General features: G+C 46.0%; 1 long non-coding RNA gene across 1 annotated transcript; it reads right to left on the bottom strand.

Moving 5' to 3' along the window:
- Positions 1–66,169: 66,169 nt before the first annotated feature.
- On the bottom strand, positions 66,170–74,098 carry LOC139265356 (uncharacterized). Its single transcript, XR_011593542.1, has 3 exons — positions 73,781–74,098; positions 67,165–67,320; positions 66,170–66,895 (listed from the first exon to the last, which is right to left on the bottom strand). It is a non-coding gene; the product is annotated as an uncharacterized lncRNA (long non-coding RNA).
- Between the last annotated feature and the right edge of the window lie 214,260 nt (positions 74,099–288,358).

Here is a 288,358-nt window from a genome sequence, read left to right as displayed (position 1 = left end):
GATTTAAGGTGTCTGCTGTATATGGTCCACGTCTCTGCGCCATACAGAAGGGTGTGTATCGCTACAGCCCTGTAGACCATAAGCTTGGTGCCAGATTTGAGGGCCTGATCCTCGAACACTCTCTTCCTCAAGCGACTGAAAGCTGCACTGGTGCACTGGAGGCGATGTTGACCTCGTTGTCGATGTCTGCCCTTGCTGATAGTAGGCTCCTGAGGTATGGAAAGTGGTCGACATTGTCCAAGGCCGTGCTGTGGATTTTGATGACCGGGGGCAGCAAAAGCATGAGAACAAATAGTGTGTCAGATTTATAATTGAAGTAATGAAGGAGTGCATCAATTAAAATTGTACTCACTCTAATGACCCTCGAACGATCATTGAACTTTTTTCAGCTCTGTGTGGAGCTAATTCCCTCCATAAGCATTATAAAATGGATGGCAGGGGTCTCGATCCACCCCTGTGATGTAACTCCCGCCATCTTCTCTCCACAGCACCTGTAATGTTCTTACACACTACTATAAATTCACACGAGGCACATTCTGCAGACAAGGTCACTCTGTGACCTGAACCTTTATTCACAGGACCAAGATGTGATGACCATGCGTGGGACCTCCCTTTATATACCTGGATGACCAGGTGAGGAGTGTCTCCCACAAGTTCACCCCCTGTGGTCAAGGTGTGCATTTCTTAGGTGTATACAGTATGCAGTGTTGTTACATGAAGGTTACAGTTACATGAAGGTTACATACATGAAATCACCTCCACCCCCCTAACGTCTTATGGGGTCAAAGATTCAGTCTTTCAGGCGGTCGACGCTCTCTCGTGGAGCGCCGCAGTTGGGGCTCTGATTGTTGAGCCTTGGCATGCGTCTCTGTCATCTGTGCTGATTCCGGCTTGTCCGGGCTGGCCGCAGGGACTGTGCATGCTGCTGAATCTTCTTGTTGCTCGTTCACTGGCGGTGGTGTGGGCAACATCTCATGATCTTCCCAGGTTCCTCAGTGTCCACGCTGAACCTTTTTTTTACTTGGTCCAGATGCTTGCGGCATATCTGTCCATTGTTAAGTCTGACCACTATGACCCTATTCCCCTCTTTACCAATTACAGTACCCTCAAGGCACTTGGGCCCCAAAGCATGATTAGAACAAATACAGGGTCATCGATTTCTATACATCTCCCCTTTGAGTTACGGTCATGGCACTCATTTTGTGACTTGCACTTGCCCTCAACGATGCCTGACAGGACTGGATGAATGAGGGACAGCCGAGTTTTAAGTGTACGTTTCATGAGTAGTTCCGCGGGCGGGACTCCCGTGAGCGAATGCGGTCGGGACCTATAGGCCAGCAGGACGCGCGATAGGTGGCATTGAAGGGAGGGTCCTTGAATCCAGAGCATGCCCTGTTTTATGATTTGGACCGCACGTTCCGCCTGGCCATTGCAAGCCGGTTTGAACGGTGCCTCCTGACATGTTTGATGCCATTACCCGACATGAACTCCAGGAATTCATAGCTAGTGAAACACGGGCCGTTGTCGCTAACCAGGATGTCCGGCAAGCCGTGGGTCGCAAAGACCGCACGCAGACTCTCCACAGTGTGGGATGTCATGCACAAACTCAATATGATGCACACAATCCATTTCCAGTACGCATCAACAACAATGAGGAACATTTTTCCCATGAATGGGCCCGCGTAGTCTACGTGAATACGTGACCATGGCCTGGTGGGCCAGGGCCACGGGCTGAGTGAGGCCTCCCTGGGGGCATTGCCCAGCTGGGTACATATGGTGCACCTGCGAACACTGTGTTCCAGGTCTGAGTCAATTCCTGGCCACCATACATGTGACCGGGCAATGGCCTTCATTAGCACGATGTCTGGGTGCTTGCTGTGGAGTTCCCTAATGAATGCTTCCCTTCCCTTCTGGGGCATGACTACCCGGCTGCCCCATAGTAGGCAGTCGGCTTGGTGGGAGATCTCATCCATCCGTTTGTGAAATGGTCTGACCTCCTCGGGGCATGCTCCGTGTGCAGGCGCCCAATCCCCAGTCAGGACACATTTCTTAATCAACGACAGGAGGGGATCTCTGTTGGTCCAGATTTTGATCTGGCAGGCTGTGATGGGGGAGCCTGTGCTGTCAAAGGCATCAACGGCCATGACCATCTGAATGCTTTGCTCAGTGGTGGCCAGTGGAAGCCTGCTGAGCGTGTCAGCGCAATTTTCGGTGCCTGGCCAGTAGTCATACACAGCCAGCATGAGAGCCCATCGCTATATATGAGTTGACGCATTGGCATTGACAGCTTTGCTGTCTGACAACAGGGATGTTAACAGCTTGTGGTCCGCTTCTAACTTGAACCTTCTGCCAAAAAGGTACTGGTGCATCTTTTTCACCCCGTAGACACATGCGAGTGCTTCCTTTTCAACCATCCCATATCCCCGTTCTGCTTGGGAGAGCAACCTGGAGGCATAAGCCACAGGTTGGAGTTGGCCCTCATCATTACTTTGCTGCAACACGCACCCAACCTCATAGGATGATGCATCACATGTCAAAACCAGTTTCTTACAGGGGTTGTACAGGGTCAACAGCTTATTAGAACAAAGCAGGTTCCACACCGGATTGAAAGCCCATTCCTGACAGTGCCCCCAAAACCAACTACAACCCTTACGCAGGAGCATGTGTAGTGGCTCCAAAACTGTGCTTAAGTTCAGCAGAAAGTTCCCGAAATAGTTCAGGAGTCCCAGAAATGAATGCAACTCCGATGTGTTGCGAGGCCTGGGCGCACAACAAATCGCCTCTGTTTTGGATTCGGTAGGCTGGATCCCGTCTGCGACAACCCTCCTGCCCAAAAAACTCGACCTCTGGAGCCAAAAACACACACTTGGACTTCTTTAGTCGCAGGCCTACCCGGTCCAGTCGGTGTAGCACCTCCGCGAGGTTGTGGAGGTGTTCGTCGGTGTCTCGACCCGTGAGAAGGATGTCGTCCTGAAATACGATTGCTCCAGGGAGGATTTGAGCAGGCTCTCCATGATCCTTGGAAAGATAGCGGCTGCTGAATGAATGCCAAATGGACACCTGTTGTAGACAAACAGCCCCTTGTGCGTGGTGATGGTGGTCAGTAGTTTGGATTCTTCGGCCAGTTCCTGGCTCATGTAGGCTAATATGAGGTCCAACTTGGTGAATAGTTTGCCGCCTGTCAGCGTGGCAAAAAGATCCTCTGCAGTCGGAAGCGGGTATTGTTCTTGTAGTGACACTCGGTTGATAGTGGCCTTGTATTCGCCACAGATCCTGACTGAGCCATCCGCTTTTAGGACAGGGACAATGAGGCTTGCCCAGTCGTTGAATTCAACGGACAAAATTATGCCCTCTCTTAGCAACCTGTCCAACTCACTCTCAATTTTCTCCCGCATCACATACAGCACAGCTCTGGCTTTGTGGTGCACTGGTCTGGCGTCCGGGGTGATGCGTATCACTACTTTGGTACCTTTAAAAGTCCCGACACCAGGTTGAAATAGTGACTCAAATTTTTGTAGGACCTGTGAGCATGAACTTCGCTCCACAGATGAAATGGCGTGCACATCCCCCATTTCCAGTTCATCTCGGCTAGCCAGCTCCTCCCCAAAAGCGCAGGACCATTTCCCGGGACAATCCAGAGTGGCAGCCAGTTCTCTGATCCATTATGTTTGACCACCAACATTGTACTGCCAAGCACTGGGATGATCTCTTTGGTGTACATCCATAATTCCGTGTCAATGCGTTCCAGTTTGGGTCTCCTAGCTCTGAGTGGCCATAGTTTCTCGAATTGTTGGACACTCATAAGTGACTGGCTGGCCCTTGTCCAGCTCCATGCAGACTGGGATGCTGTTTAATAGGACTTTCATCATCATAGGTGGCGTTTTGGTATATGAGCTGTGGATGTTTGCCACATGAACCTGCTGAACTTCAGCGTCCATTGCTTTGTTCCAAGCATCAACCTGCCTTTCAGACCCCTCCTCTGGTTCATCTGCCTCGTAAATTAGCCTCGCGGCGGGTTTCCTGCATATTCTGGCTAAATATCCACTGAATTTACAATTTTTACAGATAAATTGTTGAAACCTACAGGTTTTTGCAGCATGTCTGCCCCCGCACCTCCAGCATGAGCTGAGATTGTTGTGAACAAAAGGGCTGTTACCAGGCATTCCTCTCTGATTGTCTCTTTGATTACTCTTGCAGGAGGTTTCAATGCCCATGCTTGACCTGAAGCCATGAGACATCATGGGGTCTAAAGTCAGTGTTGACGACTCGCAGGGCCACTCCCTCCCGACTGCAAACCACTGCGCTCCACCCCTGGTGGGTCTGTCCTGCCGGTGAGGTTTCCCATGCCCACCCCGCGTCAGATCCTCCCATCTGGAGCTGACAGCATTTACGAGGGCCTCATTTGCCTCTTCGCTGAGGGTTTGGCCCTTCTCTTTTCTGCACCTCCCTCCATTCTTTAAATTTGGATAAGACTTTCTGACCTGCTTCCTTTCTCCTCTCTCTCTCTCTCTCTCTCTCTCTCTCACAGACACACCCAGAGCTTCTGAGCATGTGTGAAGACCCTTGACCTCTCAAAACGTGGGAAGAAGCATCAACCTGGAAAAAAAAAATCAGCCTGCACATGCGCAGTAATGCGTTGCTACGGAAGCATTTTTTTAATTCACTTCCATTTTCTTTGGGCGATCAGGAGATCGCCGAGAAATAACATCGCCCATTTGACATCGCTGGGCTAAGGCCGAGTGGAAAATCGCAAAAAAAAATGGGCCTTGAGCCAGTGATCAGCACGGGCGATAGGTCCCGCATCGCTGGAACAAGGCCCATTTTTTTCGGCCTTAGCCTGAAAGTGGAACGTCTAGCCCATTATTTTCTAAAATTAAAACCTTACCGTCCCAAATGGGGCACTACCGAATTTTGCTCCCTACGTCTATGCTTCTAAATAAATGATCATGGATCATTGTGGTTTTTAGACAGTTTTTTTTGCCAGTTTTTGTACTTTGGATTCTTTTAATCTCTTCACCATCTTCTGTGTAATCTCTGCCATTTGTAATCTGAATTCCCTTTGTGTCCATTCGTGTGCACATTTTGGTTGCTGCTCTGGACCTGGGCCCATTACTTCTACCTTATTTTTTTCCTTCTAGGTCCCTCCCCCTCTGGCACTTCTCTCCTGTATCCTCTCCTTTCTATCACCCAATCATGTCACCTTTAATTTCTCCCCTCTCACGCACTTTGTCCCTCCAGTCTGCACTCTAGTCCATACCGCATCACTATATTGCCTTGCTGCTATTCTGACACTCTCCCAGGCTTGAATCCTCCTTAAGTAAGCCCCAAACTACTCTCTGTGCCTCTCTTGGCAATCACTGAAAGGCCCATCAAGGCACTCATTACTGCTTGCTTATGAGCAGTAGCCCCAATGCCCCCATTCTCCTCTTTCAGCAACCTTCTGCCAGGATGGCTGCTGGAGGCATCTCTTGTCAACCTCCTCCCTGTTCCACTCACCAAAGCCAACACTGCACCCTAGAACTCTGCCAGTGGATCACCAATAGCCACCCCTTTCTACACTTTCCTCCAACATGTTCATTCACTCATGACCAAGACCCTTGGCATAAGAATATAAGAATTAGAAGCAGGAGTAAGCCATATGCCTCTTTGAACCTGCTCCACCATTCAATAAGATCATGGCTGATCTTTGATCTCAACTCCACTTTCCCGCCTCATCCCTATATCCCTTGATTCCCCTAGAATCTCCGAGAAGTCATCACCTTATTGTTGATAATTGCATTGACATCCTGCCATTGATTGAAACTTGACTCATGGCAGCAGCTTGCTCCTGAGCGAAGGCTCCTTATTTGCCAAACGTTCCACCTGCCCTGCTGAAACTGCTGAGATAGCGATGTGGCCCTTATCACCAAGTCACACCTTGCTGTCTCTCCCTACTCCTTTGATCCTTTTTTTTTCCAGCACCTCACCTTGTTCCACATCTCTCCTCATCTACTGTGTCTTGTGCAAAACCCTAATTTTCCCTGAGATAGCCTCACTCCTTTCCTCCCTCAATCTCTGTATTGAGCTACTCCTTATTGTGATTTCAATGTCCATTTCCACTCCTCTTGCCCTCTTTCCTCTGAATTCACTCCCTTTATGCCCTCCCTAAACCTCTCGCTCCATATAAACTCTGTTACCCATATTCACAGCCACCCCTTGACATGGTCCATAGCTTCTGTACTCCCATGGTCTTGATCACTGACAAGGCCATCTCTGACCACTTCTTTGCATTCCTCACCAACCATGTTCCCCAACCTTATTCCTTCTCTTACTTCTGCTTCTACCCTGGAAAGAACTCCTCAAATTCTTACAACTGTACATTCCAACTGCCAAATGCCTAGTCTTTGACCTTCCGTTTGCTATGATACTTTTGCAACTGTCATTTTTCTCAACAACTCTCTCAACTTCACCTTTAACAGCCTTGTCTCCAGTAAAACTTTTTCTCTCCCATTCAAGTCATTCCCCGTTATAGCCCCATATTCACTTCCTCAAGTCTAAGGAACTCAGACTTGAACATATCTGGCTGGAATGCCATGCACTATTAGACCTCCGTCCCCTCATGCCAAAACTGCCCACCACTCCAGTATGAAGCTGGACTGCAAAGGTAAGCCCGGCTTCTTTTCTCTATTATCAACCATCTCCTAAACCCCTCTCCCTTGTCCCCTCCACCCTCACTCCCAATAAAAAGTGTGAGGAGTCATAGACTTCTTTGTCACTAAGATTGAGATCATCCCTTCAGCTGCCTCTGCTGCTTACCCCACCCTCACCTCGTTACCCACCAACATCCTTTTTGGATGAACGACAATTTCTTCCAGTTAAACATTGGGAAAACTGTCTTCAGCACACCTTCATCAGCTCTGTACTCTTGCCATTGATTTAATCCCCTTCCTTGGCCACAGCCTGAGGCTGAAGCAGTCCATTCGTAACCTTGGCATATCTACAACAATATGCAGATAGTTTGCCTCGGGACTGGCAGATCAGGTGATATCTGCAGCAATAGGATGTTAGGTTCTGAGTGCAATTGTGGCTTCTGAGTGGTAGTTATGACTGCATCCATAGATTTCTTGCAAGACCTGCTTAACAGCACCATAGCTCAGCTTCCAAGAATTAACTGAGACTATATTCAACCTGTTCTCTAGCCAACCATTTACTAAACTGAGCTTTATCCCAGCAGCAGTGGGCCGCGGAGAATGGTAACAGATGCCGCTGTTTCTCGGTTTGGTTGACACTGATGGGCCTGCCTTCCAGCCCATTCTGACGCCAGTATGAGTGAGTTTTATGCCAAGCCTTGGCAACCCTTGCTAGCACAAGATAGGTGCAGTGGAAGTGGCTCCGACAAGGATAGTAATTTCATTGAAATGACTACTATCTGAGATTATTGAGGCTCCAGTGGAAATGCCCAGTTACCCTCCTCTCAACCTTCTGTCTATCAGGGAGCACCTAAGAATTTAGGAATAAAAATTACTATGAATGTAGGCACAATGGATACAAATGGTGATAAGAAATAGAAGTAATTTGATGTGATTTATTTTAATCAATAAACTTGAAATTTGTCAACCAAAGAATATGATTGTGTGTATTGTTGGAATGTGCATCTCGTCATTCTTTATACTGATGTTGTGAGAGAATTACTTTTCCCTGAACAGACCAAAGATTTATTGTGCTAAAGAACAGTAGTCAGAGTAGGCTGATCAAGAGGCTTATTCAGTGTGCCATGGTCTAATACAAACGTCATGAATGATGCTTATTGGATACAATTGGAATCCCGGACCTTCATCGCAGTCAAGGCCACCTACGGTCTAAACTCCCAAGGCCCCACCTCATTGCTGGCCAAGAACGGGGAAACACTCATTAAGGACACCGAGGCAGTCAGGGCCCGCTGGAAGGAGCACTTTGAAGATCTCATCAATCGTGACTCTGCCTTTGACTTGTGTGTTCTCGACTTCATCCCGCAGCATGCTACCCGCCACCATGTCAGTAAAACCCCAGCACTGCACGAGGTAGGAAAAGCTGTAAGACAGCTCAAGAACAACAAGGCTACGGGAGCAGATGGAATCTCTGCTGAGGCACTAAAGTATGGTGGAGAGGCGCTGTTGGCGCAGATACATGACCTCATCTCTCTCATCTGAAGGGAGGAGAGCATGCTGGGAGATCTCAGAGATGCAGTGATCATGACCATCTTTAAAAAAGGGGAAAATCCAATTGCGGCAACCACAGAGCAAGCTCCCTGCTATCAGCCACTGGGAAAGTTGTCGTTAGAGTCCTCCTCAACCGGCTTCGCCCTGTGGCCGAGGAGCTCCTCCCGGAGTCACAGTGCAGATTTCATCCCCTACAGGGCACACCGGACATGATCTTTGCAGCACCGACAACTGCAGGAATATGCAGGGAGCAGCACCGGCCCTTATACATGGCCTTCTTCGACCTTATAAAGGCCTTTGACACTGTCAACCGTGAAGGTCTATGGAGCATCCTCCTCCGTTTCGGCTGCCCCCAAAAGTTTGTCAACATCCTCCGCCTGCTCCATGACGACATGCAGGCCAAGATCCTTACCAACGGATCCATTACAGACCCAATCCATTTCCGGACCGGGGTCAAACATGGCTGCGTCATCACCCCAACTCTCTTCTCAACCTTCCTCGCTGCCATGCTCCACCTTACAGTCAACAAGCTCCCCGCTGGAGTAGAACTAAACTACAGAATCAGTGGGAAGCTGTTCAATCTTCGCCATCTCCAGGCCAGGTCCAAGACCACCCCAACCACTGTCGTCGAGCTACAGTACGCGGACGATGCCTGCGTCTGCGCACATTCAGAGGCTGAACTCCAGGACATCGTCGACGTATTTACTTAGGCATATGAAATCATGGGCCTTACGCTAAACATCCGTAAGACAAAGGTCCTCCACCAGTCTGTCCTCACCGGACAGCACTGCCCCCCAGTCATCAAGATCCACGGTGCGGCCCTGGACAAGGTGGACCATTTCCCATACCTCGGGAGCCTTTTACCACCAAAAGCAGACATTGGTCAGGAAATTCAACACTGCTTTCAGTGCACCAGCGCAGCCTTTGCCACCTGAGGAAAAGAGTGTTCGAAGACCAGGCCCTCAAATCTACCACCAAGCTCATGGTCTACAGGACTGTAGTAATACCCGCACTCCTGTATGGCTCAGAGACATGGACCCTCTCTCAGAGGGTTGCAAATCTGTGGAATTTGCTGCTTCAGAGAGCTGTGGAAGCTGGGTCATTAAATAAATTTAAGACAGAAATAGACAGTTTCTTGAGCGATAAGGGGATAACGGGTTATGGGGAGTGGGCGGGGAAATGGAGCTGAGTCCATGATCAGATCAGCCATGATCTTATTGAATGGAGGAGCAGGCTCGAGGGGCCATATGGCCTACACCTGCTCCTATTTCTTCGGTTCTTATGCTCTTATGTACAGTAGACACCTCAAGTCACTGGATAAATACCAACGATGCCTCCGCAAGATCCTACAAATCCCCTGCGAGGACAGACGCACCAACATTAGTGTCCTCGACCAGGCCAACACCCCTAGCATTGAAGCACTGACCACACTTGATCAGCTCCGCTGGGCGGGCCACATTGTCCACATGCCAGACACGAGACTCCCAAAGAAAGCGCTCTACTCGGAACTCCTTCATGGCAAACGAGCCAAAGGTGGACAGAGGAAATGTTGCAAGGACACCATCAAAGCCTCCTTGATAAAGTGCAGCATCCTCACCGACACCTGGGAGTCCCTGGCCAAAGACCACCCTAAGTGGAGGAAGTACATTTGGGAGGGCACTGAGCGCCTCGAGTCTCATCACCAAGTGCATGCAGAAAACAAGCGCAGGCAGCGGAAAGAACATGTCCCACACTCCCTTACCCTCAATGACTGTCTGTCCCACTTGTGGCAGAGACAATGGCTCTCGTATTGTATACCTACAAATCCCCTAGGAGGACAGACGCACCAACATTAGTTTCCTCGACCAGGCTGTAATCTCTGCAAGCTAGCTTGTAATGTTTGGAGCTCCACACTGTGGATTTGGACGTATTGTATACTGCAACTACAGTTAATAATAAACAGAACCAGGCAGTGTTCCGGAGGCTTCCGACAGAGCTGCCTGCCATGTTAGGAGCTGTGTGTGCTGTGTTCTGTGAATATATCACATTTGGCAATTAGATGGGATGTTTCGGATGATTTAAAGCTTAAATTTTGTTGGTGAAGGATTCAGCCAGCCGACAGAGAGACTTTGGAAGTTTCTGTCTTTGGAAAAAGCTACAAATGGGCTGCGTTGGAACATAAGAGAGTGATCTTCTTATTGGAGGCAGGTCCAGCATTGCATGAGACGCTGGTAAATCTGCTTGTGCCTGATGAGCCAAAGGATACAATGCTTAAAGAGATTTTAATGAAGCTGGAGCAGCACTATAACCCCAAACTGTTAGAAATTGCTGAAAGCTATTGTTTCGGGATTCGGAATCAAAAGTCTGATTAAATATCAGTGATTACATCGTAGCATTAAAAAAGCTATTGATGCACTGTAATTTTGGAAACTTTCAAAACGGAATATTATGGGATCGTTTTGTTTGTGGGGTGAAAAATGATGCGATCAGAAGAAAATTATTGACGATGGATTACTTGACCTTTGAGATTGCTTGTCAGACAGCGAGGTCGATGGGCATGGCCGAACAATATTCCCGAGAATTTCATAATAATTACGGTCGTCAGTCAACCGAGATAAATCGCCTGCAGATTCAAAGTAAAAGACGGTGGGGGCCCAAAGTCTCAGAAACTGGAAATTCTAACAGAGCATCGAAGTCATGCTATAGGTGCCTGGGACAACACATTGCTCAAAGTTGTCCATACGTGAAGGCAGAGTGTTTCTTCTGCAGAAAGACTGGGCATCTTGCGAAGGCATGCTGACTGATGGGTAAATCAGTGTTCAAAGCTATGAGTCCAGCGTTCAAAGCTATGAGTAGAAATCCCAAGAAACTACATAGCATGGAAGAAAAACAACAGGACGAGGAGATGTTAGAGTTACACGTCATTTGGAGCACGAGGTAAATGGACAGCGATTCGGAAAGTATCAAAATACAAATAGCTGTTGCGGGATTCAAGATACCAATGAAAATTGACACGGGTGCATCCGTGTGTGTAGTACCGGAGTCTCTGTACCGCGACAAATTGCGTGATTTTCAACTGGAGAAATCCAAGATAGAGCTGCGAGGCTACTCGGGAGAGAAAATTCCTGTGGTAGGTCGTATCACCGTACCAGCGAAATATAAAGATCAATTTCAGAACTTGCCTCTAATAGTAGTGGAAGGAGATAAGCCTGCCTTACTCGGAAGAAATTGGTTGAGCTCACTGAAGCTGGATTGGAGTAAGATTTTCTGTATGGAGCTTTTTCATCAACGAATGAGGTTATCAAGAAGTATCCGAAAGTGCTCTGCGAAACGGGCAGTCCGATCCAAGGCTTCAAGGCAAGTGTCAGAAGGATGCTAGATCGGTTTACTACAAGCCACTTTCCGTACCATATGCACTCAAGGCGAAAGTTGAGCAAGAACTCAAAAGACTAGAGACTGAGAACATTATTTGTAAGATAGATTGATGTAATTGGGCTACACCCATTGTTGTTGTACCTAAGTCCAATGGTCAGCAAAGATTATGTGGTGACTATAAAGTAACCGTAAACCAGGTTCTCGAGGATAATGTTCCCAATACATTGCCGAATATAGAAGATTTGTTCACAACACTGACAGGTGGTCAGATCTTCTCAAAACTGGATCTTACGAATGCCTACTTACAGCTTGACCTAGATGAGGAGTCCAAGTCATGTTTGACTATAAATACTCACCTAGGCCTATATCAATTTAATAGGCTATCATTTGGAGTGCCTTCCGCCCTTGCCATATTCGAAAGGGTGATGAACCAGATTTTGCAAGGTATTGAAGGGGTAGTATGTTATTTGGATGACATGCTAATTTCAGCACCAAATAGGCAAATCCATAATAACACCTTAAATGAAGTCCTCAAACGGCTAGAGAAGCACAGAGTACGAGTGTCTGCTCGTAAGTGTGAGTTATTTAAAAACTCAGTGGAGTACTTAGGGTACAGAGTAGACAAAGATGGTTTACATCCAACCATGGGAAAGCTGGATGCAATCAGAAATGCACCCACTCCCAGGAATGTCACTGAACTTGGTTCATTTTTGAGTTCTTTGAACTATTATGGGAAGTTCCTACCAAATTTGGCTACATTATTACATCCACTGAATGAACTTTTGAAAAAACAGGTCCATTGGAAGTGGTCAAAAGAATGCGATACAGCATTCAAGGAATGTAAAAACGAATTGGTAGAGGGCACCATGTTAGTTCACTATGACGTACCTCAGGAGATTAAGCTAGCACGTGATGCCTCTCCGTATGGAGTTGGGGCAGTGCTCTCTCATGTATCACGTAGTGGGGAGGAGAGACCAATTGCTTTTGCTTCACACACTCTCAGTGCCAGTGAGAGTAATTTTGTGCAAATTGAAAGGGAAGCTGTGGCATTAATTTTTGGGGTCAAGAAGTTTCACAAATACTTGTATGGTCGTAAGTTTACCATCGTTACGGATCATAAGCCCCTAACAATTCTCCATCCAAAGTCCCCATTTTCAACATTAGCTGCAGCCCAAATGCAGAGATGGGCTTTGATTTTGTCAGCATCTACATATGATATTGAATACAGAAGATCAGCTGATCACAGTAATGCTAATGCAATGTCTAGATTGCCTTCCCCATCACAAGTTACACCCGATAGTTCATACAATAATGAACTGCCAGTCACAGCTGAAGAGATTGCTTGAGCAACCAAACATGACCCAGTGATGTCAAAGGTGTATGATTAAATTGCAAATGGATGGCCAAACCAGGTAACAGACAAAGATATACATCCATTCTTCATTCGTAGGAATGAATTATCAGTTGATAAAGATTGTATCATGTGGGGTGCAAGAGTGGTTATACCAAAGAAATTCAGGTCCAAGTTATTAGGAGACCTCCATGACTAGCACCTGGGAATCTGCTTAACCAAGAGATTTGCACGCAGTTATTTATGGTGGCCAGCTCTTGATAAAGATATAGAGTACATCGTGAGTCAGTGTACGATATGTCAATCGGTAAGCAAGCAACCATCATCAGTACTATTGCAGCCATGGCAATGGCCTCCCAGGGTGTGGCAAAGGCAACATATTGATTTTGCTGAGTTGGAAGGACAACAATTGTTCATTGTGATTGATAGCCATTCGAAGTGGGTTGAGGTGTTCCCAATGTGGAAAATAACAACAAGTAAAACATTGGACATTTTACGAAGATTATTTTCTTCATTTGGCCTCCCTGAAGAAATTGTTTTGGATAATGGATCACATTTCGTTCAGAAGAATTTGCACAATTCATGAGCAAAAATGGTGTGAAACATACCAAGGTTCCACCATACCATCCTGCTTCGAATGGTGCAGCAGAGCGCACTGTACAAATTGTAAAATGTGCCCTCATAAAACAAATGTTCGATCCAAATCCAAGGAAACGACAGTTGTCATTGGATCACAAATTGGCTAATTTTTTGATTTCATATCGAAATACTCCTCATACAACGACTGGTAGAACACCAGCAGAGTTGTTTCTCAAACGACAGCCAGGAACCAGATTCCCATTGTTAAAACCAAATTTGGCACAGTCCGTAGAAGAGACACAATTAAGACAGAAAGAGAATCATGATAGAGGTAGAGTAAAAGAGAGAAGTGTGAAATTAAACCAGAAGGTGAGAATGAAGAACCATCATCATAAATGGTTAAAGTGGTTACTAGGAAGAGTAGTGAAGATATGTGGTCCTCGCACATATTTGGGAAAGATGTTTCATAATGGACAGGTTAGGTTTGTTCATATGGATCATATTTTACCTACAGACTTGGAAGGAGTTGAAGGTGGGAATGATTCAATTATTTCTGACTCATCAGATAGTTTTGATACACCAGTAGCAAATCCTAAATCCAATGTACTGGCTACAAATCCAGGAGAGAATCAGAATGAAAGTCTGAGTCCGAGTCAGGAAAACAAAGAGCCTGAAGTTAGAGTGAGTTCAAATGAAAATCAAGGAAATTCGTGGAGGAAATCGTTCCTCAGGATGAGTCTCGAATGGGTGTGAAATCGACACCATGTTTGGAAGGTTCTGTTCGAGAGCGAAGGTATCCTCTTCGAAACAGAAAACAAATGGCAAAGCTTCCGACAGAGCTGCCTGCCATGTTAGGAGCTGTGTGTGCTGTGTTCTGTGAATACATCACACAGGCCAACACCCCAACACTGAAGAACTGACCATACTTGATCAGCTCCACTGGGCGGGCCACATTGTCCGCATGCCAGACACGAGGCTCCGAAAGAAAGCACTCTACTTGGAACTCCTTCATGGCAAACAAGCCACCTAAAGACTCATTCTAAGAGTGGAAGCAAGTCTTCCTCGATTCCAAGGCACTGCCTATGATGATGACAATCGGTAATTACTTGGGGCTGTTTTTTATAAGCAATTGCCGATGGATTTATTCGAAACTCCTCTTCATCTTGGCCAACCTTTGCATGATCATGTGATGCAGGGCCTCTTCCTTCACCCTCCTCATCGATTGGAAGGAATAACTCTTTCTGAATTGCATAATTGTGAAACATGCAGCAGCCACTGATAATTTGAGACCCTTGTTTGCATTACAGGGATCCTCCAGGCCTATCTGGAACTTCAATATGCCAATTACTTGCTCTGTAACAATTAATTTGCATCATAGGGCCTCATTATACTTTTCTCCCCTGGACTTTCTTGCTCTATAGGTTCTGATGCCTGATGGATTCATCCTTGTGCTCAAATCCCTCCATGGCCTTGTCCCATCCTATCTCAGTAGGCTTCTCCAGCCCAAAAAATTTATGAGAACTCTGCGTTCCTCCAATTCTGGCCTCTTGTGCATATTTGATTTATTTCGTCCTTCCAATGGCGGCTGTGCTTTTAGCTGTCTAGTCCCTGGGCTCTGGAATTTACTCCTTGAACCTCTCCTCCACACTATCTCTCTCTCTCCTCCTTTAAGATGCTCCTTAAAACCTACTTCTTTGACCAAGCTTTTGGTCACCTGTCCTAATATCTCATTATGTGGCTCAATGTCAAATTGTGTCTGATAACCCTGCTGTTAAGCACGATGGAAAGTATTACTATATTAAAGTTGCAATATAAATGTAAGTTGTTGTTGTTATCCACATGTAGGGAGGAGATGTCTTCTATACTGCCTGACTCTTGAGCGTCTCTAATCTGGTTTCTTGCATGTACTCATCCTCCTTCTCTTCATAAAACAAAAATAAAAGTACTCACATCGGGAAATCTGTGTCTAACGTGTGCAGTGGTACTTTGAGCACAGCTGAGTAAAAGTAACAGCAAAACTGACTGGATCCTCCAACGTACTTTAAATAATGCTTTGCAGGCAAAGAAGCACCAACCTTTAATATGAGCATGCAAAATGGCTACCTCCAAGTTGTTTCCGCCTCAGCGATATCTGATGCAGCCTCTACTGCCATATTTATAGTGGTGCTAATTATTTGGGGTGGGTTTTGGAGGGAAATGGAGGGGAGTGGGTTGGATGAGCTAGCAGGGGGCTGTAAGCACTTCTGGTAGGTTTGAAATGGGACTGGCAGGTTTTGGGAGGACAATGCAGCTGCAGAATTTTGGGGCTGTATTTGAGTTAATTAGCCTTAAAGAATCAATTTTTCTATTTTTAATGCCCCAAATCGGATAGTAACTCAGAGGAGGCTGTGTGACATCTGAATCCTTAAGAGCTGCAGTAGAAGCAGGAACCTTGCTCTACCTTTGGCCAGCAAGTACCAATCCTTTAGCAGCCACCAGCACTTGCTCCTCCTCATTCATGGATTGTGACTCACCCATTCCTAGCTCCTGAACCTTCCTATTTATATCCTTCAGAGTGTGTTTAGCTGTGCTGCTGCTTAGCAGCGGTGGTGATAGTGACAAAGGCTGTGGTGAGTGATTTTGCATGCTCAGGGATACTGACTGTAGTAGCAGTTGTTATTTCACTCAAAAGAAAACAGAGAAAAGAACAAAATGCTGACATGCTGCTTCTAATATATCAAGCTTTACTTCGATTGAATAATAATCTCGGTGGTGTTACTGAAAGTTGTGTGCATGTTTTGTGTGACAATCTCAATAGGACAACAATAAATGTCATGAACATTATCGCACTAGCTATGTGTTTGTGAACGCTGCGTACTTCAAAAAACGTGAGGAGCTAGGAATATTTTCGGTTCCCACCAGTGCAAGTCTACTATCAATTATATGCTATGTTGTCCTATAATCACAATATATTGGGATACAGAGATAATGAAAGCACGAAGAGCAATGGCAACACTACAAAACTGCAAATCTTAAGGGGGGGAACTTGCATGCGAGAACTTAACAATGTGTATTCCTTTTGTGAAGCTACTGCTGCGCAGAGAATTAGCCATAAACAATTAAAGGAAGAAATACATGAGGTTTGCGCCACACATTCGCGCTAAAACACCGTTGAGAGCTTTAACGCCACCTGATGCTGGTTCCAATGCTGCACGACACATTGGTGTTGCCGGTAATGCTGCCGTAGAACGTGATCACTGGAGACCTCGCCATCACGGAGAATGTGACTTCAATGTGTGTGCAACGCTCACTTGGCACCCGATGACCCAACTTCATTACAGCCAATGAACTTACCGGCTGGAGAAAACAACGGCAACTTAAGGTGGCGTGAGCAGCAGGAAGCCGGCTCCAGCAACGCCATTTAAAGGGATCATCACCAATCACTTGGCCATCACAGGTTTTTGAAGTTTGAGTGGCTGTGTGCTACTTTGTGCTACTGGAAGAGTTTTCTTTATTCATTTCAAGATTCTTTGATATATGGTTGTTGTGGCAAGTACCAAACTCGATAATTATTTCTGAAAGCTTCAACCTACAACATTTGCAAATAATTATGGGGGCTTTACTGGCAGTGGATCTCACCCTCCAGAATCTATGGCAGAGGGAGCGGAGGCAGTGAGACAATCAACCTTCCGGGCGGGCTGTCCGTGACCAGACCATCAAACTCCGATTTGCATGAATGAAACTCCATATCCCATAGCTCACCACATCCCTTCATACAATCTCTGTCTCATGTCCTCCTGGGTGCAAATATGAAATGAGAGAGACCCATAAAAATATTCCAAACAAAATTAGAACGTAAGAACATAAGAAATAGGAGCCGAAGTAGGCCATTTGGCCCCTCGCCCTTGCTCTGCCATTCAATAAGATCATGGCTGATCTGATCCTGGCCTCAACTCCACTCCCCCGCCCGTTCCCCATAACCCTTGACTCCCTTATCATTCAAAAATCTGTCTATCTCCACCTTAAATATATTCAAAGACCCAGCCTCCACAGCTCCCTGGGGTAGAGAATTCCTCCCCATTTCTGTCTTAAATGGGTGACCCTATGCCCCCAGTTCTAGATTCCCTCATGAGGGGAAGCATCCTCTCAGCATCTACCCTGTCAAGCCCCCTCAGAATCTTATATGTTTCAATAAGATCATCTCTCATTCTTCTAAACTCCAATGAGTATTGGCCCAACCTGCTCAATCTTTCTTCATATGACAACCCCTTCATCTCAGGAATCAACCTTGTGAACCTTCTCTGAACTGCCTCCAATGCTAATATGTCCTTCCTCAAATAAGGAGATGAAAACTGTATGCCATACTCCAGGTGTGTTCTTACCAATGCCCTGTACAGTTGTAGCAGGACTTCCCTGCTGTTATACTCCATCCCTCTTGCAATAAAGGCCAACATTTAATTTACCTTCCTGATTGCTTGCTGTACCTGCATGCTAACGTTTTGTGTTTCATGTACAAGAACCCCCAGATCCATCTGTACTGCAGCATTTTGTAATCTCTCCCCATTTAAATAGTAATTTGCTTTCTAATTTTTCCAAACAAAGTGGATAACCTCACACTTTCCCACACTATACACCATCTGCCAAATGTTTGCCCATTCACTGAGCCTATCTATATCCCTTTGTAGATTCTTTGTGTCCTCCTCAGAACTTGCTGTCCCACCTATCTTTGTGTCATCAGCAAATTTGGCTACATTACACTCAGTCCCTTCATCCAAGTTATTAACATAGATTGTAAATAGTTGAGACCCCAGCACTGATCTCTGTGGCACCCCACTACTTATAGTTTGCCAACCTGAAAATGACCCATTTATCCCGTCTCTCTGTTTTCTGTTCATTAGCCAATCCTCTATCCACGCTAATATATTACCCCCAACACCGTGAGCTCTTATCTTGTGCAATAAACTTTTATGTGGCACTTTATTGAATGTTTTCTGGAAATCTAAATACATGACATCTACTGGTTCCCCTTTATCCACCCTGCTCATTACATCCTCAAAGAATTCCGGCAATTTTGTCAAACGTGATTTCCCTTTCATGCTGCTTGCTTGACAGCATTATGATTTTCTAAATGTTCTGCTACTACTTCCTTAATGATGGACTCCAGCATTTCCAAATGACAGATGTTAGTTTAACTGGTCCTGCTTTCTGTCTGCCTCCTTTCTTGACTAGGGACATTACATTTGCAGTTTTCCAATCCACTGGGACCTCTCCAGAATCCAGGGAATTTTGGTAGATTACAACCAATGCATCACTCTCTCTGTAGCCACTTCTTATATGACCCAAGGATGCAGGTTCAGGGGATTTGTCTACCTTTAGGCCCATTAGTTTGCCTAGTACTTTACCTCTAGTGATAGTGGTTGTTTTTCAGTTCCCCCGGCCCCCCCAGTAGCTCCTTGATTATTAATTATTGGGATGTTTTTAGTGTCTTCTACTGTGAAGACCGATACAACATATTTGTTCAAAGTTTCCGCCATTTCCCTGTTACCCATTATTTATTCCCCAGTCTCATCCTCTAAGGAACCAATGTTTACTTTAGTTACTCGCTTCCTGTAGAAGCTCTTACTGTCTGTTTCTATACTTCTTGCTAGTTTACTCTCATAAGCTATCTTCTCTGTCTTTATCATTTTTTTGTCGTCCTTTGCTGGTTTCTAAAAATGTCCCAATCCTCTGGCCTTCCACTGTTCTTCGTGACATTGTATGCCTTTGTTTTCAATTTGATACCATCCTTTACTTCCTTAGTCAGCCAGGGATAGTTCATCCTGCTCTTAGAATCTTTGTTTTTCACTGGAATATATCTTTGCTGAGAGTTATGAAATATCTCCTTAAATGTTTGCCACAGCTTTTCCACAATGTTACCCTTTAACATATTTTCCCAGTCCACTTTAACCAACTCTGCCTTCATACTTTTGTAATTATCTTTATTTAAGTTAATAAATTTATCTATAAACATATCACAGGTAGAGATTGTTAGTGGGTGAGTGCTGGGGGTGTGGCGCAATGAGCCTGGACTACAGATGGTGGTATGTGGCATTTGTTGAAGCCCTCACTCACCCTGACCACCCGTGGGAGCTCAATAAACTTCTTTCCGCACTCTATGTGGGTCCTGAAGACCACAGTGCTGTCCGTGACATGGTGTGCTTTATCCCTCTGACAGATTTGTGGCAAGGGCCTCCTCTCAGTTGACGGGTACAGGAGTGCCTGCCTTCTCTCCACCAATAAAGCCATTGCCTCCAAAGCTTCATCAGAAAACCTCTGGGCTCTCTCCCTGAGGTGACGATCTGCCATCAGGATTTGTAAATAAGTGATCCCTCTCCTTGTCCTTCTTATGGTTGTTGAGGCAGCTGCACACCCAACAATGCTGAGAATGAGGTGCTGCAGCATCAGTGAACCTCCCTTTTAAGTAGTGAAGAATGTCTGTGGCACTCATTACTTGCATTTATTCTGCCCCCGATATTGGTCCATCTTTTCAGTGTAATGCCAATTAGTTTGAGCTTTTAGACTAGAATCATGACTACAATCATTTTAATGAGGAGGAGGAACTTTGCATGAATCATAGATTATTTACAACTGGCGCTACTTAACCATTTTTAATTTAAACACTGCCCATTTCTTGGCTGTAACGAATTTCTAGTCCTGTGTAATTGTAAGTTGGGCATACATCCTGAGTGTTGCCATTCATATAAGGCATTCATTCGGCTGTTTCTATAATGGCAACACTCAATCTGGGTAACTTGTTACAGTTTAGTATGTTATAGCAGGAAGGGGTGAAAGAGTTAGTAGAGAGAACTTTAAGAACATAAAAAATAGGAGCAGGAGTAGGTCATTTGGTCATTCGAGCCTGCTCCGCCATTCAATAAGATCATGGCTGATCTGATCATGGACTCAGCTTCACTTCCCTGCCTGCTCCCCATAACCCTTTACTCCCTTATCGTTCAAAGATCTGTCTACCTCCACTTTAAATATATTCAATGACCCAGCCTCCACAGCTCTCTGGGGCAGAGAATTCCATAGATTTACAATACTCTGAGAGAAGAAATTTCTCCTCATCTCAGTTTTAAATGGGCGGCCCCTTATTCTAAGACTATGTCCCCTAGTTTTAGTTTCCCCTGTGAGTGGAAATATCCTCTCTGCATCCACCTTGTCGAACCCCCTCATTATCTTATATGTTTCAATAAGATCACCTCTCATTCTTCTGAACTCCAATGAATATAAGCCCAACCTACTCAACCTATCCTCATTAGTCAAACTAGTGAACCTTCTCTGAACAGGTTCCAATGCAACTATATCCTTCCTTAAATACAGAGACAAAAACCATATGCAGTACTCCAGGTGTGGCCTCACCAATACCCTGTGCAGTTGTAGCAGGACTTCCCTGCTTTTATATTCTATCCCCCTTGCAAGAAAGGCCAACATTCCATTTGCCTTCCTGATTACTTGCTGTACCTGCATACTAACTTTTTGTGATTCATGCACAAGGACCCCCAGGTCTCTCTGTACAGCAGCATTTTGCAGTTTTTCTTTATTTAAATTATAATTTGCTTTTCTATTATTTCTGCCAAAGTGGATATTATACTCCATCTGCCAAATTTTTGTCCACTCACTTAGCCTTCTGTATCCCTTTGCAGATTGTTTGTGTCCTCCTCACAATTTGCTTTTCCACCCATCTTTGTATCATCAGCAAACTTGGCTACATTACACTCGGTCCCTTCATCCAAGTCATTAATATAGATACAGTCTCTCGTCGCTCCTGTTGAATCTGCCCACATTCCAATCACTGACCTGGACCTTGATAACATCACTCTTCGCTGCCGTTGCCCTCCTGCACCAGCTCGTGCGGCTCCCTGGAGCAGTACGCCTCCATGGGGCCCAGGAGAGGCGTGAGTTCGGGGTCAGGTGTTCAGGGGCAGAATGGGCCAGCCCACGCTGCAATATGTGTGCACACTAGATTCGTGCAGCAGAGCTGGTCTTGAGTCGTCTTGGGTAATCCTTGCCACTGGACCAAGATCTAGCTCTGTCAAGCCGTGCAGTGGCTGGTGTGAATAGGCCACCACACATTAAAAAAATCCACGCACAGGCATTTTCCATCCTTGAGGATGTAGTTCGGGTCCTTCATTGAAACACCTTTGAACTCATCCTTTTTTGGCGTGGAAGCAAGTCATCCTCATTTCGAGGGATGGCCTACGATGATGATAATATAGATTGTAAATAGTTGAGGACCCAATATCGATCCCTGTGGCACCCCACTAGTCACTGTTTGCCAACCGGAAAATGATCCATTTATCCTGGCTCTCTGTTTTCTGATATTCAGCCAATCCTCTATCCATGCTAATATATTACCCCCAACCCCGTGAACTTTTATTTGCGCAGTAACCTCATGTGGCATTTTATCGAATGCCTTCTGCAAATCCAAATATACCACATCCACTGGTTCCCCCTTATCCACCCTGCTCGTTACATCCTCAAAGAACTCCAGCAAATTTGTCAAACATGATTTCCCTTTCATAAAACCATGCAGACTCTGCTTAATTGAATCATGCTTTCCCAAATGTCCCGCTACTGTTTCCTTAATAATGGACTCCAGCATTTTCCCAACGACAGATGTTAGGCTAACTGGTCTATAATTTCCTGCTTTTTTTTCTTCCTCCTTTTTTAAATAGGGGCATTATATTTGCGGTTTTCCAATCTTCTGGGACCGCCCCAGACTCCAGGGAATTTTGGTAGATTACAACCAATGCATCCACTATCTCTGCAGCCACTTCCCTTAAAACCCGAGGATGTAAGGCATCAGATCCAGGGGACTTGTCTGCCTTTAGTCCCATTAATTTACCTAGTACTACTTCATTAGTGATAGTGATTGTATTAAGTTCCTCCCTACCAATAGCCTCTTGATTATCCTCTATTGGGATGTTTTTAGTGACTTCTACCATGAACACCGATACAAAATATTTGTTCAACGTCTCTGCGATTTCCCTGTTCACCATTACTAATTGCCGAGTCTCATCCTCCCAGGGACCAATATTTACTTGATCCACTCTTTTCCTTTTTATGTACCTGTAGAAACACTTATTATCTGTTTTTATATTTCATGCTAGTTTACTTTCATAATCTATCTTCCTTCTCTTAATCATTTTTTTAGTCATTCTCTGCTGGCTTTCTAAAATTTCCCAATCTTCTGGCCTTCCACTGGTCTTGGCCATATTGTATGCCTTTGTTTTCAATTTAATACCCTCCCTTATTTCCTTAGTTAGCCACGGATGATTATCCCTTCTCTTACAGTCTTTCCTTCTGATTGGGATATATTTTTGTCGAGAGTTATGAAATATCTCCTTAAATGTCTGCCACTGCTCATCAACTATCCCATTCTTTAGTCTATTTTCCCAGTCCACTTTAGCCAACACTGCTCTCATACCTTTGTAGTCTCCTTTATTTAAGCTTAGGACCTTGGTTTGAGAACCAACTTTCTCACCCTGTAACTGAATTTGAAATTCAACCATATTATGGTCGCTCATTCATAGAGGATCTTTTACTACAAGATCATTTATTAATCCTGCCTCATTACACAGCAATAGATCCAAGATAACCTGCTCCCTGGTTGGTTCCGCAACGTACTGTTGAAGGAAACTATCCTGGATACACTCTATGAACTTTCTTTCCTAACTCCTTGTGACAGGTACTTGTCATGCATAATAGTATTGTTGATTTATTTTAGAAAATTTATTTTAGTCTGATATCTTCAGACTGTTATGTACAGGAGGCAACATTGACTTTTTTTGCAAGTTACTCCAAATGCTTACTACTTCAGGCAATGTTGAGGGATGTGTGAGTGGAAAGGGTTGGAGACTCTCCCATCTCAACTTTATTCCATCAAGAAATAGCCTAATTTTTGAATCTGCCTGGAAATTGCTGTCTTCACAGACTTACTGTGATTACAGCTGCCTTAGGCCCTGTGCTATTTCAGGGCTTTGAATGCCTTATCATTGCACTTAACAAGTGCTTCTTTGCACTAATTGAGGTAGTTTCCAACTAGACAGTATGCTGTGTTGGCAATAAATCACATTTTTAGCATGCCTACTTAAACCAGAAAAATGGCAGCTTTCTTTATAACCTTCACACATCCAGTTAACCTTTGGTTGACATACCAGTGCCAATTTCCAGGCTAAAACAACTAGAGGCTAGAAAATTCTGTTGCACCCCGTTTGGGGCGATAACTTCTGAGAAGTGAGAAAAGTAACGGCAGGTGATAATCCTTTTTTCATCCCGGGAATATCAGCTTTCGTGCTCCAAGAGGGAAGTGGAGCACTCAAACAAGCGCTACCACAAGCAGGCACTAACAAGAGGCGCAAAGCAGCCAAATTTCTCCCCCCTACTGCTTCAACTTTCCCAGTTCATCCTCTAATTGAAATTGATGCTGTGTAGTGATGTGATAGCCCTCTGAGTATTTCAGTGGTTGAGTCTCTAATTGTGAAGTACAGTATGTTTTAGGTAGTCCCTCTTTAGTATACAGTTCAATATCTGTGTCATCTTAATTCAGAAATGTTAATGTGTATTAATTTCAATGTAAATGCATTTTTTCCAAATCAGAAATGTTAGAGGTGGTTCTGACACATGGGACCTTTGATATAATAGTAGGCAAAGGCTACTGCCAATATACCAATTTTAAATATTGATATTTAATATTGTGTTTCCTAGGGTGCACAGCATTCTGTATAATGCATGCATGTTACATATAAATGAAGTTCAAGCCAAGCATGACATTAGGAAGGAATAGCAGAAAGCCACGTTGCTCATGCAAGATAATGTCTCCCACTGTGTTGAAAATGTATTTTTGGCGCTTGAGTAAATGTTGTGCTACACCCATAATTGACAGTGTCTGTCCAATTAACAACAGGTGTCCAGATCTAAATCAATTCGTTCGACAGATTCAGACAGTGACGACATGTTCCATCTTATATCTGGCTAAAATGTGATCACATTAAAAATCGTTCAGCAACAAGTTAACAAATATTTTAAAAAAATATTGGCACAAGGACTGCTTGTCTCAAAAAAGAAGAGATGCACAGACATTACTATGTTCAATTGCTGGAAGTATTAATTCAAAACAAATCTTAAAATGGGATACAACTAAATGATACCAATGTACCTGTAATACATAATTAAATCAAATCCACAGTTTGTGACTCACTGCCTAGTAGCTAAACGTTATAACACAGCTTCGCCATGATCTTGCTATCATACACTTTTTATCTGACTTCAAAAATGATGTAGCGAAAAAGGATCTAAATTTATTTGAAACTTCATCATGTTCAAGTGGAATACTGATGAACTATACAAACTTTAGTTGAAGTACAAGTTTTTTCAACAACAACTCATTTTTATATGGTGCCTTTAATGTAATAAAAATGTCCCAAGGTGCTTCACAGGAGCATTATAAAACATAATTTGACACGAGCCACATAGGAGATATTAGGGCTGATGATCAAAAGCTTGGTCAAAGAGGTAGGTTTTAAGGAGCATCTTAAAGAGGAAAGAGAGAGGTAGTGAGGCAGAGAGTTTTAGGGAGAGAATTCCAGAGCTTAGGGCCTTGGCAGCTGAAGGTGTGGCCACCAATAGCTAAGTGATTAAAATCAGGGATGCTCAAGAGGCCAGAATTGGAGGAGCGCAGATAACTCAGAGGGTTGTGGAGGAGGTTACAGAGATAGGGAAGGGCAAGGCCACGGAGGGATTTGAAAACAAGGATGAGAATTTTAAAATCAAAGTGTTGCTTAACCGGGAGTCAATGTATGTCAGTGAGCGCAGGGGTGATGGGTGAACAGGACTTGGTGCGAGTTAGGACATCGGCAGCAGAGTTTTGGATGACCTCAAGTTTACAGAGGGTAGAACACGAGAGGCCAGCCAGAAGTGTGTTGGAATAATCAAGTCTAGAGGTCATCATCATCATCATAGGCAGTCCCTCGGAATCGAGGAAGACTTGCTTCCACTCTTAAAATGATTCCTTAGGTGGCTGAACAGTCCAATACGGGAATCACAGACCCTGTCACAGGTGGGACAGATAGTCTTTGAGGGAAAGTTTAGGTGGGATAGGTTTGCCGCATGCTCTTTCCACTGCCTGCGCTTAATTTCTGCATACTCTTGGCAATGAGACTCGAAGTGCTCAGCGCCCTTCTGGATGCACTTCCTCCACTTAGCGCGGTCTTTGGCCAGGGACTCCCAGGTGTCAGTGAGGATGTTGCATTTTATCAACAAGAGCAGACATTGATGACGAGATTCAACTCCGCCTCCAGTGTGCCAGTGCAGCCTTCGGCCGCCTGAGGAAAAGAGTGTTTGAAGACCAGGCCCTCAAATCTGCCACCAAGCTCATGGTCGACAGGCCTGTAGTAATACCTGCCCTTCTGTATGACTCAGGGACATGGACCATGAAATACCACCAACGATGCTCCGCAAGATCCTACAAATCCTCTGGGAGGACAGACGCACTAACATTAGCGTCCTTGACCAGGCCAACATCCCCAGCATTGAAATATTGACCACACTTGATCAGCTTCACAGGGCAGGCCACATTATTCGCATGCCAGACACAAGACTCCCAAAGCAAGCGTTCTATACTCAGAACTCCTTCACGGCAAATGAGCCAAACGTGAGCAGAGGAAACGTTACAAGGACACCGTCAAAGCCTCCCTGATAAAGTCTAGAGGTAACAAAGACATGAATGAGGGTTTCAGCAGCAGATGAGCTGAGGCAGGGGCAGAGTTGGACATTGTTACGGAAGTGGAAATTGGCGATCTTAATAATGGTGTGCATAAATGGTAGGAAGCTCATTTCAGGCTCAATGTGACACCAAGGTTGCAAACAGTCTGGTTCAGCCTCAGACAGATGCTAGGATGAGGGATGGTGTTGGTGGCTAGGGCATGGAATTTGTGGCGTATTCATTGTATTGTTTATAATTCACATCTCTGCACAGTGGTTCATGTCGTTTTTGTTAGCTCTTTATGTCTAATTTCTTCTCATCGTATATAATTAATCGGTTGCATTCCAGGATCAATCACTTGTTTCTTGAGATTTCCAGAGAAGCACACACAATATTAAATCAATGTGTTGACTGATAGGTGTTTATTTTTAATACCTAGCTTCAATGTCTTCTCAAATGACAACCATTGTTATCAGAGGAGAAACATTTATCCTTGTTAATCCAGTTATCACTGGTAGTATGTGAGAGACTCATATCTACACCAGTTTTGTTATCACTCCCTGTAGCATTTGTGATACCCTGTGCTTACTTTGAAAAGGTAACAGACAAGAAGAAAAATATATTCTTTCCAGAGACAACATGAAATAGGGGCAGTAGTTGACCTGTGTTTGAGGTAAATATTTTTGCTGTAAATCAACTGTTTTTACATTAAACATAGCAACATTCAACATTGTTTAACAATTGCAGTGCGGTTGTGTCTTAAGTTATCGATTATATGTAATACTAGCCGATATCCCATGGCTTTGTTCATGGAGTAGCCTGGGTTTGGAGCATGGCTATGATGCCTGGCTGCTAACCTGACTTGTCAATTAAGGCTACTACGCAAATACTCCCTGTGGAGAAATGGTTTAAATAAGTCCTAAGGGCAATCAGAATTTAATCGGTGTTGCAGCGGCAGGTTTGAAGATTGGAATTTAACTTGTAAATTTCTGTCTCCAAGTCAACTTGCAAACTTCTCTACCAACCTTAATGTGAAATAGCTGGATATCTTTCTCTTTTTGCAACTTTTTTCTTAAAGAATTGTTCAGCTCCATTTATTGTTTTGTACAAAAGTGTGACATCTGCAATGTGATATAAACTCAGTGATTTTCCCTGGCATTGCATGTGATGTGTTTAATAAAAGACCCATGCTATACCATGTATTAATCTGCTGCTACAGAGAAGCTGAGTCCCTGTAAAGCTGGAGAGAGAGATTCCTGACTCTCATTTCACTAGGAGGGCTTGGGGATCTGGAAGAATTGAGGGGATAGGAGGTCAAGAGAAATTGGTTGCCTGCCCCCAATCCATTCCCAGCCATCCGATGCCTTAATTTCGACCTAAAGCTGTACTTTTTTAGAGCAAAATGTATCCTAAAAGTGTATTTGTTGATAGTAGTCACAGGTACCGCTGGCAAATACAGTACTACAACAACAACAAATTGTATTTACATAGCGCCTTTAACGTAGTGAAACATCCCAAGGCACTTCTCAGGAATATTATGTGATAATAATTTGACACCAAGCCTCATAAGTGGAAATTAGTGCAGGTGAACAAAGAAGTGTCTTGAAGAAGGAAAGAGAGGTAGAAGGTGGAGAGGTTTAGGCAGGGAGTTCCAGAGCTTGGGGCCTAGGCAACAGAAAGCATGGGCACCAATGGTTGAGCAATTATAATTAGGGATGCTCAGAATGGCAAAATTAGAGGAGCGCAGATATCTCAGGAGGTTGTGGGGTTCGAGAAGATTACAGAGATAGGGAGGGGTGAGGCCATGGAGTGATTTGAAAATGAAGAAGAGAATTTTGAAATTGAGGCATTGCTTAACCAGAAGCCAATGTACGGCAACGAGCACAGGGGAGATGGGTGAACGGGACTTGGTGCAAGTTAGGACACAGGCAGCCAAGTTTTGGATCACCTCTAGTTTACGTAGGGTAGAATGTAGGAGGCCAGCCAGGAGTATGTTGGAATAGTCAAGTCTAGAGGTAACAAAGGCATGGATGAGGGCTCCAGCAGCAGATGAGCTGAGGCAACATAGAAACATAAAAACATAGAATTTATAATGGGGAACAAAGAAATGGCAGACCAGTTGAACAAATACTTTGGTTTTGTCTTCAGGAAGGAAGACACAAATAACCTTCTGGAAATACTAGGGGATCGAGGGTCTAGTGAGAAGGAGGAACTGAAGAAAATTCTTATTAGGCATGAAATTGTGTTAGGGAAATTGATGGGATTGAAGGCCGATAAATCCCTGGGGCCTGATAGTCTGCATCCCAGAGTGGCCCTGGAAATATGGATGCATTGGTGATCATTTTCCAACAGTCTATCGACTCTGGATCAGATCCTATGGACTGGAGGGTAGCTAATGTAACTCCACTTTTTAAAAAAGGAGGGAGAGAGAAAATGGGTAATTATAGACCGGTTAGCCTGACATCAGTAGTGGGGAAAAATGTTGGAATCAATTATTAAAGCTGAAAGAGCAGCGCATTTGGAAAGCGGTGACAGGATCGGTCCAAGTCAGCATGGATTTATGAAAGGGAAATCATGCTTGCCAAATTTTCCAGAATTTTTTGAGGATGTAACTAGTAGAGTGGACAAGGAAGAACCAGTGGATGTGGTGAATTTGGACTTTCAAAAGGCTTTTGACAAGGTCCCACACAAGATATTAGTGTGCAAAATTAAAGCACATGGCATTGGGGGTAATGTACTGATGTGGATAGAGAACTGGTTGGCAGACAGGAAGCAGAGAGTCGGGATAAACGGGTCCTTTTCAGAATGGCAGGCAGTGACTAGTGGGGTGTCGCTGAGCTCAGTGCTGGGACCCCAGCTTTTTACAATATACATTAATGATTTAGATGAAGGAATTGTGTAATATCTCCAAGTTTGCAGATGACACTTAGCTGGGTGGCGGTGTGAACTGTGAGGTGGATGCTAAGAGGCTGCAGGGTGACTTGGACAGATTAGGTGAGTGGGCAAATATATAATGTGGATAAATGTGAGGTTATCCACTTCGGTGGAAAAACATGAAGGCAGAATATTATCTGAATGCCGGCAGATTAGGAAAACGGGAGGTGCAATGAGACCCGGGTGTCATGGTACATCAGTCATTGAAAGTTGGCAGGCAGGTACAGCAGGCGGTGAAGAAGGCAAATGGAATTTTGGCCTTCATAGTTACGGGATTTTGAATGTAGAAGCAGGGAGGTCTTACTACAGTTGTACAGGGCCTTGGTGAGGCCTCACCTGGAATATTGTGTTCAGTTTTGGTCTCCTAATCTGAGGAAGGATGTTCTTGCTATTGAGGGAGTGCAGCGAAGGTTCACCAGACTGATTCCGGGATGGCAGGACTGACATATGAGGAGAGACTGGATCGACTGGGCCTGTATTCACTGGAGTTTAGAAGGATGAGAGGGGATCTCATAGAAACATATAAAATTCTGGCGGGACTGGACAGGTTAGATGCTGGAAGAATGTTCCCAATGTTGGGGAAGTTCAGAACCAGGGGACACAGTCTAAGGATAAGGGGTAAGCCATTTAGGACTGAGATGAGGAGAAACTTCTTCACTCACAGAGTTGTTAACCTGTGGAATTCCCTACCGCAGAGAGTTGTTGATGCCAGTTCATTGGATACATTTAAGAGGGAGTTAGATATGGCCCTTATGGCTAAAAGGATCAAGGGGTATGGAGAGAAAGCAGGAAAGGGGTACTGAGGTGAATGATCTTATTGAATGGTGGTGCAGGCTTGAAGGGCTGAATGGCCTACTCCTGCACCTATTTTCTATGTTTCTATGTTTCTTTTTCAGTGGCTAGGGAATGGAGTTTGTGGCACAGACTGAAAACAATGGCTCCAGTCTTCCCAATATTTAGTTGGAGAAAATTTCTGCTCATCCAGAACTGGATGTCGGACAAGCAATCTGACAATTTAGAGACCATGGAGGGATCGAGAGAAGTGGTAATGAGGTAGAGCTGGGTGTCATCAGCGTACATGTGGAAACTGACGTTGTGTTTCCAGATGATGTCGCCAAGGTGCAACATGTAGATGAGAAATAGGAGGGGGCCAAATATAGATACTTGGGGGACACCAGAGGTAACGATGTGGATGCGGGAAGTGAAGCCGTTGCAGGTAATTTTCTGGCTATGATTAGATAGATAAGAATGGAACCAGGCAAGTGCAGTCCCATCCAGCTGAGCGACAGTGGAGAGGTGTTGGAGAAGGATAGAGATGTCAACTGTGTGAAAGGCTGTAGACAAGTCAAGAAGGACGAGGAGTGATAGTTTACCTTTGTCACAGTCACAATCTATGTCATTTGTGAGCCATTCCGGTACTGTGGCAGGCGCAGAAACCATATTGGCGGGATTCAAGCATGGAATTGCGGGAAAGATGGGCACGGATTTGGGAGGCGACAAAACATTCAAGGACTTTGGAGAGGATAGGGAGGTTGGAAATGGGGCAGTAGTTTGCAAGGATCGTGGGTTGGTTTTTCTGAGGAGAGGGGTGATGACGGCAGATTTGAGGGAGAGGGAGACAGTGCCTGAGAAGAGAGAATGGTTAACAATGTCAGCTAACATAAGAGCCAGAAAAGGAAGTTAGATCGTCAGCAGTTTGGTGGGAATAGGTTCAAGGATGCAGGAAGTGGGTCTCATGGACAGGATGAGCTCGGAAAGGACATGAGGGGAGGATGGAGAGAAACTGTAGAAAGACGTGTGGTCAGGGCTTTCACATTTGACGTTGAAAACTGACTTTAAGCTGTGAATAGAGAGTGACTACTTAGGTATATGGTGGGGGGAGGGGCACCTGATCGGCAGGATATAACGGGGGTGTCTAACAGCTGGGAACTAGTCATAAAAGATCAAAGTGGATGAGGGATATGTTGAGGCATGTTAGGATGGGTCACAAACTCTAGCCCCAGGCCATGATAGAGATTGGACCTCTGGAGACCAAACTTAATCGACAGATTTCTGATAGAAATTGAGCAATTTTGGGTTAAGATAAAATATTTTTTCAAAATTTCTTACATTTGTACATGTTGAATATGTTCCAAATTATATTTTTGTGTGTGCCTGAAATAAAAATTGTCAGATGAACAATTTTGTAAAGTAAATGTTTTGAAAAATTTGATTGGCTCAAGTTCTCCTTTCTTTTATTGATAGATTTTCCTAATTGGCCATTGAAGAATGTTTTCTTCATAAACCGTAATAGTTTCTGATTGGCAGGTTTCTAATGCTTTGTGTGTTTTTGATTCATACATTTCCTATTTATTGAGTAATGTGCTGCCATTTTATGAAGATGAAATTTGAGCCAGTTGAGAAGTGATGACACCTAAAGTGTGACTCAGAGCATGTGACAGGATAGACAGGAAATGTGTGCTTTGGTACTGTTTCTAATATATGACCAATGGGCCTCTCTTGACATTGCTCACGTGCCTCAGAGGCTGTTATTCCATGTACGACACAACATATTACAGGGTCATTGATTTACATTGATTGATTATGTCAAATTCAATTTTTATTATATAGTATTCTGGAATTTTTACCATTATTTGGTGATCAAATTCTACTACTGTCCATATTTCTGTAACAAACATAAATGAGTGGCCTTGATTGTGATTCAACCTGTATATTTAATTTTTGTCTTTTACCTTTCTCAAAGACCTGGATATACAGGAAGATGGAAGGAAATATGTAGCAAATTAGATATGTGGAGTTTTGTAGCAATGGAGAGGAGGGAGGTTGTGGTGTTTAGCAGCTATTATGGAGGTGGTGGGGAGGGGGTGCGGCGGGGGGTTTGGTATGTTGCAGCTCTGCAAAGGTAAAGCTGGGGCTTCGCAGTTCTGGAGGGAGGACTGTGAGTTTTCCTTAACTGGATGATTGCATTGGTCATATGTCCTGACCACGTAAATGCTTTCATTCCCATGATTTTGGGCAAGGTCTAGACAGTAGGCAGAGGGTAGTCCTACCTCATTGCAATTCTGTTGATGGGATATGAACCCAGCTAATTTTGGGTGCTAATTATTCCTGTGCTAATGGGGCGCAAACAGCTTTGTGACCAGGCGCAACGTTGCTAACGACTCCCGCTAAATTCGATGGGAGTTTAGCGGCGGCACTACATCGTTGCACCCCAATCTCCTGCACCCAGAGATTGTGACGTCATTGCTGTGTGCAGTGCCTCGGACCCTAAATTGGGTATGATCCCCTGAAGCTGCACTGGGCGATGACACCGACAGCTTCAGGTGAAAGTGTACGTGGCCCCTGGACGCGAGCGGGGCATAAATTAAAGGGGAGGTGGCCAGCTGCTCGTCAAAAAAAATGTCCGTTTTTTTTCCCTTACTGCTGCAGCTTTGGACGTAGGGTCCGTGCCGCTATCGCTCAGCCCGACACTCCCCGCTGGTCAAAGTGGGTGTGTTCACAATCTGCAGAGTATGCAGCTTGGGCCCTTCCCTTTAATTCAGGGAAGAGCCCCTCCTACGCAGCAGCTCTAGGCAGCTCAGAGCCATGCATCCCGCTGCAGCCCCAGAAAGGAAGTGGAGTGCTTGATTTAGCACTCCACTTGTTTTCAGGGGCGGTAACCCCAATTTCTCGAGAGAGGTATGATCTCTGAGCCTGGCACAAAGTCTTGTGTCTCCCAAACAGGGCGCACCCGAATTTCTAGGCCTTGAACTCACCCCCCAAAGAATGGCTTGAGAGTTTTATACTGTTGCTAGTGTGAATATTACAGAGAAAAACTATGTGACTCAATGATTCCAGTGTGAAAAATCAGCTTTTTACCAGCATATGAGACTTAACTTAAATCATGGCCCTGCTGATATTGTCTGCTGGAACTACAGGCAGTCACACACTTCTCTGAACAATCTTTCAAAACAAGACACGTATCAGTACACACATCCCACTGTAAACCATTAAACTTGCATAATCACTCAAGCAGCATTTAGATAATAAGCACCATAGGCACGCAATCCTTTTCAAACAAAACAGGCTGAGAAAGATAATTGTACTAAGGATTTTTTATTTGGGGCATTATTACAGTGCCCAGGAAGCTAAGATTTTCAATGACGATGGAAATGAACGCAGATTCTATCTGGCTCTGGCTCTATTATTGTAGGACTGTACAAAAAGGGAAAAATATGGCAGGGAGAAAAAATATTCCTGTTTCAATATCAAATTGATGCCTTGCATGTAATCTTATTCTTACTGCTGTAACACATTGATTTCAGAGATTGTGTGCAATTTCAGCTGCTGGCAAGCAATCAGGACTCAACATGGTAACTGAAGAGCTCACACTAATTTTAATCCCTGTTTCTCTCTATAGACCACGAACAAAAATAATTAGAACAGGTTTCAATAAGATATTTTATGGGGGAGAAATTTGGTTAGATAGCGCCGAGGCGCTAAAGGGCTTGCAGCCACGAATGCCAGCAATAGCGCCGCTCGGCAAATTCAGTCTGCCAGTACCAGTGGCGCTGAGGAATATCGCCCGGGAGCATAGCGCCGGTGTGCAACACCCGCCGTATCAACACGAATACAACATTTGGTTTGCATTGCACCTGTAATGCCCCGAAGTAAAACCACCAGAAAAAGCTGGCGTGCAGAGCTGTCCCAGGGTGCTAAAGGAAGGAATGAGACTGCATGAGGTAAGTGTAATTGATTTTCTTCTTTTTTTCTTTTTGTGCTTTAACTTTATTTGGGATGAGGGAATGTTTTTTGCATTTTGGTTCCAATTCTTTTTTTTGCAGAGAATCCTCTCTTAAGGCACTATGAAGCCAGATCTTTAGCACAGGATATTCAGTTGCTCACCTGGCCTAGCACCGTAAGAAAAATGTGGAACGCTTCCATTAGCGTTCCACTCCCCCGTCAGGGCGCAAGCATTGAATTTTACGGCTGCTGTTGCTAACCATTTTCCACTGCTAAATTTAGCGACTGCCTGATATTAGCGCCTTAAAAACCTTCCAACTGAATTTCCAGCCCAAAATGTATTATAATAAGTAGGAAATTTTATGAAACACATATTGGTCATAAAAATCGTCCCGTTTGCTCTGGCTGTTAAGGCCAGTTTGAATGAAAAAATGGCTGCCATTTTGGGCAGGTTGGCAGCACTGCCATTGCCTGCGCTGGCTCCAGATATGGAAATTTATCAGATTGTCATGTCATTCAGCGTGCAAAGCTGAATTGATGCACAATCTGGTATTTTGGACTTCGCCGCTCCTTTTAATGCCCTCGCCAAAGCATGCACAACAGAATGTGTGTGCGGCTGTACGACGGATCCCCTACCAGTGCTTCTTAAAAGGCCACATGTATTTTTTTGATAAGTTTAGACTTTTGCTTTTGTACTGGTTTCTTTAGTGGCTTGGTGTAATACAGTTAAAAGTTGTTAAAGTGTGAAGGGAGTTCAGGGTGTGCTGCTGTACATTTGGAAGGCTTTGAGTTTTGAAGGAAGGCCTCTGAGAACACCACTGGCTCACAGTCCTGGGGGCTCTAGTTGCAGTCCACACTGGGCTGCAGCATGACATGGAGATGGAGCAGAGACAGCAAAAGGGACAAACTGCTTGCAGAGAGAGGAGAAAGAAGAATAAGCAGAAGAGGAGGAAGTAGAAGGAAGGAGGCAACCTAGACAGCCCCTTTATGGCTGGAATATCCATGGATTGAATCCTCCACCTGCGCTACCAGAAAGCACAAACCCAATTCCCCTTTCAACATTTTCCCACACCTTACCTTCCCTCTGTTACTGACCATTACAGTGTCCTCTTGGCCACAATGCTGAAATAAAAGCTACCACAGAGCAAACTGTACAATCCAACTTTATCTATATGTGCATCCAATATCACATAAAAAAATCAGCTAATAATCCTTGTGCATTCCCTTAGTTACAGTCTTGCGTGTGCCTTTGCCTATCCTAGTATCCTTATGCAGTGCTATTCCAGTGGCTGCAGCATAGCTGGTGGAAGACTGCTGACTTTCAGTGCGGGAGACTGCAGATGGCCTTGCAGGATAACCTCGAGGAACTGGTGGCTGGGAGTGTGAAATCGAGTGATGCTGCTTCTTTTTCTTCTCCTTCACTCTCTTATTGACCCATTGGCTGACAAGCTGGATTTCTTGGATGTCTGAAATGAGCAAGAGGTGCATGCTTACACCATATGCAACTTGTAATTCAGAAGATAATTGTGGGATGACGGGGCAGTGGAATGTGAAAAGAAGGATAACGTATGAGGATACTGGCATCTTGTATTCTTTCAGCTTTGCTGCTGGCCAAGGGCTCAGCCTTGCCCTTACCAAGAATGGCTAGCAGGTCACCTCCAAGGTGTGAGATAAAACCAAGAATGTGAGGTACAGCTCGTGTTTGGTAGAGATTGTTGGTCGGTGAGTGATGGGGGGGGGATTGGTGATCGTACATTGAACCGTGTGTGAGGCTACTGGTGCAGTTGGTAGGAGACGGGTTTGAAGAGAAGCAATTACTGACCTTGATCACTCGTCTGAGGTCACGGAAGTTCTTTGGGTACTGGACACAGGCCTTAGGGGCGACTCTGCTGGCAGTAACTGCCTCAGCGATCTGGTCCCACATTGTTCTTTCGGAAAGGCCTCCTGGTCCACTGTGGGTAGAGGACCTCTCTTCTAGTGCTGACCCCCTGCACAAAGCTCGAATGCTGCATGCAAGACCCTGGGTGCCCTTTCCCTGATCTGTTGAGCCATTTGGGTTAGTGCTGAAGCACTTTTACCATTTTTCATCAGCAGACGGCAGCTCACCTTTATGAGGTGAAGACTGCCTTTAAGAGGCACAGCCTGATGCGAACCTCAGGCACTTCAGCCCCCTGCTGAGCACACAGCCTGTCAGCAACATGATCAGCGCTCTGCTGTGCACTGCAATCATTATAATTTGCAGGCAACACAAAGTTGACATGCTGCCTGCGTTCCTTGAATGGGCGCATGTATGTCATGGTGTCTGCACATGGAATTTCACCTCCATTAAGTAGCTCTCCTCATTTACCACTTTCTTTTTATCACCATTCACTGGGGTCAATTTTGACTGTTGGGCGACCGACCTGCACAGCCCACTTGCCGGCCACCTGTTCCGGCGGCCAAGAGGCTCCTGCCATTTGAGGCCCTGACCTAATTTGAACTTGCTTGATGAGCTGTGGATGCCAAATAGGCATTGGGATCCAGTTCCCCGTTCTCCGACCTCAGGAATATTGACCGGCTGAGATGCTAGCAGAGGCTCACAGATAATTGTTTGGATAGGGGGCCACCCACTTTGCCGAGGTGGGGTGAGGCCGGGCCAACAGCGGCCCACGGTACTTTTGTGGAGCCAAGAACTCTCCTGCTGCTTCTGGCAGCACAAAGAAAATCAATAGGGGTGCGTTCATGTTGTAAATTACAATCAGGATCCTATCAATGTCTTTAGGAACCCGATTTGCATGGGTAAAAGATCTACTGCTCATTTCAGGCAGGACCTTCAGCCATCCAGTGATAAACTTCTGTGAAAGTTCCAGTGGGCCAATCGACAATGGTACCGGCCACATTTTGAAAGTCCTTACCACCGTGTTAAGGTCAGTTGATATAATTTTAGTTGTTTACTACTTTTTATTATTACTAGGATCGCCTTGGGTTATGTTTCATAGGATTATAGGATCTATTTTTACTGACTGTGCAAGAGCCTAGGATCCCTCAATATTGAAATCTTGTTACATGTATTATTCCTATATTTCCTGTACAAATGATGGATGTCACCATCAAAAATACATAGAGTTCCCATATGAAATATTTACCAGTAATTGCCTGTTATGATGTGTGTATTCTAACCAGAATGCATGTAACATATAAACTTTGAGTTTTTTCCTCCAATAAGATAATGATTAGGCCTATAAGTTTTAATCTGGGTTTTACCTTTTTATTTCATGTGTTTACATTGATTCCGTATGAGAATTAATATCCAATTAAAATACTTACCCTTGCAGTACATTACTAAAAATTCATAATGTCAATTGTCAAGGCTAGAATTTCCTATGGCTTACCGCCCGTTTTCTGGGCGGTATTGGCCATTATGGGCGCTAATCAGGTAAGCGGAAAATTCCCTACCTGAGTTACGCCGGCGGTTTCGAGGTACCGCTGGGGAGCAGACTGCCGGCGTGCACCATCCTCAGATCGCCCTGGCATGATATTTGGGTGAATGGTGACCCGTTGGTGAGTATGAAAAAAAACGTCCACGAGGATCAGTAGAGCTGGGCGGTAGATGAGCAGCTCTTCAAAAAAAAGGTTAGTAATTGTTTTTTTACTAATTATTTTTAAAATCTGTTGTGATTATTTAGTTTAACAGGGTCTTGGGAATGTTTTTTTGATTTTTTTTTAATGATGTTTTTTGAAAAATTATTTTTATTGTTTGCTGCTAGGCCCAACCCGCAGCCTCGGGGTCAATTTTTATTGATTTTTTAAAATTTATCGCTCATTTTGTTTAGGAACCGCCCAATTGATCCTAAATTGCACTTTTTTTTCCCAGAATGGGGGTGCAATGCCCATGTTTTTCGCTCGGCGGATTTTAAATGTTTTGGGGGGATGTTTTCGCCGGTGATAATCTTCCCAGTATTAGCGGTCTTTTGGCCGACAATCAGGCGCTGGCAGGCTGATAGAAAATTCTAGTCCTCGGTCTTTTATTTCTGATATCAGTGCACCTTCAGAGCAGCACTCTGAATACTATACATTCCTTTCACTTTTGTTTTGACACTTAAGTCCAGAGTTCCCGCTAAGATGCATGCACGGCTACGCTGTGGTCTGAGCGGTCGCGTGCAGGCCGCTCACCGGCTTTTACATTGTAGCAAAAATGTGAAGGGACCGCAAATTGAGGGAGACAGGCCGCTCAGGAGGCAGTATAGCTTATGGGGACATTTTCCGAGTCCATGCTGACAGCGAGCACCCCGCCATCGTCAGCTCAGATCAGAAAATTCTGGGCGCGTTGCCTGTGATTTTCCATCTATGGTAAGTTGGAGAAACGCAAGCAGCGCATCTGCAAATTTCTGATATGTGCCAGCAGTAGGTCAGGTATCGCATTGCTAGTGTGGGCAAGTATAATTTACCTTAGCTTTTATGCAGCACTTTATCAAAGACTTTGAGAAAACCTGCAAGAGAGGGAATTCCAGCAGAGCTGTGAGGGGTGAGGTGCAGTTCCTAATTTGGGGCAGAACCCAGACCCATTGTTTTCTATTCCTTTTAAATTACAATAAAAATCCCAACCTGGGACATGATGGGTGCTTTTTCATACGCATCTCATATTAGTTGCAATTGGGAGCAAGTCTGAGATTACTCCTGGGCTACTCTGGGAGTTCTTCACAGCTGGCTCCTGTTAGATTCAGTGTGTAGATCTCTGGAAGACTCCAAAGAAGTAAAGGATCAAAAATAATCTATCCTAGAGGGAATGCTGCCCCTCCATTCCTTGTGGAAATGAAGATTTTTTAATTCTTTCAATCTTCAGCCTGAAAGAGCCTTGGGCTCCCTCCCCCCTTGGAGTGGCAGGTTGCTGTGTTGGATTTCTGGCAGTAAAATGGGGTAGGCACCTCTGTGGTCTCCCTCCTAAATATTTAAATAAACCCAACCCTGGGATTCAGGATGGGGTCAACTGTCAGACAAAGCAGCAGACCCTCCACATTTTCATCTGCTTGATCGTGTCCGCAGAAGTTGTAGCCTCATATATACAACATCTACCATATTCCCTTCGTCTATCTACTGATTCCCTCAACAAAGTCAATTAAATTAGTCATGCACAATCTGCCTTTTATAAATCTATGTTGACTGTCCCTCATTAGTCCATGCTTTTCTGAACATTCAGTCATTCCATCTTTTATTATGAACTCTAGACGGCTGATTTTATAAATATGTGTTGCCAGTGGCAAGCCTTTCCTGCTGGCCATATATATTGGGGAATTATGGGCATACTGCATATGGTTTTTAATACATTATGCATATTTATCATTTCTTAATATGACTCTGGGGGGAATGAGGGGGTCGAGTGAGGTTCTCCATTATACATTCATATAATTAACTCATTCAAAGTTTACTCATAACCAAAGTAATGCTAGTTTGCTAAATCATTTCTATCTTATCTTTTTTCTCTTTATTAAATAGCGCATAACAGCTTCCACCCTTTAATCCTTTGTCATAAACCCCATTGCCAAAATTATTTGGAAATTATGGTTAGTTTCTTCACCAACTCCTATCTATACCACTTGAGCCTGGTGATTTTTCCTTTTTGAGTCCCTTTAACCTTTATGATGTAATGGCTCTTTCACATCATACTCAAGTTAGTCATACAGTCCTAGTTTAACTTGCTGCTATGAAAAATGTGACAACATATTTGCTAAGGTTCTGCACCATTCTCTCACTCTCAAGTACAAAATGGCCTCTTTCATCTTTAAGTGATGTTACTTTATGTATTCTTTTATTTCTTCTGTGCCTGTAAAATCCCTTGCTATTATCCATTATGCCGACTGCCAAATAGCAACACAGTGAAATGTACATTCACTCACAAGACAATATGACAAGATACACTACACTCGGAAGAACAGACAATTGGCCATGGTTTCCATTTGACCAAACCTCTATTTGCCTGTTATATATATCTATTCAAATATCCTAAAGGGGGCACTATTTTAGCTTTGTACTTCTTGGTAGCTAGCTCTCCATAGTCATTCTATTTTTATCCATATCCATTTAAAATCAACTGATAATTCTCTTCCATTGAAGTACATGTCAAAGTAATCCATTATCCACTGTCTTCTACAAAATTATCATATATTTATGTTTGTTCAGCTTTGATATATACTTCAAAGAAAGCTGGAGAAATTTGAATAAATATTAAACGAAATAGAATTAGCAGGCCATATTCTCCTGATGCCATTATTTTGCAGAGGCAGTGGAGGATTGGGAATTATTGGACTATGAAGAAAGCAAGAGATATAAGCCTCAATTTTAACCGGCGCAGGAATTGGGCCAGAGGGAGCAAGGCTAGAGCATAGTAAGCATATTCAAATGATGGAAATACATAATTCCATGATTTTACCCACAGCAACGCTGGATGCAATGCACACCTGTTCGTCCATGGCCTCCAGTATTGCTATCACGCCGGGGAGGGAAATTTAACGTCTGAAATCCATAAATATTGTGTAATTGATCTGTAGAACGACCAATTACACAGGCTACAGTCCAAATAAAAACATTTCAATTACTTTTTATCATCATAGGCGGTCCGTTGAACGAAGATGACCTGCTTCCACATGAGTTTACAGATGTTTCAATGAAGGACCCGACACTGTAGCCCTGAACTTCAACTGAAGGGGTGGAAGATGCCTTTGCGTGGATTTTTTTAATGTGTGGTGACCGTTGCACATCAGCTATTGTGGACATGTAAATAACTTACAAACTGAGCCAGGAGAAATGTAACTTAACTTAACTGTGCTTTTATACTACCCAAAATGGTGTCCCAAACCAGCATGAACCAGAATGAGTACAGCAACTGTGAATAGCTCCCGCGGGGTCCTAATACCCGTCTAGTGTCTTGTAACAAACAAATAGAGTATGAACACAACATATTTCCCCCCTTTTAAAACACAATTTATGAACAAACAAAGTCCTTGAGATAGCCAGGTTGTGTTCTGATATGCTGAGACCGGCGTGGAGCTTGCGGTATTTGATCAGTTGGGAAACAGAACGGTGCCTCTGTTCCATCCTGCTGGTCTGTTGACCTGTGAGTTGGGATCAGTCTACGAGCATTCCATCGAGTTCCATCATTGAGCTCATAGGTGTGAGGGCTGAACTTTGCCTGATCTGTTTTGGATGCGAAAGTGCAGATGCGAGCTTATGATTACGGATTGGGTGCTTAACTCTGACTCAATTTCCGTCTCTTTTGAACGCATAGTTTTGTGTCAGTGTACGATTTCATTTTTAGTTAGCATTCCAAAATCTGGGCTACGAGTGTGGTTATTTTCATGTTAGGTTTGGCTGGGGGTTTGAGAATGTCCAGTAGACAACAAAGATTCCGGCCAATCATGAGCTCAGCGGGTGTCTTCCCCTCTAGAGAGTGCTTTGTCGAACGGTATGTGTGGGGAATGGTTTAAACCACATCGTCGAATGTTTGGCCGACTGTGAGGTTGGCTTTCAAATCCTCTTTGATGACACGGTTAAATCGCTCAGCATCTCCGTTGCTTTGAGGATTGTACTGAGCAGTAAGTCGATGCTCGATAGCATGACGAATGAGGAAATCCGTGAACTGGTCAGTCACAAACTGTGGTCCATTGTCAGTGATTATAACCTCTGGGAGGCCCTACCTTGTGAACATACGCTGCAGAATAGTGACGATCGCTGATGAGGTCACTGAACTTATTGTAGCGGTTTCTGGCCATTTGTAATGCAGATTATGTACTACAACAAGGAAACGCTGGTGTTGTGAAGCTGCTTCAACTGGACCGAAGATATTCAACTGAATTTGTTACCATGGTCTTTGTGGCCATGGGATGGGCTTCATTGGCGCTGGTCAAATGTTTGTGGCCTTTTCACTCAAACTGCATGTTTCACAGTGTGAGACGAACTCCTCGATGCGAGTGTCAATCCCAGGCCACCATACTGAAATGCAACATCTCTGCTTCATGCGGACAATTCCAGAGTATCCATCCTGTGCCAATGAGAAAACGAGCTGTTGAAGCGACTTAGGAATTACTGCTCGATCACCACGAGCTAGGCTGCCATCGCTCCAAATGGAAAATTCATCACGAAGTCTGTGGAATGTTTTCAGCTCTTTCGGAATTTGCTTAGGCCACTCAGTGTGGAGGAAGTGGCACATGTGCTGGAGTGTAGCATCACTATGTGATTCGGTTTTGAGTTTATCCCAGGAGACAAGGTTTCTGATGGATTGAGTGATGATCGACGAGACATATGTGTCGTCATCTGTGTACAAGTCAGCACCAGAGTTCGAAACAGGTGTCGAGTGGCTGAGCATGTCAGCTACGTGGTTACAACTGCCTGCGCTATACTGTACATCAAAGTTATACTGATGAAGGCGATCTGACCATCGTAGTGGTCTGTGCCCAGATCCAGTTGTAGTGAGTAGCGTAGTTAGGGCTTGGTGATCCAAATGGAGGGTAAATTTCCTGCTATAGAGGTAGATGTGCCAGTGTTCACATGCATTGATGCAACCGAGTGCTTCGCATTCCCCTGTAGAATCTTTACGTTCTGCAGACGAGAGCGTGCGAGAGGTGGAGGTGACTGGGCATTCCAGACCATCAATCCATTGCGACAGCACAGCACTCCTGGCAGTGCCTGATGCATCTGTGGTGACGTATGTAGTGTCATTCGGATCAAAGTGTGCAAGGATAGAAGGGGATATGATTTTCTCCTTAAGCGTGGTGCATGCCTGAGCCTGGGATTCTGTCCATTGCCAATGGACGGCCTTGCGCATCAACTTGTGAACTGGTTCGGCGATGTGCGTGTGGTGTGGGAATTACTTTAGATAGAAATTGCAAGTGCCGAGGAATGATGAAAGTTATTTGACGTAGGTAGCCTCCTGCATTCGCTGGATTGCGTCGATGTTGTCAAGGGTCGGCTTGACACTTTGTGCTGTGACTCTGTAGACAAGAACGTTTATTTCTCCAGCAGTGAATGTGCACTCATCGGCATTAAATGTAATGTTATGGGTAGCAAGTCTAGCCATAACTGCGTGAAGTCGCTGGTCATGTTCTTCCATTGTCCGTCCATGGATGACGATATCATCGAGCAGATTGAGGGCTCCCTCTATGCCTGCTAGCATAGTAGTGACAATCTTCTGAAATGCACTTGGTGTAGAAGATAATCCATAGGGCATGCATCGATACAGATACAGACCATCATGCGTCGTGAGTGCCGTGAGCGGTTTGTTGTCCTCCGCTAGAGGTATTTGCAGGTAACTGCGGCGCATGTCGAGTTTCGTAAAGGCTATTGAGCTGTGGAATTCTGAAGACAGTTTGTCGATGGTAAAAGAGAATACTAGTAAGGGATGATGGCCTTATTGACCTCTTTCTGGTCAATGCATAGGCAGATCTCCCCATTTTTACGTCAAGCAGTGACTAAGTTTGAGATCCAGGGTGAGGAGTCGATGCTCTCAATGATTCCCTGAGATTCGAGTCGTGTTAATTCTGCGGATACTTGGTCGTGAACCGCGAATGGGAGACAGCGAAGTCACTGCGTAACCGGTTTGACAGAAGGGTCAACGTGGGGGCGATGCAGAATTTTGTTGTCACTCCAAAACATGCGAAGATTGAGGGATACTGTCAAAGTCCACCGTGTACACAGGTGTGCCGGTTGGGTTGTAAATTTTGAACTCAAACTTGTCAAAAAGGTCAACACCCATGAGGTTTCGACCCTTCATGACAAAAAAGGAAAAGTTCTCCAATGTTATGTCCTTGTAGTATATCGGGATAGATATGACCCCAAGTACCTCAATTTTGCAGTTGAGTATGCATGTAGAGTGGAACTTGCGGGCTGCAGTTGACAGTGTGTGAAGTGGGTTTTGTACCATCATCATCAAAGGCAGTCCCTCGTATCGAAGATGACTTGCTTCCACGCCAAAAAGGGATAAGTTCACAGGTGTTTCAATGAAGGACCCAATATTCCAGATCCCGAACTACATCCTGAAGGGTGGAAGATGCCTGTGCGTGAATTTTTTTAACGTGTGGTGGCCGTTGCACACCAGCCACCACACGGGTTTGACAGAGCTAGGTCTCGGTCCAGTGGCAAGGATTACCCAAGACTAACTGGAGACCAGCTTTGCTGCACAGACCGAGCGTGCACACACACATCGCAGTGTGGGCTGGCCCGTGCTGCTCCTGGGCCCTCGCCTCTTCTGGGCCCCAGATTCACGCCTCTCCTGGGCCCTGGTCACTTCCCTCTATGGACTCTTGCCACTCCTTCGCCCTTCCTGCTGTGCCTGCCCGCACTGCAATCAGTGACCTGGCTTCGTAGCGCTGCTACCTGCAGTGGTATGCCATCGTATGCTGCTCCCTCCATCCATAAACACAACATCCATGGCACTACACTCATCAGCCCTCTCATTATTTCATCGAAGAACTCAATCAAGTTAGTCAGAGACGATTGCCTTCAATGTTGGCTGTTATTTATTAACCCATGTTCTTCGAAGTGACAATTAATTTTGTCCCCGATTATGGCCTTTAAAAGTTTCCCCACTGACTAACCTGTAATTACCCAGTTTCCCTCTCCCGCCGGTTCCGGTAATATATGGAACCCTCCAGTCCTCTGGCACCACTCCCATATCCAAGGATTGGGACAGAGCCTGAAACAGATATAAAAAAAACAGACAATGCTGGTAATACTCAGCGGGTCAGGCAGCATCTGTGAAGAGAGAAACAGAGTTAACGCTTCGGGTTGGTGACCTTCCATCAGAACTCGGGTTTTGTACACAGCCTTGCTCAATATGGAGACTTTGGCTCCAAGGTCAATGACGAGGCAGCAGGGCATGCCGTCAATGTTTACCTCACAGTCCTTGAATTTGCCCGAACCAATGTGTGAAATGTCACTAACTGTGTAAACCATACTGGTTCATCACTATCGGGGTTGTCCACCTGTCGAATATGCTGCGATGAGTGACAGACACTACAAAAATTTTTCATTTTACCACATGCAGAGCATTTCTTCCCACGTGCAGGGCAGTTAGGACTCTTTGCTGAGTGTGATTTGTCCCCACAGTTAAAGCAGTGGAATTTAAGCCCACAATCCGTAGTGGATGGTTTATTACTAGCCCTGGGTCTCTGCTGTGATTTCCTCTTTGGACAAACACCTTGCACTTGGGCTGTAGCTGCAGTCTGCTGCACAGGGGGAGCAGGGGATATGATCGCTTTTGAATCGGAAAGCGCTGATTTGATTTGCATGGCCAAATTATTTGCTTAGTCTAATATCATCCTCCATTAGCAAGCGTTCCCGAATGTTGTAGATTATTGTTTTCTCAATCATTTGATCCCTGATCATTTTCTCTGTGAGTGCTCCAAAGTTACACGTAGTGGCCAGTTCAGTTAATGAAATTATGTACTGTTTGATTGGTTCACCGTTCTCTTGCCCCCTTTTATGAAATTGGTATCTCTCCATCACAATACTTTTCTTTAGCCAAAAATAATTCTCTAGGGCATTACCATTTTGTTGTAGGACTCTGTGTCTTCGATTTAGCCAAAGATGCTTTGGCCTTCAATGCTGAGGCAGTGGATAAGTATTGCACGGCGAGGAGCTGGTGTTATGTTGTCGCTGTTTAACCCACTCGCCGTGATGTACATGGAAAAACTTTTTATCCATCTCGGTCACGGAATTGGCGGGGGGTCGGGAGGTGTATGGGATTGGTAGGAACGTTAATTTGAGTCATCCTCATTACCAAATTATGCTGTGTATGTGTAAATAACTGTCAAACTAAGCCAGAAGATTACATTGTGTACACGTAAATAACCGACAAACTGAGCAAGCAGAAATGTAACTTAACTGCTTTTATACAACCCAAAATGGTGTCCCAAACCGACAAGAACCAGAATGAATATAGCAACTGTGAATAGCTCCCAAAGGGTCCTAATGCCCGTCTAGTGTCCTGCAACAAATAAATAGAGTTTGAACACAACATCAACCACCACACGGGCTTGACAGATCTAGCCCTTTATCCAGTGGCAAAGGTTAACCAGGATGACTGGAGACCTGCTCGACTGCACGGACCCAGAGCGCACACACATTGCAGTGTGGGCTGGCCCATGCTGCCCCTGGGCCTTCTGCTCTTCTGGGCCCCACACCCTCATTTGCCTCACCTCCACCACGATCTCTCACCACACCTCCGCCACAAACAGTCGCCGCGCCTTCGCACCTCCTGTATGGGGGGTGGTCTCGATGAGGGGGTCAGGTTCCCTTCTGACCACCTTGAGCTGTTCAAATCACTCCCACTCCCTTAGGTTATAGACTCTGGATTTATTTGGGGGGCTGACAAAAGTGCAAAGGACACTGGTTTGATGCAAAAGAACTTTGTTTTTATTACAGCCAAGAAAATTCAAGCTTATTACTCTAGTAAGAGAATACAAGGCCAAACTTAAAATCGTTCTAATAAGGGACAATACAAGGAATGGTACAAGGTCAAACTTACAATCACTCTAATGAAGAACCATACATATCATATTCAAAGGGGGTTACAGTATTATACCTCCCACCTCCCAATACCTAATTCTAGCTAGGTTGGACTCCAGGGCAGGCAGCGACTATGCTTACCAATCCTTTTGACAGTTAACGGTAGATCACGGTTTTGGGTTCGCTGGATACGGTAGGGTCTGCTTGCCGTACCCCGAACGTCGGAGAAGACTTCTAGCTGCGCAATCTTCAGTTGGGTTGAGATTGCTGATGTGATAAGGTGCGATTTGGACCTGTGGGGTAAGTACCCGTTTTCTTTGGCTAGAAATAGATTTCTACAGTTTGTTAGGTAATGTTTTACCCGTTGGTATGTCAGGATTAGATTATAGAGTGGAAACTTTTCAATTCTTTGGTTTTTCCCCATTGGAGTTTTGTTCGAGTTTGGCCGATTGCGGTGGTTTTTCCGTTGATATCATGTTGACTGTGGTCGGTTGCTGCCGCGATGGTGATGTTCTTTCTTCCTTCAGGACTTCAGGACTTCGAGGCTGGAGAAGTTAATTTACTACTGTCGCGTTGGTTTCTCTCCTTGTCGTGATGACACCAGCGTAGTGTGGTACGAGTCTGTTAGTCAAGTATTTCAGTCATACCCTCTGTTGAAAACAGGGGCCAGTTATATGATTTCAGTGGTTCTAATCTTGGCACCAAATCAGTTCAAACTCCTTTGTATAAATTTGGCGGGCTTGGCTCTTCTTTGTAATATTTTAGCGGGCTTGTTAAAAGTTGATATGTTCAAAAACTATTTCCTGATGGAAATATTAGTTTGGTAATTGCAATGTCCTTTTGTGCTTAGTTTTTTGCATACAGGCTGGATTGGGCTTCTTTGTGATGGATATGCTGAAATGGGTTTCCAGACCCATGTTGATGGGTAGCTATCGCTGGGTGATTTTCTGATGTAAATGTTTCTTGTGGGGGAAGGATTCTCGAATACTCATCCCTCCAGACAGGTTAACTTAGTTCTCACACCCAGGTAGCTTCATTTAATCAGACCTTCTCCTGCTAGTTCCTTTGGCCCACCCATAGCCTTGAATTTGTCTTTTAAAATCCAATATTCTATTAAAGTTCATAATTTCTTCGATAAGCACTTTAGGGTTCCAAACTTTTTGGTAGATAGTCCCAAATTAAATTTCATTTCGAATGAGCCCAAACACAGGGGATTTTGCACCTTCTACAGTCCCCCCTGTTGACACGCCACACTCTTGAGTATCAATCAAGGTAAACAAAATTCCTGCTCCCGAGAGTCAACCTTCCCTGCATTTATACTAGCTAGACATTACCCTGCATCCCCCGTTGAAATGCAAATGCAATTTACAGGCAAATACAGTCATTGCAATTCGGTTATAGCATAGAGGGGGTATGATGTCCCTCTTTTACTCGATTATCATAGTAAAGTAACAGTATACAGTCATACACAGTTCTAAGTAAAACAAATAAAAGCATAGTCAAACACACTCTCTAGTAACATTAAATGTCCATAGTCAGACACATTTTAAGTTCCGTACATAGTCAAAACATTTCAAGTAACACTCTCACAATACTCGGAGATTTTGCGGTTTACAGCAGGTAACATCAAACAAAAATTAAACATGGCAGTATGGTGTCACCCCAAGTTTGGCCAAGGAGTGTACAGCACCCTTTGGTGCCTGACCTGACGGCCTCTGCGTTTCACTCGGTAAGTGAGACACCATAAGTAAAGTATAATCATGAATTGACAAATAACTAAAGTGTGGGAAGCGATTCGGATCCAGACTGGGACTTCTATATTTCTGAAAAGGTCCCACCAAGGCGGAATGGTGATCTCGGGAATCTTTTTCCCGATCTCAATGGTTTTTTGTTCGAGAGTATAGAAGTGTTTTTGTGAGATAGCTTTTAGCAGAGCGGTAAGATGTTCGGGTCGAGGGGGAATTGCATAGCCAAAATGTGCAACATAATCCTGCAGGTTTATAATGTTTCCTTCACAGTGAGGTGGACAGTGGAGGGTGCAGGAATGGGGACAATCCACTTGAACTGATGCCTCAGGTTAGAAGCAAAAACTGCTGTCACTAATCGGACACCAGAAGTGTCCATGCTGGTAGTGGGGTGCACTGGTGGTGACAAAATATGTCCCACTCCCGATGTATGCTACCTGTGGAGAGACATGGTCCTGTGCCATTACTTCCATGGTGCAGTTAATAGGCTGTGCGCCAGCAGCTTTAAACCCACACTGTGACTTTGAATGGGCACTTAAGTACTGGGGACACAAGATTACACGTGCACCCTGGCTCCGGCACCCGGAGAGGTCAGTACCCGTTAGAGCGTGTTCCCACTTTATGACATAGGGCGGGACCGCTGCGAAACGAATGTGTGCAGCTCCCTGAATAACTCCAATGTTCTCCACCCGGTATACCGGTGCGGGTCGGGCTGTCCCACCATGACCGGCACCCTTAATACTATTCCCATAATGGTCTGGTTAGATTTCCCACAGTCTACTGGGACAGGGTAGGCTTCAGAGGCTAGGCGGAGCTGGCACGGGCTGAGTGAATTGCTGTACAGGTGGAGGGCTGCGAGGTGCTTGCTCCTGATCCAAGAGGGGACTACACCTTGTTTTAATTCTTCCAAGTTGTTGCGGCCCTCGCCCAACAACTATGCCCAATACAGTATGCACACCTCGTTCTGTGCAGCCTGGTCCGAAGCGTTTCTATCCTCCCGTATGAGTGCATTCACTGTCTGTGCATTTTTTTCCTGCTCAGCCACTATTTCTTTTAAATGGACAGTCATAGCCTGGTCCTCGTGTTGTTCTGATCCTACTACGGTGTTCTCCTGTTTCAGGATTTTTCTCAATTGGGTCTTTCAGCTGTTTATCTGTGTTTTCAGTTCTATATCATCTGGGCTATTTATTACAGAGGATGCTGTATTGTAGGTAGTGAAAATGTCGTTTATGATTCCCCTTCTAGGTCTCTCTGAGCCCATGGTGTCCCTAGCATTTAGGGTGTACAGGTCTGCTTTGTCCACATTACCAAAGTCTAACTCATAAAATTTCTTGAACATGTCTCTAAGTAGGGCCTGGTATAGCAGCTCTGTTTCCTTCGGACACCATGCAGGTAGGTGTACCTCGGTAAGGTTTAATATTACTGAAGCTACTGGATAATGTATCCCCTGGTATAACACTTTTTGGTCGGTACCAATACTAATCCATTTCCAGGTCCCTTGGTGCTGGTAGGACACCTTTCTATTACTGTGCATATTGGCGGGGTTGTGGGCAGGTGTTTCTTAATGTGTGTTCTTAGTTCGGTGACGTTAATTGGGAGCGGGGAGTGTGGGACCGCGCACCCGTGTAGGCTAGAATCCCACCCCAACCCTTCCCCTTCATCTTGCCATTGCCTGGCGAAGGTGATCGATATGCCTGCGGGACAAATATTCTCTGATCCCCACATGCCAACGTAAATTCCTTGTTCGGATTCCCACCATTTGTCCCAACACACTTTTACTCCTCCCCGTGTCCCCATGATGGTGCGGTACGTATCATTACCGTGTCTTTCCCAGTCCGATTCCTGGTCCCATGCATCCTTGCTGAGCTTTCTGAGCCACCCCATCTTCCCAGGGGAATGTTTCCTTTGCAAGTCAAACATATACATTTTCCCTCTGTAACACTGACTCGGGCAGCAATGATCCGTATCCAGGGCATGGAACTGAGGCCTCCCCATAGGTAAAACCTTCCTGGCTGGGGTAGCGGGTAGAATTAGGTTCCAGCCACCCTGGCCATCTTCCCTCGGGCGTAAACCGCGAGTTCTTCCATGCCTGGGGTGCCACCCCCAGCGGTTAATGTAGTGTATGTAGGCACCTTTAGTCATGACTCCATGAGACAGGGTATGGTACTTAAACTGTGCAGACCTGCACTCCTTTATCAGCAGCTCCTGAGTGCCAACAACAAGCTATGAGATCCTTTTTATACTGGGTTACCTGCCGTGTGCAGGCAACCCCTGGGTCTCCAGCAACAGCACCCTCTGGTGTTCCGATAAGGTGTGCACAGTACAAGGGTACATTCAATGTGGCATAACAGTGATACCGATATCACACAGTGAACAGGCATGGCTACACAACAATACTCCCCACTGAGCATTTTTCATATCCTTGTTGTCATGACGGGGGAGGTGATCAGTGGTGGGCTATGGAAAGTTGTGGTGAGGGTTGTTTGGTTGCCAGGTGTGACCCCTGTGCTTGAGGCTGGCCTCGTATGTTTCCCCTCCCTCACACACAAACCAAGTGGGTGTCACTGTTGTGGGATCCCTCGGGGAGGTAGCCACGGCAGCAGTGGGTGGTGTGTATACACTGTGATGTGGGTAGTTGTGGGGTGGTGGGCAGGGCCAGAAGACTGGGTGGGCTCCTTATCGACCAATGGGGATGAGGGTCAGGTCATCCCAGGGTTTGCCAGGGAAGCTGGAGGGTATTGGCCTCATGCTCCTGGTGTTGGCCCTGGTGGCCAGGGGCTGTAGGGCTGGTCTGGTGCAGGTTGCCATTGGTGGTGGCTGGGTTGTCCATTGACCACTGTCCCTGTAGTGGGTCTGCTCCCACTGCCTATGTGTGTGTCCTGCAAAGGGCATCACATTTGTTCCAAAGGTCCAGGCTACATGGTCAGGTAGCCGGCTGGACCTGGGGGTCTCCCAAAGGGGGATTCCATTGGCATCAGCATGGTCCCTGTCGGACCCAATGTTCTTTGGCAGTGTCCTACAATTATACATGACACCTTGGCTCTGATCACACATAGTCGAGCCTGCATTATACATTGTAGCATTTGCATCACTTTTGGGTGTCCTGGTTTCAACAGACATGGTTACATTAGGCATTTCACATTCTTTATCATTATTGTTCAGCATAATAAACTGTTCTTAACCTTACTGACACCTGCATACATCTCATTAGTCACATTAGTTAAACCAGCATCACAATTCATGGTTATATTGCATACTTTTTCGTACTTGCACTCTTTTATTGCATCTTTAGCTTTAAATTCCGTGTACTCAAATAGTTGTAACTTCCCCTTTAAATTTTTTTGGTCACTGGTCTCCTTTAAGGGAGCCTTCAAATCCAATTGGCTGCTCAATGTCACATGATGCTTCTCCATGTTGACTCGTGGCATGGAGGAGGCCATTTTGATTACAGGTTCTGCTGCTTGTGGTGCTGCAGCCATTTTGTGGTCTTGCTTCAGGAGGTGCTCTTTTCGTCCACAGCGTCACTTCGCCTGATGTGGACCCGGTTCATCCAATTCCTGCCCAGCAGCGTGGGACCGTCGCCGGCTACAATCCACAGGAGGAGTTTGTGCAACACGCTGTCCTGGGAGACCTGTTCGTCTACACTGTCAACAATTTGGATTTTACCTTTGGTATAGGTGAGCAGCTTTGCCTGGACAGGTTACAGTTTTGGTCGAGTGGCAGGATTCTTCCAAATTTTTTCAAAGGTCTTTTGGCTCATCACAGACTGGCTCACCCCTCTGTCGATCTCCATGGAGACTGGGACCCCATCGATGTCCACTTCCATCATCCACGGAGAACTTCCGTGGAGCAGGTAAAGATTCCATATTCTTTTCCCAGGGTTTGGGCAGCTTCATCTTCATCTGTGTCGGAGCCCCGGTGATTAGCCAACACATCAGAGACACAGTCACAGTGAGTACAGCCTTTTCTGCCCATTCTCTGAAGGTGCCCTTTTTCTTTGCAGCCCTTGCATGCATAGTCTTTGTAGCGGCACTGGTGGGCCCTGTGGTTTCCTTCACAGCACCAGCACGGGGCCATCCAGTTTGCCCCATGTGGCGGACTCAGGGATGTGGGACTCGGGGCAGCATTTCTGCCTTTAGAAGTGTTCATGTGGTGCACTGTGTCCTGGGTCAGTATTTACCTGGAGTCGCTGGCCGAAACCATGGTAGGCCTGGCTCACTTGAATTGCTTGCTGCAGGGTGACCATTATGTCAGCCAAGAACAATTTGTGTCGGAGGCCTTCATGGCCAATTCCGATGACAAATATGTCCCTTAGTGCTTCATTAAGGTGGTCGCCAAACTCACATGGTGCAGCTAGTCTTCTTAAGTGTGCAGCATACTTGGCAATTTGGTGGCCCTCAGGTCGTCGGTAAGTCTAGAACCGGTGCCTGGCTGTGAGGATGCTTTCTTTCGGTTTTAGTTGTTCCTGTATGATTGTTTCAAGTTCCTCATATATCTTTGTGGTTGTCTTCTCTGGGGCTAGTAAGTCCCTGACGAGACCGTAGATGGTGGGCCCACAACTGCTAAGCAGGATGGGCCTGCGTTTGTTTGGTAGTGTAGCCGGTTTGTCCCTGAGCAGGTCGTTGGCAATAAAGAAGTGTTCCAATTTTTCCACAAAAGCGTCCCAATCTTCCCCCTCTGTAAATTGCTGAAAGTTGCTGAAGTTAGACATGTTGAGCATGTAGTTCGTGATCTCGTATTCCCGTCGCCAGTTGTAGTGTATGTAGGCACCTTTAGTAATGACTCCACGAGGCAGGGAATGAAATTTAAATGTGCAGACCTGCAGTCCTTTATTAGCAGCTCCTGAGTGCCAACAAGCTGTGAGTTCCTTTTTATACTGGGTTACCTGCCGTGTGCAGGCACCCCCTGGGTCTCCAGCAACAGCACTCTCTGGTGTACCGGTAAGGTGTGTACAGTACAATGATACATTCAATGTGGCATAACAGTGTTACAGACATCACACAGTGAACACAACAGTTACGATTGGTGCTCTTCCTCCTGAACACCCGTAAATGAGGGATTCTTCCACGTCTCTTCTGGGGGTCCCTTGTTGTCCGAGGCTACCAGCTGGGTGTCCCTGCTCGCGGGCTGGTCTCTGACCTTAGGTGCCCTTTTGCGGCTGGTCCCTTTCCCAGGGGTGAACCATTCAAATTGGAGCATTGGTGACCACAGTGTCTTTGGCCGTGGTGTGCGGGGAGTCCTTCTTAAGGCTCCGGCTGCTGGGAGTGCGTCCGAGTCCCAAATGATTGGGGGGACAGCTCCTTCAGTAACACAGTCCACCATCCCTCTAGGTGTAGTCTGTAGGTCTGCCACGTCCCCTGTGGGAATTCTACAGTTGGGGGCTGTTGGCTGGGGGTCCCTGTCTTTAGCACGGTTTACAAGTTTTGGCTGTCCCTTACGTTTTGCTGCTGCCCTGGGGTTGAAAAGTTTGCACTGGTTTATGTGGAACCACTTTGTTCGGCGGGGCAGTTTATGGCATAGACTATGGGGCTTACCTTGTCGACAATGTGGTACGGTCCCATGTACAGTGCCTCAAAGACCCCTACTCTAAAGTAGTTCCTCACTATAACCTGGTCCCCTATTTCCCACCCCATGGTGTTTGCGGGGTTCGAGCAGCAGTCGGTTGCTCCAATGCTTTTTTCCCATATTGTTAGCAGCCTGCCAGTGAATCTGTTTAAGCTGTTCAAACAGATTCCTGACAAAGCTATCCCGGTTCGCTTCCCTAAGCTGACCTTCTGTGAGTACCGGGGCTAACACATGGGTGGGGGTTCGCATGGCTCTGCCGGTCATGAGCTCATTCGGGGAGTACCCCATGCTCTTTGACTGGCTGGCCCGGATCCCCATGAGGACTAGTGGCAGGACCTCTATCCACCCTTTGTGTGAATCCCCTGTCTCTTTGCGCAGCCTTTCTTTGATAGTGCGGTTTAAACGCTCCACAGGCCCAGATGACAGCGGGTTGTAGGTGACATGCTATTTCCCTTTGATGCCGAGTACCTTAAGGGTCTTCTGCATTACCTGCCCGGTGAAGTGGCTACCTTGGTCGGACTCCACGTATTGTGGTAGTCCCCAGCGAGAGAACACTTCTCTGACCAGGATCCTAGCTGTTTACAGGGGAGTGGCTGTTCGGCATAGGAAGGCTTCCACCCATTTGGTGAATACATCCACCAATATTAGGCAGTACTTGTAGCCTCCCTGGGCAGTGGGTAGGGGCCCGATGTAATCGAGTTGGATCGACTGCCAGGGTTCCTCTACCCTCCTGATATGTCCCATAGACACCTTTCTTTTCTGGGGGTCGGGGTTGTTGGCCGCGCACACCAGACAGCCAGCACAGAACTCGCGGACATCTTCCCTGAGTCCTGGCCACGACCCTGCCTGTTCCACTCATTGCCAAGTGGTCTCAGGTCCAGGGTGTACTGCTCCTGGACCCTCGTGGGCCAGCTGGAGGAATTCTCTCTGGTGTTGTTGCGGTACTACCCATTGCTCCCCCCGAACAGCAATTGCTGCAGTACCGTACGGGCCGTCTATCCTTTCCCCTTTAGCTAGCGTGTTCAGGACAGTTTTGAGGATGGGGTTGTGGGTCTGAACCATTTTTAGGTCCAAGGGCAAAGCTATCCCTTCGTCCCTATCCTGCCTCTGACTGCTGCAATGGGTCCTGGGTTGTGCGGATCCCAGAACTTGCCCATGCGGGCCCCCTGCTTGGCCAACATGTCAGCCTGCTGGTTTCCCTCGCTACGGGGTTCTGTGGTGGAATGTGCCTTCACCTTATGTACGTAGATATTCCCTTCCTCCCCTACGGCTTTCATGATCTTTTCCAGTAGGGGCTTAATTGCCAGGGGTCTCCCATCTGTGGATGTGTATCCACGGCGGGACCAGAGAGCCAGGTACTCCGTATATGAATTGTATGTGAACATACTGCCCGAGCAAATCGGGTATGGGGTAGGGAATTCTTCGGGGGTGTGACTACGTACACCACCGTAGACAGTTTAGCGTGCTGGGCGCTCATAGTACTGGGGAGTTTAATCACCAGGGCAATGCCTGCCTCGGGGTCATAAACTCCGCCGCCTGTGAGTCGTTCACCTGCAGATACCGTGCTTGAACCATCCACATAGATCTCTCGGGCTGTGGGGTGTAACCCGGCCCGAAATCCTATGTTAATTTCCCATACCCATTCTACAGAACATCGGTGGGCTGTCCCTGGATAAATCATGTTGGCTGCGAGTCTTGGCTCACAGAGACCCTTTACTCTTAGGTCCATTTGAGAGAGGAGCAGGGTCCAGCGAGCAATTCGGGCACTGCTCACAGTCCCGTCCTTAATTCTCCCCGCCAGGAGCATTTGGGTGGGTGTATGGTGGGTAAGGAGTGTGATAGGGGACCCACCTGTGAAGATCAGTGATCTTTTCACAACCCAGTGAGTGGCTAGGAGGTACCGCTCACAGTTGGAGTATCCCTTCTCCACGTCCGTGAGTATCCTGGAGGAGTAGACCACTGGTCTCAGCCGGCCGTGCCGCTCTTGGAGCAGTACTGTGCTCAGGCTGTCCCCGCTGGCTGCTACCTCCAGGAAAAACTCTTTACCCCCATCTATGGCCCCTAGAGCTGTCGCGGTCTGCAGGTCTCTCTTGAGTTGGATAAATGCTGCCTCGCAACCTTTGTCCCATTCCCACTCCACTCCCCTGTGTAGGAGTCGGAGCAGAGGGGCTGCAGTGGCTGCATAATCCTCAATGAAATCTCTGCAGTACCCGGTTAGCCCAAAAAAAGATCTTACTCCTGTTACTGTGTTGGGGGCGGGTAACATCTACACTGCTTCCCTTCTAGCTTTGTCAATGGCCCTTTCCCCAGTGTGCACAGTCAGTCCCAGGAATGTTACTTCCTTCAGGCTGATCTGTGCCTTCTTGGCGTTTATTTTAAATCCCTCTTCTTTCAGCAGCTCCAGCAGTTCAGCCAGCAGTGGGCCATGCTCCTCCCCCTCATCGGTGAACAGAAGCAGGTCATCCACATACTGTACAAGCTGCTGGGATCTGCTGAAGCTCTTTAAACAGTTGGCCATACACTGATGGAAAATACTGGGGCTGTTGTGGAAGCCCTGAGGGAGACAGTTCCAAGTGTATTGCTGTCCTTTAAAGGTAAAAATAAATTTGTACTGATCTTCCCTTCTTAAAGGTATGGACCAGAGCCCGTTGGAGATATCCAGCACCGTGAAGGTGGTCGCGGAGGCTGGGATACTTCCAATGAGGTCGGCGACAGCAGCAACGGTGGGTGCACAGGCGGGGATGTTATGGTTGAGTACTCGATAGTGCACCATGGCTCTCCAGGAGTTGTCCTGTTTCTTAACCGGCCACAATGGAGGGTTCACATGGGTAGCTATTGGTCTCAATACCTCCTGTTTAACCAGCGAACCCAAGGCTGTTTCCATGTCTGCCTCCAGGGGAAGTTGTACTGTTTCTGTGGTCGGGACATGGGGTCCCCATTTATGCTAAACGCGACCCCATTTATTCTCCCGCAGTCGTGTTTGTGAGTGGCAAAAGCTGCAAGGTTTTTCCTCACATATTCTTGGTACTCTATCAGAATGTTACTGACCAGTAATTCAAGGTCGTAACCATCCTTGGGCTTCATGGTGCACACCATCCCTTTACCCTATTTTACCGGGATAACCATCACCTCACTCTCCTGTCCCGTACAGACTGACCTCCAAAGACAGTGGTTTCTTAAAGTCACTAGGATCCCGTGGCCTAGGATGAAGTCAGCCCCCAGGATGCCTCTCTCTTCCTGCTCCCATTTTATCAGGACACAAGTCCACTTAGTGTGGAATGTACCTAAATGAATGGAGAGCGGAACGGAGAATGAGCCAGTCTGTTCAGTGCCTGTAAAACCCACCAAGCTGTAGGGGACCCCGTTAGACAGATGTGAGGCGGCGGGGTTAGTTGCATAGACAAGGGTGCTTGAGGCACCGGTGTCCAGCAGGTAAGTCCCTTTCACCTTTTCCCCCACGCATCATACTCGAGGGCACACAGGTGGATAGGCTGCGTCTGTCCTAGTCACAGTTTTGGTTGGGAGGGGGCAGATGGGATCTCGGTACCGGTGGCGGTGGCTACCTTCCCAGAGCCATCTCACATGGTTCAGAGCGCAGTTAAAAATGTATCGAATGAGTGGGAAGGGACTGGCTTATCTCTCCCGGTCTTATGGGCAGGGGCTGGAGAATTCTTTCCTGCACTATCCTTCCAAGGATTTCTACAATCCTTTCTCCAGTGCCCACTCTTTCTGCACCCAAAGCAGGTACGTTTTGTATTGGAGGGGTTGCCCCCTCGTGGCGCCATTCCCTCTTATCTTGGCCAGGTCGGATTTCGTGAACCCTTCCCTTTTGTGTGTGCTCTTTTGTCCCTCTGCTGTTTCTGTAAGCTAGGATCAGTTGCCTAAGCACTCCCTGTTCTGTGGCTTGGGGATCTCTTGGGTCAAACTAGACCTCAGCCTTGGTTCTTATTCTGGGCAAACTGTTAGCTACTAGGCTTCGGAGCCAGTGTGCTAACTCATCCGGGCTTAAGTGATCTCTGTCTATGTCCCCACTACAGGCGCTTTTGTACACTGGCCACAGTCAGTCTGCGAAAGCCTGTGGTGTTTCTCCTGTGAGCTGCAACGTTTTCTCTACTCTCGAGAAGGAACTCCCATCATTGCAGCCCATAGCTTCCAAAATGTCCTTTTGGATGGCAGCAAGTGTTTTCTGTCCTCTTTTGTTCTTAGTAGAGAGGGACTGGTACAATTGCTGTCTAGAGATAGGAGAAGCAACTTTGCCATTTCTGCATCATCGCACCCATTAATATCCCCTGCCTGTTCCAATTCCACAAAGTGAACCAATGGATCTCCCTTTGGAGTTAGCTTTCCCAGGTGGCTTATCATAGCCCTAAGCTGGTGGGGAGTGTGGGGGACCACAAAATGACTTTCCAGGGACCCTTGATCCCTGCCAAGGGTGGGCGGACCAAACTTCTGTTGCCGGACCGGGCACATTGGCCCTGGTTCCGGCTTTCCATGTTCTGGCTCGCCTCCCTCTCTTCCCTGCGGCCAAGCCGAGCTGAAACTCGGTGCCACAGGTGTTGGTGGTTCACTATCCCTATCCGCCCCGCAATTGATTTGCCCCTCCTGCTGCTGAACCGATGTAGTCACCGGTGCCACAGGTGGTGGCCGGGTAGTTTCTTCCTTCTCTTCCAGGTTTACCTGGGGCGTACCCGGGCTTATTAGGCATACCATGCCTTTTGCCTTGGACAGAGCAAGGTTTAAACTCTTAATTTGTTGCTGGCAGGGATCGTGGTCTCCCGATTCAAACCCATTAGTGCTAGCTACTTTATACGCTGCTTGCACATCTTTTAATCTCTCCTGGAACTCTTTTACTTGTAGGGTGAGGCGAGTGTATTCCTCTCTCAGTGGCTTTTCATTATTTTTGGCCTCAGTAACCTGACATTGAAAATAGTCCTGACTGTTTTTAAACCTTTCCATTATTTGGGTTCTTTCCTGTTTTAGCTTACGGAGTTCTCCCAATAATCTTTCTTCTGACATAACCCTTTCCTGGTAGTTCTCTGCGCATTCCCATAACTCTGCTTGTAATGTTTCATTCATTCTGTCTCGGAGTTGGACCTGTCACTGTAGACAGACCAATGAAATTGTTTTCTCTGCTACTTCCTTGTGATCTTTGCTTGCTGTCCACTGGTCTGCAGTGTCAGCTGGACGCTCAGCGCGCAATAGACTAAGCACCCATTCTTTAGTTACATTGACGTTCTTATACACGTAGGAGGGAATCCTCTCTTCTATCTTGGTTCTTTGTCCCAAACCAGCACTCTCTATATCACACCCCTTGTACCAGAGTCCTGCCGCGGTTACCATTTTGTAAGGTGTTGGTCTCTATGAGGGGGTCAGGTTCCCTTCTGACCAACTTGAGTGGTTTGAATCGCTCCCACTCCCTTGGGTTCTAGACTCTGGATTTATTTGGGGGGTGTGACAAAAGTGCAAAGGACACTGATTTGATGCAAAAGAACTTTGTTTTTATTACAGCCAAGGAAATACAAGCTTATTACTCTTGTAAGAGAATACAAGGCCAAACTTACAATCGTTCTAATAAGGGACAATACAAGGAATGGTACAAGGTCAAACTTACAATTACTCTAATGAAGAACCATACATTACATATTCAAAGGGGGTTACAGTATTATACCTCCCACCTCCCACCTCCCAATACCAAATTCTAGCTAGGTTGGACTCCAGGGCAGGCAGGGACTATGCTTACCAATCCTTTTGACAGTTAATGGTAGATCATGGTTTTGGAGTTCGCTGGATATGGTAGGGTCTGCTTGCGTACCCCAAACATTGGAGAAGACTTCTAGCTGTGCAATCTTCAGTTGGGTTGAGTCCGCTGATGCGGTAAGGTACGTTTTGGATCTGTGGGGTAAGTAGCCGTTTTCTTTGGCTAGAAACAGGTTTCTACAGTCTGTTAGGTAATGTTTTACTCGTTGGTAGGGTCAGGATTAGATTGTAGAGTGGAAACTTTTCTCGAATATTCATCCCTCCAGACAGGTTAACTTAGTTCTCACACCCAGGTAGCTTCATTTAATCAGACCGTCTCCTGCTAGTTCCTTATGCCCACTCACAGCCTTGAATTTGTCTTTTAAAATCCAAAATTCTATTAAAGTTCGTAATTTCTTCCATAAGCACTTTAGGGTTCCAAACTTTTCGGTAGATAGTCCCAAATTAAATTTCCTTTCGAATGAGCCCAAACACAGGAGGGGGTTTCTTGTGAATTTTGCACCTTCTTCACTCCACGGGTCAGGCTATAAAAAGAGCTGGAACGGCAGACCACTACAACTTCCAGCACGAGCTTCTCTAAATGTGCGACGATTTTGAGGTGGGCGACTGGGTGAGCAGGAACAACGGCGGGCCCCAGGTACAGCGGAGGACCAGGAAGTTTGGGGCGGATGAGCGGCGAGAGATCGTGGTGGAGGAATGGGAAGGTCAGAGTGGATGAGCGGCGAGAGATCGTGGTGGAGGAGCAGTGAGAGATTATTTTTTCACAATTTCACTGGCAGCTCAGAATCCACTCTTATGCCATTCTTCGAGGTCTGTTGAAGTAAACTACTCCCACTAAACTGTTAAATCAAAGGTACGGAAATGTTTAGATGATCCCAATGCCAGTTGGTTAGCTGGGGTAAATGTGCATTTTAGAAACATAGAAACATAGAAACATAGAAAATAGGTGCAGGAGCAGGCCATTCAGCCCTTCTAGCCTGCACCGCCATTCAACGAGTTCATGGCTGAACATGAAACTTCAGTACCCACTTCCTGCTTTCACGCCATACCCCTTGATCCCCCGAGTAGTAAGGACTTCATCTAACTCCCTTTTGAATATATTTAGTGAATTGGCCTCAACTACTTCCTGTGGTAGAGAATTCCACAGGTTCACCACTCTCTGGGTGAAGAAGTTTCTCCTTATCTCGGTCCTAAATGGCTTACCCCTTATCCTTAGACTGTGACCCCTGGTTCTGGACTTCCCCAACATTGGGAACATTCTTCCTGCATCCAACCTGTCCAAACCCGTCAGAATTTTAAACGTTTCTATGAGGTCCCCTCTCACTCTTCTGAACTCCAGTGAATACAAGCCCAGTTGATTCAGTCTTTCTTGATAGGTCAGTCCCACCATCCCGGGAATCAGTCTGGTGAATCTTCGCTGCACTCCCTCAACAGCAAGTATGTCCTTCCTCAAGTTAGGAGACCAAAACTGTACACAATACTCCAGGTGTGGCCTCACCAAGGCCCTGTACAACTGTAGCAACACCTCCCTGCCCCTGTACTCAAATCCCCTCGCTATGAAGGCCAACATGCCATTTGCTTTCTTAACCGCCTGCTGTACCTGCATGCCAACCTTCAATGACTGATGTACCATGACACCCAGGTCTCGTTGCACCTTCCCTTTTCCTAATCTGTCACCATTCAGATAATAGTCTGTCTCTCTGTTTTTACCACCAAAGTGGATAACCTCACATTTATCCACATTATACTTCATCTGCCACGCATTTGCCCACTCACCTAACCTATCCAAGTCACTCTGTAGCCTCATAGCATCCTCCTCGCAGCTCACACTGCCACCCAACTTAGTGTCATCCGCAAATTTGGAGATACTACATTTAATCCCTTCGTCTAAATCATTAATGTATAATGTAAACAGCTGGGGCCCCAGCACAGAACCCTGCGGTACCCCACTAGTCACTGCCTGCCATTCCGAAAAGTACCCATTTACTCCTACTCTTTGCTTCCTGTCTGACAACCAGTTCTCAATCCACGTCAGCACACTACCCCCAATCCCATGTGCTTTAACTTTGCACATTAATCTCCTGTGTGGGACCTTGTCGAAAGCCTTCTGAAAGTCCAAATATACCACATCAACTGGTACTCCTTTGTCCACTTTATTGGAAACATCCTCAAAAAATTCCAGAAGATTTGTCAAGCATGATCTCCCTTTTACAAATCCATGCTGACTTGGACCTATCATGTCACCATTTTCCAAATGCGCTGCTATGACATCCTTAATAATTGATTCCATCATTTTACCCACTACTGAGGTCAGGCTGACCGGTCTATAATTCCCTGCTTTCTCTCTCCCTCCTTTTTTAAAAAGTGGGGTTACATTGGCTACCCTCCACTCGATAGGAACTGATCCAGAGTCAATGGAATGTTGGAAAATGACTGTCAATGCATCCGCTATTTCCAAGGCCACCTCCTTAAGTACTCTGGGATGCAGTCCATCAGGCCCTGGGGATTTATCGGCCTTCAATCCCATCAATTTCCCCAACACAATTTCCCGACTAATAAAGATTTCCCTCAGTTCCTCCTCCTTAATAGACCCTCTGACCACTTTTATATCCGGAAGGTTGTTTGTGTCCTCCTTAGTGAATACTGAACCAAAGTACTTGTTCAATTGGTCTGCCATTTCTTTGTTCCCCGTTATGACTTCCCCTGATTCTGACTGCAGGGGACCTACGTTTGTCTTTACTAACCTCTTTCTCTTTACATACCTATAGAAACTTTTGCAATCCGCCTTAATGTTCCCTGCAAGCTTCTTCTCGTACTCCATTTTCCCTACCCTAATCAAACCCTTTGTCCTCCTCTGCTGAGTTCTAAATTTCTCCCAGTCCCCAGGTTCGCTGCTATTTCTGGCCAATTTGTATGCCACTTCCTTGGCTTTAATACTATCCCTGATTTCCCTAGATAGCCACGGTTGAGCCACCTTCCCTTTTTTATTTTTACGCCAGACAGGAATGTACAATTGTTGTAATTCATCCATGCGTTCTCTAAATGTCTGCCATTGCCCATCCACAGTCAACCCCTTAAGTATCATTAGCCAATCTATCTTAGCCAATTCATGCCTCATACCTTCAAAGTTACCCTTCTTTAAGTTCTGGACCATGGTCTCTGAATTAACTGTTTCATTCTCCATCCTAATGCAGAATTCCACCATATTATGGTCACTCTTCCCCAAGGGGCCTCGCACAATGAGATTGCTAATTAATCCTCTCTCATTACACAACACCCAGTCTAAGATGGCCTCCCCCCTAGTTGGTTCCTCGACATATTGGTCTAGAAAACCATCCCTTATGCATTCCAGGAAATCCTCCTCCACCGTATTGCTTCCAGTTTGGCTAGCCCAATCTATGTGCATATTAAAGTCACCCATTATAACTGCTGCACCTTTATTGCATGCACTCCTAATTTCCTGTTTGATGCCCTCCCCAACATCACTATTACTGTTTGGAGGTCTGTACACAACTCCCACTAACGATTTTTGCCCTTTAGTGTTCTGCAGCTCTACCCATATAGATTCCACATCATCCAAGCTAATGTCTTTCCTAACTATTGCATTAATCTCCTCTTTAACCAGCAATGCTACCCCACCTCCTTTTCCTTTTATTCTATCCTTCCTGAATGTTGAATACCCCTGGATGTTGAGTTCCCAGCCCTGATCATCCTGGAGCCACGTCTCCGTAATCCCAATCACATCATATTTGTTAACATCTATTTGCACAATTAATTCATCCACCTTATTGCGGATACTCCTTGCATTAAGACACAAAGCCTTCAGGCTTGTTTTTTTAACACCCTTTGTCCTTTTAGAATTTTGCTGTACAGTGGCCCTTTTTGTTCTTTGCCTTGGGTTTCTCTGCCCTCCACTTTTCCTCATCTCCTTTCTGTCTTTTGCTTTTGCCTCCTTTTTGTCTCCCTCTGTCTCCCTGTATAGGTTCCCATCCCCCTGCAATATTAGTTTAACTCCTCCCCAACAGCACTAGCAAACACTCCCCCTAGGACATTGGTTCCGGACCTGCCCAGGTGCAGACCGTCCGGTTTGTACTGGTCCCACCTCCCCCAGAACCGGTTCCAATGCCCCAAGAATTTGAATCCCTCCCTGCTGCACCACTGCTCAAGCCATGTATTCATCTGCGCTATCCTGCGATTCCTACTCTGACTAGCACGTGGCACTGGTAGCAATCCCGAGATTACTACTTTTGAGGTCCTACTTTTTAATTTAGCTCCTAGCTCCTTAAATTCTTTTCGTAGGACCTCATCCCTTTTTTTACCTATGTCGTTGGTACCAATGTGCACCACGACAACTGGCTGTTCTCCCTCCCATTTCAGAATGTCCTGCACCCGCTCCGAGACATCCTTGACCCTTGCACCAGGGAGGCAACATACCATCCTGGAGTCTCGGTTGCGTCCGCAGAAACGCCTATCTATTCCCCTCACCATCGAATCCCCTATCACTATCGCGCTCCCACTCTTTTTCCTGCCCTCCTTTGCAGCAGAGCCACCTACGGTGCCATGAACTTGGCTGCTGCTGCCCTCCCCTGATGAGTCATCCTCCCCAACAGTACTCAAAGCAGTGTATCTGTTTTGCAGGGGGATGACCACAGGGGACTCCTGCACTATCTTTCTTGCACTGCTCTTCCTGTTGGTCTTCCATTCCCTATCTGGCTGTGGACCCTTCTCCTGCGGTAAGACCAACTCACTACACGTGATACTCACGTCATTCTCAGCATCGTGGATGCTCCAGAGTGAATCCACCTTCAGCTCCAATTCCGCAACGCGGACCGTCAAGAGCTCGAGGCGGATACACTTCCCACACACGTAGTCGTCAGGGACACCGGAAGTGTCCCCGAGTTCCCACATGGTACAGGAGGAGCATATCACATGACCGAGCTCTCCTGCCATGTCATTTTTGTAGTGGATGAAAGTTCTACCATGCCAGAAATGTGCATCAAAATATCTGTGTCAATATTCTTACAGGTTGACTTTTGAAGATAGGTTGAGTAGATTGGACACATTGGAGTTCAGAAGATTGAGAGGTAATCTTATTGAAACATAAGATAATGAGGAGGCTCGACAAGATGGATGCAGAGAGGATGTTTCCACTCATAGAGGAAACTAAAATTGGGGACATAGTCTCAGAATTAGGGGCCGCCCATTTAAAACTTAGATGAGGAGGAATTTCTTCTCTCAGAGGGTTGTAAATCTATGGAATTCTCTGCTCCAAAGTGCTGTGGAGGCTGGGTCATTGAATATATTTAAGGTGGAGATAGACAGATTTTTGAGCGATAAGGGAGTAAAGGGTTATGGGGAGCAGGCAGGGAAGTGGAGCTGAGTCCATGATCAGATCAGCCATGATCTTATTAAATAGCGGAGCAGGCTCAAGGGGCCAAGTGGTCTACTCCTGCTCCTATTTCTTATGTTCTTATGTTTCCTGAAGACTATCCTTAGTCCTTCCTCATCTATTACCATTCTTGTCCTCTCTGTCTCTGACCTCAAATGGAACTCCAACACGTTCATTGGTAAAGCATTGTTCCCTCTTTTGTGCCAAGCACTGCTTTTGAGTGTTGTCTCTTATTAATCCCATCTTCTACACAATGAGCAGTATCAAGTAAACATTTGGGAGCTGCTGTGTCTTTTTCCACTGGGTCACTGAACTATGGACTGCATGTTGTACCTGCTGTTCACTCACTGATTCAATTATCTATGGTGAAAGGAACAACACTGTCTGCAGCTTCACAGAAACACTAAGAGCTAGAACCTCCACTTTTTTTGCCTGTTTAATGCCCACTTAATACCCATTTAACCACTGAAATGACGAATAAGCCCCGATATCGCCCATTTTGGCATAAAATGGAAACTGACATGCTTTTTTAGGAAACTTATCGCCGAGTGTTATTTTTCCAATGGGCTTAATGCTGAGAAAAAATATTACCGCCTGCCCACTTTTTTGGGTCGGGATCAGCAGAATGGGCGATTTCAACGCCCACATTATCGCCCAGCATTACTTTCCTCCTGGAATTAACGCCGAGATTCAATAATAACACTGGACAACTGCTTTTTGTTGTCAAGAGTATATTTACCCAAACTAGTGGCCATGGAGATCACCCACTGTCAATTTCACCACCTCGCACACATATCACCCAGAATATCGCCCGCTCAATAAACCGGCCACAAAAAGTGGAACTAACTGGGACGGACGCCAGCAGTGTGGCTGGCATTTGTTAAATTCCACTCTTACATGAAGAGATGATGTCAGAAAGGTTTGCCTGAAAGAGCGCTGATGAGTGACAACGCTGACACACTGCTGTGAGTGTGCAGCTTAGACATCAATGGTGCCCATCAGCTTTGTGCCAGTTAAAGTTTACGTTGATTGATGTTAAGTTGTATTTAACCCTTTCACTGTAAGGAATCACCAGTGTGTAATGGTCCAGCTATCTGAGACAATGCGCAACAAGGTTATGTTCAATGACAAAAGTTTAATACCAACATCACAGCCAATAACACCCAACCCCCGCCACACCCCACTTTTTCCACCATTGACATAAATCACATGGTCAACATGTCCAGCAACACAGAATACAAAGGCACAGCAGGAGCGTGATCCCCAGACCCCATACGTTGCACAAATTGCATACACCCAGATGGAGATATAACACAGCCATCACCTGCGCACATGCACCTCACTTTCCTTCCCCCTCTCTTTCTTTTCCCCCCCTCTATCCCTTCCCCTTCTCGCGCCATTCGCGCCTAGTTGAGGAGCTCCTCAGGCGGTGCCTCACTGCGGGGTTGAAGGCAGATGTGTTGGTTGGATGGGTACGGGAGCAGGGGGTGCTGAGGGGGCAGCATTCTCTGATGCAGATCTTGGTCCTTCCTCGCATCTGTCATTCGCAGTGGTGGTGCGGAACATAGGGGTGGAGTGCCACGTTCTGGGACCACTGGGAGGGCTGTGGCAGCAGTGTTCCTGGCTATCACATCCAGGGATTCCGCCATGCATGGAATGTACTCAGACATGGTGGCCAGGTGTCGGGATATGCCCCACAAAGCTTCGATGAGCTGGTCACCAATGTCTCCAGTCCTCCTGGACAACTGAGCCATCTCTCCGCTGTCATGTCATTCTCTTGGAACAGACCCGCCGCGTCCACGAGGCTTCCGCGGTGTCGGCGCTGTCCTGGGGACAAATGGGATGCCCTGTGGAGAGATGCTTGGGGCCAGCACCTCCACAGTGGAGCCGGGAATGACTGGAGAACCATTAGATGGCCTTGCGCTGGAATGGGTTCTGTCGCGTGGTGATGCAGGTTATTTAAAGTCCGCGCACTCATTCGTTGAGAACAGACCCAGCAGATTGATGGGCGACAACCGGAGCTCCTCAGCACCAGTGCAGTAGGATCGTCCGCTGACTCCTGCCCCGCGTCCCCACCTTCTGGCCTCTGTCGCCTTGCCTGGGGCTGCACTGCTGGCTGAGCTGCAAGACACAAATGAGGTTGTTAGAGGAGAAGGGTGTGCTAGGGTGACAAGGTGAATCCAGCGCTACACACAGCATAAGCACAACAAAAGCACCACCGCTCTCAAAATCATCGCAGGCATCACATTTCATGACCATCAACACATTGTAGATTGCTGATTTTTATTAGGCCAGCATTATTATGACACTTTTAGAGATCATCTATCATATATGATTGGTCAGATATGAGTTGGTGTGGCATCTATTACAATGGTGTAAGCTTTACTCACGTGGCACCACTTCAGGGTCTGCAGATGCATCCGTGGCAGTCCGGGGGTGCTTCCCCACGAGTACGAGCATTCGCTCCTCCATCTCTGTGATGTCGCTGGAGACTGGTGGCCCTCACCCGTTCGCCTCTGCACGGACCTCATCATCGATAGCTTCTTCTGCAAAAGGTGACAGGACGACATGGCATGAGATCATTGTGTGGTATCATTGCTAGGTACTGTCACAGAGACTGATACAACACATAACCAACAGATGTAATCATGATTATGAAAATTATCATTCTTTACCTAAAGATGTACACCGTAACCGTAGGCTTTGAGTCCAACATTCCCGTTAAAAGGGAAAGACTTCACATCTGCTGATAGTCACTCATGACTGTTACAAATCAAATGATATAAATACATAAGTACATGTAAATCAATGTAATACTTACTCTTGCCGATCCCACAAGGTCATTCCATCGTTCGCGGCATTGGTTGTGTAAAGTCCTGACCCAGCAGTGCAGACTTACTTGAGGCACATGCTGATGTCAAGGTCACTCTGGACCTGCACATTTATTTCACAGCTCTTGAGTGCCACACTTGCCTGAGAGCTTCCTTTATATACCTGTGTGGAACAGGTATGCAGTGTCTCATGCAAGTGCACCCCTGGTGGTAAAGTATGCTTTTGGTTACAGGTCATGTCCAGTTACAGTCATGTATAGCATGGTAAGATACAGTTATATACAGTAGTGTGAGATACATGACATCACCATCCCCCAAGGTCTTATTGTCTTTATAGATTCAGTCTCTCAGGTGGTCTATGCTCTCGCGTGCAACGTCTTAGTTGTGATTCGGTTGTTTGCCTTGGTGCCTGTTTTTCTTTCGGTGTGATTTCTGGTATCTCACCTGGGCTGTCTGTTTCATTTAGTATGATTGCTGGTATCTCGCCTGGGCTGTCTGTTGAGCCTGCCCTTTCCTCAGGTTGTTCCCTCTGTCTGTCCACCAGGTGTGGTGTGAGTTCCACATTGTAGTCTGCCTCTGGTTCTGCAGTGTTGTTGGTGAATCTATTTTTTGCTTGGTCTACATGCCTCCGGAAGGTTTGGCCATTGTCCATTTATGCAGACAGTCGCCTGTTTCCTTCCTTGCCTGTTACTGTCCCTGCAAGCCATTTGGGACCCCTGCCATAGTTTAGCACAAACACTTTGTCCCCTATCTCATTCCATCTCCCCCTCGAATTTCGGTCATGGTACTCAGTTAGCTTCCGGCGCTTTGACTCAACAATTTCATGCATGTCTGGGAGGATTAACGAGGGCCTAGTCTTTAAGGGCTGTTTCATCAATAGTTGCACGGGGGAACCCCAGTCAGCGAATGCGGATGAGATCTGTATGCCAGCAGCAGTTGCGACAGGCGGCTCTGCAGCGTGGGACCTTGGATTTCTAGCACGCCTTGTTTAACGATTTGGAGGCCGGCTTGAAAGGTGCCGTCTTAACGTGATTTATGCCGTGGTCAACTATAAATCTTGAAATTCTGCGCTGGTGAAGCACGGACCATTATCACTGCTCGCGGTGGAGCTCCCGGATAAACGCCTCTCTGCGTCGCAAGGGCATAACTACTCGGCTGCCCCACATCAGGCAGCCTGTTTGTAGTGATAGTTCATGCATGCGCCTATGGAAACATTTGATCTCCTTAGGGCAGGCATTGTGAGCCTCTGCCCACTCACCAGTTAAAACACATCTTTTGACGAAGGATAACATGGGGTCGCTGGTCGCCCAGGCTCTGATTTGGCGAGCCGTCATGGGCGAACCTGTGGATTCAAAGACCCATCTCACAGTCCTGTTCGTCGGACTCTTCCGTGGTCGCCAGGGGTAGCCGACTAAGCGCGTCGGCACAGTTGCCTGCGCCTGGTCTGTGCCTTATTATGTAGTCGTAAGACGCCAGCATGAGTGCCCACCGCTGAATGCGCGTCGAGGCATTGGCGTTTATTGCCTTGCACTCGGATAGCAGGGACGTGAGGGGTTTGTGGTCGGTTTCTAATGTGAACTTGACCCCAAAAATGTATTGGTGCATCGTTTTGACACCATACACGCATGCGAGCGCCTCCTTCTCGACCATACCGTACCCGCGTTCCGCCCGCGAAAGTGACCTGGAGGCATAAGCAATGGGTTGTAATTTACCTGCATCATTGACATGCTGTAAAACACACCCGACCCCGTACGCTGATGCATCACATGTAAAAACTAGCTTTTTACCTGGGTCAAAAAAGGCTAAAACTATGTTGGAACATAGAAGGTTGCGTGCCTTATTGAAGGCGCGTTCTTGGGCGTCCCCCCAAAACCAATCGCACCGTTTTCTGAGTAGCACGTGGAGATGCTCCAGCAGCGTGCTCAAGTTCTGCATAAAGTTCCCAAAGTAATTGAGTAGCTCGAGAAAGGCGCGCAGTTCCGAGACATTCCAGGGCCTGGGTGCCAGACGAATTGCTTAGGTTTTGGATTCTGTTGGTCGGATTCCATCAGCGGCAATCCTTCTGCCCAAAAATTCAACCTTGGGCGCGAGAAACAGATACTTGGATTTCTTAACTCTGAGGCCTACCCGATCCAATCGACTTAGTACTTCCTCCAAATTGCAGAGATGGGAGTCGGTGTCCCTGCCTGTGATGAGTATGTCATCTTGAAACACAACCATCCCTGCGATGGACTTGAGCAGACTCTCCATGTTGCGCTGGAATATAGCAGCTGCCGACCTGATGCCGAATGGGCATCGATTGTACTAAAAAGGCCTCGATGTGTGCTGATGGTGGTGAGTAGCTTAAACTCTTCAGTCAGTTCTCGTGTTATATGTGCAGATGTGAGTTCTAGTATCGAGAAAAGTTTTCCTCCAGTTAATGTGGCAAATAGGTCCTCCGCCGTGGGCAGCAGGTATTGGTCCTGTAGGGAGACTCTGTTTATGGTAGACTTGTAATCCCCACAGATTCGTACGGATCCATCAGGCTTCATGACGGGGACGATGGGACTTGCCCAGTCGCTAAATTCCATGGGTGGGATAATGCCTTCCCGCAAAAGCCGGTCCAGTTCATGTTCAATCTTTTCACTCATCACATAAGGCACAGCTCTAGCCTTGTGATGGACCGGTCTGGCATCCTGTGTGATGTAGATTTTAACTTTAGCCACTTTGAAGGTGCCCACACCTGGCTGAAAGAGATGTTCAAAATGACTTAGAACTGCTGAGCAGGAGGTCTGTTCCTCTGACGACATGGCGTGAACATCATCCCATTTCCAATTTAGTTTTGCCAGCCAGCTTCTCCCCAACAGTGCTGGGAGATCTCCGGGGTCAATCCACAGGGGAAGTCGGTTCACCGTCCTTTTGTGTGTGACTGAGAGCATGGTGCTGCCAAGGACTGGGAAGGTTTCTTTGGTATTGGTCCTTAGTTTGGCGTCGATCCTTGTGAATTTTGCTCTGTTGCTTTTGTGCGGCCACAGCTGTTCAAATTGTTGGACGCTCATGAGAGATTGACTAGCTGCCGTGTCCAGTTCCATGTTGATGCGTATCCCGTTGAATAGGACCCTCATCATTATTGGAGGCATCTTGTTGTAAGAACAGTGGACATTGATCGTGTTGACCCGCTGTATCCTCACGTCCCGGGCACTGTCCCCACCGTCTTCTGGTCCGCTTTCCGACCCTTCCGATTTGTATACCAGCCGAGCTGCTGTTTTTCTGCACATGCGAGCCAGATGCCCTGTATTGTTGCAGGTTCTGCAAACAGCATGCTGAAATCGACACCCCCTTCTTGAGTGCCTTTCCCCACATCTCCAGCACAGACCGCTTCCATTGTTTCCAAAGGATGAGCTGCGTCTGGCTGATCTCTCTTGAGCTTCTCTCAGTCTGTAGTTGATTGCTCACCTTGTGGGTTGATGAGGTGTGAACGGCCGTTCCTGTGGCCCTTGATGGCTTCTGGCACCACTGCCTGCTGTTGAAGGCCTGCTCTCCTGCCTTTGTCTGTGTATGTGGGTAGCGGCTCATTTCACGCTGTGAACCCCTTGTTCCGATGTTTCGTTAGTTGTCGTACCCACAGTATCGATCAACCTCGTTTCTTCTTCTCCTGCCAAGAATGTCTATGCGACCAGTGCTGCTATCTCTCGGGTCAAGTTCTTGCTCTCTAAGCTTTCGGAATATGCCTGCGTGGCCTATTCTTTCAATAAAAAAGTCTCTCAGTACTTCTGTCCTTAGTTCATCGGAGAGCTCACATAAACTAGCCAGCCTCTGAAGTTCCGCCACAAAGTCGGGTATGCTCTGGCCCACACAGCGTCTGTAGTTGTAGAACCTGTCTCTGGCCATGTGTAGGCTGCTCGCTGGCTTCAGGTGGTCTCTCACCAGTGTGCTCAACTCCTCAAACGACTTGCTTGCTGGTTTCTCAGGTGCCAGCAGGTCCTTCATTAAGGCATATGTTTTCGAGCCACAGCTGTTCAAGAGATGGGCTCTTCTCTTGTCTGCCTTATCGTCGCCCAACCAGTCTTTGGTTAAAAAGCTTTGCTGGAGCCTTTCTATAAAGTCCTCCCAATTTCTCCAGCATTGTATTTCTCATTAGAGCCGTTGGTAGCCATTCTGTGGATTCTGTGATCCCGTAACTTGTTGCCACTGTAAAGTCCTGACCCTGCAGTGCAGACTTACACGAGGCATCTGCTGAAGTCAAGGTTACTCTGGACCTGCACTTTTATTTCACTGCTCTCGAGTGCCACACTTGCCTGATACCTGCCTTTATATACCTGTGTGGACAGGTATGCAGTGTCTCCTGAAAGTGCACCATGGCTGGTAAAATATGCTTGTGGTTGCAGGTCATGTCTAGTTACAGTCATGTATAGCATGGTAAGATAGAGTTATATACAGTAGTGTGAAATACATGGCAGGTTGCCCTCACACACCTCGTTGGTCACCGACGAGATCATGTCTGCTATCTTGGTCCATATCCTCTGGTAGGCCTTTGGGGTGGGCTTCTCACATCCTCCTTATGTCAAATCACCCCAGCGTGACTCGACCTCTTGCAGGTGGGAGGCATTTGCCTCGTCCGAGAACCTCCTGGCTCTTTTGCGGCCTCCAATGTGCTCCTCTCCCACCTCACTGCTCTTTCCAGTGTCAGTCTCCACAGCGTGCTGTGATGCCTTCTCCTCTCCCTCCATTATAGAGCAAATTCGGTCAAATATGTGGCTGTTAACAGTTACATTTTGTTTGCCTACTTGCTGTGAAGCTCTAAAGTCTCCCTCCTTCCTCCCAAAGCAGCTACACCACACCCAGCCACACCTTCAGTGCCTCTGAGCTTCCTCTCGCTCTGTCTCCTCTTTTGCGCATGTCATGATGATCCTTGACCTGCTGAATCGCGGGAATTGAGCGTTGCCATGCCGTTGCTAAGGATGGCCACACTTAACGGCAGAAGATCAGAAAAATTTAACACTACCGCCCATTTGGTATCGCTCACTGTTTTCAAAAATGTAAACTCGGTGTTTTGAGAATGGGCAAGAAACCGGCGCTCTGAACACCCTTTTTTACCGCCCATGTCGGAAATAACGCCCATTTTTGTGCGGTAAGCTCAAAAGTGGAGGTTCTAGCCCCAAGTCTGATTGACATTTTTAAATGTTAATCACCAATCTCCTTTCTACAATGGATAACTTTAAAGAGCCTCACAGTTATTGCCTGCCAGGCAGTTTTTCTCTGCATTATTAACACACCCAGTGAGCCTTGAGCAGGGTTGGAGCTCTGTTCAGTTTTATCACCAGGATCTCAAGTTCATTGTCTAAAACATTTACTTTCTTTCTCTGGATGGGAGGAACCTGTCAGTTCCATAATTATTTTAAGTTATCACCCAACAGTAAACCCCACCACTACAATATCTTCCTAGACCTTGTCCTGAAAGGGCCAATCAATGATACGAGAGAAAAAAGATTAAATATTAATGGGAATCGAGTTTGCGATCTGTGTTTTGCTGCTGCTCGTGCTATTGTTTGCAGAGGTTATGGAGGAGGTCGAGGGAGGAATTACTGAACTGTGTAAGAAAGCAATGAAGATGATAAACCTAAAATAAGAAACAAAGGGGTGACATTACTCTGCGCTAAAGCCATGTATTCAGTAACGTGAAATGACTTGGTGATTTAGCATTAATAGACGATTCATGCATTTTTCCCCAAATTCCTTCCAGATCAAAATAAATGAATAGACCCAGTGTTAATGGCCCAGAAATCCCAGTTGGTTGCTTCCTATGGCCGATCGGGTAAAAAAAAACTTTAAAAAGCAGCGCACTTATGTGAAGCTGCTGCACCGTTCCTGAGGCCTCCACTGACTGCATGTCGCAGCGCGTGCATGTCAGGACGTGCACAGGGCTGGAGCTACAGTCACATGGTTCTGGGCAGCCAATCAGGTAAAGTATGTTCTCATTCATAATAATGGGAGCTCCGTAAGTTGGACTTCCCATTATTATGAATGAGAAACCCCCCAAACACACAAAACATTAATAAAAAATAGAAAAAATACACTACATATTTGACATGAATTTAAATTAAAGTTATTTATGTATTAGTAAAAAAATTTATTTTTGCGATTTTGAATTATGCTTTAAAGTAAATGTACAAGGTTTAAAAAAAATAAAATGCACCTTCTGCATCCAAACCTCGTGGACGGGAGCGCGCTACACAGCGCGGGAAGAGAAGACCGCCCCACTGCAATCGCAGGCATCTCCGGAACCACCAGGTCAATTCGTAAAAAATTCTCGGATTGGAGGCGTTCATCTGAAGGAAGCCTCTGACTCAAATTTCAGGCCCATTTGCTCAGAGAAATTGTGCAATATAATCCTGACACTCAGCAGCTATCCAATGCAACAATTCCCACCTAACTACCTTTATAGAGTTTTCGAAGGGGGTGACAGCTTTGGCATCTGCACTATGTACTTGTTGAATGCAGCCTTTGGCCGCAATCTTCCCAGCCCTGCTGGTTTGGAGGCGGGCCCGCCGTCAAAATGGCCCTGATTGACAGCGGGTCAGGATCCCACTTTAAACCCGCCTCCGTGCGAGTTTCTGACCTGTCAGGCCTGTGTGTGGATCGCAGACCCAACAGCAAGCAACGGGCCAGTTAATTAAGGTCGTTAACAGGGAGTTGAATGCTATTTAAGAGGATTAAAAGCAGGTTCTTACAATTTTACCAACCATTTGACGGATTTGCCATCCCTCGGGGAACACGCCAGGTAAGTGGAGTGAGGTTCTCTATGACTCTCGATTACTTTCAAAAAGTGACAGCTGCAAAAGTGGTATAAAAACTACCATTTTACAGCTGTTTACTTTCGATGTCAGAAGCTGTAACCTTCAGTTTTGGGAGTCTTTTTAGCCTCATACACTTTGGAATTGTTTGTAGTGAACTCTTCACTGTAACCTTCTTTGAAGAAAATTTCTGGCCAGCAATAGATTGCTTCTGTCAATTCAACTGGATGTGGCATATCAACAATCAAAATAAGCACGATTTATACTCTCTCATTTTTATCCTCCGAGTCTGATGAGGAACAGCCGCCAGAGCAGCAAAATCAGCCACATCAGCAGCAGCAACAACAAGAGCGCCAACCTTCTCCTTAACCACCTGAAGCTGCACAGGGCGGAGAGCATCAGCCCAGGGCTGCACTGCGCTGGAGGTAATACGCCCAACACAGTGTATACAGGCAGAGGATGAATGTCTTCAACATGCCGGAACAGCAGTGCCAAAGGCGACTCAGGATATCACGCCAGATGGTTACCGAGCTTTGCGCATTGCTGGAAGAAGACCTGCAGCCCAGAGAAAGGGATGGACACCCCTTACCAATGGCTATCAAAGTCACTCTTACCCTCAACATCTTCGCCTCAGTCTCCTTCCGGGCATCTGCTGAAGACATGAGCGGCATTTCCTAGTCGGCCGCACACAGATGCATCACACGGGTCACTGATGCCCTGTTTAACAAGTCGGGCAACTATGTAAAGTTTGCCACTGATAAAGCCAGTGTGACTGAGTGGGCGATCGGCTTTGCTGCTCTGGCTGGTGTCCCACCGCTGCAGGGAGTGAATGACTGCACACATGTGGCAATCAGGGCACCCCATCACAATCTGAGAGCTTTTGTGAACCGCTAGGGGTTCCACTCTCTAAACATTCAGCTGTTGTGCAACCACCATAAAATCATCATACATGTGTGCGCTAAGTTCCCTGGCAGCTGCAATGATTCGTATATATCCTGTGCCACTCCACCGTCCAGGAGCTGTTCGACCCGCCAACCAGTCTTTCAGGTTGGCTGCTTGCGGACAAGGGTTATCCCCTCAAGACATGGCTGATGACACCCTTGAGGAGGCCAGCGACTGAGGCTGATGGAAGGTACAATCAGAGCCTCATTAGCACAAGAACTATCATCAAGCAAACTACAAGTGCGACGTCCAAAATCCGGAGTTCCAGAATCCGTAATGTTCCGGAATCCGGACACCAGGCCAATCAGTGGCGGGGTCGTCCGGAAAATGTTCTGCAATCTAGACTCCCCCCCACCACAGCCTGACCTCTCACCGCCTCGGCCTGACCTCACCGCCTCCCCCCGCCTCGGCCCGACCTCCCCCCGCCTTGGCCTCACCTCGCCTGGCCTTCCCCCGCCTCGGTCCGCCCGCCTGCTGCCCGACCCCGACCGACCCTGCCGTGGCCTGACCTCCCCCGGGCTCGCCTGGCCTCGGCCCGCCCGACCTCGGCCCGCCCGACCTCTCCCGGCATCTGCCGCCTGGCCTCGGCCTGACCTCTGGCTGCCCGACCCTGCCTTGGCCTCCCCCTATCTCCGCCGGCCTCGACCCGACTGACCTCCTCCGGCCTCAGCCCGACCCACACCCCCCCCAGCCTGACTGAGTCCCCTGACCTCCGGCGTCCTGACCAACCCCCCCGAACTCCAGCGTCCCAACCGACCCCCTGACCTCAGGCGTCCCTCCCCTACCTACCTTCCTCGGCCCAGTTCCGAAATCTGGAAATACCTGGAATCCGGAACGGCCTTGGTCCTGAGGTTGCTGGATTTTGGATGTCACACCTGTTTAGGGTTGCTTAAAATGCGGTGCAGGTGCCTGGACAAATCTGGAGGGGCCCTTCAAATGCACCAGCCATGGTCTTTTGAATAATTGTGGTCTGCTGCGCCCTGCACAACATCACACAGCAGCGAGGACTAACACTCAATGAGGACAATGGCGCAAGTGCAGAGCCTCAGCAGAAGAGGAAGAGGAGGAGAAGGAGGAGGAGGAGGAGGACCATGATGTTGGGAGCGATGATGAGGAACACCTGGAGGAGCCGGCAGATCTCAGAAAACCAGTATGTGACAATGTTGCTGTCCATAACACCAGAGATGCCCTCATACATGTCATGTTCAACTAGCTTTGGTAAAACATTTGGCTGCCACAGGCGTCCCCATGTTGGCATGGGGGTGGAAGTCTGAGTGCTTGGAGAGGAGCCGCCACTTCCATGTCCTCTCCCACCATCATCCTTCTCATAGGACACCCGCACTTCCCTGCTAATAAGGAGCTGGAGAGCACCTTGCTGCACGTCAGTGGGGCCATGAGTCCCCACGTCTGTACTGACATCCCTCCTAGAAAGGACATCTATGAACCTCTGGTTTTTGTCTTCCATAGATGCCCATCTATTTAGAAGTGAAACCATGTTGTCATTATACCAGTGATGTGATTCCCCCATGCAGATGGCCATTCTATCCATGGAGGAAGCTATAGTTGCCAATGACTGTGCCACAGTGGTGCTCATGTTGGCGAAGGACTCCACACACGCAGTCACCGTGATTGCAAAACCAGTCAGAGCCTCCTGCACTTGTTCCTGCAGTCCAGGATTGCCCTCTTCCTGGATGGTCCCCGATGCTTAGTGTCTGCATGCAGCCGAGCAGAGCTAGGAGACTCCTGCGCCCTCCGACAAGGAGCCTTTACTGCTGTCATGTCTCCACCATCTGTTCTGGATCACTTGTTGTAAGGGTTAACTTCAAATCACCACTCGGAGTCCGTTTAGCCTTAAAGTAAATGCAGTTTAATCTAAGTCGACAGGGGAGCTATTCCGTAAAAGAATGCTCAAAGAGGACTGGAGACATTGTCCTTTATACAGTTTCAGATTGTCATTACGTAATTACCCAAGTTACAATTAATACATGATGATTGATTAATACATGATTGATTAGTACAGAGCTGGCCAATCTGGCTTCTACATGCCTTAAATGGTAATTCCAGATATGGTTACTGTAGCTCATTCTATTCTATGGTTCATTCTATTCTATCCTTATCTTGTTGTTCAGTTTTTAATTCTGACTGCACAACTTGTTATCTTATCTGTTTCTTACCTCCCAAGGACTGGAAGGTTTGCTGTTCCTGTGGACTGTTCTCACACTTTTGCCAATAGTATCCATTTTAAAATAAATTAGTGTGCTCAGTTTCAAAATTGCGCAATGTTTTACTATTCTAAAGATTTGTAATTTCCTTCTTCACTTATGATCTGTGAGACACCATGGGCTAGATTTTCCACTTTTTTTGCATGCTTAACGCCTACTTAACGTCCATTTTTCCGCTGAAATGACGTATAACACCCATATATCCCCCATTTAGCCACAAAATGGAAACTGATGGGCATTTTTCAGAAACTTATTGGCGAGCGTTACTTTCCCCATGTATGTAACGCCGGGAAAAAAATAATACCGCCCAGGAATCATCAGAATGGGCAAAGTCAACACCCATAATATCGTCCAGTGTTAGTTTCTGCACGGAATTAATGCCGAGATTCAATAATACCACCCGCCCACTTTTTTTTGTCACAAAGATCACATTTGCTGAAACTAATGCCCAGGAGATCGCCCAGCATCACTTTCACCATCTCACACACATATCGGCCACAATATCGCTCGCCCAAAAAAACGCCTGGAAAAAATGGAACTGTTCTGAACTAAACCCAGTGGTGTGGATGCCATTTTTAAAATTGCAGGTCACTTCATTCAAAAGGTTGCTCCAACTTTGGGGGAGTTTGGATTGACTCTGGAGTTCTTCTCAGGTGAAGTGACCAACTCAACAAACATATTTTCAGATTCTGGACTATTGGGGGTTTACTGGAGGTATATTTTAGTGAGGAAATTATTGCTTCTGATCAATCGCTATTATACTTTCATTGCAATGAGGCCAGCCATTTCTCAGCCTGCATCAATTAGTATGTAAATGCTGCAGAGAGCAGATGGCTCAATGTGTGATGCACATCATTATGTGCCCAATTTAAGACATGCAAGAATGAGGAGGAGGACCAGACCATACACACCCCGCACGTACAGGGAAAAGAGGTCTTACCTCAACGTGTCTGAGCACTCCTGTCTTCGGAGACAAGGTGGTGATCAATGAAATATGTGAGCTCATCAAGCCACATATGCAGCCTGACATCAGTGTCGGTCGAGGTGAAGGTCACCGCGGCACTGTCTTTATATGCGTCCGGTTCCTTTCAGGCCTCCGCAGTCGAGATTTCCCCTCTGTCTCACCATGCCACCCATTGCTGCATTAGACAGGTCACAGAGGCCCTGTACACGTGAAGGATGGACTTTATCAGCGTCCCTATGAGCACGGAGGCTCAGACTGACAGACTGGAGCATTTTACGCATTGCTAAGTTCCCCAGGGTGCAGGGATCAATACAGTGCACTCACATTGCCATGCGGGTAACTTCTCCGGACCTAGATCTTTTTCGTAACAGAAAAGGATTTCACTCCCTGAAGGTCCAACTGGTTGTCGACCACAACCAGATCATAATAGCAGTGAATGCCAAATGTTCGGGCAGCTTCGATGAGGCTCACATCCTGCATGAGAGCGCTGTCTCTGACATGTTTAACAGACAGCCACAAGGACAATGCTGGATGCTTGGTGATAACCGATATGGTCTAGGCACCTGGCTGATGACCCCCCTGCGTGACATCCACACCGAGGCCGAGAAGCGATACAACCAAAGCCACAGAGACACAATTAATGTGGTCCAGAAAACAATAACTATGCTTAAGCAGCGCTTCAGATGTCGGGACCACTCAGGAGGGGAGCTGCAATACGACCCTGAGCAAGTAGCTAAATGCATGGTCGTGTGCTCCATGCTACACAACCTGGCTATCAGGAGGGGACAAGAATTGCCAGAAGGCACTGATGCTCCACCTCAGGAGAGAGAGGAAGAGGACGACGAGGGGCTGGATGCTGAGCTAGGGCCAAACAATCAGACTGGCTATGCAACCATACCCACGACCTCCTCCAGACTGCAGGAAAGGTCCCGTGTTGGCTACAAAGCTGCAAGATTCTTATGTGAGGAGCTGATATCTGAACAATTTGCCTGAAAGAACATTGCTATGAGTGACAACGCTAACACACAGCTATGTGTGTGCAGCTCAGACATTAATGGTGGGCATCACCTTGGTGCCAGTTAAAGTTTACGTTGATTGAAGTTAAGTTTTATTTAACCCTTTCATGTTAAGGAATCACCAGTGTGTAATGGTCCAGCTATCTGAGACAATGTGCAACAAGGCTAGGTTCAATAAAAAAGATTATACCAACATTGGTCTGAAATCATAAGTATCACGAGCAAAAACACCCAAACCCTGCTCACACCCCACTTTTTGCACCATTGACATCAATCAAATGTTCAACATGTCCAGCAACACAGAATATATAAGGTCCCCTTCCCCCATACATTACAAAAAATTGCATACACACAGATGGAGATATAACACAGCCATCACCTGTGCACATGCACCTCACTTCCTCACTTTCCTTCCCCCCCCACTCTCCTTCTCCCCACCCCTTCCCCTCCTCATTCCACGCTGCCTGGCCGAAGAGCTCCTCAGGCAGTGCCTCTTTGGGGGGGGGGTGAAGGCAGAGGCGGTGGTTGGACGGGTATGGGAGCGGGGGGTGCCGAAGTGGGAACATTCTCGGTTTCAGAAGCAGGATCTTGGTCCTTCCTCTCATCTGTCACTTGCACTGGTAGTGTAAAGTCCTGACCCTGCAGTACAGACTTACACGAGACACATGCTGAAGTCAAGGTCACTCTGGACCCGCACCTTTATTTCACAGATCTCGAGTACCACACTTGCCTGAGACCTGCCTTTATATACCTGTATGGGACAGGTATGCAGTGTCTCCTGCAAGTGCACCCCTGGTGGTAAAGTATGCTTGTGGTTACAGGTCATATCTGGTTACAGTCATATATAGCATGGTAAGATACACTTATATACAATAGTGTGAGATACATGACATCACCCTCCCCCAATGTCTTATTGTCTTTATAGATTCAGTCTCTCAGGTGGTCTACGCTCACGTCTTAGTTGTAGTTCAGTTGTTTGCCTTGGTGCCTGTTTTTCTTTCGGTGTGATTGCTGCTATCTCACCTGGGCTGTCTGTTGAGACAGCCCTTTCCTCAGGTTGTTCCACCTGTCTGCCAACCAGGTGTGGTGTGAGTTCCACATTGTAGTCTGCCTCTGGTTCTGCAGTGTTGTTGGTGAACCTACTTTTTACTTGGTCTACATGCCTCCGACAGGTTTGGCCATTGTCCATTTGTACAACCAGTAGCCTGTTTCCTTCCTTGCCTGTTACTGTCCCTGCAAGCCATTTGGGACCCCTGCCATAATTTAGCACAAACACTTTGTCCCCTATCTCATTCCATCTCCCCCTTGAATTTCGGTCATGGTACTCAGTTAGCTTCCGGTGCTTTGCCTCAACAATTTCATGCATGTCTGGGAGGATTAACGAGAGCCTAGTCTTTAAGGTCCGTTTTATCAATAGTTGCGCGGGGGGAACCCACGCGAATGCGGACGAGATCTGTATGCCAGCAGCAGTTGCGACAGGCGGCTCTGCAGCGTGGCACCTTGGATTTTTAGCATGCCTTGTTTAACGATTTGCACTGCTCGCTCTGCCTCGCCATTGGAGGCCGGTTTAAAAGGTGCCGTCGTAACATGATTTATGCCGTGGTCAACTATAAAATCTTGAAATTCTGTGCTGGTGAAGCACGGACCAATATGTCAGGAATTCTGTGGGTTGCAAACATGGTTCTAAGGCTCTCCACCGTGCTGAAGGTGGTGCTCTAGTTTAAAATGGTGCACTCGATCCACTTTGAAAATGCATCGACGACTACGAGGAACATGTTGTCCATGAATGGGTCCGCATAGTCTACATGCACCCATGACCACGGTTTGGTGGGCCAGGGCCAGGGGCTTAGGGGTGCCTCCCTGAGGGCATTACTGAGTTGGGCACAAATGGTGCACCGCCGGATGCAGAGCTCCAAGTCTGCGTCAATGCCAGGCCACCAGACGTGGGATCTGGCTATGGCCTTCATAAGGACGATCCCCGGACGCTCGCGGTGGAGCTCCCGGACAAACGCCTCTCTGTCTCGCAAGGGCATAACTACTTGGCTGCCGCACATCAGGCAGTCTGCCTGTAGTGATATTTCATGCATGCACCTATGGAAATGTTTGATCTCCTCAGGGCAGGCATCGCGAGCCTCTGCCCAGTCACCAGTTAAAACACATCTTTTGACTAAGGAAAATGTGGGGTCACTGGTCATCCAGGCTCTGATTTGGCGAGCCATCATTGGTGAACCTGTGGATTCAAAGGCATTGATTGCCATGACCATCTCACAGTCCTGTTCGTCGGACCCTTCCGTGGTCGCCAGGGGTAGCCTGCTAAGCGCGTCGGCACAGTTGTCTGCACCTGGTCTGTGCCTTATTGTGTAGTCGTAAGACACCAGCATGAGTGCCCACCATTGAATGCGCGCCGAGGCGTTGGCGTTTATTGGCTTGCACTCGGATAGCAGGGACATGAGGGGTTTGTGGTCAGTTTCTAATGCGAACTTGGCCCCGAAAAGATATTGGTGCATCTTTTTGACACCGTACACACGCGAGCGCCTCCTTCTCAACCATACTGTACCCGCGCTCCGCCCGCGAAAGTGACCTGGAGGCATAAGCAATGGATTGTAATTTACCCGCATCATTGACATGCTGTAAAACGCACCCGACCCCGTACGCTGACGCATCACATGTAAGAACTAGCTTTTTACCTGGGTCAAAAAAGGCTAAAACACTGTTGGATCATAGAAGGTTGCATGCCTTATTGAAGGCGCGTTCTTGGGCGTCCCCCCAAAACCAATCATACCCCTTTCTGAGTAGCACGTGGAGAGGCTCCAGCAGCGTGCTCAAGTTCTGCATAAAGTTCCCAAAGTAATTGAGTAGCCCGAGAAAGGCGCGCAGTTCCGAGACATTCCGGGGCCTGGGTGCCAGACGAATTGCTTCGGTTTTGGATCCTGTTGGTCGGATTCCATCAGCGGCAATCCTTCTAACCAAAACTTCAACCTCAGGCACGAGAAATAGACACTTGGATTTCTTAACTCTTAAGCCTACTCGATCCAATCGACTTAGTACTTCCTCCAAATTGCGGAGATGGGAGTCAGTGTCCCTGCCCATGATGAGTATGTCATCTTGAAACACAACTGTCCCCGGGATGGACTTGAGCAGACTCTCCATGTTGCGCTAGAATATAGCAGCCGCTGACCTGATGCCGAATGGGCATCAATTGTACATAAAAAGGCCTCGATGTGTGTTGATGGTGGTGAGTAGCTTGGACTCTTCGGTCGTTCTTGCGTCATATACGTAGATGTGAGATCTAATTTCGAGAAAAGTTTTCCACCAGCCAATGTGACAAATAGGTCCTCCACTCTGGGCAGTGGGTATTGGTCCTGTAGGGAGACTCTGTTTATGGTAGACTTGTAATCCCCACAGATTCGTATGGGTCCATCAGGCTTCATGATGGGGACGATGGGACTTGCCCAGTCGCTAAATTCCATGGGTGAGATAATGCCTTCCCGCAGTAGCCGGTCCAGTTCATGTTCAATCTTTTCCCTCATCACATAAGACATAGCTCTGGCCTTGTGATGGACTGGTCTGGCATCCTGTGTGATATAGATTTTAACTTTAGCCCCTTTGAAGGTGCCCACACCTGGCTGAAAGAGATGTTCAAAACGACTTAGAACTGCTGAGCAGGAGGTCCTTTCCTCTGACGACATGGCGTGAACATCATCCCATTTCCAATTTAGTTTTGCCAGCCAGCTTCTCCCCAACAGTGCTGGGAGATCTCCGGGGACAATCCACAGGGGAAGTCGGTTCACCGTCCCTTTGTGTGTGACTGAGAGCATGGCACTGCCAAGGACTGGGACGATTTCTTTGGTATCGGTCCTTAGTTTGGTGTCGATCCTTGTGAGTTTTGCTCTGTTGCTTTTGTGCAGCCACAGCTGTTCAAATTGTTGGACGCTCATGAGAGATTGACTAGCTCCCGTGTCCAGTGGCACGTTGACGGGTATCCCGTTGAGTAGGACCCTCATCATTATTGGAGGCATCTTGTTGTAAGAACTGTGGACATTGATCGTGTTGACCCGCTGTACCTCGGTGTCCCGGGCACTGTCCCCACCGTCTTCTGGTCCGCTTTCCGACCCTTCCGATTCGTATACCAGCAGAGCTGCTGTTTTTCTGCACATGCGAGCCAGATGCCCTGTATAGTTGCAGTTTCTGCAAACAGCATGCTGAAAGCGACACCCCCTTGTTGAGTGCCTTCCCCCACATCTCCAGCACAGACCGCTTCCATTGTTTCAGACGGAGGAGCTGCGTCTGGCTGATTTCTCTTGAGCTTTTCTCAGTCTGTAGTTGATTGCTCGGATTGTGGGTTGATGAGGTGTGAACGCCCGTTCCTGTGGCCCTTGGTGGCTTCTGGCGCCACTGCCTGCTGTTGAAGGCCTGTTCTCCTGCCTTTGTCTGTGTGTGAGGGTAGCAGCTTGTCTCACGCTGTGAACCCCTTGTTCCGATGTTTCGTTAGCTGTCGTACCCGCAGTGTAGATCAACCTCATTTCTTCTTCTCCCCAAGAATGTCTGTGTGACCAGTGCTGCTGCCTCTCGGGTCAAGTTCTTGGTCTCTATAAACTTTCGGAATATGCCTACGTGGCCTATTCCTTCAATAAAAAAGTCTCTCAATACTTCTTTCCTTAGTTCATCGGAGAACTCACATAAACTAGCCAGCCTCCGAAGTTCCGCCACAAAGTCGGGTATGCTCTGGCCCACACAGCGTCTGTAGTTGTACAACCTGTGTCTGGCCATGTGTAGGCTGCTCGCTGGCTTCAGGTGGTCTCTCACCAGTGTGTTCAACTCCTCAAATGACTTGCTTGCTGGTTTCTCGGGTGCCAGCAGGTCCTTCATTAAGGCGTATGTTTTCGAGCCACAGCTGGTCAAGAGATGGGCTCTTCTCTTGTCTGCCTTATCGTCGCCCAACCAGTCTTTGGTTACAAAGCTTTGCTGGAGCCTTTCTATAAATTCCTCCCAATTGTCTCTAACACTGTATTTCTCGTCTGAGCCATTGTTAGCCATTCTGTGGATTCTGTGATCCCGTAACTCGTCACCATTGTAAAGTCCTCACCCTGCAGTACAGACTCACACAAGGCATATGCTGAAGTCAAGGTAATTCTGGACCTGCACCTTTATTTCACAACTCTCGATTGCCACACTTGCCTGAGACCTGCCTTTATGTACCTGTTTGGGACAGGTATGCAGTGCCTCCTGCAAGTGCACCCCTGGTGGTAAAGTATGCTTGTGGTTACAGGTCATATCTAGTTACAGTCATGTGTAGCATGGTAAGATACAGTTATGTACAGTAGTGTGAGATACATAACAGGTAGTGCGGAACCTAAGGGTGGAGTACCACGCTCGGGGACCACTGGGAGGCCTGTGCCAGCAGTGTTCCTAACTATCAGCTCCAGGGCCTCCACCATCCACGGAACATACTCAATCATGGTGGCCAGTTGTCGGGATATGCCCCCCAGTGCTCGATGAGCTGGTCACCAATCACTACAGTCCTCCTGGACAACTGTCCGCTATCATGTCGCGTCCACGAGAGTTCCGCTGGGTTGGCACCGTCATGGGGACAAATGGGGTGCCCTGTGCCGAGGTGCTTGGGGCCGGTACCTCCAGAGTGGAGGCGGGAATGACCGGAGGAGCACTAGATCACCTTGGGGCGGAATGGCTTCTGGAGTGTGGCGATGCAGGTTCCTCGAAGTCGGCGCTCTCATCCTTTAGAAAACAGATCCAGCAGATTGACGGGCGAGAATCGGAGCTCCTGAGCAGATGTAGAATCGTTCGCCGAGTCTGCCCCCATGCCTCCACCTTCTGGCCTCTGTGGCCTTGCCTGGGGCCGCGCTGCTGGCTGAACTGCAAAACAAAAATGAGGTTATTGGAGGAGAAGAGGATGCTCGGGTCACAAGGTGAGTCCAGCGCTACACACCACATATGCACGACAAAAGCACCACCGCTATCAAGATCATCACAGATATCACATTTCATGATCAACACATGGTGCATTGCAAAGATTTACATTCGGCCAGCATTATTTCTAGGACAATTTTAGATATCATCTATCATATATGATTGTTCGGATATGAATGGGTGTGGCATCTATTAACTTTACATCACGTCACTTCACTTCCGGACCTGCAGATGCTTGTGTGGCTGTCCGGGGGTGCTTCCCCACGAGTGTGAGCACCTGCTCCTCCAACTCTGTGATGTCGCTGGGGAATGGTGACCCCTCCACCCGTTCGTCTCTGCACGGACCTCATCGTCGATAACTTCTTCTGTAAAATGTGACAGGACGACATGGCATGAGATCATTGCGTGATATCATTGCTAGGTACTGTCACAGAGATTGATACAACACATAACCGACAGATGTAATCATGATTGTTATGATAATTATCATTCATTACCTAAAGACGTGCACCATGACCGCAGGTTTTGAGTAAAACATTCTCGGTAAAAGTGAAAGACCCCACATCTGCTGATAGTCACTCATGGCTCTTACAAATCAAATTATATAAATACATAAGTACATGTAAATAAATGTAATACTTACTCTTGCGGAGCCCACAAGATCCTTTCATCGTTTGCGGCATTGGTTGCCCTCACGCACCTCGTTGGTCGCCGATGAGACCAGCTCTGCTATCTCGGCCTATATCTTCTGGTAGGCCTTTGGGGTGGGCTTCCCACATCCTCCATGGGTCAAATCATCCCAGCGTAACTTGGCCTCCTGCAGGAGAGAGGCATTTCCCTCTTCTGAGAACCTCCTCGCTCTTTTGCACGCTATAATGTGCTCCTCTCCCAGCTCACTGTTCTCGCCAGCGTCAGTCTCCACACCATGCTGTGACGCCTTCTCCTCTCCCTCCATTATAGGCCAAATTCGGGCAAATATTGGGCTGGTCACAACTAATTTTTGTTTCCTTATTTGCTCTAAAGCTTTAAACTCTCCCTCCTCCCAAAGCAGCCACACTACACCCACACACGCCTTCAGTCCCTCTCAGCTCCCTCTCTCTCTTTCTCCTCTTCTGCGCATGTCATGATGACCATTGACCTTCTGAATCGCGGGAATCGAGCGTTGCCATGCCGTTGTTAAGGATGGCGACACTTTATGGCAGAAGGTCAGAGAAATTTAACGCTTCTGCCCATTTCATATCGCTCGCGGTAATGCCCAATTTCAAAAATGGAGACTTGGGGCTTTGGGAATGTGCGAGAAGCGGCGATCTGAAAACCCATATTTATCGCCCACGCCGGAAATAATGCCTATTTTTGGGCGCTCTGCACAGAAATCTAGCCTCAGTACTCTATGTGGTGATGGACCCACTGATATGTGCGTATTGTGCTGGTGCTGGGTTGTGCTGTCTGAGGTGACGATGCGCCCTCAGAGGTAGGAGGCTCCTCTGAGGAGTCTTGTTGCTGTTGCAATGAGATGTCAAGTGCAGGCACATACCATTATACACATCATGACAATTCATTTTCTGTTCACATAACACTCCATATGAGTGACTGATGAAAGGCATGCAACTGTATGAATAATAATTCTGTCACTACCTTTTTCTATTGAGCCTCTCTCTCCGTCCCCCACTTTTGGAACCTCCACCACTTCAGCGGTGTTGATTCCTGCCTCCTCCACATTCATCATAGAAACATAGAAACATAGAAAATAGGTGCAGGAGTAGGCCATTCGGCCCTTCGAGCCTGCACTGCCATTCAATGAGTTCATGGCTGAACATGCAACTTCAGTACCCCATTCCTGCTTTCTCGCCATACCCCTTGATCCCCCTAGTAGTAAGGACTACATCTAACTCCTTTTTGAATATATTTAGTGAATTGGCCTCAACAACTTTCTGTGGTAGAGAATTCCACAGGTTCATCACTCTCTGGGTGAAGAAGTTTCTCTTCATCTCGGTCTTAAATGGCTTACCCCTTATCCTTAGACTGTGACCCCTGGTTCTGGACTTCCCCAACATTGGGAACATTCTTCCTGCATCTAACCCGTCAGAATTTTAAACATTTCTATGAGATCCCCTCTCATTCTTCTGAACTCCAGTGAATACAAGCCCAGTTGATCCAGTCTTTCTTGATATGTCAGTCCCGCCATCCCGGCAATCAGTATATGAATCTTTGCTGCACTCCCTCAATAGCAAGAATGTCCTTCCTCCAGTTAGGGGACCAAAACTGTACACAATACTCCAGGTGTGGCCTCACCAAGGCCCTGTACAACTGTAGCAACACGTCCCTGCCCCTGTACTCAAATCCCCTCGCTATGAAGGCCAACATGTCATTTGCTTTCTTAACCGCCTGCTGTACCTGCATGCCAACCTTCAATGACTGATGTACCATGACACCCAGGTCTCGTTGCACCTCCCCTTTTCCTAAACTGTCACCATTCAGATAATAGTCTGTCTCTCTGTTTTTACCACCAAAGTGGATAACCTCACATTTATCCACATTATACTTCATCTGCCATGCATTTGCCCACTCACCTAACCTATCCAAGTCACTCTGCAGCCTCATAGCATCCTCCTCGCAGCTCACACTGCCACCGAACTTAGTGTCATCCGCAAATATGGAGATACTACATTTAATCCCCTCGTCTAAATCATTAATGAACAATGTAAACAGCTGGGGCCCCAGCACAGAACCTTGCGGTGCCCCACTAGTCACTGCCTGCCATTCTGAAAAGTCCCCATTTACTCCTACTCTTTGCTTCCTGTCTGACAACCAGTTCTCAATCCATGTCAGCACACTACCCCCAATCCCATGTGCTTTAACTTTGCACATTAATCTCTTGTGTGGGACCTTGTCGAAAGCCTTCTGAAAGTCCAAATATACCACATCAACTGGTTCTCCCTTGTCCACTCTACTGGAAACATCCTCAAATAATTCCAGAATGTTTGTCAAGCATGATTTCCCTTTCACAAATCCATGCTGACTTGGACCTATCACGTCACCTCTTTCCAAATGCGCTGCTATGACATCCTTAATAATTAATCATCGATTGAGGGCCTCCTCCCATTCTCTCCCTCTCCCTCTTAGTGTGCACAATTTTTTCCTGCAAGGAGCCAAAGAAGAGAAGGTGGATTGAGACTGATGGAATGAGTGCGATTTATGGAATGAGATACAGCTTTATAGGAAGACTTTGATGGAATGGATTGACGATACCAAGTTGCTGTTACTTGCTGTCCTTGCATTATGATGAGGCTGAGTATGAGGTGTGCATAGTAAGATGGAGACCTGATAATGTCAACAGAGTGAGAGGGATGGATGAAGGTCCAAGGGATGTTGGGGTGAGTAACATTGCACAGGAGTATGGTTGGCAATGCACAGTGGTGGGGATGTGATGACAGGCACATCAGCATCAAGGTAAGTGTAGTTTGATACTCACTTTTCCTGATCTTAGAAGATCATTGAATCTTTTGTGGCACTGGAGCCAGGTGCAAGGCATTACTGAAGTCGTTGTTATTTCCTGCGCTATCTGCAGCCATGCTCCCTTCGGTTGCTGAGGAGGCCTCTTCCTGCCGTCCGCAAGGAAAAGAACCTCCATATGTCCTCTCACTCTCTCCACAAGATGGCGGAGGAACTTATTGCAAAAGCGCAGAGCTGATCTCTGCTATTCTGATGACATGGTGCAGACCTGCACTCAGTCACACCAGGTTAATGTCTGGAAAATGAACTGACAGCAAACGCGACCATGGCTCCTTTAAATATACCAGCAAGAATCACAAATTGGAGTGGGAAACACGCAGGGCAAGCCTAACAAGGGCTATTATGGGAAGATAGCATTTTTGGCCGGGCTCGTTGCAAGAGTGGGTTGGTCATCTGCTGCCACCATCTTCCACCTTCACACCGTTCAGGTGGGGGCAATCGCGGCCTTTGTGTGGAATGAGGATGAGTGATTTTATGCTACGCATTTTGTGGGGCAGCACAATTTTATGTCTCTGCGCAGCTTGCCTGAATACAAAGTACTTTGGCTATAGAAGATTTGTGGAAAAGTTTGACAACTGTCTGAGTGCATTACAGTTGTCAGCTGTATGTGCGAATAACTATAATTTATATTCAGCTGAATCATTCCTCTTTTAGTCTTGTTGTCATAGTTCTCAACCACATACATTTATTCCCTTTGTGTTATACTTTTAGAATGTGACTGAATTATTCAGGTTAAGTGGACTAAAGTACTCAAACAAACACAACTGGCACCTACAACTTAGCCTACCATTACCTTCTCCTGCAAGTGTTCTTTTACTCACAGCAGTGATAGCATTTCATTGCCAACACCTGTTCTCACCCCATTAAGGAATACCTTCTGATGCCTGTGTTGCATTTCATATGATGGCACACAGAATAGTTTCACTCCATCGCCTTTCTTCTTAAAGGGGAATTAGCCTACAACAAAAGACAAGGCTAGAATCTTCACTTTTTTTTTACATGCTTAATGCCCACTTAATGCCCATTTTACCACATATGACATATAACACCCATATATCACCCATTTTGGCACAAATGGAAACTGACAGGCTTTTTTAGGAGACTTATCAGCAAGCATTATTTTATTTTCCCAATGGGCTTAACGGCGAGAAAAAATATTACCGCCCGCCCATTTTTTTTTGGACGGAATCAGCAAATTGGGCGAATTCAACGCCCATTAAATCACCCAGCATCACTTTTCGCGCGGAATTAACGCCACGATTCAATATTCAATAGTCAGTTAAGTCCTGACTCTAATGTACTGACTTACACGAGACACATGCTGAAGTCAAGGTCACTCAGGACCTGCACCTTTAATTCCAGCTCTCCAGTGCTGCACTTGCCTGAGACCTCCCTTTATATACCTCAGTGGGACAGGTATGGAGTCTCTCCTGCAAGTACACCCCTGGTGGTAAGGTATGCTTATTGTTACAGGTCATATCCAGTTACAGTCATGTATAGCATGGGAAGATACAGTTATATAGAGTAATGTGAGATACATGACATCACCCTCCCCCAAGGTCTTATTGCCTTTATAGATTCAGTCTCTCAGGTGGTCTGCGCTCTCGCATGGAGCATCTTAGTTGTGGTTCAGTTGTTTGCCTTGGTGCCTGTTTTTCGTTCGATGTGATTGCTGGTATCTCGCCTGGGCTGTCTGTTGAGACTGCCCTTTCCTCAGGTTATTCCACCAATCGGTCCACCAGGTGTGGTGTGAGTTCCACATTGTAGTCTGCCTCTGGTTCTTCAGTGTTATCAGTGAATCTACTTTTTACTTGGTCTACATGCCTCTGGCAGGTTTGGCCATTGTCTATTTGTACAACCAGTAGCTTGTTTCCCTCTTTGTCTGTTACTGTCCCTGCAAGCCATTTGGGACCCCGGACATAGTTTAGCACAAACACTTTGTCCCCTATCTCATTCCACCTCCCCCTCGAATTTCGGTCATGGTACTCAGTTAGCTTTTGACGCTAAGCCTCAACAATTTCATGCATGTCTGAGAGGATTAACGAGAGCCTGGTCTTTAAGATTCGTTTCATCAATAGTTGCACAGGGGAAACCGCAGTTACCGAATGCGGACGAGATCTGTATGCCAGCAGCAGTCGCGACAGGCGGCTCTGCAGCGTGGGACCTTGGATTCTGAGCATGCCTTGTTTAATGATCTGCACTGCTCACTCCGCCTGGCCATTGGAGGCCGGCTTGAAAGGTGCCGTCTTAATGTGATTAGTAACGTGGTCAACTACAAAATCGTGAAATTCTGCGCTGGTGAAGCACGGACCATTATCACTGACCAATATGTCAGGAATGCCGTGCATTGCAAACATGGTTCTAAGGCTCTCCACAGTGCTGGAGGTGGTGCTCAAGTTTAAAATGGTGCACTTGATCCATTTTGAAAATGCATCAACGACAACGAGGAACATTTTGCCCATGAATGGGCCCACATAGTCTACATGCACCCGCGACCACGGTTTGGTGGGCCAGGGCCAGGGGCTTAGGGGGGCCTCCCTGGGGGTATTACTGAGTTGGGCACAAATGGTTCACCGACAGATGCAGAGCTCCAAGTCCGCGTCAATGCTAGGCCACCAGACATGAGATCTGGCTATGGCCTTCATAAGGACGATTCCCGGGTGCTCACGATGGAGCTCCCGGACAAACACCTCCCTGCCTCATAAGGGCATAAATACTCGGCTGCCCCACATCGGGCAGTCTGCCTGTAGTGAGAGTTCATGCATGCGCCTATGGAATAGTTTGACCTCTTCGGGGCAGGCATCGCGAGCCTCTGCCCAGTCACCGGTTAAAATGTATCTTTTAACTTGAGATAACGTGGGGTCACTGGCCGTCCAGGCTCTGATTTGGTGAGCCATTATCGGTGAACCTGTGGATTCAAAGGCATTGATTGCCATGACCATCTCACAGTCCTGTTCGTTGGACCCTTCCGTGGTCACCAGGGGTAGCCTGCTAAGTGCGTCGGCACAGTTGGCTGTGACTGGTCTGTGCCTTATCGTGTAGTCATAAACGCCAGCATGAGTGCCCACCGCTGAACGCGCGCTGAGGAGTTGGTGTTGATTGCCTTGCACTTGGATAGTAGGGACGTGAGGGGTTTGTGGTCAGTTTCTAACGCAAACTTGGCCCCGAAAAGGTATTGGTGCATCTTTTTTGACACCGTACATGCATGCGAGCACCTCCTTCTCAACCATACCGTACCCGTGCTCCGCCCGCGGAAGTGACCTGGAGGTATAAGCAACGGGCTGCAATTTACCCGTATCATTGACGTGCTGTAAAACGCACCTGACCCCGTACGCTGATGCATCACACGTAAGGACTAACGTTTTACCTGGGTCAAAAAAGGCTAAAACACTCTTGGAACATAGAAGGTTGCATGCCTTATTGAAGGCGCGTTCTTGGGCGTCCCCCCAAAACCAATCGCACCCCTTTCTGAGTAGCACGTGGAGAGGCTCCAGCAGCGTGCTCAAGTTCTGGATAAAGTTCCCAAAGTAATTGAGTAGCCCGAGAAAGGCGTGCAGTTCCGAGACATTCCGGGGCCTGGGTGCCAGGCGAATCACTTCGGTTTTGGATTCGGTTGGGTGGATTCCATCAGCGGCAATCCTTCTGCCCAAAAATTCAACTTTAAGAAGCGAGAAACAGACACTTGGATTTCTTAACTCTTAGACCTACCTGATCCAATCGACTTAGTACTTCCTCAAGATTGTGGAGATGAGAGTCGGTGTCCCTGCCCGTGATGTGTATGTCATCTTGAAACACAACCATCCCTGCGATGGACTTGAGCAGACTCTCCATGTTGCGCTGGAATATAGCAGCTGCCGACCTGATGCTGAATGGGCATCGATTGTACACAAAAAGGCCTCGATGTGTGTTGATGGTGGTGAGTAGCTTAGACTCTTCGGTCAGTTCTTGCGTCATATACGCAGATGTGAGGTCAAGTTTCAAGAAAAGTTTTCCTCCAGCCAACGTGGCAAATAGGTCCTCCGCTCTGGGCAGTGGATATTGGTTCTGTAGGGAGACTCTGTTTATGGTAGACTTGTAATCCCCACAGATTCGCACGGATCTTTCAGGAAGGATAGCCAGAATGTAGACCGTGGCACTTTGTAGCAGAAGGCTGTCCAAAGGGGGGAGGAGGAAGGGAAGTGTAATGTGGTAGTTGTAGGAGATTCAGTGGGCTCAATTTTCCCCAGTGCTGTTTTTTGGCGTACTTGAAGAGTTATGTCCGTTTTTTGGGGGCCCAACTATGCCAAAAAAAAAAATCATCCAACTTTCCCCGTTTGAATCGTTCATTTTGGCACCGTGTAGCCTGTCCTTTAGCTTTGGGGGTGGAGCCTAAGATCTTCACCAAAAAGATCAGGTTGCCAGGGTAACGAGGGACACACTGCGGGCCGAGGCTGGAAAATGAAACATACAACACATTCGGGCCAGCTCACAGCAACCTGCACAAGCACCTTGCACATTGCAGCAGATTACCAGCACTAAATTATTAAAGAGTTTATGACAAAAGTCTATCCCCTCCTCCTCGGCACTACCCCCCCACCCCCTCCCGCTATCTGGTGCTGCCCCTAACCCTGGCCGAAAGGCCTCCCGATGCCGGTTGTCACTCCTAACCCTGGCCGAAAGGCCTCCCCTGCCTCCCCCCTCTCCTGTCCACCCCCATCACCACCCCACTCCTCTCCCCTTCTCTGCTGCTGTGCTGCTGTCCGGGACGTGGAACTGCATTTGCTGCGCTGATTCTCTTAGCTGCGCCGATTTTGTTAACTGCCCAGAAAGTTTTTCCAGAGTGGTCACATATGCCGTCCTAAGAAAAATTGGAGTAAATTGGAGCTGGCCAAACTTGCTTCAATGGCCAGAATTGGTGCAGGTGGCAGGTTACACCCCCAATGAGGTAAAAAAAATCATAGTCTACAAAAATCCTACCTAAGTGAAATATGCTAGTGCAGAAACTTTGGGGAAACTTGGAGATTTCAATTATTCCCAAAAAAACGGTGCACGCCAAAAAAACGGTGCAGATAATTGGGAAAAATTGAGCCCAATAACTAGGAAGACAGATAGCATCCTTTGTAAGCAAGAGCAAGAGTCCCACATGGTATGTTGATGTTGCCTACCTGATGCCAGGGTGAGGGACATCTCAAACTGGCTTGAAAAGATATTGGAGAGTAAGACGAGGATCCCATCGTTGTAGTCCATGTTGTACTAGATTGTATAACTGCAGAGATTAGACAAGCATGTAGTACAGTGGTTTTAATGGGAGATTTTAACTTTCATAGATTGGGATAAGCAGATTAGCACCTGTCAGAAAGGTAGTGACTTCCTTGAGTGTGTTCAAGATCGCTTTCTGCAACAATATGTCCTGGAACCAACAAGGGGGCAGGCCGTTTTAGATTTAGCAATGAGTAATGATTTAGTTAACAGTGCATGAACATTTATCTAATAGCGATCATTACACGATCGAATTCAACATAGTGTTTGATAGGGAGAATCCCGAAACAGTTACTATGGGGGTCAAGTTTCGGCCTGAGTTGCTCCTATTTTTTTGGAGCAACTAGTTTAGATTGGAGTATCTTAGAAATTGCAATTCTCGGCATTTAGTTTGCTCCAGTTGTAGTGATTTAGAACAGTTTCATTTTAGAACAGATTTTTTTTCAAAAGGGGGCGTGTCCGGCCACTTACGCCTGTTTTGCGAGGACATGGAGGGAGGGGGAACGGCTGAACGGGAGGGAGGGGGTGGGGAGGGAGCGGACTGGACCGGACCTGAAGGGGGAGGGAGCATGAGCTGAGCGGGGGGTGGGGGGGGGCGGGGGGGGGTAGCGGGAGAGAGCTTGAGCGGAGCGGGAGCTGAATGTGGGGGGGGGGAGCCGGAGCGGAATGGGAGCTGAACGGGGGGTGGGGGGGGGGCTGGGAGCGCGACGGGAGAGACCCGAATCAGAGAGGGAGCTGACCAGCGGAGGGGGTGGGGGAATGAGCCAGAGCAGGAGCTGAAGAGGAGGGAGGCCCGAGTCCGATCTTCGCCGCCCCAGTGAGCCCATTCGGCCAGGGCTAGCGGCGGCGTGCTTCGGGCCCCTCCCACACTGCCTCGGGGGCCTGGAGCTACAGAACATGCACGCACACTCTAGCACGCATGTGCAGAGGTCGGCACTGTTTTCAGCGCCGGGACCTGGCTCCACCCCCCCACAGCTTGTGCTGCGTTGTGTCGAGGGCCTGGACATGACGGGGAGAGTCGGGGGGGAAGAGTCGCGGAGGTCGGGGGGGGGGGGGGGGGAAGAGTCGCGGAGGTCGGGGCGGGGGGTGGGGTGGGGAGAGTCGTGGAGGTTCGGGGATGGGGTTGGAGCCGGGGTGGGAGAGTTGCGGAGGTCGTGGGGGGAAAGAGTCGCGGAGGTCGGGGGGGTGGGGGGGAGAGAATCGCGGAGGTCGGGTCGGGTCGCGGAGGGGGGTGGGGGGGGTGCGGGGGGTAGCAGAGGTCGAGTTGCCGGGGGGCGGGGAGAGCACCGGTCCGGGGAGCGGGGGTCAAGTCGGGTCGGGTGGGAGGAGCCTTATCCACGCCGCCCCAGTGAGGCCATTCGGCCAGGGCTAGGGGCTGCATTCTTCGGGCCCCTCCCACAGTTTTGGGCGCCTGGAGCTACTGCACATGCGTGCCCACTGTAGCCCGCATGTGCAGAGGTCCCGGTACTGTTTTCAGCGCAGGGACCTGGCTCTGCCCCCCCCACAGCTCGTGCTGCGCTGCGCCCAGCTCCAGAGGACCTGCAGGGAGCTGGAGAATAGGTAAGTTTTTTTTGTTCCTTGTTCCCTCCCAGGTCGTCCAACAGTTTTTTAAAAACTTTAAAACAGTTTGTTTTATTTTAAAACAGTTTGTTGTGGCCTCTTCCTGTGCCTTGTTTCAATAAAAATAGGTGTATCTTACATTGCCTTCAAGTACATACAATGGTATAAATAATTAAACTCAGTATAATCACATGATACGGTAAACCATTAAAAAAGTTTTAAGTATCATAAAAATTTAGTTTTAATGTAGAGCATCCAATTTTGCACATAATATTCCAAATGTGCCCTTACTAATGAGTTATACAGGTTTTTAAAAAACTCTTTCAATTTATAGTCAAGTGCCCTTGACATTGACCCCAATGGTTTCACATTGACTGGATATTTTCAACATAATTTTAATTATCTCACTTAAATCCTTTTCATATGTCACCTGGCTAACAGAAATCCATTTATAGTGTACACATTTAATTTTCCTGGTACTCATGGGTATTCCCATATCTTTATTCCCATTAATTTTCATTTGCTCATCACATTAATGACCTCATCTATTAATTTGTCCTGATCTCCTTGAAAGCTATCAATCTCGCTTATATTCATTATTTAGCCAGAATTGCTGATGTTAGCAGCAGAGTTTACATAATTACAAGAAATACTTTTTTCCATATTGTTTAAAAATATAAACAACAGTGGAATGAGACTAAATAACTGCAGAGCTCTAATGGTTATTGGTCCGGCAACACCTCGATTTTAAAATTCTCATCCTTGTTTTCAATTCCCTCTAAGGTCTCACCCCTCGCTAACTCTATAATCTCCTCGAGCCGTACAACCCTCGGAGATCTCGGTGCTCCTCCAATAATCATCATCTGTTTTCTATTGTCAAGCCACTTTTAAATTCAATTAACTAATTTAAATAATTTATTGGGCCTTAGCATTCTTTAAAAGTCTCAGATATGGAATTTGATCAGGTGCCTTCCAAAATACATGTAGATTATATTTACTGGATAGCTTTTTCCTGCAAAGTATTCCAGTAAATTCTGTAAGATACATGAAGTTCAAAAAAGAAATATGCAACTCTTTTTATCTTCTAATCCCTTTTGTATACAACGAGGTGAAAAGAGTAAGACTAATGGACTAAAATTACAGATCAGTGGGCTCAGGTTTCGGACCCCCGCTAGAATGGTGCACATCGGAGAGGCCCGCCTAATTTGTAGAACAGAAATTGCGCAGAATACTTACCTCGCGATTCTCCGATAGGCCCATTTCCAGCTCGGCGCGGCGCAGCAGGAGCTGCTGGGGGCGGAGCTACAGCCCTGCGCCAAAAACAATGCCGGCAGCAGCACGGGTGCGCAGTAGCTCCTGGTCCTCCCAGCGCATCCTGTCTCCGGGTGACGATCCTATCCCTGGCCGAAGGGACGGCGCCCCTATTCCCGGGCCGAGTGGCCTGACGGCCCTTACCTCTTCCGCTACCTGGCACCTCCTGGGGGCAGGCCCCGCCCGAACTCCTCATCGGCGGCGGGGCCCGCCCGAAGTCCTGGGCAGCGGTCCGGCATCTGCTGAGGGCGGGCCCCGCCCAAAGTCCTCGCCGTCCTCATCGGCGGCGGAGCCCGCCCGAAGTCCTCGGCGGTGACGGGGCCCACCCGACCGGAATCTCCTGGGAGGGCCCCGTCCCAGCAGGCTGTAGGAGGGCTCCCGGTGCTGCAGTAGGTGAGTAGAAACTTTGAATTTTTTATTTATTGATTTTTTATTCGTTTTTATTTAAAAATTTTGGGGGATTGATTTATTGGTTGATTTATTGATTTATTTATCATTTATTATTGATGATGGCTCTTTATTTGTAAAAGTGAAATGTTTAATGCTTGTAAACTTCCCTTGCCGCCACCCCCCCCCCACCATCCCTCGCTCCCTGCGCCTAATTTATAAAGTGTAGGCAAGGTTTTTCTGAGCGTACAAAAATCTACACTTACTCCATTCTACGTTAGTTTGGAGTAAGTTTTCGCTGCCTAAACTTGCAAAATAGGTGTAAGTGGATGGTAACTCCCAATTTTGAAAAAAAAACTGTTCTAAAACTATTCTAACTCACTAGAATTGGAGCAAATTAAATGCCGAGAATTGCAATTTCTAAGATACTCCATTCTAAACTAGTTACTCCAAAAAAATAGGAGCAACTCAGGCCGAAGCTTGAGCCTAATGTCTTTGTTAAAAATAGTAGGCAGGAAACTTAATTTAATCGCACAAGTGTCACTGAAACATCACTAAAAATAGTGATTTCTCAACACTGATCCAAAATCATTGGGAATGTTAAATGTTATCAAAAGTTAACCTTTCAACTGTGCAAAGCAAAATTTGACAGAAGCCTTCAAAGTTTAGTATAAAATAATTAAATAGTTGGCAATCCAGACCATAAATCCCAGGCAATTTAGCATCTTACTGGCTGGTTTGCCTTGTTTTAATTCGCAGGCCTAAAGCTTTGGAAAGGGCTGTTCTAAAGCCTATTGCTTTATTGATAAATAAATCCTGGATCGCAATACCAACGGCTTTTAGTATTGATAGCTTGATATATAGCCAAATTAATGGAAACATTGATTTAAACATTTTATGTGGCCCAGTAGACTCAGTGATATGCACATAAACACTCCAGAAAGACAAATATCTTGGACATCCTTACCCTGAAACCTCAAAGTACTTTCCACCCATATAAAAATATTTTCAGTACGATTAAATTTAAATATTTCATATCACTGTTGCATTGGGATCCTTAATGGGAAGGCAGTGATAGACCATACATCAAATTCAATGCATCATAGAAGTGACAATAGACTAAGCTAAAATATTCCATTTCTATCCTGGAAATTAAAATGTCATTACATTCAATAAAGCCCGGAAATCATGGAATATATATATTTTTTAAAGCTGAATTGATATTTTTGATGTGGCAGTGGGAAACAATAACTTGTGGAGGGAACTACTTCCATTTTCTCTCTCACATGTGGATTAAAACAATATACCTACAGAATTACACAGGAAATCATGTCACGTACCAAAAATATAGGTGTGGTTCCATCACATAGTTTGTTGTTGTTGTAGAGAGATGCAGGTTCAGAACAGGGTTGGCATGACAGATAGTGTGTGGAGTAAGTGGAACTCAGGTGAGATAGGGAAGGAGGATCCGCAGGAACTGATCCTATTCAACAGGTGCAATGTACTTGCCACCAGTGAGGATAAGGATAAAGACTGTCGGAAGGATAGCCAGAATGTAGACCGTGGCACTTTGTAGCAGAAGGCTGTCCAAAGGGGGGAGGAGGAAGGGAAGTGTAATGTGGTAGTTGTAGGAGATTCAGTGGGCTCAATTTTCCCCAGTGCTGTTTTTTGGCGTACTTGAAGAGTTATGTCCGTTTTTTGGGGGCCCAACTATGCCAAAAAAAAAAATCATCCAACTTTCCCCGTTTGAATCGTTCATTTTGGCACCGTGTAGCCTGTCCTTTAGCTTTGGGGGTGGAGCCTAAGATCTTCACCAAAAAGATCAGGTTGCCAGGGTAACGAGGGACACACTGCGGGCCGAGGCTGGAAAATGAAACATACAACACATTCGGGCCAGCTCACAGCAACCTGCACAAGCACCTTGCACATTGCAGCAGATTACCAGCACTAAATTATTAAAGAGTTTATGACAAAAGTCTATCCCCTCCTCCTCGGCACTACCCCCCCACCCCCTCCCGCTATCTGGTGCTGCCCCTAACCCTGGCCGAAAGGCCTCCCGATGCCGGTTGTCACTCCTAACCCTGGCCGAAAGGCCTCCCCCGCCTCCCCCCTCTCCTGTCCACCCCCATCACCACCCCACTCCTCTCCCCTTCTCTGCTGCTGTGCTGCTGTCCGGGACGTGGAACTGCATTTGCTGCGCTGATTCTCTTAGCTGCGCCGATTTTGTTAACTGCCCAGAAAGTTTTTCCAGAGTGGTCACATATGCCGTCCTAAGAAAAATTGGAGTAAATTGGAGCTGGCCAAACTTGCTTCAATGGCCAGAATTGGTGCAGGTGGCAGGTTACACCCCCAATGAGGTAAAAAAAATCATAGTCTACAAAAATCCTACCTAAGTGAAATATGCTAGTGCAGAAACTTTGGGGAAACTTGGAGATTTCAATTATTCCCAAAAAAACGGTGCACGCCAAAAAAACGGTGCAGATAATTGGGAAAAATTGAGCCCAATAACTAGGAAGACAGATAGCATCCTTTGTAAGCAAGAGCAAGAGTCCCACATGGTATGTTGATGTTGCCTACCTGATGCCAGGGTGAGGGACATCTCAAACTGGCTTGAAAAGATATTGGAGAGTAAGACGAGGATCCCATCGTTGTAGTCCATGTTGTACTAGATTGTATAACTGCAGAGATTAGACAAGCATGTAGTACAGTGGTTTTAATGGGAGATTTTAACTTTCATATAGATTGGGATAAGCAGATTAGCACCTGTCAGAAAGGTAGTGACTTCCTTGAGTGTGTTCAAGATCGCTTTCTGCAACAATATGTCCTGGAACCAACAAGGGGGCAGGCCGTTTTAGATTTAGCAATGAGTAATGATTTAGTTAACAGTGCATGAACATTTATCTAATAGCGATCATTACACGATCGAATTCAACATAGTGTTTGATAGGGAGAATCCCGAAACAGTTACTATGGGGGTCAAGTTTCGGCCTGAGTTGCTCCTATTTTTTTGGAGCAACTAGTTTAGATTGGAGTATCTTAGAAATTGCAATTCTCGGCATTTAGTTTGCTCCAGTTGTAGTGATTTAGAACAGTTTCATTTTAGAACAGATTTTTTTTCAAAAGGGGGCGTGTCCGGCCACTTACGCCTGTTTTGCGAGGACATGGAGGGAGGGGGAACGGCTGAACGGGAGGGAGGGGGTGGGGAGGGAGCGGACTGGACCGGACCTGAAGGGGGAGGGAGCATGAGCTGAGCGGGGGGTGGGGGGGGGCGGGGGGGGGGTAGCGGGAGAGAGCTTGAGCGGAGCGGGAGCTGAATGTGGGGGGGGGGAGGCTTGCCCAGTCGCTGAATTCCACGGGAGAAATTATGCCTTCCCGTAGAAGCCTGTCCAGTTCGTTTTCAATCTTTTCACTCATCACATAAGGCACAGCTCTAGCCTTGTGATGGACCGGTCTGGCATTCTGTGTGATGTAGATTCTAACGTTAGCCCCTTTGAAGGTATCCACACCTGGCTGAAAGAGATGTTCAAAACGGCTTAGAACTGTTGAGCAGGAGGTCCGTTCCTCTGACGACATGTCGTGAACATCATCCCATTCTCGTCGCCACTGTTAAGTCCTGACTTTAATGTATTGACTTACACGAGACACATGCTGAAGTCATGGTCACTCAGGACCTGCACCTTTCATTCCAGCTCTCCCATTACTGCACTTGCCTGAGACCTCCTTTATATACCTCAGTGGGACAGGTATGGAGTGTCTCCTGCAAGTGCACCCCTGGTGGTAAGGTATGCTTATTGTTACAGGTCATATCCAGTTACAGTCATGTATAGCATGGTAAGATAGTTATATACAGTAATGTGAGATACATGACAGCCCTTCCACTGTTTTTTGTCGTAAAAAGCATTTTTACCCAAACTACCGGCTATGGAGAACCTTGCACACATCACCCACAATAACATTTCTCAAAAAACCGTGTACAAACGTGGAACTAACTGGAACAAATGCTAGTGGTGTGGCGGGCATTTGTTAAATCCCACTCTTACGTGAAGAGTTGATATCGGAAAGATTTGCCTGAAAGAGCGCTGATGCGAATGACAATGCTGACACACTGTTGTGTGTGTGCAGCTCAGACACCAATGGTGCCCATCACTTTGGTGCCAGTTAAAGTTTACGTTGATTGATGTTAAGTTGTATTTAAACCTTTCATGGTAAGGGATCACCAGTGTGTAACGGTCCAGCTATCTGAGATAATGCGCAACAAGGTTATGTTCAATGACAAAAGTTTAATACCAACATTGGTCTGAAATCATAAACATCACAGCCAATAATACCCAACCTCCGCCCACACCCCACTTTTTACACCATTGACATAAATCACATGTTCAGCATGTCCAGCAACACAGAATACAAAGGCAAAGCAGGAGCTTGGTCCCCAGCCCCCATACATTGAACAAAATGCATACACCCAGATGGAGATATAATACAACCATTACCTGCGCACATGCACCTTACTTTCCTTCCCCCCTCTCCTTTTGAATTCATGCACGTCATCGACCACCGTGGAAAGCCTACGTGCGATCTTTGCAACCCACGGCTTGCCGAACATCCTGGTTAGTGATAATGGCCCATGCTTCACAAGCTACGAATTCTGAGAGTTTATGTCGGGCAATGGCATTAAACACGTGAGGACTGCGCCATTCAAGCCAGCCTCCAATGGCCAGGCGAAACGTGCAGTCCAAATCATTAAACAAGGTATGCTCAGAATTCAAGGACCCTCCCTTCACTGCCGCATATCGCGTCTCCTGCTGGCCTATAGATCCCGACCACACTCGCTCATGGGGGTCCCGCCCGCAGAGCTGCTAATGAAACGGACACTCAAAACTCGGTTGTCCCTCATTCACCCAGTCCTGACCGACATAGTTGAGGGCAAGCGCAAGTCACAAAACAAGTACCAGAACCGTAATTCGAGGGGGAGATGTATAGAAATAAATGATCCTGTATTGGTCCTCAATCATTCCATGGGGCCCAAATGGCTTGAGGGCACTGTAATTGACAAAGAGGGGAATAGGGTCATCATGGTAAAAGTCAACAATGGTCAGATATGCCCTAAGCATCTGGACCAAGTTTTAAAAAAAGGTTCAGCATCGACACGGAGAAATCTGAAGAAGACCATAAGATGGAGCTCACAACACTACCAGTGAACGAGCAACAAGAGCAATCAGAAGAATGCACAGTCCTTGCGGTCAGCCCGGACAGGCCGGAATCACCGCAGGTGAGAGACACTCACGTCAGTGTCCAACAACCAGAGCCCCAACTGCGGCGCTCGACGAGGGAGCGTAGACCACCTGAAAGACTAAACCTATGATCCCAATAAGACTTTGGCAGGGAGGGGGGAAGGTGATGTCATGTATGTAACCGCCATGTAACACCACTGTATTACTGTATACACTCAACCTAGATGCATACCTTGACCACAAGGGGTGAACTTGTGGGAGACACTCCTTACCTGATGACATAAGTATAAAAAGGGAGGTACCACGCAGGGTCATCATCTTTGGAGTCCTGTAAATAAAGAGTTAAGGTCACAGAGTGACCTTGTCCCAGAATGTGCCTCGTGTGGTTTTATACTGTAGAGTAAGGACTTTACATTGGCGACAAGAAACAGGAATTCACGACCCATAAGAATGGCCACCGGTAGCACAGAGAAACGGTACTGTATTGGGGAAGACTGGGACGATTTTGTCTGGAGGCTTCAGCAAAGCTTCGTTACAAAAGAATGGCTGGGTGATGCAGCGGCCGACAAGCAAAGGGCTCAAGTTTTGACCAGCTGCGGACCAAAGACTTATGCGCTCATGAAGGACTTACTAGCACCCGAAAAGCCGATGGACAAAACCTTTGAAGAACTCAGCAAATTTATCCGGGAGCACCTCAAACCGTCGAGTAGCATACATATGGCTAAACAACCACAAGGAACATTTTACCCAAGAATGGGCCTGCATAGTCGACGTGTAGCCTAGACCATGGTTTGGAGGGCCAAGACCATAAACTTAGCGGCGCCTCCCTGGGTTTATTGCTTAACTGCGGGCATGTATTACATCTGTGAACGCAGGACTATAAGTCTGCATCGATACCGGGCCACCACACGTGGGATCTGGCTATCGCTTTCATCATTACGATGCCTGGGTGGGTATTATGAAGGTCATTGATGAAGGTGTCTCTGCCCTTCTTGTGGGATCACTACTCGATTGCCCACAGAAGACAGTCTGCCTGTATAGACATTTCATCTTTGTGCCGCTGGAATGGCTTTATGTCTTCCTGCATTTCCACTGGGACACTGGACCAGCTCCCGTGAAGCACACAGCTTTTGACTAGAGATAATAAGGGGTCCTGGCTTGTCCAGGTTTTGATCTGCCGGGCAATGACGGGTGATTGTTCACTATCAAATGCTTCCATAACCATGGCTAGATCTGCGGGCTGCACCATTTCCACCCCTGTGGTAGGCAATGGCAACCTACTGAGAGCATCGGCGCAGATTTCTGTGCCTGGCCTGTGGCGGATGGTGTAGTTGTATGCGAAAAATGTGAGCGCCCATCTCTGGATGCGGGCCGATGTGTTGGTATTTATCCCTTTACTCTGGGAAAACAGGGATATTAGTGGCTTATGGTCAGTTTTCAAATTAAAATTTTAGCCCAAACAGGTATTGATGCATTTTCTTTACCCTATAGACACACACTAACGCTTCTTTTTCAATCATGCTGTAGGCTCTCTCAGCCTTCGACAGACCCCTGGAGGCATAAGCAACCGGTTGCAGTTTCCCAAAATCATTAGCTTGTTGCAATACACATCATATGACGATGCATCACATGCTAGTACCAAACGCTTACATGGATCATACAGCACAAGCAATTTGTTTGAGTATAACAATTTTCTAGCTTTTACAAAGGCATTTTCTTGGCTTTTGCCCCAAACCCATTCACCCCCTTTTCGTAGTAAGACATGCAGTGGTTCTTGCAGTGTGCTGAGACCCAGTAAGAAGTTACCAAAGTAGTTCAAGAGTCCCAGATACGACCGCAGCTTCGTCACGTTCTGTGGCCTCGGTACGTTCTCGATTGCCTCAGTCTTTGCGGTGGTGGGTCTGATGCCATCCGCTGCAATCCTCTTTCCCAAGAACTCCACTTCAGGCACCAGGAAAATGCACTTCGAGCATTTTAACCTGAGCCCCATGCTGTTGAGTCGACTAAGAACCTCCTCCAGGTTCTGCAGATGCTCGGCTGTGTTCCGACCTGTGTCCAAGATGTTGTCCTGGAAGACCACGGTGTGCGGGACTGACTTCAGTAAACTTTCCATGTTTCTCTGAATATCGCCGCCACTGATTGGATTCCAAACGGGCATCTGTTATCAACAAAAAGACCTTTGTGCGTGTTGATGCAGATGAGAGCCTTCAATGATTCCTCTAGTTCCTGCGTCATGTCGGCTGAAGTCAGATCCAGCTTTGTGAACGTCTTTCCTCCCGCCAGCATTGCAAAAAGGTCATTGGCCTTTGGTAGTGGGTATTGGTCCTGCAGGGAGAAACAATTGATAGTTACTTTGTAATCGCCACAGATTCTGACGGTGCCGTCTCCCTTGAGGACTGGGACAATAGGACTGGCCCACTCCCTGAACTCGATCGGTGAAATGATGCCCTCTCTTTGCAGCCGGTCAAGCTCGATCTCTACCCTTTCTCTCATCATGTACGGTACTGCTCTCACCTTGTGATGGATGGGTCAAGCTCCTGAAATTAGGGGATCTGCACTTTTGCTCCTTGGAATTTCCCGATGCCTGGTTCAAACAGCAAAGGAAATTTGTTTAAGACCTGGGCATACGAAGTGTTGTCAGCGGGCGATAGCATTCGGATGTCATCCCAGTTCCAGCGTATCTTTCTCAGCCAGCTCCTGCCAAGCAGCGTGGGACCATCGCCCGGTACCACCCAGAGTGGTAGCTTATGCACCGCTCCATCGTAGGAGACCTTTACGGTAGCACTGCCAATTACAGGAATCAGTTTTTTAGTGTAAGTTCTTAGTTTCATGCGAACTGGCCTTGAGGCCTTGTTGCACCACAACCTTTTGAAAGCCTTTTTTCCCATGATGGACTGGCTCACACCCGTGTCCTGCTCCATTGACACTGAGAGTCCATTTAGTTCAACATTCAGCATTATCGGCGGACAATTCGTGGTGAATGTGTGTACCCCATGTACCTCTGCCTCCTCTATCTGAGGCTCTGGTTCATTGTGATCCTCTGTGGATCAGTCCTCCTCTGCAACATGGTGGTTTGCAGGTTTAACAGGCTTTGCAGCTCGCCTGCACACTCGTTGGAGGTGTCCCATTGTTCCACAGCCCTTGCAAGTGTACTCTTTGAATCGGCATGAATGAAAACGATGATCACCCCCGCAGCGCCAACAAGGTGTTAATGGCCTTGCATTCATCACCCTTGATGGTGGACTCTGAGTCATCTGCAGACGTGCAGCTGCAGGTATGTGTGACCTGTCCTGTACGTTACAATTTGAAAACAACATCACTTTGTTCACTACTTGTAGTAGCACTTGTGTGCTGAGAGATTTGCTTCGTATTGTCACTGGTGGCAATGAACGCCTGGGCTACCACTATGGACTTACTCAAGGTCGGGGTCGCTACAGTCAAAAGCTTGCGGAGTATGGTTTCGTGGCCAATGCCAAGTACGAAAAAGTCTCTGAGCATATGCTCCAAATGTCCTTCAAATTCGTAATGTCCTGCAAGGTGTCTTAGCTCGGCGACATAACTCACCACTTCCTGGCCTTCAGACCTTTTGTACCTCGCCATCAGAACGCTTTCCTTCAGGTTCAAATGCTCTCGGACCAGTGTGCACAAATCGTTGTATGATTTCCCCATGGGTTTTGCTGGAGTGAGCAGATTCTTCATGAGGCCATACGTTGGTGCCCCACAGATGGTGAGGAGGATCGCCTTTCGTTTGGCAGTGCTCTCTTTCCCCATCGAACTCATTGGCCACGAAGTATTGGTCGAGTCGCTCCACAAAAATTTCCCAAGCATCTCCCACCGAAAATTTCTCCAGGATGTCCAACGTTATCTGCATCTTTGGGATCGCTGTCTGTATCTTGTTGCCAGTTGTTGTGTATGGAGAAAGAGTCAGACTGCACACTGAGCTCAAAGTAAAGTGTGATCTTAGGCTTTTATTGTAGGTTTCCAGAGTGCCTCTCCAACCTATGAACCTCCTTAAATACCTGTACTCCCAAGGGATTATGGGATCCCTTGGGACTCCAGGGTATGAGCCCTCTGGTGGCTGTACAGAGTAAATACAAGTCCACATATATAACAACAATGATTTTCATTAGGCTAACATTATTTCTATGACACTTTTAGAAATCATCTATCATATGATTGTTTGGAAATGAGTTAGTGTGGCATCTATTGACTTTACATCAAACAATGGTGTAAGCTTTACGCACGTGGCATCACTTCAGGGTCTGTAGATGCATCCATGCCTGTCCGGGTGTGCTTCCCCATGAGTGCTAGCACTCACTCCTCCAGCTCTGTGACGTCGCTGGGGACTGGTGGCCCCCCCCACCCGTTCGCATCTGCACGGACCTCATCGTCGATAGCTTCTTCTGTAAAAGGTGGCAGGATGACATGACATGAGATCATTGCATGATATCATTGCTAGGTACTGTCACAGAGACTGATACAACACATAACCGACAGATGTAATCATGATTATTATGATTGTTATCATTCTTTATCTAAAGACGTGCACCGTGACCGCAGGTTTTGAGTCAAACATTCCCGGTAAAAGTGCAAGACCTCACATCTGCTGATAGTCACTCATGACTGTTACAAATCGATTTATATAAATACATAACTACATGTAAATCAATGTGATACTTATTCTTGCAGATCCCACAAGGTCATTCCATCGTTTGCGCCATTGGTTGCCCTCTCGCACTTCGTTGGTCGCCGACGAGACCACTTCTGCTATCTCGGTCCATATCCTCTGGTAGGCCTTTGGGGTAGGCTTCCCACACCCTCCCTGTGTAAAATCACCGCAGTGTAACTTGACCTCCTGCAGGAGGGAGGCATTTGCCTCATCCGCAAACCTCCTGGCTCTTTTGTGGCCTCCAATATGCTCCTCTCCCACCTCTCTGCTCTCTCCAGCGTCAGTCTCCACAGCGTGCTGAGATGCCTCCTCCTTTCCCTTTATTATAGGGCAAATTCGGTCAAATATGTGGCTGGTAACAGCTACTTTTTGTTTGCCTACTTGCTGTGAAGCTCTAAAGTCTCCCTCTTCCTCCCAAAGCAGCCACACCACACCCAGCCACGCCTTCAGTCCCTCTGAGCTCCCTCTCTCTCTGTCTTCTCTTCTGCGGTGACCCTTGACCTCCAGAATCGCGGGAATTGAGTGTTGCCATACCGTTGCTCAGGATGGCCACACTTTACGGCAGAAGGTCAAAAAAATTTTATGCTGCCGGCCATTTGATATCGTCGCGGTAATGCCCATTTTCCAAAATGTAAACTAGGCGTTTTGAGAATGGGCGAGAAGCCGGCGATCTGAAAGCCTTTTTTACCGCCCCCGCCAGAAATAACGCCCATTTTTGGGCGATCTGCACAAAAGTGGAGGTTCTAGCCCAAGGAGGTACTATCTCAATTCCTGATGGTTCCGATTAAAATTTCATAAGCCAGCCACCTAGAACTTTTGCTGCTGCAGGAGAAGTATGTTACACCATAGCAGGCACCAAGGAGAGCCAGGCTATTATTAAGGAGTAGGAATGCTTTAAGATTTATTTTCAGTGATGTGACTTTGTCATTGATGGGATATATCCAGAATGATTTGGAGAAAAATGGGGGCATGCCTGTATGAAGGAGTAGCAGAATGAACTCCAAATGGAAGCCTTGATAGTTGTGATGTGAGCAAGTTTGTTGCCAATGTGGGATCGTGATGGAAGTTTCATTTGGATCGTCGTCAGCGGAAGACTTCCATTACGAGCTGTGCTTGAAGCTATCTGGCAGCTGGCACAATTCAGTTATTGCATCAAAGAGGAAATGCAGCCTTGTGAAGCATAGCGGAGAAGTCCTGGTGAAGTAGCCTCACCTGGATCTGCAGACTGGGAGGAATGGGTACCAGCAGGGTAGTGCTCAGAGGCCACCTATGGTGCCTGTTCAGCTTGGCAGCTCTGCAGTCAACCTTCTAGTTTTCTTCCCAATACAGAAGGACAAAGGTAGACCTAATGAAGTTGGTCATTGGTTCCTATGGCCAGTCTGGAAGATTAAACTTCAAAAAAGGAAAAATATTATTAAAAGATGTATCTGCAGCTCTTAAGGGAGGGCACAACAGTCTCCTGGAGCGAGCAGCTTTGCATCCTCCTTGCATTAATAGAAACAGACCTCAAAGCCTTTTTCAATGAGACATTCTTTCTCCTTGGTGGCCATTGAGGTGGGGAGGGGGGGGGGGGGTGGGTGCAGCGGAAGGGAGAGAAATAAGTCATTGAAATAAGGCATGCCCTCCCGTCCTCATTTACATGCAGCTGGGCAGACTAGCGGAGGCCAGTGAAATTCAATGACAAAGGAAAATTTGTAAGGCAGTTTTTGGGACAAGGAATGAACAGTAGGCCTCCCTGCTCCATTTTGTACAGTTACTGACCATTTGAAAATTATACTTTGCACTTGACTGATATTAGTAAGTGCTGAATGTAACCCTGTGTTGCAAATATATTACATGTCAGTTTTGCACAAGGTCTTCTTAAAACCACATATATTATTATTTGCTTTGGAAGCAGAATTACCACCTGAAAAATGAGTTGGGCAGTACTACTGCCTATATGTTATGACTTTGCCATTGATCTACAACACTAACAAAAATGGCTGAGAACACAAGGATTTTCCCAGCCCCTGGGGCAAAACAACATGCTCTATACTGTGACTGCAACATGTTAAACGTTATAGCTGGTTTTAACATGCTGTGCCCACAGGAATGGGATGGACAGATAGTTAAATTCGTGTTAGAGTACTTACCATTGGATTCCCGATGCACTGTAGCCCACTGCCATTTTAAACACGCACTTTTCTGAGTCATCCACACCATTTGCCAGAGACAGGCAGGAGCTTCATCCCTACAACATAATTAGGATCATAATGCTGTATGCAAAAGAGGTGCTGCCCAGTGGCCAATTTGCCATTAAAACCAAGCATCATTGGTATGTTAGAACCACTGAAGCTCCATATAAAGGAGTATTCACCAGCAGGTAAGTGGATCAAGGGATCTGTGTGCCACTGTGCTGTTTGGATTGCTAGGACAGTTTCCAACTTCCAGGTCACTTTTCTGATTTTTTTGTGCCTTTCTTACCCTTAGTGAGCTTTATGTGCTTATCATAGGTGCTATTATTGCCAGTTTCATTTAGATGTAGGAACAAGAGCAGACTGAGCAACCAACAGGACTATCCACTGGACCTGTTAGAATACAGCAGATGAGGGCAGGCTGCTCGTACGAGGCCATACCCAGCACACAAAATTTACAGGCTTAGAGACCGTTTATTGGATTTATCTGAAGAGCAGTGCATCAGGAGGCTGAACTTCTTCAGACAGGCCAGTTCAGACCTCTGTGGCCTCCTGCAACAGGACCTACTGTCTGCTGGACGAGGGGGCCATGGTTTGCCAGTGACTCTCAAAGTCACCAAGGCCCTTAGGGCTGGACTTTCCACTCAGATCGCTAGGGCCCAAAAAATGCGTGATGTTCCAGCCTTAGCGATGTTTCAGCCTTCAAGATTGCTGGAAGATCACCCATTTTTGGAATCGCTACTTTCGGCTTTTTTGGGAGAGCGATAGCCCAGCGCTAGCCTAGCGAAGTGAAATGGGCCTTAGCGATGTGGAAGGCAAGACTTTCCTAGCAACGGCCTTCTGCACAAGCATTTTTTTTTTAAAGCAAGTTTTCCCGCGATTCTGGAGGTCAGGGGTCATCCACGCATACACAGAAGGCAAAGGGAAGAGGAGAGAGAGAAGATAGAGAGGATAGAGAGAGAGGAGGAAAGCAGAGTTGCAGAGGAGTGAGAGAAAGAAAGAGAGAGATATGTCATCATCAGATAATAGTGTGCATGATATGGAGGGGGGGTGGAGGAGGGCAAAGCCCTCTCTGATGAGGCAAACAAGGCCCTCGTCCAGGAGGTGCTCTCCCGGTGGGTCCAATTAACCCGGGGTGGGTGTGGGAAACCTCCACCCTGGACCTACAGAAACATTTGGGGCGAGATCGCTGACGTGGTGTCGTCGACGACCCACAAGGTGAGGGGGTCCGACCAGTGCCACTAGCGCTGGAACAGCCTGGTTACTTCGGCAAGAGTAAGTATGAAATAGATTGTAGATTGTAATGATCCACATAATATGTAAATCTCTAGGATTGAAATTAAGCTGGTTATTCTTGTATATAATCCTTGCAAAGATTTGGACAGGGTTCATAGCTTGCGCCCTTTTTAAGTCTAATTTTGGCACCGTCTCCTTTTGGATTATATTGGTGGATGGAGCACGATTGAGCACTGAGATGTCCAGTCACCTTTACCCAGACTGTGTCAGTCTCTCCGGCTGCTGTCACTTATACAGTGACCCAGCCTGGACTGAGGGACAGCTGCCCTTGCTCACTGTCTGCCCGGGACATTAGCTCCTGTCATTGTCGACTTCACCAGCTATCCTGATTCCCATCACCTCTTCAATGGAGACTGTAGTTGAGAGAGATGTTTGTGTCAAGCTTTAGATCCTAAACACGATCTTTGTTATAACCATTCATAAATTGTGGATACAAACCCTATTAGCATATAACGTTGGAAACTGTTGTCTTTCCATGATAGTACCTAGTTAATTAGCTGATGCCATGCTCTTGTCACGTTTGCAGAGGAAGATATCCAACAACCGCAGTGAGCAGAAGTGCACCAGAGGAGGCCCTGCTCAGCTGCAGCAGCTAACTGACCTCAAGGAACGTGCGGTAGCACTAGTGGCAATCCACAGTCGCTCGACCACCACCCGTGGAGTTGCAGAACCCGCCCTTGCGTCACGTGAGTAATGTGTAAAGCAGTGTTAAAGTAATGTAACGTCATTTAATTAATATATGAATGACGTCATGTTATGCATGCAGCTTCTGTGCTACTCTCAGGTTAACAACATAAGACCATAAGAAATAGGAGCAGGAGCAGGCCATCTGGCCCCTCGAGACTGCTCCGCCATTTGATAAGATCATGGTTGATCTGATGTAGGGCTCAGCTCCACTTACCTGTGCGCTCCCCATAGACCTTCACTCCCTTATCATTCTGTCCATCTCTGACTGATACAGCCTCCACAGCGCTCTGGAGCACAGAATTCCACATAGATGTACTACCATATAATGCATTAATCTGTAACATCTCTCGGTTACATTTATTGTAGCTTCTCCTCCTACGTATGCGAGCGCAGTGCAAGATTCATGTGTATCCTTCTGTTCTCATAAGCTCAATAAGCTCAATTGTGTTTTGTAGGTCGCCCAGCACTTGAGACATAAAGGGTGGCCACACCTTCACCTGTCCCTGCACCAGCACCCAGCACCATTGGAGGTGCTCATCACCAAAGGTGGTGAGGAGAAGGAGGAGGAGCATGAGACCACTGAGCCTGAGGTGGAAACAGAGGAGGATGCCCCTTGCATCCCTCTTACAGTTGTACCTGTAGCCAATTTGTTGTCTTCGGGACCAAGTGGCTTGCAGCCAAGGCATTTATTAGTGCTCACGCCGACCCCACGGAGGTTAAGTCAGCGAGGTCAGCACATGCCTCCACTGACTGATCGGATTTAGGGCTTGACCAGATTGTGCATGGAGAGTGTCGCAATAAGTTGCGACCTCCTCCAGGCGTTTGGTGTTTACACGGGGAGCATGTCGCGGATGTCCGCTCGCATATCGGAGGATATGCAGCAGATGACCCGAGAGATGCGTGCGCAGACCACCGTCGTCCATGTCTTGCGGCATGCGATAGTGTCGGGAGACAACACTGCACCTGTTATGCATTGATGTGTGTATCGTCCTGGTACCTTAAATGTATAATAAGCACAATGGTACACCACAGAAGGCGCTGTAGTGGGAGACCTGAAAGTACCTGCAAGAGGCAGTATAAAAGGTTGACCACCACACCTGAGAGTCACTCTGGAACTGTTCAATAAAGGACCAAGGTCACAGCAGTTAGACCAACACCAGCTGTGTGGAGCCAGTGATTTGTGTGCTACATACATCACAGAACCCCAAGGTGCCGCCCCACTACCACCAGCACCAGCACAGATGCGAGTCAGCAGGAAGAACATCCTTCTGGCTCGGAAGTCATTTCCGCAGGAACACCTTCCCCTCCGCCACCCCATGAGCCAATCGTGTTACCGTCAGACGCCCCCCCCCCCCCTCAACCACAGGAGGAAGTCTTGCCATCGCCCGCTGCAGTCCGGCTCGTCCCGCTACCCGGGGACCCAAATGGGGGGTTAAGACACGGTGGGGGGGGGGGTGGGTGTAAAGGGAGGGAAACATGTCCACAGGTAGGGAGGGCGGTGTTTTATTGATATTATTGTTATGTTCGTATTGTTGTTGTTGCTTTTTAAAATTTATTGTTGGATGATTGATGGGCGGGGAAGTTACAATTCAAAAAAAATTTGTTCCATTATTGTTAAGTTAATAAAAAATGTTATTGAATTTTACAATTGTTGTGCAGTGTCTTCTAATAATGTAAGGTCAGGTAAAACATGAATACAATTGTTCAAAAACAATGGCCAGGCCAGGAAAGGATGAAATGTAACGCAACTGCAACTGTTGTCTTTCCATAACTATAACTGTAACTGTCACCAATGTAAGTTCATGCAAAGCGTTCATTTATGAGCTGCTGACGCATGAGTTTTGCAGCCGCATAACTCCCATGGGGTTTTTCCAGGCTTGCAGGGGTGCATGGGGGCACGGGTTCATCGCCAAGCTGATTGTCCTCCCCGAGGTCCTCATCAACCTCCTCCTCCTTGTCGTCTACCTCTTCCGCCTCCAATCTTTCCTGAGGTGGACTGGCAGCTCTATCTGGCAATTGTTGTCCTCTCCTTATAGCTAGGTTGTGCAACATGCAGCACAACACAGTAGACTCAGTGGTCAGAGTGGTATTGTAGGCTGCCTCCAGAGTGGTCCAGGCATCTGAGGTGCTGCTTCAGCACTCCAATTGTCTTTTTGACGATATTGCGTGTAGTTATATGGCTTTCGTTGTAACACTTCTCGGCTTGCATCTGGGGATTACGCAGGGGGTGTCATGAGCCAACTGGCAAAGCCATGGGCTAGAACCTCCACTTTTTTTGACTGCTTAATGCCCATTTTACCGCTGAAATGATGTATAATGCCAATATATCGCCATTTTGGCACAAAATGGAAACTGCCGGGCCTTTTTCGTACCGAGCGTTACTTTCCCCATGTTGTTAATGCCGAGAAAAAATATTACCACCCGCCCACTGTTTTTGGGTGGAATCAGCAGGATGGGCGAATTCAATGGCCATAATATCGGCCAACGTTACTTTCCGCATGGAATTAACACTGATATTCAATATTAATGCCCGGCGACTGTTTCTTGTCATAAAGAGCATATTTACCCAAACTAGCTGACATGGAGATCACCCATCGTCAATTTTGCCACCTCGCACACATTTCGCCCACAATATCGTTCACTCAAAAAAATGCCCACAAAAAGTGTAACTAACCGGAATGAATCACAGTGTTATGGACGCCATGTTGTAGATCACATGTCGTGTCCTTTTAAAGGCTGCTGTGCTTCAACCTCTGCGGAGTTCGGATTTACTCTGCAGGTTGTTGGAGTTGAGCAGGATTACTATTGCAACAACACATCATCAGTAGGGTAAAACTAACCTGTCTCATGACGGTCTAACCCCAGCTCACGTTCCCGTGAACATCTCGAAAAACAGCTTGACCACACTGTGAATGATTGGAATTGAAGAGGTGTGCTCGTTGGGACATTTCTTGTTTGTGTGCAATTGGTGGAAAACAGAGAGCTACTGCAATGGGGCCTGTCCTTTCTCACCCTCTCTTGGTGACCAAACACATGCAGCAGACTTGACATTGCCAAAGGACCGCTACACTGCATTATGTGCCCAATGTACGATGTGATAGACAAATGAGGAGGACCAGACGTTACACCCCCCGCAAGTACAAGGAGAAGCATTCTTACCTCGACTTGCCCAACACCACCTGCCTTCGGAGACTGCACTTCCACAAAGAGGTTATTGTTGAGATATGCCAGCTGATAAGGGCAGACCTGCAGCCTTCCAACACCATCAGAACTGCACTGTTCATCGAGGTCAAAATCACCGTGGCACTGTCGTTCTACGCCTCAGGTTCTTTCCAGGCCACAGCTGGCGACATTTGCGGACATTCTCAGCATGCCACACATCGCTGCATTAGACAGGTCACTGAAGCCTTGTAGGCACGTAAGAGGGACTTGATCAGCTTCCCTATGACCAGGGAGGCACAGAGTGAGAGGGCTCTAGGATTCTCCAGAATTGCAAACTTCCCCAAGGTGCAGGGAACAATAGACTGTACGCACATTGCGATGTGGGCACCTTTTCAGGATGCTGAGGTTTTCAGGAACCGCAAGGGATTCTACTCTCTGAATGTCCAGCTGGTTGTCGACCACCAACAAATTATACTGGCAGTGACTGCTCAATTTCCGGGCAGCATCCTGCGTGAGAGCACTGTATCTGACTTGCTTAACAATGAGCCATAAGGTCAATGCTGGATGCTTGGGGACAAAGGATATGGCCTCGCCACCTGGCTGATGAACCCCCTGAGTGACACCCACACCGAAGCCGAGAGGCGATAAAACGAGAGCCACAGAGCAACTTGCAAATATTGTGGAGAAAACCATTGGAGTGCTGAAGCAGCATATGCCCGGACCACTCAGGAGTACAGTCCATACACTTCCTCCTCCGGTATCTCGGATTGCGTATCGGATCAGCGCTAGTCTGACTCTCATCCTCCACGTGGTGTGTCGCAGCTCGCTTACTCATCTGCGGACACTTGCACTGGAGATGCCCCACTCTCAGACAGCCTTTACAGCTATATTGCTTCAATCAGCACCGCTGGTACCGATGATTTTCCCCACAATGCCAACACAGAGAAGTCGGATACATTCCCTCTGGCGGAATTTGGGCAGCCACAGGTTTCGCGAAGGCAGCCGGATAGGCCCTGCCATGTGCCGCTCTGCTAAACGCCGAATCATTCGAGGACGCAGCCCGATAGGCCCTGCCATGTGCCGCTCTGCCGAACACCGAATCAATCGCATTTACAGTACTTGCCGAGGTTCGGTTCTTCACCGATATTTGCTTTAAACTCCTGCCCGTCGTCATGCATGACTGAGGGATGTGGATGGCCCTTTTTAAATCCAACTCCTCCACTGCTAGAAGTTTGCGCAGCATTTCCTCGTGGTTGATACCGATAACAAAGAAGTCCCACAGCATGTCTGTCAACACCGTTTTGAACTTGCACAGTCCCGCTAGACGTCTCAGGTCGGCAACGAATTCCGCCGCGTCTGGCCCTCCAATCGAACGTGTGTATAAAACCCGTATCTCGAGATGACGATGCTATCATCTGGCTTGAGGTGCTCCCGTGCCAATGTACACAACTCCTCGTATGTTTTCTCTGTTGGATCGCTAGACATGAGTAGGTTCTTTATCAGACCTTAGATCTTTGAACCGCACACAGTGAGGAACGCGGCCCGACACCGTCAACCCCCTTCATTTTGTTGGCCACGAAGTATTGGTTCAAACGGCTCACAAAGTCTGCCCAATCTCCTCCCTCCACGAATCGCTCTAAAAATCCAATCGTGCTCATTTTGCAAACAAAGGTTCTTGTATTCTCATTGCCAAATGTTGTATATGCAATAAAGATACAAACTGAGTACTGTTTAACTAAGCAAGGTACAACCTTGCTTCTGCTTTATTTAGGCCCAAAGTGTCTGACCCACAAAATGTCTGGCCTTTTTTTTGCCAGAGTAGCACCATGTGTATGCTGCTCAGCGGCCTCCAACAATGACACCATCTGGTGGCTACAAACAGCATGTACATACATGACACAAGGTTTCAATCAATTAAATTACAATGTTTATTTAGAAAGCCTTATTTTAAAATGGAAGCTTTATTCTAAAATGGAAGCCTGCAAAAGCACTTAGCTTACAAAACTGCCTACTAACACCCATGCAATAAGGAGTTCAGCTGTTGAATGGAGTGCTGGGAAGTAAAATATTTAATGCCGTCTTCCAAACATTAAATACAGGCTTTTGAGCAATTAAGTTGTAAAGTCATTATCCTTGGCTCAGCTCCAGATAAAATGTACTTCGTGAGTCGTAAACAGATTTTGACCACTCACATTCTGTCGGTCCCTTTGTTAAAAGCAAAACTGTAAGATGAAGGGAATTGTGTGTAGAAGTGTAGCTGACCTGTCTGGAGATCAATGCTTCAGTACCAACTAGTTGTGGATGGTTGACACAGAAGAGGGCGAGCCTTTGTAACACATGGGTAAATCGGAAGCTGAGGTTTTTCTTTGGCTTTACTACAATGAGGAATTTTTCTTCATCTCTTTGAGTTAATTGGACTTCTATTTCCTCTATTCTTCTTTTGCAAGAACTTTTACCGAGCAAGTGCAAGAGGTATCCTTACCAGTACCAGGAACCTTTAAGGACAAAGTGCTTGATGTTACAATCTAAATTGTGGCTGCACTTTCCTGTTTCAGGCTGAGGTGTCACTTAATTGCAAGTAATCTGAGCTGGAGAAAGATGAGAGGGAAGCCAGCTCAGATATCGTAACTCACATGAAAGATGTTTTGAGTTGGAACTGAAGATTCAAGTAAACATATAACCTTGCCATGAAATAGTTAATTGACTCAACACTTCAGAAGCTAAAACTTGCATTCCAAGGAAGCAAAGAGATTGACCCAACCACTGTGCTCTTGAGGATGAGGTTGTGTAAGCTCTGAACATTGTTAATCACGCACATAGGGCTCAATTTTCCCCGGTGATTTGTGCCATTTTTTGGGCGCGCGCCACTTTTTTTGGCGTAAGTTTAAAAAATTTAAGTTTCCCCAAGGAATCTGTGCCAGCGTAACTGACTTAGTTACGATTTTTTTAGGTTGTTTTTTTTTGCGTTATAGGGGACATGGCCCGATGTCTGCGCCTGTTTTTGTCAATTATGGAAGTTTGCCCCCCAAAAATTTCTCCTAGGTCAGTGTATCTGGCCACTCCTGAAAAACCTGGTGAATTAAGAAAAAGCAGTGCACATTGGAAAATTGGTGCAGAAAGCCATCATTGTTTGTCAGCAAAGTTTTGGAGGGAGTCAAGAAGACTTAAATATACATAATAAAGATTTTTTTTACCTTATAACGCAGTAAATGGAAGTTTGATGGAATACTCTAACTTTTCATATTCTTTCAACTGACATGCCACCACCGAACATCTGCAAACTGGACTCGAGGGTTGGAGCGTCAGCCAGCAGAATCGGTCTGGTGCCTGGACACAGAGGCTCGGGACTCAGGGTTCGGTTGCAAAAGAAGCCTAGGGGGTCAGTGGGTGGCTGTGGAAGGTGATCGTAAGGCATCATAAGCCTGCACTATCCATCAAGAATAGCCTGGGTGGGTGGGGGGCTGTGGAAGGCGATCGGAAGGCATCACAAGACTACACTATGCATCAAATGTAGCCTGGGAGGTTGGGGGGCGGGATAGTTTCCCAATCACTACGCCTGCTCAGACCTGTGTATGGTCCATACAGACCTGTGGGGAGAAAGAACCTTGCTCTGTCTGTTTGCTGTTTTGAGCTTCTTGCAAAGGTAAAATTTAAGCATGTGGGCAATACTGACAATGCCATACCTTGTGCAAGCCTTTTGCATCGTGCTGTAGAGGAGACAAGTGATTTGATGTCATCACATCAGGAACCTCAGCACCCGTAGGGTGATGGGCAGGCGGCCTTACCCATGTCGGGTACATCGAGACAGGTGTTCATCCCTGCACCCGTGTGATGCAGACTGTGTCAGAAGGCTACGTTTCCGCAAAGAAATTGTAACTGAGATCTGTGAGTTGGTGAAAGCAGACCTGCAACCTAGAAGCGTCAGGAGGACTGCTTTGTCAGTTGAAGTGAAGGTTACAGCTGCACTTTCATTCTATGCAGCCGGATCCTTCCAAGCTACAACTGGGGATGTGAGCGCCATTTTTCAACATTCAACACATGTCTGCATTAGTGACTGCTGCGTTATATGTCCGGAGGAATGACTACATATCGTTCCCCATGACTGCCCAGGCAATGCGTGAAAGGGCTGTGGGCTTCTCCAGGATTGTTGGCTTCCCCACGGTACAGGGCTGCATTTATTGTATCCATATTGCCTTGAGAGCACCTTTGGAGTATTCCGAGATGTACAGGAACAGAAAAGGTTTCCATCCATTAATGTGCAGCTCGTGTGTGACAACATGCATCGCATCATGTCAGTTGATGCAAGGTACCTTGGGAGCACCCATGATGCATTCATCCTATGCGAGAGCATTATATCTGCCATGTTTGAGCAGCAGGCAGAAGGGCAGAGCTGGCTACTGGGAGACAAATAAGAACATAAGAATTAGGAACAGGAGTAGACCATCTAGCCCCTCGAGCCTGCTCCGCCATTCAATAAGATCATGGCTGATCTGGCCGTGGACTCAGCTCCACTTACCCGCCCTCTCCCCGTAACCCTTAATTCCCTTATTGGTTACGGCCTCGCCACCTGTCTCATGACCCCGCTATGCGTAATCCGGACGGAAGCTGACTGGGAATGCAACATGTTGCACATTGTGACGTGCAGCTTAATAGAGAGGATCATTGGCATCTTGTAACAGTGTTTTGATGCCTGGACCATTCCGGAGGCTACTTGCTATACTCCCCTGAGATTGTCGGTCAGTTCACTGTTGTGTGCTGCATGCGCATAACATAGCCATCATGACGCAGCAGCAGTTGGTAGTAATAGACCCACCTGTGGTGAGAGTGGCTGATGATAATGATGAGGAAGATGCTGATGACAAGCAGGAAGAGGAGGACGAGGATGAGGAAGCAATCCAACTACCTGAACTCGGACCACGACGGTGGAGGAGGGCGGGCCGTCATACCCCTTTAACGACTTCCCGAGCCTTGCACCATCAGCTCATCCATGAACATTTTACTGCCTGAAGGCACAGCGGCAACTATTCCACGTAGACCATGTTTACTGTTTGGAGCTGTTCCGTAATGTCTTTTGTGTTAATGGAACAAATGATGGAAATGATTCTTGTTTACTTTAAAAGTTGTGTTAACAATCGAACAAATAATGGAAATGATTCTTCTTGAGTTCCAAAAATTGTGTTAATAATGGAACAAATAATGTAAATGGTTCAGTTATAATTTAAAATATATTTTATTCAAAAGTTTAACAAATATTTGTACTTCACTTTAATAAACATATTCTTGCATCGAACGTTAAAGTTTTCACCTAAGATCACTTACAAAATCTAAGATCACTTAAAAACTTTAAGATCACTTACTAACTTTTAAACTTGTAAATTTACATAACTTACAAAAAACTTTAAATTTGAGAACAGTTAGAACAGTAACAACAATAATAACAACAATAACAACAGCAAAGAAAGGCTGCACCCATCTCTCCTCCACCTTATTCTAAAACCACCCGCTGCGCTTGGTCTTGGTGACTCCAACACCGCTGCCCGCAGGAGGTAGTGCAGAGTTTCTCGGATTGGTAACTCGCGTATTCTTTCTAACATCTCGGGTAATGCGCGCCTGTTGATGGGGGGTGAGGAGTAGGATGGGGGGGGCGGGTGCTGCAGGCAGCAATTTGGAGGGCCCGGCTTGGGGCTCTTCAGAGGCTGGTCTGGAGTTTGCCGTGTGCGTGACAGTTGATTCTGTCAATGGGTGCGGGGTCTGGGCGTGTTCCTTATTGCAGCGGCTAACTCCAAAATTCCCTCCCTCATGTACCCTGACAGTGTCTCAACTACCTCCAACATTCCCTCCCTCATAATCACTGCCAGTGGCTCAGCTACCTGTGACATGCCCTCCCTCATGTTGAGCAACAGTGTGTCAACTACCTGCAAAATTCCCTCCCTCATGTTCACTGAGAGTGTTTGAACAATCTGCAACATTCCCTCCCTCATGTTCACAGACAGCGTTCCCATTTCTCGTGAGAGTGTTGTTACTTCTCCCGACAGTCCCGATACCTCATTACGCACCCCATTGATGGTGTCCAAAGTGATCGCAGAAGGACAATGCTCTCCGCACTCATTTCCTTCATCTGAACCACATCTGTTAGATCCTTCACCTCAGGAGAGCACGGTCGAGTTCTCCTTCCCCTCCTCACCCTGGGTGCGGCTCGCAGGATCCCAGTGAGACCCGCAGCCTTGGACAGTGGGGCCATGGATGTGCCTGACTGCATACCACTGGGATGATGGGGCCGTGGGTGTGTCTTGCTGCATCCCACTGGGATCTGCAGCCTTGAACGATGGAAAAAGATGGAATGTCCCACCAACACTCAAACCACTACTCAGGGAAGAGGCTAGCACCTCAATATGCTGCACCTGTACCTCTTCCAAAGTGAGTATAACAGTGGGGACTTCATCCATCCCCTCCCCCTCCCCCTCACCCCCATGCTCTTAGGCTGGAAGGTGGGTTTAGAAGATGTTCTCCTCTTCAGGGTCGTCCTCACCTGAATCTTCTTCTGCAGCGTCAGGGTTGGCCTCAAGTGCTTCAAAATATAACAGAACAGACAAATGGTTAGCAGCAGAGGAAGGGGCAGGGTGGCATGAGTAGGCTCACACAGCGCAGGCAGCAGGCTGATTTGAAGGACCACAATGAATGATAGCATATTGCATCAACCGAAGTGTAGCTGAGGGAGACATCCCCATGAACCGAAGCATGGCTAGCCCACACAGTACTTAACATTTAGCAAGGCCATACTGTGAAATTTGCAGGACTTACCTTCTCCCAGGTTGTGCAGTGGTGGTTGCTTTATTCCAGGCAGGACCCATCAAAGCAGCGACTCTCTCTTCCAAGAGTGTCAGTGGGTGCAGATTTGCCCGGCCTCCTCCTGTTTGCGTTATTTCATATTTGTTGTGTGCCACCTTCCTCTGCAAAGATGAAAATATAACTTTTTAGAGAGGGTGTCTTTCTGCTCGGTGGAACGTATACAGCTGGTCATATTTACAATTGCAATTCCATTGATAAATGAAAATATTACTTATACTAACTACTTGACCAAAGTCCTTCCACTTCTTTTTGCACTGGCCTCCAGATCTCTGGATGGTCACCATTGCACAGTAATCTTTTGCAAGTTGGTTCCAGCGTTTCTTCATTTCTTTGAGTGGAACTTTTATGTGACCTCTGTTGGTGTTCAGCTCCTGCCAGCTGCCCTCAATAACAATAACTAGTGCCTCCAATTCATCCTGTAAGAAATTCATGGTCCTGGTGCCGCGTTGCATCTTGTATTGCAGCTCTGATTTTTTTCAATGATCATTACAGTTCTCACACAGTATTCAACATACTCACGCACAAAACTGGCTCTTTAAAAATGGCCAATTGCAGACCGGGAGCTGTACTAAATATGTGCACCCATAGGAATCACATCAAAAACGTCCTTTTTTTTTCCACGCATGCGCAAAAGGGGCAGCATTGTTTTTTCGGCGCAGACATTCGGCCCCCGAGGCTACTCGACAGGCTACGCGCCACCAATTTTGAAAAATAAAGCGGGGAAACTTGGCACATTTATTTGTGGAGTAGTTCTGGCCAAAACAAATGGGCATAACTCTGGCCATATGTCAGAAAACGGCTTAGGGCAAAATTGAGCCCACAGACATGAGCTATTTGATTGACTGGCTGTTCAAAGCTGTTAACTCACTAGCTATTTGGAATTACTCTTAAAGTAATCTCATCAGTTTCTAACCTCAGACTCTGGTCACTACTATGGTTAATGGTCATCATCCATTAGTGCTGATTTACAGAGATACTGTGCATTATCTGTACATCTTTTCCACCTTTTGAATTTGAAACCTCTATTTGCTGCCTTAGCAAGGCTGAATACCATCATCATCATCATAGGCAGTCTCTCGGAATCGAGGAAGACTTGCTTCCACTCTTAGAATGAGTCCTCAGGTGGCTGAACAGTCCAATACGAGAGCTGCAGTCCCTGTCACAGGTGGGACAGATAGTTGTTGAGGGTAAGGGAGGATGTGACTGGTTTGCCGCATGCTCTTTCCGCTGTCTGCGCTTGACTTCTGCATGCAGTCAGCGATGAGACTTGAGGCGCTCAGCACCCTCCCGGATGCACTTCCTTCACTTAGGGCGGTCTTTGGCCAGGGACTTCCAGATGTCGGTGGGGATGTTGCACTTTATCAGGGAAGTGCTGAGGGTGTCCTTGTAATGTTTCCTCTGTCCACCTTTGGCTCGTTTGCCATGAAGGAGTTCTGAGTAGAGCGCTTGTTTTGGGAGTCTTGTGTCTGGCATGCGGACAATGTGGTTTACCCAGCAGAGCTGATCAAGGATACCAGGCCCATGTTGTCAAGTGATACTGCATCAGGTGATATTGTGCCTCCCCTCCAACAATTTCTCATGCACTGTTTAGGTGCTCCAGCCACATTAAGGGGGTGATTATCATCAAATAATTTAGTTGTTAAAGGGCCTCAGAGGTGGCCTAGGTGGCATCTTAAATTAAAACACCCGGTTTAGCACGTGATTAGCGCAAGATGCCATCTTGATAAAGGAGTTGAAACCAGCACTAGGAATGGCTGCGGAGTGGCTTGTTATACAGTTGATTGCCACTTAAATTGCACTCATTAATGAGGCTGTACGTCAATTTGTTGGCGAGTGATTCATCTATCGCGCTCTCCTAACTGCAATTAGCTGTTTGGGAGTAAGCTCGGCATTAATGTCGATTTCAAAGGCTACTTAAAGGGATATTTGATGTTCATTGCTGTTGGAGCTGTGAAGAAGATCTCTGAACGACAGCGGGAGACATTCTGTGACACTTTGTCAAGACTTCACTAACACTCAAGCAACATTTATTTTGGAAATTCTTTGAATACTTCACCTAAAAAGAGTAATTGCTGTGCTACTCACCTTATTGAACACCTTATAGGAATCACGAGAAGAAAGGGAGTGCTTAGTCATGTCATCTTGCTAGGGTTCCCCCTTGGTGTGGAAGAGGAGTGGGAGGAGAATATGAGGCTACACAGAGCAGCACCAGCTGCTGCAACAGAGAGAGGGACAGGAAGGCGAGGAGGGCAAGGTGGTATCCTTCCTCCCTCGTGGGTACAGGAGATCCCTGCTACTCTGGACCTCCTTCACCAGGACCTCAACTGCAGCATCTGAAAACCTGTGCCCTCTAACTCGATCCCTGAGCCATCCTGCAACGTGCCACTGTGTGCCAGCCAGAGCACTCCACACCTTCAGTGGAAGTGGATGCGAGTAGCTGACATATACTGCTCCTTGAAAATTACATCTAATTAGCACTTGAGTACAAAACCTGTAAGTTTCTGGTTTAGCACCTCTAGGCAAGTTCGAATTATCGTAATCAGCAATTAGGACCAAATTAAAAAGAAAAACCACAAAGATAATAATCTCTGGATTACTACCTGAGCCGCGAGCAAATTTGCATTGGTAAATAAGATCGGAGAGATAACCGCATGGCTCAAAGACTGGTGTGGGAGAAATGGGTTTCAATTCATGAGGCACTGGCACCCGTACAGGTTGAGCATCCGAAATCCGGAGTTCCAACATTCCAAATGTTCTGGAAACCAGACACCAGGCTGTTCCGTGGTGGGGTCATCTGGAAACTGGAATATGTTCCGAAATCCGGACTCCCCCGCCTTGGCGGCCCAACTTCGCCCACCCCGGCCTTCGGTGGCCCCTCCTAGCCCCGGCCCGACCTCGCCCCAGCCCTCCGAGGCCTGACCTCGCTCCGGCCCTACCTCGCTTCGGCGCGACTTCACCTGCCCTGGCCCTCGGCAGCCCAACCTCGCCCCGGCCCCCGGCGGCCCGACCTCGCCCCAGCCCTGACTTGCTCCGGCCCTCGGCGGCCCGACCTCACCCCGGCCCTGGCTCCCCCGCTTCTCCCCCCCTCCCCCCCTTACTTCGGCTGCCAGACCCCACCTACCTCGATGCAGGCAAAGACGTTCCAAACTCTGGAAATATCCAGAATCTGGAACGGTCTCAGTCCCAAGGTTTCCAGATTTCGGATGCTCAACCTCAACGGGATAAGAGGGAACTGTTCTGTCGTGGTGGGCTTTATTTGAACCAGGCTGGGACCAGTGTCCTAGTGAATCGAATAACTAGGGCTGTAGATAGGGCTTTAAACTAATCAGTGGGTTGTAGGGATCCAGTGAGTGAAAATTTAAAATGTCAAAGAGAAAGGAGAAGGCAATAGTGCAGGGTAGCGATAAGCGTAATGATAACCAGAGTGTGACAGGAAGGGACAGAGCATATAAACATAAGAGTGCATCAGCAAATAGTATCAGAGTAGGGAAAAATGCAAAGAAAACAAAATTAAAAGCTCTTTATCTGAATGCATGCAGCATTCGTAACAAGATAGATGAGTTGACGGCACAAATAGAAATAAATGGGTATGATCTGATAGCCAATATAGAGACGTGGTTGCAAGGTAACCAAGGCTGGGAACTGAATATTAAGGTATTTGTCATTTTGGAGGGATAGGCAGAAAGGAAAATGAGGCGAGGTAGCTCTGTTAATAAAGGATGAGATCAGTGCAGTAGTGAGAAATGATATTGGCTCAGAAAATCAAGATGTAGAATCAGTTTGGATGGAGATAAGAAATAATAAAGGAAAGAGGTCACTGGTGGGCGTAGTCTATATGCCCCCTAACAGTAGCCACACTGTAGGACAGAGTATAAATCAAGAAATAATAGTGAGAACTCATGGGTGATTTTAATCATAAAGATTGGACAAATCAAATTGGCAAAGGTAGCCCCTTGAGGAAGAGTTCATAGATTGTATGCGGGATGTTTCTTAGAATAGTAAGTTGTGGAACCAACCAGAGAGCAGGCTATTTTAGATCTGGTACTGTGTAATGAGATAGGATTAATTAATGGTCTCATAGTAAAGGATCCTCTTGGGAAGAGTGATCGTAGAATGGTAGAATTTCAAATTCAGTTTGAGGGTGAGAAAGGTAGGTCTCAAACTAGTGTCCTGAACTTAAATAAAGTCAATTACAAAGGTATGAAGGCAGAGTTGGCTAAAGTGGACTAGGAAAATAAATTAAAGGGTAAGATGGTAGATAACCAGTGGCAAACATTTAAGGAGATATTTCATAACTCTCAGCAAAGATATATTCCAGTTAGAAAGAACCATCCCTGGATAACGAAGGAAGTAAAGGATGGTATCAAATTGAAAACAAAGGCATACAATGTTGCGAAGAATAGTGGAAGGCCAGAGAATTGGGAAATTTTTAGAAACCAGTGAAGGACAACTAAAAAAATGATAAAAAGAGAGAAGATAGTTTATGTGTAAACTTGCAAGAAATCTAAAAACAGACAGTAAGAACTTCTACAGGTATATAAAAAGGAAGGAAGTAGCGAAAGTAAATATTGGTCCCTGAGAGGATGAGACTGGGGAATTAATAATAGGGAACAGGGAAATGGCAGCGACTTTGAACAAATATTTTGTATCGGTTTTCACGGTAAAAGACACTAAAAGCATCCCAAAAATTGATAATCAAGGGGCTATTGTGGGGTGGGAATTTAAAACAATCACTATCACTAGAGAAAAAGTACAAGGCAAACTAAAGGTGGACAAGTCCCCTGGACCTGATGGCCTGCATCCTAGCGTCTTAAAAGAAGTGGCTGCAGAGATAGTGGATGCATTGGTTGTAATTTATCAAAATGCCCTAGATTCTGGAGAGGTCCCGGCAGATTAGAAAACCGCAAATGTAATGTCACTATTTAAGAAAGGAGGGAGACAGAAAGCAGGAAACCGACAGACCAGTAAGCCAAACATCTGTCAATGGGAAAATGCTGGAATCCATTATTAAGCACATTTAGAAAATCATAATGCAGTCAAGCATGGTATTATGAAAGGGAAATCATGTTTGACAAATTTGCTGGAGCTCTTTGAGAATTTAACAAACAGAGTGGATAAAGGAGAACCAATAGATGTTGTGTATTTTGCTTTCCAGAAGGCATTCAATAAGGTGCTACATAAAAGGTTACTGCACAGGATAAGAGCGCACGGGCTTGGGGGTAATATATTAGCATGGATAGAGGATTGGCTAACTAACAGAAAACAGAGAATCGGGATAAATGGGTAATTTTCAGGTTGGCAGGCTGTAAGTAGTGGGGTGTCACAGGGATCAATGCTGGGGCCTCAACTATTTACAATCTATATTAATGACTTGGATGAAGGGAGCGAGTGTAATGTAGCCAAATTTGTTGATGATACAAAGATAGGTGGGAAAGCAAGTTGTAAGGAGGACACAAACAATCTGCAAAGGGCTATAGATAGGCTCAATGAGTGGCCAAACATTTTTCAGAAGGTGTATAATGTTGGAAAATGTAAGGTTATCCACATTAGTAGGAAAAATAAAAAAGCAAATTATTATTTAAATGGGGTGAGATTACAAAATGCTGTGGTAGAGAAGGATCTGGGGGGTTCTTGTACATGAAACTCAAAACATTAGCATGCAGGTACAGCAAATAATTAGGAAAGCAAATGGAATGTTGGCCTTTATTGCAAGGGGGATAGAGTATAAATGTACGAAAGTCCTGCTACAACTGTTGGTGAGACCCCACCAGGAGTATTGCGTACAGTTTTTGTCTCCTTATTTAAGGAGAAAAATACTTGCATTGGAGGCAGTTCAGAGACGGTTCATGAGGTTGATTCCTGAGATGAAGGGGTTGTCATATAAAGAAAGGTTGTGTAGCCTGGGCCTATACTCACTGAAGTTTAGAAGACAGTGGAGGAGGATTGCCTGGAGTGTATTAGGGATGGTTTTCTAGACCAATATATTGAGGAACCAACTAGAGAGCTGGCCATTCTAGACTGGGTATTGTGTCATGAGAGAGGATTAATTAGCAATCTTGTTGTGTGAGGCCCCTTGGGGAAGAGTGAACATAATATGGTAGAATTCTTCATTAAGATCGAAAGTGACACAGTTAATTCAGAGACTATAGTCCTGAACTTAAAGAAAAGTAACTTCGATGCTATGAGACATGAATTGGCTAGAATAGACTGGCGAATGATATTTAAAGGGTTGACAGTGGATAGGTAATGGCAGACATTTAAAGATCACATGGATGAACTTCAATAATTTTACATCCCTATCTGGTGTAAAAATAAAATGGGGAAGGTGGCTCAACCGTGGCTAACAAGGGAAATTAGGGATAGTGTTGAATCCAAGGAAGAGGCATACAAATTGGGCAGAAAAAGCAGCAAACCTGAGGACTGGGAGAAATATAGAATTCAGCAGAGGAGGACAAAGGGTTTAATTAAGAGGGGAAAGTAGAGTATGAAAGTAAGCTTGCAGGGAACATAAAAACTGACTGCAAAAGCGTCTATAGATATGGGAAGAGAAAAAGATTAGTAAGACAAATGTAGGTCCCTTGCAGTCAGAATCAGGTGAATTTATAATGGGGAACAAAGAAATGGCAGACCAATTGAACAAACACTTTGCTTCTGTATTCACAAAGGAAGACACAAATAACCTTCTGGAAATACTAGGGGACCGAGGGTCCAGCGAGAATGAGGAACTGAAGGAAATCCTTATTAGTCAGGAGATTGTGTTAGGGAAATTGGGTATGGAAGGCCGATAAATCCCCAGGGCTTGATAGTCTGCATCCCAGAGTACTTAAGGAAGTGGCCCTAGAAATAGTGGATGCATTGGTGATCATTGTCCAACATTCTGTAGCCTCTGGATCAGTTCCTATGGATTGGAGGGTAGCTAATGTAACGCCACTTTTTAAAAAAGGAGGGCGAGAGAAAACAGGGAATTATAGACCAGTCAGCCTGACATCAATAGTGGGGAAAATGTTGGAATCACTTATTAAAGATGAAATAGCAGCGCATTTGGGAAGCAATGACAGGATCGGTCCAAGTCAGCATGGATTTATGAAAGGAATATCATGCTTGACAAATCTTCTGGAATTTTTGAGGATGTAACTAGTAGAGTGGACAAGGGAGAACCAGTGGATGTGGTGTATTTGGACTTTCAAAAGGCTCTTGACAAGGTCCCACACAAGAGATTAGTGTGCAAAATTAAAACACATGGTATTGAGGATAATGTACTGACGTGGATAGAGAACTCGTTGGCAGGCAGGAAGCAGAGAGTAGGAATAAATGGGTCCTTTTCAGAATGGTAGGCACTGACTAGTGGGGTACCGCAAGGTTCAGTGCTGGGACCCCAGCTATTTACAATATACATTAATGATTTAGACGAAGGAATTGAATGTAATATCTCCAAGTTTGCAGATGACACTGAGCTGGGTGGCGGTGCGATCTGTGAGGAGGACACTAAGAGGCTGCAGGGTGACTTGGACAGGTTAGGTGAGTGGGCAAATGCATGGCAGATGCAGTATAATGTAGATAAATGTGAGGTTATCCACATTGGTGGCAAAAACAGGAAGGCAGAATATTATCTGAATGGTGACAGATTAGGAAAAGGGGAGGTGCAACGAGACCTGGGTGTCATGATACATCAGTCATTGAAAGTTGGCATGCAGGTACAGCCGGCGGTGAAGAAGGCAAATGGCATGTTGGCCTTCATAGCGAGAGGAATTGAGTATAGGAGCAGGGAGATCTTACTGCAGTTGTACAGGGCCTTAGTGAGGCCACACCTTGAAAATTGTGTACAGTTTTGGTCTCCTAATCTGAACTTGCTATTGAGGGATTGCAGCGAAGGTTCACCAGACTGATTCCCGGGATGGCAGGACTAACATATGAAGAAAGATTGGATCGACTAGGCTTATATTCACTGGAATTTAGAAGAATGAGAGAGGATCTCATAGAAACATAAAATTCTGACAGGATTGGACAGGTTACATGCAGGAAGAATGTTCCCGATATTGGGGAAGTCCAGAACCAGGGGTCACAGTCTAAGGATAAGGCTTAAGCCATTTAGGACTGAGAGAGGAGAAACTTCTTCACTCAGATAATTGTGAACCTGTTGAATGCTCTACCACAGAAAGTTGTTGAGGCCTGTTCATTGGATACATTCAAAAGGGAGTTGGATGTGGCCCTTATGGCTAAAGGGGTCAAGGGGTATGGAGAGAAAGTAGGAATGGGGTACTGAAGCTGCATGATCAACCATGATCATATTGAATGTTGATGCAGGCTCGAAGGGACGAATGGCCTACTCCTGCACCGATTTTCTATTTTTCTATGTTTCTATGAGAGGTGATCTTATTGAAATGTATAAAATGATGAGGGGATTTGACAGGGTAGATACAGAGATGTTTCCTCTCGTGGGGGAATCTAGAACTAGGGAGCATAGTCTCAGAATAAGGGCTTGTCCATTTAAAACGGAAATGAGGAAGAATTTCTTCTCTCAGTGGGTCGTGAATCTTTGGAATTCTCTACCCCAGAGAGCTGTGGAGGCTGAGTCATTGGATATATTTAAGTTGGAGATAGACAGATTTTTGAAGGATAAGGGAGTCAAGGGTTATGGGAAGAGGGCAGGGAAGTGAAGTTGAGACCAAGGTCAGATCAGCCATGATCCCATTGAATGTTGGAGCAGGCTCGAGGTGCCAGATGGCCTACTCCTACTTTGATTTCTTATGTTCTTGTGCTGATGATTGAAGTGTTACAGTGCAATAAGTACCAGCCATGGAATTACCAGCCTCATTTTTATTTGTAACACTATAGGGCCAATTTGGAGCCTCATCAGTGGGGCTGTATATCATAAAATTGCAAACATGCTCCCCCACATATTACCATCTGGAAACCCGTGGGGAGACGCCTGTAATTTCCCGATACATGTAAGGTTCCTTGTCAAAAGCGCACATTTCAAAAATTGTTTCTTGCTTTTGCTTCTTATTGTTTGTATATGTAATAACGGGTGGTAACAGCAATTTCAGTTGGGCTGCAATTGGGACCATGCTACATCATTGTAACAGAATTATTAAACATGCATATCTAGCTGACAGCAAAGCTATCAGCAGACATATACAACTAAAGATGCTGAACGAAGTTGAGGCCAACATGATAAAGCATTTTGCTTTTTTAAGAATGCTCTGCAGCAAGATCATTGATCAATTTCATGTCAATTTTACAGTCTGAAATTGACACAAAAGTGAGTAATGGGCTGGCCCAAGAGGTGCATGGAATTTGCCAAGACATCATGGAGAGAAACACTCGCTACATCGTAAAAAAAGAAGGGAAAATAAAACAGAGGAAAGAAAATTAACAGAAACATAAAAAACCAACAATAATAACAACTTGTATTTATATAGTGCTTTTAACGTATTGGAACATCCCAAGGCGTTTCACAGGATTATTATGAGATATTTTTTTTAAATTGACACCGAGTCACATTAGGAGAAATTAGGGCAGGAGAGGTCGGTTTTAAGGAACGTCTTGAAGGAGGAGAGAGGCAGAGAGGTTTAAGCAGGGAATTGCAGAGCTTAGGGCCAACAGAAGATATGGCCACCAGTGGATGACCGATTATAATCAGGAATGCTCAAGAGGCCAGAATTAGAAGAGCGTAGACATCTCAAGGGGTTTGTGGGGCTGGAGGAGATTACAGAGATAGGGAGGGACGAAACTATGGATGGATTGGTAAACAAGGATGAGAATTTGAAATAAAGGCATTGCTTAACCGGGAGCCAATGTAGGCCAGTGAGCACAGGGGTGATGGGTGAGCGGGACTTGGTGCGAATTAGGACACAGGCAGTCGAGTTTACATAGGGTAGAATGTGGGAGGCCAGCCAGGAGTGCATTGGAATAGTCAAGTCTAGAGGTAACAAAGGCATGGATGACGGCTTCAGTAGCAGAAAATAGATAGAAAGTAAACAAAGTAGAAAGAAAAAATGAGGAAAGAAGGAACCAGAAGACAAATAAACAGAACTTTGGTTTCAATTATATATTTTTCTCCTCTGAGAGCTTGTGTTACAGATTGGTTCCCAGACTTCTGCCTGTGACATTTTATAGCCAGCAAGAAGGAAATTTTATAAGTAGTATTGCTATCTGACTAACTTACTTCTCTATGGAACTTGGCCTTCGCTCTACAACTTCCCACAATATTAGTTAACAGCAGGAGCTCAGTGATTGGGTCATCCCCAAGTCTCTTATAATCTTGCAAATCTCTGGGATATTAGGTATCAGTTTTCCTCAGCAAGGATATCATCAGGCATGCACAAGTAAATATGTTGAAAGAAGTTGAAGTCAACATGGTAAAGCATTTTGTATTTAGCATTGTGCTCAGAACTCTTGATATATTTGGTGGTTATGAGACATGGCTGGTCAAACAGATTTGAGGAGGGCAACTCGCTTCTCTGTTGCAGAGATAGACACGCTGGTGCAAGCTGTGGAGGGAAGAAGGTGGCTCCTATTCCCGGACTCTGAAAAACCCAGTTGGGAGCACTTCCGAGCTGCCTAGGCAGAGGTGATTGTGGGGGTGTCGGGGACCTCAATGCGTGACTGGATGGCCATATAATGCAGGAAGAGGTTTAATCACATCATTCGAGTGTTGAAAGTGATTACATGTTCCCCCTAATCGTGACCTTCCACCTCTGAGTGTCTCCGTCGCCAATCCCGCCGTGACTTATTAGTTGGTAAAGCCCCATTTCAATGGTGAGCCATCTATATGTAATGTTTGGATAGCCACGTTTGAGTTGCCCTTTCATTTAAGTGTTGCACTTTCATTTAATAAAGCACTACATGGATTAATTGAGAATGTGTCATGACACTGCTTAGCGCCAACCCTTCTTTGCTTTGCAGTCTCAAATGGCACATAACCGCAGGGAGCAGCAGAGCACTGATGGTGGGGAGGCAGATCTCCAGCAGTTGATAAATATTGAGGAGAGGGTCCGATGGCTAATTGGCCCACACGTTGCCTGCCCAATGGCCAGAGGCAACGTCGATCCTGCTGGGGGTAGCATCGGTAAATTAATTACTTCCCTTGGTGCCATCTGTCCGTCACTGCACAAATGCCTATCTGTCAATTGGTGAAGAATGTGTGCAACTTGGTTGCTACCTCACCCTCACGGAACCTTTGTACCATTTGTGCTTGAGAGCCATGACCAAGCGGTGACAGTGAGATGTTGGACGAGGCAAATGCAGAGGGAGAGACTGCTCCAAGTATCGCGTCACTACCTCTTACGCTCCCACACACCAGCGCAGATACTCAGAGTACACGGTCGTTGCAGATTAACTTAGGAGAGGGGTCTGCACGGGTTGATGCACGGTGCCTAGTGGACTGTAGCATGGTCAAGCGCTAAGGGAACCTCGGGAGCCAGCTCTCCGGAGGGCGGGTTCGCACGTGAAATCTGCTGGAGAGGACTCAGATGAGCACCTCGATGTTATGGCTTTTGAGCAAAAGGTGCTGGCCATGCAATCGGATATGTTGGGGGCAATGTCAAGGGTGCCAGAGAGCCTCTCACAAGTGGTCAGGAGCGTGGAGGAATCTGCCTCCCACATTGCAGATAGCTCTGTGCACACCATGGAGCCGATCCTTGCCAGTGTGCAGACAATGTTGAACTCCCAGAGACCGTGCAGATCCAGTTCCCATGACGTGTATCATGGGCAATGTGGCAGCTGCCATTACAGCACAGGCAGAAGCGATTCAATGTCTCAGTGCTGTATTGGAGAGGATGACTGCTGGTGTGGAAGCGCAGAATGCTCTCACGCAGTCTCAGCAACATGCCATTGAGCATCTTACTGCTGCCGTGGAGTCAGTGTCTGGTAGCATCGAGTCTGTGTCTGCTATCATACAGGCTCAGCTGGATGCCATGCGAGTTCTGACTGCTGTCATCGCTGCTGTATTGGTCTACCACAGTCCACCGGGGATCTCACGGTATCACAGCAACCCACCCAACTGTGCTCCAGCAGATTGGTGGGGATGCTGAGATGCTGCCCTGGGGGAGTGGCGGCAGGTCATTGGAGCAGGAACCTGCTGTGCTCCCTCATGATCACAGCATTCCTGATCCCAGCCCTGCCACTCCATCATTGCCATCAGCCATGGCTTTCACCCAGCCAATCCAGACTGCTGGCGCTGAGGCAAATGCGGCCCATTCTGCACCGACCCTTCCAGGGCCAGAGCTGGTCGAGGGCATCCTACAAGGACATCTATCGTGTTCACAGTTAATAAGAACATAAGAACATAAGAAATAGGAACAGGAATACGCCATATGGCCCCTCGAGCCTGCTCCGCCATTCAATAAGATCATGGCTGATCTGATCATGGACAGCTCTACTTCCCCGCCCGCTCTCCATAACCCCTTAATCCCTTATCATTTAAGAAACTGTCTATTTCTGTCTTAAATTTATTCAATGTCCCAGCTTCTATAGCTCTCTGAGGCAGCGAATTCCACAGATTTACAACCCTCTGAGAGAAGAAATTTCTCCTCATCTCTGTTTTAAGTGGGCGGCCCCTTATTCTAAGATCATGCCCTCTAGTTCTAGTCTCCCCCATCAGTGGAAACATCCTCTCTGCATTCACCTTGTAAAGCCCCCTCACAATCTTATATGTTTCGATAAGATCACCTCTCATTCTTCTGAATTCCAATGAGTAGAGGCCCAACCTACTCAATCTTTCCTCATAAGTCAACCCCCTCATCCCCGGAATCAACCTAGTGAACCTTCTCTGGACTTCCTCCAAAACAAGTATATCCTTTCATAAATATGGAAGCCAAAACTGCACGCAATATTCCAGGTGTGGCCTCACCAATACCTTATACAGCTGTAGCAAGAGTTCCCTGCTTTTATACTCCATCCCCTTTGCAATAAAGGCCAACAAACCGTTGGCCTTCCTGATCAATTGCTGTACCTGCATACTATCCTTTTGTGTTTCATGCACACAAGTACCCCGAGATCCCGCTGTACTGCAGCACTTTGCAATCTTTCTTCATTTAAATAATAACTTGCTCTTTGAATTTTTTCTGCCAAAGTGCATGACTTCACACTTTCCAACATTATACTCCATCTGCCAAATTTTTGCCCACTCACTTAGCCTGTCTGTGTCCTTTTGCAGATTTTTTGTGTCCTCCTCGCACATTGCTTTTCCTCCCATCTTTGTATCATCAGCAAACTTGACTACGTTACACTCAGTCCCTTCTTCCAAGTCGTTAATATAGATTGTAAATAGTTGGGGTCCCAGCACTGATCAATCAAACAGTTCAATCAGAGCAGCTTTCCCACAACCAAGCTGCAGCCACAGGGGAGATACTGCAGCATAGTTGTAGAATAGGTAGGCGTAACTGGGGTTATAATGAATTGCACAAGGGTGATGGTTAATGCTGATGTTTTTGCACCTTATTGTCATATAAATCTTTATTTAGATGTTGAATATTTGTGCAGGTCTCTTATTTCAGTGCTGGAAATGAGTGCGGCTTTGTCGTCTGCCAATGGTTGTGCTCTTATGATTGCCAGGTTGTGAAGCAGTCAGCCGACGACAACGAATAGGGACACCTTGTCATGTGAGTACTGCAACACTCCTCCTGAGCTATCCAGGCATTGGAACCCCTGTTTAAGGATTCCGATGGTCTGCTCAATGATGCACCTGGTGGATGAATGACAGTCATTGTAGGATTGCTGCACAGCAGTCATTGGGTTGCGAAGGGAAGTCAGCAGCCAAGTGCAGAGTGAGTACCCCTTGTCTCCTAGGAGCCAGCCGCAATCTTGTTTGGTGCATTAAACAAAGCTGGCACATGGGTCTGCCGTAGGATGAATGTATCGTGGCTGCTGCCAGGATACCGGGCATCAACCGCTGTGATTAGGCGGTTGTGGTCGCACACCAACTGTGCATTGATGGAGTGGTAATCCTTGCAGTTATGGAATATCTCTAGATTGTTGTGAGGTACTCACAATGCCATGTGGGTGCAATCTATGGTGCCCTGAAACCTGGGGAAGCCCACTATCCTAAAGAAGCTGGTGTGCCGCTCCAACCGCTTCTCCCTGCTCATTGGGAATGAAATGTACTCCCTCCTCCTCTTATAAAGAGCATTTGTCACATGGCAGATGGAGCAATGGCCAAGAATTGCGCGATATTGGAGATATCGGCTGTAGCACTTTGAAAAGAGCCAGTTGCGTAGAAATTCAAAGCCAGGGTGACCTCTGATGCCACTGCTAGAGCTGTCCTCAGTCGTGTTTGAGACTGCAGGTCTGGCTGAAGGAGATTGCACAGCTCCGTTATAAGCTCCTTACGGAATAAGAGTCTCCGGAGACACTGGTCATTTGTGGGTTCTAGGTAGGAGAACTCTCTTCTGTAGATCCTTGGATGATAAGGCCTTCTACCCCACATCTGTGGAGTCATCTGCCTCTCACATGTCCATCATCCCCCACTGCCTCCTGATTATGTGCTGTCTTAGCCTCTGCCTCCTGGTGCTCACAAGCAGCTGACACCTGTCTTCTCCCCTCCATCTCCCTCACTCTCTGCTGCTGAGGGTCTGCATCCCTGAGCCTGCTCCTCATGGCATGCCCTTGTTCATCTACCTCTGGCCTCCTTCTCTATCGTGAGACATCGTGCCTCTCCAGGGCCTTCTCCATGTTGCTGAGTAATGTCACCTGGGTCCCTTAGGCACTGCCTCCCCATCTGTTGCAGGCGGTGCCACCTTTTTCTGCAGTCTTCCCTACCACGCACAATGTGGAGGAGGCGTTCTGCTACCAGCACTGAGCCCATTTTTAGGGATCACTGGCCCAGCCTGGAAATAGAAGTTCTTCAAGCAGCGTTCTGTGTTAAAGAGTCATGGAAGGCAGGCCCATTAACACACAAATCGCTCCTTGAGCAATCAACTTTCAGAAATGTCACTGGGGAAAAAATGTTGCTGACAAAAAAATTGAGAATTGCGCCGCCCCTTTAAATTAACGCAGGCGGTCTGGATCCACCACTGTGTACCGTCAACCAATTCTGTCACTGGTCCCAATGTTAGTGTTAGTGTTTTATCAGAAGAATCACTCAACACTCAGAGGCGGTTCCAACGCCAATGCGGCCTTTATTAACGCCAGCGGGGAGGAAGCCTCAGGACTTGATCCAGGCACCTCTCTCCGACGAACAAAGAAACTCATCGATATTCATATGTTTTACAATAGTTCTTTACTACAGTTACATCAGCCCATTTCGGCTGGATACTATCCAGTCATACTGATTATAGATTCAATTAGACCAACAGATAGAGTTAGTCTCTAAACGTAAAGTGGCTCATGTGTTGCCAAGAGATGTGTTGCTAAGGGGTGTGTTGCTAGGAATTACTCATGTATCTTGTAACATTGTCCAGGCCCCTTTATCTTGGGTGCCTTCTTTGGGTAGCCTCCTTATTAGAGTTACATATTCGGTTCTTGTGAGCTCGGGCTGATTCATGCCCTCGTTATGTGATGTAGGCCCCCCTTATCTCTATTTCTCGGGGCTCTGCTGTGTGGAGTTATAATGGTTTGTTATAGTTATCTTGTATCCAAGGCATTCCTGGCAGTGCGCCTCACAGGGTTATTGCTCAGTCAGCCTCAGTCAATAGTTCACAGCTTGACTATCTGATTTCCCATCATGCCTGGGCAGCCATTTTATGTGTGGCCACTTTAAACTTATATGAGTTTAGATATATTCAGCAGGTGCCTAATGGCTACAACACCCAACAAGCGTTGAGAAGCCCTTTTGAGGTAAATTTGGCTTCTCAGGTGGGTCCTAGGCAGTGCGCAGCGTGATGACATCGTTCACGATGCATACGCAGCAGCGGAGCGGAAGTGGAGGGAGTCGGTCTCCGATCCAAAAAAGATGGAGGGCAATGTCTAAACTGTAAAGTCCTGTCCCCTCAGTACAGATTCACACGAGGCATGTAGTGAAGTCAAGGTCACTCTGGACCTGCACCTTTATTTTACAGCTCTGGAATGCTGCACTTGCCTGAGACCTGTCCTTATATACCTGTCTCTTGCAAGTGCACCCCTGGTGGTAAGGTATGCTGGTGGTTACAGGTGATATCTTATTACAGTCATGTATAGCATTTTAGGATACAGTTATATATAATAATGTAAGATACATGACATCAACTGTCGGTGACTCCATGCCAAATTGTCGGTAAATGGTTACCGTGCTGTGGCCGCCTCTTTGAGGTGGTCACGGCTGTTAAAGAAAAGGGCAATTTCAGCCCAGAAAGTACCACCAATAACCCATCTAATACTTTTCCTGCTCATCATACCCCAATTAGAACCTATTTCGGGAATACCCGGGTACAATGAAAACATTTAGTACAATTATCCCTATCCTAAGTGTCTGGACATGACTGCATGCTCAGTGAGGGGCTACTCCACTTGACAGGGTTCTGTCCAATAACTAAGCAACATAGAAACATAGAAACATAGAAACATAGAAAATAGGTGCAGGAGCAGGCCATTCAGCCCTTCTAGCCTGCACCGCCATTCAATGAGTTCATGGCTGAACATGAAACTTCAGTACCCCCTTCCTGCTTTCACGCCATACCCCTTGATCCCCCGAGTAGTAAGGACTTCATCTAACTCCCTTTTGAATATATTTAGTGAATTGGCCTCAACTACTTTCTGTGGTAGAGAATTCCACAGGTTCACCACTCTCTGGGTGAAGAAGTTTCTCCTTATCTCGGTCCTAAATGGCTTACCCCTTATCCTTAGACTGTGACCCCTGGTTCTGGACTTCCCCAACATTGGGAACATTCTTCCTGCATCCAACCTGTCCAAACCCGTCAGAATTTTAAACGTTTTGATGAGGTCCCCTCTCACTCTTCTGAACTCCAGTGAATACAAGCCCAGTTGATCCAGTCTTTCTTGATAGGTCAGTCCCACCATCCCGGGAATCAGTCTGGTGAATCTTCGCTGCACTCCCTCAATAGCAAGAATGTCCTTCCTCAAGTTAGGAGACCAAAACTGTACACAATACTCCAGGTGTGGCCTCACCAAGGCCCTGTACAACTGTAGCAACACCTCCCTGCCCCTGTACTCAAATCCCCTCGCTATGAAGGCCAACATGCCATTTGCTTTCTTAACCGCCTGCTGTACCTGCATGCCAACCTTCAATGACTGATGTACCATGACACCCAGGTCTCGTTGCACTTTCCCTTTTCCTAATCTGTTACCATTCAGATAATAGTCTGTCTCTCTGTTTTTACCACCAAAGTGGATAACCTCACATTTATCCACATTATACTTCATCTGCCACGCATTTGCCCACTCACCTAACCTATCCAAGTCACTCTGCAGCCTCATAGCATCCTCCTCGCAGCTCACACTGCCACCCAACTTAGTGTCATCCACAAATTTGGAGATACTACATTTAATCCCCTCGTCTAAATCATTAATGTACAATGTAAACAACTGGGGCCCCAGCACAGAACCCTGCGGTACCCCACTAGTCACTGCCTGCCATTCCGAAAAGTACCCATTTACTCCTACTCTTTGCTTCCTGTCTGACAACCAGTTCTCAATCCACGTCAGCACACTACCCCCAATCCCATGTGCTTTAACTTTGCACATTAATCTCCTGTGTGGGAACTTGTCGAAAGCCTTCTGAAAGTCCAAATATACCACATCAACTGGTACTCCTTTGTCCACTTTATTGGAAACATCCTCAAAAAATTCCAGAAGATTTGTCAAGCATGATCTCCCTTTCACAAATCCATGCTGACTTGGAACTATCATGTCACCATTTTCCAAATGCGCTGCTATGACATCCTTAATAATTGATTCCATCATTTTACCCACTACTGAGGTCAGGCTGACCGGTCTATAATTCCCTGCTTTCTCTCTCCCTCCTTTTTTAAAAAGTGGGGTTACATTGGCTACCCTCCACTCGATAGGAACTGATCCAGAGTCAATGGAATGTTGGAAAATGACTGTCAATGCATCCGCTATTTCCAAGGCCACCTCCTTAAGTACTCTGGGATACAGTCCATCAGGCCCTGGAGATTTATCGGCCTTCAATCCCATCAATTTCCCCAACACAATTTCCCGACTAATAAAGATTTCCCTCAGTTCCTCCTCCTTACTAGACCCTCTGACCACTTTTATATCCGGAAGGTTGTTTGTGTCCTCCTTAGTGAATACTGAACCAAAGTACTTGTTCAATTGGTCTGCCATTTCTTTGTTCCCCGTTATGACTTCCCCTGATTCTGACTGCAGGGGACCTACGTTTGTCTTTACTAACCTTTTTCTCTTTACATACCTATATAAACTTTTGCAATCCGCCTTAATGTTCCCTGCAAGCTTCTTCTCGTACTCCATTTTCCCTGCCCTAATCAAACCCTTTGTCCTCCTCTGCTGAGTTCTAAATTTCTCCCAGTCCCCAGGTTCGCTACTATTTCTGGCCAATTTGTATGCCATTTCCTTGGCTTTAATACTATCCCTGATTTCGCTAGATAGCCACGGTTGAGCTACCGTCCCTTTTTTATTTTTACGCCAGACAGGAATGTACAATTGTTGTAATTCATCCATGCGGTCTCTAAATGTCTGCCATTGCCCATCCACAGTCAACCCCTTAATTATCATTAGCCAATCTATCTTAGCCAATTCATGCCTCATACCTTCAAAGTTACCCTTCTTTAAGTTCTGGACCATGGTCTCTGAATTAACTGTTTCATTCTCCATCCTAATGCAGAATTCCACCATATTATGGTCACTCTTCCCCAAGGGGCCTCGCACAATGAGATTGCTAATTAATCCTCTCTCATTACACAACACCCAGTCTAAGATGGCTTCCCCCCTAGTTGGTTCCTCGACATATTGGTCTAGAAAACCATCCCTTATGCACTCCAGGAAATCCTCCTCCACCTATTGCTTCCAGTTTGGCTGGCCCAATCTATGTGCATATTAAAGTCACCCATTATAACTGCTGCACCTTTATTGCATGCACTCCTAATTTCCTGTTTGATGCCCTCCCCAACATCACTACTACTGTTTGGAGGTCTGTACACAACTCCCACCAACGATTTTTGCCCTTTAGTGTTCTGCAGCTCTACCCATATAGATTCCACATCATCCAAGCTAATGTCTTTCCTAACTATTGCATTAATCTCCTCTTTAACCAGCAATGCTACCCCACCTCCTTTTCCTTTTATTCTATCCTTCCTGAATGTTGAATACCCCTGGATGTTGAGTTCCCAGCCCTGATCATCCTGGAGCCACGTCTCCATAATCCCAATCACATCATATTTGTTAACATCTATTTGCACAGTTAATTCATCCACCTTATTGCGGATACTCCTTGCATTAAGACACAAAGCCTTCAGGCTTGCTTTTTTAACAACCTTTGTCCTTTTAGAATTTTGCTGTACAGTGGCCCTTTTTGTTCTTTGCCTTGGGTTTCTCTGCCCTCCACTTTTCCTCATCTCCTTTCTGTCTTTTGCTTTTGCCTCATTTTTGTCTCCCTCTGTCTCCCTGCATAGGTTCCCATCCCCTTGCAATATTAGTTTAACTCCTCCCCAACAGCACTAGCAAACACTCCCCCTAGGACATTGGTTCCGGTCCTGCCCAGGTGCAGACCGTCCGGTTTGTACTGGTCCCACCTCCCCCAGAACTGGTTCCAATGCCCCAAGCATTTGAATCCCTCCCTGCTGCACCACTGCTCAAGCCATGTATTCATCTGCGCTATCCTGCGATTCCTACTCTGACTAGCACGTGGCACTGGTAGCAATCCCGAGATTACTACTTTTGAGGTCCTACTTTTTAATTTAGCTCCTAGCTCCTTAAATTCTTTTCGTAGGACCTCATCCCTTTTTTTACCTATGTCGTTGGTACCAATGTGCACCACGACAACTGGCTGTTCTCCCTCCCATTTCAGAATGTCCTGCACCCGCTCCGAGACATCCTTGACCCTTGCACCAGGGAGGCAACATACCATCCTGGAGTCTCGGTTGCGTCCGCAGAAACGCCTATCTATTCCCCTCACCATCGAATCCCCTATCACTATCGCGCTCCCAATCTTTTTCCTGCCCTCCTTTGCAGCAGAGCCACCTACGGTGCCATGAACTTGGCTGCTGCTGCCCTCCCCTGATGAGTCATCCTCCCCAACAGTACTCAAAGCAGTGTATCTGTTTTGCAGGGGGATGACCACAGGGGACCTCTGCACTATCTTTCTTGCACTGCTCTTCCTGCTGGTCTTCCATTCCCTATCTGGCTGTGGACCCTTCTCCTGCGGTAAGACCAACTCACTACACGTGATACTCACGTCATTCTCAGCATCGTGGATGCTCCAGAGTGAATCCACCCTCAGCTCCAATTCCGCAACGTGGACCGTCAAGAGCTCGAGGCGGATACACTTCCCACACACGTAGCGCCCAGGGACACCGGAAGTGTCCCCGAGTTCCCACATGGTACAGGAGGAGCATATCACATGGCCGAGCTCTCCTGCCATGTCTTAACCTTAGATACCCTTAAATTGGTAATAACAATGTTACAGTTCACTTACTGATATAAAAAATAAAAGAAAAGCTTCTCACCAATCACCAGCCAATCACTTATCCCATTGGCTGTGACGTCACTTTTTGATTACTTTCTACTTCTATTTTGCTTTCTCTCCCGCTGTAGCTACCTTTTGATAGGCTGTTCCCGCTTCTCACCAACTGCCGCTGGCTCTCGATCTCCCGCTGGGCCTTTTATAGGCCGCTCCCCTCTCACCAACTGCCGCTGGCTCTCGATCTCCCGCTGGGCCTTTTATAGGCTGCTCCCACGTCTCACCAACTGCCGCTGGCTCTCGATCTCCCGCTGGGCCTTTTATAGGCTGCTCCCGCATCTCACCAACTGCCGCTGGCTCTCGATTTCCCGCTGGGCCTTTTAACCATAACAGAGCTTTGATAATTCAGCCATATCTGAAGGTTACCATCAGTTGTAATATGGATCGATGCAGTAAAGCACTTCCAACAGGGCAAAGCAGATTGACACATTGAAAAGTGTAACTGTGCATCATGCATTCTTGAAATCTTCCTCCAACCCAACCTCACTCAAAGAGGAGAATACGTCACTGCCTTACGGTTATCCTCGTATTAATAGGCCTCCTTTTCTGCCTGCCACAGTTTAAGATAATCTGAAGGTGCAGTTGGGCCAATGATAAGATGAAATAAATGAATTCAGTTCACATTAACTGAATTTAATCTTCTACCATAAATGGGTTTTCATGAAGTCAGTAGTGCACAATTTCTATCGGAATGAATTCATAGAGTTGTTGACTTTCAGTGACAGAATAGATGGTATCAGACAAACATATACCAATTTAAGAAAAGACAAACTACAATCTAAAACATTTCACTTATTCCATTTATAATGAATATAATGTTGTTCAGCTGTTCAGTAAAGTGGCAATAGCATTTTTGTGTGGTGGTAACAAAGCATTAATTCAGTGTAACTTATTTTCTGTGGAATAAAGCTCAATCATAAATTCATGAATTTCTGTAAGATCCTGTGTGATCTAATGATTGCACAATTCAACAGTCAGTGTGATTGAACCTCTAATATCCTAACAAGCACCTATTTAATGTGTAAACTAATCACTTACAATCCATCTGTTTCAAAAGCAATTTGAGAACAAAAATAGGGTGTAGGAGATTTAAAAAATGCCATGAAAATGTCCAAGCTCTTGAGGCAAAAAGGAAGAGGGGGAATGTTGATAGATAATTTATGGGACAGAGAAGCATCCCTCCCATATAAGTGTCTCGTACAGCAAGCATGTCACAAATACTGAAGAGAGAAATCATTGGGGTAAACTTTCCAATTCCAATCTAATGTCAAGGTACATCTCCACTGTACATTGGAATACTGTAAATGTGGCAGCTGTGATTTTTGAATACACATTGACAATGGACGAGGTACCTCAAATTTGAAAAATTTAGTCCAGGTCTGGGAGAATACTGAACTGGTTATCATGCCTTTACATAAGTGAAAGTAAATGTGCCAAAAAGGACACACAGCCATACAGGTGAAACAACATTGGGCATAGTTGACCCAGCGCCTTCTGGGTCCACATTTCATTCAATCTATGGGGCCGATTTTCAGCACCTCACCGCCCGCTGCCGCCAACTGCCACTCACATTCCTTCTGAAGATCCGCCCAGTGCCATTTTCAGGGTGGCCTGGAGTAGGCGGGATAGGAGAGCCGCCAGGAACCGCCCGCTGACATCAGCGGACGGCCAAGTGCCGCAACTTAGCTCCCATCCGCCGAGTTTGCATATTCCTGTGGGCGGGAGTCGGTGGGACTCGGTGGCAGAACGAGGGTGAACCGCTGGCTGGAGCCTGGTCTGTCCCCGACGGTGAGTATGAAGAACTTGAAAAAAAGGTAAGTGAACGTTTTAATACATTTTTTCAACAGCGATTTACCTCAATGGGGTCACCTGAAGGTCTTCGAATACTTTTTTTATTTTTTGCTGTTGGTTTTTTATTTCAGGTCTTCGACCCTCCGTGGGCTCGACTCCATCCTCGGCGGCACTTGGGCGGCAAGCCCGCTGCCGCCCAGATTTGCGGTGTACATCTTCCATTTGCTGCCTGCTGACCTTCTTCATGAATATCCCGGCCAAAAATACTGTCCGGTACCTCGGCTGCTAGCGGCAGCACTTTGGGCGGGCGGAGGCCTTGCTGAAAATTGGCCCCTATGTCTTGTGTCATCAAAATCCTTAGAGGGTCAATTGGCTATTTCTCAGCCAGCTAGTAAAACTACTTATTTTATTCGGGAATTACTCAGTAGTAATAGGCTAGTTATACTATGTCAAATTCATGCACAAGGGATTAGCAAAGCAGCACATCATGTTTACCATCTTCATTACTTACACTACTGTACAAATAAAACTTACATACTTCCATTGTACTTCATGCAAAATATTATACAGTGCTTAGCAGAAATCAAAACCAGTGCAGCAATATTGATAAGACATCATCCCGATATCACGGGGCCGAAATTCAGTGTTCCTGAAGGGACTGTTACCACGGGCTCGATCGAAAAAAATGATTGCCCGCCATATTCGGGTGTTTTCTCCTCCTCGAGCCATATTCAGCTCAGGGGGATTCCAGCGGTACGCATTTCCACCGGAATCGGCGGGCTGAAGCCGCGGTAAAGGTGTTTGTGCCATGGTGACCTCATCAGCGTGCAGGCCACTGAAAAGCGGCCACGTCAGCGATATTCAACCACAAAAGGGAGGATATTTTCAGGCAGTGCCCCCATGAGGTTTTTCAGTTGGTCCACAAATGCGACACTGCTGGAGTACTTTTGCGATCGGGTCCATTTTTTCGGTAATAGGATTTTCGTTTTTTTTTCCTTCATTGAGGCTGCTGTGTGCTTTTCAGAGGTTTTGAGAGACTTTCAGGACTTTCAGGTCTTGACTCTTTAGTGGCGGCCTGTAGGCCTCAATCTGGGCTCCAGAGACATGCTTGGCAGGGTGCACCCTAAGGATGGGATCAGTGTTGGGAGGGCAACACCTGGTACACCTGGTCAGATGCAGGGCGGCACGCAGGAGAAGGCATCGCCGTCAGCACCGTCTAGAGAGGCAGCTGGCAAGGGAGGCAGCAGCCATGGCTGCCAAACAAAGAGAAGGGTGTGCAGATGTGCACAGACCTGCAGCTAGAGAGGGTGGCTAGGAGGGAGATGGCATCAGAAGGAGGGTGAGGGATGCTGCCCCCCTCCAAATACTGGGAGAGGAGCCTTTGCACCAAAGGAGCCCGAGAATGAGGAGGACCAGGGAGTTGGCCAACAGTCAGCTGCCAGGGGAGGTGGCCAATGCAGAGGTGCAGGAAGGAGGCCCTACCCTCAAAGGGTCTACAGACCTCAGTTCTCCTTCCTCCAGTTCAGTGATGAGCAATGCCGGCAAAGGCTAAGATTTTGGAAAAAAAATACTCAGAGTGCTCTGCACCATCCTGTGAGAAGATCTGTAGCCTCAAATAAGGCTCAGGACCACCTCTCCAAGGTTACCAATGGCTTGAATTTTTATGCCACGGGGTCTTTCCAGTTTGTCACAGCAGACATTGGCACGTCTCCCAATTCTCGGCACATCGATGCATCCGGCAGATCACAGATGCACTGTACAGAAGGGTCCAGTACATCTCCATCCCGATGACAAGGGAGAAACAGGTAGAGCAGCAGGCCGGATTTGCCTGAATTTCAGGCTTCCTGAGGGTGCAGGGTGCCATTGACTGCACACATGTTGGGCTGAGGGCGCCACATCATCACCCCGAGATCTTTGTCAACCGCAAAGGCTTCCACTCACTGAATGTGCAGCTCATGTATGACCACCAGCATTGGAGCCTGACAGTTGATGCGAGATACCCAGGAAGCAGCCATGATTCCTTCATTCTGCACCAGACCAGTGTGCCCGCCATCTTCACCGGCCCGAATCAGGATTGTGGTTGGCTGCTTGGGGACAAGGGATATCCCCTGTCCACTTGGCTGCTCACTCCACTGCGGAACCCCTGGACAGCACCAGAGCATGCCTACAATGACACTCATTCTGCCACCAGGTGCATCATTGGCATCCTTAAGCAGAGGTTCTCCTGGACCGCTCTGGTGGCTCCTTGTAGTACTCTCCTCAGCGGGACTCCATATTCGTCGTGGTCTGCTGCATGCTGCACAACCTGGCCATCATGAGGGGATAGCCGCTGGAGGTCGAGCCAGTAGTACCACCTGATGAGGAGGAGGAGGAGGAGGAGGGTCCCCGTTGCCCCAGAGCTAGGAAGCGTCATCCCCATCGCAACCCTGCAAGGGAGGTGCAGCTGCGTCTCATAGCTGCTTGCTTCAGATAATCCCATCCACACATGACCCTTCAGCTCCCATTTTCAATGGTCATCGCAATGAGTGTCTTCACGCACCTGGCCAGATATATGTGCCAAAAATAAAGATTTATCAAATTATCCAAATCAGTGCAAAAACAGAACATAACCAACAATATAATAATACTCTAATCATTTTTTACCCCGTGCATCTCACTAGAACACCTTTTACGCGTGACTACCCCAACACTACGTCTACGTGTGGCTGCATCATGGGTCCGGGAAGGCTGCTATGGGCTGTCATTCTAGGACGCCCTGGAACACCTCTGGGCCTGGGGTGGGGGCACTGGCAGAGTAGGAGGTCTGGGGCCAGGAATGTTGTGATCCTGAGAGAGCACATCATCAGCATCCTGGTCCAAGGAGCTTTTGTCACTCCCCTAGGGGGCACATGACTACCACAACCAAGCTGAGGGAGGTCAGATAAGTGCTGTGCTGTGAGACTGGAGGGTGCCCTGTTGTCCCTGTTAGACCCAGCCGCGAACGCAACATTGAGGTGTCTGGTGGCATTGAGCTGAGACTGTATGAGAGCAGCGAGAGTTTCAAATTCAACAGTGATGGCAGCGGTTTGACGCTCCATGGCAGCATTAAGATGCTTCGTGGCCTATTGCCCAGAGTGCGTAAGAGCATTCTGCGTTTCCAGTGCCACAGCCATCCTCTCCGCTCGTTCCCTCATGCCTATGCCAACATGGCAGCTGTCACGTCACCTGCAGGTTGTGGCATCACAGGTGGATCCGCACAGACAACCTAGGAGTCCACCCTTGCCTGCACACTGGCAATGATGGGCTCCATGGTGCGTGCAGAGCTGTCGACTATTCGGAAGATGGATTCCTCCACACCCCTGACCACTTCCGACAGGCTCTCTGGCACCCATGTCAGTGCCCCCAACATCTGCGAATGCATGGCCTCCACCCTTCTCTCATAAGCCGCAACATCGATGGGCTCATCTGAGTCCTCTTCAGCAGAACTCCGGTGCAGACTCGCCTCCCGGAGATGTGGTACCGGAGGTTGCCTAGCCCCATCACCATGCTGCAGCCCACTAGGCCCCGGTGCAACACCCAGTGCCACCCCACATACCACGTCAACTATATCAGACCGTGCTCTCCCACCAGTATCTGAGCTGGCCACTGTGGGTGAAAGCAGTGATGCACTTGTGTTATCCGTCTCTTCCAGGAGTGTGCTGAACATCATGCCTTCATCACTGGAGACCTCATCGCTGCTTGGGGAGATATCAGGCAGCCTATGCTTCAGGTCCGCATGTGGTCTCACAGGTGTCTGTCTTGGTGGTGTTTCATCTGCAAGCATAAATGGGAGAAGGGCTGTCATGAGGGGAAGGTGGGGGATTGATGCATAAAGCCTGCAACTTGCACACTTTTGGACGGAAAAGCACATTCAAGTTGCGAGCATATTCAACGATGGCCTCACTTACTCATGTTGCCCTCATCGCTGCCGCCATTTCCAATGCCCACAGGGGGCATGACATCTGCAAGCATAAATGGGAGAAGGGTTGACGTGAGGGGGAAGTGGGGGATGAAGGCATGGAAGAGGCAACTAGTAGACTTCCATGAAGGTAAGGAACAGTAGGCACTGGTGCATTGAAGGAGAGAGTAATTCAAGGAGGGCCTTCACTTACCCACATCGCTTTTGCATTACCGTCAGCCACAGGGAATGCAGCATGGCCACTGACCAATGCTGGATCCCTCTGCTCTCGAGGTGTGAGCACCTGTGTCTCTGCTTCTCCACCCCAGTCATCATTTGCTCGGCTCTATTGTGAGCCAGTTTGGCCTGCAAAAGAAAGCATGATTGGTGAGTACCACTGTGATGACGCATGAGAAATGAGTGCACAAGTGTTTGTATGTGACATGCAGCTTTCAGTGTGAGATGAAAGGGAGCGTCCATTGCACAAACACACGCATATATTTATAGAGGCGAGAAAATGAGATGCAGCTTGAATGACTAAACAGTGAGTATGGGAAATAAGAGCATGTTGAAGGAGAGTCTCGCAGATGCAAGGTCAGCTGTTGGTGGAAGAGGTGCTCACTTTCATAAGCCAGATGATGTCACTGAACCTCTTCCTGCACTGCACGGGTGTCCTCACATATATGGAAGTGCTTCAGCCCAGCCCACTCCCACTCCCACTCCCAATCATTAGAAGCCTTTAGCTGCATGTTAAATTTCCCCGTGGTAATTATGCTCCAATTAACACAGCCACACCACTGAAATATCTAATTTGGAAAGGGTTCCTTAGTGCTGGAACCCATTTTTTCACTTTTGGAGCTGAATATGGGTCGGGTCAGCCCCGAAAAATTTGGCGCTAATGGCCCCAAAAAGTCAGGGGGAGTGGGGGGGCCGCCAGCTTTCCAGCGGTGCTGAATTTTGGCCCCCACATGGCACAGTAGAAAAAGTAAAGTTATGTTGTCGTAGGGGAATAGGGATTTCTGTAATCATGACTTTTTTACTGCCAATCTGCAATAATTAATGGCAAGTTTCAGCTATGAGATTCTGCAGTAACAGACTACTTTCTTGCACTGGATGGTCTGCAGCTGGTTTCTCATCTCCTTGAGCCTTATCTGCCATGGTTCCTTCATGCTCCTCATCATCTTCCGTGATGAGGCATCACTGAAGAGTGAAATTGTGCAGCATGCAGTCTGAAGGAATTTGGAGCTTCTGTTGTGGTTACAGTTTAATGTATCCTCCCCCTAATTGATTCAAATATCTGAAGCATCCCAATCAGATAAGCCTCATTATACTTATTATGTTGCTGCTTATGGGTCATATGCACGTATCATTAGCCATGGTTGCAGTGGGATCCCAATGTCTCCAAGAAGCTAACCTTTCAGTCTTCTTTCCCTCTCAAACAATTCCAGCATGCTATTGATTTAAAACATAGCAAAGTGTATGACCTCTCAGGACAACACACATCGAGCTGCATTAATCAATGCTGTGGGTCCTATACCAGGTAAATGCTGATGGAGTAAATCTTCTTTTATTCATAGCTCACATGACTATGACATAAACCTCAACTGGGCCAGAGGAAGAAATTGGGAAAAACTGCAGAACATAGGGAGAAAGGGGCTGATTTGAAAAGGGGTTCGGGGGAAGTGGGATGCAGGGGGACAACTGAACAGCTGGTTTTGATTTTTAAAAAGAAATCCTTGAACGCTTCACAATGAGTATCAGAAATGAGGATGGATGGTACAAGGGAGGAAGTGTTTAGTAGTGGAGGAGAGCAGCTTGGAATCGTCCTTACAAACAATGATAATCCTGGATTAATATGAGGATTTTGTCATAGATTTACAACAGTTCCTAATATCCTTGAATATGCATTCTCAGATATAGGGAGAATGACATCAGACATAAGGGAGCCAAGGGTTATAGGGAGCGGGCAGAGAAGTGGAGTTGAGGCCAAGATCAGACCATCCATAATCTTACTGAATGGCAGAGCAGGCTTGAGGGGCCAAATGGCCTCCCCTGCTTCTATTTTTTTCCTTCTTATAAGTAACATTTACCAAGAAGTAATATTTTTCAGTAAGATATTGCTGTGTCTGGGATGCAGATTTAAGGAAATCAAAATATCCGTTATAGATGCAGATAAGGATCAAACTCTGATAATCTTTATGCTTATATCTGCCCTGCATCTGAGAATGCATATTCAATGATATTAGGAACTATTGTAAATCTATGACCAAATCCTCATATTAATCCAGGATTATCATTGTTTGTAAGATGATTCCAAGCTGCTCTCCTCCACTACTAAGCACTTCCTCCAATCTAACTTAGTTTATTGTTTGTACAATAATCTTTTCTGACAGATAGCACTAGAACACAATCTGACATTTTTCCTCCCCCACAAACTATGGAATCTGGATTGGATATTGAGAATTAAATTCCAGGGCTGTGAAATTCAACGGATAAAGCTGGTTTTGGTGGAGAAATGGCTTCCTCCTCAAATCCGCCCACTTTAGGCAGCAGCCATTTTGGGCAGTTGGCAGCGTTGCCGTTGCCTGCGCTCGCTGCAGATATGGTAATTAGTCAGATCATAGGATTACATATGATATACTGCACAGGATCAGGCCATTAGGACCAACCAGACCATGCCGGCATTTATGCTCCACTCGAACAACCTCCTGTCTTTCTTTATCAACATAACCCTCTATTCCACTCTCCCTCATATGCTTATCTAGCCTCCCCTTAAATGCATCTATAATATTTGCCTCAACTACTTCCTGGAGTACCAAGTGCCACATTCTCACCACCCTCTGGGTAAAGAATTTTCTTCTGAATTCCTTATTTGGTTTGTTGGTGACTATCTTATATTGATGGCCTCTAGTTATGCTCTTCCCCACAAGTGGAAACACTCTCTCTGTATCTACTCTATCATAACCTCTCAAAATTTTAGGTACCCCTATTCGGTCACCCCTAAAGCTTTCTTTTTTCAAATGAAAAGAGACCCAGCCTGTTCCTGCTTTCCAGATATGTATACCCTCTCATTTCTGGTATCATCCTTGTGAATCTTCTCTGCACCCTCTCCAGTGCCTCTGTATCCTGTCGATAATATGGCGACCAGAATTGTACACAATACTCCAAGTGTGATCTAACTAAGGTTCAATACAAGTTTAGCATAACTTCACTACTTTTCAATTCTATCCCTCCAGAAATAAACCCTAGTGCTTGATTTGCATTTTTATGGTCTTGCTAACCTATGTCGCTACTTTTAGCGATTTGTGTATTTGTACTCCAAGATCCCTTTGTTCCTCTACCCCACCAAGACTCGCACCCTCTAAGTAATAAGTGACTTCCATTTTATTCCTATCAAAATGTAATACCTCACATTTATCTGTGTTGAACTTCATTTGCCAATTATATGCCCATTCTGCAAGGTTATTAATGTCCTCCTAAAATTTGTTGCATTCCTCCTCAGTATTGACTATCACCCCAATTTGGTGTCATGCGCAAATTTAGAATATTAACAGAAAATGCTGGAAATACAAAACAGGTCAGGCAGCATCTGTAGAGCGAGAAACAGAGATTATGGGCTAGAAATTCATCGCCAAGGCGAAGCGATATTTTTTTTTTACGATTAACGAGTCGCACAACATTTTGCGCCCTGGCAGAAAATTCGGCAGTGGTTTAGCGCCAGCACTATAAGTTATTGCCCGCCCAATTTTTAAAGTGTTTTTATGATGTCAATCAGCGTGCAACACTGCGCTATCACCACGGGTGGTAAATTTGAAGATATAGCCCGTTTTATTGCCCGCCTGAAAACCCACCCAAAAAAAAACAGTCGGACCCAGGTCAGACTCAGGGGGCACCCAGCGTTAATGGGGCCATCTTGAAAATGGAGCACAAGTTCAGTTCAGGAAAGGATTTGGAGAAGGAAGGCTGTGTTTTATACAGCGAAGTTTTATGTGAGTTAAGTTTGTTTTAAAGGACATTTAAGGATGTTTACAAGAATGGGGGCTGTCATGTATGTAACCTTCATGTAACTGTAACCTTCATGACAACACTGCATACTGTATACACCTAAGAAATGCACACCTTGACCACAGGGGGTGAACTTGTGGGAGGCACTCCTCACCTAGTCATCCAGGTATATAAAGGGAGGTCCCACGCAGGGTCTGCACTTCTTGGTCCTGTGAAAGGTTCAGGTCACAGAGTGACCTTGTCTGCAGAATGTGCCTCATGTGAATTTATAGTAATGTGTAAGGACATTACATTTGGCAACGAGAAACGGGAATCAACCACTCACAAGAATGGCCACCAGTCGCACAGAGGAACGGTACTGTTTTGGTGAGGACTGGGACGATTTCATTGAGAGGCTCCAGCAGACCTTTGTCATGAAGGACTGGCTGGGAGATGCAGCAGCTGACAAGTGAAGGGCGCATCTACTGACCAGCTGTGGACCTAAGACATACGCGCTGATGAAAGACCTGCTCGCACCCGAGAAGCCGGCGGACAAAACCTTTGAAGAGCTCAGCAAACTGGTCGGTGAGCACCTTAAACCGGCGAGCAGTATACACATGGCCTGACACCGATTCTCTACACACTGACGTCGGGAAGGACAGAGCATACCGGACCTTCGACGCTTGGCCAGCCTCTATAAGTTCACAGACGCCTGCAGGGGGGAGATGTTAAGGGATTTCTTTATTGTGGGCATTGGTCATGCCGGTATTTTCAGAAAGCTAATTGAGACCAAGGACTTGACCTTGGAAGCGGCGGCGTTGATGGCTCAGATCTTCATGGCGGAGGAGGAGGAAACCAAGATAATATACACGCGCAACTCTGCTTCCAACGTGGTGATGGATCAGGGAGTTAACATTGTAAACGCGACTCAGAACCCCGCAGGCAATCAAGGGCACCCAGGCAGCAACAGAATCTAGGGTGGGTCCTCAACAGAGACAATGGCAGGTTGAACGGACATTTACGCCATCACGGTGGACAAGGCGTCCCGGGATGGGGCCATTGACATCCATTAACAGAGTGCTCAAGAATAATCAAAGAGACAATCAGAGAGGAATGGCTGGTAACAGCCCTTTTTTTCACAACAATCTCAGCTCATGCTGGAGGTGCGGGGGCAGACATGCTGCAAAAACCTGTAGGTTTCTGTAATGTCCTTACACACTACTATAAATTCACATGAGGCACATTCTGCAGACAAGGTCACTCTGTGACCTGAACCTTTATTCACAGGACCAAGAAGTGATGACCCTGCGTGGGACCTCCCTTTATATACCTGGATGACCAGGTGAGGAGTGTCTCCCAAAAGTTCACCCCCTATGGTCAAGGTGTGCATTATTCATTGAATGAATTCAAATCACAGATAGATAGATTTTTAACCAATAAGGGAATTAAGGATTATGGGGAGCGGGTGGGTAAGTGGAGCTGAGTCCACGGCCAGATCAGCCATGATCTTGTTGAATGGCGGAGCAGGCTCGAGGGGCTAGATGGCCTACTCCTGTTCCTAATTCTTATATTCTTATGTATCTGCAATGAGGAAGGCACAAGGGTAGGGTTGTGGTGATGGGGGTAAAGCAAGAGGTGCATGCTTACACCATGTGCAGTAATTCAGAAGATATTGTGTGATGAGTGGGCAGTGGGATGTGAGAAGGAGGATAATATTTGAGGATAATCTTGTATTCTTTCAGTATCACTGCTGGCCTAAAGCTCAGCCATGCCCCTGCCAAGAATGGCTAGCACCACCTCCTCCAAGGTGTGAGGTGAAGGTAGGAATGTGAGGTGTGCCTTGTGTTTGGTAGAGATTGTTGGTAGGTGAGTGATGGGGGAGAGGGGTCGTGCATCGAACAGTGTGTTCGGTTGGTCGTGCTGTTGTTAGGGGACGGCTTTTGGAAATGCATTCACTGACCTTGACTATTCATCAGAGGTCATGAAACTTTTTTAGGCACTGGAGCCAGGTCCTGGGGTGACACTGCTGGCAGAGACAGCCTTGGCGATCTGGTTCCACAAGGTTCTTTCTGGAGAGCCTCTTGGCCTCCAGTGGGTAGAGGTCCTCTCTTCCAGTGTCCACACCCTGCACAATGCTTGAGTGCTGCATGCGAGACCCTATGCTCCCACTCCCTTGCCTGTTAAGCCATTTGTGTTAATATTGAAGCACTTTTACCATTTTTAATGAACAGAAGGCAGTTCATCTTTAAAGAGGTGCAGAACACTTTTCAGAGGCATCGAGTGCATTTAATAGGTGCAAGCTAGTTTTAAGTAAAAGGTTTAAGTAAAGCTAGCCTTGCGCAAACATCGAGAATTTGAGCCTCCTGCTGAGCACACAGCCTGTCTGCAGCGTGTTCAGTGCTAGGCTGTGTGCTGCAATCATTATAATAAGCAGGCAACATGAATTTGATGTGCTGCCTGAACTCCTAGAATGGACGTGGGTATACCCTGCATTGCGGTGCCCTTGCCTGATTTTTAGCGCTATTGAATTTCACCCCCCTTGGGCTAGAAATGAGCCAGCCTAATGCACGTTTTTTCGCCATTTTTTCGCGTTAAAATGTTTTTTTTGCTGTTAAAAAAATGTAAGGATATTTTCAAATTTGGCCAGTAGATTTATGCCATTCTTATGGGGAGGAGGCTTTACCCGCAATGAGTTTACAGGGAATATCGCTCATACCTCCACCTGACTGATGCACAGTGCATTAGAAGGCTGCGCTTTCAAGAAGAGATGGTCACAGAGGTATGCCAACTCATAAAGACAGACATACAGCCTATAAGCGTGACCGTCGAGGTCAAGATGCAGCACTTGCCTTCTATGCCTCTGACTCCTTTCAGGTATCAGCAGGGGACATATGCTGCATCTCACAGCATGCTACACATCGCTGCATTCGCCAGGTGACTACTGCACTGTTTGCATGTAGGAAGGACTTCATCAACTTACCAATGACCATGGAGACACAGAATGAGAGGGCTATAGACTTTGCACGAATTGCTGGCTTCCCCAAGGTACAGGCTGCTGTTGACTGTAAGCACAAAGCCCTGCGAGCACCTTTTGAGGATCCAGAGGTTTACCGAAACCGAAAGGAATTCCACTCGCTGAACGTACAGATCGTCTGTGACCATACTCAGCGTATCATGTCAGTAAATGCAAAATTTCCAGGGAGCACCCATGATGCTTTCATCTTGCATGAGAGCACTGTCCCATAGCGGTTTATGGAGCAGCAAGAAGGCCAGAGCCGGATGCTGGGGGACCAAGGTTACAGGCTCAACACCTGGCTCATGACCCCCATCCGCAAAACACAGACAGAAGGCGAGTGTTGCTGTAAAATCTGCCACATACAACGTTGTCGAGAAGACAAGTGGTCAACTAAAGCAGGGCTTCTGATGTCTGGACCACTCTGGAGGCTCCCTGCAATACTCCCCTCAGCTGGTCACTGAGTTCACTGTGGTGTGCTGCATGCTACACAAATTAGCTATCATGAGGGGATATGATTTGCCATTGGGGACTGCAAGTCCACCGCAGGAGAGAGGGAAGGAGAAGGAGCACGAGGAGGAGGAGGGCAAGGATGAGGAGCCTGGCGATTAACACATGCCACCACCTCCACCACCATCACCACCTCAAAGGAGGCCTCATGGAACTTTTGCAATTGCAAAAGCCTTACATAAGCAGCTCATAATACAACACTTTGCTTGCAGAGTGAATGGCACGTTTGACCATTGCCTGCTCACTCTATCCCACCATGTTGACTATTCCCACTCTTATTCTGCAAATGAGACACTACACATGAATGGTTAAGGTGAACAAAAGAATTTAATAAACATATAGTAACTTGAATAAGATTTATTCAACTTTGTAACTTGAATAAGTTTTAACTTGACTAAAATTTAAACATCTCAAAAGTGAAACAACATTTATTAAACATTGTTGTGAAGTGGCAAGCTTTTATAAAATATCAACAACAACAAAACAGTAACAAAACAATAATAAAACAACAAAAGGACAACCCCTGCATTGAACGTCTTTTACCTGCGGCCCCTCCTCCACCCCCCCACAGTCCCCCACCCCCTACCTCATCCTAAACCCCTCCCTCGCGGCATGACTGTACCCAAGGTGGTACTATGACGTCATGCAGCAACACGGCCATAGTCCTGCTGTAAAAAGGGGATAGACAATGGATTGACAGAACCCTAGTCCACAGACACTACATCACATTGCCCCAACCTAGCCAGGGGATTTTGCAGGACTTACCCTAATTTTCGAATGGGGCTCAGCAGGCCCATGAGGCACCGATCAGCTCTGCCAAGCACTCCTCCAGGCCTGTCAGAGGCATTGTTCTAGGACCGCCGGCTGTCAATCACTGCTCTCGGCGACTGTAGGACATCTTTCCCTGCAAAGATGACAATGGGAATGGTTACCAGAGGGTCCTTCTGCTCTTGTGGCACACACAGATAGCCATCAAAGCACTTATACCATATTGTGTGCATTTAATACTGTCCTTTGTTTAATGGCCATAGAAGTTGCACATGGTTCATGAGGAAGACATCGAAGTGCAGAAATATCTTTTAAGATCTCAAGAAGTAATCTTAATAATGTGTAACAATCATTCATGGCAAATAAGGCAATACTAAGCCTACGTATATAACATGGAAAATTTGTAATTTAAGTAATGACGTAGTACAACAATAAAAATATGACTTACTCTGACGAGCCTGCAATGGTCATTAAACCTCTTGCTGCACTGGGTGTGAATCCTTTGGATGTCGTCTTCGGAAAACAGCTCCTGAGATATGCTGGTCCGCAGACACCTATAAACTGCTGGAGGGCTTTACTTGCACCCCTCCATTTAATTCACCCCATCTCCCTCTTCACAGCTGCGATAAGGGCCTCGTTCGCCTCATTACTGAATAGCCTGGCTCTCTGACTGCTCTCTTCTACTTCTTCCATCATGCCTGCTATCTGTAAATGGCTGATTCAGCCCTGAATGTACTGTGCATGCACAGGGGCTCCCTGACAGCTGACCAGAAACATGGGAAGAAACATAAATGGCAAAAAAATTCAGAAAATAAATATTTGCGCAGAAGGTCCGTTTAAAAAAAAATTAATGGCAAATTTCGGCTCCAGAGCATAAATTCAGTCATGCAATACCGGATTTATCGCTATCGCTATCGCCGGTCACTGCTTGGCTGATTTTGCTAGATCCGACAATAACGGCACCCCGGCACGAAAAAAAAAATCTCCCAAGATTATCGGCCAAAAATGGCCGAAGTCACTAAAAGCTGAATTTTTAGCAATGGTTCAGCTCAATGAACCTTCATCAGAACTGGAAAAAGTTAGAGATGTAACATGTTTTTAAGGAAGTGTAGGGACAGGGAAAAGGGGGACGGGAGGAACGAATAAAAGGGAAGGTGTGTGATAGGATGAAAGGCAGAAGAGATTAAGGGGCCAAGATTGTCCCTTTCGATGAGGCCTCTGAACGCCGGAAAGCGGCGGCCACTGTGCGGCGCGGAATGGACACCGACTCTCCGTGGAGGGGCCGCCATTTTAGAAATTGCCCTTCCTCCGGAGCGGAGTGGTGTCCGGGACTGCTCCACCCATTTTCCCGCTGTGGAGTGCGCGCCGACCCCTTACTGTTTGGCAGGGACCACCTTGTAAAATTGCACCTTACCCAAAATTGCCCCACGGGAACAGCCCCGCCGCTGGCCGTCCCTGACAGCTTTTGCTGTCAGTACTCTCTGTATGAAATGGTCGCACAACTGCCCTTAAAGGGGAGGGTGCACTGCCGTGGCCAACATGTTATTTTTTTTTTGCCGGCCGACTGCCAGTTCGGCCCAACAATTATGCCCCCTCTTGGGTGCTAGGCTGGTGGCCCAGCCGAAACCCTCCCTGGTTGCCCAGTGTACCTAACTGAAAACTCTGCAGAGTTCGCAGTGGCCTTCCCTTTAACTGAAGGGGAGAGACATTGTGACACGCCAGCGCAATGACCTTATCAGTACGGTGCTGATGACTGACAGCTGCGGACAATCCGTCCCACCCCCACTTCCGCCCCGCCAGTATTGTCCACTGCGCTCCACTCCCACTTCTGTCCCCATGATGATCCACTTAAGCCCCGCTGGAAACAAAACCCCGAGGGGCTGAATTTCGCTGGATAGGCCGCCGCATCCATTGTGGTGGCCAGAACACTTCAAAATGGGTAGGTGTGCCCAGTTTCTGGCAGAGGGCAATTTCTACCCCTAAAAGACAAAAGACATGATGGTGCAAGGCTAAAGGAGATGGTAATGGGACAAGTTAAGAAACAAAATATGAGTCTAGATAGGGTGTAAATGGAGATGGCAGAATCATCAACAGCTGCTGTGGGAAAGCGAAACACACAGAAAAAAAGAGAGAAATAGGGGCACAGGTTATGGTTTGAAATGGTCGAACTCGATGTTGAATCCAGAAGGCTGTAAAGTGCCTAAACAAACGCTGAGGTGCTGTGTCTTGAACTTGCGTTGAGCTTCATTGGAACAGTGTAAGAGGCAGAGGACAGTGAGGTCAGAGTGGGAGTTGAGTGGAGAATTAAAGTGACAGGCGACCGGATTCTCGGGTCATGCTTATGGACTGAATGGAGATATTCTGCAAAGTGGGCACTAAATCTACATTTGGTCTCCCTAATGTAGAGGAGACCACATTGTGAACAGTGAATACTGTATACTAAATTGAAAGAAATAAAAGTAAATCACTGTTTCACCTGGAAGGAGTGTTTGGGGCCCTGAACAGTGGGAAGGGAGGAAATAAAAGGCCAGGTATTGCATCTCCTGTGCTTGCATGTGAAGATGCCATGGGAAGGGGAGGGGATGCTGTGGGTGATTGTGGAATGGGCCAGGGTGTCATGGAGGTAGCGGTCCCTTCGGAATGCTGAAAGGGGAGGGGAGGAGAAAATGCGTTTGGTGGTGGAATCACACTGGCAGAAATAGTGGAAGATGATCCGTTGAACGTGAAGGTTGGTGAGATGAAAGGTGAGGACATGGAAAACCCTATCGTGGTTGTGGAAGGGAGGGGAAGGGGTGAGAGCAGAAGTGTAGGAAATAGAACAGACACAGTCGAGGGCCATGTCAACCATGGCAGGTGGCATACTCGGTTGAGGAAAAAGGAAGACATTTCAGAAGCATTAGTATGGAACGTGGTGTTGTCAGAACAGATGCAACGGAGACAGAGAAACTGGGAGAATGGAATGGAGTCCTTTTAGGAAGCGGGCTGGGAGGAAGTTTAGTCCAGGTAGCTGTGGGAGTCAGTGGCTTTATAGTGAATGTTTGTCAATAGCCTATCCCCAGAAAAGGAGACAGAGGAAGGGTAGGGAAATGGACCATGTGAAGGTGAGGGCAGGGTGGAAATTAAATGCAAAATGAATGAAATTTTCTAGTTCACGGCGAGAGCAGTGTGGCGACCGAGCAGTGGACCAAGTGATATACAGGGTCAACACTCAGATAGAGACGACAGATTCCGGTACGTGGTTCAAAACCGTTTATTCGCAGGCCTGGGGAGAGAGAAATCGAGACACGCTCTCGGACACTCAGGTCAGGGCACAATCCTACTGGCCTCCGTCCTGTCATTGGGCATGGTCCTAGTTCCTTGGGATATTTCGTGTCCCAGGTACTGTACCACGGCTTGTCCGATTTGTGCCTTTTTGGGATTTACTTTAAATCCTGCTTTCCGTTATCTCAAATGTCTTTTCCATAACTAGAACAGAGTTTAGCACGTCGACTTTGAAAGCTGCTTTCCGTTATCTCAAATGTTCCAGTTTCAAGGCCATTACATCTCACTCTCTGTGGTTCTTCAACCACTGTATCTGAAGTCACAAGTTCAACTTATATTGTCCTTTGTTCTAAACTGCTAAAACCTGCCGTTTTAACATTTTAATTTTTCCACAGACCCTTTTACATTTTCGCAGATAGCTCCCCACTTGCCTAGGAGTTTGACCTGATCCCTGAAGGTATTTCTAGATTGTTTCCAAACCTTCTAGCTTTATTTCTTTTTTTTTAAGAGATCAGATTTAACTTTTTATTTTAAATGTATCTCATTTTGTTGTGCCTTTTCTTAACCGGTTGAAACCTTCACAACAAAATTAACTCTTTAATGTTCCCATCCTAATTTCTGCTCCCCTTTTGTAGTAATTATATTTATTGTTGAATTACAAAATGTCAAATATAGTAATATTGTTTTTTTTTAATATCGGACTTCTCATTTATGCTTATAGCGATTCACAGATCACTGAATGCAAAGTACTTGTTTTATAATTATGTGCCTAAATCCTGTTTTAGAAGCTGAACATCAAAAATTCTAATCTTTTGCTCTGTAACTTCAATTTTGTGATACAGTATCTCATAAATTACACATCTTTAAGCTTCAGCTTCTGATGCAGTATGTGTAATTTTATTAAAAGGCTTCCAAATCCAAGATTTTCCAATACAACCAAAATGTTTATCAAGGAGCATCACCTGAAATATCTCAAAATCCCAATTCAAATATTGTACTGCTAATCTTTTATTTAAAACTCTTTTTACTGAACGAGAAGCTTTTGCGTCAACGTTTTACACAAAGGAAAATGGGGGCGTAGTTCTCCAGCCCGCAGCCTCGAGAGACTCCTGCAGGCTTTTATTAAAGGCATTACAATTTTCCTTCTCTGTTTTTTTTATCTCATTCCTAGTCTAAATTTATTGTCTTTCAACCCAATGTAATCAATGATTATGTGTTTTCTTTTGACAAGTGAGTGTGTCAAAAATTTTTTTCTAAAACCAACAGGACCACGCATTTTTTATCTTTTGCTCAACAAACCTATCCTTTGTGCATTTCCCATCTCTGTAACTTATCATCCGAAAAAATCCACACCTGCGTTTCTAACTTAAAATGTAATTCAATTCTAGCTTCACACTTTCTTAAAACTTCCCACATACAGTATAACACTACAAAGGGTTAAAAAATATTTCACTCTGTCTGAAAAAGTGGGTGGAGCTAAAACAAACAGACAGCTCCACAGGCTTTGAGACACAAGAAAAATTCATTAATTCCCACCTCAAATATTCCATAGTCAAAAATCACACAAGCATTTTTCATTCAAAGACAGACATTCACAAAAGTCTCTCTTCATTCAACAAAGCTTATTGTTTGGCCGGCTCTATTTTTGGATCCATACTTTACTTAAGATAGTCACTAAGATAGACTAAGTCCTCTTAATTCAGGTTCAGGCTAGGCGTTTGAGATATTAGACCGTCTGCTCGTGTCGATCAACTGGCGTCCACCTTCAGCACCCCTGTTTTTCGTTACTGTCGCGCACTTGGTTAGGATTTTACTGCCTTCCCGGCTTACAGGATTTTGCTGCCTTCCTGGCTTAGAGGATTTTGCCACCTTCCCGGCTTAGAGGATTTTACCACCTTCTCGGCTTAAAGGATTTTTATGCCTTCCTGGCTTAGAGGATTTTTCCGCCTCCCCGGCTTAGAGGATTCTGCCGCCTCCCCAGCTACACCGAACCGCACCACTTACTGAGTCTGTCCCCACTTGTTCTTTGGTCGTGATCTTGTCAAATCTCAAAGTCCATTTTGAGCACTCTGATTTGTGGGTGGTAAATGAAAAATACTCACCCTCTTTCACTCAACGTTCCTGGGGAATGGCAAGACATCTCGACCCTGCTCGCAGCGTCAAATTGTAGTGACCGAGCAGTGGACCAAGTGATATACAGGGCCGACACTCAGAGAGAGATGACAGACTCCGGTACATGGTTCAAAATGGCTTATTCGCAGGCCTGAGGAGAGAGAGATCGAGACCCACTTTTGGACACTCAGCTCCGCAGTTACTTGCTGCTTCGGTTTTAGTTTTTGCAAGTTAGCATAATTATATGAGGATTGATACAGTGTTTTCTCCATCCTAGCTTTTATACATAGATTTAAATAATCCCAGGCCATGCACCTTACTTTGGGGCTTTTTAGGGGTACTTCAAGCAGGAAATGGCAACTTTACAAATTGTGTTTTTGATTCCAAAGCCTAAATCATTAATATAACTTATGAACAACAGTGGTTCCAGCACTGACCCTTGTGGAACACCACTACCCACCTTCAGCCATTGTGAATTGCTAACCTTTACCCCTACTCTCTACTTTCTATCTTGACATCAGCTAGCTATCCAATCTGCTACTTGTCCCCTGACTGCATTCCCTGACCTTATTCATTAATCTATTATGAGGTACCTTATCGAAGGCCTTATGAAGATCTAGATAAATTACATCTACTACATTACCCTTGACTACTCTCTCTGTTATCTCTTCAAAAAATTCAATGAGGTTGGTCAAGCAAAACTTTCCCATTTAAAATCCATGTTGATGGTATATACTTTAATGCAAGGAGTATAGTGAATAAGCTGGATGAGCTTAGAGCACAGGTAGACACTTGGGAGTATGACATCATAGCCATAACAGAGGCTGAAAGAGGGGCAGGTTTGGCAGTTTAATATTCCTGGTTACAGGATTTTTAGACAAGATAGAGAGGGGGGTAAAAGGGGAGTGGGGCAGTATTGATTAAAGAAACTATTACAGCTGTGAGGAGGGATGATATGTTAAAGGGACCATGAAATGAGGCCATATGTGTCGAATTGAAAAATAAAGAAGGATCAATCACACTGCTGGGCGTGTATTCTTGACCCCCAAACAGTGGGAGGGAGACAGAAGAGCAAGTATGTCGGCAAATTTCTGTGGTCCAAAAACCATAGGGCAATAATAGTAGGGGATTTTAACTATCATAATATTGATTGGGACAAATATAGTGTAAAGGGTATAGAGGGTGCAGAATTCTTAAAATGCATTCAAGAGAACTTTTTTAGGCAGTATGTAACAAGCCAAACATGAGAGTGGGCAATTTTGGATTTGGTTTTGGGAAATGAAGCTGGGGAGGTGGAAGGGGTATCAGTGGAAGAGCACTTGGGTGCCAGTGACCACAACTCAATCAGATTCAAGGTAGTCATGGATGAGGACAAGGATAGACCAGGAATAAAAGTCCCAAATTGGGGAAAAGCTAATTTTGCTAAGTTGAGAAGTGATTAGGCCACAGTGGAGTGGAAACAGCTACTTGTAGGTAAATCAGTGTTGGAACAGTGGAAGGCATTCAAGGAGGAGATCTGGAGGGCTCAGGCCAAACATGTGCCCTTAAAGAAAAAGGGTGGGAATAACAATTCTAGAGCCCCCTGATGTCTAGAAACTTACAGGGGAGGATAAAGTAAAAAAGAGAAGCTTATGTCATATACCAACGGCTAAATACTACAGAAACTTTGGAGGAATATAGAAAGTTGAGAGGTAAAATTAAAAAGAATATTAGGAATGCTAAGAGAGGACATGAAAAAATCTTGGCAAGTAAAATTAAGGAAAATCCAAAGATGTTCTATATATATATTAAGAGCAGGAGAATAAATAAATAAAGGGTAGGGCCTATTCGAGACCATGGACGAGACTTTCCAATTTTGTGCAAAATGGGGCATTATTTCCAACGTGGGCGGTAACTACGGGTTTTCAGATCGCCGGATTATCCATTTCCAAAACTCTAACTTTCCATTTTTTAATATGGGAGTTATCGTGAGCGATCTGAAATGGGCGTTAGCGTTAAAATGTTTTGACCTTTTGCTGTAAAGTGTCGCCGACCAGACAAATGGCATGGCAATGCTCGTTTCCCACATTTCAGGAGGTCAGGGGTCATCATTATATGCGTAGAAGAGGAGACAGAGTGAGGGGGAGCAGAGAGGGACTGAAAGCGTGTGTGGGTTTAGTGTGTGCTTGTTTGGCTGTTGTGGTCAGCAGGAGGGAGATTCACCAGCAGCAAAAAGCCTACTAAACACCAAGAAGGTAGTTGGCAACGAGTTTTTGTCCAACAAATAATATATAACATGGAAGGAATGGAGGAGGCCTTGGAGCTGCTAGCCAGAAACACTGGTGGCAGAGGGCTCCCAGTGGTCCTGGAGTGTGGCACTGCACCCTAAGGTGCCACACCTCCATTGCCAATGATATATGAGAGCCAGGAAGAAGATCTTGCTTTTGGCTTGGAGCATGTTCCTACCTCGGGACCGTCCTCTCCCGTATCCATTCAAGCAGCGGTTCTGCCGTCATCCACCCAATGAAGCAGCGCCTGAGGAGCTCCTCAGCCAGGCGGCTTAAAGTCAGGAGGGGAAGGGGTAGAGGTGGGGAGGAGAAGTGGCGGGACGGGGGTCAGGGGGCGGAAAGGAAAATGAGAGGTATGGCCACAGGTGTTGTTTGGAGCATTTTTTTAGGTTGCTGGTGCTATTTTGGTGGGAGGGTCAGGGCAAGGGACAAGGGGACTACCTTGTTGGTTTGCATTTGTGTTCTGTTTTGCTGGAAATGGGGACCATTGTAATGATGTAAATGGGATAAATTTGTTGTGGGGTGGGGCGAGGGTGGGGTGAGGTTTTTTTTACAGTTATACTTATGATTTCAGACAAATGGTCGGGTTAAATGTTTTTTACTTAACATAACCTTGTTGCGCATTGTCTCAGATGCACTGTTACACACTGTTGATTCCTTAACATGAAAGGGTATAATTACACTTAACTTGAATCAATTTAAACTTTAACTGCCACCAATGTGATGCACACCATTGATGTACGACCAGCCATGTTGCAGTTTTGTAAATACCACCAACGTTCTTTCAAGCAAAGCGCTCATTTATGAGCTGCTGATCTAAGAGTCTTGTCGCTATGAAGTTACCATGGGCCCTTTCCTGCAGTCTAGAGGAGGACGGGGGCATGGTTTCAGTGTCAGTCTGATTGTCTGGCCCGAGGTCAGCGTCCACCTCCTCGTCCTCCTCTTCCTCTCTCCTGAGGTGGATCGTAAGTCCCTTCTGGCAATTCTTGTCCCCTCCTGATAGCCAAGTTGTGCAGCATGGAGCACACTACCATGAATTGAGCTCCCTGCACAGGGTGGTATTGGAGCTCACCTCCTGAGTGGTCCAGGCATCTAAAGCGCTGCTTAAGCACTCCAATGGTTTTTTCGACGATATTGCAAATGGATCTGTGGCTCTTGTTGTATCGCTTCTCGACTTCCGTGTGGGTATCACGCAGGGGGCATCATCAGCCAGGTGGCGAGGCCATATCCTTTGTCACCAAGCATCCAGCATTGACCTTGTTGCTGACTGGTAAACATGTCAGACACTGCGCTCTCACGCAGGATGTGAGCATCATGGATGCTGCCTGGAAATTTAGCATTCACTGCCATAATAATTTGCTGGTGGTCGACAACGAGTTGCACATTCAAGGAGTGGAATCCCTTGCAGTTCCTAAAAATCTCTGCATCCTGAAAAGGTGCCCGCATCGCAATGTGTGTACAGTCTATTGCTCCCTGCACCTTGGGGAAGTTAGCAATTTGGTCGAATCCTAAAGCCCTCTTAGTCTGAGCCTCCCTGGTCATAGGAAAGCTGATAAAGTCCATCCTGTGTGCGTAAAGGGCTTTAGTGACCTGTCTAATGCAGCAATGTGTGGCATGCTGCGAAAAAGCGCAAATGTCGCCAGCTGAGGCCTGAAAGGAACCCAACGCATAGAACGAAAGTGCCGCGGTGACCTTGACCTCGACGGATAGTGCGGTCCTGATGGTGCTGGCAAGCTGCACATCTCTCCTGATAAGCTGGCATATCTCACTTATAACCTACTTGTGGAAGAGGTGTCGGACAAGTTGAGGTAAAACTGCTTCACCCTGTAAGTGCGGTGGGTGTAAAGTCTGGTCCTCCTCATCAGTCTGGCATGTCTTACATTGGGCACATGATGCTGTCGAATGTACCTTCTGCCATCTCAAGTCTGCAGCATGTGCGTAGTCATCAAGACAGGCTGAGAAATTACAGGCCTCATTCCAATAGCTATCAGTATTACACCGATTGTTCACAAATAATAAATGTCTCCACTAAGACACCTAAAGTAAATTCCAATCGTCCACAGTAAGAAAAGATGTTTGTTCAGATGTTCACATCACCTTAAAAGACCTCCAGTGTACATCCAAACTCCCCCAAAGTTGAAACAGAGCAGCCTTTTAAATAATGCGACCTGCGATTTAGAAAATGGCGTCCATACCGTTATGATTAGTTCAGGTCAGTTCAACGTTTTCACAGCGTTTTTTTCGGTGAGCAATTTTGTTGGCGAGATGTGTACGAGGTGCCGAAAGTAAAACTGGGTGATTTTCTGGGCGTTAGTTTCGGCAAACGTGATCTTTATGACAAGAACAGTGGCCATGTAATGTTATTAAATCTCAGCGTTATTTACGTGCCGAAAGTAATGCTGGGCGACATTATGGTTGTTGGGCTCACCCATTCTGATCTTTCCGCCCCAAAAAAGTGGGCGGGCGGTATTATTTTTCATTGGCGTTACGTACATGCCAAAAGTAATACTCGGCGATAAGTGACCAAGAAATGGACATTACTTTCCATTTTGGGCGATATATGAACATTACACTTCATTTCAGCGTTAAAATGGACGTTAAGTGGGTTGTATGCATGCAAAAATAATGGAAAATCTAGCTCCATGAAGGTAATCTCTGTGTGAGGCGGAAGATGTTGGTATGGTTCTTAATGAATACTTTGCTTCTGTTTTCACAAAGGAAAGGGGCAATGCAGATACTGCTATTGAAGAGGAGTGTGAAATTCTGGATGAAATAAGCATAGTGAGAGAGGAGGTGTTAAGGAGTTTAGCAGCTTTGAAAGTAGCTAAGTCCCCAGGCCTGGATGAAATGAATCCCAGGCTGTTAGCAAAGTAAAAGAAGAAATAGCAGCGGCTTTAACCATCATTTTCCAGTTCATTTTCGATTTGGGCATGGTGCTGAAGGCCTGGAGGACTTCTAATGTGGTACCCTTGTTAAAGAAGGGAGCAATTGATAGGCCGAGTAATTACCCGAGTAATAACCTCAGTGGTGGGAAAATTATTGCAAAAAAAATCCTGAAAGATAGGATAAATCTGCATTTAGAAAGGCAAGGATTAATTATGGACTGTCAGCACGGATTTATTAAGGGAAGATCGTATTTAATTAATCTGATTGAATTTTTCGAGGAGCTAACTAGGAGGATCGATATGGGTAGTGTGTACGATGTAGTGTATATGGACTTTAGCAAAACTTTTGTTAAGGTCCCACATGTTAACCTGTTCACGACGGGCAAAGTGGCAAGTTGGATCCAAAATTGGCTTAGAGGTAGGAAGCAAAGGGTAATGGTTGATAGGTGTTTTTATGACTAGAAGGATGTTTCCAGTGGGGTTCCGCAGGGCTCAGTACTGGTCCCTTGCTTTTTGTGGTATACATCAATGATCTAAATTTGAATATAGGGAGTATGATTAAGAAGTTTTCAAATGACACTAAAATTGGCCATGTGGTTGATAATGAAGAGGAAAGTCATGGACTGCAGGATATCAATCTACTGATCAGGTGGGCAGAACAGTGGCAAATGGAATTTAATTCAGAGAAGTGTGAGGTAATGCACTTGGGGAGAGCTAATAAGAAAAGGATGTACACATTAAACGGTAGGCCACTTAGAAGTGTAGATGAACAGTGCTTGTCCACAGATCCCTGAAAGTAGCAGGCCAGGTGGATAAGGTGGTTAAGAAGGCATACAGAATGCTTGCCTTTATTGGCCAAGGCATAGGATACAAGATCAGGGAGGTTATGCTTAAATAGTACAATACTCTGGTTAGGCCACAGCTGGAATACTGCACGTAGTTCTGGTCGCCATATTATAGGAAGGACGTGATTGCACTAGAAAGGGTGCAGAGGAGATTTACAAGGATGTTGCCTGAAAGGGAGAAACTTAGCTATGAGGACAGATTGGATTGGCTGAGTTTGTTCTCCTTGGAACAGAGGAGGCTCAGAGGTGACCTCATTGAGGTGTATAAAATTCTGAGGGGCCTGCATATAGTAGATAGCAAGGGTCTATTTCCCTTGGTGGAGGGGTCAATTACAAAGGGGCATACTTTTAAGGTGGTTGCTGGAAGGTTCAGAGGGGATTTGAGGGGAAGCTTCTACATGCAGAGGGTTGTGGGGGTATGGAACTCACTGACTGGAAGGGTGGTGGATGCAGAAACCCTCACCACTGCAAAGTCCTATCCCCTCAGTACAGATTCACACGAGGCATGTAGTGAAGTCAAGGTCACTCTGGACCTGCACCTTTATTTCACAGCTCTGGAATGCTGCACTTGCCTGAGACCTGTGCTTATATACCTGTCTCTTGCAAGTGCACCCCTGGTGGTAAGGTATGCTGGTGGTTACAGGTCATATCTTATTACAGTCATGTATAGCATGTTCGGATACAGTTATATATAATAATGTAAGATACATGACATCACCCTCCCCCAAGGTCTTATTGTCTTTATAGATTCCGTCTCTCAGGTGGTCTACGCTCTCGCGTGGAGCATCTGAGTTGTGGTTCAGTTGTTTGCCTTGGTGTCTGTTTTTCTTTGGTTGTGGTTGCTGGTATCTCGCCTGGGCTGTCTGTTTCGATTGGTGTGATTGTTGTTGACTCGCCTGGGCTGTCTGTTGGGATTGCCCTTTCCTCAGGTTGTTCCCTCTGTCTGTCCACCAGGTGTGGTGCGAGTTCCACATTGTAGTCTGCCTCTTGTTCCGCAGTGTTGTTGGTAAATCTGCTTTTGACTTGGTCTACATGCCTCTGGCAGGTTTTGCCATTGTCCATTTGTACTACCAGTAGCCTGTTTCCTTCCTTGCCCGTTACTGTCCCTGCAAGCCATTTGGGACCCCTGCCATAGTTTAGTACAAACACTTTGTCCCCTATCTCATTCCATCTCCCCCTCAAATTTCTGTCATGGTACTCAGTCAGCTTATGGCGCTTTGCCTCAACGATTTTGTGTATGTCTGGGAGGATTAGTGAGAGCCTTGTTTTAAAGTTCTTTTCATCAACAATTGCACGGGGGGGGGGGATCCCAGTCAGTGAGTGTGGACGAGATCTGTAGGCCAGCAGCAGTTGCGACAGGCGACCCTGCAGCGTGGGACCTTGGATTTTAAGCATGCCTTGTTTAATGATTTGCACTGCTCTCTCCGCCTGGCCGTTGGAGGCCGGCTTGAACGATGCTGTCTTGACGTGATTTATGCCATGGTCAATTATAAAGTCTTGGAATTCTGCGCTGGTGAAGCATGGACCATTGTCACTGACCAATGTGTTAGGGATTCCTTGCCTTGCAAATATGGTTGCGAGGCTCTCCACAGTGGTGGAGGTTGTGCTCGAGTTTAAAATGATGCATGCGATCCACTTTGCAAATGCATCTACAACTACGAGGAACATTTTGCCCATGAATGGGCCCACATAGTCTACGTGCACCCGCGACCACGGTTTGGTAGGCCAGGGCCTGGGGCTCAGTGGAGTCTCCCTGGGGGCATTGCTGAGTTGGGCACAAATGGTGCACCTTCGGACGCAGAGTTCCAAGTCCGCGTCAATACCAGGCCACCAGACGTGGGATCTGGCTATGGCCTTCATGAGAATGATCCCCGGGTGCTCGCGGTGGAGCTCCCAGACAAATGCCTCTCTGCCTCGCAGAGGCATGACTACTTGGCTGCCCCACATCAGGCAGTCTGCTTGTAGTTGATAGCTCATGCATGCGCCTGGGAAAGGGTTTTAATTCCTCAGGGCAGGCATCGCAAGCCTCTGCCCAGTCACCGGTTAGGACACATCTTTTTACTAAGGATAACGTGGGGTCACTGGCCGTCCAGGCTCTGATTTGGCGAGCCGTCATGGGCGAACCTGTGGACTCAAAGGCATTGATTGCCATGACTATCTCACAGTCCTGTTCGTCAGACCATTCCGTGGTCACCAGGGGTAGCCTGGTGAGCGCGTTGGCACAGTTGTCCGTGCCTGGTCTGTGCCTTATTGTGTAGTTGTAGGATGCCAGCATGAGTGCCCACCGTTGAATTCGCGCCGAGGCGTTGCCGTTTATTGCCTTGCTCTCACATAGGAGGGACGTAAGGGGCTTGTGGTCGGTTTCTAACTCGAACTTGGCCCCGCAAAGGTATTGGCGCATCTTTTTGACACCGTACACGCACGCGAGCGCCTCCTTCTCTACCATTCCGTACCCGTGCTCTGCCCGCGAAAGTGATCTGGAGGCATAAGCTATGGGTTGTAATTTACCCGCACTATTGACATGTTGCAAAACGCATCCGACCCCGTACGCTGACGCATCGCATGTGAGAACTAGCTTTTTACCTGGGTCAAAGAAAGTCAAAACACTGTTGGCACACAGAAGGTTGCGTGCCTTATTGAAGGCATGTTCCTGGGCGTTCCCCCAAAACCAATTGCACCCCTTCCTGAGTAGCACGTGGAGAGCCTCCAGCAGCATGCTTAAGTTCTGCATAAAGTTCCCAAAGTAATTGAGTAGCCCGAGAAAGGCGTGCAGTTCTGAGACATTCCGGGGTCTGGGTGCCAGGCGAATTGCTTCTGTTTTGGACTCTGTTGGGCGGATTCCATCAGCGGCAATCCTTCTGCACAAAAATTCAACCTCGGGTGCGAGAAACAGGCACTTGGATTTCCTGACTCGTAGGCCTACCCGATCCAACCGCTTTAGTACTTCCTCCAAATTACGGAGATGGGAGTCAGTGTCACTGCCTGTGATAAGTATGTCGTCTTGAAATACAACTGACCCTGGGATGGACTTGAGCAGACTCTCCATGTTGCGCTGGAAGATGGCAGCTGCCGACCTGATGCCGAATGGGCATCGATTGTACATGAAAAGGCCTCGATGTGTGTTGATTGTGGTGAGTAGCTTGGATTCCTCGGTCAATTCTTGCGTCATATACGCAGATGTGAGGTCTAATTTTGAGAAAAGTTTACCTCCAGCCAATGTGGCAAATAAGTCCTCCGCTCTGGGCAGCGGGTACTGCTCCTGTAGGGAGACTCTGTTTATGGTAGATTTGTAGTCCCCACAGATTCGTATGGATCCATTAGGCTTCATGACTGGGACGATGGGACTTGCCCAGTCGCTAAATTCCACAGGTGATATCATGCCTTCCTGCAGAAGCCTGTCTAGTTCGTGTTCAATCTTTTCTCTCATCACATAGGGTACAGCTCTGGCCTTGTGATGGACCGGTCTAGCATCCTGTGTGATGTAGATTTTGACTTTGGCCCCTTTGAAAGTGCCCACACCTGGCTGAAAGAGATGTTCAAATCACTTTATAACTGTTGAGCAGGAGGTCCGTTCCTCTAATGACATGGCATGGACATCATCCCATTTCCAGTTTAGTTTTGCCAGCCAGCTTCTCCCCAGCAGTGCTGGGGGGTCTCCGGGGACAATCCACAGGGGAAGTCGGTTCACTGTCCCTTTGTGTGTGACAGAGAACATGGCGCTGCCGAGGACTGGTATGATTTCTTTGGTATAGGTCCTTCGTGTGGTGTCGACCCTTGTGAGTTTTGATCTGTCTCTTTTATGCGGCCACAGTTGTTCAAATTGTTGAGCGCCCATGAGAGATTGACTCGCTCCCGTATCCAGCTCCATATTGACAGATATCCCGTTGAGTAGGACCCTCATCATTATAGGAGGCGTCCTGTTGTAGGAGCAGCGGCCATTGATCGTGTTGACCCGCAGTACATCGGTGTCCCGGGTACTGTCCCCACCATCTTCTGGTCCGCTTTCTGACCCATCCGATTCGTATACCAGCCGAGCTGCCATTTTTTTGCACATGCAGGCCAAATGCCCTGTATATTCACAATTTCTGCAAACAGCCTGCTGAAATCGACAACCTTTTGATGAGTGCCCACGCCCACACCTCCAGCACAGACCTGTTCTATTGTTTAAAGTGTTCCCAAAGAATGAGCTGCGTCTGGCTGATCTCTCTTGAGCTTCTCTCAGTTTGTAGTTGATTGCTCACATTGTGGGTTGATGAGGTGTGAACGGCCGTTCCTGTGGCCTTTGATTGCTTCTGCCTGCTGCCGAGTGTTGTTTAGTGCTGTGAACTTCTTGTGTCAATATTTCGTTGGTTGTCGTACCTGCATTGTAAATCAACCTCATTTCTTCTTCCCCGACCAAGAATGTCTGTGCAACCAGTGCTGCTGCCTCTAAGGTCAGGTTCTTGGTCCCTATGAGCTTTTGGAATATGCCTGCGTGGCCTATTCCTTCAATGAAAAAGTCTCTCAGCATTTTTCTCCTCAGTTCATCGGAGAACTCACATAAACTAGCCAACCTCTGAAGTGCCGCCACGAAGTCGGGTATGCTCTGGCCGACACAGCGTCTGTAGTTGTAGAACCTGTGTCTGGCCATGTGTAGACTGCTCGCTGGCTTCAGGTGGTCTCTTGCCAGTGTGCTCAATTCTTCAAACAACTTGCTTGCTGGTTTCTCGGGTGCCAACAGATCCTTCATTAAAGCGTATGTTTTCGAGCCACAGCTGGTCAAGAGATGGGCTCTTCTCTTGTCTGCCTTATCGTCGCCTAACCAGTCTTTGGTTACAAAGCTTTGCTGGAGCCTTTCTATAAAGTCCTCCCAATTGTCTCCCGCATTGTACTTTTCATCTGATCTGTTGTTCGCCATTCTGTGGATTCTGTAATCCCGTAACCCGTTGCCACTGTAAAGTCCTGTCCCCTCAGTACAGATTCACACAAGGCATGTAGTGAAGTCAAGGTCACTCTGGACCTGCACCTTTATTTCACAGCTCTGGAATGCTGCACTTACCTGAGATCTGTCCTTATATACCTGTCTCTTGCAAGTGCACCCCTGGTGGTAAGGTATGCTGGTGGTTACAGGTCATATCTTATTACAGTCATGTATAGCATGTTAGGATACAGTTATATATAATAATGTAAGATACATGACAACCACATTTAAATGGTGCTTGGATGAGCACTTCAAATGACGTAACCTGCAGGGTTATGGACCTAGTGTTGGTAAGTGGGATTAGACTGGATAACCTCTTGTTGGATGGTGCATTTAAGATGGTAGGTACTGCAGGGAATCGAATACGGCCAGGGTGATCGCCTGGATTAGTTTCCATCATCTGGATGGGTTGGAGAGGAATTTTCTCATATTTTTTTCCACAATTGGCCTGGGGTTTTATCTGTTTCTTTGCCTCTCCCAGGAGATCGCATGGCTCCAGTTGCGGGTAGAGTGTAGAATGTTGCGGTGCAAGGGGTGTTACAGTTGTGTGGGACAGACTGGTTGGGCCAGATGCTCTTTACCTTTCTGCCATTGTTCATTGTTCATAGATTCATATGTAATCTTCAGGGCTCCTGACCGAGGGCCGTGTGGCTCCTTGTCGACCAGCGCAGACACGAAGGGCCAAAATGGCCTCCTTCTGCGCTTTAGATTTCTATGTTTGACTATTATTATTATATTTTTGGCTTCTAGGTGTTCTTCTGTTTTCTCTTTTATTAGGGATTCCATTATTTTTCCTACCACTGCGTAAAGCTGACTGATCTATAATTCCCTGGATATGTAAATATAGGTATTATATTCGCTATCCGTCAGTCCTCTGGAACTACACCTTTTTTTTTTAACAAATTATTAACTATGTGCAATAATGCCTTTGTTATCTCTTCCCTAGATTCTTTTAAAATGCGCCATGTAATCCGTCCGGACCAGGGGATTTTATTCTCTTGGAGTTTGATTAGTTGATTTCATATATATAATAATTACATTTATATTGTTATTAATCTCATGATTTAATGCCATATCCACCTGTTTTATTTCCCTGGTAAATATTAAAGCAAAGTAATTATTTTGTATTTCTGCCATTTCTGCCTCTGGTATTATCCTATCCAACCCTTAATGGCCCCATTCCCATTCCGACCTTTCCTTTTTTTATTGATTTGCCCAAAAAATATTTTACAGTTTTGTTTAATGTTCCTTGCTGGGATCCCTTGGGACTTCAGGGGATACGCTCCCTGGTGGCGGAACATGGGAGTGCATGTTTTACAGATACACAACATCACTCTCCCGCAAAGTCAAAGTGAAAATTATTTACAAGGTGAGGCGGTCGGGAGTCTTTCTTTCGCTGGTGGACCGCCTCGGTACAAATGTCTGTTCTGGTGTGTTGGCTGTGCCCTTGCTGGGCTGGCGTGTTGTTGGCCCTGCAGGGCTGCTGGATGAGCCTAGCCTTGCTGGGCTGTTGGGCATGATAGGTTCAATTTCCTGGTCCGGGATGGTGTCGTTGATCTTTTGGGTGTGAGTTGTGGGCTCGAAAAAGATGGTGTCTGCTGTGGGTTGTTGAGGGCATGTGACTTCTGCAAATTTGTCCATGGTCTAGTTTGACTAGAAACACCCCACTCCCTTCTTTAGCTGTCACCGTGCCAGCGATCCACTTGGAACCATGTCCATAGTTTAGCACATACACAGGGTCATTCAGATCAATTTCCCATGACACAGTGGCACGACCATCGTTTACATTTTGTTGCTGCCGCCTGCTCTCTACCTGATCATGCAGGTTGGGGTGAACCAGCAAGAGTCTGGTTTTAAGTGTCCTTTTCATGAGTAGCTCAGCCGGGGGCACCCCTGTGAGCGAGCGGTAGCTGAGCAGTACTCAGGACAGGCGGGTTTGGAGTGAGCCTTCTGTGACTCGTTTAAGGCTCTGTTTGATTGTTTTTACTGCCCACTCTGCCTGCCCATTGGAGGCTGGTATAAATGGGGCCAAGGTGACATGTTTGATCCTATTGCGGGTCATGAATTCTTTAAATTCGGCACTGGTGAAACATGGCCCATTGTCACTGACCAGTATGTCAGGCAGGCTGTGGGAGGCAAACATGGCCCTCAGGCTTTCAATGGTGGCATTGACGGTGCTTCTCGACATTATTTCACATTCAATCCATTTTGAAAAAGCATCCACCACCACCAGGAACATTTTACCGAGAAACGGGCCCGCATAGTCAACATGGATCCTCGACCATGGTCTGGAGGGCCAGGACCACAAACTTAGTGGTGCCTCTCTGGGCACGTTGCTCAACTGAGCACACACGCTGCATTGCTGTACATAGGACTCGAAGTCAGAGTCGATACCGGGCCACCACACGTGGGATCTGGCTATCGCTTTCATCATTACTATACCCGGGTGTGTGCTGTGGAGATCCGAGATGAACGTCTCACTGCCCTTTTTGGGTAGCACTGCAGCAGGCAGTCTGCCTGAATGGACAGCTCATCATTTCGCCGCTTGAACGGCTTGATTAGCTCTTGCATTTCAACGGGGATGCTGGCCCAGCTCCCATGCAGTACACAGTTTTTTACTAGGGACAGCAGAGGATCTTGATTGATCCAAGTCCTAATCTGGCGGGCCGTGACAGGTGATTTATCATTTTCAAACGCTTCCATAATCAAGTCTGCGGGCTGCGCCACCATCAACAAGTTTGCAGGCTGCGCCATTTCCACCCCCGTGGTAGGCAATGGTAGCCAAATGAGAGCATCCGCACAGTTCTCGGTGCCTGGCCTGTGGCGGATGGTATAGTTATACGCTGATAGCGCGAGTGCCCACCTTGTATGCAGGCTGAGGCATTAGTATTTATCCCCTTGTTTTCAGCGAACAGGGATGTGAGGGGCTTGTGATCGGTTTTCAGCTCAAATTTGAGGCCAAACAGGTACCGATGCATTTTCTTTACCACGAACACACACGCTAATGCCTCTTTCTCAATCATGTTGTGGGCCCTCTCGGCCTTAGACAAGCTCCTGGATGCATAGGCGACAGGTTGCAACTTCCCCGCAACGTTAGCTTGTTGTAATACACACCCGACTCCGTATGACGATGCATCACATGCTAGCGCAAGTCTTTTACACGGGTTATAAAATACAAGCAGCTGGTTGGAGCATAAAATGTTTCTAGCTTTCTCAAAAGCAATTATTTGTTTTTTTCCCCATACCCATTTCTCACCTTTACGCAATAACACCTGAAGGAGCTCTAAGAGGGTGCTTAACACCGGTAGGAAGTTACCAAAATAGTTGAGGAGTCCCAGGAATGACCATAGCTCCGTGATGTTCTGTGGCCTGGGCGTGTTCCTGATAGCCTCTGTCTTGGCCTCTGTGGGCCGAATGCCGTCCGCCACGATCTTTCTCCCCAAAAGCTCCACTTCTGTTTCCATGAAGACGCATTTCAACCTCTTCAGCCACAGCACTATGCGATCCAGTCGCTGGAGGACCTCCTTCAGGTTTTGTAATTGCTCGACAGTGTCCCGACCCATGACCAATATGTCGTCCTGAAAAACCACCATGCGTGGTACCGACTTGAATAGGCTCTCCATGTTTCTCTGGAAGATCGCTGCAGCCGACCGAATTCCAAACGGGCATCTGTTGTAGATGAACAATCCCTTGTGCGTGTTGATGCAGGTGAGGCCCTTCGAAGACTCCTCCAGCTCCTGCGTCATGTAGGCCGAAGTCAGTTCGAGCTTGGTGAACGTCTTGCCTCCTACCAGCGTCGCAAATAGGTCATCTGCCTTAGGTAGCGGGTATTGGTCCTGTAGTGAGAAACAATTAACAGTTACTTTATAATCGCCGCAAATCCTGACCGTGCCATCACTTTTGAGTATTGCAACAATCGGGCTGGCCCACTCGCTGAATTCCACTGGGGAGATGATGCCCTCGCGTTGCAGCCTGTCCAGCTCGATTTCCACTCTCTCCCTCATCATGTGAGGTACTGCTTGCGCCTTGTGGTGAATGGAACGTGTCTCTGGGACCAAGTGAATCTGCACCTTCGCCCCGGAAAAGTTTCCAATGCCTGGCTCAAAAAGGGAAGGAAATTTGTTAAGAACCTGGGTACATGAGGCCTTATCGATATGTGATGGCGCTCGGATGTCATCCCAGTTCCAGCGGATTTTGCCCAGCCAGCTCCTTCCAAGCAGTGTGGGGCCATCGCCCGGAACAATCCAGAGTGGCAGTTCGTGCACCATACCCTTGTAGGTGACTTTGACCATGGCGCTGCCCAGGACAGTGATAAGCTCTTTGGTGTACATTCTCAGTTTTGTGTGGATGGGGCTCAGGGCTGTCTGAGTGTCTGCAACATCTTGTTACTCATGATGGATTGGCTTGCGCAAGTGTCCAGTTCCATGGCTACGGGTAAGCCATTCAATTTTACATTTAGCATTATAGGTGGACATTTCGTCGAAAATGTGCGCACCCCATGTACTTCAGCATCTGCCTCCTCTCTCTGAAGCTCAAAATTGCTTTGATCCACCATGGACCGATCTTCCTCTGCCACGTGGTGGTGAGCAGGTTTTGCAGAGCTTGGAGCTCGTCTGCAAGCTCGTTGGACATGCCCCATTGTTCCACAGTTCTTGCAAACATACCGTTTGAAGCGGCATGAATAGGCTGAATGGGTGTCTCCACAACGCCAACAAGTTGTAAATTGCCTTGCATTCATCCTTTGTTGCAGACTCTGAGTTATCTGGGTCACCTGAGGCCTGCTGGCAGTTGCAAACTTGTGGTTTCTAACCTGTACATTTCTGCTCACAAACACAGTTCCAGTTAATTTATGAACATTGCTAGCACTTGCATGCTGAGAGATTTGTTTGGTGTTATCACTGGTGGACATAAACACCTGTGCTATCGCAATGGCCATACTCAGGGTTGGTGTCTCTACAGATTGAAGTTTTCGTAGGATGGTCTCAAGGCCAATGCCTAGTACAAAAAAGTCTCTGAGCATTTGCTCCAGGTAGCCACCAAACTCACATTGTCCTGCAAGTCGCCTTAGCTCAGCGACGTAGCTCGCCACTTCCTGACCTTCAGATCGCTGGCATGTGTAGAACCGATACCTCGCCATCAGCACGCTCTCCCTCGGGTTAAGATGCTCCCGAACCAGTGTACACAGCTCCTCATATGACTTAACTGTGGGTTTCACCGGAGCCAGAAGATTCTTCATGAGGCTGTAGGTCAGTACCCCGCAGACCACGAGGAGGACCGCTCTCCTTTTTGCAGCGCTTCCTTCTCCATCCAGCTCGTTGGCTACAAAGTACTGGTCTAGCCGTTTGACATAGGCTTCCCACACCTCACCTTCTGATAACTTCTCCAGGATCCCCACATTTTGCTGCATCTTTGCATTGGATTCATATGCTCGTCACCAGTTATTGTGTTCCTCAAAAAGATGAGGCTGCACACAGGGAGGTTAAAGTAACAGTGACCTCATTCTTTATTAAGATACTCCAGAGTGAGGAACAGGCCTTAGGGGCCGGCTTATATACAGTGCTCCCAAGGGATGCTGGGATCCCTTGGGACTTCAGGGGATGCACTCCCTGGTGGCAGAACATGGGAGTGCATGCTTTACAAATACACAACAAATTTAATTTCATAGTTCCTCTTTGCCTTCCTAATTTTTTTTTTGACTTCTCTCCTAATCTCTTCATATTTTCCCTGATCGTGCTCTCCCTTGCTGTCTATGTACTTAATGTATTTTTCTTTCCTTACCCTCAGTTGTTCTCTTACGGCTTTTTTCATCAATGGCATCCCATTGGTGTTCATTTTGTTCTTTTTTTCTGGCTGAATATGTTTTTCCTGGACTCTGTTGTGAACACCATTTTAAATCTTTCACATTGCTGTTCCACATCATTGTTTGCCAATATTGATGTCCATTTTATTTTCCCAAGTTCAATTCTCAGCCCTTCTAAATCAGCTTCTCTCCAATCTATTAACCTGGTCTTCATCATACTTATGTCCTTCCCAATTATTATCATAAAGCATATTATATTATGATCACTATTGCCTCGATGTTCCCCTATTTTTACTTTTCTTATCTGCTCTCATTCATTCCCCATTGCTAGATCCAATAGTGAATCTTCCCTTGTTGGGCTTTTTAAATATTGGGTTAGAAAGGAGTCCTGTACACATTGTAGGAACTCCATTCCCTTATGCCCTTTATCTACCTCTTCAGTCCAATTAATATCAGGGTAGTTTAAACCCCCCATGATTATTATTCTATGTTTTTACTCATTTCCCTAATTTGTTTGCATATTTCTTCCTCCACCTCACTCCCACAATTAGGTGGTTTGTAGACTACTCCTATTAGTGTGATTCACCCCTTATTATCATTTTATTTCTATCCACCTGGATTGTGTTTGTGCCTTGCTGAAAGCTGCGTCACTTTTTCCTACTGCCATTTTGTATCCCTAATAAGTACACAGTCCGACTTTTTCCGTTAGCAATGTCTAACTAATCCCTACTATGTCTCGTTCCTCGCAACGCATGATTGCCTGCAGCTCCCTTGTTTTATTATGGACAATGACACTGACACAGAAGGCCAGAGCGGGATGCTGGGGGACAAAGGTTACGGGCTCGCCACCTGGCTCATGACCCCCCTCCGCAAAACGCAGACAGAACATGAGTACTGCTCCAATATCTGCCACACGCAACATTGTCGAGTAGGCAATTGGAGTGCTAAAGCAGCGCTTCCAATACCTGGACCACTCTGGAGGCTCCCTGCAATATTCCCCTCAGCAGGTCGGTGAGTTCACTTTGGTGTGCTGCATGCTACACAACATAGCCATCATGAGGGAACAGGATTTGCCACTGGGGATTGCAGAGCCACTTCAGGAGAGGGCAGGGGCTGCTGGGTGGCAGGTGGAGGAGGACGAGGATGAGGAGGAGTAGGATGTGGAACCCATGCCATCACTACCACCCCTGGGAGGACACAGGAGGAGGCCTCGTGGACCTTACGCCATTGCAAGAGCCTTGCATCAGCAGCTGATACTTCACCACTTTGCGTGAAGGCTGAATGGCCGTTTCATCAAGGACTGCCCACTGTATCCCACCATGTTGACTATTTCCCCCTGTTCTGAGAATAAGTCACTGCTTAAGTTTGGTTTAGTTGAAAAAATAATTTGAAATTTATTAAACATTTGTACATTTGTACTTAACTTTAATAAAACATTTTGTTATTTTAATAAACTTTTAAATTAACGGCACTTAAATAATAATAAAGCAAACAACCAATCACAAGAACAACAAAAGAACAAAAAAACAGCAAAACAACAACAGCAGCAAACAAACTGCAGCTGCAGTCAGCTCTCCCCTCCCGCCCCCTCATTTAAACACTGCCGCGCTGCCCGCCCTTCTACCCTTGCCCTTGCCATTAGCCTGCCTGTTACCGTAGGCTTGGCCATACTCCCAGTGAGCACAAGGTTCTTATTAGTTTGTCGCGTACGGCGCTCCTCTTGTTCGGCGACAGATGAAGGAGAGGCCAATGGAAACCCTTGAAAACCTCTGGCTGTGGAAAGCCCAACTTCAGACTTTTCAGCCTACTGACTATTGAAGTTGGTCTGGGGAATGGAGTGGCATCACTCGAGACCGTCGATTGTCGCTGGGCAATGACAGTCTCGGTGTTTTCCCGCGTTTCAGCGACTATCTCAGACATGCCCTCCCTAATGTCAGTAGATAGAACTGCTATGCCTCTTGACATGCCCTCCTTAATGTCAGCCAATAGTACTGCTATGCCTCCCGATATGCCCTCCTTAATGTCAGCAGATAGTACTGCTATGCTTGTTGAAATCCCACCCATGGCCTCAAGAAGCGATTTGGTGAGCTGGCGCTCTCCCCAGTCATTCCTATCAGCTCTTCCACCTCCCATGGAGCCTGCATCTCGGGAGAGCGCTCTTCACATCTCCGCCTCCATAGAGACGGGCCGACTGCTGCCCTGGGTGTGGGTCCCTGCAGGGTGTAGGGCAAGCTAAAATCCTTTCTACTTCATGGCATAGACCTCCTTCAAATTCAGTACCACCATCTGATCATCCCCCCCCCCCCCCCCGCAAAAAAAAAACATTAATTGAAGGATCGTCCTCCTCCTCCTCCTCCTGTGGATGTTCTGCAGGATGGCTGAGTTCAGTGTCATCCACTTCCGCTTGTGGCGAGCTGACGGGGTCTTCCTCATTATTGGATGTATCTGAAACATCTGCAAAATATAAAAGAAACATAGAAACATAGAAACATAGAAAATAGGTGCAGGAGTAGGCCATTCGGCCCTTCTAGCCTGCACCGCCATTCAATGAGTTCATGGCTGAACATGCAACTTCAGTACCCCGCAGAATAGACGATTGGTTGGCAGCAGGGGAGGGGGCAGGGTGACATGAGTAGGCTCACATAGCACAGGCTCATCTGAAGGACCACAACAAATGATAGTACATCGCATAAACCGCAGCCTTGCCGACAGAGAGTACATCGCATAAACCATAGCCTAGTCCACACAGTACTTAACATTGAGCCAACCCAGACTGTGGATTCTGCAGGGCTTATCCTCTCTATCGAATCTGGGCTCAGCATTCGCTGAGGTGGTCGATCTCTGCGATGCACCAATGAGACCTGCAATCCGACTTTCCAGGGCTGTGAGTGGGGCCAGTATTGCCAGAACCCCACCAGTTTTCCACTGCTGTTGTCGGTTCTCAGACAACTTTCTCTGCAAAGATGGCAATAGACATTTATAAGAGAGGAGCCTTCAACTGTTGTGCCACATACAAATAATCATCAAGGCACTTATACCATTTAGTGTGCATTTAATTAAGCAATCTGTTTAATGCCCCTTTACTTGCATGTTGTTCATCACGAAAACATCGAAGTGCAGTGAAAAAAAAGCAATCTTTATAATGTGTGACGATCAGAAGCCTAGCGATACCAAGATGGGTCACATTTACAATTCAAGCAATTGGAGTGCATAAATAAAAATAATACTTACTCTAACTCTCCCGCAAAGATCATGCCACCTCTTCCTGCACTGGTGATAGGTCCTCCTGATGGAGTCCACCGAGGAAACCTGTTCGGCAACGCATCGCCAAGCTTCAGTCATTGCAGATGGTGCAGTTTACCAGCACCCTTCTTCCCAATCTGGCCCCATTCTCTCTCTACAGCGCCTACCAGGGCTTCATTTGCTTCCTGGCTAAACTTTCTAGCCCCCTTCCTTCCCAAATCACCCTACATTTTTGTTCCTGCAGCACCTGTGTGTAAGTATTGAAAACTCTCCTGCAACTTTCAATTCGCTGTAAAAATGGTTGATTCACATCGCATGAAAAACATGTGACAAAAGAATTCTGCTCATGCGCAGAACGGGCGTTTTTTTATCACGAAAAATTTCATTTTTGTTCTTAAAAACGGCGCTTTTTTAACTCTTCGCCAAAAGTTACAAACCATTTGGAGAAATTTAAGCGGTTTTTTTTAGCTATTTCGGTGACAAAAGACGACGTTAATCGCAAATCACGGCAAAAAACAGTGATATCCTTTTTTGTGAAAATTCTAGCTTAGTCTTTTAAATGTCTTTCATTTTTATCATTTTTATATTGAAGAGTATTAACACTTTATCAAGCCACTTGTATGATTTTGATGTTAATTTAATAAACATAAGAATTGCCAGACAAAAAGGACCAAGGTCCATCTCGTTCACCTTCTACCATCTTAGCAGCCGCATGATAAAATGATAAAATGATAAAATGATAAATGAGTTGTTGGCTCATCATAACAATCAATCTCTATCAATTCATTTACAACAGACTCACAAATTACATGAGAAAAACTCCAATGGTGGAGAACTTTGTGAACCATAGGTCCAAACTCAACGTTTTCCTTCCAAGCCTGATACACTTACCATTTGAAATCGCAGGAGTGAGCAGTCGGAGATCGTGGGGAAGTAGGGGGAGTTGGAAATTGTGGGTGGGGGGGCGTGGATGGGTGAGTTGGAGATTGCAGGATTGGGTGGGGGTGTCGGGAAACCTGGTGTCCATGGGTTAAAAATAAAAATGTCGTTAAAATGGGAGCATGCAGCTGCCTTAAAATATTTACTCACTGACCTGCTTCCTGAGAGCAGTTTGGTCCCTCTCCCCCCGACCCACCTACATTAAAATTGGAAGTGGGGTCAGGTTTGAAATATTTTTAAATTACCCCAGTGTTTCCGCAGATGGCTTGCATCCTAGAGTCTTAAGAGAAGTAGAGGCAGAGATTGTGGATTCATTGGTTGTAATTTACCAAATTCCCTGGATTCTGGGGAGGTCTCAGCAGATTGGAAAACTGCAAATGTAATGCCCCTATTTAAAAAGGAGGCAGACAAAAAGCAGGAAACTATAGACCAGTTAGCCTAACATCTGTGGTTGGGAAAATGTTGGAGTCCATTATTAAAGAAGCAGTAGCAAGACATTTGGAAAATCAAAATTCGGTCAGGCAAATTCAGCATAGATTTATGAAGGGGATATCATGTTTGCCAAATTTGCTGGAGTCTTTCTTTGTGAATGTAACAAACAGGATGGATAAAGGGGAACCAGCAGATGTGGTGTATTTAGAATTCCAGAAGGCATTTGACAAGGTGCCACATAAAAGGTTACTGCATCAGATAAAAGTTCACAGGGTTGGGATAATATTGTAGCATGGATAGAGGATTGGCTAACTAACGGAGAACAGAGAGTCAGGATAAATGGTTCATTCTCTGATTGGCAACCAGTAACTAGTGGGGTGCTGCAGGGATCAGTGTTGGGACCCCAACTATTTACAATCTATATTAACGACTTGGAAGAAGGGACTGAATGTAACGTAGCCAATTTTGCTATTGATACAAAGATGGGAGGAAAAGCAATGTGTGAGGAGGACACAAAAAATCTGCAAAAGGACATAGACAGGCTAAGTGAGTGGGCAAAAATTTGGCAGATGGAGTATAATGTTGGAAGTGTGAGGTTATGCACTTTGGCAGAAAAAATCAAAGAGCAACTTATTATTTAAATGGAGAAAGATTGCAAAGTGTCGCAGTACAGTGGGACCTGGGAGGTACTTGTGCATGAAACACAAAAGGATAGTATGCAGGTGAAGCAAGTGATCAGGAAGGCCAATGGTATCTTGGCCTTTATTGCAAAGGGGATGGAGTATAAAAGCAGGGAAGTCATGCTACAGCTATATAAGGCATTGGTGCGGCTACACCTGGAATACTGCATGCAGTTTTGATTTCCATATTTACGAAAAGATATATTTGCTTTGGAGGCAGTTCAGAGAAGGTTCACTAGATTGATTCCGGGGATGAGGGGTTTGACTTATGAGGAAAGGCTGAGTAGGTTGGGCCTCTACTCATTGGAATTAAGAAGAATGAGAGGTGATCTTAGCGAAACGTATAAGATTATGAGGGGGCTTGACAAGGTGGATGCAGAGAGGATGTTTCCACTGATAAGGGAGACGAGAACAAGAGGGCATGATCTTAGAATAAGGGGCCGCCGATTTAAAACAGAGATGAGGAAAAATTTCTTCTCAGAGGGTTGTAAATCTGTGGAATTCGCTACCTCAGAGAACTGTGGAAGCTCGCACATTGAATAAATTTAAGACAGAAATAGGCAGTTTCTTAAACGATAAGGGGATAAGGGGTTATGGGGAGCAGGCGGGGAAGTGGAGCTGAGTCCATGATCAGATCAGCCAAGATCTTATTGAATGGTGGAGCAGGCTCAAGGAGCCGTATGGCCTACTCCTGTTCCTATTTCTTATGTTCTTAAGTTCTTTGTAGATTTCAATTTTCCCCCTTCAAATGCAGGCTCTGGAGTTCCTGACAAGGTGAAATAACTTGTCATGGTCAACATTATTTAGTCCCTTTAGAATCCTAAAAACAGAAATCATTTCACCTCTCAACCTTCTCCTTTCCAATGAGAACATGCCCAATTTACATAATCGCTTTCATAAGCCAACCTCTCTATCTCCTCAGTCATTCTGGTTGTTCTCTTCTGTATCCTTTCAATTTATATATTCACAGGAACTTCCATCCATTTTCAACAGTCTGCTTAAATGCAGTTCAAGTCTGTGATGACAGAATGAGGTTGGAGGTTTAAAACTTTTCAGACTGAGTGCAGGTTGAATAGTAAAATTGCTGTTGCATGAAAATGAAACTGATTATTTATAGAAGTTCAAGTAACTGCTGGCAAATTTGAAGTAATTTATTTTATAATCTTAGCAAAGTGCAGTAATCAAATCAGTTTGTGTCTTTCCACATCCATTCATTAGTCAGTCTGGGTAACCGCTCTGCACTCAGATGTGTTTAAAATGCACTGAATGTTAAAATATTACTAAATATAGATGGTTCTAAACCTTGAATTACTAACAATTAGCAATTTTCACAGATATTTTATGCTTCTTACAATTCAAAGACAATTCTCATACTCACATTGGAGATATTAAAAATCATACATGTTGCTATTAAAATTTGCTACAAAAATGAGATTTTATAATTATAGCAGTTATTGTTTCTTGTGCACTCCATGGCATAACACTGCACTCTCACTGTTGCCTGCAATTGCCCATTAACTAGCTGCTCAACTGTTTCACACAGTTCTTACCCTTCTTGGCATTAGATTTCAGCATGGCAGCATGCCTGAATATTGTCTGCTGCAGCATACATTTCATGGGCTTCCAAAATTGAGTCAGATTAAGTGTTTTAAGACAATCAGCAGGTAACTGTCATGTATGCAACCTTCATACAACTGTAAATTTCATGTAACTGTAACCTTCATGCAACCACACTGTACACAGTATATATGTCCTGGAAATGCACACCTTGACCACAGGGGATGAACTTGCGGGAGACACTCCTCACCTGGGCACTCAGGTATTTAAAGGGAGGTCCCACGCAGGGTCATCACTTCTTGGTCCTAGGAATAAAGAAAGGTCACGCAGTGACTGTGTCTGCAGTACATGCCTCATGTGATTCAGTAGCAATGTGCAGGGACACCACATTTGGCGGCGAGAAATGGGAATCACCGAACCACGAGGATGGCCACAGGTAGCACAGAGGAACGTTACTGTGTGGGTGAGGACTGGGACGACTTCGTTGAGAGACTCCAATAGAGTTTCGTCATGAAGGACTGGCTGGGAGCAGCAGCGGCTGACAAGCGTAGGGCGGATCTACTGACCAGCTGCGGCCCAAAGACGTATGCGCTGATGAAAGACCTGCCCGCACCCGAGAAGCCGGCGGGCAAGTCCTTCGAAGAGCTCGGCCAGCTGATCAGTGAGCATTTCAAACCGGCGAGTAGCGTACACATAGCCCGGCACTGGTTCTACACACACCGGCGTCGGGAGGGACAAAACATCTCAGACTTCGTTGTGGACCTGCGGTGCTTGGCCAGTCTTTGTAAGTTCACAGATGCCGGTAGGGGGGAGATGTTAAGGAATTTCTTCATTGAGGGCATTAGTCATGCCGGGATTTTCTGGAAGCTCATAGAGATCAAGGACTTGACTTTAGAAGGGGCGGCGTTGATAGCTCAGACATTCATGGCAGGGGAAGAGGAGATCAAGCAAATTTACGTGAGCAGCTCTGGTTCCAACATGGCAATGGACCAGGGACTTAACATTGTGAACGCGGCTCAGGACCCCGCAGGCAGGCAAGGGCATTTTGAAATCGGCCAGGCAGCAACAAACGCTAGGGTGGGCCGGCAACAGGGAAAATGGAAAGGGGATCGGCAATTCACCACATCTCGAGGAACAATGTATCTCGTGATGGGACCATTGACACCTACCATCAGAGCGCTTAGAAACAACCAAAGGGAAAATCAGAGAGGAATGCCTGGTAACAGTCCTTTTGTTAACAACAACCTCAGCTTATGCTGGAGGTGTGGGGGTCGACATACTGCGAAAAGCTGCAGGTTGCAGCAATTTATCTGTAGGAATTGCAACATTAGTGGACACTTGGCCAGAATCTGCAGGACGGCTATCGCAAGGCTAATCTATGAGACAGAGGAACCAGATGAGGGATCTGCAATGCAGGATGATGCTTGGGGCAAAGCCATGGGTGCTGAAGTTCAGCGGGTTCATGTGGCTGACGTTCACAGCTCATATACCAAAACGCCACCCATGATGATGAAAGTTTTATTGAATGGCATCCTAGTGCACATGGAGCTGGACACAGGAGCCAGCCAGTCCCTCATGAGCGGCCAACAATTTGAGAGACTATGGCCACACAGAGCTAGCAGGCCAAAACTGGAACGCATTGACACACAGCTATGGACATACACCAAAAAGATCATCCCAGTGCTAAGCAGGGCAAGCTTGGTGGTAACACATAATGGGTCAGAGAACCGACTGTCACTCTGGATTGTCCCGAGAAACGGCCCCACACTTTTGGGGAGGAGCTGGCTAACCGAGATGAACCGGTTGGGGGGATGTGCACGCCATTTCATCTGTGGAGCGAAGCCCATGCTCACAGGTCCTACAGAAATTCGGGGCACTGTTTCAACCAGGTATCGTGACTTTCAAGGGCACCAAAGTAATGATACTCATCACCACGGATGCCAGACCAGTGCACCACAAAGCCTGTATGTGATGCGTGAGAAAATTGAAAGTGAATTGGACAGGCTACTCAGAGAGGGCATAATCTCAGCAGTTGAATTCAGTGACTGGGCAAGCCCCATGGTTCCTGTTCTCAAAGCGGATGGCTATGTAAGGGTTTGTGGCGACTACAAGGCCACCATCAACTGAGTGACACTGCAGGACCAATACCCGCTTCCGACAGCGGAGGATCTTTTTGCCATGCTGGCAGGTGGCAAGCTGTTCACCAAGTTGGACCTCACTTTGGCCTACATGACTCAGGAACTGGCTGAAGAATCCAAACTTCTGACCACCATCATGATGCACAAGGGGCTATTTATCTACAACAGGTGTCCGTTTGGCAGTCGTTCGGCGGCTGCTATTTTTCAGAGGAACATGGAAAGCTTGCTTAAATCCATTCCTGGAATGATAATATTCCAAGACGACATCCTAATGACAGGTTGAGACACCGAGGAACACCTCCAAAACCTGGGGGAGGTGCTACGCCGACTGGACTGTGTAGGCTTGCGGTTGAAAAAGCCCAAGTGTGTATTTTTGGCCCCAGAGGTTGAGTTTTTGGGCAGGAGAGTTGCTGCAGATGGGATTCGGCCCACCGAAGCTAAAACGGAGGGGATCCGCCTGACGCCCAGGCCCGACAACACATCAGAGTTGCGATCATTCCTGGTACTTTTGAACTAGTTCGGGAACTTTCTGCCGAACTTAAGCACACTGTTGGAGTCGTTACACGTGCTCCTGCATAAAGGTTGTGAATGGTTTTGGGGGGACGGTCAAGAACGGGCTTTCAATAGAGCGCGGAACCTCCTTTGTTCTCACAAGCTGTTGACCTTGTACGACCCCTGTAAAAAACTGGTTTTAACATGTGATGCATCATCCTACATGGTTGGGTGCGTGTTGCAGCAGAGTAATGATGATGGCAGACTCCAACCGGTGGCTTATGCCTCCAGGTCGCTCTCCAAGGCAGAGCGTGGATATGGCATGGTCGAAAAGGAAGCACTCGTTTGTGTTTACTGTGTGAAAAAGATGCACCAGTACCTTTTCGGTAGGCGGTTCGACCCAGTAACGGACCACAAGCCGTTAACATCCCTGTTGTCTGACAGCAAGGCTATCAATGCCAATGCGTCAGATCGCATACAGCGATGGTCTCTCACGCTGGCTGCGTATGACTACACCATACGGCACCGGTCAGGCACCGAGAATTGCGCTGATGCGCTCAGTAGGCTCCCACTGGCCACCACTGAGGGGGCAGCGGAGCAAAGCGCTGAAATGGTCATGGCCGTTGTGGCTTTTGACACCACAGGCTCCCCTATCACAGCCCAAATCTGGACCAACAGGGACCCCCTCCTGTCCATGATAAAGAATTGTGTTCTGACTGGGGATTGGACACCCGCACATGGGGCGTGCCCCGAGGAGGTCAGACCGTTTCACAGGCAGATGGATGAGCTCTCCATCCAAGCCGACTGCCTGCTATGGGGCAGCCGGATAGTCATGCCCCAGAAAGGAAGGGAAGCATTCATCAGCGAACTCCACAGCGAGCACCCTGGCATCATGCTATTGAAGGCCATTGCCCGGTCACATATATGGTGGCCGGGAATTGACTCAGACCTGGAACACTGGGTTCGCAGGTGCACGATGTGTGCCCAGCTGGGAGGGCCCCTCAGTCCTGACCTGGCCCCAGGGAGGCCCCCCTTAATCCGTGGCCCTGGCCCACCAGGCCTTGGTCATGCGTTCACGTAGACTACGCGGGTCCGTTCATGGGAAAAATGTTCCTGATCATTGTTGATGCATACTCGAAATGGATCGAGTACATCATATTAAACTCGTGGACAACATCCATCACAGTGGAGAGTCTGCGCACGGTTTTCGCAACCCATGGCTTGCCGGACATTCTGGTCAGTGAAAATGGCCCGTGCTTCACCAGCCATGAATTCCAGGAGTTTATGTCGGGTAATGGCATCAAACACGTCCGGACAGCACCGTTCAAGCTGACTTCCAATGGCCAGGTGGAACGTGCAGTCCAAATCATAAAGTAGGGCATGCTCCGTATCCAAGGACCCTCCCTTCAGCACTGCCTACAGGTGGCCTACAGGTCCCGCCCGCATTCGCTCACGGGAGTCCCACCAGCGGAACTACTCATGAAACGCACGCTTAAAACACGGTTGTCACTCATTCATCCAGCCCTGGCAGACATTGTTGAGGGCAAGCGCCAGTCCCAAACCGAGTGCCATGATCAAAACGCAAGGGGGAGGTGTATAGAAATTGATGACCGGTATTTGTTCTTAACCATGCTTTGGGACCCAAGTGGCTTGAGGGCACCGTAATTGGCAAAGAGGGGAATAGGGTCATAGTGGTCAGACTCAACAATGGGCAGATATGCCGAAAACACTTGGACCAAGTAAAGAAAAGGCTCAGCATAGACACTGAGTAACCTGAGGAAGAGCATGAGATGTTACCCACACTACTGCCAGTGGACGAGCAACAAGGGTGACCAACATGCACAGTTCCTGCGGCAAGCCCGGACAGGCCGGAATCACCTCAGGTGACAGAGATGCATGCCAAGGCTCAGCCACCAGAGCCCCAACTGCGGCGTTCCACGAGAGAGTGTCGACCACCTGAAAGACTTAACCTTTGACACAAAAAGACGTGAGGGGGGAGGTGATGTCATGTGTGCAACCTTCATACAACTGTAACCTTCATGTAACTGTAACCTTCATGCAACCACACTGTACACTGTATATATGTCCTGGAAATGCACACCTTGACCACAGATGGTGAACTTGTGGGAGACACTCCTCACCTGGGCACTCAGGTATTTAAAGGGAGGTCCCACGCAGGGTCATCAATTCTTGGTCCTGGGAATAAAGAAAGGTCACGCAGTGACTGTGTCTGCAGTACATGCCTCGTGTGATTCAGCAGCAAGGTGCAGGGATATTACAGGAGCATCACTGAAATTATTTTCTGGAGCTTGCCAACTCTACCAGCTAAGATATTCACCTCACATTAACCTCAAGTCGTTAGCCACTGAACTAATTACTTGCTTGTTGTCTTCCTAGATCGTGGCATCACAAAAGCTGCAATTGAATTAAAAGCAGGTTTCTCCCTCTGTGATCATGACCACAAAAGAATTGCTTGCAATGTCGTTTTTCCAGGGTTGATTGATTGGGTTACTGCTGGAATAATTTTGGCAAGAGACGGCCCTGGTGATATATCCTCTGTATACAGTACCAAATATCTTACTGCTGTAGCAAAACATTATTTTCTGTAGGCTTGACAAAAATGGTAGTTTACAGCAACAGACAACGAATTAAGAGCAACAGCAATAATTTACAGCTACTCTCAAATCTTGGCTCACTGTTGTGATATATCCGTGCAAAGCCCTTTTCTACCCAACAAATGTCCTTGTTTGATTTCAAAATGCATTGAACTTGGTACAACCCCACATCACTGCCAACATTAAGTGGATAAAAAAACTCCTAAGATGTCTAATTTCATTAAGCTGTAAGCTACAGAGATGTTTAATAATAACATCGCTGTTTCAAGTCTGTCAATAACTGTTTTGAGACATGTATGATGGCTGTATTTCAAAGGCTTTACGATCTCCTCTATATCAAAATGGTGCAGATCAATTTTACAAATTTGCAACACATCCAAAGAAAGAACTTTCATTTATATAGTGACTTTCAAGTCCTCAAGACATCCTAAAGTGTTTTACAACAATGAATTAATTTTGAAGTGTAGGCAAATGTGGCTTCCAATTTGCATGCAGCAAGGGGCAATGGTCTGAACCTTAACTCCTAAAATTGGGTGCGGTGGGGACATATCAGAGGATTAAATGCAAAAGATCTGAAACAGCAACCCAACATGCCATGAACCTGTCCACTTCCAAGTGGCTTTACAGCACTGCTTGTGGGACAGGAGGAGTAGGAGCGCTTCCTCCAGGCCCAACAAGCTATGCAGTAAAGCACGTCCCCCCCGCCCTCCGCGATCGATCTGCTCACCTCCGACCACTATCGAACCCCGCTGACCACTATTGGAGCCTCCAGACCACCATCTGCTTCCGACCATCATCGAACTGCACCAACCCACCCCCCGACAATCGGGATTGCCCCCCCCCCCCCGCTGTGTGATCAGGACCCCCCACAATCTCTCTCACTCCCCCAATACATCTACCTGCTCTCATAGGCTTTGGTCTTGTGAAGCAGGCTTCCTGTCCTAAAAGCCCAGCCTGTCAATCAGGCCGCCTGTGGGTGGGAACCCGATAGCAACAATTTAAAGGCGCCTCGCAACTAAAAACTGCCGGTTTTCCTGGTTTCCTGACCTCACAACAGCATCCCCGCACGGAACTTACCTCCAGGTTAAAATCCAGGTCAATGAGATAAGTAACCAAAAAATCTACTTTATTAGTGTTGGATGAGGAATAAATGTTGGTCCAGATATTGGGAGACGTCCCCTGCTTGTCTTCAAATAGCATCGTGAGGTATTTAACATCCACCTAAAAAAGCGGACAGAGCATTATATTAACTGATTCTTTCCAAAAGGTGGCACTTCCGACAGTGCAGTGTTCAGTTCCATTCTCAACTCCTCAAAAAATGATGTCGTCCATGCTCGCATGCAGCTTGTGCTGATAAGTGGCAAGTAACATTCGCGCCACACAAATACTAGCCAATGGCCATCTCCAACAAATGCGAGTCTAACCACTTCCCCTTGATATTCGATGGCATTACCATTGTCAAATTCCCCACCATCAACATCCTGGGGGTCACCACTGACCAGAAACTTAACTGGACCAGCCACATAACACTGTGGCATCAAAAGCAGATCAGAGGCTGGATATTCTTTGGGAATTGTCTCATCTCCTGACTCCCCAAAGCCTTTCCACCATCTACAAGGCACAAGTCAGGAGTATCATGAAATACTCTCCATTTGCCTGGATGAGTGCAGCTCCAACAACACTCAAGAAGCTCGACACCATCCAGGACAAAGCAGCCCGCTTGATTGGCACCCCATCTACTACCTTCAACATTCACTCTCGCCACCACCGGCACACGTGGCTGCAGTATGTAACGTCTATAAGATACACTGCAGGAACTCATGACAGCTTCTTCAGCAGCATCTCCCAAAACTCAAATACCCCAAACCGCCCCCCCACTCCATTTCTCACGGCACCTTCTCGTGCAAGTGCAGCAGATGCACAGCGCAGCCCATGGAGGAGCAGTGAATGATGGACCACAACTTCAGAATTTCCGCATTATTTGCACATGCGCTAAATCCTGAAGTTGCAGAAATACTTTCAGCGCATTGACCTTTGGCATTTTAATGCAACCACCTAATTATAATTTTATTAATCAGTTTGGCATCAGATGTGCGGCAGTAGGTGTGGTGCGGACCCGCATTACGCAATCTTAACTGGTGTATGTAAATGGAATTTGGAGGAGATATGAGTTGGATCAAAGAGAGAGAGAAATTTCATCATGGATTCAAAATGATCAGGGGCTGTGCCACCATTTAACGATGCATCGCTTGATACACTGATGTGTTCAGTGAGGAGTTGGAGAGAGATACTCTTCCCCAGCAATGGGAGGAAGAACATTGCTGATGCAACAAAGAAGGGCTGCATGGAGGTGGCCCAGGAGGTCAGCAGCAGGAGCACTGTGCCACGCTGCTGCATTCAGTGCAGACAAGGTTTAATGACCTAAGTAAGTCAGGAAATGTGAGTGCAGTTGCACATTCATCTACATCTGTTGTGCACATCACACCGCTAACCTCCCCACTGCCCCCCACCTGTCACTCTGCCTTGTCAAGCCTACTCCATCACTTAACACCTCACATCCACTTACCCTGCAAGTGCACCCATCATTTTCTTTGTATGGTATTTCTCACATACCCATCTATCCATCCACCCACCCTGATCCTTTTGCAATTTGATGCCTCTCCTTGATAGTGACTCTCACCAAATGCACTGCATTCATTGGCTGCACGCAAGCCATTACAGATACTCATAGGTCTGTTCTTTCCCCATTGCAGAAGAAGAGAGCTTGGAACACAAATGAGAGGATCGGAGGTGGTCCTCCACAGACAGCTGCAGAGGACAAGTGCTGGTGATCAGTGGCGTTTTGACATCCCTGATAATTGGAAATGGAAAGATTGGGACCTCGCTGCTACCTAGTGACAAAATTAAATATCAGTGTCATACAACATTCAATCATGTTGACTTGATTTCAGCAGCAAGTGAAATATGATCATCTTCATAACACCAAGTGGCAACAGTCTTTTCCTCGTTCGTTATCCACATAGGCATACAAAGATCACAGAGGAGTGGACTGATTTTTTTCTGCTCCCAACCCATGAGCACCAAAGCCAATTCTAGCATCTCAATTCTTGTTCTATGAGAGATCAGCTAACTTAGCTAACAGTGGAGGATGGAAACTTTCAACTGTTTGCCATCCACTTCACGTCTGTAAAATGGTCAGTTGAAAGTCAGGAGAAGACCTTGTGCACCCTTGCGTGAATCAACTTTCCAGCAGACCTTTAAATGGGTACCCAGCACTCTTGGGAGGCTGTTTAATTATGCAAATTGAGTCATACACTTGTTTTCAGAACTCTATTGCAACTTTCAAAGAGAAGTGGGTAGAGCATGCATGGCATGTGCTGGTATCCATTGCTCCAGGCGCTAAGAGGACTGATTCCTGGAGACCTCTCGAGGAAGTTACGTTTTTTGTAGTTTTTTCAGATTTTTGTGAGGCCAATAGAATCTTTATTTAGACACTGTGATGGGGGAAGGGGGAGGTTGTAGGTTTCTATGCGAGAATAATCCAAAGAGGCTGAATAGTTTCCCTCATCAATGCTATCTTTGTGAGTAGCTCCTTAAGAACAAAATAGTCTATAAATTCTCTCCAGGATTGTTATGTATTTCCCCAAGGCCGCTGTGTGAATACCATTTGTTAAATAAATGGTGAGGGGACATTTTTGTTAGGCGATGTTTTAGTGTGAGACCTTAAGGCGCTAAACCAATAGATTAAAATAGCACTGACAGGAATTTGATGGCCGTCTGTTTAAGTGTTCACACCTAAAGGTTGCCCATCAAAAAAATCCCTGATGTATCTTGATGTTTCCTTTTAGTCTTTCTAGATATCTGTATAACTTGTTTAAATTAGAGCAAGCTAAACATCTATCACCCACCTAGTTCAAGTTCATTATGGTTTTAGAAGGCAAGTCATGCCTAAACCTAAATAGTAGCAGTAAACCCTTTGGGATTCTGTCACACTTTTATCTTTCCTTAAAAACAGTTTGGTGTATCTGGTTTGGATCTCTGCCATCCAAAAATTCTTAACCTTTATTTACTGTATATAAAAGGCATTATTTGTAAGATACAATGTTATTAAACAGTGATAAAAAAATAATTCCGTTTGTTGCTTCTCATTTATCTTGCCAAGACATTCATCAACTTTCAAAGGTCTAGAGTGGCATCCTGACACTGTGCCAGTAAATATAAATTGGTTTCACCTTATCTTGAGTATTGCAAGCCTGATATTTTATGTAGCCTCAGGCCAATTAAGTATTTTGCAAACATATTTTATAAAAGATGGTTAATTTGCATCACAGTAGACATAAACAGTTGCATTGACTCACAATTCAGAACATTTAATTAACTTACTCAAATCTAGGCACAGAATTTCAGAAGTTGTTTGAACTGTATTGGTAGATTTGATTGGTAGTGCAGATACCACATGAAGTGTATGTATTTGGAGCTCAACCTTCAAACATTCTGCAACAGAAATTTCTAGGATGTTTCAAAAGTTCTGTATTTATTGGCTCTATTGCTAAGTAGTATTTTCAAACCATGGGGAAGAAATTCGGGAGCGCCCCACTTGGGGTGCTAACTTTTAAAAGTTTGAAAAATTGGTGGCAGGCGCTAATGTTTTCAAACGTTAAAAAATTTAGCACTTGCGCTCCAGGAAGGAAGTAGAGCACTTGATTTAGTGGCAGCAGATGGCACAGTAGGTGTGAAGCGCTGTACAATGGGCCGTGAAGCGCTGCTGCATTGGAAGGCTCCTTCGCTCCACTAAAGGGAAGGGCCACCACTGCAGGCTCTGCAAAAGGAGAACTTACCTTCTATAATATAGAGCTTCCCCAGTGGACTACTGCTCCAGTTAGTGGATTACAAGTCACTTGATGACAACTTTCTGCAGAGCCATCTTACAGACTGTGTGTTGTGACGTCGCAAAGAAAATATTACATTGGTGACATAGGATAGGTTAATCAAATTCCCAAGCTGAAATTTGTGTTGGTGAAAGATTCCTGACGAACAGAAGAGAGACTTTGAGAGGTTCTTTGTTTTACAGCACAGATAAAAATCCAAGGTAAATTTCAAGCAAACTTGTCTGAACTGCCAGAGTCCAGATGGCTGCGCCTATAGGAATACTAGGATGCTTGGCAAGTTCCATCGCGACCGAGAGACTTTTGGAGCATATATGGAGCGGCTAGAAATGTTTTTCATGGAAATATTATTGTCGAAGTCCCCGATGATGAAAATTGTAACCGGGTGGTGTTAGGAAGAAAATGGGCTATTTTCTTGATTGAAACAGGCCCCAAGGTGCATTAAGCCTTGAAAGGCTTGCTTGTTCTTGCCAAAGCCAAAGGACACGCCACTGACAGAGATTCCAGCACTATAGTCCTGAGCACCTGGAAATTGATGAAAGTTATCATTTTGGAATACGAAATCAATTAACTAACGAGAGTATCAGTGAGTGCATTGTAGCATTAAAAAAGCTATCCATTCACTGTCATTTCAGAAACTTTCAGGACCGAGCATTGCTTTGTTTGTGGGATGAAAAGAAGCAATCAGAAGAAAGTTGTTGACAAACCCCTAACTTGACTTTTGATTTAGCTTGTCAGACTGTTATGTCGATGGATATGGCTGACCAATACTCCCAAGAATTTTGTGCCATTTCCATTCATCAGTCAACCGAGGTGAATTGCCTGCAGGTTAAAAGTAAGAGGTGGTTGGGCCCCAAGCCCTCAACAACTAGCCAAGGTAACAGCACATATCAGTGTCTGGGATAATACGTTACTCAAAGCTGTCCATATGTAAAGGCAGAGTGTTTCTTCTGCAAGAAAACAGTGCAACTTATGAAGGCGTGTCGACTGACGAGTAAACCGATGGTTAATGCAATAAGTAGAAAGAGCCAGACACTACATAGCATTGAAAAGAAATAACAGGTCAAGGAGGCTCTGGAGATACATGTCATCAGGAGCACGAGGGTACCTAACAGCTATTCGTGAAGTAGAGTCATCGAAGTAGACATTGCAGGACACAGGATAACTATGGAAATTGACATTGGTGCATCTGTGAGCATAGTACCAGAATCGCTATATCTCAACAAATTGAGTGACTTTCCACTGGAGAAGTCCAAGATAGAGCTGCGAGGCTATTCAGGAAAGCAAATTCCTGTGGTAGGACGTATTACCAAACCAGTGAAATACAAGGATTAATTTCAGAGCTTGCTTCCTACAGAGGACAGAGTGTAGTGTAACAAAATATACAGATGACACAAAGATTAGTGGTAAAGCGGGTTGTGTAGAGGAGACAGAGAGGCTGCAAAGAGATTGAGATAGGTTAAGCGAATGGGCTAAGGTTTGGCAGATGGAATACAATGTCGGAAAATGTGAGGTCATCCACCTTGGGAAAAAAAACAGTAAAAGGGAATATTATTTGAATGGGGAGAAATTACAACATGCTGTGGTGCAGAGGGATCTGGGGGTCCTTGTGCATGGATCCCAAAAAGTTCGTTTGCAGGTGCAGCAGGTAATCAGGAAGGCGAATGGAATGTTGGCGAGAGGGATGGAGTACAAAAGCAGGGAAGTCCTGCTGCAACTGTATAGGGTATTGGTGAGGCCGCACCTGGAGTACTGAGTGCAGTTTTGGTCACCTTACTTAAGGAAGGATATACTAGCTTTGGAACGGGTACAGAGACGATTCACTAGGCTGATTCCGGAGATGAGGGGGTTACCTTATGATGATAGATTGAGTAGACTAGGTCTTTACTCGTTGGAGTTCAGACAGATGAGGGGTGATCGTATAGAAACATTTAAAATAATGAAAGGGATAGACAAGATAGAGGCAGAGAGGTTGTTTCCACTGGTCGGGGAGACTAGAACTAGGGGGCACAGCCTCAAAATATGGGGGAGCCAATTTAAAATCGAGTTGAGAAGGAATTTCTTCTCCCAGAGGGTTGTGAATCTGTGGAATTCTCTGGCCAAGGAAGCAGTTGAGGCTAGCTCATTGAATGTATTCAAATCACAGATAGATAGATTTTTAACCAATAAGGGAATTAAGGGTTACAGGGAGCGGGCGGGTAAGTGGAGCTGAGTCCACGGCCAGATCAGCCATGATCTTGTTGAATGGCGGAGCAGGCTCGAGGGGCTAGATGGCCTACTCCTGTTCCTAATTCTTATGTTCTTATGTTTTATGTTCTTATAGTAGTGGCAGGAAAGAAGCCTGCCTTAAACATAGAAAATAGATGCAGGAGTAGGCCATTTGGCCTTTCGAGCCTGCACCACCATTCAATATGATCATGGCTGATCATGCAACTTTAGTACCTCATTCCTGCTTTCTCTCCATACCTCTTGATCCCTTTAGCCATAAGGGCCACATCTAACTCTCTTTTGAATATATCGAACAAACTGGCCTCAACAACTTTCTGTGGTGGAGAATTCCACAGGTTCACAATTCTCTGTGTGAAGAAGTTTCTCCTCATCTCGGCCCTAACTGACTTACCCCTTATCCTTAGACTGTGACCCCTGGTTCTGGACTTCCCCAACATCGGCAACATTCTTCCAGCATCTAACCTGTCCAATCCCGTCAGAATTTTATATGTTTCTATGAGGTCCCCTCTCATTCTTCTAAATTCCAGTGAATATAAGCCTTTTCGTTCAAGTCTTTCTTCATATGTCAATCCTGCCATCCCGGGAATCAGTCTGATGAACCTTCGCTGCACTCCCTCAATAGCAAGAATGTCCTTCCTCAGATTAAGAGACCAAAACTATACACAATATTCAAGGTGTGGCCTCACCAAGGCCCTGTATAACTGCAGTAAGACCTCCTTGCTTCTTTACTCAAATCCCCTCGCTATGAAGGCCAACATGCCATTTGCCTTCTTCACCGCCTGCTGTACCTGCATGCCACCTTTCAATGACTGATGTACCTTGATATCCAGATCTCGTTGCACCCCCCCTTTTACTAATCTGTCACCATTCAGATAATATTCTGCCTTCCTGTTTTTGCCACCAAAGTTATCTACATTATCTACATTATACTGCATCTGCCATGCATTTGCCCACTCACCTAACCTGTCCAAGTCACTCTGCAGCCTCTTAGCATCCTCCTCACAGCTCACACTGCCACTCAGCTTAGTGTTATCTGCAAACTTGGAGATATTACATTCAATTCCTTTGTCTAATCACTAATGTATATTATAAATAGCTGGGGTCCTAGCACTGAACCTTGAGGTACCCCACAAGTCACTGCCTGCTATTCTAAAAAGGACCCGTTTATTCCTACTCTTTGCTTCCTGTCTGCCAACCAGTTCTCTATCCATGTCAATACATGACCCCCAATACCATGTGCTTTAAGTTTGCACACCAATCTCTTGTCAAAAGCCTTTTAAAGTCCAAATACACCATATCCACTGGTTCTCCCTTGTCCACTCTACTAGTTACATCCTCAAAAGATTCTAGAAGATTTGTCAAGCATGATTTCCCTTTCATAAATCCATGCTGACTGGGACCGATCCTGTCTCATCTTTCCAAATGTGCTGCTTTTACATCTTTAATAAGTGATTCCAACATTTTCCCCACTACCGATGTCAGGCTAACCGGTCTATAATTCCCTGTTTTTTCTCTCCCTCCTTTTTTAAAAAGTGAGTTTACATTAGCTACCCGCCAATCCATAGGAACTGATCCAGAGTCTTTAGAATGTTGGAAAATGACCACCAATGCATCCACCATTTCTAGTGCCACTTCCTTACTCTGGAATGCAGACTATCAGACCCAGGGGATTTATTGGCCTTTAATTCCATCAATTTCTCTAATACAATTTCCTGACTAATAAGGATTTCCTTCAGTTCCTCCTTCTCGCTAGACCCTCGGTCCTCTAGTATTTCCCGAAGGTTATTTGTGTCTTGCAGCGTAAAGACTGAACCAAAGTATTTGTTCAATTGGTCTGCCAGTTCTTTGTTCCCCATTATAAATTCACCTGATTCTGACAGCTAGGGAGCTGCGTTTGTCTTCACTAATCATTTTCTCTTCACATATCTTTGGAACCTTTTACAGTCAGTTTTTAATGTTCCCTGCAAGCTTACTCTCAGACTCTATTTTCCCCCTCCTAATTAAATCCTTTGTCCTCCTCTGCTGAATTCTATATTTCTCCCAGTCCTCAGGTTTACTGCATTTACTGGCCAATTTATATGCCTCTTCCTTGGATTTAACACTGTCCCTAATTTCCCTTGTTAGCCACGGTTGAGCCACCTTCCCCGTTTTATTTTTACACCAGACAGGGATGTACAAGTGTTGAAGTTCATCCATGTGATCTTCAAATGTCTACCATTAATAGGTAGAAATTGGATGGAATCACTGAAGCTGGATTGGAATGAGATTTTTCGTGTTGAAATGAGATTTGCATCGAAGGATGATATCATCGAACAGTATCCAAAGGTGTTCCGTGAAACAGACAGTTCAGTCCAAGACTTCAAGGCCTGTGCCAGTGTACAGAAGGACACTAGACCAGTTTATTGCAAGCCACATCCCACACTGAAAACATTACCTCTAAGGTAGATCTAAGTAATTGGGCTACACCCATTGCCCTCACCATATTCTAAGGGATGATGGACCAGGTTATGCAAGGCATTGAAGGGTACATATGTTATTTAAATGACATACTCATTTCAGCACCAAACAGGCAAATCCATAATAATGTGTTGAATGAAGTGCTCAAACAGCTAGAGAAGCACAGAATATGAGTGACTGCTCACAAGTGTGAGTTATTTCAAAACTCAATGGAGTACTTAGAGCACGGAGTCGACAAAGATGGTTTACATCCAACCAAGGGAAAGCTGAATGCAACCAAAAAGGCACCCATTCCTAATTATGTCACTGAACTTTGATCATTTTTGGGTCTTTTGAACTATTATGGGAAGTTCCTACCAAATTTGGCGACAGTATTACATCCACTGAATGAGTTGTTGAAAAAACATGTCCATTGGAAGTGGTCAGAAGAATGTGACACAGCATTCAAGGAGAGTAAAAGCCAGTTCGTAGAGTGTACCATGTTAGTTCACTATGACGTATCTAAAAGAGATGAAGCTAGCATGTGCTGCCTCTCCATATGGAGTTGGGGCAGTGATCGCTCATGTATTATGTAGTGGGGAGGAGAGACCAATTGCTTTTGCTTCACGCACTCTCAGTGCCAGTGAACGTAATTACGCGCAGATCGAAAGAGAAGCTTTGCCATTGATTTTTGGAGTCAAGAAGTTCCACAAATACTTGTGTGGTTGTAAGTTTACCATTGCTACTGACCATAAACCCCTGACAGCAATTTTCCATCCAACGTCTCCAGTTCCAACCTTAGCTGCAATCCGAATGCAGAGATGTGCTTTGATTTTGTCAGCATGTACATATAGCATTGAGTACAGATGATCAGCTAATCACAGTAATGCTGATGCTATGTCCAGGTTGCCATCTCCATCACAATTACACCTAATAGTGTTCTATTTTTCATACATTGATGAGCTGCCAGTCACAGCTTAAGAGATTGGTAGAGCAACCAAGCATGACCCAGGTGACAAAGGTGTATGATTACATAGCAAATGGCTGGCAAAACCAGGTATCAGAGAAAGATAATTCACACTTCATTCATAGGAATGAATTATCAGTGTATAAAGATTTTATCATGTGGGGTGCAAGAATAATTATCCAAAATAATTTCAGATCCAAATTGTTCGGAGATCTTCATGACAGCACCTGGGAATGTGCTCGATCAAGAGTTTAGCATGCAGTTAATTACACTGGCCAGGACTCGATAAAGATATAGAGTACATCATTAGTCACTGTACAACATGCCAATCGGTACCCAAGAAATCACCATCAGTACCATTACAGCCATGGAAATTGCATCCCAGGGTGTCGCAAAGGTTACATGTAGACTTTGCTGAGCTAGAAGGACAACAATTGTTCATTGTGATTGATAGCCATTCGAAGTGGGTAGAGGTGTTTCCGATGTGGAAAATAACAAGTAAAACATTAAACAAGTTATGAAGATTGCTTTCTTCATATGGCCTCCCAGAAGAAATTGTGTCTAATAATGGGCCACAATTTTGTTCAGAAGCATTTGCATGGTTCATGAGCAGAAATGGTGTGAAACATACCAAAGTTCCACCGTACCACCCTGCTTCAAATGGTGCAGCAGAGTGCACAGTACAAATTGTAAAACGTGTCCTCATCAAGAGAATGTTGCATCCAACTCCAAAAAAACGGCAGTTGTCGTTGAATCGCAAACTAGCACATTTTCTAATTACTTATCATAATACTCCTCATACAACTATTGGTAGAATACCAGCAGAGTTTTTTTCTCAAATGTCAGCCACTAACCAGGTTCTTGTTAGTAAAGCCAAACTTGGCGCAATCAGTAGAAGAGAAACAATTAAGACAGAAAGAGAATTATGATAGAGATAGAGTTAGATGTAGTCCTTACTACTAGGGGGATCAAGGGGTATGGCGAGAAAGCAGGATTGGGGTACTGAAGTTGCATGTTCAGCCATGAACTCATTGAATGGCGGTGCAGGCTCGAAGGGCTGAATGGCCGACTCCTGCACCTATTTTCTATTTTTTCTATGTTTTCTATGTAAGAGAGAGAAGTGTGAAATTGAATCAGAAGGTGAGAGTGAAGCACCATCACTATAAATGGTTAAAATGGTTACCAGGAAGAATGATGAAGATATGTAGTCCCCACATATATTTGGTCAAGAGGTTTGATCATGGACAGGTTAGGTTTGTTCACGTTGATCATATTTTACCTACAGATGTGGAAGGAGTTGAAAGTAGGAACGATGAGATCATTTCTGATGAGTCAGATAGTCCTGTTACAAGTAGAGTACCAGTAGCAAATTCTACATCAGACGTACTAAAAACAAGTCTAAGATAAAGTCAGAATTTTATTCTGAGTCCAAGTCAGGCAGACCAACAAACTGAAGTTGTAAAGAGCCCACAGGTAAATCAAGAGTTACTCTTGGAAAAAAACTCTCCTCAGACTCAGTCTCGAATGAGTCTAAGTTCGACACCAAGTTTGGAAAGTTCTGTTCAAGAGGAAGGTATACGCTTTGAAACAGAAAACAAGTGGTTAGATTTGATTTGTAAATATGGTAAAATAAGTTATATTTTGTTGTGTATAACCATGCAAGTTATAAATTATGATTATTTTGTTATTATTTCTTCTTCATTAAGGAGGGAGACATGTAATATAGCTCCCCCTATTGAACTACTGTGGTAATGTAACTTCTGATGTAAATACAATAAAAGTGGTCACATGTTGACAAGTTCCTGTAGAGCCATCTTGTATGTGTGTGTTTGTGATGTCGTAAAGAATATATTAAACCTTCTCCCCAATGGCAGCTGCGATCCGGCTCGATCAGCCTGATGCACTGCGACACAGTGCTGGGCTAATCGATCGCAGGCAAGAAACAGGAAAACAAAAATCAAACAGTGGATTGAAATGTTTTTTTCATTTATCTTTAAGCACCTTAAAATGTGAATCATGTCACATGATGCCCAGAATTTCTATACATCTTTTTAGTTTAACTGTTAATCAGTTTAACCTGACATCCTGCCTTAACATTACAAAAGAAACGGGATGACCTAGACATTCTCAGATAGTTAATGTGATACTGCTCGGGGGTTTAAATTGTTCTGGCCACTGGACCAAGACCTAGCTCTGTCAAGCCCGTGTGGTGGCTGGTATGTAACGGCCACCACACATTAAAAAAAAAATCCATGCACAGGCATCTTCCACCCTTGAGGATATAGTTCGGGTTCTTCATTCGAAACGCCTGTGAACTCATCCTTTTTTTTTGGCGTGGAAGCAAGTCATCCTCGTTTTGAGGGACTGCCTATGATGGATGGATGAAATTGTTCTAGCCAATTCCTGATACTAGCTCCTCACATGAAATGTAGCTATCCTGTCTGCTATTTGCTACTCCCCAATATTAGCATATCCAAATCGGACAATGGCCTCTGACTTAGAAGCAAGGTCGAACAGGGTATTACCGGAGTGATGCACGTGGCAATGACATCACGGTCTCCAAGTGAAGGAGATTGGGGCACAATGCCATACTGCCTCCGCAAACCTCCCACCGAATATGAGGGGAGTCAATCTTTTCACCGCGCCCGGTCGGTAAGTCATTAGCCTCTCATTATCGCCTCCCGGAGCTGAAACGGGAGGCGCAAAGGAGGCCAATTTCTAGGCCCAAATCTCTGATTTGTTGAGCTAGAAACCATTCTGCCTGCTGTTACCAGGCCGTAAAAATATCCACACGTCTTCTTCATAGGGAGTCCAGAGGGAACTTCTTTATTATATAGCAGTAGCCATTATTTGTCTTATAAATATACAGACCATACATGTGGGTTTCCAGGAGGAGTATGAAATTGAATACAATTGGGACCCATGTATGGCTGGTGACAAAGTGACAACTACCCTCAACTGCCATGCAACTTACATCTTCCAGATTCCCACAGTGGTACCATTGGAATAAACCAATTTACACACTGAGTGTATCAACTGCTGATTTGGTCCAGGGCACTGCACAATAATAAGCTGCCCTTTGAAACAATTGGAACAATGAGAAAGCTACAGTTTATTGTCTGGTTGAGATTGGAATCTATTACAAGCACACACACATCCTTGAGCACCTTCTAAAGGTGAGGACATTTTTTTATAATGAAGCTTTTTTTACTCAGTGACTTTTCAGATTATGTGCACGACCAAATGCATCAAATTGATATTGTGACCAAATTTCCAATCAAGGGAATGAAATTCATCTGTGTGTTAAAGCTAATGCATGCAACAAATAACGTGTTAATTTATTGTAATTTTGTACAATAATGGAGTGATCATTTACCCATGCTTAAAAGTTGTTTCTGGGAACAAATAGGTGTAATGCATACTCACCCACTTTATCAGTTAACATATGTTTAGTTTGTTAAATACCTGTTAATTAAAAATTGAAGCATTTTCTCTCAGGCTTGACTTCAAATGGAAAAGGGGTATATGATGCCTACTTGTCAACTTGTGTTGATGAAAGGAATGTGCAGTTATATAAAGTGATCCAATACAGACAGAGCCAGCATGTGGGACAGTGGAAAGCTCAGACATGTGTAGAGAGTGACAAAGAGAATGCAGAAAGCTGCAAATTCCAATGGCAATATATTTTATCACAGACAGTACCTGCATGTTAGTGCATAGGGAATGTGTTACTACTGATGGTCAGGCCATTAGTTATGTTTCTGGAATACTGCATGTCTTTGTATAACATAATTTCCCTTCCCATTGTTGAAGTTGAAGGATTGGAACTCTACAAACTCTTCACTCACACAAATCGGGAAGGGCTGATCCTATTGGATCTTCTGGCATCTGCTCTGATTTAGTATGCAAGGTGAGTTCCTGGCCTGGATTAGGCTATCGGAAGGATTTCACCAAAGTGGGGGAGGGAGGACATGAGAAAAAGCATACACCATCAGCCTTATTGGGCTACATGCCAGAATTAAAGTGTTATGGGAAATGGACCAAATCCCAGCACTCTCAACCATAAGAAACATACGAAATAGGAGCAGGTGTAGACTATTTGGCCTCTCGAGCCTGCTCCGCCATTTAATAAGTTCATGGCTGATCTGATCATGGACTCAGCTCCACTTCCCTGCCCGCTCCCCACAACCCTTCATTCCCTTATAGCTCAAAAATCTGTCTATCTCCATCTTAAATATATTCAATGACCCAGCCTCCACAGCTCTCAGGAGTAGAGAATTCCACAGATTTACAACCCTCTGAGAGAATGAATTCCTCCTCATCTCAGTTTTAAATGGGCGGCCCCTTATTCTGAGCCTATGTCTCCCAGTTTTAGTTTCCTCTATGAGTGGAAATATTCTATCTGCATCCACCATGGCGAGCCCCCTCATTATCTTATATGTTTCACTAAAATCACCTCTCATTCTTCTGAACTCCGATGAGTATAGGCCCAACATACTCAACCTATCTTCATAAATCAACCCCTTCATCTCCGGAATCAACCTAGTGAACCTGCTCTGAACAGCCTCCAATGCAAATATATCCTTCCTTAATACGGACCCCAAAATTGTACGCAGTACTCTAAGTGCAGCCTCATCAATAGCCTGTACAGTTGTAGCAGGATTTCTCTGTTTTTAAACTCTATTCCCCTTGCAATGAAGGCCAACATTCCATTTGTCTTCCTGATTACTTACCATACCTGCATACTAACTTTTTGTGTTTCATGCACAAGGACCCCCAGGTTTCTCTGTACTGCAGCACTTTGCAATTGTTCTCCATTTAAATTATAATTTGTTTTTCTATTTTTTCTGCCAAAGTGGATAACCTTACATTTTCACACATTATACTCAAACTGCCAAATCTTTGCCCACTCACTTAGCCTGTCTATATCCCTTTGCAGATTTCTTGTGCCCTCCTCACAATTTGCTCTCCCACACAACTTTGTATCATCAGCAAAGTTGGCTACTTTACACTCGGCCCCTTTATCCAAGTCATTAATATAGATTGTAAATTGTTGAGGCCCCAGCATCGATCCTTGCGGCACCCCACTAGTTACTGTTTGCCAACTGGAAAATGACCCATTTATCCCGACTCTCTGTTTTCTATTAGTCAGCCAATCCTCCATCCATGCTAATATATTACCCCCAACCCTGTGAACTTTTATCTTGTACAGTAACCTTTTATTTGGCACCTTATTGAATGCCTTCTGGAAATCCAAATACACTACATCCACTTGTTCCCTCTTATCCACCCTCAAAGAATTCCAGCAAATTTGTCAAACATGATTTGCCTTTCATAAAACCATGCTGACTCTGCTTGATTGAATCGTGATTTTCCAAATGTCATGCTGCTGCTTCCTTAATAATAGACTCCAGCATTTTCCCAGTCACACTTGTTAGGCTAACTGGTCTATAGTTTCCTGCTTTTTGTCTGCCTCCTTTTTTAAATAGGGGCGTCACATTTGCGTTTTCCAATCCGCTGGGACCTCCGCAGAATCCAGTGAATGTTGGTAAATTACAACCAGTGCATCCACTATCTCTGCAGCCACTTCTTTTAAGTCCCGAGGATGCAAACCATCAGTTCCAGGGGACTTGTCCACCTTTAGTCCCATTATTTTACCGAGTGCTACTTCCTTAGTGAAAGTGATTGTATTAATTTCCTCCCATGAAATATTACACAATATTATTTTCAAACCAACCCTCCTCATTAATTTTAACTTGACTTAGAACAGAAGAACATAAGAAATAGGAGCAGGAGTATATCACCTGGTCCCCCGAGCTGGCTCCGCCATTTAATAACATCATGGCTGATCTGATTATGGACTCAGCTCCACTTCCTTGCCTGCTCCCCATAACCCATTATGCCCTTACTGCTCAAAAATCTCTCTATCTCCGCCTTAAATATATTCAATGACCCAGTCTCCACAGCTCTCTGGGGCAGAGAATTCCACAGATTTACAACCCTTTGAAAGAAGAAATCCCTCCTCATCTCAGTTTTAAATGGGCGGCCCCTTATTCTGAGCCTATGTCTCCTAGTTTTAGTTTCCTCTATGAGTGGAAATATCCTATCTGCATCCACCATGGTGAGCCCCCTCATTATCTTATATGTTTCGCTAAGATCACCTCTCATTCTTCTGAACTCCAATGAGTATAAGCCCAACTTACTCAACCTATCATCATAAGTCAACCCCCTCATCTCCGGAATCAACCTAGTGAACCTTCTCTGAACAGCATCCAATGCAAGTATTTCTTTCCTTAAATACGCAGACCAAAACTGTACGCATTACTCCAGGTGTGGCCTCACCAATACCCTATACAGTTGTAGTAGACCTTCACTGCTTTTATACTCTATCCTCTTTGCAATAAAGGCCAACATTCCATTTGCCTTTCTGATTACTTGCTGTACGTGCGTACTCACTTTTTGTGTTTCATGCACAAGGACCCCCAAGTCCTTCTGTACTGCAGCACCTTGCAATTTTTCTCCATTTAAATTATAATTTGCTTTTTTATTTTTTCTTCCAATGTGGATAACCTTACATGTTCTCACCTTATACTCCATCTGCCAAAATTTTACACACTCACTTAGCCTGTCTATATCCCTTTGCAGATTCTTTGTGTCCTCCTCACAACTTGCTTTCCTACCCATTTTTGTATCAAGAGCAAACTTGGCTACATTACACTCGGTCCCTTCATCCAAGTTCATTAATATAGATTGTAAATAGTTGAGGCCCCAGCAATGATCCCTGCGGCACCCCGCTAGTTACTGTTTGCCAAGCGGAAAATGATCCATTTATCCCGGCTCTCTGTTTTCTGTTAGTCAGCCAATCCTCTATCCATGCTAATATATTACCCCCAACCCCGTGAACTTTTATCTTGTGCAGTAACCTTTTATGTGGCACCTTATCGAATGCCTTCTGGAAATCCAAATACACCACATCCACTGTTTCCCTCTTATCCACCCTACTTGGTGCATCCTCAAAGAACTCCAGCAAATTTGTCAAACATGATTTCCCTTTCATAAAACCATGCTGACTCTACTTGATTGAACTGTGCTTTTCCAAATATCGTGCTACTGCTTCCTTAATAATGGACGCCATCATTTTCCCAATGACAGATATTAGGCTAATTGGTCAATAGTTTCCTGCTCTTTGTCTGCCTTCTTTTTTAAATAGGGATGTTACATTTGCGGTTTTCCAATCGACTGGGACTGCCCCAGAATTCAGGGAATTTTGGTAGATTGCAACCAATGCATCCACTATTTGTGCAGCCCCTTCTTTTGAAACCCTAGGATGTAAGCCATCAGGTCCTAGGGACTTGTTCGCCTTTAATCCCATTATTTTACCGAGTACCACTTGTTTAGCGATCGTGATTGTATTAGGTTCCTCCCTCCCTATAGCCCATTGATTATCCACTTTTGGGATGTTTTTAGTGTCTTCTACCGTGAAGACCGATACAAAATATTTGTTCAACGTCTCTGCCACTTTCCTGTTCTCCATTATTGATTCCCCAGTCTCATCCTCTAGGGGACCAACATTTATTTAGTCACTCTTTTCCTTTTTATATACTCCTTTTTATGTACTCGTGGGGTTAATAAGTACTCCTTTATATGTCCCTCTTATTTTAAGAACATGAGAAATAGGAGCAGGAGTAGACCATACAGCCCTTCCTGTCTGCTCCGCCATTCAATGTCACAGTTAATCTTACACGTCAATTCCACTTTCCTGCCCTATCGCCATATCCCTTGATTCCATAGTGTCCAAAAATCTGTCAGTCTCGGTCTTGAATATACTCAATGACTGAGCATCCACAATCCGCTAGTGTAGAGAATTCCAAAGATTCACAACCCTCTGAGTGGAAGAAAATCCTCTTCATATCAGACCTAAATGGCCGGCACTTATCCTAACACTGTGAGACATAGTTCTAGACTCCTCAGCCAGGGGAAACAGTCTCTCAACATCTATGTTGTTTCTTCCTATTCCATTAGAATCTTGTAAATGCTTCAAAGACCAGATGGCTTCCATTGATTTTGCAAACATTCATCTCTTTGTGTTTCAAAATAAAGCATTCTCTACAAATACACAAAAAGTCTATAAAATAGAAAAAAGAATAAAATAATTTTGAGTATATAAAACGCCCCAAATTTCCCTTTTTAACCCTATAATGGGTGAGTAGAGCATACAACATGATCCTACCCCAAATGGAAAGAAATTTGCACTGTGCCTTATTAACAAACATTTTGCTATATTATAATGACAATAACTATTGCACATTATATACCTAATAAGCTAGTTGTGTGAATCAGCAGCTATCTCCCAAAAGGGACTCTCGCCCAATTTCCCTGCAAGTTTTTGCATATTCTGCACTAATGAGTCTGAGCCCAACAGCTGCAAATGATGGCCACATATGAAAAGGCAGGTGTTGAAGAGCAGTTCGACAAAATAACATAAAGATTATATTGTGAGTAGTTGTGTATATATTAACAGGGCTGTCAAATACCTACTGATGCTCAGTCTGCTATTAGTATGGCAGGATTGAATTTTACTTTTCATACAATACAGGCATACAAATTGGGGACTGAAGAGGATATCTGTACACAAATGTATTCATAGGTCGTGATATAATTTTTGGGGGAATTAAGCACAGGAATTGGATCTAGAATACATAGATATCATGAACTTTCCATTATTACGGTGTAAAATAATGGGTTCAGAAATGATGTGGTTCTGTCTCTATGTATTAAGATTCCCAATATGGCAAGAACTAATTAGCTATAATTTTGTATAATAGTGTATAATTTTACACTCCTAATATGAAGGAGCCAATTTTCTATTGCCGGCACGGCTAGATGTGTACCAGGCCATTTTGTATCACAAGCATGGGAAGGGGACCTCCTGCGATTTTTCCAAGTCCATTCATTTATACAGCAACTCCTTAAAGAAATATTTCCTCTGGGGAACAGTTAAATTGCTGCATTCTGAAGGTGACTAGGAGATGGTGAGGCCACGATAGGAGGAACATCATGCTGTTGGAAGTCTTGCAAACAAGCATTCTCATTTTTGGCTGCGAGAGACACTCTCCTCGAAGAGGCATCTGTCAGGACTGCATGGAAGGATGAGTTAATGAATTATCTGCTGTTAGCAGGTCTTCCTCCCAGGTGAAGAAAAAGTTCAGCACCTTGCAGAAGTCTGTCAAGGTAGATGTCTACTGATGTTACTGCTTTACAGTATTCTACTATAGCATGGCAGAAGCAAACACTTTCACATCAAACAGCTTAAAATTCACATGGGATGTATCTTCAACATTACAACGTTACCCATATTCATGCATGGACACACCATTAATTTTCCCTGAAAACTCTCACTGATAGTGTATCATGTCGTTAATGACTCCACTGTTTTGGGAAGCACAGTGCCTAACTGCATAGCAATGGCACTGCTAATTAAACAGTTAGTACATCGCCAAGCTCTTCATGAGAGCAAAATAAAAAAGAGGCACAGAAGAAGAGGATGGCAATTGGAGGTGGCACACCTCATCTCGAGTACCTAGGCCACCTGAAGGAATTAGCTGGATATTGTGAGCCTCCGCACCATTGAACCCATGAAAGGGGATAAAGACGGCTAACCTGCATCTCCAGGCTAGTACCCATTCTTGCAACTTTTTCTTTGCTCAGTGAATTCATCATACACTTACGTATTCAGTCATTAGACTACATCAAATCATGGCATGTGTTACTTACTGATTTATATTACAAGGATTATGTATCGAAAATTGCAATATATGCTTGTTCCCATTGTGTTTCCATTCGTACAATGAAGTAGCAGCTTGCCATGTGGCTGCAAATCCATCTGCTCATATTGCACAGGTTCACTCACTCCACATGCAACAAGCAACAACAGCAAATATAATTTGCATTTATATCGCTCCTTTAACGTAGTAAAATGTCGCAAGGCGCTTCACAGGAGTGTTAGCAAACAAAATTTGACACCGAGCCACATGAGATATTAAAACAGGTGACCAAACACTTAATCAAAGAGGTAGGTTTTAAGAAGCATCTTAAAGGGGGAGAGAGAGGTGGCGAGGCTTAGGGTGGAAATTCCAGAGTTTAGGACCCAAGCAGCTGAAGACGCAGCTGCCGATGATGGTGCAATTAAAACTGGGGATGTGCAAGAGTTCAGCATTGGAGGAGCGCAGAGATCTCAGTGGTTGTGGGGTTGGAGGAGGTTACAGAGATAGTGAGGGACGAGGCCATGGGGGGATTTGAAAACAAATATGAAAATTTTTAAATTGAGGTGTTGCCAGAACGGGAGCCAATGTAGGTCAACAAGTACAGGGGTGATAGGTGAATAGAGCTTTGTGCGAGTTAGGTTACAGGCAGCAGAGTTTTGGATGAACTCAGGTTTATGGAGGGTGGAAGATGGGAAGCTGGCCGGAAAGAGCATTGGAATAGTCAAATCTAGAGGTATCAAAGGCATGGTTGAGGTTTTCAGCAGCAGATGAGCTGAGACTGGGGCAGAGATGGGTGATGTTGCATGGTGGAAGTAGGTGGCCTTGGTGACGGAGCGGATATGTGGTTGGAAGCTCATCTCAGGTTCAAATAGGATGACTAGGTTGCAAAGGTCTGGTTCGGCCTCAGACAGTGACCAGGGATAGGGATGAAGTTGGTGACTTTGGAATGGATTTTGTAGACGCGACTGAAGACAATAGCTTTGATCTTCCTAATATTTAGTTAGAGAAACATTTTGCTCCTCCAAGACTGGATGTCGGACAAGCAACATGACAAATCCGAGACAGTGGAAAGGTTGAAAGAGGTGGTGGTGAGATAGAGCTGGATGTCATCTGTATCCATGTGGATCCTGACATGGGGCTAGAACCTCCACTTTTTTTGCATGCTTAATGCCCACTTAACACCCATTTTACCGCTGAGATGATGTATAACGCTCATATATCGCCCATTTTGGCACAAAATGGAAACTGACGGGCATTTGTTGGAAACTTATTACCAAGCGTTACTTTCCCCATGTGCTTAACGACAGGAAAAATATTACTGCCCGCCCACTTTTTTGGGCGGAATCATCAGAATGAGCAAAATCAACGCCCATAATATCACCCAGCATTACTTTCCGCACGGAATTAATGCCGAAATTCATTAATACTGCCCGCCCATATATTTTTGTCATAAAGAGCACATTTGGCGAAACTAACGCCCAGGAGATCGCCCACCGTCACTTTCACTACCTCGCACACATATCACCCACAATATTGCTTGCCCAAAAAGACGCCCAGAAAAAGTGGAACTGTTCTGAACAAATGCCAGCGGTGTGGCTGCCATTTTTTAAATCGAAGGTCGCTTCATTCAAAAGGATGCTTCAACATTGGGGGAGTTTGCATTGCCTCTGGAGTTCTTCTCAGGTGAAGTGAACATCTCATCAGACATATTTTCAGACTCTAAACTATTGGGGGTTTACTCTAGGTGTATTTTAGTGAGGAAATCATTGCTTCTGATCAATCGCTATGATACTTTCAACGCAATGGGGTCAGCCATTTCTCAGCCTGCATCGATTAATACGAACAAATATTTTGTATCAGTCTTTACGCTAGAGGATACTAATAATATTTCAACAGTGGATAGTCAAGGGGCTATGGGGGGAGGAACTTAACACAATCACAAACTCTAAGTAGGTGGTACTCAGTAAAATAATGGGACGAAAGGTGAATAAATCCCCTGGACCCGATGGCTTGCATCCTAGGGTCTCAAGAGTAGTAGCGGCAGGGATGGTGGATGCATTGATTGTAATCTACCAAAATTCCCTGGATTCTGGGGAGGTCCCAGCAGATTGGAAAACTGCAAATGTAAAGCTCTTATTTAAAAAAGGAGGCAGACAAAAAGCAGGAAACTACAGACCAGTTAGCCTAACATCTGTGGTTGGGAAAATGTTGGAGTCCATTATTAAAGAAACAATAGCAGGACATTTGGAAAAGCAAAATTCGGTCAGGCAGAGTCAACATGGATTTATGAAGGGGAAGTCATGTTTGACAAATTTGCTAGAATTCTTTGAGGATGTAACAAACAGAATGGGTAAAGGGGAACCAGTGGATGTGGTGTATTTGGACTTCCAGAAGTCATTTGACGAGGTGCCACATAAAAGGTTACTGCACAAGATAAAAGTTTACGGGGTTGGATATTAGCATGGATAGAGGATTGCCTAACGAAGAGAAAACAGAGAGTCGGGATAAATGGTTCAGTGTCTGATTGGCAATCAGTAGCAAGTGAGGTGCCGCAGGGATCAGTGTTGAGACACCAACTATTTACAATCTATATTAACGACTTGGAGGAAGGGACCGAGTGTAACGTAGCCAAGTTTGCTGATGATACAAAGATGGGAGGAAAAGCAATGTGTGAGGCGAACACAAAAAATCTGCAAAAGGACATAGACAGGCTAAGTGAGTGGGCAAAAATTTGGCAGATGGAGTATAATGTTGGAAAGTGTGAAGTCATGCATTTTGGCAGAAAAAAATCAAAGAGCAAGTTATTATTTAAATGGAGAAAGATTGCAAAGTACGACAGTATAGCAAGACGTGGGGGTAATTGTGCATGAAACACAAAAGTTTAGTATGCAGGTACAGCCAGTGATCAGGAAGGCCAATGGAATCTTGGCCTTTATTGCAAAGGGGATGGAGTATAAAAGCAGGGAACTCTTGCTACAGTTGATATTGTTAAGGCCACACTTGGAATACTGTGTGCAGTTTTGGTGTACATATTTACGAAAGGATATACTTGCTTTGGAAGCAGTTCAGGAAAGGTTCACAAGGTTAATTCCAGAGATGAGGGGATTGACTTATGAGGAAGGGTTGAGTAGATTGGGCCTCTACTCATTGGAATTCGTAAGAATGAGAGGTGATGTTGTCAAAACGTATAAGATTATGAGGGGGCTTGACAAGGTGGATGCAGAGAGGATGTTTCCACTGATAGGGGAGACTAGAGCTAGAGGGAATACTCTTAGAATAAGAGGCCACCCATTTAAAACTGAGATGAGGAGAAATTTCTTCTCTCAGAGGGTTGTAAATCTGTAGAATTCGCTGCCTCAGAGAGCTGTGGAAGCTGGGACACTGAATAAATTTAAGACATAAATAGACAGTTTCTTAAATGATAAGGGAATAAGGGGTTATGGAGAGCGGGCAGGGAAGTGGACCTGAGTCCATGATCGGATCAGCCATGATCATATTAAATGGCAGAGCAGGCTCGAGGGGCCGTATGGACTACTCCTGCTCCTATTTCTTATGTTCTTATGTTCTTATGAATGCAGACGGCTCAATGTGTGATGCGCATCATTATGTCCCCAATATAAGATGTGCAAGAATGAGGAGAAGGGCCAGACCATACACACCCCCGCATGTTCAAGGAAAACAGGTCTTACTTCGACGTCTCCGACCACACCTGCCTTCGGAGACTGCGCTTCCACAATATGGTGATCAATGAAATATGTGAACTCATCAGGCCACATTTGCAGCCTGCCATCAGGACATCAGTGTCGGTCGAGGTCAAGGTCACCGCGGCACTGTCTTTCTACGCGTTTGGTTCCTTTCAGGCCTCCGCGGTCGAGATTTACCATCTGTCACACCATGCAACCCATCGCTGCATTAGACAGGGCACGGAGGCCCTGTACTCGAGAAGGATGGACTTTATCAGCTTCCCCTTGACCACAGAGGCTCAGACTGACAGCGCTGGAGCATTTTACCATATTACTAAGTTCCCCAGGGTGCAGGGAGCTATACAATGCACTCACATCACCATCTGGCCACCTTCTCTGGACCCAGACAGTTTTCGTAACATAAAAGGATTTCACTCCTTGAAGGTCCAACTAGTTGTTGACCACAACCAGATCATACTGGAAGTAAATGCCAAATGTCCGGGCACGTACGATGAGCCTCACATTCTGCGTGAGAGCACTGTCTCTGACATCTTTAAGAGTCAGCCACCAGGACAATGCTGGATGCTTGGTGATAACCGATATGGCCTAGCCACCTGGCTGATGACCCCACTGCGTGACACCCACACCGAGGCCGAGAAGCGATACAACCGGAGCCACAGAGACACATGCAATGTGGTCCAGAAAACAATAACTGTGCTTAAGCAGCACTTCAGATGTATTGACCACTCAGGAGGGGAGCTACAATACAACCCTGAGCAAGTAGGTAAATTCGTGGTCGTATGCTCGATGCTGCACAACCTGGCTATCAGGAGGGGCCAAGAATTGCCAGAAGGGACTGATGCTCCACCTCAGGAGAGAGAGGAAGAGGATGATGAGGGGCTGGATGCTGACCTAGGGCCAGACAATCAGGCTGGCTATGCAACCATGCCCACGACCCCTCCAGACCGCAGGAAAGGGCCCATGGTGGCTACATAGCTGCAAGACTCTTACGTGAGGAGCTGATATCTGAACTATATGCCTGAAAGAACGTTGATGTGAGTAACAATGCTGACACACAACTGGTGATAGTTACATTTTACGTTAATTGAAGTTAAGTTGTATTCAACCCTTTAATGTTAAGGAATCACCAGTGTGTAATGGTACAACTATCTGAAACAATGCGCTACAAGGTTATGTTCAATAAAAACATTTTTATACCAACATTGGTCTGAAATCATAAATATCATAGGCAATAACACCCAACCACTGCCCACACCCCACTTTTTCCACCATTGACATTAATCAAATGTTCAACATGTTCAGCAACACAGAATACAAAGGCAAAGCAGGAGGGTGGTCCCCAGCCCCCATACATTACAACAAATTGTATACACTCAGATGGAGATATAACACAGCCATCACCTGCGGAAATGCACCTCATTTTCCTTCCCCACTCCCCTTTTTCTCCCCATTTCTATCCCTTCCCCTTCTCGCTCCACGGCGCCTGGCTGAGGAGCTCCTCAGGTGGTGCCTCATTGGTGGTGGTTGCATGGGTACGTGAGCGGGGAGTGCCAAGGGGGCAACATTCTCTGATGCAAAAGCAGGATCTTGGTCCTTGCTCTCATCTGTCGTTCGCAGTTGTGGTGCGGAACCTAGGGGTGGAGTGCCGTGCTCTGGGACCATTGGGAGGCCTGTGCCAGCAGTGTCCCTGGCTATCGAATCCAGGGCCTCCGCCATCCGCGGAATGTCGGAATGTACTCACTCATGGTGGCCAGCTGTTGGGATATGCCCCCCAATGCTTCAATGAGCTGGTCACCAATGTCTACAGTCCTCTTGGAAAACTGTACCATCCCGCCGTTCTCATGTAGTGCTCGTGGAACAGATCTGCCGCATCCACGAGGCCTCTGCGAGGTCGGCGTCATCCTGGGGGCAAATGGGTTGCCCTGTGGCAAGGTGCTTGAGGCCGGTACCTCCAGAATGGAGGCGGCAATGACCAGAGGACCACTAGATGGCCTTGGGGTGAAATGACTTCTGGAGCGTGGCGATGCAGGTTCCTTGAAATCTGTGCTCTCATCCATGGAGAACAGACCCAGCGGATTGATGGGCGAGAATCGGAGCTCCTCAGCACCAGATGTAGGATCATCCGGAGATTTGGGCCCTACGCCTCCACCTTCTGGCCTCTGTGGTCTTGCCTTGGGACGCGCTGCTGGCTGAGCTGCAAAACACAAATGAGGTTATTAGAGGAGAAGAGGATACTAGGGTCACAAGGTGAGTGCAGCGCTACACACAGCAAATGCACGACAAAAGCACCACCGTTCTCAAAATCATCACAATTATCACATTTCATGAGCATCAACACATTTGCATTGCAATGATTTTCATTAGGCCAGCATTATTTCTGATTGTTTGGATATGAGTTGTTGTGGCATCTATTGACTTTACATTACGCTATGGTGTAAGCTTTACTCACGTGGCATCACTTCAGGGTCTGTAGATGCGTCCATGGCTGACCGGGTGTGTGAGCACCCGCTCCTCCACCTCTGTGATGTCACTGGGGACTGGTGGCCCCCACCCGTTCATCTCTGCATAGACCTCATCGTCGATAGCTTCTTCTATAAAAGGTGACAGGACGACATGACATGAGATCATTGCGTGAAATTATTGCTAGTTACTGTCACAGAAACTGATACAATGCATAACCGACAGAGATAATCATGATTATTATGAAAATAATCATTCTTTACCTAAAGACGTGCACCATGACCACAGGCTTTGAGTAAAACATTTCCGGTGAAAGTGAAAGACCTCACATCTGCTGATAGTCACTCTTGACAGTTACAGATCAAATTATGTAAATACATAAGTACATGTAAATCAATGTAATACTTACTCTTGCCGATCCCACAAGGCCGTTCCATTGTTTGCCGCATCGGTTGCCCTCACGAACCTCATTGGTCACCGATGAGACCACCTCTGCTATCTCAGTCCATATCTTCTGGTAGGCCTTTGGGGTGGGCTTCCCATGCCCTCCCTGTGTCAAATCACCCCAGCATAACTCGACCTCCTGCAGGAGGGAGGCATTTGCCTTGTCCGAGAATCTCCTGGCTCTTTTGCGCCCTCCAATGTGCTCCTCTCCCACCGCACTGCCCTCTCCAGCGTCAGTCTCCACAGCGTGCTGTGATGCCTCCTCCTCTCCCTCCATTATAGGCCAAATTCCAGAAAATATGTGGCTGGTAACAGCTAATTTTTCTTTCCCTACTTGCTGTGAAGCTTTAAAGTCTCCCTCCTTCCTCCCAAAGCAGTCACACCACACCCAGACACGCCTTCCCTCCCTCTGAGCTCCATCTCTCTGTGTCTCCTCTTCTACGCATGTCATGGTGACCCTTGACCTCCTGAATCGCGGGAATTGAGCGTTGCCATGCTGTTGCTAAGGACGGCAACATTTTATGGCAGAAGGTCAGCGATATTTAACGCTACCGCCCATTTCATATCGCTCGCTGTAACGCCCATTTTCAAAAGTAGAAACTAGGTGCTTTGAGAATGGTCGAGAAGCCGACGATCTGAAAACGCCCGAAATAACGCCCATTTCCGTGCGATATGCACAAAGTGGAAAATCTAGCCCATTGTTTTTTTGGATGATTTCGTTGAGGAGCAGAATGTAGAGCAGAAATAGGAAGGTGCCAAGGATAGAACCTTGGGGGACTCTAGAGTTAACGGAGTGGGAACAGGTAGAGAAGCCATTGCAGGTGTTTCTCTGGCTACGACTGGATATATAAGAATAGAACCGGGCGAGGGCAGTCCCACCCGACTGAACGATGGAGGAGAGGTATTGGAGGAAGATAGTGTGGTCAACTGTAGTTAGGGTTAGAGTTATGCAGAAATGTCTAGAAAGATGAAATGGGATAGTTTACCATGGTCACATAGGATGTCATTTGTGACTTTGATAAGTGCAGTTTCAGTGCTGTGGCGGGCAGTACCTGATTGGTGGGATTCAAACGTGAAGTTGCTGGTAAGATGGACATGGATTTGAGAGGTGACAATGCATTCAAAGATTTGGAGAGGAAAATAAGGTTAGAGATAAGGCAGAAGTTTGCAAGGACAGAGGGGTCAATGATGGGATTTTTGAGAAGGGGTGGTGCTGATGGCAGACTTGAAGGGGAAGGACGCAAAACTTAAGGAGAGGGAACCATTACCAATATTAGCTAATATGTGGGTCAGGGAGGGAAGTTGGATGATTAGCAGATTATTGGAAATAGATTTGAAAGACAAGGGTCTTCTGGACAAGTTGAGCTTGAAGAGGGCATCAGTGGAGATAGGAGCGAAACTAGAGAAAGATGTGAGTTGAGGGCTAGGGCAAGTGGGAGCTTTAGGCAAAGTTTGGCTTGGTTGGCTCGGGGAAGGGAGTGAAGTAGCAGAAGAAGCTGAGCGGATGGTCTCAATTATAGTGACAAAGAAGTCCATAAACTCCTCGCACTACTTGATGGAGGTAAAGGTGGATGAGGCAGGCGAGAGGTGTTTCAGAAGACGGTTTTAGTGAAGAAGCAAAGCCGGGGTTATCTTTGCGTTCCAGGATGATCCTGGAATAGTGAGCAGTTTTGGCCGAGGAGAGCAGGACCTGTCAGTGCTTTATGTGGTCCAGCCAGATCTAGCGTTGAATGGCTAAACCAGTTGTCCACCATAAATGTTCAAGTCTGCGTCCCTAGGACTTAAGGAAGCGGAGATGAGTGGAATGAGCAGTGTTCGAGAGAGTAATGGTTTTAGTGAGGATAACAGCATCAAAAGTGGAGGTGAGGATGTCATAAGGACATTAGTGAGAAAGGACCTAGGCTCAGAAGATCAGGTAGTATAATCAGTAAGGGTGGAGATAAGAAATAACAAGGGGCAGAAAACACCAGTTGGAGTACTTTATAGGCCCCCTAACAGTAGCTATACTATTAGACAGAGTATTAATCAAGAAATATTAGGAGCTTGTAACAATGGTAACACAATAATCATAGGGGACTTTAATCTTCATATAGACTGGGCAAATCAAATTGAAAAAGGTAGACTTGAGAACGAGTTAATGGAATGCATTCGAGCTAGTTTCCTAGAACAATACATCATGGAACCAACCAGGGAACAGACTATTTTAGATCTTGTATTGTGTAATGAGACAGGGTTAATTAGTAATCCTATAGTGAAGGATCCTCAGGGGAAAAGTGATAATATGATAGTATTTCATATTGAGTTTCAGAGTGAAATACCTAAATATGAAACTAGAGTCCTAAACTTAAACAAAACAAATTCCATACTAAAATGGGTGAGTTGGCTAAGGTCGATTGGGAAATTAGCTTAAAAGGTACGATGATAGATAAGTGGTGGCAAACGTTTAAACAAATATTCCAAAATTCTCACCAAATATACATTCCATTAAGAAGTAAAAACTTCAGGGAAAACTAAAGTCCCCTATGATTATTGCATTACCATTGTTACAAGCTCCTAATATTTCTTGATTAATACTCTGTCTAATAGTACAGCTACTGTTAGCGGGCCTATAAAGTACTCCAACTGGTGTTTTCTGCCCCTTGTTATTTCTTATCTCCACCCTTACTGATCCATCTGTGGCTAACTAAAGAAGTTAAAGATAGTATATTAAAGGAAGAGGCTTATAATGTTGCTTATAATGACCTGATGGCCTATATCCTAGAGTTCTAAAAGAGGTGGCTGCAGAGATAGTGGTTGCATTGGTTGTGAACTTCCAAAATTCCATAGGTTCTAGATTGGTCCCATTGGAAGATAGAAAATAATCCTGCTATTCAAAAAAGGAGGGAGAGAGAAAACAGAGAACTACAGGCCAGTTAACCTAACATCAGTCATCGGGAAAATGCTGGTATCCATTATTAAAGAAGTGGTAACAGGGCACTTAGAAAATCATAATATGATTGGCAGAGTCAACATGGTTTATGAAAGGGAAATTGTGTTTGACAAATTTATTAGAGTTTTTTGAGGATGTAACTAGCAGGGTAGATACAGGGGAACCAGTGGATGTAGTATATTTGGATTTCCAAAAGGCATTCAATAAGGTGCTATATAAAAAGTTGCAAAGCAAGATAAGGGCTAATGGGGTTGGGGGTAATATATTAGCAAGGATAGAACATTGGTTAATGGACAGAAAACAGAGAGTAGAGATAAACTGGTCAGTTTCAGGTTGGCGGGTAGAACTAGTGGGGTGCCGCAAGGATCAGTATTTGGGCCTCAGCTATTTACAATCTATATTAATGAGTTAGATGAAGGGACCAAGTATAATTTATCCAAGTTTGCTAACGATACAAAGCTAGTTGGGAAAGTAAGCTGTGAGGAGGGCACAAAGAGCCTGCAAAGGGATATAGACAGGTTAAATGAGTGCACAATAAGGTGACAGGTGAAGTATAATGTGGGGAAAAGTGAGGTTATTCACTTTGGTAGCAAGAATAGGAAAACAGAACATTTTTTTAATGGTGAGAAACTATTAAATGTTGGTGTTCAGGGAGATTTAGGTGTCATCATACAGGAAACACAGAGAGTTGGCATACAGGTACTGCAACCAATTAGGAAGGCAAATGGCATGTTGGCCTTTATTGCAAGGGTGTTGGAGTACAAGAGTAAGGAAGTCTTGCTACAATTGTACAGGGCTTTTGTGAGACCAAACCTGGAGTACTGTGCACAGTTTTAATCTCCTCATCTGAGGAAGGATAGACTTGCCTTAAAGATGGTGCAATGAAGGTTCACTCGATTGATTCCTGGGATGAGAGGTTTGTCCTGCGACTAGAGATTGACTATATTGGGTCTATACTCTCTTGAATTTAGAAGAATGAAAGATGGTCTCATATTGAAATATATAAGATTTTCAGGGCTTGACAGAGTAGAAGCTGAGAGGTTATTTCCTCCGGCTGCTGCTCCCGAACTGCCGGATTATTATCTCCATAAGATTTTCCCCACCACCACGTTAGACTGACGGTCTGTAGTTGCCAGGTTTATTCCTCTCCCCTTCCTTAAACAGGGGTGTGACATTTGCAATCCTCCAGTCCCCTGGCACCACCCCCATATCCAAGGAGTATTGAAAGATAGGGCAGGGGAATGTAAAATGAGGTCAGAAGCAAAAGGTATAAAGGAGAAAAGTAGAAGTGGAGGGCAGAAAAATCAACGGCAAAAATCAAAAAGGGCCACATTACAACTTAATTCTAAAAGGACAAAGAGTGTTAAAAAAACAAGCCTGAAAGCTCTGTGTCTCAATGCGAGGTGCATTCGTAATAAGGTGGCTGAATTAACTGCGCAAAAAGCTGTTGACGGATATGATGTAATTGGGATGGCTCCAGGATGACCAAGGCTGGGAACTCAACATCCAAGGGTATTCAATATTCAGGAAAGATTGACTGAAAGGAAAAGGAGGTGGGGTAGCGTTGCTGGTTAAAGAGGAGATTACACAATAGGAAGGAAGGACATTAGCGCGGCTGAGATGGAATCTGTATGGGTAGAGCTGCGGAACATCAAAGGACAGAAAACGCTAGTGGGAGTTGTGTACAGACCACCAAACAGTCATAGTGAGGTTGGGGATGGCATCAAACAGGAAATTAGGGATGCGTGCAATAAAGGTACAGCAGTTATCATGGGTGACTTTAATCTGCATATAGATTGGGCTAACCAAATTGGTAGCAATATGGCCCTTCGTCAGCAGCCCGAAAAGTTACATACAAACCCATGAACAATAACGGAAAGGCAAAGAGCACCCAGCCCATCCAGTCCGCCCCATACCACTGCAACACCCTTTATACTAAAAACATCTATACTCCACCACAACTGGAGCCATGTGATCTCCTGGGAGAGGCAAAAACCAGATAAAAATTCAGGCCAATTTAGGGAGAAAAAATCTGGGAAAATTCCTCTCCGACCTATCCAGGCAATCAAAACTAGTCCAGGAGATCACCCTGGCCATATTCTATTCCCTGCAGTACTGACCATTATATCTGCACCGACCAACAAAAGATCGTCTAGTCTAATCCCAATTACCAGCTCTAGGTCCATAACCCTGCAGGTTACGGCACTTTAAGTGCCCATCCAACCATCTCTCAAAAGTGGTCAGGGTTTCTGCATCCATCACTCTTCCACAGGCAGCGAGTTCCAGATCCTCACAACCTTCTGCGTAAAGAAGCCCCCCCGTCAAATCCCTTCTAAACCTTCCACCAACCCACCTAAAAACTATGCCCCCTTGTAATAGCCCCCTCCACCAATGGAAATAGACCCTTACTATCCACTCTGTCCAGGCCCCTCAATATTTTGTACACCTCAATGAGGTCTCCTCTGTTCCAATGAGAACAAACCCAGCCTATCCAATCTATCCTCATAACTAAAATTCTCCATTCCAGGCAGCATCCTAGTAAATCTCCCCTGCACCCTCTCAAGTGCAATCACGTCCTTCCTATAATATAGCAACCAGAACTGCATGCAGTACTCCAGCTGTAGCCTAACCAAAGTATAATACAATTTAAGCATAACCTCCCTGCTCTTATATTCTATGCCTTGGCCAATAAAGACAAGCATTCCATATGCCTTCTTAACCACCTTATCCACCTGGCCTGCTACTTTCAGGGATCTGTGGACAAGCACTCCAAGGTCCCTTTGTTCATCTACACTATTATGTGGCCTACCGCTTAATGTGTATGCCCTTTCCTTATTACCCTCCCAAAGTGCATCACCGCACACTTCTCTGAATTAAATTCCATTTGGCACTGCTCTGCCCACTTCATCAGTAGATTGACATCCTCCTGCAGCGCATGACTTTCCTCTTCATTATCAACCACACAGCCAATTTTAGTGTTGTCTGCAAACTTCTTAATCATACTTCCTATATTCAAATCTAAATTGTTGATATATACCACAAAAAGCAAGGGACACAGTACTGAGCCCTGCGGAACCCCACTGGAAACATTCTTCCAGTCACAAAAACATCCATCAATCATTACCCTTTGCTTCCTACCTCCAAGCCAATTTTGGATCCAACATGCCACTTTGCCCTGGATCCCATGGGCTTTAACCTTCATGACCAGTCTATCATGCGGGACCTTATCAAAAGCCTTGCTAAAGTCCATATATACTACATCATACGCACTACCCTCATTGACCCTCTTGGTTACCTCCTCAAAAAATTCAATCAGGCTAGTCAAACATGATCTTCCCTTAGCAAATCTGTGCTGACTGTCCCTAATTAATCCATGCCTATCCAAATGCAGATTTATCCTGTCTTTCAGGAATTTTTCCAATAATTTTCCCACCACTGACGTTAGGCTGACAGGCCTGTAATTACTCGGCCTATCCCTTTTTCCCTTCTTAAACAAGGGTACTACATTAGCAGTCCTCCAATCATCCAGCACCATGCCCATATCCAAAGAGAACTGGAAAATAATGGTCAAGGACTCTGCTATTTCCTCTTTTACTTCGCTCAACAATCTGGGATGCATTTCATCCGGGCCTGGGGACTTATCTACTTTCAAAGCTGCTAAACCCCTTAATACTTCCTCTCTCACTATCTTTATTTTATCCAGAATATCACACTCCTCTTTGAAAGCAGTATCTGCATTATCTCTTTCCTTTGTGAGGAGTACAATTTTGAAGTTTGCAGATGACACAAAATGTAGTAAATAATGAGGAGGGCAGCAACAGACTTCAGGAGGACATAGACAGACTGGTGAACTGGGTAGACACATGACAGATGCAATTTAATATGGATAAGTGTAAAGTGGTGCACTTTGAGAGGAACAACATGGAGAGACAGTACCTAGATGGTACTATTTTGTGGTGGATGCAGAAGCAGAGGTACCTAGGATGCCTATTCACAAATGATTGAAGGTGGCAGGGCAAGTTGATAAGATGGTTAAGAAAGCATGTGGAATACTTGGCTTTGTAAATAGGGGCATTTAATACAAAAACAAGGAAGTCGTGCTAAACTTTTAAACATCACTGGTTAGGCCTCAACTGGAGTATTGTAGACAATTTTGGCACCACATTTTAGGAAGGATACCAAGGCCTTGGAGGGTGTGCAGAGGAGGTTTACCACAATGATACCAGGCTTGAAGGATCTCAGTTATGTGGCGATATTGTAGAAGCTGGGATTGTTCTCCTTGGAGCAGAGAAGGTTAAGTGGAGCCCTAATAAAGGTATTCAACTTTATGAGGGGTTTTGATTGGGTATGTAGGGAGAACCTGTTTCCTTTGGTAAGTGGGCTGGTAACCAGAGGTCATAGATTTAAAAGAAAAAGAAAAAAGAAAAATTTGCATTTATATAGCGACTTCCACGACCACCGGATGTCTCAAAGCGCTTTACAGCAAATTAAATACAGCAAATTGAAGTGTTGTACTGTGGGAAATAAATTGACAAAATAACTAAAAGGGAAATAAGGAGAACTTTTCTCACAGAGCGGGTTGTTAAGATCTGGAATGCACTATCTGAAAGAGTGGTGGAAGCAGATTCCATAGGAATTTTCAAAAGGCAATTTAACATTGAAGGGGACTAATTTGCATGGTTATGGGGGAAAAGCTGGGGTGTAGAACTAAACTGGAGAGCTCTTTCAAGGAGCTGGCACAGGCACAATGGGCTGAATGGCCTCCTTCTGTGCTGTAAGCATCTATGATTCTATGAAAAGTTTGGAGGTAGAGTCCAGAAATTCAGCCTTTTCAAAACTCCCTGAAACTAGAAAGCTAAAAGTTGATTGCAATCATTTTCCAATGGTTTCAGATTGGAAATTTTGCTGAAGCTTATGTCTTCAGTGTAATGAGGTTTAGTAAATATAATTCTCTATTCCAGTATCATGAATTAAAACACGATAAAAGGCTCCCAAGCCAAATATGTCATGTATCATGTATCAAACAGTAAATTTTGATCTATTTCGTTTCATGCGACTTTTAATAAAATCCTTCCCACCGGGTTCTACAATGGTCTTAGTATTCTGGGTTAGGGAGGGAAAAGTTCGCCAGGATTCTGATAAAGATCATCCTCCAGTGATTCTTGTTAGAATTTCACATATGTGGACATCAGATGGGGACAGGCTTAGAGTAGGATGTAAAGTCTCTCCCTAGCCTTAGGCACTGGAGCCAAATGTAACACCCCTATTACCTCTTTGGCTGCGATCAAATAACTCAGTGCAGACTGGCACTTTCTTAACTTGTATGGCTCAGTTACTCATTTGATAAACTATCTGAATCTTTGGTGGAGCTTCTCCATACTGTTTTCTTACTGGTATTACATTGTCAATATGAATTGAAAACTATTTTCAATAACCTCACCTCCATTCACATCAAATATGTGTTCTTCATAGATGAAAACAAGTAAACAAAATAGGTAAAATATTGTTCACAACAAAAGATAGCAGTTATATTTATTTATTTCTAAATTTTAGACTCTGTTTACGTCAACACTTCATTATCAAATTCATTCTTATAATGACCTCATCACACTCCAATGCTGTTATACCCTCACAGTTTCTTGAACTTATTGGTCAAGCATTTTTCTGAACATTCCTGTGTCATTGAGTTTTCAATATTGCACTCATTCAATCATCTTAGCAACTACCATTTAAAGACAGTAATAAGATCATTAAATTGTCATAGTGAACACCTAACCTACAACAATCATTTTATCATTAATATGCATTTGGAGATTCAAGCTTCAACATCTAACATCAGTAGACTGAGAAAAAAATCTATCGAATTGAACTGGATTCTTTGAATAAAAATTAGATGCCACATTCTCATTTTGCTCTGTAAACTCTGCTGTTATCTTTGTTGTACAGCTTCCTCATTTCCTCCCTGAGAAATATACTTCTTGCTGTGACAAATAATTGAGAAATTTTGATTTGGTTTTCAGATGTATACGAGGCTTCTTTTGTTTAAGTTGAATATGTAATTTATTTTGTTATTATTAATGCAATTCCAGGTAATTTTCTTGGGAAATGGAATAAGTCACTGAATAGAGAATCTGTTATAATCTTACAGGTCATTTAACTTTTTAAAATTTGATTCCAGGAGCAAGAAAGAAGTTATATATGCAAACTGTGAAATGGGGCTGCCATATATCATTACTGGGCATAGAAGCATAAAAAAAATTCAAGGAAAAGAGAAAAACATTTGGTTCATTAAAGCTCATCCCTCTAGTACTCTTAACACTTTTATTTTAGCATCTAACTTCATTTTGAACATCCCCAATGGTTGTGCCAAGTTTCTGCTTTTTTTGTTTGATCAATTTTAAAATTTCTTAGTAAGTGGGGCAGCATCAGCTCACTTCTGTCAGTGAAAGTAGTGGTACTGGCGGAATTATATCATCCATCAGAATTCTTGCCACATCAACCTCTATTATGCCCCAAGGCAATGCACACCTGCATGAAGAAGGCCTACTTGTTTGACAGGATCTGATCATGACCAAAGTGAGGCCACTGAAACTAGAAAAGGCAGATTTCCTTAAAATCAATTCCAGTTGGGAAAGTAGCAAACTTAAAATCTGGACACATTAGCAAGTTGTTAAAATGCTTTGGTTAGCACAGCCAGCACTGGCAAGTTGCAGGAAAGTGCTGCAGCGAAATCCCTCCAGCCGCCAAGGTACCCACAACAATATTGAAAATTACATGAGTATCTACCTGCATTATGCTAATGATTCTGACCTCAGGATTTCGGACAGATCATTTGCACATCCATAGGAAGGTAGAATTTCTACTACACCATGGGCTCAATATTCCCCAGTGATTTGCGCCATTTTTTTGGCACGTGCCACTTTTTTTGGCTTAAATTAAAATATCCAAGTTTCCCCAAAGTTTGTGCGCATGCGTAACTCAGTTAGTTATGATATTTTTAGGTTAGTTTTTTTTTTCTGCACCAGTTTATGTAAGTTTGGCCAACTTACATTTCTCCTCGGATGGCATATGTGACCACTCCCAAAAAACCTTCTGGGCACTTAAGAAAAACCAGCGCCGAGCCCCTATGTCAGGGCGAGGGAACAATTTTGTTGGCCAACCCTTGAGCCCGGTGAGGACACATTCGATTGGTGGTGGGGTGGTACTTTGACAAAAAATCTAAAATTAAAGAATTGCATTAGACTTCATTGCCCCAAATGTCCTTATTTGAATGCATAGCTTCCCGTACATGCGCAGACCTGGGTGTGGTCCATACTAGGGCATCGACCTTGGGGAGAGGGAGATCAAAGAAGCTTTAACTCCTTGTCCTGCTGTTTTGAGCTTATTGCAAAGGTGCAACTTAACTTTGGGGGCAACATTGACAAAGCCATACTCTGTGCAAGCCTTCTGCATGATGGTGCTGCGGGGGAGACGATTGATTCAACGTCATCGCATGAGGAAGCTCAGATCATGTAGGATGATGGGCAGGAGGCCTTACACACATCGGGTATATTGAGACACGCATTCGTACCTGTACCTGAATGTTGCAGAATTTGTGAGCAGGCTGTGTTTCTGCAAAGAAGTTGTAACTGAGATCTGTGAGTTAGTAAAAGCAGACCTGCACCCTAGAAGCATCAGGAGGACTGCTTTGTCAGTTAAAGTGAAGGTTACAGCTGCACTTTCATTCTATGAAGCTTTATCATTCCAGGCCACAACTGGGGATGTGTGCACCATTTCTCAACATGCAACACATATCTACATTTGGCAGGTGACTGCTGCACTATATGCCCGGAGGAATGACTACATAAAGTTCCCCATGACCGCCCAGGCAATGCGTAAAAGGGCTGTGGGCTTCTCCAGGATTGCTGGCTTCCCAAAGGTACAGGGCTGCAGTGATTGTACCCACATCGCCTTGCGAGCACCTTTGGAGGATTCTGAGATGTACAGGAACAGAAAAGGTTTCCACTCCATTAATGTGCAGCTCATGTGTGGCAATATGCATCGCATCATTTCAATTAATGCGAGATATCCTGGGAGCACCCATGAGTCACCCTATGTGAGAGCGCAATATTTGCCATGTTTCAGCAGCAGGCAGAAGGGCAGAGCTGGCTACTGGGAGACAAAGGGTATGGCCTCGCCACCTGGCTCATGACACCCCTTCTCATAATCCGGACGGAAGCTGACAGGGAATACAACCTGTCGCACATCGCGACGTGCAGCATAATAGAGAGGATCATTGGCATCTTGAAACAGCGTTTCCGATGCTTGGACCATTCCAGAGGTTCCTTGCAATATTCCGCTGAGATTGTCAGTCAGTTCACTGTTGTGTGCTGCATGCTGCATAACTTAGCCATCATGCGGCAACAGCAGCTGATAGTAAAAGACCCACCTGAGGTAAGAGTGGCTGAAGATTAGGAGGAAGATGCAGGTGACGAGATGACGAGGAGGAGGAGGAGGAAGCCATGCAACTACCTGAACCCGGAGCACGACGGCAGAGGAGGGCAGGCCAATTGCTCAAACCTTGCGCCAGTAGCTCATCCCTGAACACTCTGCTGCCTGAAGGCTCAGCGGCAACTATTCCAAATTAACCATGCTTACGGTTTGGACATGTTCTGTAATATTGTGTTGTGTTAATGGAACAAATAATGGAAATTATTCTTCTTTAATTTAAAAAGTTATGTTAATAATGGAACAAATAATGGAAATGATTCAGTTATAATTTAAAATATATTTTATTCAAAAGTTTAACACTTGTTTGTTCTTAACTTAACTTTAATAAAAAAAATTATACCAACTTTAAGATCACTTACAAACTTTAAGATCACTTAAAAACTTTTAAACTTGTAAATTTACAAAAAACTTTTAATTTGAGAAGAGTTACAACAGTAGCAACAATAATAATAACAACAATAATGACAACAACAACAGCAGCAAAGAAAGCTGCACCCATATCTCCTCCACCTTATACTAAGACTGCTATCTATCTTGTTGACTCTATCCATGCCCGCATGCGATGCCGCAGCGTTTCTCGTGTTGGTACCAAGCTTATTTCTTTCGAACATCTAGAATAATGCACACTTCTTGATGGGGGGGGGTAGGATGGGGTTGGCAGGTAGGGGGCGCAGGCGGTAATGTGGAAGGCCCAGCTTGGACTTCTTTAGAGGCTGTTCTGGGGATTGGAGTGGGAGTGGCAGTTGATTCTGTCAATGGAAGCGAGGTCTGGGTGTGTTCCCTTATTGCAACAGCTAACTCCGACATTCCCTCCCTCATGTGCCCTGATAGTGCCTCAACTACCTCCAACATTCCCTCCCTCATGTTCGCCGATGGTGTCTCACCTGCCTGCAACATTCCCTCCTTCATGTGCATCGACATTGTATCAGCTGCCTGCGATACTCACTCCCTCATGTGCCCAGACAGTGTTCCCATTTCTTGTCTGAGTGTTGTTACTTCTCCCAACAGTCCAGATACCTCATCACCCACCCCACTGATGGTGTCCAGGAGTGTTCGGATAAGGTCAATGCTCTCCGCACTCATTGCCATCATCTGAACCACATCTGTTAGATCCTGCACCTCAGGAGATTGCTGTTGAGCTCTCCTTCACCTCCACACCCTGGGTGTGGCTCGCTGCATCCCATTGGGACCCACAGCCTCTGAAGGTGGAGCCCTGTGTGTGCCTCGCTGCATCCCACTGGGACCCGCAGCCTCAGGCAGTGGGGCCTTGGCTGTGCCTTGCTGCACCCCACTGGAATCCCCAGCCTCGGACCGTGGGAAGCCATGGAATGTCCCAACACTCGAACCACTCAGGATATGGATTGGCACCTCACCTCCTCCAGAGTGAGTACATCAATGAGGACTTAAGCCATCACCTCCCCCTGCCACTGCCCCTCACCCCCAAGCTCTTGGTCTGGAAGGTGGAATTGGAAGATGTTCTCCTCTTCAGGATCGTCTGTGTCTGTATCTTCTTCTGCATCAGCTTCAGCCTCATCAGGGTTGGCTTCACGTTCTGCAAAATATAACAGAACAGACAAATGGTTAGCAGCAGAGGAGGGGGCAGAGTGGCATGTGTAGGCTCACACAGCGCAGGCAGCAGGCTCATTTGAAGGACCACGATGAATGATAGCACGTTGCAGCAACCGAAGCGTAGCTGACAGAGACATCCCCATGAACCGAAGCATGGCTAGCCCACAGCAGGATCCATCAAAGCAGCGTCCCTCTCTTCCAAGGGTGTCAGTGGGTCCTGTTCGAGTTCTTTCCCTTTTGTTGTGTGCCACCTTCCTCTGCAAAGATGAAAATATAATTTTTTAGAGAGGGTGTTGTTCTGTTGTGTGGGACATATACAGATGGTCACATTTACAATTGCAATTCCATTGAATAAATGAAAATATTACTTACACTAACTACTTGACCAAAGTCCTGCCATTTATTTTTGCATTGGCCTCCAGACCTCGGGGTGCTCACCATTGCACAGTAATCTTCTGCAAGTTGGTTCCAGCATTTCTTCATTTCTTTTGGTGAAACTTTTAGTTGACCTCTGCTGGTGTCCAGCTCATGCCATCTTGCTTCAATTACAGTAACTAATGCCTTCACTTCTTCCAGTGAGAAATTCTTGATCCTTGAGCTGAGTTGTGCATTGTATTGCAGCTCCGATTTTTGCAATGAGAATTAAAGTTCTCACACACAACTGATTCCTTAAAAATGGCTGAATGCAGACCGGGAGCTGTACTGGGCATGGCCACCCATAACAGTCACGTCAAAAACGTCCTTTTATTTTGCGCATTCGCGCAGAAGGGGGGGCAACGTTTTTTCAGTGCGGACATTAGGCTCCACCTCCCAAAGCTACAGGGCAGGCTGCGTGGCACCAATTTTAAAAAATAGAACAGGGAAATTTGCTCGTTTTTTTTGAGTAGTCGAGGCCAAAAAACATGGGCGTAACTCTTGCAATATGCCAAAAAACAGCATGGGTGAAAATTGAGCCCCATAAATTATGGTTGTGTTTTAAACTTGGTTTTCACTAATTTAAATTGATGTCCTCTGGTCCCACTTTCCTATCGTACTTTCAAGTAATATTCAGAGTTTTCTTTTCCTATATCATTTAATATTTTATATTGTTTGGTCAGGTCCCTCCTAAACTGTCATCTTTATAAACTGTACAGCTTAAATTTCTCTAATCTTCTCTCAGAAATCATCCTTGGGATCCATCTTGGTTGCTGTTCTCTATCCTATCAATGCATGTACTAGTTTTTTAAGGCATAGTGATCAAAATTCAACAAAGGACTGAGTGTAATGTAGCCAACTTTGCTGACGATACAAAGATGGGAGGAAAAATGGGAGGAAAGATGGGAGGACACAAAAAATCTGCAAAAGGCCATAGACAGGCTAAGTGAGTGGACAAAAATTTGGCAGATGGAGTATAATGTTGGAAAGTGTGAGGTCATGCACTTTGGCAGAAAAAAATCAAAGAGCAAGTTATTATTTAAATGGAGGAAGATTACAAAGTGCCGCAGTACAGCGGGATCTGGGGGTACTTTTGCATGAAACACAAAAGGATAGTATGCAGGTACAGCAAGTGATCAGGAAGGCCAATGGTATCTTGGCCTTTATTGCAAAGGGAATAGAGTATAAAAGCAGAGAAGTCTTACTGCAGCTATATAAGCTATTGGTAAGGCCACATCTGGAATACTGTGTGCAATTTTGGTTTCCATATTTACGAAAGGATATACTTGCTTTGGAGGCAGTTGAGGGAAGGTTCACTAGGTTGATTCTGGGGATAAGGGAGTTGATTTATGAGGAAAGGTTGAGTAGGTTGGGCCTCTACTCATGGGAATTCAGAAAAATGAGAGGTGATCTTATCGAAACGTATAAGATTATGAGGGGGCTTGACAAGCTGGCTGCAGAGAGGATGTTTCCACCGATGAGGGAGACTAGAACTAGAGGGCACGATCTTAGAATGGGGCCGCCCATTTAAAACAGAGATGAGGAGAAATTTCTTCTCTCAGAGGTTTGTAAATCTGTGGAATTCGCTGCCTCAGTGACTGTGGAAGCTGGGACATTGAATAAATTTAAGACAGAAATAGACAGTTTCTTAAATGATAGGGGATAAGGGGTTATGGGGAGCGTGCGGGGAAGTGGAGCTGAGTCCATGATCAGATCAGCCATGATCTTATTGAATGGCGGAGCAGGCTCGATGGGCCTTATGGCCTACTCCTGTTCCTATTTCTTATATTCTTATGTTAAGCTACTCCAAATGTGTCTGACTAGTGCAATATAAAGCATTAGTATAATCTCTGAAGACTTGTACTCAACAGGTCTGTATAAACATTCTCGCATTTATTAATTTTCTTAATTGTTTCACTCCATTATCTGAAAATTGAAATGATGAGTCTATTATTATTCCCTGCTCCCCGTCTAAATTTCCATTTGATATTCAGTTCCATTTATTGTGTACTTATGGTGCATATTTGTAAAATTAATGTACAATACTTTACATTGCTTAGTGTTAAATTTAACTTGTCATTTATCTGCACAATTGCATAACCGATAAGAATTTTTTCGCAAATTTTGTTTAATTGTTTTGAAGAATTACTTATAAACATTGTGACAATTATGCAAATGTAAGTAACCTGTCAGAAAACAATACAAATGCTGGAACTGTTTTACGTGTTTTATATTGGTGGGAAAATGAGTCATTTGGAAGAAACCAGCTTCATAGGTTATGCACTAAAGAAAACTTTTTAAAGGAACATATAAAACAACTATATGTCCACTATTTAACAAAATGGAATCATTATATTGTCAAATGTCTGACTGGTGTAGTGAAATATATATTCTGTACAGTAAGATTAGTTATTGCAACATATATACGCGTGAGGAAACTTAAAAGGACAAAGAAGCTATTTTTTTTTATTTGTTCATTGGATGAGGGTGTCACTGGCAAGGCCAGCATTTATTGCTACTCCCAATTGCTCTTGAGAAGGTGGTGGTGAGCCGCATTCTTGAACCACTGCAGTCCATGTGGTGAAGGTACTCCCACAGTGCTGTAAGGGAGGGAGTTTCAGGAATTTGACCCAGCGACAATGAAGAATGATGATATACTTCCAACTCAGGATGATGTGTGACTTGGAGGGAACCGTGCAGGTAATGGCGGTTGTGGGTTTGGGAGGTGCTGCCGATGAAGCCTTGGCGAGTTTCTGCAGTGCATCTTGTAGATGGTACACACTGCAGCCATGGTACACCAGTGGTGGAGGGAGTGAATATTTAAGGTGGTGGATGGGATGTCAATCAAGCGGGCTGCTTTGTCCTGGATGGCACCAAGTTTCTTGAGAGTTGTTGGAGCTGCACTCATCCAGGCACATGTAGAATATTCCATCAAACTCCTGACTTGTGCCTTGTAGATGGTGGAAAGGCTTTGGGGAGTCAGGAGGTGAGACACTCGGCACAGAATACCGAGCCTCTGACTTGCTGTTGTTGCCACAGTATTTATGTGGCTGGTCCAGTTAAGTTTCGGGTCAATGGTGACCCCCAGGATGTTGACGGTGGGGGATTTGACGATGGTAATGCCATTGAATGTCAAACAGCATGGTTAGACTCTCACTTGTTGGAGATAGTCATTCCATGACACTTGTATGGTGTGAATGTTACTTGCCACTTATCAGCCCAAGCGTGAATGTCATCCAGAACTTGCTGTATGCGGGCATGGTCTGTTTCATTGTCTGAGGAGCTATGAATCACACTGAACACTGTGCAGTCATCAGCAAACATCCCCACTTCTGACCTTATGATGGAAGGAAGGTCATTTTTGAAGCAGCTGAAGATAGTTAGACCTAGGACACTGCCGTGAGGAACTCCTGCAGTGCTGTCCTGGGGCTGTGATGATTGACCTCCAACTACCACAACCATCTTCATATGTGCAAGTTTTGATTCCAGCCAGTGGAGAGTTTTCCCCCTGATTCCCATTTACTTTAATTTTACTAGGGCTCCTTGATGCCACACTCAGTCAAATTCTGCCTTGATGGCAAGAGCAGTCACCTCGAGAATTCAGCTTTTTTGTTCATGTTTGGACCAAGGCTGTAATGAGGTCTGGAGCCGAGTGGTCCTGGCAGAACCCAAACTGAGCATCGGTGAGCAGGTGACAAAGGATCATCGACCTAAAACGGTAACACTGTTTCTCTCTCCACAGATTCTACCTGACCTGCTATTTTCAAGATTTTCTGTTTTTATATCAGTAATTGGTTTATTGGTGAGCAAGTGCCGCTTGATAGCACTGTCGATGACACCTTCCATCACTTGCTGATGATTGAGAGTAGACTGATGGGGCGGTAATTGTCCAAATTGGATTTGTCCTGCTTTTTGTGGACAGGACATAGCTGGGCAGTCTTCCACATTGGTGGATAGATGCCACTTTTGTAGCTGCACTGGAACAGTTTGGCAAGAGGCACGGCTGATTTGGGAACACAAGTCTTCAGCACGACAGCCAGGATGTTGTCAGGGCCGATTGCCTTTGCTATATCCAGTGCGCTCAGCTGTTTCTTGATGTCACGCAGTGTGAATCAAATTGGCTGAAGATTGGCTTCTGTGATGGTGGGGACATCAGGAGAAGGCCAATATGGAACATCCACTCAGCACTTCTGGCTAAAAATGTTCATGGAGCCTCCTCCTCCCGTTGGTTGTTTAATGGTTCATCACCATTCACGACTGGATGTGGCTTGACTACTGAGCTTTGATCTGATCCTTTGATTCTGGGATCACTTAGCCCTGTTTATAGCATGCTGCTTTCACTTTTTAGCATGCATGTAGTCCTGTGTTGCAGCTTTCCCAGGTTGGCACCTCATTTTTATGTACACCTGTTGCTGCTTTTGGCATGTTCTTTGACTCTCCTCATTGAACCAGGGTTGGTCCCCTGGCTTGATAGTAAGGGTAGTGAGGGATATGCTGGTCCATGAGGTTACAAATTGTGTTGGAATACAATTCTGCTGCTGCGGATGGCCCACAGCGCCTCATGGATGCCCAGATTTGAGCTGCTAGATCTGTTCTGAATCTATCCCATTTAGCACAGTGGTATTGCCACGCAACATGATGGAGACAGGATGATGGAGACAGGACTTCATCTCCACAATGACTGTGCGGTGGTCACTGATAACAATGCTGTCATGGACTGATGCATCTGCGACAGGTAGAGGATGAGGTTAAGTAGGTTTTTCCCTCGTGTTGGTTCTCTCACCACCTGTCGCAGGCCCAGTTTGGCAGCTATGTCCATCAGGACTCGGCCAGCTCGGTCAGCAGTGTAGCTACACAGCCACTCTTGGTGATGGACATTGAAGTCCCCCACCCAGAGTACATTCTGTGCTCTTACTACTCTCAGGGCTTCTTCCGAGTGGTGTTCAACATGGAAGAGTTCTGATTCACCAACTGAGGGGGGTGGTAGCTGGTAATCAGCAGGAGGTTTCCTTGCCCAAGTTTGACCTGAAGCCACGAGACTTCATGCGGTCCAGAGTCAATGTTGAGGACTCCCAGGGCCACTCCCGCCCAACTGTATACCACTGTGTCACCACCTCTGGTTGCTCTCTCCTGCCGGTGGGACAGGACATACCCAGGGGTGGTGAAGGAGGAGTCTGGGACGTTGGTGAAAGGTATGACTGTGAGTATGACTATGTAAGTATGTTTCTTGTCTAGTCCGTGGGACAGCTCTCCCAATTGTGTCACAAGTCCCCAGATGTTGGTGAGGAGGACTTTGCAGGGTCGACGGGGCTGGATGCGCCATTGTTGTGTCCATGGCCCATGCCGGAGTCGATACCGTGTGGTCCGTCCAGTTTTATTCTTCTTATAAGATCCATTCACTGATCCTGTACTCCCAGCAGAAAGCTGTGCCTAAAGGAAGTTGGAAAGATGGCTACAAGAGTGCTGTATCAATTCTCCACTGCATGCTTGCTTTGAGCATGGCTCCTCACTGAGAGGGCTGGATTTTACCAACTTTGGCTCGTCCGGGGCGGGTGACATCCTTGGCAGGTCTTGACCCTGCAGCTGTGTTGATATGGGTCTCTGACATGATTTTACCTTGATGGGGCTTGTTAAGCCCGCCCTGCAAGGTTCCTGGCCAATTAAAAGGAAGTGGCTCCAATGATGTCATCTGATGATATGTCATCAAACGGTTTCCTTAAGGAGACAATGCCCACATACATATTGATAGTTGTGCTGTCAGTGTTCTCCAGCATTGAGGTGCTACAATCACTGACATGCACTGCATAAAGGTGCCCGGCTGCACTCAGGCTCTTCCATGATTCCCTCCAATGGGTGCAAACCACCCCAAGACACCAACGCAGCCTGGGTGCAGATTGTACACAGAGTACAAGCAGGGATGTCATCAAGAGGACCTGGCTGCAGTGGCGCAAACCTTTCAATCATCTTAGTGGATCACGAAACATTACTGCAAAGCCACAGTCAACCTCATCCTGCTGTGCCACTCATCACATCCCCATCACTCTGCTTCCCTACCCTACTCCTGCACATATTTACTCACACCAACTTACCTTGCAACTCCACCTATCCCTCTCTCTCTATCTGCATTATTACATCCCCATCTCACTAGCCATCCCTTACACTCTCCCTCATCCTTGTCCAATCATACCAACTAACTAGCAAGTTGCAGTGAATGGTGAGACATAACGGTACACCCCCCCCTGCCCCCCAATTCTGATGAATGTGAAAGTAATGGCTTGGGCATTGTAGGGATGCTTTATGGTCTTGGTGTGGCTGGTGCCAACCTGGTGCATCATGTGGCAGCCAGGGTGTATAGCGTCAAGTGAAGTACATGTGACCATGGTGAGGCCATCCCTGGTGTCCCAGGCAGCAATGTGGTCAGGTGCTGATGTCCTGTGTCCTGTGCAGGTGATTGCGAAGAAGACTGGTTTTATTGTAGGTGGTGCTGGTGTGTCTGTTGATGCTGGTGTGTCTGCTGATGTTGGTATTGGGGCTGATCGTGGTGGGAATCTGAGAACCAAAATGAGATTTGTTCAAGGGCACCGATGCTGCTGGAATAGATGGCAGCTGAAGTTAAGATGACAAGCGATCTTTCAATGGTGAGAGATGTTGCTCCAAGGAGGTGGCACTGGAAAGAGAGTTCACTGCAAACACTTCAAAGCTCCATAAAGCTGAAAAGTGTATTCCAAATCCTGATGGCTTCAGATTCTTTGATTGGAAATTGAACAACTGTAAAATTGTAGCTTTTATGACACTTCTGCAGCTGTCAACTAGTCAAACCAATCCAGAGAATTGGTTTGAAAACCCAACACACTTACCTGATGTAATACTCAAGGGACGTGAACCTCGTAAAAAATTTGGAAAAATACTTTGAACCTGGTAAAATGCTACTTAACTAGCTTTAAACAGCTTCTTAACTAGCACAATTACCTGACACGTTGCTTAGTGCAGGGTCTGCAATCCGCATAAGGAGGCGCCTTCAGAGCGGACTTCTGCCCCGCTGTCAATCACAGCTATTTTGACAATGGGCCGGCCTCCAAACTTGTACTCACAGGGGTGGTAAGATTCCATCCTAGAGTCTTGTAGTTTCCTTATCTGATGAAACTGAAATACTCACAGAATAAACTTTCAACTTTTTTGCAGAGGTGTGGAAGAGTTGCATATAAAAAAAATATTAAAAATCTGAATGTATTTATTGCCATTAGGATGACCACCTGTTAAATTGTATCTATCTGAGGTGAATAGGAGCAATGTGGGACCTTTATCCTCCCTCCGATGTGTCACATCACTGACAAACCGCATGGAATATATGTAAAAGAGTCTGTTATTACAGACTTGCCTGACGTTGAAGGGAAAGCTCTTGAATGTTGCTCAGAATACATGATCCAACTGATCTGCCGAGTTGATTATTTAGAGTAATGTTGTGGTTCCCAGCCCGCAGCACATGATCCTCTGCAACTGTTATGATCAATAGTTAGCTTGCGGTCTCTGTTTCACTCACTACATACACTGAGGACTTGCTTTTACAAATAGAGTAAAGACCCATATCTCGAAGGTCCCGAAAGGTTTTGAGGGACAAAAATTACATGCTTAAACCTGCACCAATGGCACAGGGAGTGCAGGAGAGAAGACAAGCAGAAGAATTTGAACTTTGGGAATAGAGCAGAAGGAGAAGCTTAATTTAAAAAAGTAATGGCCCAGAATTCTAGTTGTAATGATGCCAAAACTCTCAGTGTTCACTGTCATTACAACTGTGAATCTGACAGCCACTTCTGGAATACACACATGCACAGTTAAAGGCCGAAATCCAGAAGTTGCTGTCACTCATTCCCTGCTCCTCCACAGGGCAAGCAGTTGAACTCTCAGAGCCAGTAATCAATTGAAATCATTGAAGGTGGAATATCACTCTTGAAAATGGCCAAAAAGGTAAGCCTTGTTCAGTGAGGTTTAACTGGGGTTTTAATGATGCCAAAACTCTGAACAATCGTCTGGCATGAAAAACTAATTTTATATTTGTGGAATGTCAAATGTCAATTATGACAAAAATTCCATGGTTTATAATTTTGTTTAAAGTTTATTTATGATATTTCATCTTCTACCTTAATCCCATGTGTATCTCCCAATCTTTATTTCACTCTCTGTAAAATTAAAAAGTGAAGGAAAATCAGTGCTCTTTACTTCCTGGTTTGCTGTCTGTGAGAATTCTTCAATGTAATTGGCTGCTTAGCCAGCTTGATGACATCACTGTTGCTGAACGTTGGAAATCCCCTAGATTGGTGTCTGATTGAAATTAATGCCAGGAGAAGTGAAATCGATGCCACAGAGATCGCTAGATCTTTGTGGGCAACTGTTTTTCGAGGACAGCGGCGGGCGGCATTACTTCACCACTGACTGCAAAATTCAGGCCAGATGTTTTTCTTTTGCAGGACGAGCTGTTGTCTTTGCACCCATTATCCCTGAAACTTCGGAATCAGTGTACAATGGGACATCTCAAATTACATTCTCTATTTAAGACGCTGTTTCATATTAAAACTAACTGATACTGTAGGGTCAGTCTCAGTTCAAAAGTTCAGTGGTTACTGTTTTAGAATTGAATCGTACTTCATTATTTAACGATGAAGATAAAAGCTAATAATACTATATTAAGAAAAATCAATAGCATTATTGCATTACGACACCAAGTCAGTCTGATGAATCCTTTCCTTATCACTATACTAATGTGATTGGCAGGACTTATACCTTTGCGGAATTACTTTAGAGACCTGCTAGAGAGATACATTTTTGTTATTATTGCGCTTCATCTCGAATATTCATTAAAACATGTATTTACTATAGCACTTACGTTCCAATATTAATTTTATTTTAACCTTTTAGAATATTTCTATTTACTAACTTTCATCAAACAGGTGCACAATTTAGTTTATTTCATTACAATGAAAGACCCATAATTCATCAGCAAAATAGTAGATTATTAAACTCTTTCTCCCAAATAAGCCTGATTAGTTATCACTGTTATTATCATAATCCTTGATCTTTAATCTCTTTATTAAAACAGATACATTTTAAATTGATTGAATATTACTACGTAGTGTGTAGAAGGAAAGCAGGTTGGCAGTTTTCATTAGAAAAATTGAATCACAGAATGGTTACAGCACAGAAGGAGGCCATTCAGCCCGTCGAGCCCGTGCCGGCTCTCTGCAAGAGCACCTCAGCTAGCACCTTTCCCCGGAGCCCTGCTAATTTTTTTCTTTCAGGTACTTATCCAACTCTCTTTTGAAAGCCGTGATTGAGTGCCTTCACCACCCTTTCAGGCAGTGTATTTCAGATCCTAAGCACTTGCTGTGTAAAAATGTTTTTTCTTATGTCGTCTTTGGTTCTTTTACCAGTCACTTTAAATCTGTGTCCTTTGGTTCTCGACCATTCTGGTAATGGGAACGGTTTCTCTCTATCTACTCTGTCTAGACCCCTCATGATTTTGATCACATCTATCAAATCTTCTCTCAATCTTCCCTGCTCTAAGGAGAACAACCCCAGCTTCTCCAGTCTATCCATGTAACTGAAATCCTTCACCACTGGAATCAGTTGATAATTATTTTCTGCATCCTCTCTAAGGTCTTCACATCTTTCCTAAAGTGCACTGCCCAGAATTGGACTCAATACTCCAGTTGAGGCTGAATCCGTGTTTTATACAGATTCATTATAATTTATATGCTTTTGTACTCTATACCTTAATTTATTAAGCCCAGGATCCCATAAGCTTTTTTTAACTGCTTTCTCCATCTGCCCTGCCACCTTTAACGATTTATGCACATATACCTCTAGGTCTCTCTGTTCATGCACCTCATTTCAGATTGTACCCTTTAGTTCATATTTCCTCTCCTCATTCTTTCTACCATAATGTATCACTTGACACTTTCCTGCATTAAATTTAATCTGCTATCTGTCCGCCCATTCCACCAACCTGTATATGTCCTCTTGAAGTCTATCACTATCCTCCTCACTTCTCACCATGGGTCCGGGGCTGCTACCACGGGAGATAGCGGAGCCACTACCGGTAGCATCCCGCTCCTGCCGGTAGCTCCTCAGGCTACTGCCCTGGCGATGACAACGGCATCACCGTACGCAGTGACCCGTTTTTTTCCTGGAGAGAAAATTCAGTAGCGCCCCGTGAGTCTGCTGCAGGTGATGTCCATACCAGCATCGCATGTTGTAAACCAGGCTTCAGTCCACTCGGGGGACAAAAATGAAATGGCAAACTTACCGGTTGCAGCCTTGCATGTTCCAATTCACGGGGTTCATGCCCGGTACAGAAACGGAGTGGCTATGGCACCCCGCTCCTCAGTGGCATAGTGATGGTCCCTTCTCCCCATTGCAGAGCTCGCAGCATGCCTTCCCTTTTAACGAAAGGGGAGAGCCCTGTGCTCCCGCCAGTGCTACGCGGCTCTCCGCGTAACGCTGGAAAATTCCTGCGGTTAGCGCCCCAGCCTGTTTCTATGTCCCTTTTCCCGAGAAGAAGTGGAGCGCGCAACATTGCACTCCACTTTCTCTCGGGGGCAGTCAGCCCAATTTAGCTGCTGGGGCAGGACTTCCGCACCTGGTGCAAGAAGTCCCACTTTGCAGCTGGCACCACGGGATGGTACCGAATTTCAACCCATAATGTTTTAAAAAGTAAAGAAAATTTATTTATTAGCATCCCTATTTCTAAGTTTCTTTGCTATGGTACAATTTATATTCAAGCTGGACTAATTTCCTGCCAGAGATCGTGGAGAATTATATTCTTAAGAACTCATGTGAGGTTGGGTTAGGGCTTGAGTGATTGATGGCATTATTCATAGAATACTTTTCAGCACTAAAAACTTTCTAATCATTCCATTGCATATAATCAATAGTTTCAGTAATTTTAAAAGATGCAAGGAAATATCTTGTGTTAAATATAGTTAATTTTAATTTTCTTAAGATTATCACTCACTATATAATCATTCATAAGTTTTTGATAGCAATACCATTTTTCTACCCTAGGAATAATTTAAAATTAAGGTGGACAGATTGTTTTTTCTATTTCCGTTACTAAAGCTAAAAGCTGCTCCATAATGCATGATAGCTGTCATGCGTTGTTTCATGACTTGTGAAAGTTCTAAAGCTTAAATCCATAGAAATCATCCTTTTGGAAAATTTTTAAGGTTATAATATCCTGCCAATTAAAAATTGAAGAAGCCATAAAAATTTAGGCCCTAAAATCCAATGTTGCTACAGCTGTTTTTCAGGTACAAAATGGGTGTCTAAGCATCCAATATGGCAGGCAGGAAGCATATACATTCATTACTTGCCGGAGGTGCGTTGCCTGCCATATTGGTAAAGACAGAAAAAGAGATGTCCAGAGGCTTTGAAACAGACTGTTGGCACTTTCATATGCAAATAGGGGGCTTACCACCTGTTTGAGGCCCCTTTTCCATAATTAGGCTGCCCTGAACGCTGGGCTGACTGCATCCAAGAAAATGCTGTCTACATGCAGCCTAACTAGTGGCCCTTAAAGGGACCACTGGAGGCACCCACCAAAAAGGTGCGATTAAAAAAAACTTAATTGAATGTGGAGCCATAAGGAACAGTAGTGTCCTTCCCGGCTTCACTTCAGTGCTGAAAACCGTTGCACACACTTGCTCCATCCAGTCCAGATCACTTTCCTCCATTGCCTGATCACCTCCCTCTCTTGATCGTCCTCCTCCCTTCTAATTGCTTAGCCCCTTTCCCAGGACCGACTGACGATCGCTACTGGTGATTGCTGCTGGAGCTAGAAACAGCTAGCAGGTGGCTGCAGGGGCCCAAGATCCAATATTGGGTGGGTCTCAGGCCTAAGAAATGTATCTCAGGTTCTGCAATATTTTTTCATGCCTTAAAAATATCATTCATATTTCAAAATATATGTGCACATGCACGGAATCTGAGTACTGATAATATGCAAAGCAATTAAATGAGACTGAAGGTTGAGTTCTTCAGTCAATCAAGTTACCTGCAATTCCTCATTATAATATAAATTCAAGTAGGTTATTACTATTCAATCATACTATCAAAATATTGAATTAAATGTCTCAATTGATGAAGAATTTGAACACTTTGTGGACTCACTTTATTCTGCTCCAGAAGATATCCGCAATCACATTAGGATATCCTTAAGTTAATTTGAAGGAATATTCAAGAATTGAATCAGTATGAAAGTTATAATGAAATAACTTAGGAAAAACTTAATTTTCCTTATGGTCAAATATTTGTAACAGACTAACTCTGTTGTAGTAACTGAGCAACCTCAAAATGCTGAATGATCTTTCTTCATTTCTCTATTCTCATTAGAGCTTTTATATTGCTAAATTAAATTACTTATCAAACAGCTTCTTCAAATGCCTGTAATGAATTTGTGTTTGTCCTGATACCTCTCAGGTTCAGTTGCATCAGTCATTCCCTGCAGTGGTCTGAGCATCTTATTTTGATGGGAATTGACACATAGGCCTAAAAATTTGTCTCGGGCAATATCGGATCAGCCGTCTGTTATATGCAGCACCTGATGTTCAGTATGATTGCAGTCAACAAAACTGAATATCAGGCGCTGTGTGTAATGGGCAGCCAATCCAATACTGCCACCGCCCGAGACAGATTTCTAGGCCACATTTCCTTGTGGCTACTTGTAAAACAGCATAATTCAGGGTTGTAACAATAGCTTGTGTTCTGGAGCAATTACTTGTGTCTTTTTCATATGTATTTCTTTGATTTTTCTGAAGTAAGAACAACAATTGTCATGAATCATTAAACTGCTGTTTTCCATCAAGTAAACGTACAATTGTGAAGGGATTCACTTTTTCCATCAATACAACTTGTTTTCACATAAAAATAATGAACATGATATGTTACTTACTTCAGTGGGTCATAATGCTTGACTTAAAACTAATTTTCTCATTCCTTTCTCCAGCTTCACTTCTTTCTCACAGCCTTTTGCAGTCTGACTGTTTGTGCATCAGTCTGCTTCCAAAAACTAGACAGCCTATGTCGAGTGTCAGTGTCAGTGATTCTGGCCAGAATTTTAACATCAAAGAGTGAATGGGTATGGGAGTGGGTCGGAGGTTAAACTACTGAAATTGACAGTGCATTGGGAAGCCAGCTTCAACTCGCCAGCTTCCGCATTTAACTGGAGTGTGCTCGGCTGTGAGCGAGAAAACTCCTCGGTCGAGGCAGGTTAGCTATTTAAAGCAATTAACAGTTAGTTAAGAGGCTATTAAAAGCCTTTTTTACCTGGGGTTTCAAATGTTACTGCATGTACATGGAATTCCCGGGCTTCCTGATTCTCGTCACTGAAAACAAGGTGAGAGCAGAGTGACAATTGAGCGGGCTGAACAAATGACATTCAAAAAATCCCATAAATACTGATTGCTTGCCTAATGGAAAGGCTTTGCTGAGAGTTTGCTTTAAAGAGTTTTCAGGTTGATTTCCACAACCTTGGAGGTCATTCTCAGTACATTGGAGGTCACTTTCAGTACACAGGAGGTTAGGGGTATGGAAAGATAAATCGTTGTGTTATTGGACCAGTAATCCAGAGGCCTGGACTAATGATCCAGAGACATGAATTCAAATCCTACCATGGCAGCTGGGGAATTTAAATTCAGTTAATTAAATAAATCTGGAATAAAACGCTTCTTTCAGTAATGATGACTATGAAGCTCCGGATTGTCACAAAAACCCATCTGGTTCACTTTTGTCCTTTAGGGAAGGGAATCTGCCAATCTTACCTATATGTGACTCCAGACTCACAGCAATGTGGTTGACTCTTAACTGCTCTCCACGGTTAACGATGGCTCACCACCATCTTCTGAGGCGCAATTCAGGATGCCCTTGCCAGCAAAGCCCACATCCTAGAATGGACTAAAAAAAACTTTCACTACATTAGAGGTCACTCTCACTACATTAAAAGTCACTCTCACTACATTAAAGGTCACTCTCACTACATTAAAGGTCACTCTCACTACATTGGAGGATCATGCATCTGATCTCCACTTTACATTTGTCATGTATCAGATCAACTTATGTGCCGCTTATGCTGTTTCACCTTGGACCACACATGAAGACCAAGATGTGCACCAGCAGCAACAACACAAGCAGCAGCAGCCTTCTCCTCATCAATCTGCTGCTCCACAGGAGAAAACGAATGAGCACAGGTGTGTAGCTCGCAGGAGGCGATACCCCCAACACAGGTATATATGCAGAGGATCAGCTTCCTGGACATAACTGAAAACCAGTGCCTCAGGAGGCTCAGGCTATCGCGTCAAGTTTTGGCAGATATTTGTAGCTTGCTGGAAAAGACCTGCTGCCAAGTGGACCTTGTGGACATGTGTTACCAATGGCTGTCAAAGTGACCACCGCCTTCAACTTCTTCCCCTTAGGCTCCTTCCAGGGATCTGCAGGAGACATTTTCAGGATTAGGCAGTCAACCGCCCATAAATGCATCACCCAGGTGACCAATGTCATGTTTGCCAGAACAAATAAATTCAGGTCCAAATTGTTAGGAGATCTTCATGACCAGCACCTGGGAATGCGCTTGACCAAGAGTTTTACATGCAGTTACTTATGGTGGCCTGTTTTAGGTAAAGATAAAGGGGCTGAATTTGGTCAGGTTGCGCCTGCAGCTGCTGAGGATCTGCTGGTAATGTATGTTTTTAGGCGGATTCCTCCAGAACCACCCATCTGCCCCCGGCGCGAGATTAGTCACAGACAGATCTGCCGGCATGACGTCATGCCGCCCGCCCATGCCGGATGCTGCAAATCGGCCATTTTGGTCAGGGATGCTGGCCTCCAATCGACCTGACGTCTACCAGAAGGAGCACTCGCAAAAAGCAAGTCTGAGCTGGCCGTGAGTCGGGCGGCAGGGAGAAGGGCTCTGAGTCCTGCAGCGCTGCACATCGCGGTTATGGTGCAGATGCTGGACCATCACGAGTGGGACTGCTGGGAAAAGGTTAGGTGGATGTTGCTTTGCTTTATTGGTGATGGTAATGTTTAACTTGGATGTGATAAAAGTGACTGAAATGTGTTTAGGCTGATGGAAACTTTTTTCTTTGACCTTCCTGAAAGATCTTCATTGAGAATCCCAATGGCAAAGGCAAAATAATTATGAATAAGTGAAAAGTCACATTTTGTCCATCCAAGCTGATTAATTAATTCTGTGACACAGTCCTTCAAGAAGTTCTCAGGGAAGCACTACGTATTACATTGAGGTTGAGAGGGTTAGGGTTAGAATGATCTATTGTAAGCCTGAGACAGCCGAAGACAACATTTGTATAGGGAGGAAAAGGATATTAAGTTACAGCTGTTCGACTTTAGGGGCAGCACAATTACAGATCAAACTGAGGAAGGACTACGGGAAATAGAACACAGCTGCAGTGACTCAGTGGACTACCGTTGAGGTTTCAATGAATAGACTATCACCATCGCCTTGTTAATATGTTTTTTTTTGTACTGCAAGGAAACTACTTCATAAAATCTGTTATGATTCATCACAAAAAACCTGTACCCAGCGTGCCTTGTTGTGGTGATGGACATAAGTCTATTCTGAGAGATGTAATTAATCTGACACTTTGAACAACCCACACAGCACATAAAGCATGTTGCGATGGCCTGACGACTCTACCCATTATACAGTGCAGTCATATGTGGATGGGAAGATATTCCTAAATAAAGCAGATGACCTGAGGGACAGAGGTGTGTTTCTCACAAGGCACCACACATAACGTTAAAATCAGACACTCACCAAGAGAGGGTCAATAATCTGAGTGTATTTACAAGTGCACAATAACAAAGGTTACATAACATAATTATATTTACAAACGTTGACACCACCAACACCCACCTCTCTCTACCCAGCACCACCACCTCTCTTCCCCTCCCTTGAAGCCACGCCCAAGCTCCTCTTCCTCGCTCTGCCTACACTACGGCATCCCGCTCCCCTACCCCTCACTGCCTCTGGTTGCCGAGCTTGTGCAGGAGGGCAGTGGGATGTCTGCAGACATGTGCATCTTGGTGAGAAGGCAGTGGGTGTGACCGAAGGCGCCGGGATCTCCTGCCCCTCCGGATCTGTCTGCCTTGAGGGTGTGGGCTCGGGGGCTTGCACATCGCGGCCAGAAGCCATCTCTTGCCTCATCGCCTCAACGCTCTCGGTTGTGCGCTCCAACACAGCGATGAGCCGGTCCATCTTGTCATCGTGCAGCTGGCTGAAGGGGGCCATGCTGCTAGCTATCCCAGTCATGGTTTGGAGCATATCGTGACCTATTTGCATGCTTGTCCATGATAGCTGGACCATCTCCAAAATTGCAGAGAACTGTGGTTGATCCTCAGGTGCAAGCTCGCTCCTGGCGGGTTCTGGCGCCTTGCTTGCCTTCGCGTCAAAGCCTCTGCGCTTGGTTGAGCTTACCAGTGTGGGGTCCGTTCCAAACCCCAGGAACTCGGAGGCCGACAGCGAGGTTTTGCTGACACCTGACTCACATGGCAGGAGGCTGCTGTCATCCTGTTCCTGCTCCTGGAGCTCAAGGGGCTCAAAGACAGGCCCTTCTCCCTCCTCTCTCCTCTTCTTCGTGGCTCAGGGTGGCAGAGATGGGAGCCATGGAAATGGGTCATCTGTGGGGTGGGGCGGGTGGAGCAGGGTTCCGCTGTCTTGGGCTGCGGGCGATGTCGGCGTGGGAGACATTGGGGTCTGATGGCTTCTCTGAAGGCCAGAGGTCTTTGGTGTGCCTTGATCCGTGCTGTTCAAGTCAACATCTGCAAGTAGAGGATGATATTTCAGTCTGCAGGTGGGTGGGGATGGTGCTGGTCAAGCTGAGACGTGAGCTGTGCCATCTCACATTTTGCCAGCAAGAAGTTGCATCTCTACATCGGCACACCAATACTTGGCAACAAAGTGTGCAGTAAACCGTGAGTGCCTTAACATTACATGACCTTTCATGCCATGAGCGTGGCTCAGACCGCAGATTAGTATAACCTTGCCATGCTTTAACACCGGATCCGCATCAACCGTTGTGGTTGCATGGTGACGGGCACGCTCCTCCAGTCTGCTCAATTCGACCACCTCTGCTGGTCCCCCTCCCGTCCCACGTCCTTGGACGCGTTTTTCTTCTGCACAAAGAAACGTTGCAGCCTTTAGCCCCTTTGCTCATGCCCCCCTCCCCTCCCCCCCCACACACACACACTCCCACAAACACACACACATATCTGGCGCACAACCTTTTTGGCATTGGAGAGGATGGGGTGAATAAATTTTTACTCACAAAATCGATCCAACGTTTCGGGCATTGTCCCCATCCCACTCAACGTTGCCCATTGCGTACACGATCTCAATGATCTCCCTTCAAATGTGTCGATATTGGGGTGGTGGAGGCTTGTCATGACCATCCCGGCCGAGGTCTTTGTACCTGCACTCCACCTCCGTCATGAACTCCTCCAATTCCTCCTCATTAAACCAGGGAGCTCTGGGCCTGGTTTTGGAGTCTTCATTGCTGGTTTCTGGCCACTCATCGTCAATGATGAAACGAATGGCTGCTCAACAGTTTGTGTGTCTCCTCTCCAACCTCCAACTCTTTCTCCTCTACAACCTTCAACTCTCTCTCCTCTACAACCTCCACCTCTCTCCTCTCAAATGCCAACTTTGCTCTCTCAAATGTCAACTCTCTTCTCTCCCCTCTCACATTCATAGGTGGAATAAAGTGGTGTGCCTTTATGCACATACGCAGTACAGCAATCAGCCTCAAACGGCCCTGAAATGATGGCACATCCAAAGAGAAAAACTACAAAAGAAATCGCGAATTCTCGCGCATGCCCATTAGAGGCCCTCCAAAGATCCCCGAGTGGAGCGACCTCCAACTGCCACACACTGCTGATGCCGGCCGCTCATTCCTGCTTCCGTCCTCTGACTGCTGCTACCTGCCACTGCCGCTGCCGCCCACACAACGAAGCCGAAAGCGGTTCCCGATGGGACCTGGCGGCAGTGGGCGGCAAAAAGCTAGGTGCTGCCCGGGGCCGCTGAGAAATGGGCGGTGACCAAATTCAGCCCCAATGAGTACATCGTTAGTCAGTGTATTGGCGAGCAAGAAACCACCATCAGTACCATTACAGCCATGGAAATGGCCTCCCAGGGTGTGGCAAAGGTTACATGTTGATTTTGCTGAGCTTGAAGGACAATAAATGTTCATTGTGATTGATAGTCACTCAAAGAGGGTAGAGATGCTTCCGATGTGGAAAATAACAACAAGTAAAACACTGGCCAATTTGCCAAGATTGTTTTCTTCATATGGCCTCCCAGAAGAAATTGTGTCTGATAATGTGGGAAAACGTGAGGTTATCCACTTTGGCAGAAAAAAATAGAAAAGCAAATTATAATTTAAATGGTGAAAAATTGCAAAGTGCTGCAGTACAGAGGGACCTGGGGATCCTTGTGCATGAAACACAAAAAGTTAGAATGCAGGTATGGCAAGTAATCAGGAAGGCAAATGGAATGTTGGTCTTTATTGGAAGGGGGATAGATTATAAAAACAGAGAAGTCTTGCTACAACTGTACAGGTTATTGGTGACGCCACACCTGGAGTACTGCATACAGTTTTAAATATTTAAGGAAGGAAATACTTGCTTTGGAACCTGTTCAGAGAAGGTTCACTTGTTTAATTCCGGAGATGAGGGTGTTGACTTTTGAAGATAGGTTGAGTAGGTTGGGCCTATACTCATTGGAGTTCAGAAGAATGAGAGGTGATCTTATCGAAACATATAAGATAATGAGGGGGCTCGACAAGGTGGATGCAGAGAGGATATTTCCACTCATGGGGAAACTAAAACTAGGGGACATAGTCTCAGAATAAGGGGCCGCCCGTTTAAAACTGAAATGAGGAGCAATTTATTTTCTCTAACGGTTGTTAATCTGTGGAATTCTCTGTCCCAGAGACCTGTGGAGGCTGGGTCATTTAATATATTTAAGGCAGAGATAGAGAGATTTTTGAGAGATAAAGGAATAAAGGGTAATGGGGAGCGGGCAGGGAGGTGGAGCTGAGTCCATGATCAGATCAGCCATGATATTAAATGGCGTAGCAGGCTCGAGGGGTCTAATGGCCTATTCCGGCTCCTAATTATTATGTTCTTATATATTGCTCCACCTGGTGGACTATTGTGGTAATGCAACTATTGATGTAAATAATAAAGGATCATGTGGCAAAGTCAAATGATGACAGACTGTGTAACAGCCAAAATGTGTAGTGTGCTTCTTAGTGATGTTGTCAGAATATATCACAGTCGGCAACTACAAAAAGATCACCATGCATGCAGATTCCCAGGGAGCTATCATGATTTATTCGTCCAGCTCCAGTCCCCCACTCCTCAGCTCTTCGCACCTCCAATCACTCTTACCGGCTGGCTGCTTGGAGATCAGGGGTATCCACTGAAGACATGGCTGATGACACTTTAGGAAGCTATGAGGCCGATGAACGCTACAATCAAAGCCAAATGACGATGAGATGTGTAATAGAGCGAGTAATCAGAATGCTGAAGTTGCATTCAGATGCCTGGACAGATCGGGAGGAGCCCTTCAATATGCGCAGCCAGGGTTTCCAGAATGATCGTGGTATGCTGCACACTGCACAACAGAGCACAGCATCGATGATTGGAGCAGTTCAAGGTGCAAGGCACAGAGCGCAGAGCCCCTTCGGAGGAGGAGAAGGAACGGGAGGAGGAGGGAGAACTTGACGTAGACATAGCACCAGCAGTGGTGCAAATTGCTGCCTGGGATGCCTGGGATGGCCTCATAATGGCACAATTTAGTTAGGTTGAACCAGTGCACCCATATGGCTCCTGGGTGCTGAACCAACTTTCTCCTCTCCCCCAACCACAAAGCAGTCCTAAAATAACAAACATGTTCTGTCACAGACACCCACAGTTATGTCATGTCTTACCATTCTTAACCTGAGTTCTTAGGTGCTGAACATTCCAATACGAGAACCACATACTCTGTCACAGGTGGGGCAGATAGTCGTTGAGGGAAAGGGTGGGTGAGACTGGTTTGCCGCACACTCTTTCCGCTGCCTGCGCTTGTTTTCTTTATGCACTTGGCGATGAGATTCGAGGTGCTCAGCGCCCTCCCGGATGCACTTCCTCCACTTAGGGCGGTCTATGGCCAGGGACTCCCAGGTGTCAGTGGGGACGTTGCACATTATCAGGGAGGCTTTGAGGGGGCCCTTATTATGCTTCCTCTGCCCAACTTTGGCTTGTTTGCCATGACAAACCCATGTGCATCTACAATTGTTTGATCTTCCTCTTTGTATAACTTCTAAGTTGTGCAACCACTGTGGCCTCAGCAGAGGTAGAGGCAAGCTGATCACTTCCCTGCTGAATCTGCTGAGATGCTTTTGACCGATGTCCTCTGGGGTTTTGAGCCCATGATGGCCCCACCAATGATTTCTCCTTCTGCATCTGTGTGGGACAGATTCGTCCAAGAGGAGACGAGGCAACATGTGGGGCTCTGACTGAGTGGGCCGTGGTATTGGGGGAGTGGCAATGGGGGAGAAGTGGGAGTGCTTTGAGTAGAGTCCCCACTTCCATGTCCTCCTTCAGCATCATCCCTCTCATGGCACACCCTATCTTCCCTGCTGGCAAGGAGCTGGAGAGCACTTTGCTATGCATCAGTGGGGTAATGAATGGCCCAGTCTAGGTTTCTAGCCATCCTTTTTGAATACCGTGTTTGATACTCCATGCAGGGGACTGCCCTTTCCTTGGACGAACACATCATTGCCTGTGACATCATGCCAGCCATGCTAGAGATGGACCCCTCTATTCCCCATGCAAGCGAGCACATTGCAGCTGGAAATCATGCAAGAGGATCATGCAGTATCTGTTGCTCTTCCAGAATCATCCTCTTGGTTGACAGCCCCCGAGGTTCAGCAGCTTGATCCAGTTGAGCAGAGCTTGGAGCATCCTGTGCCCTCCGATGAGGACTCTTCACTGCTGTTCCATTCTGCAACATTTGCTCTTTCTCATATGTGATGTGTGAGAGAACAACACCATTTTCTGACTTAATGGTCCCACCGACATATAAGAACATAAGAAATAGAAGGAGGAGTAGGCCTTTAAATACGGAGATCAAAACTACACAGTACTCGAGGCCTGGCCTCACCAATACCCTGTACAGTTGTAGCAGGACTTCTCTGCTTTTATACTCTAACCTCCTTGCATTAAAGCCAACATTCCATTTGCCTTGCATAGAAACATAGAAAATAGGTGCAGGGAGTAGGCCATTCGGCCCTTCGAGCCTGCACCGCCATTCAATATGATCATGGCTGCTCATGCAACCTCCATACTCCACCCCTGCCTTCTCTCCATACCCACTGATCCCTTTACCCATAAGGGACACATCTAACTCATTTTTGAATATGTCCAACGAATTGGACTCAACAACTTTCTGTGGTAGAGAATTCCACAGGTTAACAACTCTCTGGTTGTAAAAGTTTCTCCTCATCTCGGTCCTATATGGCTTATCCCTTATCTTTAAACTGTGACCCCTGGTTTTGGACTTCCCTAACATCGGGAACATTCTTCCTGCATCTAACCTGTCCAGTCCCGTCAGAATTTAATAAGTTTCTATGCGATCCCCTCTCATTCTTCTAAATTCCAGAGAGTATAAGCCTAGCCGATCCAGTCTTTCCTCATATGACAATCCTACCATCCTGGGAATCAGTCTTATGAACTTTCACTGCATTCCCTCAATAGCAAGCATGTCCTTCCTCAGATTAGGAGACCAAAACTGCATACAATACTCAAGGTGTGGTCTCACCAAGGCCCTGTAGAACTGCAGTAAGACCTCCCTGCTCCTGTACTCAAATCCCCTTGCTATGAAGGCCAGCATGCCATTTGCTTTCTTTACTGCCTGCTGTTCCTGCATGTCTACCTTCAATGACTGATGTACCATGACACCCAGGTCTCGTTGCACCTCCCCTTTTACTAATCTGTCACCATTCAGATAAAAATCTGCCTTCCTGTTTTTGCCACCAAAGTGGATAACCTCACATTTATCAACATTATACTGCATCTGCCATGCATTTGTCCATTGATCTAACCTGTCCAATTCCTCCTGCAGCCTCTTAGCATCCTCCTCGCAGCTTGCACTGCCACCCAGCTTAGTGTCATCTGCAAACTTGGAGATATTACACTCAATTCCTTCATCCAAATCATTCATGTATATTATAAAGAGCTGGGGTCCCAGCACTGAGCCATGCGGCACCCCACTAGTCACTGCCTGCCATTCTGAAAATGACCCATTTATCCCAACTCTCTGCTTTCTGTCTGCCAACCAATTCTCGAACCATGTGCTTTGATTTTGCGCAATAATCTCTTGTGTGGGACCTTGTCAAAAGCCTTTTGAAAGTCCAAATACACCACATCCACTGGTTCTCCCTTGTCCACTCTACCAGTTACGTCCTCAAAAAATTCCAGAAGATATGTCAAGCATGATTTCCCTTTCATAAATCCATGCTGACTTGGACCGATCCTATCAGTGCTTTCCAAATGCGCTGCTATTTCATCCTTAATAATTGATTCCAACGTTTTCCCCACCACTGATGTCAGGCTGACCGGTCTATAATTACCCGCTTTCTCTCTCACTCCCTTTTTAAAAAGTGGTGTTACATTAGCTACCCTCCAGTCAATAGGAACTGATCCCGAGTTGATGGACTGTTGGAAAATGATCACCAATGCGTCTACTATTTCTAGGGCCATTTCCTTAAGTACTCTGGGATGCAGACTATCAGGACCTGGGGATTTATCGGCCTTCAATCCCATCAATTTCCCTAACACAATTTGCCACTTAATAAGGATATCCTTCAGTTCCTCCTTCTCACTAGACGCTCGGTCCCCTAGTACTTTCGGGAGGTTATTTGTGTCTTCCTTAGTGAAGACAGAACCAAAGTATTTGTTCAATTGGTCTGCCATTTCTTTGTTCCCCATTATAAATTCACCTGAATCCAACTGCAAGGGACCTACGTTTGTCTTCACTAATCTTTTTCTATTCACATATCTATAGAAGCTTTTGCAGTCAATTTTTATGTTCCTGGGAAGCTTTTTCTCGTACTCTATTTTCCCCCTCTTAATTGAACCCTTTGTCCTCCTCTGCTGAATTCTAAATTTCTCCCAGTCCTCAGGTTTGTTGCTTTTTCTGACCAATTTATATGCCTCTTCCTTGGATTTAACATTATCCTTAATTTTCCTTGTTTAGAAGGATGAGAGGGGATCTCATAGAAACATGCAAGATTCTTATGGGACGGGACAGGTTAGATGCGGGTAGATTGATCCCGATGTTGGGGAAGTCCCGAACCAGGGAACACAGTCTTAGGAAAAGGGGTAGACCATTTAGGACTGAGATGAGGAGAAACTTCTTCACTCAGAGAGTTGTTAACCTGTGGAATTCCCTGCCGCAGAGGGTTGTTGATGCCAGTTCATTGGATATATTCAAGAGGGAGTTAGTTATGACCCTTACGGCTAAAGGGATCAAGGCGTATAAAAATAAAGCAGGAAATGGGTACTGAGGGAATGATCAGCCATGAACTTATCGAATGGTGGTGCAGGCTTGAAGGGCCGAATGGCCTACTCCTGCATTTATTTTCTATGTTTCTATGTTTCTCTGTTTCAATGTCCCAGGAATTTGAATCCCTCCCCCTTGTACCATTCCTCAAGCCATGTATTCATCTGAGCTATCCTGCAATTCCTACTCTGACTAGCATGTGGCACTGATAGCAATCCTGAGATTACTACCTTTGAGGTCCTACTTTTTAATTTAACTCCTAGCTTCCTAAATTCAGCTTGTAGGACTACATCCCATTTTTTACCTATATCGTTGGTATCTATATGTACGACAACTGGCTGTTCTCCCTCCCCCTCCAGAATGCACTCCAGCAGCACCAAAACATCCTTGACCCTTGCACCAGGGAGGCAACATACCATCCTGGAGTCTCGTTTGCGGCTGCAGAAATGCCTATCTATTCCCCTGACAATAGAATCCCCTATCACTATAGCCCTACCACTCTTTTTCCTGCCCTCCTGTGCAGCAGAGCCACCCCTGGTGCAATGGACTTGGCTGCTGCTGCCTCCCCCTGATGAACCATCTCCCCCAACAATACCCAAAATGGTATATCTGTTTTAGAGGGAGATGACCACAGGGGACCCCTGCACTACCTTCCTTCCACTACTCTGCCTGATGGTCACCCATTCCCTATCTGGCTGTGTAACCTTTACCTGTGGTGTGACCTACTCACTAAACATGCTATTCATGACATCCTCAGCTTCACAGATGCTCCAGAGTAAATCCATACCAGCTCCAGTGCTGCAATGTGGTCTGTCAGAAGCTGCAGCTGGATACACTTTCTGCACATGTAGTTGTCAAGGACACTGGAAGTGTCCCTGATTTCACACATAGCACAGGAGGAGCATGACATGGGTCTGGGCTCTCCTGCTATGATTTAACCCTTAAATTAACCAAATTGGTAACACCGCCAAAGGTTTCTTACTGATAAGAAAAGAAAAAGATAAAGTAACTAGAAAAAGTATTCACCAATTGACCAGCCAATCACTTACCCGCTTGGCACTCAATTTCTTTCGACTTCTTTTTTGCCTTTTGAACCTGAACCTGCTCTCGCTCTGTTAAGCTGCACTCCCGATTGCCGCCCTTTTATGGGCCTCGCTCTCCCTCTGTTGAGCTGCTCTCCCAACTGCTGCCCTTTTATAGGCCTCGCTCTCCCTCTGTTGAGCTACTCTCTTGACTTCCGCCCTTTTAAGGGCCTCGCTCTGCCTCTGTTGTGCTGCTCTCCCGACTGCCACCATGATTACTTGCTGGACCTGCATACTAACTTTTTGTGTTTCATGCACAAGGCCCCCAGTTCTCTCTCCACTGCAGCACTTTTCAATTTTTCTCCATTTAAGTTATAATTTGCTTATATTCACATTTTCCTACATTATTCTCCATCTGCCAAATTTTTGCCCACTCACTTAGCCTGTCTATATCCTTTTGCAGATTTTTTGTGCCATCCTCACTATTTGCTTTCCCACCCATCTTTGTATAATCAGCAAACATGGCAACATTACACTCGGTCCCTTCATCCAAGCCATTAATATAGATTGTAAATAGTTGAGGACCCAGCACTGATCCTTGCGGCACCCCACTAGTCACTGTTCGCCAACTGGAAAATGACTCATTTATCCCGACTCTCTGTTTTCTTTTAGTTAGCCAATCCATCATGGGGTGAAAACGAGCCGTCGCGGGGTGAAAAGTGGTTGCCGCGCATGGCAATGACCTCATTGCTGGAGGCGCAGCAGCCCGGGGCGTTAGTGGGAGCGGGGCACTAACCGTTTGGCACCTCCGCTAACTCCCGCACAATTGCGCTGGAGCTGGTCGTATTGCCACCCGCACCACCCCACCCCCTGCCGAGAAATGGTGGGCGCCCCTTGGAGATGCTAACAGCAGTCACAAACTGTGCAAATTTTTCTCCCATAGACTTGTTATAAGTGTATCCCTGCATTACGAGAATCATGTTCATCACAAATCCCTAAGTACTTTTGTCCTTGCAGCCAAAAAAGGAAACAATATGGGTGTTATTTTGGGGAAAGGATGAAAACAGGCACTAAGTGGGTGCTGTGCTAATAAGACACGCCTGTCTGGATTTAAGTCTGGATTTAATCCTCCGATTTGGGGCTAATTGCAGATAACACGATTTAAATGTGCCTTGAGGTGCTAAAACTGAACTCAAGCACTCAAGCACTAGTTAGGAGCTAATTTTCATGGAGCGTTATTTGTAGCCTCCACATATGCACTCGCACTGAAGGTGCAGAGCGCTCTGACTGACAGACAACGGCATATATCATGTTGGCTCAGGGACCGTGGGAGAGGGCACACAGGTTCTCAGAAGTGGCACTGGCGGTCGTGGTGGAGGAGGTACAGTGGAGGACGAATGTCCTTTAGCCGCAGTGGGGATGGAGGCTACAGAAGAAACTAATGTGGATGTGGGAGGAGATCACTGAGGAGGTCACAGCGAGGAGCACTGTCCCAGGATATGGCTCCAGTGCTGCAAAAAATGTAATGATTTGACACGATTCGTTATGGTAAGATCTCATTTCACAAACACACTTCTCAATAACTGCTCCACCACCAGCACCACAACCTCAGCACACTGCATCCACCATGTAAATATATGCTGACATTCACATTATCCACATTACTGCATCCTTCACAGGCACTCACAGCTCTTCAACTATGCAAGGCATCACACACACACAAATATACTTGCCAATGCACTCATTCACAATCACCACTCTTTCTCTTCCAGGACAAGCTAGCATATAATAGGCACCAGCAGGACCTTACAGGGGGAGGGGAAGCATGTCTGTATGAAATCACTCCCCTTGAGGAGGCAGTGCTGGCGGTAATCAGGAGGGGAGGGGCAGGCACTGTGGCTACAGGGAGAGCCAGGGACATATCACCTAGATGTATTTGGCAACTTCAACTTCCTTACTTATCCACAACTATTTCTTATCCTTAATCCGCCAAACCTAGCCTTACTCCCAAGCTCCAGATGATCTCATCACATACATCATCCTATAGCGGCCACATGCGATGCACCCTAACCCGTCTAGCTTTATCATTGCGGGCTTCCAGGAGCAAGCTTCACCGCACTCCCTGAACAAAATGGAAGAGGAGGAAAAGCCACCTGGCACCCCAGAGGAAGAGGAGGAGGAGGAGAGCAAGGAAGAAGCCACTGCGTCAATTGCAAACAATGTCGCAGGCACCAGCTCAGAGACCGGCACCCCACATAACTTAAAGGCCTGGATATAACAGGGGCTGTCATAGTGGCACGCACCGGGCTCTAGTGGGCAGCAGTCTCACCGGGTGAAAGGGACACCACAGGTGCCACCTTGCTGGTGCGGGGGGGAGGGGGTGGGCAAGGTCGCATAATAGTTTTGCAGTAGAGGAGTCAGATGAGGACCTCGCAGGGCCAAGCTTCAGAAGACGGCTGATGGGTTTGATAAACCGAATGCTTGTAGTTAGGCGGATGGAGCCTCCAGCTTGGCGCATGGCTTGACGCAGAGCCTGAAACGTATCCTCTCCAGTGTGGCGAGAGTGGCCAATTCCATCCAACGACCTGGGGAGCCCAACATCTTGCAGTGTCTGATGATTGTTGTCGCAGCTCCCGCTGCAGTCATAGCAGCTTCCATGGAATGCTAAACACCTTCCATTGAATGCCAAACAGCTTCCATGGAATGGTAAATGATATGTATGCAAACATTACCAATGTGTGAGACTTGCCATCAGGGGGCGCACCTGTAGGAGACCCAAGGGTTACCTGCACATCCTGGGTAAGCAGATATAAAAGGCAGTCGACCATGCTGCCTCCTCACTCTGTAGTCACAATAAAGAGACCAAGGTCACAACAGTTTGAGCTTAAGATATACAGTCTTGTGAAGTTATTCTAAACATAACAATTGGCGACGAGTAACAGATCATGAAAATTCACGCAGTTATGGCTGCCATTGGTATTCTTGAGAGATTTGTTGAGGGTAATGATTGGAAAGCTTTCGTTGAGTGTCTTGACCAATACTCGTGGCCAACGAGCTGGAAAAGGCAGAAACCGCGATCAAGCGCAGGACGATTCTCCTCACCTTTTACGGGTCCATGATATATGACCTCATCAAAAATCTGCTAGCACTGATGAAACCAATGGACAAGACATATAAAGCGTTGTGCACGCTGGTTCTGGAACACCTCAAGCCGAAGGAGAGCATCTTGATGGTCAGGTATCGCTTTTATATGCACCACCTCTCCGAGGGCCAGGACGTGGTGAGCTATGTCGTCGACCTAAGACGCCTTGCGGGACCATGCGTATTTGCTGAAATTTTTGGGGAAGTGCTGCAAGACTTTTTCGTGCTTGGAATTGGCCACGAGGTCATTCTTCGCAAACTGCTGTCTGCCGAATGCCCAGATCTAAGCAAGGCCATCACGATAACCCAAGCTTTCATGTCCACGAACGGTAACACTAAACTCACCGGCAAGTACTGTGCATAAAATAACGCCTTCAGCAGGCAGAACTGTACATGGTAGAACCTACATACCTGCAGAGGCCAGAACTAGGATGACTTAGAGTCCGTCGTGGGGCGTGAATGCGAATCCATTAGCACCATGTTGGCGCTGCGGGGGTAATCATTGAGCCCATCAATGTCGATTCAAGCACTACGTGGTGCAAGGGCTGTGGAACAGTGGGGCACCTCCAGCGAATGTGCAGACGTGTTGCGAGTCGGCAGAAGATGACCGATCCGGCGCGGAGCATGCTGAACGAGTAAGAGAGGCAACTCAATCCGAGGCTGAAGAGCAAGTGTATGGGGTACACACCATCACCATCAAAAGCCCTCCAATAATGTTAAAAGTGAAATTAAATGGCATTCCAGTTTCCATGGAATTGGACATGGGGGCAAGTCAGTCAATTATGAGCCAGAAGGCTTTTGAGAAACTGTGGGGCAACAAGGCACAAAGGCCAAAACTAAGTCCGATCCACACCAAGTTGCGCACTTACACTAAAGAGCTCATACCAGTCATTGACAGTTCGGCAGTGAAGGTATCATATGATGGAGCTGTGCATGATTTACCACTATGGATTGTACCAGGCGATGGCCCAATGCTGTTTGGCAGAAGCTGGCTAGGAAAGATCCGATGGAACTGGGACGACTTCAAAGCACTGTCTTTGGAGGATGACCCCTCATGCGCCCAAGTGCTAAACAAATTCCCGTTGTTATTTGAGCCAGGCATCGGCAGGTTCACATGCACCAAAGTGCAGATCCATCTAGTCCCTGACGCACGACCCGTTCATCATAAGGCCCGAGCGGTTCCATACATGATGCGAGAGAAAGTCGAGATCGAGCTGGACAGACTACAACGAGAAGGAATCATATCACCAATCGAGTTCAATGAGTGGGCCAGTCCAAATTTTCTGGTGTAGAAGAGCGATGGGACAGTCAGAATCTGCGTGGACTACAAGGTAACGATCAACCGAGTCTCGTTACAGGACCAGTACCCACTATCCAAAGCGGATGACTTGTTTGCAATGCTAGCAGGGGGGGGGAAGTCATTCACCAAGCTGGATCTAACCTCTGCATACATGACACAGGAGCTGGCTGAACCTTCGAAAAAATGGATGTGCATCAACACGCACAGAGGACTGTTCATATACCTGCCCCTTTGGGATTCGTTCGGCGGTGGCCATCTTCCAGAGGAACGTGGACAGTCTACTGACATTGGTTCCGTGCACCGTGGTGTTCCAAGACTATATCTTGATCACTGGCCACAACACCATCGAACACTTGCACAAGCTGGAAGAGGTTCTCAAGCGACTGGACAGAGTGAGACTCAGGTTGAAACACTCCAAGTGTGTTTTCCTGACACCAGAGGTCGAATTTCTGGGGAGAAAGATTGTGGCAGACGGCATCAGACCCATTGGCTCCAAGACAGGCCATCAAGAATGCACCCAGACCACAGAATGAGACGGAGCTGCATTCGTTTCTGGGACTCCTCAACTATTTTGGTAACTTTCTACCGGGGTTGAGCACTTTGCTGGAACCATTGCATTTATTGTTAGCAAGGGTGACGACTGGGTTTGGGCTAAAGCTCAAGAGACAGCCTTTAACAAGGCCAGAAACCTGCTATGTTCCAACAAGTTACTTGTATTGTATGACCCGTGTAAAAGTTTAGTACTAGCTTGTGATGCACCTTCGTATGGGATCGGTTGTGTGTTACAGCAAGCCAATGTGACAGGCAAACTGCAACCGGTTGCATATGCATCCAGAAGCTTATCCAAGGCTGAAAGAGCCTACAGTATGGTTGAAAAGGAAGCATTACCATGAGTATACGGGGTTAATAAAATGCACAAATACCTATTTGGGCTCCCTTTTGAGCTCGAAACCGACCACAAGCCGTTCATTTCGTAGTTCTCAGAAAGCAAAGGTATTAACACCAATGCTTTGTCCCGCATCCAAAGATGGGTACTAATGTTATCTGCATATGATTATGTAATCCGCCACAGGCACGGAGAACTGTGCGGCTGTCCTCAGTCGGCTACCATTGTCCACCACCGGGATAGAAATGGCGCAACCTGCAGATTTGCTCCTTGTAATGGATGCTTTTGAGAGCGAGGGGTCACCCGTCACGGCTCAGCAGATCAGGACCTGGATTAGCCAGGACCCGGTGCTATCACTAGTAAAAAGCTGTGTCCTCAATGGGAGCTGGTCAGCGGTTCCAGGGAAAATGCAAGACGAAATTAAGTCATTCCACCGACGCAAGGACGAAATGTATATCCATTCGGACTGCCTCCTATGGGGGAACATTGTAATTTTGGCAAAAAATGGCAGGGAAACGTTTATACGCGACCTTCACAGTACCCACCCAGGCATAGTCATGATGAAGGCTATCGCCAGGTCGCATGTTTGGTGGCCCAGCATTGACTCGGAATTGGAGTCATGCGTACACCTATTGTAACACTTGCTCACAGTTGAGCAACGCACCAAGAGAGGCCCCACTGAGTCTGTGGTCATGGCCCTCCAAACCGTGGTCCAGGGGCCACGTAGATTTCATTGGCCCCTTTCTAGGAAAGGTGTTCCTAGTAGCAGTGGATGCTTACTCTAACTGGATTGAATATACAATAATGTCGTCATGTACGTCCACTGCCACCATTGAAAGCCTCCGGACCATGTTCGCCACCCATAGTTTGCCCATGACAATGGACCATGCTTCACCAGCTCGAAATTCAATGAGTTCACGACCCGCAATGGCATCAAGCATGTCAGGTACGCGCTGTTTAAGCCCCCATCCAATGGTCAAGCGGAACAGGCAGTCCAAACCATCAAGAAGAGCTTGAAACGCGTGACGGACGGTTCCCTGCAGAACCAGCTATCTCGGATTTTGCTCAGCTACCACACATGACCCCACTTGCTTACCGGGGTTCCCCCTGCAGAATTACTAATGAAGAGAGCACTCAAATCCAGGTTCTCCTGAGTCCACCCGGATCTCAATAATCATGCAGAAACCCGGCATCACCAGCATAACATGTACCATGATAGTGCGGCTGTATCACACGACATTGAGGTTAATGACCCTGTGTTTGTTCTTAATTTTGGTCATGGTCCCAAATGGGTTGCCGGCACTGTGTTAGCCAAGGAGGGGAATAGAGTGTTTATTGTCAAACCTTTGAACGGACAAACGTGCAGAAAGCACTTGGATCAGACCAAACTGCGGATCACTGACAACCAAGAACAGTTTGAAGAGGTCATTACCATCATTGATCCACCCACACATACCCAACCAGCAATCGACCTCGCGGTCAACCATGAGGATAAACCCACCATGCCCGACGGTCCGATCAGACCTGCCACACCGCAGCACAGCAATGATCCGACCGACTCATCCATGCCAGGACTTCAACTCAGGTGATCAACCCTGGAACTTGTACATAAGACTTTGGGGGGAGTGGGGGGGAATGATGTTATGTATGTAAACATTACCAATGTGTGAGACTTGCTACCAGGTGGCACACCTATGGGAGACCCAAGGGTCAGCTGCACATCCTGGGCAAGCAGATATAAAAGGCAATCTACCATGCTGCCTCCTCATTCTGGAGTTACAATAAAGAGACCAAGGTCGCAACAGTTTGAGCTTAAGATATACAGTCATGTGGAGTTATTCTAAACGTAACAGTAAAATGCTGCAATGGAAGATCAGGCAGCTGCCATGGTGGCTCTGGGCTCCTCGGTTGACAGGTGCTTACAGAGTGTCCCAGCTACTCCAGCAAAACACTGGGCTGTCTTAACAGACACCCTGAGATAGTGGCCTGGGAATCATAGAGCTCGTACCTACGGCTCTCTCTCCTGATAGCAGCATTCCTGCCACTCCGCCATTGCCCTTGCAGTTTCCTGTCAGCCAGCATATCAAGCCTATGCTGATATAGTGCAGTCTGAGTGGGGGGCCATCATGGCCCACAGCCTCCTAAGGGTATAAAAGGAGAACATCTGAACTGCCCTCATAGATTCTCAGCAGCCATCCATCTCGTGTACTGCTGCCACTCGGGATGCACTTTGTAGAAGAACCAGGGTACCAAGAACACTTATATGATAGTCACTAAAGGTAAGCACCAGGGTGCGAGGTTTAATATTTATAAGTGCTGTTAGTTGTTGTGATGCTTTCATTGTTTGTATTTGGTATAGATAAAGACTGATTCTGGTAATTGAATAGTGGTGGAAAATTGTGTTCTTTATGGGAAAAGGGTTGAAAGGATTGAGTGCAGATGATGGATTGCATGATGGACCTTCAATCCTGGAAGGTGAGGCATGTGGCAACATTGCTCCAGAGTCTGATGATGAAGGACGTCTCTCAAAGGTGGTCTTCAATTAAATGGCAATGAACATCCCTCCCAGGTGCAGACCATCCTACCTGGAACATTCTGGTATTCCCCCTGAACTCACCCCCCACCCTCCCCGTTCTCCTCCTCCTCTTCCTCTTGTGGTTCCTGAGCTTGACCCTCTGGCACGATTGCTGGTGGTAATAGCTGGTCTCTCATGATCACCATGATTGTGCAGCATGCAGCAAGTAAGCAGGAATTTGGAGACATTCTTGGGTGAGTACTACAGGGCAGCTCCTGACTGGTCATGGCATGTCAACCTCTGCTTGAAGATGTTGATGATCTGCTCAATGATATTCCTGATGGCAGAGTGACTCTCATTATATGAGTATCTCGGGATTTCACATGGGAGTCATGAGCCATGAGATCAGAGGGTATACCTTGTTACCGAGTAGTCAGCCATTCACATTATGTTGAGCTCAAAGATCTGTGGAATGGATGATTATGTCATTATAAAAGCATCATGGCAGCTCCTTGGATAGCAGGCATGATTCACTACCACTGTACTCACATGAACTGCACATGAAGGGAATGGAATCCCTCCTGTTGCTAAGTTTAAATGAGGGCTTGTATGGCCACAGGAGTGAAGTCAATGGCTCCCTGGACCATGGGGAAGCTCCCAATCCAGTTGATTCCTAGTACTCTCTGCCTCTGGTCTTCTCCGGAAATAGGAAATGATATATAATCATTCCTCAGAGTGAATAGAGCCTCCGTGACCTCCCTTTTGCAGAAGTGCACAGAGGATTTTAATATGTGACTGAGATCACCTGTGGCTGTGCTGCAAGGTTCCAGCAGCATAAAAAATTAAGTGCTACTGTGACATTGACTGTTACAGGCAATGTAGTCCAGGTTATGCTGCAAGGTCTCAGGGGGTGAAATTCAGTAGCACCCCTTTTGGGGTGTTAACTTTAACATTTTTGAAAAGTTAGCACCAGGGGCAAACAATCGCTAAATTCTGCTAAATTGGGCTTTAGTGCCTCAGGAATTAAAGGGCTGTAAATGAGGCACTAATGAACTCAATGGAGCACTGCAGGGGCACTAATGGCATAGCACTGCCATATTTCAGGTGACTTGTATTTCGCAATCACCCTTCAATCATTCACACTGGCTGATTCCAGCTCTTAAAGGGCAGCTGCTCATTTTCAGCAGTGCTGCATTTGAGGGAGAACTGTGAGCCATTGAAACAACTTTCTGGGATGGCTGCTGGAAATCTTGCTGCAAGGAAGAGGGCAAGGCGATTCAATGATGAGGCATTGGTGGGGTCACTGGAGTGAAGGAGGGATGCACTGTTCCCCCCACCTGGAAGAAGGCCATTGCCACAGGTCTTCAGGGCCATGTGGAGAGAAGTGGCTGAGGAGGTGCCGGCCAACACTGTAGTCGATCGAACACTCACATAGTGCCGGAAGAAGTTCAACATCCTCAGTTGGGTAGCCAAGATGAGTACATGCTTCACACCTCCTACATACCAGCCTCTGAACCTCTGTCTGTGCACACTGCGCAAACCATCACTCCCCCACCAAACACTTGCAGCTATTCAAACTCGCATCCTCATCTCATGCCTTGCCTAGATTCACAGCTATTCAACGATGGCAGGCATATCACCCACATACATAGCTGGACTCTTTCTCACACAAGTACCTTTCTTTTGCAGGCCAAGATGGCACACAATTAGTGCTGGATCAGAGGATTGGCGGGGATGACCTGGAGGAGTGAGTACTGCGGCTCATTAGCCCGCAGGTAGTTGGCACCGTCGCTGGTGGCGACGTTGATCCCGCTGAGGGCAACAATGGTCTTTATCCCCTTTCCTTTTCATATCCCATTTCCCCGTCACACCAGAAGGTTTTTATCTCTTTCCAGCTCCTGATACTTTCTGCCTGCCTTGCTGCATTTCCTGCCCCCTGCCCTCACCTTAATGCGAGTCTTGTGTCATTTATGCTTTCGAATAATCAGCAAGCAGATGTGCAGCCTATACCTAAGAACCCGCCCCATCACACTGAGAAGGGAAAAGAGGAGGAAGAAGAAGACCCAAGCACTGCATCACCAGGGCCTAGCAGGCTGCAGCAAGATCAAGAGGAAAGGGTAACTTGGGAGCCAGCTCCCCGGAGAGAGAGTTTGTGTGTGAGTTCTGCTGCACAGGACTAAGATGAGGAACTTGATGGGGAGACATTCACAAGAAGCGTGATGGCCATGCACTCAGACATGATAGGTGCAAAGGCAAGGGTACTCAAGAGCCTCTCAGCAATGCTAAGGAGTGTGGAGGTGTCTGCCTCCAACATTGTACGGAGCTCTCGGTTTACTACTGAGCCCATCATTTCCAGGCTACAGTTCCTGGTGGACTCCCAGAGAGACCGTGCGGATCCAGACCTCATGACATGTGTCATGGGCGATGTGGCAGCTTCCATTATAGCACAGGCAGAAGCAACACAATGTCTTAGTGTTGCAATGCAGACAATGGTTGGTGACATCAAAGCTCAGACTGCTCTCATGCAGTCTCAGCTATATGTCACACATGGTCTGACTGCTGCCATCGCCATTGAGTGCACCACAGTCGACTGGGGATCTCATAGTGTCAGCAGATTGGTGGGGATGTTGAGGTGCTGCCCTGGGGTAATGGAAGTGGGTCAGTGGAGCAGGAACCTGCTGTCCTCTCTCAGGATGACAGCTTTTCTGATCCCACCACTGCCACTCAGCCACTGCACTTGTCGCTGCCAGTAACCCAGCCTGCCCAGACAGCCGCCACCCAGCCTGAGGCAGTGCAGTGTACAGCTGGGCCTTCCAGACCCAGACCTAGTCGAGGGCATCCTGCAAAACCATCTGTAGTCTCTTGCCCTGACACACAGCAGCCTTCCACCAGCTGTGCTGCAGCCACAGGAGACACACTGCGGAGGAGCTATAGAATAGTTAAACTGAGTGTTAAAAGGGTATGTAAGGAATTGCACAAGGGTGATTGTTAAATATATTTGTTGTTTATGATATTGTTAAATGTTATGAGATAAATTTTAATTGGACTGTTGCATCTTTGGTGGTGTTTCTCATTTCAGTTTTGGGGCTGTGGTATGGAAGGGGAAATCGATGCACTGATGAGGATGGAATTCACAGGAACCGAAGTCTGATGAGATGGTCATTGACTGCCCTTGCAGAATCGTGATCCAGTGGCTGCCTCCTCCATCACTGGTATTGCAGCTCCTGCTCCTTCTCGCCCTCTTCCTGCTCCTCCTCCTCCTCGTCCTGAGGTGGTGCAGCTATTCCTGGTGGCAAAGGCTGTGCCTTCATGATGGCCAGGTTGTGCAGAATGCAGCAGACAATGATGAGAAGAGACACCCGCTCAGCTGAGTATTGGAGGACTCCTCCTGAGTAGTCAAGGCAGCAGAGCTTTTGCTTGAGCACTCCGATGGTCTGTTTAATGATGTTCCTTCTGGCAGCATGGATCTCATTATAGGAGTGCTGGGCAGGAGTGTTGGGGTTGCGGAAGGAGTCATGAGCTAGGTGGAGAACGGATAGCCCTTATCTCTGACCAGTCAGCTGCGATCCTGATGTGGTGGCTGGATGAGAGCTGACACAGCGGTCTGGCGCAGAATGAATGCATCATGGCTGCTGCCAGGATAGCGGGCATTGATGGTGAGGATTCTACATGTGTGATACATTCAGTGAGTGGCAGCCTTTCTGGTTATGGAATACCTCAGGATTGTGATGCCATGCCCAGAAAGCAATGTGGGTGCAGTCAATGGCGACCTGTACTATGGGGAAGCCCGCTATCCTGCAAAGCCACATGCATGCTTCTGCTGCTTCTCTCTGGTCATTGGGAAGGAAATGTAGTCCCTTCTCCTTCTGTACAGAGGACCTGTCGCATCGCGGATGGGGATGACAAACTGGGAGATGGAGATGTCTCCTGCTGCACACTGGACGGATCTTCTGATGTAAAAATTGAGCATGATGGTGACCTTGACTGCCACTGCGAGAGGTGTCCTCACCTTGGTCTGAGGCATGAGGTCTGGTTGCAGGAGATGGCAGAGCTCTGTGACCATGTCCTAGCCTTCGAACACACCCACCCTACCTCCTCTGTGTCCGTCCCTGGAAAAAACTCTCTTACAACTGCATTATTAACTCCCAACTGTCCAGCCTTTGGCCCTCCATTCACCATGACATTTATGCAACTACCGATTTGCTCAACCACACCCTCACCACCACCATTGATTCTCTAGTCCCTGTTAAAACAATTACTCTCTCTCACCCTGGCCATTCCCCCTGGTACAGCCCTGATCTTCGCTCCCTTTAATCCAAGGGATGCAGACTTGAACGGATATGGTGGACAATTCGATTAGCCATTCACTGCCAGATCTGACTGGACCACATTAAGCATTATCGGGTCCTGCTCTCGTCTGCTAAAATTGTTCACTATTCCAGAATCATTCTGGAATGTAAAGATAAACCCCAGCTACTGTTCTCCACTGCTAACAGTCTTTATAAACCACTCTCCGCTGTCTCCAACCTTAACTCCGACAATAAAGTTGAGGAGCTCATGGACTTCTTTGTCTCTAAGATTGAGACCATCCGTTCGGCCACCTCTGCCTCTTCCCTTCCTTCCACTAGCCCACCAGGCTAAACTCCCTCTAAGGAAACCCCTTGCCCTAGCCCTGACCTCACATCTTTCTTCAGTATCTCTCTGATCTCCCCTAATGACATTTACGAGCTCATCCTGTCCATGAGACCCACATCCTGCTCCCTTGATCCTATTCCTACTAAACTGCTGACCACCCAACTTCCTTTTCTGGCTTCCATGTTAGCTGACATTGTCTCCTAAGGTACTGCCCCCTTCTGCCATTAAATCTGCCGTCATCATTCAACTCCTCAAAAAAACAACCCTCGACCCGTTCGTCCTTGCAAACTATCGCCCATCTACAACCTTCTTTACCTCTCCAAAGTCCTTGAAGTGTTGTCGCCTCCCAAAGCCATGTCGCTCTTTCCCCCAATTCCATATTTGAATCCCTCCAATCTGATTTTCGTGCCTGCCACAGTACCGAAACGGCTCTCATCAAAGTCACAAAAGACATTCTTTGTGATTGTGACAAAGGCAAACTATCCCTCTTCGTCCTTCTTGACTTGTCTGCAGCCTTTGACATGGTTGAGCACTCCATCCTTCTCCAACACAACTCCACCATCGTCCAGCTGAGTGGGACTGCACTGCCTGATTACATTTTTATCTATCTAATCGTAGCCAGAGAATCACCTGCAACCGCTTCACTTCCCGCCCCGGCAATGTTACCATTGGGTCCCTCAAGTATCTATCCTTGACCCCCTCCTATTTCTTATCTATGTGTTGCCCCTTGACGACATCATCCGAAAACACAGCATCAGTTTCCACATGTACGCTGATAAGAACATAAGAAATAGGAGCAGGAGTAGACCATTTGGTCCCTTGAGCCCGCTCCGCCATTAAATAAGATCATGGCTCATCTGATTCTGGCTTCAACTCCATTTCCCTGCCCACTCCCCATAACACTTGACTCCCTTATCTTTCAAAAATCTGTCTATCTCCCCCTTAAATACATTCAATGACCCAGCCTCCACAGCTCTCTGAGGTAGAGAATTCCAAAGATTCATGACCCTCTGAAAGAAGAAATTCCTCCTCATTTCCATTTTAAATGGGCCACCCTTTATTCTGAAACTATGCCCCCTAGTTCTAGATTCCCCCACAAGGGGAAACATCCTCTCGGCATCTACCCTAAGCCCCCTCAGAATCTTATACATTTCAATAAGATCACCTCTAAGTCTCCTAAACTCCAATGAGTATAGCCCTACTTGCTCAACCTTTCTATATATGACAACCACTTCATTTCAGGAATCAACCTCGTGAACCTTCTCTGATCTGCCTCCAGTGCAAGTATATCCTTCCATAAATAAGGAGACGAAAACTGTAAGCAATATTCCAGGTGTGGTCTTACCAAATGCCCTGTACATTTGGAGCAGGATTTCCCTGCTTTTATACTCTATCCCCCTTGCAATAATGCCAACATTTCATTTGCATTCCTAATTACTTGCTGTACCTGCATGCTAACTTTTTGTGTTTCATGTGCAAGGACCCCCATATCCCTCTGTACCATCGCATTTTGTAATTTCTCCCCAGTTAAATAATAATTTGCTTTTTTATTTTTCCTACCAAAGTGGATAACCTCACATTTTCCCACATTTTACTCCATCTGCCAAATTTTTGCTCACACACTTAGCCTGTCTATATCCCTTTGAAGATTATTTGCGTCCTCCTCACAACTTGCTTTCCCACCTATCTTTGTACCATCCAGTTCTACCACACTAGCACTTCTTTCGACTTCTCCACGGTCTCTAAATTGTCAGACTACTTGTCTGATATCCAGTTTCGGATGAGCAGAAATGTTCTCCAATTGAATATTGGGAAGATCGAAGCCATTGTTTTTGGTCCCCGCTACAAACTCCGTTCCCTTACCACTGACTCCATTCCTCTCCCCAACTTCTGTCTGAGGCTGAACCAGACACATTTGTAACTTTGGATTCACATTTGACCCTGAATTGAGCTTTTGACAACATCCACAGCAAAACTAAGACTGCCTATTTCCATCTCCGTAACATCGTCCATCTCCACCTTTGCCTCAGTTCATCCACTGCTGAAGCCCTCAGCCATGCCTTTGTTACCTCTAGACTTGACTATTTCAATGCGCTCCTCCAGTCTCCTAACTTGCAACAGGTTCCGCTCACCCATCACTCCTGTGCTCGCTGACCTACATTGGTTTCCGGTTAAGCAAAGTCTCGATTTCAAAATTCTCATCCTTATTTTCAAATCCCTCCATAGCGTCAACCCTCCCTATCTCTGTAATCTCCTCCAGCCCCACAACCCCCCAACATGTCTGCACTCCTTTAATTCTGCCCTCTTGAGCATTCCTGCTTATAATCACACAAACATTGGTGGCTATGCCTTCTGTTGCCTAGTCCCCAAGCTCTGGAACTCTTACCTAAATCTCTCCACCTCTCTTTTCTCCTTCAAGACAATCCTTAAAACATACCTATTTGATCAAGCTTTTGATCACTTGTGCTAATTTCTACTTATGTGGCTCAGTGTCAAATTTTTAAATCTCATAATTCTCCTATGAAGCGCCTTGGGACATTTCACTACGTTAAAGGCACGATATAAATGCAAGTGTTTGTTGTGTTATTATTGTTGTTGTTCCTCAGTGAAATTGATGTAGGATAATTGCTGCCGGAATATCTTGGGATGGTAAGATTTACTGTTGACAGCCCTGTTGGGCTTGCTCCCTCTGGCCATATCTTGCACTTGTTCTTCCTGTCTTTCTCTCTACCTAAGTTGCATCCATGGTGACATAGGAGCAGGAGGTTGAGTGCCAACACAGCCCCCATGAAACGATATGAATGTTGTTGTTTCAAATCAGCCTTCAATGAAAGACAGGAATGTTTAACAGCGAGAACAGTCCTCCAATTGAAAATCGCTGAAATCTGTCAAACAGCCTGTCTGCCTACGAGGTAGTAAGCTGCAAACAGTAGTGGCTCTCTAAAATGTTTTCCAAAGATGGCACCTTTAAATACCGTTGTTCCAGCCAACTCCCGACTGAAACTCGAAAGCTGACGTTGTCACTGTCAGTGCCAGGCGGGAAGACAGGGTGCGCAACCGAACTTAGCTTCCGCAGGCATTAACGGGAGGCGCAATGTACCCAAATTTCACCCCCTCGGTCTTCCTTCCATGAGGCCACAAACCTCTGAAGACCTCCTTGGGTGGATAGGGCCTCCTGTGAAGAGCCCTCCTCTCCCTCTCCCCTCCAGCATCTGCTGCTGGTCTGGCTGGTCTGCTCCTCCAGACAAAGGGGAACCCATAGCCAGATCCTAATGACCAACCACTGCCTTTCTCCTGGTGACTCCTAATAAGGTCTCCAATAATATACAGTAACACTGCATTGACTCTTTTTAGGTGAAGTCCTCAGAAAATTTCCAAAACAAATGTTCATAGATTGTTGGTGAAGTTTTGACAAAGTGTCCCAGCAAGTCTCCCGATATGTATCAAAAGTCCTCTTCAAATGCAGTGTAATCAGCAAGTGAACAGTGAAAGTTGAGCATGGCTTTAAGTAGCGTGCGTATTCCTTACCAATGACTTCTTTACTCCTTTTCAGCTGATTGCTATTCGGAGAGGTCGTTAATTCCAGCGCCAGCCAGCAAAATGGTATGCAGCCTCTTTAATGAGCATTAGGGGCTAATTTAATTGGTAATTAGAAGCTTAATCATTCTCAGGGTGGCTGTTCCGAGCACGTGCTTAACCTCCTTTAGCATCTTGCACTAAAAGTAGGCGAACCAGGCATTAGGTGCTCAAGATCCTGTCTTAGCCACCTCAAAGGCTGTTTAGCGCTTAAACCGCTAGCACTGCAGTGGGGAAAATAACCTCCTATAAGTTTAAATGACTGAAAAATAAGTAATCCTCCTCTCACCTCAGGTAATGAATTTAGTTCTCTGTTCTGGAAGACTGATATTTATTTGAAAGCATTGTAGCATACCAGTGTATTCATTGAGGTTCACCGACATTCAGTAATTTGCTAAATTTTAAATGACTGTACTACAAATGACATTCAGCCAAAATTTACGAGGCTTAACCAGGGGCTCTTTCGCCAGCTGGTGGCGGGTCCTACCTAGCTGACAATTTTCAGCGCCCCGGTAGCGCTGCCGGTAAGTAGTAGCACCCGGCAAAAAAAAAATGGTTTGTGCAGATTGTTGGTAGGTGAGTGATTGGGGGCGAGGGAGTTGTGCATTGAGCAGTGTGTGAGGCTAGTGGTGCAGTTGGTAGGAGATGGCATTTGAAGATGCATTCACTGACTTTGAGCAATGGTCTGAGGTCATGAAGCTTCTGTGGGAACTGGAGCTAGGTGGTGAGGGTGACACTTCTGACAGTGACAGCCTCGGTGATGTGATCCCACATCCTTCCTTCAGGAGGGCCTCCTGGCCCCTGTGGATAGAGGACATCTCTTTCAATGTTGACCCCCTGCACAAAGCTGGAATGCTACGTATAAGATCCTGGGTGCCCCTTCCCTGGCTTGCTGAGTCATTTGTGTTAGTGCTGAAGGACTTTTCCCATTTTTTGAGGTTCGGAAGAAAATTCAGCTTTAAGCGCGGAAGAATTTGCGAGTTCTTTTTAATGGTGAATTTTTTATTGAAAGGCAGTAAGGGCTGAAAACTTCATTTTTTTCATTACATCATAAATTTTATTAGTTTTGAATGCATTAACCCTTTAATTCATAGCCCCTTTAATTGCCCACAATTCATTGCAAACTCCAAGCCTCACTGCCAGAGGCTGTAAGAAGCTGTGGTCGGGAACTTTAGGTCGGAGGACTCCATTAACGCTACCAGGATGGCGTTGCACGGTAAGTTAGTACTGTGCTCCATATCGCCAACCCCCAGCGCAAGTATTTGTCCAGTAGTGCTCCGGACATTTTCAGTGGCCGTTAACTCGAGTCGCCAGTTACACTGGCAATTCTCTTGGTGAGCACAAATTTTTCCCCCATTAAGTGTTGCAACTATTTTAGAACATAATCTTTAAATATTGGCTACAATTACACTTTTTTAAAAGTATGATTTTAAATCAAGTTGATATTATATTCTGGTTTCAGAATTTTTTTAATTGAGCCAGAATATTTATCTCCCAAGCAGTTATTTATATTATTTATTAATTTATGAGTTTTCAATTTGTTTAATATATTACAAATTGACTACAACAAAACCAGAACCTATGTACAATAGAAATGAATGCATTGTTTTACAATACCACTGAATACCTTTGTGGAAGTGCAGTTTAGTGCTGTTAAATGTTTGACTGTATGAAATACCTACATTTGGGATTATTTGTTTGAATTTGCAATGCTGTTTAAAATTTGAATTTACCATATAAATGCCTTTGGCCAAAGCATTTGTGTTTTCAAGCTGTAGGAAAATGAACAGTTCTTATCAGACTTAATCAACTGGAATAAAATATTTCCAGGGGGCACATTTGCTGAAGAAATGTGTGAGAACTTGATGGTTTGCCTATACACTGCAGCCTTGGGGAATATCTCACTGAAGAATTATTTATTTGAATGTGTGCACATCTTAATCCATCTAGAATAAAGACTCCTTCAAGATAAATATACAGTTCATAAGGATTTAACTTCGGCTAATCACCTTGTGTTCAGTTGATCCGATATAAAAAAAATACAATGTGAAAACCAGAAGCAATGGGGAATGTAAACTATTTGGTCACTTTCATTTTCTGTTAACGTAGCATTTAAGGGAAAATCAGCAGTTGATATGCACCGCCAGAACAATATACCGCTAACATTTATTATTCCAGTATTAAATTATTATTATATGATAAAAATATGGTTGATAAATTGGGATTTACTGTTCTGCTCAGCTTTTCTTGCCGATGTTTAATGCTGCTTCATAATTATTTCATAAGGCTGCACTCTCACAGTTATATAAACTACTAAATATTATAAATTAAAAATAACCAACAAATTTATAACTGGCAGAGCTAGAAGACATAAAGAAAGACAACTGTTGAAGTAGCTCATCCTATCTTTGTTGAAGGAGACTTAGGCCTAGACATTTGGCCTGTTCTTATGGCGCTAAATGGGCGCCAACATCTCCAATACGGCAGGCAGGAAACGCATGCACATTATAAGCTGGAAGTGCACTATCTGTCTCATTTGTGTAGGCAAAAATAGGTGATCTGGGCCCACACCTGAAACAGGCATTGCATATGCAAATAGGGGACCAAAGGTCTGTTTAAGGCCCCTTCTGCAATATTGGATTGCCCTGAATGCAGCTGGCACCAGCTGCGTTCAGGAAATCCAGGTCTACATGCAGCCTAACAGGTGTTCCTTAAAGGGACAGCTGTAGTCCGCCACCAAAAAAACGAGTGTTCCTCCTGGCTCCACATTCAAAGTAGGTGGGTCGCTGCTGACCATCGCTCACTCTCCTTAAATCACGACCTCCACGCCCCCGCCCCGATTATGACCTCAATCTTCCCCAATTGACGCTGTCACCATCCTTGATCCCGGTCACCACTACCCTTCCTAATCGCCCCTTCCCAGTCACCCCACCTCTCCTGGTCATCCCCCCTCTCTCGATTGACTCCCTCCTAGTCTCCCTTTCTCCCAGCTGCCACCCCCATTTAGTTCCCCCTCCTCTGCTGGTCCCCCTTAAGGACATACTTGAGGGCCACTGCCGGGGATGCAGCAGCCTGATCATCAAAGCCTCTTTTCTGGCAAGGTGTCTGTGGATGCCCATTAGGTGATCACAGCTCGTTGGTTCAATGATGATGTGGCATAAGTCCCGATATTAGGTGCGCCTCAGGCTTAGCCATTCAGGCCTAGGCATTCAGGCCTAGGTATTCAGGCCTAGGTAACGTTCCCTGCACCCCTTCCATTAACAGGCATGGACACATTTTTCCCCTTAACTTCCAGGTTACATCAGTTTCTCTTCAGTAATTATTGTAACTACAGCCCCGAAACTAACTGAGGGACGATGTGGGAGCAGTGGGGATGGGAGGCGAGTGGCAGGTCCAATATCACATGGGAAACCCAGAAGTATATTCAGCGCATCTACCAGTGGATTTTTAACATAGCCACCTCATTATAATTTTACTTCCAGGTTTGCCGTCCAATCTGCGTCAGTGGGCATGATGAGGACCCGTGTGATGCAAACTCAACTCCAGTATTTAAAGGGCCAATCCAAAGATCTAGGTTGGAGGTGTTGGAGTTGACAAGAAGAGAAGAGAAAGTTAAAGAATGGAGTTGAGACATTCCAAGCCTATGCCCCGGTTAATTGATGCTTCCCTTGATGTGCTGCTGGGGGCTGTGAGGAGTTGGAGGGAGATAATATTCCCTAGCAACAAGAGGAAGAAACCTGCCACAAAAACAAAGAAGGCATGGTTGGAGGTTGCCCAGGAGGTGAACAGCAGGAGGGCATTGCCACACTGCTGGATGCAGTGCATGAATCGCTTTAATGACTTAACCAGATCAGGAAAGGTGTGCACAGTTGCACATGCACCTATCCTACTCTGTCTTTGCCCTTCCTCAAATCCACATCATCCATCCACCACTTACACTCACCCTCATCCTTAGGCAATTCAATGCTTCTCCCTGATACTCACCCTCATCAAATGAACTCTATCCATCAGGTGAACACATGCCATTATACACTCTGCAGGAGAAGAGAGCATAGAACACCAGGGAGAGGGAGAGCCATCTTACAACTAACAACTACAGAGATCAATGGAGTTTCTGCTTGACTGGTCATTGAAGATGGGGAGATCCCAGCTACCCAGTGACAGAATTACATAGGATTACATAGGATATATCGCACAAAAACAGGACATTCAGCCCAACTAATCCATGCCGGTGTTTTTGCTCCACTCAAGCCTCCTCCCGTCTTTCCTCATCTAAATCTATCAGTATAACACTCTATTCCCTTCTCGCTCATATGCTTAGTTAGCCTCCCCTAAAATGCATCGATACTATTCGCTTCAACCACTCCCTGTGGTAGCGAGTTCCACTTTCTCACCACTCTTTGGGTAAAGAAGTTTCTTCTGAATTCCAAATTGTATTTCTTGGTGGCTATCTTATATTGATGGGCTCTAGTTATGCTCTTTCCCACAAGTGGAAACATTCTCTCTGTATTCACTGTCAAAACATTTCTTAATTTTAAAGACCTCTATTAAGTCACCTCTCAGCCGTCTTTTTTCAAGAGAGAAGAGACGTAGCATGTTCATTCTTTCTTGATATGTATATCCTCGCATTTCTGGTCTCATCCTTGTAAATCTTTTCTGCACCCTCTTCAGTGCCTCCTTACCCTTTTTATAATATGGCGACCAGAAGTGTGGCCTAACCAAGGTTCAATACAGGTTTAGCATAACTTGCCTACTTTGCAATTCTATAACGCTAGAAATAAACCCTACTGCATCATAGAATCATAGAAATTTAAAGCACGGAAGGAGGCCATTTTGGCATAAATGTAACTCCTTTCTTTTTTTTCTCAGCAGCAAGAACCTCCTGAAGAAGTCACCTCAGAAGAGGACATCCCTCTTGAGAAAGATCTGCTTCGACTGCTCTTCCTTCAACTTGAGAAAAAGGTAGCAACCTTAAACTGATTTGGGGATGTATAGTTAATCAGAGTGACATGCACACAATGACACAGACACATTCTAGGAGTTTTAGACCATTATCTAGTTGAGCTTCCAAATCAGCAGGGAAGATAATAAATGCGCAGGGTAAATAGCAAAAGTGAAGCCCCAGGCCTAAGAAAGAAGGGAGGAAGTTCCAAACACACAAAAGATGACTTTGCTTTCTTGTTAGTAATAGCTGAGGCAATCAGCATTGTTTATTGCTTTTTTGAAAATATGAAACTTGAGCCAACCATGTCCAATTGTGATGGACACTCTCCACATGTAATACTTTGAAATGCAGGAGACAATTTCCCATGGCCAACTGTCACACATTACATACAACACATGCAAGACTTTTAAGTGCATATATTTAATAACATAAATACAGCTTGAAATGAATTTAAACTATTTATATAAATGTGAACCTTTGCTTGAAGAGAAATTAAAAGGAAGTCATTAGTCATAAATGCTAAAACAAATACCGATGCAGAAGGCTATTTTTTTATTTAGAAGCCAATAACGAACACTAAATATTCCTGTTTACTGTAAAAAAAAAGACAAAAAGTAACTTCTAATCTTGATATTTTAATAATTTATATTCTGACTATATGACTGACTCAAAATAGAAAGAAACAGAAAGACTGACAATCTGTGTATGATTCTTATACCACAAGTGAACTTGTCCTATGCTGATGAAATACATATTTTTCAGCATTTCTAAATTCTGTATAAGAAGGAAGGAAAGTACCCTCCCCCACAAGACGGCAGTGCACCATACCTGGCAGAAAATGGGAAGCCAGCTGAACAAGATGTTTACAGGAACAAATGCAGGGCTAAATGTCATATTTTAAGGAAAACTACCCAAAAGTCCAATTTCATACCACAAAAGAACATAAGAACATAAGAAATAGTAGCAGGAGTAGGCTATATGGCCCCTCGAGCCTGCTCCACCATTCAGTAAGATAATAATTGAACTTCTGCATCAACTCCACTTTCTCGGCCTATCCCCATATCCCTTGATTCCCGCAGTGCCCAAAAATCTATCGATCTCAGTCTTGAATATACTCATTGACTGAGCCTCCACAGCCCTCTGGGAAGAAAAGGCTGACTGTCAATCAGTTTCATATTTACTGTTTACCCAAGCTAAGCAGTCTCACAGCTTTATAGCTCTTTCTTAGCATTTCATTCATCTCCATACTTCAGCAGGGCACTCATTCAAACTGTAGCTTACAGTTGAAAGGTTTGCCCTATACTCATATTCTTCCGCACTTGGTTTCCTTATTGACCTTGAGTAAGTTCAGGCAATTGTCCTTGGTCATTGATGGATAGGTGTGCAAAGTCTGCAGCTATGGTTATGATGTCTGCTCATCTCCTTGGTGTGTCTTTTTTCATTTTGTACCACTTCAAACATGAATTGCTGTATTTGAAGTACTTCAAAACAAACTTATCTTAAGGAATATAAAAAGGCCCACTAAGACTTGTCTCACCTAAATATAATTAATAATGATTTTAGAAATATGGGGCCCAAATTTCCCCAGCCGCTTAGAGCACCGTAGTTAAACGTGGCGCGCTGACTTTGTGTTGGAGAAAACACGCCAAAAATTTACCGGGATAATTCGGCTGCTCCTGAATCCCTGTGGTCCCGTGGTGTGGCACTGCAAAACCTGCAGGGGTCGGAGCTTGGGTCGTGCTTGCTCAGTGCCAGCAGGGGGACGCATGTCCTTTTGTACATGCGCAATGCGCGTTGAAGCGTGCGTGCATGCGCAATGGGCTAGGAACCTTGGCAATCAGCCATTTAAAGGGAGAGCATCCTCAGTGCATCAGCAGCATTGACATATTGAAAGGTAAGGTGTTAATATTGATTTTTGGGTGGCTGAGGGAGTGGAAAGGAGTGCTGCATAGATGCATGCAAGGTGAGAACTGTATTTTTTCAACATTATCTGAGTGTGAATCCGATACACCAATGACGCAAGAGCGTGCAACAAGAACAAAGAACTTCTTACTGTCATTGAGGACAGATGGCAGGAGCTGGATATCAGTCAGAGTGGTCCCACAAAAGTTCCACCCAAAGAAATGAGGAGACGCTGGTTACCTAGTTGCAGAAGAATTCTCCGCAGGGGTGAAGACCCCAAGAACTGGAAATCAGTGTAAAAAGAAATGGCAGGACGTTGGTCAAGTAGTGAGTGTAAGTATTATCTTGAGCTTTAAATGGAACTGCAATTATTACTGTGATCATCTATATATGTCCCATCCATCAGAAGCTCACCATGCGGCAAACATTATATTTTCATCTTTGCAGAAGAAATTGGCCCACAACAAATGGGAGAGAACTAGTACAGGAGGAGGGCCGCCAAATCTGCACCAACTATCACCACTGGACCAGAGGGTTGCTGCCTTGCTGAGTCGCACCTGCAGAAAAAGAATCAGCTCTGCACAAGCTGGGCCCACACACAAGGGTGAGGGTCATTCATGAAAATGCATCGTCGCCCTTCAAATCAACCTGCTGACTGGCCTGCTACGCGTCAGACTACTCATTCCACCCATCCTGCCCCCTGCTTTCCTGCTAACCATTTGAGTGATCTGTTGTATTTTTCAGAATAAGAAGATAATCTTGAACATCCTGAAGATCAACAAAAAGATCCAGATGTGTCCGCTCCAAACCAAGGCGGGTGGGGGAAGAAGGGATCCATGGATTTGTGTTCATGGGAGAATGCTGATTGTGATATGGATCAGTCCATGGTACAGGGCATCACTTTGCCAGACACCTCCATGAGATCTGCCATGACGTTCCTTGGTTTCACACCTTCCGAGGTTCGGGTCCCAGTGGCGGTGGTGAAATGCAGGTTGAACACCCAGGGCCCCACCGTCCCAGCCTGCGCCTCGCACTGGAGGGGTGCCGCTATGCAGACCCACAGCAAGGGGAAGGAGAAGCCGACCAGTCTCTCCTGAGGCACAGCCTTCATCAGATGTACATCAGATTATGTCATTGCATGAGGAGACCAATGCCCTTACCCGATCACTCATGGCCACCATCAGTTGGGTGCGTGATGAGGTTGTGACACTGTCGGGAGAAATATCAGCTCTGAGATGGGAACTGAGGGCGGGAATGTCCGAGGGAGTGCAAACAATGGCAGAGGCCATGAGGGAGCTAGCTGCTGCAATAAGGGCACACAGGCCTGACAATCAAATGCCACTCCCACTGCAATCCCCACACCAGCCTCTGTTGAGACCCAAGCCGGGCCCCCAGCTCTCTCCTACCATCATCACCGCTCCTATGAGGAAGTGCACATTCCCCGATATGTGGGTGAGAGATGGGTGCAGCCTTTCTTTGCTGCTGTTCTTGTTGTTGTTCTTGTTGCTGTGGAAGTGCATTGTAAACTTTCCAATAAAAGATAATTTTGTATTATAACTGAATCATGTTCCATTGGGCCCAAGTTTCTGCCCTCTGTAAAAACGGCGCACTTCCATAAGGTGCACCGACTTTCTGGAATAAAAAGGGCGCTGAAAACTTACATTGTGATTCAGCGAGCTCCTCAGGATGTCTTTGTGCTCTGCGTGGTGCAGCACAAGGGGTCGGGGGCGGAGCCAGGTCCCGGCGCTGAAAACAGTGCTGGGACCCCTGCACATGCGTGCTACAGTGTGCACGCATGTGCAGTAGCTCCTCGCCCCTGAGGCTGCATGGGATGAGCCCGAAGCACACCGGCACTAGCCCTGGCCGAATGGGCTCCCCGGATGAAGATCGAGACTCGGGCCTCCCTCCCATTCAGCTCCCCCCCCTTCCGTTCAGCCGCTCCCACTCCCCCCATTCAGCCCTTCCCCCTCTTCCCCCCACCCCCACTCCCTCCGTGTCGTCAGCGGGGCCCACCCGCCCGACATCTTGCTGGGGGTGGGCCCCGCCCGAAGTCCTCGGCAGCGGTCAGGCATCTGCGCCATTGTGGACGGGGCCCATTCAGCCTCCCCCCCCCTCCCATTCAGCTCCCCCTCCCTCCTGTTCAGCCCCTCCCCCTCTTCCACCCCACCTCGCTCCCTCCCTCCACCTCCCCCCTACCTTCCCCCTCCTCTCCCTTCCTCCCTTCTCTGCCCCTCCCTCCCTCCCCCTCCTCTCTCCCTGCCACTCCTCTCCCCCTCCTCCTCTCTAGCCCCAGCCCTCGCTGTCAAACACAGAGATACTGACACTGACAGAGAGAAAGACACTGTCAGAGATAGAGACACTGACAGAGGCAGAGAGAGAGAGAGACACTGCGGGGGAGGGCACGTCCCAGCATGCTGTTGGAGGGCTCCCGGTGCTGCAGTAGGTGCTTAGAAACTTCATTTTTTATTTATTGATTTTTTAAATCATTTTTTAATTTTTTTTTTGGATTGATTTATTGGTTGATTTATTGATTGATTTATTTATCATTTATTATTGATGATGGCTTTTTATTTGTAAAAGTGAAGTGTTTAATGTTTGTAAACCCCTCTTCCTTCCCCCCATCTCTCGTTCCCTACGCCTCATTTATAAGTGTAGGCAAGGTTTTTCTGAGCATACAAAAATCTACACTTACTCCATTCTAAGTTAGTTTGGAGTAAGTTTTTGCTGCCTAAACTTGCAAAACAGGCGTAAGTGGCTGGACACGCCCCCTTTTGGAAAATAAATATGTTCTAAAATGAAACTATTCTAACTCACCAGAACTGGAGCAAACTAAATGCTGAGAATTGCAATTTCTAAGATGCTCCATTCTAAACTAGTTGCTCCAATAAAAATAAGAGCAACTCAGGCCGAAACTTGAGCCCATTATCACCACATAACATTTAGGAACAACTGTAAAAAAAAAAATCTCTCACCCCTACAGTCATGTGTGCTTGCCACCCCAAGCCCTGGCTGACGGGCTAGCTGGTGTGTTCTGCAGTCGGCAAGGCAGGACTGCTCGATTTTCAATAGCTGATTTATCTTTCATTTATTTTTGATAATGTCATGAAGATGTTGTGATGAAGTTGTTTTGATGTTGTGCTGATGCTGTGAAGGTGTTTCGTGCTTTAGAATTCTCTAACTCACCTTCCTCCTGCTATCTCTAGCTACCTACGCTGATTTCTTAAATGTAGCTAAGGTTTTTCTGTGCCTTCAAAAGTGGCCACATACACTGGTCTAAATAAGTTTGGAGTAATTTTCAGCTGGCCAAATTTGCTTCTATGGCCAAAACAGGCGTAAGTGGCTGGTCACGCCTCTTTTTGAGAAAAGAAACCTAATTAATTGACTTACACTGGAGCAAGTTAAATGGGGAAATTTGCAATTTTTAAGTTCTCCAAAAAAAGCTCCTTGCTCCAAAAAAGGCAGGGCAACTCCTGGGGAAATTTGAGCCATGGAAAGTATTGTGTTCCTAACACAGATGAGAATGCACACAGGGAGGTTAAAGTAACAGTGACCTCAGTCTTTATTAAGACACTTCAGAGTGAGGAACAGGCCTCAGGGGCTGACTTATATACAGTGCTTCCAAGGGATGCTGGGATCCCTTGGGATTTCAGGGGATGAGTTCCCTGGTGGCGGAACATGGGAGTGCATGCTTTACAGATACACAACATCACTACCCCCGCAAAGTCAAAGTGAAAACTATTTACAAGGTGAGGCGGTCAGGAGCCTTTCTTTCCTTGGTGACCACCTCGGTACAAATGTCTGTTCTGGTGTGTTGGCTGTGCCCTCGCTGGGCTGGCGTGTTGTTGGCCCTGCAGGGCTGCTGGGTGAGCCTGGCCTTGCTGGGCTGTTGGGCGTGATGGGTTCGATTTCCTGGTCCAGGGTGGTGTTGTTGATCCTCTGGGTATGTGTTGTGGACTCGAAAAAGGTCGTGTCTGCTGTGGATTGTTCAGGGCAGTCTGTGAACCCCAGCCTCGTTTGGTCCAGGTGCTTTCTGCAAATTTGTCGATTGTCTAGTTTGACTGCAAACACCCTACTCCCTTCTTTAGCTATCACCATGCCCGCGATCCACTTGGGACCATGTCCATAGTTTAGCACATGCACAGGGTCATTCAGATCAATTTCCCGTGACACAGTGGCGCGACCATCGTTTACATTTTGTTGCTGCCGCCTGCTCTCAACTTGATCATGCAGGTTGGGGTGAACCAACGAGAGTCTGGTTTTAAGTGTCCTTTTCATGAGTAGCTCTGCTGGGGGCACCCCTGTGAGCGAGTGGGGCCTCGTGCGGTAGCTGAGCAGTACTCGGGACAGGCGGGTTTGGAGTGAGCCTTCTGTGACTCGTTTAAGGCTCTGTTTGATTGTTTGTACTGCCCGCTCTGCTTGGCCATTGGAGGCTGGTTTAAACGGGGCCAAGGTGACATGTTTGATCCCATTGTGGTTCATGAATTCTTTAAACTCAGCACTGGTGAAACATGGCCCGTTGTCACTGACCAGTATGTCAGGCATGCCATGGGTGGCAAACATAGCGCTCAGGCTTTCAATGATGGCGTTGGCAGTGCTTTCCGACATTATTTCACGTTCAATCCATTTTGAAAAAGCATCCACCACCACCAGGAACATTTTACCGAGAAACGGGCCCACATAGTCAACATGGATCCTCGACCATGATCTGGAGGGCCAGGACTACAAACTTAGTGGTGCCTCTCTGGGCGCATTGCTCAACTAAGCACACACGCTGCATTGCTGTACACAGGACTCTAAGTCAGAGTTGTTACCGGGCCACCACGCGTGGGATCTGGCTATCGCTTTCATCATTACTATACCTGGGTGTGTGCTGTGGAGATCCGAGATGAATGTCTCCCTGTCCTTTTTGGGTAGCACAACGCGGTTACCCCACAACAGGCAGTCTGCCTGAATGGACAGCTCGTCCTTTCGCCACTGGAACGGCTTGATTAGCTCTTGCATTTCAAGGGGATGCTGGCCCGGCTCCCATGCAGTAAACAGTTTTTTACTAGGGACAGCAGAGGATCTTGGCTGATTCAAGTCCTAATCTGGCGGGCTGTGACATGTGATTTATCATTTTCAAATGCTTCCATGACGATCAACGAGTCTGCGGGCTGCGCCACCATCGACAAGTTTGCAGGCTGCGTCATTTCCACCCCCGTGGTGAGCAATGGTAGCCGACTGAGAGCATCCGCACAGTTCTCGGTGCCTGGCCTGTGGCGGATGGTATAGTCATATGCTGATAGCGTGAATGCCCACCTTTGTATGTGGGCTGAGGCATTAATATTTATCCCCTTATTTTCAGCGAACAGGGATATGAGGGGCTTGTGATCGGTTTCCAGCTCAAATTTGAGGCCAAACAGCTACTGATGCATTTTCTTTACCCCAAACACACACGCTAATGCCTCTTTCTCAATCATGGTGTAGGCCCTCTTGGCCTGAGACAAGCTCCTGGAGGATTAGGCGACAGGTTGCAACTTCCCCGCAACGTTAGCTTGTTGTAATACACACCCGACTCTGTACGACGATGCATCACATGCTAGCACAAGTTTTTTACATGAGTTATATAATACAAGCAGCTTGTTGGAGCATAAAATGTTTCTGGCTTTCTAACAAGGAATTAATTGTTTTTTTTCCCCAGACCCAGTTCTCACCTTTACGTAACAACACATGTAGAGGCTCTAAGAGGGTGCTTAACCCCGGTAGGACGTTATCAAAATAGTGGAGGAGTCCCAGGAACGACCACAGCTCCGTGACGTTCTGTGGCCTGGGCGCGTTCCTGATAGCCTCTGTCTTGGCGTCTGTGGGCCGAATGCCGTCCGCCGCGATCTTTCTCCCCAAAAATTCCACTTCTGTTGCCATGAAGATGCATTTCGACCTCTTCAGCCGCAGCCCTACACGGTCCAGTCGCTGGAGGACCTCCTCCAGGTTTTGTAGGTGCTCGACGGTGTCCCGACCCGTGACCAATATGTCGTCCTGAAAAACCACCATGCGTGGTACCGACTTGAGTAGGCTCTCCATGTTTCTCTGGAAGATCGCTGCAGCTGACCGAATTCCAAACGGGCATCTGTTGTAGATGTACAGTCTCTTGTGCGTGTTGATGCAGGTGAGGCCCTTTGAAGACTCCTCCAGCTCCTGCGTCATGTAGGCCAAAGTCAGGTCGAGCTTGGTGAACATCTTGCCTCCTGCCAGTGTCACAAATAGATCATCTGCCTTAGGTAGCGGGTATTGGTCCTGTTGCGAGAAACGATTAATAGTTACTTTATAATCGCCACAAATCCTGACCGTGCCATCACTTTTGAGTACTGGAACAATCGGGCTGGCCCACTTGCTGAATTCCACTGGGGAGATGATGCCCTCGCATTGCAGCCTGTCCAGCTTAATTTCCACTCTCTCGCTCATCATGTGAGGTACCGCTCGCGCCTTGTGGTGAATGGGTCATGTCTCTGGGACCAAGTGGATCTGCACCTTCGCCTCGGAAAAGTTTCCAATGCCTGACTCAAAAAGGGAAGGAAATTTGTTAAGAACCTTGGTACATGAGGCCTCATCGACATGTAATAGCGCTTGGATGTCATTGCAGTTCCATTGGATTTTGCCCAGCAAACTCCTTCCAAGCAGTGTTGGGCCATCGCCCAGGACAATCCAGAGTGGCAGTTCATGCACCGTGCCCTCGTAGGTGACCTTGACCATGGCGCTGCCCAGGACAGTGATAAGCTCTTTGGTGTACGTTCTCAGTTTCGTGTGGATGGGGCTCAGGGCTGGACTGAATGCCTTGTTGCACCACAGTCTATCAAACATCTTTTTACTCATGATGTATTGGCTAACGCCAGTGTTCAATTCCATGGCTACGGGTAAGCCGATCAATTTTACATTTAGCAGTTTAGGTGGACATTTCGTCGAAAATGTGTGCACCCCGTATACTTCAGCATCTGCCTCCTCTCTCTGAGGCTCAAAATTGCTTTGATCCACCATGGACCGATCTTCCTCTGCCACGTGGTGGTTAGCAGATTTTGCAGAGCTTGCAGCTCGCCTGTAAGCTCGTTGGACGTGCCTCAATTTTCCACAGCTCTTGCAAACATACCCTTTGAAGTGGCATGAATAGGCTGAATGGAAGCCTGCACAACACCAACAAGTTGTGAATTGCCTTGCATTCATCCTTTGTTGCGGACTCTGAGTCATCTGGGTCACCTGAGACCTGCTGGCAGTTGCAGGCTCGTGGTTTCTGCCCTAGACATTTCTGCTCGCAAACACAGTTCCAGTTAATTTATGAACATTGCTAGCACTTGTGTGCTGAGAGAGTTGTTTGGTGTTATCACTGGTGGACATAAACGCCTGTGCTATCGCAATGGCCTTACTGAGGGTCTGTGTCTCTACAGTCAAAATTTTTCGTAGGATGGTCTCGTTGCCAATGCCCAGTACAAAAAATGCTCTGAGCATTTGCTCCAGGTAGCCATCAAACTCACATTGTCCTGCAAGTCACCTTAGCTCGGCGACGTAGCTCGCCACTTCCTGACCTTCAGATCGCTGGCACGTGTAGAACCAATACCTCGCCATCAGCACACTCTCCCTCGGGTTAAGATGCTCTCAAACCAGTGTACACAGCTCCTCATATGACTTATCTGTGGGTTTCACCGGAGCCAGATGATTCTTCATGAGGCTGTATGTCGGTGCCCTGCAGACTGTGAGGAGGATCTCTCTCTTTTTTGCAGCGCTTCCTTCTCCGTCCAGCTCATTGGCTACAAAGTACTGGTCTAGCCATTCGACGCAGGCTTCCCAGTACTCACCCTCCGACAACTTCTCCAGGATGCCCACAGTTTGCTGCATCTTTGCGTTGGATTTGTATACTCGTCGCCAGTTATTGTGTTCCTAACATAAATGAGACTGCACACAGGGAGGTTAAAGTAACAGTAACCTCAGTCTTTATTTAGACACTCCAGAGTGAGGAACAGGCCTTAGGGGCTGGCTTATATACAGTGCTCCCAAGAGATGCTGGGATCCCTTGGGACTTCAGGGCATAGTTTATAGGCCCCCAAATAATAACTTCATGGTGGGGCAGGCAATAAACAAGGGAATAATGGAGGCATGTGAAAAAGGAACGGCATTAGTCATGGGGGATTTTATCCCACATATCGATTGGTCAAATCAAATCGCACGGGGTAGCTTGAAGGAGGAATTCATAGAATGCATATGGGATTGTTTCTCAGAAGAGTATGTTACAGAACCTACAAGGGAGCAAGCTATCTTAGATCTGGTCCTGTGTAATGAGACAGGAAAAATAAATGATCTCCTATAAAAGATCCTCTCGGAATGTGTGATCATAGTATGGTTAAATTTGTAATACAGATTGAGGGTGAGGAAGTTGTGTCAGAAACGAGCGTACTATGCTCAAACAAAGGGGACTACAGTGGGATGAGGGCAGAGTTGGCTAAAATAGACTGGAAACACAGACTAAACGGTGGCACAATTGAGGAATAGTGGAGGACTTTTAAGGAGCTCTTTCATAGTGCGCAACAAAAATATATTCCAGTGAAAAAAAAGGGTGGTAAGAGAAGGGATAACCAGCCGCGGATAACCAAGGAAATAAAGGAGAGTATCAAATCAAACACTATTGCGTATAAGGTGGCCAAGCTTAGTGGGAAACTAGAAGATTGGGAAAATTTTAAACAACAGCAAAGAATGACTAAAAAAGCAATAAAGAAAGGAAAGATAGATTACGAAGGTAAACTTGCACAAAACATAAAAACAGATAGTAAAAGCTTTTACAGATATATAAAACGGAAAAGAGTGACAAAAGTAAATGTTGGTCCCTTAGAAGATGAGAAGGCTGAGACTTTAAACAATTATTTTGCTTCGGTCTTCACAGTGGAAGACACATAAAACCATGCCAAAAATTGCTGGTCACAGGAATGTGGGAAGGGAGGACCTTGAGACAATCACTATCACTAGGGGGGTAGTGCTGGACAGGCTAATGTGACTCAAGGTGGACAAGTCCCCTGGTCCTGATGAAATGCATCCCAGGGTATTAAAAGAGAAGGCGGACGTTATAGCAGATGCATTCTTTATAATCTACCAAAATTCTGTGGGCTCTGGGGAGGTACCAGTGGATTGGAAAGCAGCTAATGTAACGCCTCTGTTTAAAAAAAGGGGGCAGACAAAAGACCGGTAACTATAGGCCGGTTAGTTTAACATCTGTAGTGGGAAAAATGCTTGAAACTATCATTAAGGAAGAAATAGCGGGACATCTAGATAGGAATAGTGCAATCAAGCAGACGCAGCAAGGATTCATGAAGGGAAATCATGTTTAAAGAATTTACTGGAATTCTTTGAGGATATAACGAGCATGGTGGATAGAGGTGTACCGATGGATGTAGTGTATTTAGATTTCCAAAAGGCATTCGACAAGGTGCCACACAAAAGGTTACTGCAGAAGATAGAGGTACGCGGAGTCCGAGGAAATGTACTAGCATCGATACAGAATTGGCTGGTGAACAGAAAGCAGAGAGTCGGGGTAAATGGGTCCTTTTTGGGTTGGAAATCGGTGGTTTGTGGTGTGCCACAGGGATCGGTGCTGGGACCACAACTGTTTACAATATACATAGATGGCCTGGAAGAGGGGACAGAGTTTATTGAAACAAAATTTGAAGATGACAGAAAGATTAGTGGGAAAGCGGGTTGTGTAGAGGACACAGAGAGGCTGCAAAGAGATTTGGATAGGTTAAGCGAATGGGCAAAGGTTTGGCAGATGGAATACAATGTCGGAAAGTGTGAGGTCATCCACCTTGGGGAAAAAAAACAGTAAAAGGGAATATTATTTGAATGGGGAGAAATTACAACATGCTGAGGTGCAGAGGGACCTGGGGGTCCTTGTGCATGAAACTCTTTTAGAGTTTATCTGTAAAACAAAACATTAAACCGTGCCACCCGAACTGGGTGACACACCAGACATTTACAAGGCCCTTTTTTCCTTTTTTTTTTCCTTTTTTTTTTGGGGCGCTAAAATCACATTTTTTCCAGTGCCCCCTATAAAAGGGGAGGGGGACACTAAAAGCACCGGCAATTAAAACAAATTAAACTTTAAAACGTAAAATCAAATTAAAATTTGGTTGCTGGGCGTGATGATGCACTCCAGTCCCTCCGGTGCCCACCTCTCGCGGAAGGCCGCG

Source organism: Pristiophorus japonicus, chromosome 6 (genome assembly GCF_044704955.1).
Source record: "Pristiophorus japonicus isolate sPriJap1 chromosome 6, sPriJap1.hap1, whole genome shotgun sequence".
Classification (NCBI taxonomy): Eukaryota; Metazoa; Chordata; class Chondrichthyes; family Pristiophoridae; genus Pristiophorus; species Pristiophorus japonicus.
The sequence above is the reverse complement of the archived record's forward strand: the minus strand, read 5'-3'. Positions and strand labels throughout refer to the sequence as shown.